Source organism: Triticum urartu, chromosome 3A, assembly GCF_056163025.1.
Source record: "Triticum urartu cultivar PI428250 chromosome 3A, HENAU_Tu73, whole genome shotgun sequence".
Lineage (NCBI taxonomy): Eukaryota > Viridiplantae > Streptophyta > Magnoliopsida > Poales > Poaceae > Triticum > Triticum urartu.
In genome coordinates, this window is record NC_141875.1 from 517,215,490 (window position 1) to 517,503,847 (window position 288,358).

Below are 288,358 nucleotides of genomic sequence, written 5' to 3' on the forward strand. Positions count from 1 at the left end.
AGTCCGGCTGTGGCCAGCCGAAGTTATCCCTAGTAGCTACTTCGGTCTCATGAAGCAGCTAGTCGACGCCTGCCCTCGGCTTGACGCCATCAAGCGGTCGGTTTGTATCGAAGGTGCGCGGATGGCCTACGCCCGTGTCAAGATGCAGTGGGCGAAGATGAATGCTGCCACGGTCGCAACCGAAGGACCCCCCGTGGGCAAGGAGTACCACACGCCCATGCGATATTTTAGCGAAGTCCTTGAGGAATCCCGCATTGTGGCGGAGCAGTGTACGAAGGATGTAATCTTCGGGTGAATATTGTTTCGCCCTGTAACAAGCTCGGCTATGTAATATAATGTTTGCTTAATATTTTACCTCATGTGCGGCTGTGTTTATGAAATTTTGAGAGTTGGCCAGTCGTCGGCTTCAGCCCCCACGTAGGTAGTACGGGGGTGTTCGGGATGGAATCTAAACACTCTTGATCCAATTTGTTTGGTCCTTGAAGGAGGTGTTTAGCGCAACGAACCAGGCAATCGGACTATATGGCTTTATCACCCTCACTTAGCCATAGGATTCTATAATGAAAATTTAGGCGCAGCCCCTAGTATCCAAACTAGGGTACTATAAACACCTGATCGGGTAAAAAGTCGATTCATCGCATAATGCAAAAAAAATCACCAAAGATTTGAAACCTCCGAAGAGCTGACTGGCTCTCGACGCATCGTGACAGTCAGTTTTTGGCTTTCTCTACTGAGGTGCTCATCCGGATAAGCCAGGATACAATCGCAGTAGTTCTCCCTTTACTACCCTAGCTGATATAGCGGAATGTAAGGTAGTAAGCACAGGAGCCGGGCAACCCAGCTATTGACCAAAGACATGATTCGGAGCCAATGCATATAATGCTAAATTCGGGGTGTCGAACTATGTTGTAGAAAGTGTTCGGACTTTGTTGCCGTATTGTGGGTCGTGATGAAGCCCCTGGCAGATTAAAGCGTACCAAAGTGTACAGTCGCAACTTTGAGAAAAACCATCAAAGAAAAATAAGGAAAAAAGGGGAGTAAGCTAGTGCCACAGAAGTTGGGCCGCAAACTGTTTCCATTATAGTTTGATTAATACGGCAAAGCGTATTTGTACAAGTGGTGCGATAAGCAGCCGGGCTATTTAACATGCCATAACCAAGGGAGAGCTGCGTGTGGGTCCTGAAAGCAGGTAGAGTGATTGTTAAAGAGACCATCTAAGAATTCCCTTGTACGCCAATGCTTCTTGCCATCTTGGTGTATCCATCCTGCCGAGAGGACCGATGATCGAGTCGTCAAAGGAAACCTGCGGAAAAAAGACCTAAAAAGATAAAAAGGAAGAATTGAAAGTATGTGTGTCCACGAGCGGTCGAGCCGTAGTACGGATCAGAGGATAGATATGCCTTCGTCTATGCCCATGGTATTTTGAGTGCGTAGTTATGTACGCGCGGTACGAATGTCGCTTCTTGGTTGGGACTGGGACGGAGGCCGGATTACTAGTTGAGCTCTTAACGAGCTGGGCTGTCCTGCTGCAGAGCAGTCCGGATTCATTTGACAGTGTTCGGGATTTCGGCCAATGAATTAAGGTTCTACTTGAGGAGGCCGCTCTATACATCTGCTGCTAACACAGTGGTGTGCTCCTCGGTACGGAGGGAGCGTTCTGTGTTTCCATTGATTGTTATGGCGCCGCTTGGACCGGGCATCTTGAACTTAAGATAAGCATAGTGTGGCACCGCGTTGAAGCGTGCAAATGCGGTTCGTCCGAGCAGTGCGTGATAGCCGCTGCAAAAGGTGACGATATTGAAGATCAGCTCTTCGCTCCGGAAGTTATCCGGAGATCCAAAGACAACCTCTAGTGTGATTGAGCCCGTACAGCGGGCCTCTACACCTGGTATGACTCCTTTGAAGGTAGTCTTTGTGGGCTTAATTCTTGATGGATTAATGCCCATTTTGCACTTTGTATCCTGATAGAGCAGGTTTAGGCTGCTACCACTATCCATGAGGACTCTCGTGAGGTGAAATCCATCAATGATTGGGTCGAGGACCAGTGCGGCTGACCCGCCATGATGGGTACTGGTCGGATGGTCCCTGTGATCAAAAGTGATCGGGGCAGGAAGACCATGGGTTGAACTTTGGGGCGACTGGCTCCATCACGTAGACATCCCGGAGCGTGCGCTTGCGTTCCCTCTTGGGGATGTGGGTAGCGTATGTCATGTTTACTGTTTTAACTTGGGTGGGGGGACTTCTTCTGTTCCCCTGTGTTCGGTGGCCGGGGCTCCTCGTCATCGTCCTTGCTTTGTGACCCCTTCTCCTTATTTTTGGCATTTAACTTGCCGGTCTGTTTAAAAACCCAATAGTCTCTATTGGTGTGATTGGCTGGTTTGTCAGGAGTGCCGTGTATCTGGCATGGGCGATCGAGTATGCGGTCCAGGATGGATGGGCCCAAATTGTTCCTTTTGAACGGCTTCTTCCGCTGGCCGGACTTGGAGACGCTGAACCGGACGTTGACCGTCATATCGTAGGTATTATCACCGTTGTTTCGACGCTTGTGTTTGTTGCGTCGGGGCTTGCCATTGCTATTTTTGGCTTCCGCAGTGCCAGGTTCACTTGCACTGTTATTGCTACGGGCTAGCCCGCTATCTTCGCCCGTGCAAAAGCAGGTCATAAATGCCGTAAGGGCTGCCATGGTCTTCGGCTTCTCTTGGCCAAGGTGTCAGGAGAGCCATTCGTCTCGGACGCTATGTTTAAAGGCCGCCAAGGCCCGAAAGAAGCCGTTCCCCCGCTAAGGAGAGTGTTTAGTGTGCATATTTAGTGGGCGGGGGGTGGGAAGCGAAATTCGTCATCAGCCTCCAGTTCGAACCGGATATAATTCGGTCGTGAGTCCCCCACTAAGGAGAGTGTTTGAATGAGTTTAGCACATCGCCCAAAGGCGAGTGCCGGAAGATGTCCGCGGAGCTGAATTCGATGATCGATGCCCGGTCAAGCTCGTTGTGCGTGGACGCACATGCTTCGGAACCTGTAGCCGGAACCGTGTCCGAGGTTCTGGCAACACAGATCTCACTTGAGGTTGGGTCTGTGTGCGGCTCCAACGCCGCTGAATCTACGGCCTCTGTGGCGGGGTTGAGCCTTCCGTCCTCGGATGGTGTGACCTGCTCCATATTTAGAGTTGGAGCAGTTGCAGGTTCTACCTCCTGGGTGTAGTTCGATGACAGATTTAAGCCATGTTCATCGTGGTCATAGGGAGCGGCTACTGCCGTGGTCTCGAATCCGTCGAAGATCATGTCTCCGCGGATGTCCGCAACGTAGTTCAAGCTTCTGAATCTGGCCCGATGGCCAGGGGCGTAGCTATCGATCTGCTCTAGATGGCCAGGCGAGTTGGCCCATAGTGCGAAGCCGCCAAACACGAAGATCTGTCCGAGGAGAAAGGTTTCTCCCTGGAAACTAGTGTTGTGGATGATTCACAGGGCCATCGATCCTCTTGGCGACGGCACAGCGAAACTCTGAATGAAAGCACCAATGTCGGTGTCGAAACTGGCGGATCTCGGGTAGGGGGTCCCGAACTGTGCGTCTGAGGTTGATGGTAACAGGAGACAAGGAACACAATGTTTACCCAGGTTTGGGCCCTCTCGATGGAGGTAAAACCCTACGTCCTGCTAGATTAATATTGATGAGTATGGGGGTTACAAGAGTTGATCTACCACGAGATCGTAATGGCTAAAACCCTAGAAGTCTAGCCTATCTGATTATGATTGTCCTCCTCTAAGGACCTAGCCCTCCGGTTTATATAGACATGGAGGGGGACTAGGGTTATACAAAGTCGGTTACAGAGAAAGGAATCTTCATATTGGGACGCCAAGGAGAGTCCCATCCGGACATGGGTGAGAGTCTTCGGTCTTGCGTCTTCACAATCCATCAGTCCGGCCCACGTACCATAGTCTGGACGCCTGAGGACCCCCTAATCCAGGACTCCCTCAGTAGCCCCCGAACCAGGCTGCAATGACGAGGTTCCTTCCCCGAGTACTCCAACACAGTCTTCGTACAACGAACGTGCCCGGCTCTGCAAGACAAATTCCACACACAACCGTAGAGAGTATAATATATCTTGAGTCCAATCCGCTGATAACTATTGGTAATGTGACACCACATCACCACCCGGTCATTATTTCGAACCGTTTTTCGGCCTACCGCTTCGAGATGTGGTCTCATTGGCACGTCTTGTCAAAGGAGAGATCGTGTCCCCTTATTATAGAACTCTCATCAATACGGGCGTGGGAAATCCAACCGCTCCATTAACACGGCTCTTGGGAATATGCGAGTTTCAAGGCGAGTGGGGAGGCGCTTGATATTCACTGCCTTTATAAGGAGATAAGGATTCCCTTCTTTCACCCACGCCTTCTCCTTCTCTCTGCCCTCCCATTCTCAAGCTCCAGCGCCCGAGTCCTCATCCTCTCCACCTCAAGGAAGCACTCGCCCATGTCCGGATCTGGAGCGCAGGGCAACTGGATGGCCTCCTCCGTCAAAGAGAAGGACATCACCAAGCTTCGGGAGGCCGGGTATCTGGCGAAGGAAATCGCCCATCGGCTTCCGGCCAAGGGGCAAATCGTCCCCACCCGAAGCCTAATGAGAGGGTGGTGTTTATCCCCCATTTCGTTCACGGGTTAGGGTTTCCTCTCCACCCATTCGTCCGCGGACTCATGTTTTATTACAGGCTAGATTTCCATGATCTAGCTCCAAACTCCTTCCTCAACATCTCGGCATTCATTGTCGTGTGTGTGGCCTTCCTCCGCATTCCACCCCACTTCGGACTATGACTCAAGATCTTCAACGTGAAGCCAAAGGTGGTGGATGGCCAACACGCAGAGTGCAGAGGCCCCATGGCGAGCAAGCTGCCCAATGTCACATGGCCCAAGGGTACTTTTGTGGAGACTGTCAAAGAGTGGCAGAAATTGTGCTTCTATATCGCAGAGCTCCGCGACACCACCTAGGCCGCGGCTCCCGAATTCAAGTCCGGAGCTCCAAGGCAACTCGCCTCATGGATAGAGAAGGGCCCGAATTGGTCCTTGTCGGACGAGTTGACCGTGCTACAAACGCGCATCCAGAGCATGGTAGACAAAAACATCAAGCTCGTCAACGTGATCCAGGTGATGTTAGTTCGCCGGATCCTCCTTTGCCAGAACCGGAGTTGCCCTTTGTGGGAATTCGATCCAGAGAAGCACCAGACCTTGGAGAGGCTCTTCGGAACCACACATGAAGATATCTGGAAGTTGCTCTTTAAGGGCAACGAGACACGCCAGAGACAGACGAGGACCGCGGGCACGATCTGGCCCATCCTGCTAGTGCGGTAAGTGTTTCACATTTCCACGTGCATCCTCGGCTTGCTTATTCAAGGAAGATTCCTAAACCCTACCAGTTATATTTTTAGGTCTGGATAGAGAAAGCGGAGCGGATTAAGTGTCCGGCTCTGCTGCCCGAGGAACCGACCATCCCTCTTCTGACGAAGATGCTGGTTCCTGTGCCTTACCAGGCGCCAGAGTAGAAGGCCCAAAAGACGGCCAAGGGGGCCCGGAGTGGCCTCCGTCGCACAGGAGCTTTGGGCAGGACATCCGAAGACAACGAGACCCCCTCCTCCGCCGCCGAAGACGATGATGAGGACGAGGAGGAAAGCAGTTCTCCCCCTGAAGGGGGAAGAAGAAAAGGGTGGCCTCCACGAATCTGGAGGCAGAGGCGTCAAAGAGGGGGAAAGTTCCCTCGCGGATAACTCCGCATGGGACGTCGACAACAACCCCGAGCCACGCCGCCGAAACAAGCCCCCGGCCGCATCGTGAGTACTCAAAAAACTCTGACATATTATATTCGGCCTCTTCGGTTTGTATTTTTAACGCATTAAATCATGTACTTGTAGTCCGGCCCACGACAGCTCCCTGCGATCCTCATCAGGAGGTTCACTGGATTCAAAAGCGATGGCCTGTGAGTCACCGCCAACCGCTCAATCTCCCACAGCCAAGGGTGACGACGGGGCGCTGTCCCAAAGGACCTTCCCGGTCCAAGGAGAGGTTCGGGAGGCTGTCCGGGTGGCGCCAGAGGATGACCCTTCAGCCGCCGGTCACCTGGGAGAGAAAACCCCCACGGAGACTGGCGATGGGGGCCGTGTCCAGTTCGGACCCCGGCCAAATGTGGTTCCGGAGACCTATACGGTTCCGGAATCCAGCAAGTAGCCTCCTTCGAGGGAAGGAGGTGTGCCTATTCCACCGGTGACCTCTGTCCAGCCAGAGGCACCGGATAATCTGTTGGAAGCACTGCAAGGCGCTTCCATCGTGGAGGAACACCATATCCTTATGGGTACGGTGGCTGAGAGGGTTCAGTACATCAAGAGCGGACTGACCGAAGCCTGCACCAGCCTGCTGACCGGATTTGAGGTAAGCGATGCGAAAGAAAAGATCATAGTATAGACAGTGTAGCCCCTGAGACACTGTCCGGTGTCCGAAAAGAAAAGCCGGACAGAGGATCAAGTAATTTTTGCATGAAACTAACTAAATATGTCTTATGAATACAGGCGTCGTTGCTAGCCACCACCTCTCATGCCGCTGAGGTCTCCAGACTAAAGCAGAGTCTGGAGTGGGCCGAAGAAGAGCTCTGCCTTGTGAAAAGGCAGCTGGAGAACAAGCAAGGTATGTTGGAGACTTTCTGTATATTCGGAAGGAATAAACGATGTATATTGATTGTAGTGTCGTGATATTTGTAGGAGCGGCGACTGAGGTTGATGCCCTCAAGAAAGCGCTGGCCGAAGCCGAGGAGAAGGCGGCGAAGGAACGAGCCGTCCGGAAAAAAGCACGAGGCCAGGCTTAGGGAGGTCCAGCAGGAGCTCCAGGACGCTTCGAAGAAATACGAGTCCTTGGAGCGTCAGCATGCGAACCAAGAATCTGAACTTGAGAAGGCCCACCAGAGCACATAGGAGGCCCGGACCGAAGCCCAAGGCGCCCTCCAAGAAATCCAGGAGGCCAGAAAGATCGCGGCGGGTAAGGCTTTTATTATGCAAAGCAAGTATGTGAAGAAGAGGTATCTCTTACTGACCCAGATGTGGAGTTCTCCAGGGGCATTGGCGGATCTGCCGCGCAGTGTTTCTGACACTGCTGAATTCTTCCGAGTCGGAGAGGGGAGCTCGACAGAGAAGTTGTTCTGGTCATAATACCTTGCGCCAGAACATCCGGTGCCCTTGAGCGACCAGCTAAAACAGCTGGTCGAACTGCATAGGGTGGCCGAACTGGCCATGAAGGACTTGATAGTCTGGCTGTGGCCAGCCGAAGTTATCCCTAGTAGCTACTTCGGTCTCGTGAAGCGGCTAGTCGACGCCTGCCCTCGGCTTGACGCCATCAAGTGGTCGGTTTGTATCGAAGGTGCGCGGATGGCCTACGCCCGTGTCAAGATGCAGTGGGCGAAGATGAATGCTGCCACGGTCGCAACCGAAGGACCCCCCGTGGGCAAGGAGTACCACACGCCCATGCGATATTTTAGCGAAGTCCTTGAGGGATCCCGCATTGTGGCGGAGCAGTGTACGAAGGATGTAATCTTCGGGTGAATATTGTTTCGCCCTGTAACAAGCTCGGCTATGTAATATAATGTTTGCTTAATATTTTACCTCATGCACGACCGTGTTTATGAAATTTTGAGAGTTGGCCAGTCGTCGGCTTCAGCCCCCACGTAGGTAGTACGGGGGTGTTCGGGATGGAATCTAAACACTCTTGATCCAATTTGTTTGGTCCTTGAAGGAGGTGTTTAGCGCAACAAACCAGGCAATCGGACTATATGGCTTTATCACCCTCACTTAGCCATAGGATTCTATAATGAAAATTTAGGCGCAGCCCCTAGTATCCAAACTAGGGTACTATAAACACCTGATCGGGTAAAAAGTTGATTCATCGCATAATGCAAAAAAAAAATCACCAAAGATTTGAAACCTCCGAAGAGCTGACTGGCTCTCGACGCATCGTGACAGTCAGTTTTTGGCTTTCTCTACTGAGGTGCTCATCCGGATAAGCCAGGATACAATCGCAGTAGTTCTCCCTTTACTACCCTAGCTGATATAGCGGAATGTAAGGTAGTAAGCACAGGAGCCGGGCAACCCAGCTATTGACCAAAGACATGATTCGGAGCCAATGCATATAATGCTAAATTCGGGGTGTCGAACTATGTTGTAGAAAGTGTTCGGACTTTGTTGCCGTATTGTGGGTCGTGATGAAGCCCTTGGCAGATTAAAGCATACCAAAGTGTACAATCGCAACTTTGAGAAAAACCATCAAAGAAAAATAAGGAAAAAAGGGGAGTAAGCTAGTGCCACAGAAGTTGGGCCGCAAACTGTTTCCATTATAGTTTGATTAATACGGCAAAGCGTATTTGTACAAGTGGTGCAATAAGCAGCCGGGCTATTTAACATGCCACAACCAAGGGAGAGCTGCGTGTGGGTCCTGAAAGCAGGTAGAGTGATTGTTAAAGAGACCATCTAAGAATTCCCTTATATGCCAATGCTTCTTGCCATCTTGGTGTATCCATCCTGCCGAGAGGACCGATGATCGAGTCATCAAAGGAAACCTGCGGAAAAAAGACCTAAAAAGATAAAAAGGAAGAATTGAAAGTATGTGTGTCCACGAGCGGTCGAGCCGTAGTACGGATCATAGGATAGATATGCCTTCGTCTATGCCCATGGTATTTTGAGTGCGTAGTTATGTACGCGCGGTACGAATGTCGCTTCTTGGTTGGGACTGGGACGGAGGCCGGATTACTAGTCGAGCTCTTAACGAGCTGGGCTGTCCTGCTGCAGAGCAGTCCGGATTCATTTGACAGTGTTCGGGATTTCGGCCGATGAATTAAGGTTCTACTTGAGGAGGCCGCTCTATACATCTGCTGCTAACGCAGTGGTGTGCTCCTCGGTACGGAGGGAGCGTTCTGTGTTTCCATTGACTGTTATGGCGCCGCTTGGACCGGGCATCTTGAACTTAAGATAAGCATAGTGTGGCACCGCGTTGAAGCGTGCAAATGCGGTTCGTCCGAGCAGTGCGTGATAGCCGCTGCAAAAGGTGACGATATTGAAGATCAGCTCTTCGCTCCGGAAGTTATCCGGAGATCCAAAGACAACCTCTAGTGTGATTGAGCCCGTACAGCGGGCCTCTACACCTGGTATGACTCCTTTGAAGGTAGTCTTTGTGGGCTTAATTCTTGATGGATTAATGCCCATTTTGCACTTTGTATCCTGATAGAGCAGGTTCAGGCTGCTACCACTATCCATGAGGACTCTCGTGAGGTGAAATCCATCAATGATTGGGTCGAGGACCAGTGCGGCTGACCCGCCATGATGGGTACTGGTCGGATGGTCCCTGCGATCAAAAGTGATCGGGGCAGGAAGACCATGGGTTGAACTTTGGGGCGACTGGCTCCATCGCGTAGACGTCCCGGAGCGCGCGCTTGCGTTCCCTCTTGGGGATGTGGGTAGCGTATGTCATGTTTACTGTTTTAACTTGGGTGGGGGGACTTCTTCTGTTCCCCTGTGTTCGGTGGCCGGGGCTCCTCGTCATCGTCCTTGCTTTGTGACCCCTTCTCCTTATTTTTGGCATTTAACTTGCCGGTCTGTTTAAAAACCCAATAGTCTCTATTGGTGTGATTGGCTGGTTTGTCAGGAGTGCCGTGTATCTGGCATGGGCGATCGAGTATGCGGTCCAGGATGGATGGGCCCAAATTGTTCCTTTTGAACGGCTTCTTCCGCTGGCCGGACTTGGAGACGCTGAACCGGATGTTGACCGTCATATCGTAGGTATTATCACCGTTGTTTCGACGCTTGTGTTTGTTGCGTCGGGGCTTGCCATTGCTATTTTTGGCTTCCGCAGTGCCAGGTTCACTTGCACTGTTATTGCTACGGGCTAGCCCGCTATCTTTGCCCGTGCAAAAGCAGGTCATAAATGCCGTAAGGGCTGCCATGGTCTTCGGCTTCTCTTGGCCAAGGTGTCAGGAGAGCCATTCGTCTCGGACGCTATGTTTAAAGGCTGCCAAGGCCCGAAAGAAGCCGTTCCCCGCTAAGGAGAGTGTTTAGTGTGCATATTTAGTGGGCGGGGGGTGGGAAGCGAAATTCGTCATCAGCCTCCAGTTCGAACCGGATATAATTCGGTCGTGAGTCCCCCACTAAGGAGAGTGTTTGAATGAGTTTAGCACATCGCCCAAAGGCGAGTGCCGGAAGATGTCCGCGGAGCTGAATTCGACGATCGATGCCCGGTCAAGCTTGTTGTGCGTGGACGCACATGCTTCGGAACCTGTAGCCGGAACCGTGTCCGAGGTTCTGGCAACACAGATCTCACTTGAGGTTGGGTCTGTGTGCGGCTCCAACGCCGCTGAATCTACGGCCTCTGTGGCGGGGTTGAGCCTTCCGTCCTCGGATGGTGTGACCTGCTCCATATTTAGAGTTGGAGCAGTTGCAGGTTCTACCTCCTGGGTGCAGTTCGATGACAGATTTAAGCCATGTTCATCGTGGTGATAGGGAGCGGCTACTGCCGTGGTCTCGAATCCGTCGAAGATCATGTCTCCGTGGATGTCCGCAACGTAGTTCAAGCTTCTGAATCTGGCCTGATGGCCAGGGGCGTAGCTATCGATCTGCTCTAGATGGCCAAGCGAGTTGGCCCATAGTGCGAAGCCGCCAAACACGAAGATCTGTCCGGGGAGAAAGGTTTCTCCCTGGAAACTAGTGTTGTGGATGATTCACGGGGCCATCGATCCTCTTGGCGACGGCACAGCGAAACTCTCAATGAAAGCACCAATGTCGGTGTCAAAACTGGCGGATCTCGGGTAGGGGGTCCCGAACTGTGCGTCTGAGGTTGATGGTAACAGGAGACAAGGAACACAATGTTTACCCAGGTTCGGGCCCTCTCGATGGAGGTAAAACCCTACGTCCTGCTAGATTAATATTGATGAGTATGGGGGTTACAAGAGTTGATCTACCACGAGATCGTAATGGCTAAAACCCTAGAAGTCTAGCCTATCTGATTATGATTGTCCTCCTCTACGGACCTAGCCGTCCGGTTTATATAGACACGGAGGGGGACTAGGGTTATACAAAGTCGGTTACAGAGAAAGGAATCTTCATATTGGGACGCCAAGGAGAGTCCCATCCGGACATGGGTGAGAGTCTTCGGTCTTGCGTCTTCACAATCCATCAGTCCGGCCCACGTACCATAGTCTGGACGCCTGAGGACCCCCTAATCCAGGACTCCCTCAGTAGCCCCCGAACCAGGCTGCAATGACGAGGTTCCTTCCCCGAGTACTCCAACACAGTCTTCGTACAACGAACGTGCCCGGCTCTGCAAGACAAATTCCACACACAACCGTAGAGAGTATAATATATCTTGAGTCCAATCCGCTGATAACTATTGGTAATGTGACACCACATCACCACCCGGTCATTATTTCGAACCGTTTTTCGGCCTACCGCTTCGAGATGCGGTCTCATTGGCACGTCTTGTCAAAGCAGAGATCGTGTCCCCTTATTATAGAACTCTCATCAATACGGGCGTGGGAAATCCAACCGCTCCATTAACACGGCTCTTGGGAATATGCGAGTTTCAAGGCGAGTGGGGAGGCGCTTGATATTCACTGCCTTTATAAGGAGATAAGGATTCCCTTCTTTCACCCACGCCTTCTCCTTCTCTCTGCCCTCCCATTCTCAAGCTCCAGCGCCCGAGTCCTCATCCTCTCCGCCTCAAGGAAGCACTTGCCCATGTCCGGATCTGGAGCGCAGGGCAAATGGATGGCCTCCTCCATCAAAGAGAAGGACATCACCAAGCTTCAGGAGGCCGGGTATCTGGCGAAGGAAATCGCCCATTGGCTTCCAGCCAAGGGGCAAATCGTCCCCACCCGAAGCCTAATGAGAGGGTGGTGTTGATCCCCCATCTCTTTCACGGGTTAGGGTTTCCTCTCCACACATTCATCCGCGGACTCATGTTTTATTACAGGCTAGATTTCCATGATCTAGCTCCAAACTCCTTCCTCAACATCTCGGCATTCATTGTCGTGTGTGTGGCCTTCCTCCGCATTCCACCCCACTTTGGACTATGACTCAAGATCTTCAACGTGAAGCCAAAGGTGGTGGATGGCCAACACACGGAGTGCGCAGGCCCCATGGCGAGCAAGCTGCCCAATGTCACATGGCCCATGGGTACTTTTGTGGAGACTGTCAAAGAGTGGTAGAAATTGTGCTTCTATATCGCAGAGCTCCGCGACACCACCTGGGCCGCGGCTCCCGAATTCAAGTCCGGAGCTCCAAGGCAACTTGCCTCATGGATAGAGAAGGGCCCGAATTGGTCCTTGTCGGACGAGTTGACCGTGCTACAAACGCGCATCCAGAGCATGGTAGACAAAAACATCAAGCTCGTCAACGTGATCCAGGTGATGTTAGTTCGCCGGATCCTCCTTTGCCAGAACCGGAGTTGCCCTTTGTGGGAATTCGATCCAGAGAAGCACCAGACCTTGGAGAGGGTCTTCGGAACCACGCACGAAGATATCTGGAAGTTGCTCTTTAAGGGCAACGAGACACGCCAGAGACAGACGAGGACCGCGGGCACGATCTGGCCCATCCTGCTAGTGCGGTAAGTGTTTCACATTTCCACGTGCATCCTCTGCTTGCCTATTCAAGGAAGATTCCTAAACCCCACCAGTTATATTTTTAGGTATGGATAGAGAAAGCGGAGCGGATTAAGTGTCCGGCTCCGCTGCCCGAGGAACCGGCCATCCCTCTTCTGACGAAGATGCTGGTTCCTGTGCCTTACCAGGCGCTAGAGTAGAAGGCCCAAAAGACAGCCAAGGGGGCCCGGAGTGGCCTCCGTCGCACAGGAGCTTTGGGCAGGACATCCGAAGACAACGAGACTCCCTCCTCCGCCGCCGAAGACGATGATGAGGACGAGGAGGAAAGCAGTTCTCCCCCTGAAGGGGGAAGAAGAAAAGGGCGGCCTCCACGAATCTGGAGGCAGAGGCGTCAAAGAGGGGGAAAGTTCCCTCGCGGATAACTCCGCATGGGACGTCGACAAAAACCCCGAGCCACGCCGCCGAAACAAGCCCCCGGCCGCATCGTGAGTACTCAAAAAACTCTGACATATTATATTCGGCCTCTTCGGTTTGTAGTTTTAACGCATTAAATCATGTACTTGTAGTCCGGCCCACGACAGCTCCCTGCGATCCTCATCAGGAGGTTCACTGGATTCAAAAGCGATGGCCAGTGAGTCACCGCCAACCGCTCAATCTCCCACAGCCAAGGGTGACGACGGGGCGCTGTCCCAAAGGACCTTCCCGGGCCAAGGAGAGGTTCGGGAGGCTGTCCGGGTGGCGCCAGAGGATGACCCTTCGGCCGCCGGTCACCTGGGAGAGAAAACCCCCACGGAGACTGGCGATGGGGGCCATGTCCAGTTCGGACCCGGCCAAATGTGGTTCCAGAGACCTATACGGTTCCGGAATCCAGCAAGTAGCCTCCTTCGAGGGAAGGAGGTGTGCCTATTCCGCCGGTGACCTCTGTCCAGCCAGAGGCACCGGATAATCTGTTGGAAGCACTGCAAGGCGCTTCCATCGTGGAGGAACACTGTATCCTTATGGGTACGGTGGCTGAGAGGGTTCAGTCCATCAAGAGCGGACTGACCGAAGCCTGCACCAGCCTGCTGACCGGCTTTGAGGTAAGCGATGCAAAAGAAAAGATCATAGTATAGACAGTGTAGCCCCTGAGACACTGTCCGGTGTTTGAAAAGAAAAGCCGGACAGAGGATCAAGTAATTTTCGCATGAAACTAACTAAATATGTCTTATGAATACAGGCGTCGTTGCTGGCCGCCACCTCTCATGCCGCTGAGGTCTCCAGACTAAAGCAGAGTCTGGAGTGGGCCGAAGAAGAGCTCTGCCTTGTGAAAAGGCAGCTGGAGAACAAGCAAGGTATGTTGGAGACTTTCTGTATATTCGGAAGGAATAAACGATGTATATTGATTGTAGTGCCATGATATTTGTAGGAGCGGCGACTGAGGTTGATGCCCTCAGGAAAGCGCTGGCCGAAGCCGAGGAGAAGGCGGCGAAGGAACGAGAAGTCCAGAAAAAAGCATGAGGCCAGGCTTAGGGAGGTCCAGCAGGAGCTCCAGGACGCTTCAAAGAAATACGAGTCCTTGGAGCATCAGCATGCGGACCAAGAATCTGAACTTGAGAAGGCCCACCAGAGCACATAGGAGGCCCGGACTGAAGCCCAAGGCGCCCTCCAAGAAATCCAGGAGGCCAGAAAGATCGCGGCGGGTAAGTCTTTTATTATGCAAAGCAAGTATGTGAAGAAGAGGTATCTCTTACTGACCCAGATGTGGAGTTCTCCAGGGGCATTGGCGGATCTGCCGCACAGCGTTTCTGACACTACTGAATTTTTCCGAGTCGGAGAGGGGAGCTCGACAGAGAAGTTGTTCTGGTCGTAATACCTTGCGCCAGAACATCCGGTGCCCTTGAGCGACCAGCTAAAACAGCTGGTCGAACTGCATAGGGTGGCCGAACTGGCCATGAAGGACTTGATAGTCCGGCTGTGGCCAGCCGAAGTTATCCCTAGTAGCTACTTCGGTCTCGTGAAGCGGCTAGTTGACGCCTGCCCTCGGCTTGACGCCATCAAGCGGTCGGTTTGTATCGAAGGTGCGCGGATGGCCTACGCCCGTGTCAAGATGCAGTGGGCGAAGATGAATGCTGCCACAGTCGCAACCGAAGGACCCCCCGTGGGCAAGGAGTACCACACGCCCATGCGATATTTTAGCGAAGTCCTTGAGGGATCCCGCATTGTGGCGGAGCAGTGTACGAAGGATGTAATCTTCGGGTGAATATTGTTTCGCCCTGTAACAAGCTCGGCTATGTAATATAATGTTTGCTTAATATTTTACCTCATGCACGACCGTGTTTATGAAATTTTGAGAGTTGGCCAGTCGTCGGCTTCAGCCCCCACGTAGGTAGTACGGGGGTGTTCGGGATGGAATCTAAACACTCTTGATCCAATTTGTTTGGTCCTTGAAGGAGGTGTTTAGCGCAACAAACCAGGCAATCGGACTATATGGCTTTATCACCCTCACTTAGCCATAGGATTCTATAATGAAAATTTAGGCGCAGCCCCTAGTATCCAAACTAGGGTACTATAAACACCTGATCGGGTAAAAAGTTGATTCATCGCATAATGCAAAAAAAAAATCACCAAAGATTTGAAACCTCCGAAGAGCTGACTGGCTCTCGACGCATCGTGACAGTCAGTTTTTGGCTTTCTCTACTGAGGTGCTCATCCGGATAAGCCAGGATACAATCGCAGTAGTTCTCCCTTTACTACCCTAGCTGATATAGCGGAATGTAAGGTAGTAAGCACAGGAGCCGGGCAACCCAGCTATTGACCAAAGACATGATTCGGAGCCAATGCATATAATGCTAAATTCGGGGTGTCGAACTATGTTGTAGAAAGTGTTCGGACTTTGTTGCCGTATTGTGGGTCGTGATGAAGCCCCTGGCAGATTAAAGCGTACCAAAGTGTACAATCGCAACTTTGAGAAAAACCATCAAAGAAAAATAAGGAAAAAAGGGGAGTAAGCTAGTGCCACAGAAGTTGGGCCGCAAACTGTTTCCATTATAGTTTGATTAATACGGCAAAGCGTATTTGTACAAGTGGTGCGATAAGCAGCCGGGCTATTTAACATGCCACAACCAAGGGAGAGCTGCGTGTGGGTCCTGAAAGCAGGTAGAGTGATTGTTAAAGAGACCATCTAAGAATTCCCTTGTATGCCAATGCTTCTTGCCATCTTGGTGTATCCATCCTGCCGAGAGGACCGATGATCGAGTCATCAAAGGAAACCTGCGGAAAAAAGACCTAAAAAGATAAAAAGGAAGAATTGAAAGTATGTGTGTCCACGAGCGGTCGAGCCGTAGTATGGATCACAGGATAGATATGCCTTCGTCTATGCCCATGGTATTTTGAGTGCGTAGTTATGTACGCGCGGTATGAATGTCGCTTCTTGGTTGGGACTGGGATGGAGGCCGGATTACTAGTCGAGCTCTTAACGAGCTGGGCTATCCTGCTGCAGAGCAGTCCTGATTCGTTTGACAGTGTTCGGGATTTCGGCCGACGAATTAAGGTTCTACTTGAGGAGGCCGCTCTATACATCTGCTGCTAACGCAGTGGTGTGCTCCTCGGTACGGAGGGAGCGTTCTGTGTTTCCATTGACTGTTATGGCGCCGCTTGGACCGGGCATCTTGAACTTAAGATAAGCATAGTGTGGCACCGCGTTGAAGCGTGCAAATGCGGTTCGTCCGAGCAGTGCGTGATAGCCGCTGCAAAAGGTGACGATATTGAAGATCAGCTCTTCGCTCCGGAAGTTATCCGGAGATCCAAAGACAACCTCTAGTGTGATTGAGCCCGTACAGCGGGCCTCTACACCTGGTATGACTCCTTTGAAGGTAGTCTTTGTGGGCTTAATTCTTGATGGATTAATGCCCATTTTGCACGTTGTATCTTGATAGAGCAGGTTCAGGCTGCTACCACTGTCCATGAGGACTCTCGTGAGGTGAAATCCATCAATGATTGGGTCGAGGACCAGTGCGGCTGACCCGCCATGATGGGTACTGGTCGGATGGTCCCTGCGATCAAAAGTGATCGGGGCAGGAAGACCATGGGTTGAACTTTGGGGCGACTGGCTCCATCGCGTAGACGTCCCGGAGCGCGCGCTTGCGTTCCCTCTTGGGGATGTGGGTAGCGTATATCATGTTTACTGTTTTAAGTTGGGTGGGGGGACTTCTTCTGTTCCCCTGTGTTCGGTGGCTGGGGCTCCTCGTCATCGTCCTTGCTTTGTGACCCCTTCTCCTTATTTCTGGCATTTAACTTGCCGGTCTGTTTAAAAACCCAATAGTCTCTATTGGTGTGATTGGCTGGTTTGTCAGGAGTGCCGTGTATCTGGCATGGGCGATCGAGTATGCGGTCCAGGATGGATGGGCCCAAATTGTTCCTTTTGAACGGCTTCTTCCGCTGGCCGGACTTGGAGACGCTGAACCCGACGTTGACCGTCATATCGTAGGTATTATCACCGTTGTTTCGACGCTTGTGTTTGTTGCGTCGGGGCTTGCCATTGCTATTTTTGGCTTCCGCAGTTCCAGGTTCACTTGCACTGTTATTGCTACGGGCTAGCCCGCTATCTTCGCCCGTGCAAAAGCAGGTCATAAATGCCGTAAGGGCTGCCATGGTCTTTGGCTTCTCTTGGCCAAGGTGTCTGGAGAGCCATTCGTCTCGGACGCTGTGTTTAAAAGCCGCCAAGGCCCGAAAGAAGCCGTTCCCCCGCTAAGGAGAGTGTTTAGTGTGCATATTTAGTGGGCGGGGGGTGGGAAGCAAAATTCGTCATCAGCCTCTAGTTCGAACCGGATATAATTCGGTCGTGAGTCCCCCACTAAGGAGAGTGTTTGAATGAGTTTAGCACATCGCCCAAAGGCGAGTGCCGGAAGATGTCCGCGGAGCTGAATTCGACGATCGATGCCCGGTCAAGCTCGTTGTGCGCGGACGCACATGCTTCGGAACCTGTAGCCGGAACCGTGTCCGAGGTTCTGGCAACATAGATCTCACTTGAGGTTGGGTCTGTGTGCGGCTCCAACGCCGCTGAATCTACGGCCTCTGTGGCGGGGTTGAGCCTTCCGTCCTCGGATGGTGTGACCTGCTCCATATTTAGAGTTGGAGCAGTTGCAGGTTCTACCTCCTGGGTGTAGTTCGATGACAGATTTAAGCCATGTTCATCGTGGTGATATGGAGCGGCTACTGCCGTGGTCTCGAATCCGTCGAAGATCATGTCTCCGCGGATGTCCGCAACGTAGTTCAAGCTCCTGAATCTGGCCCGATGGCCAGGGGCGTAGCTATCGATCTGCTCTAGATGGCCAAGCGAGTTGGCCCATAGTGCGAAGCCGCCAAACACGAAGATCTGTCCAAGGAGAAAGGTTTCTCCCTGGAAACTAGTGTTGTGGATGATTCACGGGGCCATCGATCCTCTTGGCGACGGCACAGCGAAACTCTCAATGAAAGCACCAATGTCGGTGTCGAAACTTGCGGATCTCGGGTAGGGGGTCCCGAACTGTGCGTCTGAGGTTGATGGTAACAGGAGACAAGGAAGACAATGTTTACCCAGGTTCGGGCCCTCTCGATGGAGGTAAAACCCTACGTCCTGCTAGATTAATATTGATGAGTATGGGGGTTACAAGAGTTGATCTACCACGAGATCGTAATGGCTAAAACCCTAGAAGTCTAGCCTATCTGATTATGATTGTCCTCCTCTACGGACCTAGCCGTCCGATTTATATAGACACGGAGGGGGACTAGGGTTATAAAAAGTCGGTTACAGAGAAAGGAATCTTCATATTGGGATGCCAAGGAGAGTCCCATCCGGACATGGGTGAGAGTCTTCGGTCTTGCGTCTTCACAATCCATCAGTCCGGCCCACGTTCCATAGTCCGGACGCCAGAGGACCCCCTAATCCAGGACTCCCTCAGGGGGGGAGTTACAATTCTACCCCTGCCTTTAGGCTTCTCGGCTTGGATCTGTGTACTGAGGGTCGGGGATAGTAGAGTAACTTTGCTTCTCCCAAATAGTGGGTGTGAGAGATTTCGGGTGAGGAGGGCGTGTTTTGAAATATAGTGGGCGCGAGCGATTTCGGACGAGGATGGCGTGTTTTGAAATATAGTGGGCGCGAGCGATATCGGGCAAGGAGGGCATGTTTTGAAATATAGTGGACGTGAGCGATTTCGGGCGAGGAGAGCATGATTTGAAATAGTGGGCGCGAGCTATTTTGGGTGAGGAGAGGGTGTTTTGCTGAACATGGTTTATGAATTATTCGGCACATGTCTTTTCTGCCAAGGAGAAGGCGCGCTTGGATGAAGTTACGAATCTACCCTCGATGTACAACGGGCCAATTGATGCGTGTCCCATATAGGCGGGTAATTTCACGTCTCCCATTTATTTGCTCGGGCGAATTCCACCGAGCATAGGGTGTTTAACGGTACATTCAAATTTTCGGAGAACGAGCATCCACATCTACCTTACCAAGTCGATCCGAATCAAATTTTGAAAAATTAGCTTGCCACTTCTTTTTTAGATAGAGAGATGATGCTAGGGAGTAATGTGTTTTTACATGCTAGTTGCTAACAATTTACTATATGACAAATAGTTGACCCACTCAAAAATAGGAATCAAACCCAAAATGAAATATCTCGATTCAATGAAATAGCTCGTTCACTAGGTCAAAACAGTGAACTAAATCCAAAATTGAATACCTCAATTGAGTAGCATGTTGTACAGTATTATAGTACTCCAAGAACATGTTGAAAGTCAAATTAATGAACTTGTTTGATATACGCATATCTCCGTTCATGTGTGGATTGCAGACAACATGTTCTCCAATTTAAATATTTGAATGCAAGTTTATATCGAAACATAGTTTATATCAGTCTTTGATGCATAAAGCGCGACCTCCACCTCTCCCGGACTCCTGCTCTCTCTCTCTCTCACCGACAATCTTCAATTATGTCGCACGCATCCAACACATAAACCTTGTTGATCCCTCTCCTTCTCTATCCATCTCTCTCTCTTTGTGTGTGTGTGGGGGGGGGTCTCTTTCTAGTTCGCATGCATATATACATCTATAGGTCTCTCTCACACACTATGTATGATTCTCTAGTCCAATCTAAATATCTTGGGTGCACTCATCGTACGCACACAAATTCCTTGGCTTGTTGCCCGTAACTCTCTCACCTCCACTATGTCATCTTGGAGCTCTTCCCTATCTCTCTCTCAAACTCTCCAGCTCCCAGGGTCACACATACACATGCATATCTCACTCGCACTCGATAGACCCATCTAAAACTCTATCTCTCTCCCTCGTTCTCTCTCCATCTCACACGCACACACACACAATCTTATGCCTAGCCAAGTATGATGGTCTCTCACTCAATTGTAGGCACACGCAGTCCCCCCCTATATGTAAATGACTAGCAAATATGCCCGTCCGTTTCCACGGAAGAAAGAATATCCCGGCACAACAACACCCTTCTAGTAAAAGAATACATCATGCAAGGCTCGAGGATAGGCTATAGAAATATGGTAGGCAGAAAGGAAAACTTTGAACATATGTGAGAATGAGATAAGTACTTTTAAAAGTCCATTCGGAAAATAATAAATTTGAAGGTCTAATTTACTAAGAACATTCACGTTGTTGTCATTTTTAGTCTAAAGTTGCTTCTAAGCTACATGTTTTAACTCCTAAACAAATTGACACGAAAAATTGATGTTGGAATGATATACCAATGACTGCGGCAAGGTGATGTCGAAATTGCCAACACTCGTTTCACATCCACGGGTGGCACAGATCATGTGACACAACCAGCAACAACAATAGGAAATGAAACAATGTCTTGGCGACATCTAGGTGAAAATATGGGTCCTAAAAAACATCACCGAGCGTGACGTAGTATTGTAGTAGTGGATGTAGATTAAATCGCAAAATTTGTCCTTCAAGATGCACTCTTCGAGTTTTTCTTCATTTGAATAGATTTTCCTTATGGATGCCATCTTGGTGGCATGTGGATTGGACCAAGGAAGTTCTGATGTGTTTCTGATGATAATGGCGGTTAGATGCTCCGAGATGACGACGGTGGCATCAGGTTGTTGTGGTGGCTGAGGGCAATGGCTATATGCATGAGAAAAAAGTATAGGAGGAGCAAAGGGAAAGGCGTGTGAAAGTGCTAGTGATCGACTAGAGGGGGAGTGAATAGGCGATTTTTATGAAAGTCTTCAAAACATGTAAGTTTCGAAGACAAACGATATAAACAAACCTATTACCATGCAGCGGAAGGTAGACTACACTAGGCAAACCATAGTCAAGTATTCAATGAAGTGAAAGCACAATGACTAATAGCAGCTAGTCAGTAAGGATCAGGTAGGAAGATATTGTGAAGCCAATCAGAACAAGTAAACGCTCAGTGAAGCCAAATGGTGATGCAATCGTACAATGACTTCACAAGCATCAACAGTAAGTAAAGGGAAGGGAAGGATGAAACCAGTGACTCGTTGAAGACAATGATTTGTTGGACCAGTTCCAGTTGCTGTGACAACTGTACGTCTAGTTAGGGAGGCTGAGATTCAACTCAAAAGACCTCGTCTTCACCTTATTCCCCTTGAGCTAAGGACACCCAGTCCTCGCCCAATCACTCTGGTAAGTCTTCAAGGTAGACTTCCAAACCTTCACAGACTTCGTTCACCGGCGATCCACAATGACTCTTGGATGCTCAGAATGCGACGCCTAACCGGCTGGAGGATTCACAGTCCTCAAGTGTAATAAGTCTTCAGATCACACAGACAGGAACACTTAAGTGATGCCTAACACTTTTTGGCTCTGGGTGGTTAGGGCTTTATCCTCGCAAGGAATTCTCTCTCAAAGGCTTCGAGGTGGGTTGCTCTCAAACGACAAAAGCCGTACTCTAACTCTGAGCAGCCGACCGTTTATGGTTGTAGGGGGTGGGATATTTATAGCCACTAGGCAACCCGACCTGATTTGTCCGAAATGACCCTGGGTCACTAAGGAACTGACACGTGTTCCAACGGTCAGATTTCAAACACACACGGCAACTTTACTTGGGCTACAAGCAAAGCTGACTTGTCCAACTCTGGACAAGATTCGCTCTCATAGTCTTCACTCGAAGACATAGGATTTTGGTTAAGCATCACTTCAGTCATTCTGACTGGTTCACTTGGACCCCACTTAACAGTATGGTGGTTCCTATGACTCAACAAAGAAAAACACAGAACGACGAAACTGCTAAGTCTTCGCGCTCCATAGTCTTCACGCAATGTCTTCTCTTGTCATAGTCTTCAATGTGAATGTCTTCACATACCACCTTTGACTTCAATGTCTTCATACATTTTTAGGGGTCATCTCTGGTAGGAAAACCGAATCAATGAGGGACTTCTACCTGTGTAATCCTGCAATTCTCACAAACACAATAGTCCCTCAACTAGGTTTGTCGTCAATACTCCAAAACCAACGAGGGGTGGCACTAGATGCACTTACAGCGTGGTTACTGTTGTATTGTATTTCAGGAGAATGTTAGGGTGGCCTATTCGTGTTCATGTATTACATGACAAAAGATTGTAGCCCCATACTATATATTGTAATGGGACTTTGCAATGCAACGTACCAGAGAGCGTCCAAGCAAAGGATCAATTGATCACACATGGAGGCCCTAGTGCAACTGCACAAATGATCGATTGATCACACATGGAGGCCCTAGTGCAATAGTGAAAGCGATCAATTGATCACACGTGGAGGCCCTAGTGCAACAATGCACTCGGACGCCCGTTGAGCCATTTGGCCGAGTCTTCGCCAATAGTCACATCCGTTCCTATTCGACGCAAAGGTCACTGTCTAGCAAACCTAGCTAGCGCCTGTCCAAAGTATAAGCCGACCCAGTCTGGTTTTTCCCACCCCGTTTTGTAAGGTTCTAGAATGCTTCCATGAACATGTTTTCTTCTTATTTTTCTTTGTTATTTCTCCTGATTTATCATTCTTTTTATATTTCTTGTTTTTTTCCTTTCCCCACTTTTTTTATTTTCACATTTTACTCCATTTTCGTATTTTTCATTTTCTTTTTCCAAGTTTATTTTGTTATTTCTCCTGATTTATCATTCTTTTCATATTTCTTGTTTTTTCCTTTCCCCTTTTTTATTTTCACATTTTACTCCATTTTCGTATTTTTCATTTTCACATTTTACTCCATTTTCGTATTTTTCATTTTCTTTTTTCAAGTTTAATTCTTATTTTAATTTTTTGCAAACATCATTTTCCAATTCAAGAACTTTTTTCAGATCATGAACATTTTTTAAAATCATGAATATTTTTATGAAACCATGAACATTTTAAAATTCACGAACAGTTTTTCAATTATTGCGAATTGTTTTTGAAACTTCTGAAAATTGTTATGAACCTTCGAACATTTTTTGAGTCAATGAAGTTTTTTCGAATGGATGCAACTTTTATAAAACTTGTGAAAATTTTATTTAAATCGGCGAATATTCTTCGAATTGGTTAACCATTTTTGAAATGATTAATATTTTTAAAAAAAATTCATTAATTCTTTATGTTTGATGATTTTTTGAAATGCATGAACCTTTTTTAATTCACAATAATTCTATTTTTGTGAACTTTTTAAAAAATTCATGAACATGCTTCGAATTCGCAAAAATATATGCTCAATTCATGTACATTTTTTCAATATTAGGAAAATTATTTTTAATGCATGAACATTTTTTATACAACAATTTCCAAAATTCACATTTTGTTTGGAAAATTTGATATTTTTTCTAAATTCTTTTAAAGATGAAAAACAAAAAACAGAAATAAGGTCGAGAAAGAAAAAAATAGGGGGGCGTCCCTCCCTGCTTGCTGGCCCAATAGGGCGCGCGGGTTGGACAGACTCAATAACATGGGTTCATTCCTTTGGACAACATTTACTTTGTAGGTCAGTCGGTTGTTCCGTTCAGGCTCTAACCAGTAGGCCAGGGTTCGATTCCTGGCTGCTACTTAATATTTTTTTTGTCAGACGAACGTGTTATAACTGATAAAGGACGTATGAAAAAGACTAATTGAACCAAGAAAGGTGGAGAAACAATCCGTCTTTTAATATTAGGTAGAGACTGCTAATCTTAGTCTGCATCACAAACATGTGCATGGTCTATCTCGATTTCTCTCGGGGCATCTTTCTATCGCGCACGCACCTCCCTCGATCTCCCACCCATATAGTCCCCTCACAATTTCAAGGGGATCTCTCTATCACAAACACGCTCTCTCTCCCTCTCCATGCATCCATGTTCATGCATCCCTCTCGACCTTTGTTCCTTGTTGGCCAGACCTCTATTGGACATGTGCTATAGGGGTGTCTCTCTCCGTTGCAAACAATCACGCACTAGCTATCTTCGTGTATCTCCTCACCTCGCTTTTCTATCTCAAAGATGCATGTGTGATATGTTTGCATAAGAAACAAAAACACACACTCTCTCTAATTTATCATTTGTTGTCCCTTTCTCTTTCACACACATACTCTTTTTGCACACTCACTCATTCTCCTCCACACGCACTTGATCTCTCTCGACTTAGGCACTCTCTTCAGTCCATAGCATATAGATTTATTGAATAGTCAAACATCATAAAGTTTGACCATGTACGTAGAGAAAAACATTTACATCTAGAACGGTGAACATATACCATTAGATTCATCATGATATGTAGTTTCGTATGATGTATCTTTGGTATTGTAGATATAAATAACATTTGCGTAAACCTGGTCAAAGTTTCCAAAGTTCGACTTCTAAAAAATTTACATGCACTGCATTATCGAACGGATGGAATATCTCTTTCCCCCTCTCAGCTATCTGATGCACCACTCAGCCTTATCGGGACTCCTCTATCTCTCTCAAACTTTATATCTCCCTGGTTCACACATACACATGTCTCGCTCGCGCTACATAGACACATCTAACAGTCTCCGCCCTTGTTCTCTCTCTATGTGACACGCACCCCCCTAAGTACCATAATCCCTTACTCCATCATAGGCGCACGGACTCCCTCCTAAGTATGATTATCTATCACTAGCCATCAGGAACACACGTATTGTCTCCTTCCATCCATATGTCTATCTCGATATATCTCGAGGTATCTTCTATCGCGCACACACCTTGCATGTCACTCGATCTCCCACCCATGTAGTCCCATCACGATGTCCAGGGGATCTCTCTATGAAAAACATACACTCTCTCCTCCCCATGTCTGCATTTTCTCCGTACGTCTCTCTCGACTTCTCTCCCTTGTTTGTCAGACCCCTCTTCGCGTGTTCCAACGGTCAGATTTCAAACACACACGGCAACTTTACTTGGGCTACAAGCAAAGCTGACTTGTCCAACTCTGGACAAGATTCGCTCTCATAGTCTTCACTCGAAGACATAGGATTTTGGTTAAGCATCACTTCAGTCATTCTAACTGGTTCACTTGGACCCCACTTAACAGTACGGTGGTTCCTATGACTCAACAAAGAAAAACACAGAACGACGAAACTGCTAAGTCTTCGTGCTCCATAGTCTTCACGCAATGTCTTCTCTTGTCATAGTCTTCAATGTGAATGTCTTCACATACCACCTTTGACTTCAATGTCTTCATACATTTTTAGGGGTCATCTCTGGTAGGAAAACCGAATCAATGAGGGACTTCTACCTGTGTTATCCTGCAATTCTCACGAACACATTAGTCCCTCAACTAGGTTTGTCGTCAATACTCCAAAACCAACTAGGGGTGGCACTAGATGCACTTACAATCTCCCCCTTTTTGGTGATTGATGACAAACTAGTTGAAGTTTTCAACGGGGAATATAATATGTGAAATTGTAAAGGATAGGGAATTGTCTTCATAAGTTGCAAGGGCTCCCCCTAAAGATGTGCATATAAGTAATTTGCTTTTGGAATGCAAATACACATGGCAGGTTGTGCTTGTGGAGATCCTCTTCAACTTATGATGACAATTCATCATGCATGAAAAGTATGTGAAGATAATGACATGCATAATGAAAAATGGACGTCTGCAAAATGATCTAAGTGCGGAATTTATCGTCGCACATGCGGAATTTATCATCGCATCACAGAATAGCAAATAAGTAGCAGATGACCATTGAGTTTAAGTGTTACAACTCAAAGAACCAAATGTATCAAAACGAGAGTTGTAAACACTAGGCAAAACATAAAGCAACCGCCCATATGGACCCGCTTGAAGACTATCAAACTCATATGCTTCTCCCCCTTTTGTCAGTAAGGACCAAAAAGGTTTGAAGACATAGAGCATCTACTCGTCCCCATGAGGAGTAGGTGAAGCAGCAAGGTCGTCGGTGTTGTTCGGCGGTGCAGACGAACTTGGGGCAGTGTCGATGCGTGCAGAAGTAGGGGGCGGTGAAGTAGCATCATCTTCATCATCGATCACTCTGGCATTCACAGTTGTTGCGGAGGAAGAGAACTCAGAGTCTTCAAGAGACGGAGTTCATCGCAGCAAAGTCCTTCTTGGAGGTGTGGAGTCAAAATTGAAACGTTTGGAGAAGCCATCCTTTTGAAGATCATCTTTAGAACACATAAGCGTCAGCCCTTTCCATGTACGCTGACAGGTTTCATGAGCAACAAAGGCATTCTTGGTGGCAAGATTGCGAATGCGGTTGACATCCACCAAGAGGCTTTGCATTTGGCGCTTCAGCCAGTCATGATGCCTATCCTGTTTCTGATGAAGGGCAACCAGAAGCTCTCGGTCATTGAGAACACGAGATCGCTTCTTGGGCCGTTGGGAAATAGTGCTTTCAGTGGCTTCAGTGAGGGCACGATGAGGTGCACGTGTAGTACCAGCCAGAGGATAAACACGAGTGACTGCTTCAACTCCTTCAATGTTTTGAGAGAAACTTTGATGCTTAGCATTTTGAAGACTAAGAGGCTCCTTGGCAGGCTCTGGATAGATGGCTTCAACGGACATATCAACGTCAGGCAGAAAGATCCGATGATTGCGAGCAGAGGGCTGATATGAGACAGCTGAGTGTAGTTCGATCGGCCGCATTATCCATGGAGCGTAAAACTTCAAGCCAAAAAGATCATATCCTGATGCAACAAGTTGGCGGATGAAGAAGTCTTGTGCATTGAAGCATTTGCCATGAAGAATATAAAAGACCAAAGTCTTCATTGCACCTTCCAGCTTTGCATGTGGAGAATGTCCTTTGATGGGCCAGAGAGTTCGCCTTATAATGTGATAGATAGTGCATGGTAGATACTCAAGGTCTTCAACAAAGAACTCCTTAGGATATGCAGCATCTGAAGGCAAAGGCTTCATCATGCTAAGCATCTGACTCATGTTTGGTTCAGGTTTCTGAAAGATGCTCTCCATAGCTGCACTGTGAAGCTGACAACCAGGTTCATATAGATCTCCAGGAGTGGGCAGACCAGTGAGCTCAATGATGTCAAAGGCTTTGGCTTCGTGATGAACATTGCCAGTCATCCACTCAAGGACCCAAGTCTTCGGATCTCTGTTGTAGCCACGAATGTGAAGAGTGACATAGAATTGGAGCAACAATTCTTCGTTCCAGTGCTCTTTGTCGGTGACGAAAGGCAACAATCCAGACTGTTTGAAGCAATCCAGAGCTTCTTCCAAGGAGGGCAAACCAGTTATAGCTTCAGTGTCAAGACGCTTATGAGGGGAAATGCGACCTTGATTGTACAGAATGCATGAGTAATAACTTTGCTGTGGATAGCTCCAGAACCGATCAGAAGATATTCTTTCCCGTGAGTAGGGGTTCTTGGCGCTGTTGAAGAAGATGTTGTCTGCTTTGAAGCCGTTGATATTAAAGGATCCGGATGCTGATGCAGGACCTGGAAACCTGGGCAACCTTGGCATTGGCTTCTGTACCTGAGGCCTGTGCTCAACATGATAATCAAACCGAGGACCAGCAGCAGGTGCAGGAACAGGAGCAGTGGCAGAGGCTTTGGGCTGCACAGCAGAGGCTTCAGGAGTAGTTGCATCATTGGCTGTATTGACTTCTGGCATTGGTGCAGGCTCCACATTTGCTTCAGCCATGACTACGTCATTGGCTTCATTTGTGTTGGGGGTGGCAGCCTTAAGATTCTCAACCTCCACTTGATGAGCAGGAGGGTCGGGCACTGACACGTTCTCCTCGAGAACAGCTTCTTCAGTAATGGGGGGAGTAGGGACACGTTCTTCTTCTTGTGTATCATCGGCTGATGCAGCCGAAATGTCTTCAGTAGCTTTAGCCTCAGACTCGGAGACATTCACAGTAGGAGTGGCATCTGGAAACACTTGACGTGCAACAGATTGGTGAGGCACTTCTCCTTCTGGAATGCTGGAAGGAGGGACTTGAGACCTTGGTCCTTTGCGAAGCCTGCGTAACGCTAGCGACGCCTTTGGAGATGGAGTTGGCTGGGCCTCAAAGTCATCTTCTTCTTTTTGCCGGGGTGGTGTGACTTGTTGTTGTGGGTGATCAACCCATGATGCATCCTGAGCAATTTGCGTCAGAGGACGACCAATGCTGATGAGCTCGTTGTGCGTAAGCACAGGCAATGATACCTGTTGGTGCTCGATTAGAGGAAGAACTACATCATCTTCAACATTGTCATGGTGACCAATGTCTTCAGCAGCGGTGGGATCAGCTGCTGGAATGTCTTCAGCTTCATGAGCCTCTGTGGAAGCAGGCTCATGGAAAGTCAGTTGGCGCTCTTGATGTTCAGCGGCAGGGTGAACCATGGAGATAGGTTCAACAACTAAGGGCTCTATGGGAGCAGCCCGATCCGTCTTGGTCTTGCGCTTCTTCTTGGAGGGAGCAGCAGCAAAGGCTTCAGGACGTTTCCTCTTTCTCGCTTCAGCCTCAGCAGTCCTCGTCTTTTTCAGTTCTGAAGCGGTTGACCTGACCTTTGGCTTCGAGCCAGTCATACTGGCTGGGAAGACAATAGGATGTGCTTCCTGCCATGGTGCGTCGGGTTCAGCCACAGCTGGCTTCTTCTTCTTCTTTGTAGCCATCCTGGGATCGATGCCAGGACGACCAAGAGCCTTGCGCTTCTCAGCCTCATTGTAGGCTTGCACACTCTTGTCAGCCAGGCTCTTCATGCGCTCACGAGAACCTTGAGCTTCTTCACGCTTCTTGAGAAAGGCTTCTTTGAGCTCGTGCAGCATGATCTTGAAATTTTTGACCTCTTGCACGCTGAGCTTGGCCATGTGCTTCTTGAACCGAGCTTTCTCAAAGTCGATCTTTTGCTTCAGTTCAACGATGCGCTGAGCTAGAGCTAGCTCTGAAGCAATGGCGCCATGGAAGGCGACACTGAGGCCAATTGGAAGTTGCAGATCTTCAAAGCTAAGGTTGGGCGTGTCAAACCATTCATCAATGAAGTTGTGGATGATTGCCACGTCAAAGAGAGGCAAATCATTAAAGATTTCTGCTTCTTATTTACTCTTGATCAGTTGCTCAAGAGCGTCATCTGCAAGATCTTCATCGATGGACAGATCAATGGCGTCGTTGCGCAGAATAGCAGCAACAGTTAGTTCTTGGCTGGTGCATTGCAAAGGCATCTTGACTTTCGAGGGCTTGGAGATGCGTGACAAGTCTTCAGACTGCACACTGTCTTCAGGAGGTGCAGTAGCCAGTGGCTTCGCTCGTGAGATTTTTGGTGCTGAGGCTGGCTTTGAAGCTTTAGGCTGTTTCAGTTTCTTTGGCTTCGGCGGTGCAGGCGCTTCATCAGATTCAGTGTCATCTGCAGGCTCATCCATGGCTGTCCCTTGAACCATGATATGAGTGATGAGACCGTCCAGGTTGTAGAAGGGCCCAACAAGATTGGGTTCAGCTTCGCGGGTGCCATCGGCACGGGGAGCAGAGGGACCAGGGTTGAAGTCTAGTCCCAATGACTTCTTGTTCTGCTTCGCTGAGTTCTGGGCAAACTGGAAGTTGCGCTTGAACAGATTGTCGTCACGACACCATAGCAATGACGATGGGTCAGCATCCACAGGCTGTGGTCCATGGACCATGCAGGGATAGAAGCCTTGTTCAATGGCTTCATCTCTGGACCTGGGTTGAAGATTTCTGTATAGGATGTCTCCCCATGGTCGCTTGATGGCATTCTTCTCAGCATATTCCTTGGTCACAAACCTGTACTTGAACCACTGTTCTGCCCAATATCATCGAATCCATTGGATTCGTGTCTTGCGCTGATTGTAATCCTCTTCTGGATCTGTCTTGTACAGCTCTGAGAGGTCATTGGGCAGATCTCTTGATGTTTCACCTCGACGCTTTCTGCCACCCTTCCTTACTGATTTCTCTGCAGCCATGAACTTTAAACTGAATGGCTTCAACACGTTCAAAGGCTTCAAAGGCTTTCGCTTGCTGGACAAACAGGAACTGGCTTTGGGAGAATTTATATGATGCCATAAGAATTCTGCAAATGAATGCAGACTATGAGAACCAAGGGATTCTCCCACGGACATGTACCTGTGACAGCATTAAGGTGCGAGGGAAGGGGAAGAGGTCATATGCATTCTCAGAAGATTTTGAAGATAAATCAGTTTAGAAGACATTGACCTCATCGTGCGAAGACATTCACTCATAGATAAGGAGTTGGTTCCAGATTTGAACGAATCCACGGATCAGTACAAGTGAGGAATCTAACTACTTTGTGAAGCATAAGTGAACATACTAGGCATATTATGAGATGCAGTATGAAATAGATCCAACTTGTGTGAACAGAAACTACTTGTGGTAGAAAGTGATGAATCTATAGGATCAAAGGGGCCATAAAAAGAAGGTTTTATTTACCACACGAAGAACTGCTAGACGGAGTGGAAGAGGAGGCCGAGAAGTTCGATCATCCGTGCCCTAACTTGGCGACGGAGGACACCTACGGCGACGGCGGAGAAGACGATGTCCGCGGCCGGCGTGAAGACGACGTCGGAGAGGTCATGGCAGCTAAGCGCTTCGTTGCCGGCGTCGTCGAGGGCTAGTGGTGGCGCTAGGGTTCGTGTGAGAGTGAAGAAAGGATAATGACTGTGGTGAGGCGTGTATTTATAGGGACAGGGACGGCACAGTGTTATTACACAGGTGCCCCTGGCGATTCACATCTGAAGGACACGTGGCCGTCATGCAACATATCGGAGGTTGTTCCACGTTCCCACGCACGCCTGGATTGTCGGGTGGTCGTTCCCACTTCTCCGGGTTTCAGGTGAAGGAATTAGCATTGAAAGCGAACTTAATGTTTGTCTCTGTATCTTCTGCTGACAAGGACGCAGAGAACACATTTGACAGTTTCAAGAGAATGCATATGATTTGGAGAGATAGAGTTTGAGATAGAAAGCATAGAAAGGTTAGGGTCCGATCACATTCACTTAGTTCAAAAGATTCAACAAGACATAGCTATAAGTGAATGATGTAGAGGACAGAACACTAGTATATATATATATAATCAACATAGTGAAGATAATCATGAAGACAAACCAAATGTGAAGACATAGCAAATGTAATGCATGGGTGAAACACTTCAAACAGAAGAATTTGGTGGTGGCGTTACCCACCGTATAGGAAGTATTAGACCCAGACACGACGCACAATTATCGTGGCGCTCCAAAGTCAAATTCCACATTAATGCATTCACACTTAGAATGTAAGTCTTCATTGATTGAAGACATACTTTACTTCGTGTGTTGCACATCTAAGTCATCAATATGCATAAGTGTTAGGATGTGTGCCTGATCACAGGACATTTGAGGATTCCAAGTTATTTAGCTCACACCGTAACTTGCAAAATCTCTTCTCATCCAAGGGCTTGGTGAAGATATCTGCCAATTGCTCTTCAGTGTTGACGTGTATGATATCAATATCTTCCTTCGCAACATGATCTCTGAGGAAGTGATGACGAATTTCAATGTGCTTTGTCTTCGAGTGCTGAACTGGGTTGTTGGCAATCTTGATGGCGCTTTCATTGTCGCAGTAGAGTGGCACTTGCTTCAGATGAATGCCATAGTCTTTGAGTGTTTGCTTCATCCACAGAAGCTGAGCACGGCAAGATCCATCAGCAATGTATTCAGATTCAGCAGTGGAGAGAGATACACAGTTCTGCTTCTTTGAAGACCAACATACAAGTGATCGTCCCAGAAAATGACATGTGTCTGATGTAGAATTGCGATCCACCTTGTCACCGGCATAATCAGCATCCGAGAATCCAACTAGATCAAACTCTGAGCCCTTGGGATACCAGAATCCTAATGTTGGGGTGTGAGCCAAATATCGAAGAATTTGCTTCACAGCTAAGTGATGCGATTCCTTTGGTGCCGCTTGGAATCGAGCACACATGCAAACATTAAGCATAATATCTGGCCTAGATGCACATAGATAAAGTAAAGACCCAATCATGGAGTGGTATACCTTTTGATCGAACTCTTTACCATTGTCGTCGGGACCCAGATGATGTTTGGCTGGCATTGGAGTCATGAAGCCTTTGCAGTCTTGCATCCCAAATTTCTTCAGGCAATCTTTGAGATACTTCTCTTGAGATATGAAGATGCCCTTGCGTTGCTGACATATTTGAAGACCAAGGAAGAACTTCAGTTCACCCATCATGGACATCTGATATTGCTCTTGCATCATATATCCAAACTCGTTAGTGTATTTCTGATTGGTGCAGCCGAAGATAATGTCATCCACATATATTTGGCACACAAACAGTTCACCATCATATGTCTTCGTGAAGAGAGTGGGGTCGAGGGAACCAGGTTTGAAGCCTTTGCTCTTTAGGAAGTATTTGAGTGTGTCATACCAAGCCCGAGGGGCTTGTTTGAGGCCATACAGTGCCTTGTTGAGCTTGTACACCATGTCAGGATGTTTTGGATCTTCAAAGCCAGGCGGTTGTGCAACATACACTTCTTCTTCAATCTTGCCATTGAGAAAAGCGCTCTTCACATCCATTTGATATAGAAGTATGTTATGATGATTTGCATAGGTCAGCAGTATACGTATGGCTTCAAGTCTAGCCATAGGAGCAAATGTTTCATCGACGTCAATCCCTTCAACTTGAGTGTATCCTTGAGCAACGAGACAAGCTTTGTTTCTGACAACTTGACCATGCTCATCTTGCTTGTTGCAATATATCCATTTGGTGCCTATTATATTGTGCTTGCGAGGATCAGGTCGCTTAACCAGTTCCCATACATTATTCAGCTCAAACTATTGAAGCTCTTCTTGCATAGCTTGAATCCATTCAGGTTCCATGAAGGCTTCTTCAACTTTCTTGGGTTCAGAAATTTAGACGAATGCGAAGTGCCCACAGAAATTTGCTAGCTGTGTTGCCCTTGAATGAGTGAGTGGACCTGGTGCATTGATGCTATCAATTATTCTCTCAATATGTACTTCATTTGCAACACGAGGATGTACAGGACGAAGATTTTGCTCTTGCTGATCATTGTCATCGTTAGAGGGATTGTCTTCAGGCTGAGAATTGTCTTCAGGCTGATCAGGTGCGGAGATGATAAGTTCCTCTTCAGGCTAAGCTTCAGACGATATGATTTCTCCAGTTCCCATAAGTTTGATTGATTCACTGGATGGAACTTCATCTAGCACATTTGGCAGGTGCTCTCTTTGTGAGCCGTTCGTCTCATCAAACCGCACATCCACTGTTTCAACCACTTTATAGTGAAAAAGGTTGAAGACTCTATAGGAGTGCGAATCCTTTCCATATCCAAGCATAAAACCCTCATGTGCTTTTGGTGCAAATTTTGAAGTGTGATGTGGATCCTTGATCTAGCACCTGGCGCCAAATACTCTGAAGTAACTGACATTTGGCTTCTTGCCAGTAAGGAGCTCATAGGATGTCTTGTTCAGAAGCTTGTGAAGATAAACACGGTTGATGATATGACTTGCAGTATCAATGGCTTCCGGCCAGAATTTTCTTGGAGTCTTGTATTCATCAAGCATCGTCCGGGCCATCTCAATAAGTGTTCTGTTCTTGCGTTTGACGACGCCATTCTGCTGTGGCATGTACGGAGCTGAGAATTCATGTGTGATGCCTAAGGTATCAGGATATGTATCTAGGCCAGTGTTCTTGAATTCAGTGCCATTGTCACTTCTGATGTGCTTTATCTTGGCGCCATAGTTGTTCATTGCTCGATTGGCAAAGCGTCTGAAGACATACTGCACTTCAGTCTTGTAGAGGATTATATGCACCCAGGTATATCTTGAATAATCATCAACAATGACAAAGCCATAGAGACAAGCAGTAGTAGTAAGAGTTGAGTAATGAGTGGGACCGAAAAGATCCATGTGGAGCAGTTCAAAGGGTTGAGTCGTTGTCATGATTGTCTTCAAGGGATGCTTGGCCCTCGTCATATTTCCTGCTTCACAGGCACCGCATAAGTGATCCTTCTTGAACTTGACGCCCTCGATGCCTATGACATGCTTCTTCCTTGCAAGGGTGTGGAGGTTCCTCATGCCAGCATGCCCTAGCCTTCGATGCCAGAGCCAGCATTCAGAAGCTTTTTCTAGAAGACATACTGCAAGTTGTGGTCCTGCTGAGAAATCTACCATGTACAAATCATCTTTCCGATACCCTTCAAACACTAGAGACTTGTCATATTCCATTAGTACAAGGCAACAATATTTTCCAAACATCACAATCATGTTTAAATCGCAAAGCATTGAGACAGACATTAAGTTGAAACCAAGGGATTCAACAAGCATGACTTTATCCATGTGTTGATCCTTTGAGATTGCAACTCTACCTAGACCCAATACCTTGCTTTTACCAGTGTCAGCAAATGTGATGTGACTTTTGTCAGAAGGACGTAAGGTTGAGTCCATGAGAAGGATTCGCTTGCCAGTCATGTGATTGGTACACCCACTATCAATAATCCATTCTGAAGCAGCTGGTTTCGTACCCTACAGTGCAGTTAGGGGGATAGGCTTCACGAAGAGAATTGTGAAGCAAAAACATTTGACGAACCAGTGGATTATTAAAGCTTAGATCGAGTTTAGGACTGATAGGGCAAGTAGCAAGTGATTCAGGAACAAAGTACATAATAAGACCATTTGGGCATTTGATCTTGCGCCCTACAAGATGTTTAAGGTCCCCAGCAATAGCGTCAGACGATTTTGGTTTTCTGCTGGAGACCTTTCCCTGTAAAAGAGAGTTAAGCTTTCTTAGCCACCCACATCTTCAAGGGTGGCTTTGAAGCAATGAGTCTAAGTGCAGCATCTAAGAACTTTGGCTTTGGAGCCCTAGCAAAAAGTCTTGCAGGTGGAAAATAGTACTCATAAGAATAGGAAGAATAGTTCTTGGTCTTATGAACATGGCGGTTTAATGAACCGCACTCATATTCATAGGCCTGAGTATGGCTTCCCTGCAAAACATTTGCGTTAGTGCGACTCAGGTGAGTCCTCTGTCTGTATGAAGCCTTTGGACCGTATGAAGCCTGTGGTCTAGGGTTTGTCTTCTTCACCTGTGGTGTCATGATGACATTCACAGGAAGATTCTCCAAACACCTTTTCGGCACCCAGATCTTCTTCATAGGCGGTCCATTCCTACAGTTAGTACCAATATACCTGGCAAACACTTCACCATTCCGATTCTTAAACAGTCTATAGTTTGCATCAACGGATTCATCAATAACAATGGGATTAGCACAAGTGAAGCCAGATAGGGTGGATGGATCCGCTGAAGGTTCCTTTGCAGCAACCCATGTGGTTTTGGGGTACTGCTCAGGTTTCCAGTAAGAGCCATCAGCATTCATTTTCCTTTCGAACCCAACACCCTCTTTCCTAGGGTTTCGGTTCAGGATCTGCCTTTTGAGGACATCACATAGTGTCTGATGCCCTTTGAGACTTTTGTACATCCCTGTTTCAAGCAGTGTCTTCAACCTAGCATTCTCATCAGCAATAGCAGTGGTATCCTCAGCAGAGGGGTTAGTTACCACATCAACAGTTGAAGATATTGCAACAGTAGCAGAAGTAGAACATTCAGCAACAGAAGTAGCGTTATCACGCTCAATGCATTTAAGACATGCTGGTTCAAATCCTTCCTGAGCTGAACTGATCTGTTTGGCGCGAAGTGACTTGTTTTCCTTTTGAAGATCTTCATGAGCCGCTCTCAATCTCTCAAGATCTTGCTTCCTTTGAACATAATCATAGGAAAGCCTTTCATGAGTTGTTGAGAGTGTTTCATGACGACTTTCAAGTTCCTCATACTTAACGTGAAGATTTTTTATGTCGTCAATTAAGGACTGAGATCGAGTCATTTCAGCGACTAACATATCATCGCTTTTGTCTAACATTTTTATAGCTTTCTGTTGTTCAGTCGCAATTTTAGCAAGTGTTTTGTAGCTGGGTTTGGAACCATAATCAGAGTCATCGTCACTAGATGTTTGATAGTGAGTAGTGCGTGTGTTTACCTTGGCACCGCGTGCAATGAAGCAGTAGGAAGGAGTGGAGTAGTCCTTGTCATTTGCATCGGTGTCGGTGATGAAGTCATTGTCTTCAGTGTTGAAGATGGACTTGGCAACGTATGCTGTAGCGAGACTCGCAACGCCAGAATCGGACTCCTCCTCAGACTCCATCTCTGCCTCCTTAGAAGCAGACTCCTCCTCAGAATCCATTTCCTTGCCAACAAACACACGTGCCTTTCCAGATGAGCTCTTCTTGTGTGATGAATACTTGGAGGAAGACTTTGAGTATTTCTTCTTCTTCTTGTCGTCAGAGTCATACTCCTTGCTCTTCTTCTTCTTGTTGTTCTCATTGTCCCACTGTGGACACTCAGAGATGTAGTGGCCAGGTTTCTTGCACTTGTGACATGTTCTCTTCTTGTAGTCATGAGCAGAAGCTTCATCATTCCTTGAGCTTGATCGTGAAGACTTTCTGAAGCCTTTCTTCTTGGTGAATTTTTGGAACTTCTTCACAAGCATAGCAAGCTCCTTTCCAATGTCTTCAGGATCATCAAAACTGCTGTCAGATTCTTCTTCAGATGAGGAGACAGCCTTTGCCTTCAAGGCACGAGTTCGCCCATGGTTGGGACCGTAGATGTCTCTTTTCTCAGAAAGCTGAAACTCGTGTGTGTTGAGCCTCTCAAGTATGTCAGACGAATTGAGTGTCTTGAAATCAGGACGTTCTTGAATCATCAGGACGAGGGTGTCAAATGAACTGTCAAGTGATCTCAGGAGTGTCTTGACGACTTCATGCTTGGTGATCTCAGTAGCGCCAAGGGCTTGAAGCTCATTTGTGATGTCAGTGAGTCGATCAAATGTGAGCTGGACATTCTCATTGTCATTTCTCTTGAAGCGGTTGAAGAGGTTGCGAAGGACACTGATTCTCTGATCTCTCTGGGTTGAGACGCCTTCGTTGACCTTGGAGAGCCAGTCCCAGACTAGCTTAGATGTCTCCAAAGCACTCACGCGGCCATACTGTCCTTTGGTCAGATGACCATAGATGATATTCTTGGCAATAGAGTCCAGTTGAACGAACTTCTTGACATCAGCAGCAGTGACACCTTCTCCAGCCTTGGGAACGCTGTTCTTGACGACATACCATAGGTCGACATCAATGGCTTCAAGATGCATGCGCATCTTATTCTTCCAGTAGGGATATTCAGTTCCATCAAAGACGGGGCACGCAGCGGAGACATTAATTATCCCTGCAGTCGACATAGCAAAAACTCCATGTGGTTAAACCGAATCACACAGAACAAGGGAGTACCTTGCTCTGATACCAATTGAAAGTGCTAGTGATCGACGCGATTTTTATGGAAGTCTTCAAAACATGTAAGTTTTGAAGACAAACGATAGAAATAAACCTATTACCATGCAGCGGAAGGTAGACTACACTAGGCAAACCATAGTCAAGTATTCAATGAAGTGAAAGCACAATGACTAATAGCAGCTAGTCAGTAAGGATCAGGTAGGAAGATATTGTGAAGCCAATCAGAACAAGTAAACGCTCAGTGAAGCCAAATGGTGATGCAATCGTACAATGACTTCACAAGCATCAACAGTAAGTAAAGGGAAGGGAAGGATGAAACCAATGACTCGTTGAAGACAATGATTTGTTGGACCAGTTCCAGTTGCTGTGACAACTGTATGTCTGGTTAGGGAGGCTGAGATTCAACTCAAAAGACCTCATCTTCACCTTATTCCCCTTGAGCTAAGGACACCCAGTCCTCGCCCAATCACTCTGGTAAGTCTTCAAGGTAGACTTCCAAACCTTCACAGACTTCGTTCACCGGCGATCCACAGTGACTCTTGGATGCTCAGAACGCGACACCTAACCGGCTGAAGGATTCACAGTCCTCAAGTGTAATAAGTCTTCAGATCACACAGACAGGAAGACTTAAGTGGTGCCTAACACTCTTTGGCTCTAGGTGGTTAGGGCTTTATCCTCGCAAGGAATTCTCTCTCAAAGGCTTCGAGGTGGGTTGCTCTCAAACGACAAAATCCGTACTCTAACTCTGAGCAGCCGACCGTTTATGGTTGTAGGGGGTGGGCTATTTATAGCCACTAGGCAACCCGACCTGATTTGTCTGAAATGACCCTGGGTCACTAAGGAACTGATACGTGTTTCAATGGTCAGATTTCAAACACACACGACAACTTTACTTGGGCTACAAGCAAAGCTGACTTGTCCAACTCTGAACAAGATTCGCTCTCATAGTCTTCACTCGAAGACATAGGATTTTGGTTAAGCATCACTTTAGTCATTCTAACTGGTTCACTTGGACCCCACTTAACAGTACGGTGGTTCCTATGACTCAACAAAGAAAAACACAGAACGACGAAACTGCTAAGTCTTCGCGCTCCATAGTCTTCACGCAATGTCTTCTCTTGTCATAGTCTTCAATGTGAATGTCTTCACATACCACCTTTGACTTCAATGTCTTCATACATTTTTAGGGGTCATCTCTGGTAGGAAAACCGAATCAATGAGGGACTTCTAACTATGTTATCCTGCAATTCTCACAAACACATTAGTCCATCAACTAGGTTTGTCGTCAATACTCCAAAACCAACTAGGGGTGGCACTAGATGCACTTACAGCGTGGTTACTGTTGTATTGTATTTCAGGAGAATGTTAGGGTGGCCTATTCGTGTTCATGTATTACATGACAAAAGATTGTAGCCCCATACTGTATATTGTAATGGGACTTTGCAATGCAACGTACCAGAGAGCGTCCAAGCAAAGGATCAATTGATCACACATGGAGGCCCTAGTGCAACTGTACAAATGATCGATTGATCACACATGGAGGCCCTAGTGCAATAGTGCAAGCGATCGATTGATCACACGTGGAGGCCCTAGTGCAACAGTGCACTCGGACGACCGTTGAGCCATTTGGCCGAGTCTTCGCCAATAGTCACATCCGTTCCTATTCGACGCAAATGTCACTGTCTAGCAAACCTAGCTAGCGCCTGTCCAAAGTATAAGCCAACCCAGTCTGGTTTTTCCCACCCCGTTTTGTAAGGTTCTAGAATGCTTCCATGAACATGTTTTCTTCTTATTTTTCTTTATTATTTCTCCTGATTTATCATTCTTTTTATATTTCTTGTTTTTTTTCCTTTCCCCACTTTTTTTATTTTCACATTTTTACTCCATTTTCGTATTTTTCATTTTCTTTTTCCAAGTTTATTTTGTTATTTCTCCTGATTTATCATTCTTTTCATATTTCTTGTTTTTTCCTTTCCCCTTTTTTATTTTCACATTTTACTCCATATTCGTATTTTTCATTTTCACATTTTACTCCATTTTCGTATTTTTCATTTTCTTTTTTCAAGTTTAATTCTTATTTTAAATTTTTGCGAACATCATTTTCCAATTCAAGAACTTTTTTCAGATCATGAACATTTTTTAAAATCATGAATATTTTTATGAAACCATGAACATTTTAAAATTCACGAACAGTTTTTCAATTATTGCGAATTGTTTCTGAAACTTCTGAAAATTGTTATGAACCTTCGAACATTTTTTGAGTCAATGAAGTTTTTTCGAATGGATGCAACTTTTATAAAACTTGTGAAAATTTTATTTAAATCGGCAAATATTCTTCGAATTGGTTAACCATTTTTGAAACGATTAATATTTTTTTTTAAAAATCATTAATTCTTTATGTTTTATGATTTTTTGAAGTGCATGAACCTTTTTTAATCCACAATAATTCTATTTTTGTGAACTTTTTAAAAAATTCATGAACATGCTTCGAATTCGCAAAAATATATGCTCAATTCATGTACATTCTTTCAATATTAGGAAAATTATTTTTAATGCACGAACATTTTTTATACAACAATTTCCAAAATTCACATTTTGTTTGGAAAATTTGATATTTTTTCTAAATTCTTTTAAAGATGAAAAACAAAAACAGAAATAAGGTCGAGAAAGAAAAAAAATAGGGGGGGCGTCCCTCCCTGCTTGCTGTCCCAATAGGGCGCGCGTGTTGGACAGACTAACATGGGTTCATTCCTTTGTACAACATTTACTTTGTAGGTCAGCTGGTTGTTCGGTTGAGGCTCAAATTAGTAGGCCAGGGTTCGATTCCTGGCTGCTACTTAATATTTTTTTTGTCAGACGAACGTGTTATAACTGATAAAGGACGTACGAAAAAGACTAATTGAACCAAGAAAGGTGGAGAAACAATCCGTCTTTTAATATTAAGAAAGGTGGAGAAACAATCTGTCTTTTAATATTAGGTAGAGACTGCTAATCTTAGTCTGCATCACAAACATGTGCATGGTCTATCTCGACTTCTCTCGGGGCATCTTTCTATCACGCACGCACCTCCCTCGATCTCCCACCCATATAGTCCCCTCACAATCTCGAGGGGATCTCTCTATCACAAACATGCTCTCTCTCCCTCTCCATGCATCCATGTTCATGCGTCCCTCTCGACCTTTGTTCCTTGTTGGCCAGACCTCTATTGGACATGTGCTATAGGGGTGTCTCTCTCCGTTGCAAACAATCACGCACTAGTTATCTTCGTGTATCTCCTCACCTCGCTTTTCTATCTCGGAGATGCATGTGTGATATGTTTGCATAAGAAACAAAAACACACACTCTCTCTCTAATTTATCGTTTGTTGTCCCTTTCTCTTTCACACACATACTCTTTTTGCACACTCACTCATTCTCCTCCACACGCACTTGATCTCTCTCGACTTAGGCACTCTCTTCGGTCCATAGCTTATAGATTTATTGAAAAGTCAAACATCATAAAGTTTGACCATGTACGTGGAGAAAAACATTTACATCTAGAACGGCGAACATATACCATTAGATTCATCATGATATGTAGTTTCGTATGAATCTTTGGTATTGTAGATATAAATAACATTTGCGTAAACCTGGTCAAAGTTTCCAAAGTTCGACTTCTAAAAAATTTACATGCACTGCATTATCGAACGGATGGAATATCTCTTTCCCCCTCTCAGCTATCTGATGCACCACTCAGCCTTATCGGGGCTCCTCTATCTCTCTCAAACTTTATAACTCCCTGGTTCACACATACACATGTCTCGCTCGCGCTACATAGACACATCTAACAGTCTCAGCCCTTGTTCTCTCTCTATGTGACACGCACCCCCCTAAGTACCATAATCCCTCACTCCATCATAGGCGCACGGACTCCCCCCTAAGTATGATTATCTATCACTAGCCATCAGGAACACACGTATTGTCTCCTTCCATCCATATGTCTATCTTGAGGTATCTTCTATCGCGCACACACCTTGCATGTCACTCGATCTCCCACCCATGTAGTCCCATCACGATGTCCAGGGGATCTCTCTATGAAAAACATACACTCTCTCCTCCCCATGTCTGCATTTTCTCCGTACGTCTCTCTCGACTTCTCTCCCTTGTTTGTCAGACCCCTCTTCGCCACGTGCTAGGGGTCTTTCTCTCTCGGTTAAAAAAAACCACACACTATCTCCTCACCTTGCTTCCGCTGTCGAAGATGCATGTGTGATATGTTTGCATAAGACACACATGCTTTTTCTCTACTTTTATCGTGTGTTGTCCATGTCTCTTTCACACAAGCACACACACATTTTTCAGTCACTCTTTCTATTTCACACACACTCTCTCCAGTTAGGTACTCTCTCACGTCCATAAGCATATGGATGTTTTGAAAAGTCAAACCTCAGAAAAGTTAGACCAGGTATATGTCGAGAAAAACATTTACATCTACAACGATCATTAGATTCATCACAACATGTACTTACTTCATACTATCATTTATCTTTCGTATTGTAGATATAAGTAATTTCTTTATAAACTTGGTCAAAGTTTCAAAAGTTTGACTTTAAAAAAAATGTTGGCACTACATTATCGAATGGAGGGAGTAGCTCTTTCTCTGCTATCTCTCACGGGCCTCCCCTCTCACTCGAACTCTCTATACCAACGGATTATACGCTCACTGTGTCAGAGTATAGCTTCGTATATTATTTAGTTGACCGGTCAACCAGGCCACATGCTGCCTTGTTAGCTCATGTTCTCTATCTTCGTGTGCTGGCCCATGTGGCAGTGGGTGAAAATAAGTAAAGTAGAGGCCCATCTGACACATGGTGAAGTAAACAACGTTGAAACCACTCGGGGTAGCACCCCGCACGCTAGTAAATTGATGGAACACTTCTTCCGTGTGAAGGACGCACTCGTGCACAATTTACCACTGCGTGGTGACATGCACAGAAGGATGCACTCGCGCACACCCAGCAGGCTAGCACACAACACACACCAGCACACGTGTACACTGGCGTCGCCACCGGTTGAGATGGACGGCAAGGCAACCAACAAGCGTAGGTGGCTCAAGCCAAAACCGCATCCGGCGAGCCTGGACTTCATCAGCAGCCTGCCCAACAACGTGTTGCTCGTCATCATCGGCCTCATCCCCACCAAATCTGCCGTGCGGACCGCCCTGCTCTCCCGGCGGTTGCGCCCCCTCTGGCGCCGCATCCTCCTCAACCTCACCGTCGACAGCTGCCTCTGCGACGGGGATTGCAAACACATGGCCACAGTCTCCAAGATCCTTTCATCGCACCCTGGGCCAGCCATACGTCTTGACATCCGCATGTTCAGTACCAACTGCAAGGTCCAAACCAAGTTCTACGAGTGGTTCTTTTCCCCCACCCTAGATCAGCTCGAGGAGCTCAGCTTTGAAGCTGGACGATGTCGCTATCTGCTGTCGTCCGTGCTCCGCCTCACGCCAATGCTGCGCCGCGCCAGCTTCAGCTCCTACTATCTTCCCCAGATTAATGACGTGCCTGCCCTTCTTCTCCCTCAACTCAAGCAGCTCGACCTCTTCTACATTGTCATCTCGAAGAAGGCTATGGAGCACCTGCTACACAGCTGTACTACGCTTGAGTACCTTCGTCTTGAGCAGATCCACAGGTTCATTAGCCTCCACATCGCCTCGACGAATCTCCAATGAATTTATGTGTCTTGCTGGCCCCGCAACAAGATTTATGTGTCTTGATGACACGGCAATCTTATACAGCCAGCTGCTCCAATATGTTCTCTTATTTTGCAGATAAAAAAGACCCGAAAGTGAAAAATGTGCCGCACTATAACAATCTCATCGAATGCCTTGATATCCATCTCACAGAAATTGATTTGATCGACTACCAAGGCAGCACACCTGAGATTAAATTGGCCAGGTTCTTTGTTCTGGAGGCAAGTGTGCTCAAGGTAATGAGGTTTGGCGTTCTCTGGCGCGACAATGAATGGCGTGTTGATCACCGCAAGCGTATAAGCCTAAATGACAAAGTCTCCGCAAAAGCTGAATTTGTTTTTGAAACATCAAGTGGCCAGAGACTCTAAAATTTATTTGCCCATTAGTGACTTGTCAGGGCGGTGAATTTTAGTTTGTACGACAATGCTGCATCCACCTAAACTAACGAAAGTTCTTACGTAAACTTCCTAGTAATTCCCTCTTCGTAGGTGCAGCATTACTCCTAACATTTGTAATATCGGTTTGAAACTTGTAATATTGTCATGTTGTATTCCTGCGTTTTCAAATCCTGTGAATCAAAGAGGTCCTGAGTTGGTAATGATGTTGTGCCTGCCATCTTTCACCAATAGCCGTCGGATCTAGATTTGACACATACAAACCAAACTTCTCCAGTTTTGCAAAAAGATGCCTGCACTTGTTCCCTATTTACAAACAACTCCTTGCCTCTCACAATCAGCCTTATCTCCTCCCCACCACATCTAGAAGGCCATGGAAAAATCTGGCGCGATGGCCGCTACCGGCGCCATCCACCCCCAATCTTGGTGTTCCGTGCAATGCACGGGCATCTACGCACGGGAAATTATGTCGAACACGGCTAGATGTAAGCAGGCTAGCTCTACAGCCATGATGATAGTGACTGCAGACGGTGAGGCTGACTATGGTATGCCGAACACGGCGCCTATACTCAGGTGTCATCTCCGGCGTAGGGTATTGTCACTTCACTGTGAGGAACATCACATAATAATTTGACCAACAGGTAGTAAAGTACTACTACATTGGTAGTAGTACTAGTAGTACTAGCACCACCATTTGGATTTAGTAGTACTACGACGTCCATCTGGATTTAGTATTTGACTAGCAATATCTAGTAATGCATGTCACAAAAAATGTACTACTCCCTATGTAAATACATACATGGTGTATTGTTTTATTCCTTTCGATAGATGGCTCAAATCTGAAGTCTCATCAATCTGACTACTATTGTACTCACCGAGCGCTCAGCTTTGTAAGCTATCAACAAAAAATTGCAATCAAAGACAATTGTTGTACTCCCTCCGTACTAGTGCATTACTCACGTTACGAAAACCAAATAGTAATCCCGAAACTTTTAGGCGTGGTACATTAACTACCCACCTCGTTCCCTATTTTTTTCCATGAAAAAAGAAATCACCCAATACGAGATCTGGGGTGCGTATGCATCCAATGACTTGAGACTACTCCCTCCGTCTAGCTGTATAAGTCATCTTAGAGCAAGTGAAAAAGAGGAGTGGGCTCTCATGCAAGAGCCTAGCTATATGCGGATTCCTAGGACGATATACAATAAATATGAAGAAAGAGAGAGAAAAGATGAGAAAAAGTAGTACTCTTATAGCTAGCCTTATAGCTAACCTTATTGTATGAGCGGCTACAAGTGATGGCTCTATATGACATGGCAACGTCTTATAGCCAGTAGCTGGCTATACTATTAACCATGCTCTTAGATTGTGCACCATGAACAAGATGAAGGGGAAAGCGAGAGAACTTAATGTCTTTTCGCTAGTAAATAGGATTACATGCAATGAACTAACCACTGCATATCATGTTTGGTAGTCTCAAGTCATTGAAAGCATGCACGGCCCACATCTCATTGGTTGATATGCCACGAAATAAGAAACGAGGAGGGAGTTAATGTACCATGCCTAACTGTTTTGGGATTATTTGGTTTTCGTAAGGTGACTTACACAACATTTTTGGTTATCCATTAACATTTTATTAGTTAAATCAAAGGTCAAAACTTGGCGCAAAATGCAAAGGGGACCAATAAACTAGTAAACATCAAAGTTCTCTCGTTTGGCCCCAACTAGAGGCCCGGTGAGATGACTATACAGCACCGACACAGAGGGGGATGCAGCTTCATTGACTTACTGCACTTGCGTTTGGGTGAATGACACGTGGGCCCAACAGGTGGCTGGACCACCTGTCATACAGCCAAAGGCAGGTTCGGTAGAGGGCCGAGGAGTAGATGGCCAACACACACGTGAATGCAACGCAGTCTACACTTCCCATATAATGGCTCCCCGCTAGTCCAATCTATGAAATCCTACGCACCTACGCACCCTAACCAAGGGCAAGAGTGATCACTCCAATCGCAAGATTAGTTGACTAGAAGCTAGACCCATGGAGGCGATGAGCGCGAGCATCAGCCGGCTGTGCCAGATGGTCCATGACGCCGGCCTGCGGCCCAGCACCGAGGAATGTCTCTAGGTCGTGCTTGAGGCCGCCAGGGCAATAGGCCGCTCGGACCTCATCTTCGTCTCCTTGTTTGAGGAGGTCCTCGTCGGCTTCCTCGACAAGTTCACTGTCGTTAGGAAGCTTGCGGACGACCTTGACGTACGCCTCCATCTCACGTGCCTAGGCTCTGTGATGCCCGCCACCCTTGACAACCTCTTCTACGCAATGGTGGCCCTGCGACCGCCGCCGTCATGCCAGAGAATGTCCACCTCGAAGTCGCGCTCGCCGTGCAGCGCTTGGTGCAGTAAGACACCGTCAACATAATCACCCACGTCTACGCGCAAATCATCCACAAGGACTACTATGTGCCAGAGGAGGACAATAGGTCACTGGCCTCCTTGAACCGTAGGGCAACCTTGGACGACATTGTTCAGAAGCACGCTGAGCTGGCCTCCAACGGCGCTGCTCCTCACACGTCGGTTGGTGACCCGGTGCACTAGGGCGTGAGGATGTCATTGATGGATCCTTATGTATCTTTATCTTTCCGTCAAATCCATGTAGTAGTATATGGTACTACTAGTAATTATCTTACCTTTCGCATCAACTTCATAATTTTAGTACGTACTCCATGCATGAACCACGCCAGAACCAAACTTCTCACTACTCTAGGGAAAATCGTTATTTCTATCTATCGCGCCATGGAGCAGAACCAAATTTTACAAGTTACAAGTTCAAAAGGAAAAGCCTGCCGTGTTGGCGTTGCACCCCCACACGGTTGGTCCGGCACGCCGCTCAAGGGGGAATGCGTGGTGTGTTGCATTTTCACCTACAAGTGGGACCGCAGTTGAGCAAACCAACTATCGGCAAACCCCCACCCTGCCCACCGCGTGATGGCTAACAAAATAGGAGGGAGAAGAGATGGTTGTATCATGGACTCCAAGAAAATTGGTGTCGGATGGGACTCGTGTGGGTGGCGTGTGCCGTAATGCTAGACGTGCATGCTAGTTATGGCCAATGTCACCCCACTATATTGAGCCTATATTGAGGTGCTGGTTACGTAGAACAAATTTCCTGGAGTCCATGCTCAGCCCTCCTCTATCTCTCTTCTCAGCCAGCCAGCAGACGCGCGGAGCCCATCGTCTGTTTGCTCACATGCGGTCCCACATGTCAGTGAAAACGCAAGAGGACCCACTGAACCTGCACATCTTTCACCTCGACGTGCTGGTGATGAAAAACAAATCCAATAAAGATCTTCGGTGGCCGCTTTTGGAGTTACTCAAGAGTAGTAAGATTCTATTCACAGTTTAACCCAAGATGCACATCACATGGCTTCAACTACCACTCCATTTTATTGCATGACACGACCTGGATGCTGGATGTCCCACGTGTCGGCAAAAGGAGGAAGTACTCGACCAAATCTTCTCAACATTTAGACTGGAGGAGTAGGAAACACGGCAAGCCATGTGCCTACATCATACTACGTACAAGCCCACCTCACGCAGTCACGCTATCACCATATTTCCCGGCCTCTGTGCGACACCTAGCTCTAGTTGATATAACTAGAACTAACTATTGGTTGGCTCTATGTGATGTGGCAACTTCATACTACTACGGATGCTGACTATACTACTACGGCACTAGCACTCCAAGAGGTGAGTCCAAAACAATTTATAAATTGAGTTTATGACGTGCATATGAAAATGTACCATTCATTACATACAACAAGCCATCAACACACAACGACAACGAGGATACATGTTGGATTATAGATTAGTTCCAACAAAACATTCTAGTAAACACTAAAGTTTTCATCACACAACAAATAATAAGCAATGAAATGAACTTCATCTCAACCAATCCTCGGCGTTGGAAACGCTTGCTTTGAACCAGAAGAGTTTCTCTCGGAAGGGCCAGCTACTGTCAATCTCGAGACCAACGCGGGACTGATCATCTAGGCTGAAGCGGCCTATTTCATGACCCATATTGTGATAGCCATGGTAGGGAAGCATAGCAATGTCTGAGGTATAGATTCAATTGCTTCCCATAAATGGTAGTAGCGTTGCGTCAACAGCAGCTGGATCGCCTTTCACCATCATTGGATAGTTTTGTCCAAGGAAGAGCGAGTTTCCTCCAAGAGTATCAATACTAAACCAGGGAGAAGATGTTGGCGCTAGCACACTAGTATCCATCTTGAATACCCTGCAACGGATGTTGGAATAGGTCCGGAGAGTGCGACTATGGGAGACAACACCTGCTTCCTTAGTCACATCAGCGGTGTCGTGTATAGAGACAAGAAGAGGTGATCCATCGGAATAAGTTGCCAGACGCCACTGAGTATATGGGTCCTCATGCTCGTGGTCATCATCATCGTCATCTCCCCCTTGGTTATAAAAATTTTCAAGTATAGGTGGTGGAATGTTCACAGGACCTTGGAAACACAATAAGGTTAATTAGTAAAGGGAAATTAACTAGATAACCCGCATGCATGTGGATGAAACAATTATAATTACGGTGGAAGACAAACGTACTGAAAGCATAAGGATTCCATGCAAAAACAATGCCACGAGTGGTGGCAACAAACACAAGACCCTCGTATTGAATTGTATCACAGTACTCATCCGTGTATAGAAACTGATTTTTGAGAAATATCCATCCAATCGAACTATGAAGGAAGGCAACAAGCTTGTCGAAGATAGCAACAACTCCATAGTCCATTAAATGCCAAGGGCAATCAGGAACTTGACAAATTGCTATCTTCTATAGACGACAGTCACCATGACCGTAGTTGAACGTATGTAGATAACCGGTGTGCTCAACCTCTGGGTAGTCTGAGATTTTTGGATGTGGAACCCGGTGACGAGTGTACACATTCACAAGTTCCCACTCGCCGCTGTACCCAATATAAGCAACCCAATCTCCATTTGCGCCTGCCCAAGCCTTACCCTCAAGCGATGGCATCTTAACATCACATGTATCATTATCAAGCAGCACCAACTTGCACAAGGCGAGGCCACCGTTGTCCGCGTGCCAGTGAGCAGGGTCATGGTGAAGAAGATAGGGGAGATCAAACCGCTCCTGGACCCTTGGGTTCGTTGTAATGATGTTATTAGTTGAGTCGAGAATGGTATTGAACGAACCTGCCATGCTAGCTAATGTGATGATGTCGCACTGATCAATGAGTTCCTCTACCACGTCATCATTCAGATTAGGGCAAGAATAATGGGGTCGTTTCCGGCCTGTTCCCTCCATGGAGAAGACGATCGAACAACGGCACAAGGAAGGGTGAAGGCAAATGGAGGACGGAGGAAGAGCGTGCGACAGCAGTTCCAAATCGAGAGGGAAAGGCGAAGAGTCGGTGGACGGTTGCCACGGTACACGAAGAGGCGCCCCGGCCTACATAGACGTCCGTACGAAAATTGTACAAAAGGACTCGCTGTCGTCTCACTGACATGTTGGAATGGGACCACATGTCAACGAAGAGGCTAGTGGGGAGCTGATGGTTGCCACAGAGGTCACACACTGACGACAAGGCCGTCCTGTCAGACCTAGCGCCTATGTGGGATGGCTTCTGTCCCCCACACGAGCGAAGCCAATTCGCACCCCCACACGGTTGGTCCGCCACTCCGCTAGGCCAACTCCAGTGCGTGCAACTCGGACGCGTGCTCGCTCAGACCCTTTCTCTCGACGCCCCGAAGCTACCCAACCACGGCTATGTGTTTTGCGCACCCGATGGCCGGATTTGGAGCAGATCAGTCGGGCTTGAGCTCGCCCGGCTGTGGGAGGCCGTGTCGCGCCATGGACAAGGCCACATGCAGGTACAAGGCCACATGCAGGTACTGACTCCTCGTCTAGCCGCTCAGATCTACACCGTCGGTGGTCCACCGGCAGATACATGAATGGCGGTTGGCCAGGCTCGGTGCTGGTCCAAAAGCTCGTCGGTGCACCATTGCCACTCATTACGTGCGACGACTGCCCAAAGAAGGTCTTGCGCCGCATGTCTACAATGTCGGAACATCCCGGATGGGTGTTCATCAAGTGCTCAATCGATGGGGTATGTGCTACTTTAGCTTCGGTTGTGCTCTCGGATTAGACTAGTTGTGCTAACTTAAAATTTTATTGTGTAGAATGGATGCAAATTTTGGTATTGGGAAGAAGAGTACATTGATATATTGATAGAGCGCAATTTAGTAGATGTTCTAGCACTTTTAGCTAGCATAGAGGCTAGAGATGAGACTAGTGCACTTGTTGATAGAATAGAGGCTAGACATGAGACTAGATGCGAGGAAGCAACCTCTACTTCTTTAGACTCGAAGAAGAAAGAAGCACGCAAGATCGAGTCTCCGCAGATCAACAATGAATGCATCAAGAAGGCACTAATCCAACTTACAGGAGCAGTTATGATAGTTGGATATCTTCTAAAATGTATTCTTGTGGTTCTTGTTTTCTTTGGTCTTGCTTTTCTAGTCAAAATTTGGTGATGTATTTACATGTACCAAAAATCAATGATGGAAAAAAGATATGTGTTTGCAAAGAAAAATGTACGCGGCCGAGATGCGTCCGCGCGTTGGGCGCACAGCCACCGCATCCGAGAAATGGCCCGGACACGACCCCATTGCCCTACCCAAACTGACAGAATCCGGGCAAAACAAAGGTTCGTTTGGGGTCGTGCATTGGAGTTGGCCTTACAAGTGGGACCACAGTTGAGGAAACCGACTATCGGCAAACCCCCACCTTGCCCTCCACGCGATGGTTGAGTTAGAGAAACGAGGAGGTTGAAGAGATAGTTGTAGTACGGACTCCAAGAAATATGGCATCAAATGGAATTCGTGCTCAACAAGAAGCATTGAGGATCTTCAGTCTGGGTTACAAGGTAATTGGGTTACTCAAATAAATGAACATTTTAGCATGGCACCTTCTCTTCTTGGTTTGAAACGTATTCAGATGGCTGCTGCTGCTTCTAATGCCCATTCTGTCTCTGAAGAAGGCATGCTACTGTGGAAACATCACTTTAAGGACCAATCATTGTAAAACAGGAGCTCTTTCTCAGCCAACATTCCTGTAAGTTGGTTCAACTTTATTGTTCACTTGCTTCTGTCCCCTGATAAGTTTGCCTGGACTGTTACTATGCTAAAATCTGGAATGTGGGAACTGTTCACTGCTGTGGAAAATATGGATCAAGCCTTTCTGTTTCATATACCTGACAAGTGTCCTACATCACATGCACCAATTTGTCAGGCCATGGAGGATGGGGTCAAGGGCAAAGAAAATATTGGTGGGGCTGCCAATATGCAGGATGAGGAGTCCCAGGCTCTGTTGCAGCCTTTTGGTCAAGATAATCTGAGGAAGAGAAGGAGTGGAAAGACTCCACTAGTGGAAACAGAGGTAAGGAGAAGTGACAGAATTAAGAATGATAATGCTGGTTACAAGAGAAACTCCTGCTCTAATAATAATTGTCTACCTTGCAATGCTGTCCCTCCCACCATACATAAATCAGTTGTTAAAAACCTTACTGCCTCTTTCTGTAAGGTTGCTGAGGGGGAGCTGGAGGACAAGCTGGCCAAGAAGCCCAAGAGAAGGCAATAGGTTGTTTTGGACAAGGTGCCCTTGGCCAAAGGAGAAGGACATACCTCCAACCACCCATAATGTTTAGGTCCCTTACTTGGAGTACTGTATGGAGGGTGTGTGTTTGTACCCTCACTCCTAGTTTGATGCTACTTTTGGTTGATGTAAGATTTGGATATTGGAACTTTATGAACTCTATAGATCTGGTGAAGTGCTACCCTATTAATACCTCTTTGCTGTATGAGTGGATGCCCTACTGGATATGTGTTTTGCTGTGGACCTGGTTTTTGCCCAACTCTCTTTTATGTGTGAAGGATCAAGTACTGGTACTTGACCTCTGGTACAAAAAACTTATGTGTTTCCATGAATAACACAAACAGAAACTGGAATATTCTCAACTAGAACATTAGAGGTATAAATTCTGAGGACAAATGGTTGGCCTTGAGGCAGAAAAATTGATGAGAGTGACTGCAACATCTTGTGTCTTCAGGAAACCAAGAGGGAGATTTTTTATGCAGCTTACTTAAAAAAATTGCCCTTCCAGACTTAATAAATTTGCCTTCCTACCCTCTGTTGGAGCATCTGGGGGTCTCCTTGTGGCTTGGAATGGCTCCCAGTTTTCTGGAGAAGTCATTGCACAAAATAGGTTTTCACTTTCGGTGCAGTTTACCAGTCTGCTCTCCAATCAGTCTTGGATCATCTCTAATATTTATGGGCCTTGTGATCCACAAGACAAAATTGAGTTTATTAACTGGTTCCTGAATATTCACATGCCTGATAATGTTGACTGGATTTTAATGGGTGATTTCAACCTTATTAGAGCACCATCAGATAGGAACAGACCTGGGGGAGATGTCAATGATATGCTTATGTTTAATGAGGCTATAAGTAATCAAGGCTTAATGGAATTACCTTTGCATGGCAGAAAGTTTAGTTGGAGCAATATGCAGCATGATCATCTGCTGGTAAAACTGGATTGTTTTTTCACTTCTGCCTCTTGGATGACTACCTTCCCAAACACAATGGTGCTACCCCTTGCAAAACCCATTTCAGATCATCTGCCCTGTGTTATTAAAGTTGGTACTTCTATCCCAAAGGCAAAAGTTTTCAGATTTGAAAACTACTAGCTCCAACATTCTGACTTTAAACAGATAGTTGCAAATGCTTGGAATATCCCAGTTGGCAATCTTGATGATGTTAAAACCTTGAATGCTAAGTTTAAAAACTTAAGAAGAGCTTTGAAGTTGTGGGCAAAAACCTTGTCCTGTCTGAAAACTCAAATTGCAAAGCTGAATGAGTTCCTGTGGGACCTCTTTGAAGAATTTAGAGAGTTGGACATTCATGAATGGAATTGCAGGGCTATTCTTAAAGAGCATCTGCTTATTCTTTTGAGGAACCAAAAGATTTATTGGAAACAAAGAGGAAAAATCAAGGGGGTGAAGTTTGGAGATGAGAACACAAAGTTTTTCCACACTAAAGCTTCAATTAATTACAGGCATAATCATATTGATGTGCTCCAAAATGATGACCAAGTTGAAATATCTGATCATGCTGGGAAAGCTGCAATTCTTTTAGACACTTACAAAAAAAGAATGGGCACATCCCAAAATACCTCAATGCAATTTGATTTGGCTTCCTTGTTTGGGCAGAGACAACACTCAGATATCTTTGATAATCTTGAACTGCCTTTTACTGAAGAGGAAATTGATGATGTGGTCAAAAACCTTCCAACAGACAAATCACCAGGCCCAGATGGTTTTAACAATGAATTTCTCAGGTCTTGCTGGGACATTATTAAGGGAGATATGCTCAAATTCATATATGATTTCCATGCAGGCCAAATTTCTCTTGAGAGCTTAAATACTTCATACATTACTCTCATTCCTAAGGGAAGTACTCCCTTGACAGCAAATGATTTTAGACCAATCTCTCTATTAAACTACTGTCTGAAGATTATCACTAAACTGCTGGCTAACAGGTTGCAGAAAGTGATTCTTAAGTTGGTACATATCAACCAATATGGTTTTCTAAAGGAAAGATCAATACATGATTGTTTGGGCTGGGTATATGAATACCTACACCAATGTCATAAGTCTAAAGATGAGATAATTGTGCTTAAACTGGACTTTGAAAAGGCTTTTGACACAATTGAGCACCAGGCAATGCTGGATATTTTAAAGGCCAAAGGTTTTGGGGACAGATGGATTTCATGGATCAAAATGCTCTTCACCTCTGCCTCATCTGCTATCTTGCTAAATGGTGTCCCTGGAAAAAAGTTTTATTGCCTTAGAGGTGTGAGGCAGGGGGACCCTCTATCCCCTCTTCTGTTTGTGCTTGCTACTGATCTCCTTCAGTCAGTTCTCAACAAGGCAATGCACATGGGATTGTTATCTGCTCCCCTACAAGTGGAGTCATGCCCTGATTTTCCAATTGTCCAGTATGCAGATGACACCCTGGTTATTTTACAAGCAGATGCAAAGCAACTACATTGTCTTAAAGCCCTCCTCAATACTTTTGCAGATGCCACTGGACTTAAGGTAAACTACAAAAAATCCAGTATGATTCCAATAAATGTGCCAGAAGAAAAGATGGAGATTTTGGTAAATACTTTTCATTGCAAGAAGGAATCTTTTCCAATCCAGTATTTGGGAACACCTTTAGGCCTTCATAAGCCTACTGTTGAGCAATCTTTTCCTCTTGTCACAAGACTGCAAAAGAAACTTTTGGGTTTGTCCTCATTTATGACAATGGCTGGAAGATTGTTGTTGGTGAAATCTGTCCTTAATTCTTTGTTGATCTATCTCATGGGCTGCCTTGATGTGCCAGTCACAATCAAAACCCAGGCCATAAAGTACTTGAGACACTGCCTGTGGAGAGGCCCTGATCTGGAGGACCATAGACCTGCCATGGTGGCATGGAGCACTGTATGTAGACCCAAAAATCAAGGAGGATTGGGTGTCATGGATATCTTTATCTAGAATAAGGCTCTGCTGCTTAAGAATCTGCACAAATTCTATAACAGACACAATACCCCCTGGGTAAACTTGATCTGGGAATCATATTACAACAATGATACACTACCTGGTAATAAATGGATTGGATCATTTTGGTGGAAGGCAAATCTTAAGCTCATTGATAACTATAAGTTCTTGGCCAGATGCAACATAGGTGATGGCAAGAGTTCCTTCTTTTGGACTGGTCTGTGGCACTCTAATTGTCTGCAAGACATGTTCCCTCATTTATTCTCTTTTGTGAAGAACAAGAATGATACTGTGCACAGCATTCTCCAAGTAGAATACTTAGAGGATCTATTCCACCTACCCCCGACTATGCAAGCTTTCCAGGAATTTGAGGCTATGGAAGACATTTGTATTGATCTAAGGGCTTCTGATACACTAGATTGCACTGACACTTGGAGCTACATTTGGGGAAATGAGCACTTCTCAGTGGCTAAGGCCTACAAAGTCATGATGGGAGTCAAAATTGTGCCACAACAGTTTAACTGGATCTGGAATTCCTCTTGTCAACCAAAACACAAGGTGTTTTTTTGGAGATTGCTGCATGATAGGCTCAATACCAGAAACCTTTTGAGAAGGAAAACTTTCCATTTGGCCAACTACAACTGTGCTGTCAACAATTGTCCACAGGAAGAAACTCTTCACCATCTTTTCTGGACCTGTCCTTTTGCATCTCAATGTTGGGACTTGATTTGCCCTTCAAGACAGGCAAATGTTTCAATCCTGGAAGCTTTTCTTGATCTCAAATAGAAGCTACATGTACCTTTTTTCATGGAAATAATCATCCTTGCTTCCTGGGCCATCTGGATCTCAAGGAACAATTTGATCTTCCAAGAAGTACAACCTAGCATTCAGAGGTGGAAAGCTATTTTCCTGGAGGAGCTCAATCTCCTAAGATTTAGAATTAAGAAGAGTTATGCTGTAGTTTATTGTTCCTGGCTTGACAATCTTGTGCTGTAATCCTAGTCCATGGTTTTTTCTTTTCTTTCTGTTGCTTTGCTCTTTGGCTTATCTCAAGCCTTTTGTATAGTGGAACCTTTGTTGTTTCTGTTTTTTAATTAAATAAAAATTGCAGTGGGGTTTTGCCCTACTGTGTACTGTCAAAAAAATGGAATTCGTGCTGGTGGCGTGTGCCGTACTCCTGGACGTGAATTATTGTTCTGGCCCATGCCGCCCTCCTAGTACTATATATTGAGGATTCGAGGTGCTGGTTACCTACAGCGAACACATTAACATATGGCCCACCTCACACTATGGACAAATTTCCTGGAGTCTGTGCTAGGTTAAAAAGTGTTCTTTGTGAGGGTGGGTGGCTGGTCTCAAGTTTAAAACATGTTGTATTACATATACGTAGACGTAGAGATAGTGCAGCAGTTTTGAAAGTTTGAAACCAAACATCAGAATGAAATTTCTACTGGACTCATCCAAGGACCTAGGATGGTGGAATTCGCAACTGCAGTAAAAACACCCGTCCGGCGTGCCAAGCATGTGAAGCTAATACAAATAGTAGTACTATTGTTGATTGGACTCGTCCAATAACCTGTTGCAATGCATGTACAATTATGTATTCGGAAAATATTTTTTTGCCTCGTCGCAGCACCCACTCAGAGAAGCGACTTGAAAGCCATTCATAAATTTAGTAAGTTTATCACAGGCATACCATTTTATTACATACAACAGGTCATCAACCCACAACGACAACGAGGATATATTAGAAATACTAAAGTTTTCATCACACAACAAATAACAAGCAATGAAATGAACTTCATCTCAACCAATCCTCAGTGTTGGAAATGCTTGCTTTGAACCAGAAGTGATTCTCTGGGAAGGGGCAGCTACTGTCAATCTCGAGACCAACGCAGGACTGATCATCTAGGCTGAAGCGACCTATGTTAGGATGCATATTGTGATAGCCACGGTAGGGAACCATAGCAATGTCCGAGGTATAGATACAGTTGCTTCTCATAAATGGTAGTAACATTGTGTCAACAACAGTTGGATCGGCTTTCACCATCATTGGATAGTTTTGTCCAAGGAAGAGTGAGTTTCCTCCAAGAGTATCAATACTAAACCAAGGAGAAGGTGTTGGCGCTAGCACAGTAGTATCCATCCCGAATACCCTCCAACGGAAGTTGGAATAGGTCCGGAGAGTGCGACCATGGGAGACAACACCTGCTTCCTTAGTAACATCAGCAATGCCCTGTATATAGACAAGAAGAGGTGATCCATCGGAATAAGTTGCCAGGCGCCACTGAGTATATGGGTCCTCATGCTCATGATCATCATCATTATCATCTCCCCCTTGGTTATAATTTTTTTCAAATATAGGTGGTGGAATGTTCACAGGACCTTGGAAACACAAGAAGGTTAATTAGTAAAGGGAAACTAGCTAACCCGCATGCATGTGGATGAAACAATTATAATTACGGTGGAAGACAAATGTACTGAAACCATAAGGATTCCATGCAAAAACAGTGCCATGAGTGGTGGCAGGAAACACAAGACCCTCGTATTGAATTGCATCACTGTACTCATCCGTGTATAGAAACTGATTTTTGAGCAATATCCATCAAGTCGATGTATGAAGGATGACAACAAGCTTGTTGAAGATAGCGACAACACAAGCATTCCTATAACTCCAAGAGCGGTCGGGAACTCGACAAATTGCTATCTTCTATAGACGACAGTCACCATGGTCGTAGTTAAACGTACATAGAATACCGGTGTGCTCAACCTCTTGGCAGTCTGAGATTTTTGGAAGTGGAATCCGGCGACGAGTGTACACATTCACAAGTTCCCACTCGCAGTTGTACCCAATATAAACAACCCAATATCCATTTGTGTTTGCCCAAGCCTTACCCTCAAGCGATGGCATCTTAACATCACACGTATCATTATCAAGCGACATCAACTTGCACAAGGCAAGGCCTCCATCGTCCGTGCGCCAGTCAGTAGGGTTACGGCAAAGAAGATAGGGGAGATCAAACCGCCCCTGGACCCTTGGGTTCCTTGTAATTATGTTATTAGTCGAGTCGAGAATGGTCTTGAACGAACCTGCCATGCTAGACGAGGTGATGACGTCGCATCGGTCAATGAGTTCCTCCACCGCGTCATCATTCAGATCGGGGCAAGAATAATGGTGTCGTTTCCGGCCTGTTCCCTCCATGGAGAAAACGATCAAACAATGGCAGAAGGAAGGGTGAAGGCAAATGGAGGAGGGAGGAAGAGCGTGCGACAGCAGTTCCAAATCGAGAGGGAAAGACGAAGAGTCGGTGTACGGTTGCCGCGGTACATGAAGAGGTGCCCCGTCCTACATAGACATCCGTTCGGAAATTGTACAAAAGGACTCGCCGTCATCTCACTCACATGTTGGAACGGGACCACATGTCGACGAAACATGGTGTGTAATTTCTCGTGCAAAATCCGATCTGGCCGCGTTGGCCCGAGGTGCCTCATTAGTTATCGACCTTTATTTTTTTAATGGCGTGCCATTCAGTTTTGAAGCACGACTAAGCGGTATTGTATGCAGAGAAAATATAAACTACTCTACAACTACTCCACCTCTAGTACTAGTAGTATAAAAAAGATATATAGGCTGGAGCTTGATCACTTTCTTGCTAAGGGCTGCCCACTTGCTTCTCACACTATCACCCTCTCCACAGATCTAAAAAAGACGGCCTCTCTCTCCCTCCTCGCCGGTGGTCACAGATCCGCCTGGAAGAAAAGGACGTGTAGCATTGACGCACTCGTCGTCAGTGAGCAAGGTCACGCACTGACGACAAGGCCGTCCTCTCAGACCTAGCGCCCACGCGGGATGACCTCCTTCCCCAAGCTCGATGTCGTAGTGTGTGTGGAGGACGATGACCACAAGCGAAGCCACTTCCCGCCGACCCTCAGGTATGCTACCTCTTTTCGAACCATACCCTTGTTCTATTGCCCCCATCTTCCACGTCGCTGCATGTGGATCTTTTTCCACTCCCCCATTTGCTCCATCTCCCAATTTGCTATCCTCTGCTCTGCTGGTCATGCAGACAAAAACCTTAACTTGCACTATTAAAGGAAACCCTACTTCATGCAGACTAATCCATGTCTGGGTTGAATAAGGAAAGGAAGGGAGATTGTACTGTCCAAGAGACTAGGCATCGAACACGCATCTAGGTTGAAAAGGGGAAAATCAGTAGCTAAGGAATGAGTCTCGTGTCTCTTGGTTGAAGAAGGGTAGAAAGGCATGACAACGCAATAGAGAATGACCAGGTCGATCGGTTTGTTGTCCTCACATAGGAAAAAGGTGGCTAAAGAGAACAAAAATGGGACATAATCCACATATGCTGCCTGGATATTTGTTGCTTTGGGCAACCATACCTCCCTCACCACTTTATGCGTCCATGGAGGTACATCATACTGGTGTGCCCACTGTCCGAATGGGCCTCCCATGCTCTTATTGCCACTTTTTTGCCGTTAGTATAACGCCAGCGGTCAGGTCAAGCAATGCTACTACTAAAGTGATGCCACATTTAACTAATGCCACACTCAGTCTAATGCCACTGATAAATTTAAGAAATGCCATTTACTGTCACTAGATTATTTCAGGGTTAGCTATTGATTGTGGATGTATTAAATATTTTTCAGCTAAGGCATTCTAATGCTGTTGCACAGCCAGTATAACAACGATGAATCTTGTTACTACCTTCAGATTTTTGCACTGTTAATGCTTATAGATTACATACCTCACTTTCATGAGATAAGTCAATTTTTTTTGTACAGTGTCAAGAGGAAAGGTCCAGAGTGGACACCTCCTCCTCCGGGTGTTCTCTTGATTCGTTCGATCAAGTTTTTATGTTTGATTGATTATCAAGATTGGGATAGCAATTTTTAGGTCCCCTCAATTTCGAAATGATATTAACCTTGAAGGTACATGGTTTGCAATTTTTTTAATACTGTCATTAGTTGATAATGCTAGTTACCTTTAGACTTTTTTATTTGGTTTAATGCTCTTGCACACCTAGTATACCAATGCTGAAACTTGTTACCTTTACATTTTGTATTGTTAATTCTTACAGAAATCTTCCAGTGCTAGAGCTTATGGAAATATGTTTAGTAAAACAATTGTACTGTACCATGTAATAAAATAACTACTCTACGGTTGCACTAGCCACTGGATTAGTGTATATTTGTACTATTCGAATGGTGTTGCATTAGCGTATGGACATATATAAAGTGTGGCAAGCTTTCCCAGATATGTGCTCAAGAAAACTACTACCTGTTTTTCTAAATACTAGACGTTTGGGTACTTTATATTGAACTGCGAAAATGTCTTATATTGAGGAACAGAGGGTGTAGAGTTCACTAAAATTAGAGCATCTCCAATAGCTTGTCTATATGGATGTCTATACTCGTTTTCCACGATGTGAGCCCAAAACAGGCGTCCAACAGCTTGTCTATATGGTCGTCCAAATATACACATCCTCTAAATCGACCTCGATAATGTCCATGCCTGGACATTATGAAGGCGTCATCTAAACTCAGCTGCAGTCATGATTTCTTCCTCTCCCCAGCGACGGCTGTAACATCCCAAATTTTCAATTTGGAATGTTTTACAATTATTATCTAAGCATCTATGCATTTTGTTTGAATTGAGTGGCATTTGGAAATTTTAGAGGCATTTGAGTTTTATTTGATTTGAATTTGATTTTGGCAATTGAAATTTAGTTCAAAAATACCTGACAAATACTTGAGCAGAAGTATGAGAGGAGTAAACATGACACTCCAAAGAAAAATGTCAGAAGAAAATATTGCCAAAAAAGTTTGAATTCAAATTTGATTTTATTTGGAATCTACAAAAAATGTTTTATTTTTTCTGTTTTGCCTCTGGAAAAATGTTCACGTTGTAGGATTTATATTTCTGATTTTATTGATATATATATGTCCTATATAAAATATTATAGTTTTCTCTCATATTAGTTTTTTCTCTCTGTCGTAATTCAAAAAAAATAGGAAAAGACCCAGGCGCGATCCAGGCCAACCGGCCCAGCCGACGCCAGGCCAACCGGCCCAGCAGCGCCGAGCCGCAGCCCACCAGAGACCGAGCCAGCCTGCCCCAGCGCTCGATGCCCGAACCCTTCCCTTCGGTCGACCGCTCGCCGCCTCCTCTCTCCCTCTCACTGACCCGGGACCCCACCCTATCCCCAACCCCTCGCCTACGACACGCCGAACCGGAGCATGCACAGAGCACGCCCGACACCGCGATCCTCTCGGGATCGTGATCTCGAGTCGACCCCTCGCCCACGCTTATGTCTTATAAATACCTACGCATCTCCTCTTCCGAACCCCCCAAAAACCCTACCTCAACTCCCACCGTAGCTCTCGCCCTCACCAAATGCATCTCGTCGCTGCCGCCTCGGTTCGCCGCCGCTACCGACCACGGTGAGGATTCCCCTTACCTCTAAGCACCTTCACCCGAACCCCCTTTTCGTTACGCACCTCTTTGACATCCTCTCATCGCCCAGGAACCGCCGAAGCCGTCGCCCCCGAGCTCGACCGCCGCTCGCCGGAGCTGCAGCTCACCAGGGAGCAGTCGCCGTCGCCCCGACCGCCTCCGTCGTTCCTGAGCTCCACTAACTCCATCCCCGACCTCCCCTCGAGTTGCCGCTCCCACCCGACGACTCCGCCGCCGCCCCGGACCACCGGAGCACCCCCGCCACCGTCGCCCGAGCCGCCATCGTCCATCGTCGCCGCTGTAAGCCACCGGACCTCCCTCCACCGTTCGATCTGCAATGCACGGCTTAGATTAGACTAGCGAAGGGTTAGGTTATTTTCAATAGATCGGTTTAGTTTACGGTTTATTTCTGGTTTAGTTTAGTTTAGTGTAGACCGGCCCGATCAGTTGTTTTATTATTAACCTGTACTCGTGTTAGCCTATTCAATTCATGAGCGTTGTTTAGTTTTAGAACGCCCACCGTTTCGGCCCATTAGCGCGTTAGTTTTTGTTTAGTTTTATTTTAGTTTCTGTTTTTGAAACAGAATAGTTCCAGTCTTGAAAAATCTATATCTTTTAAGTTATTTAATATTTTTAGTTGATTCTTTTTGCTCTAGTTTGGAAATTTCCTATAGCTGTAGAAAATTAGATTCGGTCATGTTTAGGTTTTTAAAAATTGTTTTATATTAGTTTTAGTCAGATTAGTTTTTCTGCTATAAATTGAGTTAGTATTATTTTATTTTAGTTATTCTTTTTGTCACTGCCTTGTTTTGACCTTGCCTAGCAGTAGGAATTTATTTGGGCATTTATAGTATTTATTAAAAATAGTTTTTACGAAAACAAGCTTTTCTAGTTTATTTAGCTTGCTGTTGTTTTCTGCTGTTCTAGTTATTTTCAAATTTTATTTTTCCTATGCTATAATTTATTTTAGATTAGTTTCTGTAGTTACAGAGGGTGAACATTTATTTACAGCAAAATAAAAAGTTTTATTTTATTTTCTTATTAGTTTTGTTTTAGGTATAACAGGAGTTCTATAATAGATATTGGTTTGATTCTTTTTGCACCTAGTTTGTATGATGTTTTCCTTTATGTTAGTTAGTAAAACCATTGTTTTGGATCTGTAAAGAAAAGTGTTAGTAGGTTAAAACTATTTCTTTGTTGTTGCTAGATGTGATGGAAACCTTGATTTTGTTTTCCTCGAGTTTTCTGTGATTTTGGTTTGAGTGCTTGTGTGTTTTCCTTCAGTTTGCTGATATGTCATTAGTGAAATACTTATTTGTGCTATTGTTTGACTCGATAGAATTTCCGGAGTGCGAAGCTTGCTATCTCGAGTCACTAGCGTTTGAAGACCGTCAGCCGGGCAAGTCATTTGATCATGTTTTACAATACCTATGATTTTGTTGCATTAGAATTATTCCTCCCCACCATGCATGCAGTAGGAGAATTTTAAGTTATGTTCTTGAGTAGTATCATGAGGTAGGATGACCCCAATTTCCCCTTTCCATTGCCCGGGACGATGCAGTTTATTTTGCTATGCTTGTAGACGGGGTTGGTTGAGTGATTCATAAGGGAGATGTGAGAGTCAAGATGATGACAACCCCATGACTTCAAGCTCAAGATGGACTTCAAATTCACTACTGGGTGGAGGATGGTTGACGGGCACCCTGGAGAAACCAGCGGATGGCCGGGATGCATGGATAAGCGCCATGACATCTTGCGGAAAGCTTCACCCAGCCACGAAGAGACGGATGGATACCCCTTGACCGGAATCTTACCTGTGCAGCCGCAAGCCATTATGGGCTCTGGCTGGGTTGACCTTAGGCGTGACTCTGGACGGACGGTGCCAGCAGATGTAGAAGAATGATAGGACATGGATGGGTACCGGCAGTGCTCAGAGAAACTCTACGGAAGACCCTGTTTCGTTCATCCCGTCTTCAAACACCAGGCAATGCGAGGACATAAAGGAGGGAACGATTCTTGCGGGTAAAGTGCACAAGACTCTGTAGAGTAACAACCTAATTGATTAGCCGTGTCACCGGTTACGGACAGATGAGCCTCTGGAAATTGGAGTATTTCGGAAATCTCAACACCGAACTTAATAAATTAATTGAGGGGTTATTTAATAATTGGGAATGAGACATTGGTTGGCGGAACCATCTCAATAAAACAACCAACATTTTGTAGTAATTGCAAGAAAGTCTTTTTGTCATAGGGAAAAATTGGCTTTTTCGCAAAAACATAAAACTTAGAGCCCCACAGCCAAATTGCATATAGTGTTAGCATTGTTATTGTTGTTCTCTCTATGACTTGCCAGCATATTCAAAATGCTGACCTACACGGCTGCAACATCTTATGTTGCAGAGGAGTTTTCCGACCAGGAGTGAGGCTATGATCCACGCTTGGCGATTGCCCTATGGAGTCAGATGGACTCGCTATTCGTCTACGCTTCCGCAGCTTATTTAGTTTATTTCTCATGAGTTGGCCTTCGGCTGAATTTATTCTATTGTAATAAAGACTCGATAGAGAATCGTGTAATAAATTCAAGTGTGATTGAACTTTGAATCTTTTCATCAATGTACTGTGTATGCCAGCATGATCTTGGGATGGTACAGCTACACAGAGACTTGACCGATTTTGGGTCGGGTCGTTACAACGGCCCACCTGTCATAGTCCCTCTATATAGACGTTCTGATGCAAAACTGGACATGTATATAAGGGAATCTTTTTAGACCATTGTCTATATGAATAAATAGACATCCAAATATACACATGCTATTGGAGATGCTCTTATCCCGGTAAAGCTAGTCACACCTTTGTTAAAATTAATGTTCATTATGTTATCGGAGGAGGTATGTATGTTTGTCTCTAATGTCTGTCGACTACATACCTGACATCATGATGTAATGTTAAGTCATTTCCTTGTGTACAGTGTCACTAAATTGTCAAGGCGGTGATGGCATTTTATTTTAGTTGAACCGCACAAAATATTCTTAAAAGAAGAGGAAAGGTCAGGAATGGTTCAATTTTTCAGAAAAAATTATGTATGCCTTCCTGAGATCAGCCGATGTTACCTTATTTATTCCTTCAAACGGGTGGTTAGAAACAGTCTTACTACTTTTTCCCATTAAGAAATTGGAATGCTTATATTTGTGAGTGTATGCTTCAACTAGTGCCACTTTTATAGTAATCACACTTCCAATATCTATGCAAACAGGAATGCTCGATTTTAGCGGAACTGCACAAAAAGTCCAAATGGTTCAACATTAGGAGCATGTTTTCTTCCAAACCTTTATATCCAATTGGTGGCACTATGAGCTATTCTTTACGAAGGTACATGGTTTTCTACTATCTTTCTACTCTTTTTGTACTGTCATTAGATAGTAATATTGGTGGTTTGCATGTGAATTTATTGGCAGGGTGGACCTACATTGGAGGTGCGGGACAGGATTCAATGATTGGATGCTCAATTTAGGTTGTATCGATTTCACCTCTTCCATCACTGCGAACATGGATATCCTTGGTCTGATGAAGAATAGGAGCTATATTTCTGCGCTGAACCAGCAAATCAATTCAGTATGAAATTGTCCAGGGCAAAACATGATTGTATCAAATTGTCTAGTGCAAAACATGGCATATGCTAAGCGGAAGAGACGTGTTTAAATCGAAAATACAAGGTGGGGTATATGTTTACTAGTTGCTTGATATTTGTGCAGACAGATGTCTGCCCGTTGCTATTTGGCAAACAAACAACGTGACCGTAATTTTGGTCAAACTGCACAAGAGAATAGTATTTGAAAATAGACACAGGAAGATTGGATAGTCACTTCATGGACTGCAGAAAAGTAGTATTGTACTATTTATTGGCCAACACTAGGTGCTTCATTGCTTTGGTCTGGTTATACAGTGGGCATCATTTTGCCTAAGTTAAAGTTTGTATTCTGAAAATAGTCTCGCCGTGTCATCGAGAGAAGACGAAATCATATTGCAGTGGATGTTCCTCCATCATGTGTGGTTCATTATCATGGTTCCAGCTGTTGGTGAAACCACTTATGTTTGCAAGAGGAATTTTAGACTTCACAAACAAATTTGTCTTTCACTCTGTACTGAATGTTGGCCAAGAGAAGCATCCATGTTAGTAGGAAGAACGAATGTTTTTCTAGATCTTTGCTTTTGGAGCTACATATTTGTATATGATCTGTGAATCATTGAGATGCATTAACATGTTGATCTTATGTATGGAATCGTACTAGTTGGTTTTGAATTTGGGCTACTAATGTGAACATATTATAATGCCAGGCCTGTGAGTCTCTGATACGTCCATTTTGCATCATGCTTTTATATCAATATTTATTGCGTTATGGGCTGTTATTTCACATTATGTCACAATACTTATGGCTATTCTCTCTTATTTTACAAGGTTTGCATAAGGAGGGAGAATGCCGGCAGCTAGAATTCTGGGATGGAAAAGGAGCAAATATTAGAGACCTATTCTGCACAACTCCAAAAGTCCTGAAACTCCACGGAACACCTTATAATAAATAATGAAAAATCCTCACCAAAGATGAAGACCAGGGGGCCCGGCGCCCCCCCCCTAGGGCGCGCCCCCCTACCTCGTGGGCCCCCTGGTGGCTCTCCGATGACCATCTTCTCCTATATGAAGTCTTTCATCGAGAAAAAATAAGAAGCAACCTTTCGGGGTGAAACTCCACCGCCACGAGGTGGAACCTTGGCGGATCCAATCTAGAGCTCCGACAGAGCTGTTCTGTCGGGGAAACTTCCCTCCCGGAGGGGGAAATCATCGCCATTGTCATCACCAACGCTCCTCTCATCGGGAGAGGGCAATCTCCATCAACATCTTCATCAGCACCATCTCATCTCAAAACCCTAGTTCATCTCTTGTATCCAATTCTTGTCTCCAAGTCCGGGATTGGTGCTAGTAGGTTGCTAGTAGTGTTAATTACTCCTTGTAGTTGATGCTAGTTGGTTTAATTGGTGGAAGATCATATGTTATATGCATATTAATACCCCTCTGATTATGAACATGTTTATGCTTTGTGAGTAATTACGTTTGTTCCTGAGGACAAGGGAGAAGTCTTGCTATTAGTAGTCATGTGAATTTGGCATTCGTTCGATATTTTGATGAGATGTATGTTGTCTAGCCTCTAGTTGTGTTATGTGAACGTACACTACATAACACTTCACCATTATTTGGGCCTAGAGGAAGGCATTGGGAAGTAATAAGTAGATGATGGGTTGCTAGAGTGACAGAAGCTTAAACCCTAGTTTATGCGTTGCTTCGTAAGGGGCTGATTTGGATCCATATGTTTCATGCTATGGTTAGGTTTACCTTAATACTTTTGTTGTAGTTGCGGATGCTTGCAATAGAGGTTAATAATAAGTGGGATGTTTGTTCAAGTAAGAACAGCACCCAAGCACCGGTCCACCCACATGTCAAATTATCAAAGTACCGAACACGAATCATATGAACGTGATGAAAACTAGCTTGACGATATTCCCATGTGTCCTCGGGAGCGCTTTTCCTTATATAAGAGTTTGTCCAGGCTTGTCCTTTGCTACAAAAAGGATTGGGCCACCTTGCTGCACTTCATTTACTTTTGTTATTTGTTGCTTGTTACAAATTATCTCATCACAAAACTATATGTTACCTCTTATTTCAGTACTTGCAGAGAATACCTTGCTGAAAACCGTTTATCATTTCCTTCTGCTCCTCGTTGGGTTTGACACTCTTACTTATCGAAAGGACTACGATAGATCCCCTATACTTGTGGGTCATCAAGACTCTTTTCTGGCGCCGTTGCCGGGGAGTGAAGCACCTTTGGTAGGTGGAATTTGGTAAGGAAAAAATTATATAGTGTGCTGAAACTTACTATCACTTGTTACTATGGGAAGTAATCCTCTGAGGGGCTTGTTCGGGGTATCTTCACCCCGACCAGTAGAGCAAAGAGTTTCTCCTCAACCTACTGAACCTATTGAAAATTAAATTCCTTATGAGTATCCTTCGAGTATAATAGAAAAACTGCTAGCTAATCCTTTTACAGGAGATGGAACTAAGCATCCTGATGAACACCTAATATATGTGGATGAAGTTTGTGGATTATTTAAGCTTGTAGGTATTCCCGATGATGTTGCTAAGAATAAGGTCTTCCCTTTATCTTTGAAGGGAGACGCATTGACATGGTATAGGCTATGTGATGATATGGGATCATGGAACTATAGAAGATTGAAACTGGAATTTCATCAAAAGTATTACCCTATGCATCTTGTTCATCGCGATCGCAATTATATATATAATTTTTGGCCTCGCGAAGGAGAAAGCATCGCTCAAGCTTGGGGGAGGCTTAAATCAATGTTATATTCATGCCCCAATCATGAACTTCCAATAGAAACAATTCTTCAAAAAATTTATGCTCGGCTTTCTGAAAATAATCGCACCATGCTCGATACTTCTTGTGCTGGCTCTTTTATGATGAAGACTATTGGATTTAGATGGGATTTATTGGATAGAATTAAACGCAACTCTAAAGATTGGGACCTCGACAATGGTAAGGAGTCAGGTATGACACCTAAGTTTGATTGTGTTAAATCTTTTATGGATACTGATATTTTCCGTAAGTTTAGCACTAAATATGGACTTGATTCTGAGATAGTAGCTTCTTTTTGTGAATCTTTTGCTACTTATGTTGATCTCCCTAAGGAGAAGTGGTTTAAATATCATCCTCCCATAGAAGTAAAAGTAGCTGCACTTATTAAAGCTGAAGAAAAGACTGTCACTCGTAATGATCCTATTGTTCCTACTTGTTATGTTGAGAAGCCACCTTTCCCTGTTAGGATAAAGGATCATGCTAAAGCTTCAACTGTGGTTCGTAAAAGCAATATTAAAACATATACACCTCCTGAGCAATTTAAAGTTGAACCTAATATCGCTATTGTTAAAGATCTCTTGTCTGATAATATTGATGGGAATGTTTTTCAGTTCTGCGGTGAAACTGCTAGAATTGCTAAACCTTGTGCTAAAGATAAACATAGACCTGTGGTAGGCATGCCTGTTATTTCTGTTAAAATAGGAGATCATTGTTATCATGGCTTATGTGATATGGGTGCTAGTGCTAGTGTTATACCTTATGACTTGTATAAAGAAATCAAGCATGAAATTGCACCTGCTGTGTTAGAAGATATTGATGTCACAATTAAACTTGCCAATAGAGATACTATTTTAGCAATGGGAATTGTTAGAGATGTTGAAGTCTTGTGCGGGAAAACTAAATATCCTGCTGATTTTCTTGTTCTTAGTTCTCCACAAGATAGCTTTTGTCCCATTATATTTTGTAGACCCTTCTCGAATACAGTTAATGCTAGGATAGACTGCGAAAAGAATGTTGTTACTATTGGCCTGGATGATATGACTCATGAGTTTAATTTCTCTAAATTTAGTAAACAACACCGTGAAGAAAAATTGCCTAGTAAGGATGAAATTATTGATCCTGCTTCTATTGTCGTACCTCCTAATGATCCTTTAGAACAATATTTGCTAGACCATGAGAATGATATGTTTATGAATGAAAGAAGGGAAATAGATGAAGTATTCTTTAAACAGGAACCTATGCTAAAACACAATTTGCCTATTGAAATCCTAGGGGATCCTCCCCCACCTAAGGGTGATCCCGTGTTTGAGCTTAAACCGTTGCCTAATAATCTTAAATATGCTTATCTTGATGAAAAGAAGATATATCCTGTTATTATTAGTGCTAACCTTTCAGAGCACGAAGAAGAAAGATTATTGAAAACTCTGAAGAAGCACCGTGCTGCTATTGGATATACTCTTGATGATCTTAAGGGCATTAGTCCCACTCTATGTCAACATAAAATAAATTTGGAAGCAGATGCCAAACCAGTTCGTGATCCTCAACGGCGTCTGAATCCTAAAATGAAAGAAGTGGTAAGAAAAGAAATACTAAAGCTTTTGGAGGCAGGTATAATTTATCCTGTTGCTGATAGTCAGTGGGTAAGTCATGTTCACTGTGTCCCTAAGAAGGGAGGTATTACTGTTGTTCCTAATGATAAAGATGAATTGATTCCACAAAGAATTATTACCGGTTATAGGATGGTAATTGATTTCCGCAAATTAAATAAGGCTACTAAGAAAGATCATTACCCCTTACCTTTTATCGATCAAATGCTAGAAAGATTATGCAAACATACACATTACTGCTTTCTAGATGGTTATTCTGGTTTCTCTCAAATACCTGTGTCGGCTAAAGATCAATCAAAGACTACTTTTACATGCCCTTTTGGTACTTTTGCTTATAGACGTATGCCTTTTGGTTTATGTAATGCACCTGCTACCTTTCAAAGATGCATGATGGCTATATTCTCTGACTTTTGTGAAAAGATTTGTGAGGTTTTCTTGGACGACTTTTCCGTCTATGGATCTTCTTTTGATGATTGCTTGAGCAATCTTGATCGAGTTTTGTAGAGAAGTGAAGAAACTAATCTTGTCCTGAATCGGCAAAAATGCCACTTTATGGTTAATGAGGGTATTGTCTTGGGGCATAAAGTTTCTGAAAGAGGTATTGAAGTTGACAAAGCCAAGGTTGATGCTATTGAAAAGATGCCATGTCCCAAGGACATCAAAGGTTAAGAAGTTTCCTTGGTCACGCCGGATTTTATAGGAGGTTCATTAAGGACTTCTCAAAAATTTCTCGGCCTCTGACTAATTTATTACAAAAAGATATACCGTTTGTCTTTGATGATGATTGTGTAGAAGCATTTGAAATACTTAAGAAAGCATTAGTCTCTAGACCTATTGTTCAGCCACCTGATTGGAATTTACCCTTTGAAATTATGTGTGATGCTAGCGATTATGCTATAGGTGCTGTTCTAGGGCAAAGAGTTGATAAGAAATTAAATGTTATCCATTATGCTAGTAAGACTCTAGACAATGCTCAAAGAAATTATGCTACTACTGAAAAAAGAACTTTTAGCAGTTGTATTTGCTTGTGATAAGTTCAGACCTTATATTGTTGATTCTAAAGTAACTATCCACACTGATCATGCTGCTATTAAATATCTTATGGAAAATAAAGATGCTAAACCTAGACTTATTAGATGGGTTCTCTTGCTACAAGAATTTGATTTGCATATTGTTGATAGAAAAGGAGCTGAGAACCCCGTTGCAGACAACTTATCTAGGTTAGAGAATGTTCTTGATGACCCACTACCTATTGATGATAGTTTTCCAGATGAACAATTAAATGTCATAAGTACTTCTCGTAGTACCCCTTAGTATGCTGATTATGCTAATTACATAGTTGCTAAATTTATACCACCTAGCTTCACATACCAACAAAAGAAAAAGTTCTTCTATGATTTGAGACATTACTTTTGGGATGACCCACATCTCTATAAGGAAGGAGTAGATGGTGTTATTAGACGTTGTGTACCTGAGCATGAACAGGAACAGATCCTACGCAAGTGCCACTACGAAACTTATGGAGGACACCACGCGGGAGATAGAACTGCACATAAGGTATTGCAATCCGATTTTTATTGGCCTACTCTCTTCAAGGATGCCCGTAAGTTTGTCCTATATTGTGATGAATGTCAAAGAATTGGTAATATTAGTAGACGTCAAGAAATGCCTATGAACTATTCACTTGTTATTGAACTGTTTGATGTTTGGGGCTTTGATTATATGGGACCTTTTCCTGCCTCTAATGGATATACACATATTTTAGTTGCTGTTGATTATGTTACTAAGTGGGTAGAAGCTATTCCAACTAGTAGTGCTGATCATAACACTTCTATTAAAATGCTTAAAGAAGTTATTTTTCCGAGGTTTGGAGTACCTAGATATTTAATGACTGATGGTGGTTCACATTTTATTCATGGTGCTTTCCGTAAAATGCTTGCTAGATATGACGTCAATCATAGAATTGCATCTCCGTATCACCCACAGTCTAGTGGTCAAGTAGAATTGAGTAATAGAGAACTCAAATTAATTTTGCAAAAGACTGTCAATAGGCCTAGAAAGAATTGGTCCAAGAAACTTGATGATGCATTATGGGCCTATAGAACTGCATATAAAAATCCTATGGGTATGTCTCCGTATAAAATGGTATATGGAAAAGCATGTCACTTACCTCTCGAACTAGAACATAAGGCATATTGGGCTATTAAAGAGCTCAACTATGATTTCAAACTTGCCGGTGAAAAGAGGTTATTTGATATTAGCTCACTTGATGAATGGAGAACCCAAGCTTATGAAAATGCCAAGTTGTTTAAAGAAAAGGTTAAAAGATGGCATGACAAAAGGATACAAAAGCGTGAGTTTAATGTAGGTGATTATCTATTGCTATACAACTCTCGTTTAAGATTTTTTGCAGGGAAACTTCTCTCTAAATGGGAAGGCCCCTATGTTATCGAGGAGGTCTATCGTTCCGGTGCCATAAAAATCAATAACTCCGAAGGCACAAACCCGAAGGTGGTAAACGGTCAAAGAATCAAACACTATATCTCAGGTAATCCCATAAATGTTGAAACCAATATCATTGAAACCGTAACCCCGTAGGAATACATAAGGGACACTTTCCAGAACGTTTCAGACTCCGAAAAGGAATAGGTATGTGGTATGGTAAGTAAACCAACTCCAAAACAATTTTTAAGGCAATATTTTTCCGTTTTGGAATATTTAGAAAAATAGAAAATTAAGTAGCAGTCCGGGAAGGACACGAGGGCCTCAGGAGGGTGGAGGGCGCGCCCCCCTACCTCGTGAGCACCTCGTGTGCCTTCTGGACTCCGTTTTCTTACACGATACGTATTTTGGTCGATAAAAATTCATTATATAATCTCCCGGGGGCTTGGACTCCTATATCACGCAAAAATCCCTTGTCTTTGTTTTGAGCTGTCCTGCTGCAGACAGAGCAACATGTCGTCCCAGGATTCAGAAGGAGAAAGCTATGTGGCTGATTACCTTGCAGATCCTAAGGTTTATGGGGATGTGGAGCATTGTGGTTGGACTACGGAAGAAGAAGAAGACTATGAACCCAAGAGAAAGGAGGAGACGGGCTCAGATGAAGATGAAGTCCCACTACCTCAACCCAGGGACATGCATGTGGAGTTCAAAAAGTCAAGCCTCCCGGATAGGGTAAAGAAACCTAAGATCGAGTTTATCCCTTTTTGCCTCTTGTAGGAGAACAAGCAGGAACTATGCAAAAAGATACTGAGCTTGGAGCAGGAGATTGAGGACCTAAGGGACCAAAATTCTGTCCTCAAATACAAATTAAGGAAGAAGCCTATGCCATCAACAAAATCACCACCGTCTCCTCCAACAAAGAAGAATTGAGTATCTGGGTATGGGCACTCCACTTGGCAACTGCCAAGCTTGGGGGAGTGCCCCGGTATCGTATCACCATCACTTTTATCTTTACAATTTTCCTTAGTTCGATCTTATTAGTAGTATTTTGATCTAGTAGAATAAAGTTTATGGCATGATCTAGTTGTGAGTTTTGCTTTATTATCCTTCTATGTAATCGAGTCCATGAGCTATATAATAAAGATTAGTGTTGAGTCAAGGGCTTGATTATTCTGCCATGATCCTAAGTGAATAAAAGAATAGAGAAAGTAATAAAAAGGAAACAAAGAGATCATATGGATCTCATGGAGAGTAATGAGCTCACATAGAAAAAGTATGATGAATAAAAGTTGTTGAGAGTTGACAAGCATAGTTTTGGTCATCGTTGCAATTAATAAGAAGTAGTAAAGAAAGAGAGGTTTTCACATATAGATATACTATCTTGGGCATCTTTTATGATTGTGAGCACTCACTAAAATATGACATGCTAAAGAGTTGACATTGGACAAGGAAGACAACGTAATGGGTTATGTTTTCTTACATCTGAGATAAATTATATTGTCTTGGATCCTCCAACATGTTGAGCTTGCCTTTCCCCCTCATGCTAGCCAAATTCTCAGCACCAAGTAGAGATACTACTTGTGCTTCCAAATACCCTTAAACCAGTTTTGCCATGAGAGTCCACCATACCTACCTATGGGTTGAGTAAGATCCTTCAAGTAAGTTGTCATCGGTGCAAAGCAATAAAAATTGCCCTCTAAATATGTCTGATTGATTGGTGTGGGAGAAATAAGCTTTATACGATCTTGTGATGTGGAAGTAATAAAAGCGACGGACTGCATAATAAAGTTTCATATCACAAGGGGCAATATAAAGTGACGTTCTTTCGCATTAAGATTTTGTGCATCCAACCATAAAAGCGCATGACAACCTCTGCTTCCCTCTGCGAAGGGCCTATCTTTTATCATTATCTTCTACCTTATGCAAGAGTCATGGTGATCTTCACCCTTCCTTTTTACATTTTACCCTTTGGCAAGCACAATATGTTGGGAAGATCCCGGTATATATGGCTAATTCGATGTGGGTTTTCATGAACTATTACTGTTGACATTACCCTTGAGGTAAAATGTTGGGAGGCAAGACTATAAGCCCCTATCTTTCTCTGTGTCCGATTAAAACTCCACACCCATAAGTATTGCGTGAGTGTCAGCAATTGTGAAAGATTATATGATAGTTGAGTATGTGGACTTGCTGAAAAGCTCTTATACATTGACTCTTTCCTATGTTATGATAAATTGCAATTGCTTCAATGACCGAGATTGTACTTTGTTAGTTTTCAATGAAGTTTACAATTCATACTTGATATTGTGATTGAATTATTACTCTAGCATTAGAGATCATATGACAAAAATTATATAAGTTTCTGTTATAAGAATGATCATGATACCCTCATATCCGTATTTTATTTTTATCGGCACCTTCATCTCTAAACATGTGGACATATTTTTCGATTTCGGCTTTCCGCTTGAGGACAAGCGAGGTCTAAGCTTGGGGGAGTTGATACGTCCATTTTGCATCATGCTTTTATATCAATATTTATTGCATTATGGGCTGTTATTTCACATTATGTCACAATACTTATGGCTATTCTCTCTTAATTTACAAGGTTTACATAAGGAGGGAGAATGCCGGCAGCTGGAATTCTGGGCTGGAAAAGGAGCAAATATTAGAGACCTATTCTGCACAACTCCAAAAGTCCTGAAACTCCACGGAACACCTTATAATAAATAATGAAAAATCCTAGCCAAAGATGAAGACCAGGGGGCCCACACCCTGCTCACAAGGGTGGGGGCACCCCCCCCTAGGGCGCGCCCCCTACCTCGTGGGCCCCCTGGTGGCTCTCTGATGACCATCTTCTCCTATATGAAGTCTTTCCTCGAGAAAAAAATAAGAAGCAAACTTTCGGGATGAAACTCCGCCGCCACGAGGCGGACCTTGGCGGATCCAATCTAGAGCTCCGGCAGAGCTGTTCTGCCGGGGAAACTTCCCTCCCGGAGGGGGAAATCATCGCCATCGTCATCACCAACGCTCCTCTCATCGGGAGAGGGCAATCTCCATCAACATCTTCATCAGCACCATCTCATCTCAAAACCCTAGTTCATCTCTTGTATCCAATTCTTGTCGCCAAGTCCGGGATTGGTGCTAGTAGGTTGCTAGTAGTGTTAATTACTCCTTGTAGTTGATGCTAGTTGGTTTAATTGGTGGAAGATCATATGTTCAGATCCTATATGCATATTAATACCCCTCTGATTATGAACATGTTTATGCTTTGTGAGTAGTTACGTTTGTTCCTGAGGACAAGGGAGAAGTCTTGCTATTAGTAGTCATGTGAATTTGGCATTCGTTCGATATTTTGATGAGATGTATGTTGTCTAGCCTCTAGTGGTATTATGTGAACGTCGACTACATAACACTTCACCATTACTTGGTCCTAGAGGAAGGCAGTGGGAAGTAATAAGTAGATGATGGGTTGCTAGAGTGACAGAAGCTTAAAGCCTAGTTTATGCGTTGCTTTGTAAGGGGCTGATTTGGATCCATATGTTTCATGCTATGGTTAGGTTTACCTTAATACTTTTGTTGTAGTTCCGGATGCTTGCAATAGAGGTTAATCATAAGTGGGATGCTTATTCAAGTAAGATCAACACCCAAGCAACGGTCCACCCACATGTCAAATTATCAAAGTACCGAACGCAAATCATATGAACGTGATAAAAACTAGCTTGACGATATTCCCATGTGTCCTCGGGAGCGCTTTTCCTTATATAAGAGTTTGTCCATGCTTGTGCTTTGCTACAAAAAGGATTGGGCCACCTTGCTGCACTTTATTTAATTTTGTTATTTGTTGATCGTTACAAATTATCTCATCACAAAACTATCTGTTACCACTTTTTTCAGTACTTGCAGAGAATACCTTGCTGAAAACTGTTTATCATTTCCTTCTACTCCTCGTTGGGTTCGACACTCTTACTTATCGAAAGGACTACGATAGATCCCCTATACTTGTGGGTCATCAGTCTCATGTGAACATTTCAAATGGATCGGCTCTTACTGTTGTGCACAACATGATCCTTATTTCTGTGTTCTCAGTGTGTACAAGTTACTAATAGTTCCTTATTTCTGTTTGCTCAGTGTTTACAAGTTACTGATCGATCACTAGCTAGCCTACTAATGCGCTCCTGGCAGTTTTAGTTGCGACGCAAGATCTGAAGTGGCAGTTTTTTTGAACAAAAATGCCTACCTCTGAAGAAACTGACAAGCTGCTTTGAAGAAAATGCCATGTGAATCTGAAGATACTGCCAGCAAAAACGTTCGCAGATGCCTTATCTCCCATCAAACGTTCATCAGCTAATGCGATCCTACACGTACAGCATCCGGCCTACTCGATCCTACACGTACACTATCCAACCAATTCGATCCTACACGGATAAATAGCGGATCACGCGCGTACTACCTCCTTTCCGGTTTGCAGGGCTCAATTCAAAAAATGACCTACTCGATACTACACGGATAAATAGCGGATGCACGTGCGACCTCCTTTCCGGTTTGCAGGGCTTAATTCAAAAATCTCACCAACCAAGGTAGATGATGAGTGGTGTAATGACTTTTGATGAGGGAGTACCTCAACTGGATGGTTCGAGTGCACTCGTTTGACAGTCATGCCGGCGTGCGACCCAGCACGGACGGGGCACACCATTGATGGGACGGGACAGCACAGTCATAATTTCAGTTTTTCTAGTTTTCCATGGCAAGATGGCGCGCTAAGCCGTGCCTACTTATGCATTGAATTCGGATGACCGCGATGACCGTCGCGTTTCCCGTGACACGCTGGTTCGCCTACCTTCCGCCTATAATTACTGTTTCTCGGCCTTCTCCGGTGGCACCATCACCCAACTTGCCCTATCCTCATAAGCCCCCACTGGCCTGACGTTGCTCCCCACTTATCCTCGCTCTCGCCACGTCCGCCATGCCCCCGCCTGTCCGTGATAGGCAACGCCAGAGGCAGTCACCGCCAGAATCTTGTTCGGTTTTTCACCGGAAGGCAGACGGAGGGAGGAGGCATTCTATCGGTCTTTAGATGGCAATATGGAGTATGAGGAGTTGTTGGAGCGCGACCGCCTGGCGGAGGAGCAGCATATCGCCGATTTGTGCCGCCAGCGGGACATGGAGCAGCAGCACACCGATGCTCTGAGTCGTGAGAAGAGCACCCGCAACTGGGCCGACTACGTGGAGGCCGGCGCCCAGCAAATAGCCCTGGAGGCTGTCGGGCATGCACGCGTTCGCGACGCCGAATTTTACTACCAGCTCATCATGTGGGTTTCCCGCTTAGAAGCCGAAGCTTCGGTGGACCACGTCGGCATGGAAAGGTCCAACGCGCGTGAGCAATGTGCCCTATCGCACCTCTGGCAAGTCTGAGGCGAGGCGGAGGACACCGGTGCTGGCGTTTAACGTGTACCGCAGATGGCGGCCGGCATCGTCTAGTTAGCTAAGAGTAAGTTAGTACTTGTACACTACTAGAGTATTAGTGGGAGTAGATAGTTGACTTGGCTATGATGGTTGTCAACATGGAAGTTCAGTACTCTATATCTGGATCAGACCAGTTACATTGCTCTGAATGTTGAACTTTCCATTTGAACGTATGGAATGGGCTGTTATTTTTTTAAATGGGTTGTATTTGTCCACCACGGGTTTGGAGGCTGACTTGTTGTCCTACCAGGTTGACGCGTACACAATCAGGAGCTGATTTTACGTGGAAAGGATGACAGCAGGGACCCACCAAGGTCATGGCAGTAAGCAAGCAAGTGCCTCCTTATTTCAAGCCAATAAAAAATGGCTCCTCCTAATGAATTTCTGACATCTGGGTCCCATGCCATTGTCAACGTAGTCAATAAACGAGAGAATTGCACAACGGGCGGCTGACACCAGGGACCCAGCAGCTTGCCCAGTTATTTTTGTTTTGGGTTAATTTGATAAATGCCACTCCAAATCTGGTGATTCCGAGAAATGCCACTGCAATTTCCAAACTTTGAAAATGCCATTTCATGCCATTTCCAGTGGCATTTTTTGAAGTCTGGAGTGGTATTTTTCAAAGTTTGCAAAAATTGCAGTGGCGTTTGCAAAGTTTACAAAAATTGCAGTGGCATTTTTCAAAGTTTGGAAATTGCAGTGGCACTTTTATGAATCGCCATAATTGGAGTGGCATTTATCTAATTTGTTTTTGAGGGGGAAGCAGGGTGTCAACTCGGCTGTGCAGGCACTCTAGCCTGTCTCGACAGCCTTTTCTTTTATGTTTACCACAGACCAGCCCAATAGTTTTTTTTCTTTCTGAAAATGGCTAACCCTATTTTTTTTGTGATTTGTCAAGTAATTCGCTTTGTCAGGCCTGTTGGGCTGCAAATCTTTCAAGATGAGGAGAGCTTCATTTGGCAGGCCGAGAAAATGGCCTATCAGTAATGAGAAATGGGATGTACATTTTTAAAACACATCAAATAGGCAATTAGTTTCAAAAAAATCATTTCAAGATTTTAAATTGCATTTATTTTTATGCGTAGACAATTTGTTGGATTTTATATTGATATACATTTATTTTTAAAATCAGTTTGAATGTGACTCAAAATTTCGGTATTAAAAACGGTTCGGACCGCACCGAAATATGCAAAATTTCGTATAATTTTTTAACCGTGGCCACAATATGGGTTGTAATGCTAACAAAAAGAATATGGGCCTATCGGTGTCAAAACCGGCGGATCTCGGGTAGGGGGTCCCGAACTGTGCGTCTAAGGCGGATGGTAACAGGAGGCAGAGGACACGATGTTTACCCAGGTTCGGGCCCTCTCGATGGAGGTAATACCCTACGTCCTGCTTGATTGATCTTGATGATATGAGTATTACAAGAGTTGATCTACCACGAGATCATAGAGGCTAAACCCTAGAAGCTAGCCTATGGTGTCATTGTTGTTGTCCTACGGACTAAACCCTCCGATTTATATAGACACCGGAGGGGGCTAGGGTTACACAGAGGCGGTTACAAGGGAGGAGATCTACATATCCGTATTGCCAAGCGTGCCTTCCACGCCAAGGAGAGTCCCATCCAGACACAGGATGAAGTCTTCAATCTTGTATCTTCATAGTCCAACAGTCCGCCCAAAGGATATAGTCCGGCTGTCCGGAGACCCCCTAATCCAGGACTCCCTCAGTAGCCCCTGAACCAGGCTCCAATGACGATGAGTTCGGCGCGCAGATTGTCTTCGGCATTGCAAGGTGGGTTCTTCTCCAAATTCTGAATATCTGCTGAGTAGTGTCCAGCTCCCCATAAATGTTGCACTTCTTGGCTTCTGCGCCCAATAAGGACTATCTTCCACGTGTCGAGCGAATGCGAGGAGCCAGGGCATTTTTACATTTGCCACCCTAGCCATGTAAGTAAGCTGTCTATTAAAGGGACTGGGTTTCTTAGATCCAAACCACACCACCCTCCCACGGCGAGTATCCATTGGAGCGTGCTCGGAAAAATCCATTCCAAAATGGCCGGCCATCGCAGCTCCTCCTCCCGCTCCCATAGCCCTAAGCCCGGTGATTGGAGAAGTGTTCCATCCCGCATAGCCAATTAGTAGAGTTACAGACCCAGGGATTTCTCCCTCCAGCATATATGGTCCCCGTTCGAGCTGGGCTCGCCACCTATAATGGCGGGGAGCAAGCGGAGAGCTCCCCTAATCCCTCCAAGGGGGAGCGGGTATGCCTTGTCCCTTATTTACTAAGGGGACTTGGATTTCGAATCCATCCGTTCCTCCGCGGGCTCCTGGAGTTTTACGGCCTCCAGTTGCATAATCTCACCCCTGCTTCCATATTACACATCGCTATTATGTTGCCCTTTGTGAGCTGTTTCTGGGCTGCGAAGCTCATTTCGAGTTGTGGAAGAAGCTATTCTGCCTTGTGCCCCGTACACAGGAGGGGTTAATATATCAAGTGGGCGGAGCCGAAATATGGCGCATCACCAGGACCGGATACCTGTCCGGTACCCCGAAGAAGACGTCCGACGTCCCCCTTTCAAATCCTATTTGAAGGGGTCTTCCCGAGTTCGACAGTGCCCCTTTGAAGAAACACCGAAGCTGGCGCCCACGAAACCCTCAGGAGGAAGATAACGGAGAAGTCCTTTACCTGATGGGCCGGATAAAAGTGCTGGCTCAATCAGGATTGACAATAATCAAGGTTATGTCAATATGTATAATGCGGGGGGGTGCAACCACTTCAATATCGAGGGCACCCCATGTGGCGCTTTAACGGGGAAGATGATGCCACCCACTGCGGGCGTAAGGGACCGGACTCCGCTGCTGCTCTAGCAAAAATTATGTCTGAGTTATTCAAGGGAGAGGAAGAGGAGTTCATCCTTATTAAGCCACGGGATGGATTCTCCATGTACAACCCTCCAAGCTGGGTGAGCTGTCACTCTTCACTCCCAACCTTCCCACATTCTTCATCGTAAATACTCACCTTGCCGTTTCATGGCAGGAACTGCGAAAAGCTGTAAGGGAGGTCAACATCCCATCTCCACAACTGGAGGAGCCTGACCGGGCCCTCGATCCCGAACTTGAAGAGGATCCGGACATATTTGTGGAGCTGATAGACAGGACATTCTACCAATTGAGCTGCGATGACGCTATGGTGGCCATCATGGCCGACAATCCTGGGCTACTCCCTGCATCACACGTAAGAAAAACCAGAGTTCCAACTTCCAAGAAGGATCCCCTCTTATGCACTTCACCTACCGTACACATATGGTGTTTTATAGGGAAGGCCTTCAGGACGCCATGCCGAACCCGCAGTGACTCGCCAACAAGGGACACCGAAGCCGGGTAGGCCAAAAAGGAAGGCGGTTAGGACTGAGACGCCGGCGCAGAGATATGATACAGAACCTCGCTCCGTGGTTGTCGTCTTTCTTAAAATATAATGACGTCCATGTTTCCTAGTAGGAAAAACGCTCGCCGGACTATATCCAGAGAGGTTGCCATCATGCCTCCATCAGTCGGGCTCCAGGGCCGGACATAGAGGCGGAAGCTAACACGGGGCGGACGCCGGATGCTCCTCCTACAGAGGATGTGGACAGACTATCTGCTCCAAATTCCAAAGTGGAGAGCGCCATGAATCACAGGCGTCGCCGGGCCGTACTCCGTGACACTTGTTTCTCCCAAGAGGCATTCGATGCCTTCAACTCAGGAGACGCATACATCAATGCTGCTCAAAACGGTCTAGCCAGAGCCACGGACCAATATGTAAGGGATATACGGGTAAGAAAATCTGACGATTATATATATCAGTAGCCCCTGAGACTTGAAACAGTTGACACAACTGATTTAAGGATCATTATTTGTGCAGGTTCTTACAGAGAAGAATACCCAATTGTCTCAAGAGCTGGAAGAGTGCAAAACCCAGCTACGGGCCGCAGTTGCCGCGTTGAAGGAGTCCGAGAAGGCCCCCTCTGGTAACACTTGTTTCCATTGTAAAGAATGACAGGTACCAGATAGTATGCGGCATGCATGCAAATCTAACAATAGATGTTGCAGATGACTCCGGAGTGAATCCGGAGGCCGTGCCGGAGAATGCGGAACGTGCTGATCGACAGCTAAATGCTGGCGAGCGCATGCTTACGTGGGTCAGGCAGGAGAAAAATAATCTCCAAGACACAAATATCCAGCTGGGCGTGGAACTAAAAGATGTTCGAGCCCAGCTTGCGGACTCCGTGAAGGAGAATAAGTGGCTTCGACGCGGCATGTTCAGTAAGTGCTTGAACGAACTTTTGAAAGAGTTTGGCGAAGAAGCCGGCTAATAGAGTTATGTCTGTAGGTATGCTGACGAGTCGTCCCGGGGAGGAGATGCCCGGGTCTGCGGGTGATCTTCTACCAGAGCTCTCACAACTGCACGAACAAGTTTGGCAGGTCATGCAGGGTATTACCCAAGCCTTGTGGTTGTCCGCGTCCCCGCCAGGAGGCATGGGGGAGCTTATAGAGAAGCTCAAGGGAGCGCGGCGACGCTTCTGATTATGGAAGATATCAGCCCGCCGACAAGGTGCAAGGGAAGCCTAGGCCATGGTGAAGATGCGATATACCAAAGCTGACCCAAACCACATGGCCAAGGCCGGACCTGTGGGGCCCGATGGGAAAGAGATCCCTGTCAGTTTGGTGTATGACCAAGTAGAATTAGCCACAAAGTATTCCCAACAGGATTGTAGGCTAGACAGCCTGTTGGATGGTATAGAAGAAGAATTTAATCAGTCTTAGTGACTGTGTACTTCAAGTGACATGTATAGTGTCCCTAGCCGGATTGTAAATCATTTGTCATGGCGGACCTTTTCGCTTCGACCTCTGGACCCGATAGTCCGGAGTGTATCCGAATACTCACGCGGTTATGTAAAAACCGGGGTATGCATCGAAACCAGGCGTAGGGGTCATAAGTGCTTGAACAGACAAGTACCCAACTAGCTATGTTATATTACATGGATAGTAAGAAACATCTTCCAGGGAGAATAGTTCCGTTAAGGGTTCCTTTCCCTGGGTACGCATGCCCTAATGTGCATGTCCGAAGTGCGAAAAGAGACGCAGGCTATAAACATCTGGGGGCATGTATCAAAATAAAATAAAATTCATCTTTTGTTCATCAACCGAATATTCCCTTAAGAACGCTAGCTTTTGGCTTCACCCAGTCTGAGGTACACATCCGGCTGACCCGGCAGTAACAATCGAAGAGGTGATCCCCTTATGCCCTAGACGAATTAACGGGAACGTAGGGCATAAATACAAGAGCCAGGCAACCCAGCTTGGCCAAAACTTAAGTCATATCGATGCATATAATGGCGAAAAAAGGTACATGTGGAAGAATAACACATGTGTGGGGTATAAAGCCTAGAAAAATAGTTATATTAAGCTTCTGTATAAGAAGCCCCCAGGTATAATGAGCATGGTTAGCGCGTCAAGATTGTGTAACCAAGACACAAGTTTAGCCTTTTAAGGCCTTGAGGAGAAGAAAAAAGAAGAGAGAAAGAGAGAAAAGACAGATAATTGATATGTAAAAAATTGACGGAGGTAAGGAGACAAACATAGAGTCCGGCACTAGGCGTAGAATCTTTGGAGTCTGGCTGCGTTCCATGGGTTTGGCTCGAGTCGATTGTCCGATGCATCCCGCAGACGGTATGCTCCACTGGTCAGAACCTGGTCAATAATGAAGGGACCTTCCCATTTGGGCTTGAGCTTGTTCTTTTTCTTCTCCGGCAGGCGTAGAACTAGTTCGCCAACGTTATAGGTTTTGGCCCGTACTTCTCTGCTTTGATACCTTCAAGCATGTTGCTGATAGAATACGGAATGGGCTTTTGCCACGCCGTGCTCCTCCTCCAGGGCGTCCAAACTGTCCTGCCGATCGAGCTCGGCCTCTTTTTCTTCGTACATGCGCACTCGAGGTGAGTCATGAATTATGTCGCAAGGCAGAACCACCTCTGCGCCGTACACCATAAAAACGGTGTGTATCCGGTAGTGCGATTCAGTGTGGTCCCGAAAGGAGGCCGATGGGTTCACTGCAAAAAAAACCTCAGGGCCCCAAAAAAACCTTAAGAATTAGCAAATGGGTTGTAAATTATTAGAAATAATGGCAGATGGGTTGTATGTTGTTTTCCACAGATTTTAGGCTTTCCTAAAAAAGGTTGACACACAAGCAGTGACTGTTGGATGTCCATCCAACAGCCGTCGTGCTTCTTCAATCTCTGCTCTTCCTGCTCTAGCCGCTCAAACAAGCGCCGGCGGGACTGCCTGATCCCTCCTCCCGCGGCCCGTTGTGGTGCCGCGCAGGCCTCACTGCCCCACCGAACTCCCATCGCTGGCCTAGCCATCCCTCTACTCACCCACACCTGCTGTTATTCTCCGGCGACAGCAGACGAACCAGTAAACCCTTGTACTCCCCTCCGTGTGGGAAACAACTGCCGAGTCTTCCCTGGCTCCATGTCGCTCCCTTCCTAGGCCTCGTCATCGTCCACCGCCCTGGTGCTCTCGGCGCGGGTGGTCAACGTGGTCAACGAATGACATGCATCTAAAGTGCACTGTACATGGAGAGGCTGACAGCTGCGTCCAAGGCCGCATGGAAGGAAATGCCTCCTTATTACGCGCAAAATAATGAATCCTCCACCTAACAACTGGAACCCACCGGAAGGGCCTCTGTATTTCGCGAAACAAACGTTCCCCCGCCGACAGGTCGGACCCACCAGTTATATCTTCGCATGCAAGGAAGTGCCTTGCTATTACGCACAAAAAACGAATACTCCCCCTGCTAGCTGGGACACACCATAGTGGAAGGCTGACTTGTGGGCCTACTAAGATGACGGGGACGGAGGGCTTTGTCAACTTAGTCAATGAATGATTCTAGCTCCAGTGACCGTACGATGTCCATCCAACAGCCGTGGTGCTTCTTCAACCTCTGGTCTTCTTGCTTCAACCGCCCAAACAAGCGTTGGCCGTGCCACCTGCTCCTGCCTCCTGTGTCCGGCTGTGCTGCCACCGCTGGCCATGCCATCCCTCTATACTCACCCACACCTCCTGTTATTCTCCGGCGACGGCAGCCTCACACCGCAGCCGAAGCAGTCAACCCACGTACTCCCCTACGCGTAGGCATCCACTGTCACGTCTTCCCCGGCTCCACGTCATCCCCTTCCTAGGCCTCGCCGTCGTCCACTGCCCTGTTGCTCTCGGCGCGGCATGGTCAACGTGGTCAAGGAACGACTTCCATCGGAAGAGTATTGTACGTGGAGAGGCTGACAGCTGGGTCCACGGCAGCAACAAGGAAGTGCCTCCTTATTACACACAAAATAATTATTCCTCCACCTGACAATAGGAACCCACCGGACGAGCCACCGTATTTTGCAAAAAGATGTTTCCCCCTAGACTGATGGGACCCACCTTCTACATCTTTGCATGGAAGGAAGTGCCTGACAGTCAGGACCCACCTGGTCGAAGCGTACGTAGCATTGTCATTCTGGTCGCAAACGTGTATGTACATAAGATCGGTCTGTCTACAGGCTGCAGCAATGAACCGTGGCCATATAAGGAAGGGAACGTGTCATAGTAGAGGCGCGCATGTAGCATGTACATGTACGTACAGCGTCTAGTGTGTAAGAAAGTAAATACGGCCACGTACGTACATACGGATGGGGTCTCGAGCGCCTACTCGCGCGTAGGTACGGCCAGGGCTCGTGTACATGGCTGGGTCGGAATGGAGAAATGGCGTCGTCGTCGTGTTCATGGGGAGGCAACGGAATGCGTCATGTTCATCGGGAGGCAACAGAACGCGTGTTGTTCATTGGGAGCCAACCGGCTTGGACGGAACAGCCGATGCAAACGTGGCCTGGCGTACCGCAGAACAGAGGAAACGGCCTTGTGTTCGACCGGACATGGTCGAAACAGGATCCTTTTCATCGGGAGGGGTCTGGCATACTGCAAAACGGAGGAAACGTACTTCTCTTGGTCGAAACGGGGTCCTGTTCATCGGGAGGGGTGTGGCGTATTGCAAAACGGAGGAAACATCCTTGTGTTGGAGCACTACGGTCGAAACGGGGGTCTAGTTCACTAGGAGGGGTGTGGCGTACCACAAAACGGGACTCCACGGGATACTGTTCATCTCCACCGTCGACCTCCTCCAGCCTCCACCTGCGTCTGTTCATCCACGGGCTCCTGTTCATCCAGCCTCCACCGCGCGCTCCTCCACCGGCTACTGTTCAACCACCGCTCTCCATGGGGGCCTGTTCAACCACCCCTCCACGGGCTACTGTTCATCCAGCCCTCCACGGGGTCGTCCTGTTAATCCAGCCCTCCATGGGGTCCTGTTCATCCACCCCTCCACGGGGTCCTGTTCATCCACTGGCTCGACTGATCAGGGTACTGTTCATCCAGAGGCAACGGCATCTACTACCACGGGGTCCTGTTCATCTGCCCCCCCCCACCGGGAACTGTTCATCCAACCCCCTCCCAACAATGCTCACTGTTCATCGGGAGGCAGCAGGTTCGATCAGCTTTAGTTAGTAGCAGTAGCGAAGGAATCGCTTGATTGGGTTCAGTTAACAGCCATCAATCGATCGCTCGGGTTCAGTAACGTGTAGCCTGCAGTGCAATCGCTCGGGTTCAGTTAGAGCCCAACGCCTCGCTCGGGTTCAGTTAGAGCGCAACGCCTCGCACACACGCGCGTACGTACGAGAGAAATGCGCATCGCTCGGCCCCCAACCACCCACCATAACTGGGAACTCCCCCGATAGTTTCCTCACCCTCGCTTCTACCATGGTTTTTTTCCATCATGGACGGCCCAAAGAATGTCATGCAGCTGCGTCTCCGGCCCGCCCAGGACGAAAAGCCCATTTTTGTCATGATTTTTTGTCATAGAAGTAGGAGCCCACCACATCTATGATGATACCAGGTTTTGTCAGAATTATTGTCATAGAAGTGTCATAAGCATGACAGGAAAAAAATTTGTTCGGCCCAAAATGTCACGGATGTGTCTTTTTTTGTAGTGGGACTAAGGAAATATTTCTCGGTTATGGAGGTAATAAAGAGTTCGTCGTAAAGAGTTGCAGCGATACAAGATTTTAGACCGATCTGAATGACTCTGAGTCTCAATATGGATACATATTGTAAGTGGGAGCAATTAGCTAGAGTAGCTCCATGCAGACCATTGTAGACATAGAAAATTTGCAAAATACATACGGCTCTGAATGTGACAGACCTGTTGACTAAACTTCTCTCACAAGCAAAACATGATCACACCTTAGTACTCTTTGGGTGTTAATCACATAGCAATGTGAACTAGATTGTTGACTCTACTAAACCCTTTGGGTGTTCGTCATATGGCGTTATGAACTAATCACATAAAGATGTGAACTATTGGTGTTAAATCACATGACGGTGTGAACTAGATTATTGACTCTAGTGCAAGTGGGAGACTAAAGGAAATATGCCCTAGAGGCAATAATAAAGTTGTTATTTTTATTTCCTTATATCATGAAAATGTTTATTATTCATGCTAGAATTGTATTAACTGGAAACTTGATACATGTGTGGATACATAGACAAAACAGAGTGTCCCTAGTAAGGCTCTACTAGACTAGCTCGTTAATCGAAGATGGTTAAGTTTCCTAACCATAGACATGTGTTGTCACTTGATCAACGGGATCACATCATTACAGAATGATGTGATGGACAAGACCCATCTGTTAGCTTAGCATAATGATCGTTTAGTTTTATTGCTTTCTTCATGACTTATACATATTCCTTTGACTATGAGATTATGCAACTCCTGAATATCGGAGGAACACTTTGTGTGCTATCAAACATCACAACGTAACTGGGTAATTATAAAGATGCTCTACAGGTGTCTCCGATGGTGTTTGTTGAGTTGGCATAGATCGAGATTAGGATTTGTCACTCCGTGTATCGAAGAGGTATCTTTGGGCCCTCTTGGTAATGCATGTCACTTTAAGCTTGGCAAGCAATGTGACTAATGAGTTAGTTACAGGATGATGCATTACAGAACGAGTAAAGAGACTTTCTAGTAACGAGATTGAACTAGGTATGAGGATACCGACGATCAAATCTCGGGCAAGTAACACACCTACGACAAAGGGAATAACGTATGTTGTTATGTGGTTTGACCGATAAAGATCTTCATAGAATATGTAGGAACCAATATGAGCATCCAGGTTCCGCTATTGGTTATTGACCGGAGAGGTGTCTCAGTCATGTCTACATAGTTCTCAAACCCGTAGGGTCCGCATGCTTAACGTTCTATGATGATTTTGTATTATATAAGTTATGTGTTTTGATGACCAAATGTTGTTTGAAGTCCTGGATGAGATCACAGACATGACGAGGAGTCTCAAAATGGTCAACACATAAAGAATGATATATTGGACGATGTTATTTGGACACCGGAATAGTTCCGAGAGGTACCGGGTAAAAACGGAGTGCCAGAGGGGTTACCGGAACCAAGCCGGGGAAGTAATGGGCCAACATGGGCCTTAGGGGAGAGAGAGGGTAGGCCACGAGGAGGCGGCCCCCCATGGGGAGTCCTAATAGGACTAGGGGAGGGGGGACGGCCCCACTTTCCCTCTCCCTTCTTTCTTCCCCCTTCCACCAAGTGGAATCCTACTAGGACTTGGAGTCCTAGTAGGACTCCTCTCTCCTGGCGCGCCCTACAGGGGCCGGCTGGCGCCCCCTCACCTCCTTTATATATGGAGGCAGGGGAACCCTAGAACACACAAGATCAATTGTCTTAGACGTGTGCGGTGCCCCCCTCCATAGATTACACCTTAGAACATATTGTCGTAGTGCTTAGGCGAAGCCCTGTGCGGATCACATCATAAACACTGTCATCACGCCGTCATGCTGACGGAACTCATCTACATCCCCAAACGTCTGCTGGATAAAGGTCCCGAGGGACGTCATCGCTCTGAACGTGTGCAGAAGACGGAGGTGTCGTGCGTTCGGTACTTGATCGGTTGGATCGTGATTGGATCGCGAATAGTACGACTACATCAACCGCGTTAACATAACGCTTCCACTTTCGGTCTATGAGGGTACATGGACACACTCTCCCGTCTCGTTGCTATGCATCTCCTAGATAGATCTTGCGTGATCGTAGGTAAATTTTTTGAAATATTGTGTTCCCCAACAAGGGCGTTTAGGATTCCCTCGTCCCAGCTATTGAACTAAAAGGTCTCAATTATTTCTTCGTCATGGCAGTCCGTCATCTTGTTTTTGACCAAGAGGAATCTATCCTAGTAATGATGGACTGTTTCTTCGGGCTGCTGCTTGATGTACATTAGGTCCCATACCTCCGGACTTCCCGCGTTTGGGGAGTATTCGGTATGGGAGGTGGGTGGGATTTTTTTATCATTCCCATTTGCCATGAGTCGGGAGCGTCGGCGGCGGCAAACCATGCCTGGGTTATGTCTGGATCTGGTTGCATAGTCTTGTGCCCGTATGCAGTTGGGCCGACTCAAGGTCGGATCCCGCATCATGGGTCGAGTCCGAGATCTTCTCTTGATGGGTGTCCACCTCTGGGCTAGAGACCAAGGTACACACCGTTCAACTTCGAAGATCGTGATCCTTCCGTCATTTCTTCGACGGTGGCAATGAGATGTGTGATCGGCGGGGTGCGGATCCTTCCGTCGTTTCTTATGTTAAGATTGCTATTATTTCTTTCCGCTTCCTTGCATATGCTAGTTTTTGCTTGCCTTGATAATTTTTTTGCCTATAAGATGCTTATGCATAGGAAGTATGTTAGACTTAGATGTGTTTGTCACATGTTTTATGATTCTCCCTTTGTGCTTCAATTCTTGTCTTTTATGTGAGCATCATTGAAATCTCTTTGCCTAGCTAGGGGCGTTAAACGATAGCGCTTGTTGGGAGGCAACCCAATTTTATTTTTTGTTCTTTACTTTTTGTTCCTGTTTAGTAATAAATAATTTATCCAGCCTCTATTATGATTGTGTTTTTTATGCTTTAATTAGTGTTTGTCCCAAGTAAAGCATTTAGGATCTTCTTGGGTGATTGTTGTTTGATCTTGCTGATCAAAACAGAAAGTATGCGCTCACGGAAATAATTTTCATGTTTTACCAGAGAGCGATAAAATACCAATTCCAACTGAAGTAGATCAATATACAAATTATTTAGGTTTTCCTAATTTTTTATAATTTTTGGAGTTACAGAAGTATTCGAAACCTACAGATTGCTACAGATTGTTCTGTTTTTGACAGATTCTGCTTTTCGTGTGTTGTTTGCTTATTTTGATGAATCTATGGGTAGTATCAGGGGGTATGAACCATAGAGAAGTTGGAATACAGTAGGTTTAACACCAATATAAATAAAAAAATGATTTAATTACAGTACATTAAAGTGGTGGTTTGATTTCTTATACTAATGGAGCTCATGAGATTTTCTGTTGAGTTTCTGTTGTGAAGTTTTCAAGTTTTTAGGTAAAGATTTGATGGATTTTGGAACAAGGAGTGGCAAGAGCCTAAGCATTGGGATGCCCAAGGCACCCCAAGGTAAAATTCAAGGACATCAAAAGCCTAAGCTTGGGGATGCCCCGGAAGGCATCCCCTCTTTCGTCTTCATCAATCGGTAACTTTACTTGAGGCTATATTTTTATTCACCACATGATATGTGTTTCGCTTGGAGCGTCTTGTATGATTTGAGTCTTTGTTTTTTAGTTTACCATAATCATCCTTGTTGTATACACCTTTTGGGAGAGACACACATGAATCAGAATTTATTAGAATGCTCTATGTGCTTCACTTATATCTTCTGAGCTAGATAATTTTGCTCTAGTGCTTCACTTATATATTTTTAGAGCACGGTGGTGGTTTTATTTTATAGAAATTATTGATCTCTCATGCTTAAATTATATTATTTTGAGAGTCTTTTTAGAACAGCATGGTAATTTGCTTTGGTTATGAAATTAGTCTAATATGATGGGCATCCAAGATGGGTATAATAAAAACTTTCATATAGAGTGCATTGAATAGTTTAATACTTGATAATTGTTTTGAGATATAAAGATGGTAATATTAGAGTCGTGCTAGTTGAGTAATTGTGAAATTGAGAAATACTTGTGTTGAGGTTGGCAAGTCCCGTAGCATGCACATATGGTAACTGTTGTGCGACAAATTTGAAGCATGAGGTGTTCTTTGATTGCCTTCCTTATGAGTGGCGGTCGGGGACGAGCGATGGTCTTTTCCTACCAATCTATCCACCTAGGAGCATGCGCGTAGTGCTTGGTTTTGATGACTTGTAGATTTTTGCAATAAGTATGTGAGTTCTTTATGACTAATGTTGAGTTCGTGGATTATACACACTCTCACCCTTCCACCATTGCTAGCCTCTCTTGTGCCACGCAACTTTCGCCGGTACCATAAACCCACCATTTACCTTCCTCAAAACATCCACCATACCTACCTATTATGGCATTTCCATAGCCATTCCGAGATATATTGCCATGCAACTTTCCACCGTTCCATTTATTATGACATGCTTCATCATAGTCATGTTGCTTTGCATGATCATGTAGTTGACATCGTATTTGTGGCATGGACACCATTCATAATTTTTTATACATGTCACTCTTGATTCATTGCACATCCTGGTACACCGCTGGAGGCATTCACGTAGAGTCGTATTTTTGTTCTAAGTATCGAGTTGTAATTCTTGAGTTGTAAGTAAATAAAAGTGTGATGATCTTCATTATTAGAGCATTGTCCCATGTGAGGAAAGGATGATGGAGACTATGATTCCCCCACAAGTCGGGATGAGACTCCGGACGAAGAAAAGGAGGCCAAAAAAAGAGAGAAGGCCCAAACAAAAAATGAGAGAAAAAGAGAGAAGGGACATAATTGCTTGGTTAGTATGCTTGAAGTATTATTATTTTTATGTCAATATTAAACTTTTGTCTTGAATCTTTGGATCTGAACATCCATGCCACAATAAATAAAATTACATTGAAATTATGTTAGGTAGAATTCCACATCAAAAATTCTGTTTTTATCATTTACCTACTCGAGGACGAGCAGGAATTAAGCTTGGGGATGCTTGATACGTCTCCAACGTATCTATAATTTTTGATTGTTCCATGCTATTATATTATCTGTTTTGGATGTTTAATGGGCTTTAATATGCTCTTTTATATTTTTTTGGGACTAAACTATTAACCGGAGGCCCAGTGCCAGTTTTTTTGCCTATTTTAGTGTTTCGCAGAAAAGGAATATCAAACGGAATCCAAACGGAATGAAACCTTCGCGAGGATCTTTCTTGGAACAAACACAAACTAGGAGACTTAGAGTGGAAGTCTAGAACTCTGCGAAGCTTCCACGAGGCAGGAGGGCGCGCCTAGTGGGGTAGGCGCGCCCCCACTCTTGTGGGCCCCACAAAGCTCCACCGACGTACTTCTTTCGCCTATATATACTCTTATACCCTAAAAACATCAAGGGGAGCCATGAAACCACTTTTCCATCGCCACAACCTTCTGTACCCGTGAGATCCCATCCGGGGCCTTTTCCGGCGATCTGCCGGAGGGGGATTCGATCACGGAGGGCTTCTACATAAACACCATAGCCTCTCTGATGATGTGTGAGTAGTTTACCACAGACCTTCATGTCCATAGTTATTAGCTAGATGGCTTCTTCTCTCTCTTTGGTTCTCAATACAAATTTCTCCTCGATGTTCTTGGAGATCTATTCGATGTAATACTTTTTGCGGTGTGTTTGCCGAGGTCCAATGAATTGTGGATTTATGATCAAGTTTATCTATGAACAATATTTGGTTCTTCTGTGAATTCTTATATGCATGATTTGATATCTTTGCAAGTCTCTTCAAATTATCGGTTTAGTTTGGCCTACTAGATTGATCTTTCTTGCAATGGGAGAAGTGCTTAGCTTTGGGCTCAATCTTGCGGTGTCCTTTCCCAGTGACAGTAGGGGCAGCAAGGCACGTATTGTATTGTTTCCATCAAGGATAAAAAGATGGGGTTTATATCAAATTGCTTGAGTTTATCCCTCTACATCATGTCATCTTGACTAAAGCGTCACTCTGTTCTTATGAACTTAATATTCTAGATGCATGCTGGATAGCGGTCGATGTGTGGAGTAATAGTAGTAGATGCAGAATCGTTTTGGCCTACTTAACACGGACATGATGCCTATATTTCATAATCATTGCCTAGATATTCTCATAACTATGCGCTCTTCTATCAATTGCTCGGCAGTAATTTGTTCACCCACCGTAATACATGCTATCATGAGAGAAGCCACTAGTGAAACCTATGGCCCCCGGGTCTCTTTCTTATTATGTTGCATCTCTTTTATCATTGCATCTCGTTTACTATTTTGCAATCTTTACTTTCCAATTTATATAACAAAAATACCAAAAATATTTATATTACTATCTCTATCAGATCTCACTTTTGTAAGTGACCGTGAAGGGATTGACAACCCCTTTATCGTGTTGCTTGCGAGGTTCTTGATTGTTGGTGTAGGTAATAGGTGACTTGCATGTTATCTCCTACTGGATTGATACCTTCATTCTAAAAAACTGAGGGAAATACTTACGCTACTTTGCTGCATCACCCTTTCCTCTTCAAGGGAAAACCAACACATGCTCAAGAGATAGCACTCATCCATGCCAAGAGTTGGCTCCTTGTGCTTGGTAGCTGTGGACTTGGTTCTGCGTTGTGGGGCACTGGAGCCCTCTGGAGCCTCTTGGTTGCGAAGGCGCTTTGAGCTCGTGTCACGGCTGGGATTCGAGCGCCATACATTGGAACCAGAGCCACCACCTATGACACACAACACAAACACGAGAAAAGCGAGAAGGATTATTGCAAAGACCAAATGAAACAAGTAGAAATGGGATTGGGAGGATAAAACATCATAATTTTCAACTCCACGGTAGTACCGGACCAGTGTGCGGAAGTAAAAGTTTACTGCCGCTCTAGCCGCGGTAGTACTGTGTCGGGGTGGCACGGTAGTACCGCGCCTGGAGCGGAAGTAAAAATTTACTTCCGCACCCTAGGTGGTAGTACCGCTCTAGTGGAGCAATAATACCACACAAGGACGGTTCTTAGGCGAACGAGCGGTAGTACCACTCCAGGTGGAGCGGTAGTACCGCACGGATTCAAATCCCTCAAGAACAACATCTCCGGATCTAAAAATATCCGCAAAAGTAGATCGATACTACCGTTGATCAAAACTACACTACTGTATCACAGCAAATAGCATATCTACTGCACTAGCACTCTCCTACAATCTCCTCTTGCAAAGATTTAGCCGAAAATCACACAAACTACACATGCATCTCCCCAAGACCTAGAAGCATAAGAACGGAACAAAAAGAGAGGGACTAGGGGAGATACCGGGTTCCATGGCAAGAGGGCAAGGTGGGGAACGATCCCATCGGTTGGAATGCGAGGAGAGCGGCCGGAGATGGAGATTCGGCGAGGTCCTCCGACGCCGTTCTTGGGCAGGGGAGAGAGAGAGATAGAGAGAGAGAGAGAGTGGGGAAAAGAGATGAATGGGTATGGGGGAGTTGCAACTCCCCCTACCCCGCTCTTAACCCCCACCCGCTCGTGACGGCGCGGCAGTACCGCCCGGGCGGAAGTACCACACACAGGGCGGTAGTACCGCTCTTCCAGCGGCAGTAAAAAATTACTGTCGCGATGGAAGTGGTAGTATCGTGCCTGGGATGCGGCTATGCACGCACAGGGCAACCCATTTCCTGTGGTAGTATCGTGGCTTTCCACGGTAGTACCGTACCCCAAGAAAGTGCATGTTTCGACAATAAAAGAAGAACACGGCCTTTGCAATGCAACCTTCAAGCAACAAGACACGCAAAAGAGCACACATACACAAGGCAACTCAAACACAAACACGGCTCAAAGGAAGGCAAAAGACAACAAGGACCAAACACGAAACACAACCTCTCCAAAGAGAGGGCGGTGGCCGGAGCCACCTATGTTTGAGTCAATTGGTATGGCACCGCGAAGAATTATCCTTGGGCCCATGACCAAAACTCGTCTTTGAAGCACAAGTACCATAAAAAATGGCTAATGTGAATGAGTTGATCAATTTATGCATAATGGGGGTAGGGAGAGTTCATTGAGAGAACAACACTCTCCCTATGTCCATGCCTACACCTAAACAAGACGTCAAGATGAGTATGGTGGGTGTGCAAGGGTTCAAGACACATTGCTTGAATCAATGATATTTAACTCATGCCTTAACTCACGAAATATTGCCTCATCCAAGGGCTTCGTGAAGATATCTGCAAGGTTATCATGAGTGTTGACATAGTTGAGCTCGATCTCCCTTCGCCTAATGTGATCCCGGATGAAGTGATACCAAATCTCAATATGCTTCATCTTGAAGTGTTGCATCGGGTTGAGAGAGATCTTGATGGCACTCTCATTATCACACCAAAGAGGCACTTTCTCAAAAATGACACCGTAATCCTTTAAAGTTTGCCTCATCCAAAGAAGTTGAGCACAACAACTACCGGCGGCCACATACTCCGCTTTGGTGGACGAGAGAGACACACAACTTTGCTTCTTAGAAGACCAACTCACCAAAGAACAACCAAGAAATCGGCATCCTCCAGAAGTTGACTTCCTATCCACTTTGTCTCCCGCCCAATCTGAGTCCGAAAAGCCCACGAGGTTGAAGTTAGCTCCTCTTGGGTACCATAAGCAAAAGTTTGGGGCATGAGCCAAATATCAAAAGATTCACTTGACTGCCACATAGTGGTTTTCCTTAGGTGCGGCTCGAAACCGTGCACAAATTCCCATACTCAACATGATATCCGGTCTAGATGCACAAAGGTAAAGCAAGGAGCCAATCATGGAGCGATATACCTTTTGATCCACCGCTTTACCATTGGGATCTATGTCAAGTTGGCATTTGACGGGCATTGGGGTGGAAGCCGGCTTGACATCACTTAGCTTGAACCTGTTGAGCATGTCTTGAGTGTATTTGGCTTGGTTGATGAAGGTCCCTTCTCTTCTTTGCTTGATTGCGAACCCGAGAAAGAACTTCAACTCTCCCATCATGGACATCTTGAACTTCGAGGTCATGAGAGCGGCAAATTCCTCATTGAAAGCTTCGTTAGGGGAACCAAAGATAATATCATCAACATATAGTTGGCATGCAAACAACTCCCCTTTGACCTTCTTAGTAAAAAGTGTGGGGTCGATTTTCCCAATTTCAAACCCATGATCTTGCAACAACTCGGTAAGGTGCTCATACCACACACGTGGGGCTTGTTTAAGGCCATAGAGTGCCTTATTGACTTGGTACACATGATTGGGGAACTCGGGATCCTCAAACCCCCGGGGTTGTTTGACATATACCAACTCATTAATAGTACCATGAAGAAAAACACTCTTGGCATCCATTTGTTGCAACTTGAAGTTATGATGATAAGCATAAGCAATCAACAAACGAATAGATTCAAGGCAAGCAACGGGGTCAAAGGTTTCACCGTAGTTGATACCCTCGACTTGGGAGTAGCCTTGTGCTACCAAACGAGCCTTGTTGCGAACGATAATTCCATGAGCATCTTGCTTGTTCTTGAATATCCACTTGGTTCCAATGACATTATGGTTCCCCGTTGGCCTAGGCACCAATCTCCACACCTTGTTGTGCTCGAAGTTGTTGAGTTCTTCATGCATGGCATTGAGCCAATCCGGATCATCGAGCGCCTCATAAACCTTTTGGGGTTCAACACAAGAGACAAACGCATGATGTTCACAATAGTTTGCTAATTGTCTATGAGTGCTTACCCCCTTTCTTAAGCTTCCAAGCACATTTGTCATGAGATGATCTTTGGTAGTGAGCTTGGATGAAATCTTGGTGGCACAACGCTCCAATTCCTCCTTGGGAGAGAGTTGAGGAGCGGTAACTTGATCATCTTGAGTGTCGTCTTGAGCTTGTTCTTGAGCTTGCTCTTGATCTTGAACTTGCTCGGTGGTGATAACTTGACCTTGGGCATCCTCGGTGGTCCATCACCATCTTGAGGTTGATCTTGCCATTGATCTTGTTCATTAGGTTGACGGCCTTCACTTTGTTCTTTGGAAGAGTGTGGGTCTTGGGTTGGTGATGGTTCCACTTGAGTGGAACATTGTCCTTCTCCTTCGGCCCCAAGGGGTTCCTCAATGGGTAGGATATGACCAACTCCCATCCTTCTTATGGCTTGGGGAGGAATTTCATCACCTACATCACAAGTACCACTTTCCTCCACTTGGGAGCCGTTATTCTCATCAAACTCCACGTTACATGTCTCCTCAATAAGTCCCATGGACTTAGGACATGGTAAGCATGAGAGTTTGTTGCATAACCAACAAATATTCCCTCATGAGCTCTAGCCTCAAATTTAGACAAACGAACACCTTTCTTGAGAATGAAACACTTACACCCGAACACCCAGAAGTACTTGAGGTTGGGCTTGTTACCGGTGAGTATCTCATATGGAGTCTTGTTCAAGCCTTTGCGGAGGTAGAGCTGATTGGATGCATGCCAAGTGGTGTTGATGGCTTCAGCCCAAAAGTTGTATGGAGACTTGAACTCCGTCATCATGGTCCTTGTTGCATCCATCAATGTACGGTTCTTCCTCTCTGCTACACCATTTTGTTGAGGGGTGTAAGGTGTGTAATATTGATGCTTGATCCCCTCATCACTAAGAAACTCATCCAAAGTGTAGTTCTTGAACTCGGTGCCATTGTCACTTCTTATCGTCAAGATCTTTCCATTGTGTTGACGTTGAGCTTCATTTGCAAAGTCAATGACGGTTTGTTGGGTATCACTCTTCCTATTGAAGAAATATACCCAAGTGTATCTTGAATAATCATCAACAATCACCAAGCAATACTTTCTACCCCCAAGACTGTCAAAGGATGGAGGTCCAAAGAGATCCAAGTGAAGGAGCTCCAAGGTCCTCTTCGAGTAGATGATAGTCGTGGGAGGGTGAGCCTTCTCATGTAGCTTTCCTTCGATACAAGCACTGCAAGCACGATCTTTGGCAAAACTGAGATTTTTTAGTCCACGGACATGGTCCCCCTTGAGAAGACTTTGCAAAGATCTCATATTTACATGGGCTAAACGGCGATGCCTAAGCCATCCCACGTCAACTTTAGCCATTAGGCATGTCTCGGTCTTAGTGGGTCGCTCCAAAAAGTTAATCACATAGATATCATTCTCGACATGCCCAACAAAGGCTACTTTAAGAGTCTTGTTCCACAAAGGCTACTCAGCAATCTCACACCCTCGCGATCAAGACTATTTAAGCTTATAGGAAGGGTAAAGGTATGATGTGGAGCTGCAGCAAGCGACTAGCGTATTTGGTGGCTAACATATGCGCAAAAGAGAGCGAGAAGAGAAGGCAAAGGCACAAGCGACAAACTATGATCAAGAAGTGATCCTAGAACAACCTACGTCAAGCATTACTCCAACATCGTGTTCGCTTCCCGGACTCCGCCGAGAAGAGACCATCACGGTAACACACGCGGTTGGTGCATTTTAATTAAGTTAAGCTTCGGGTTATCTACAACCGGACATTAACAAATTCCCATCTGCCCATAACCACGGGCACAGCTTTCGAAAGTTCAAATCCCTGCAGGGGAGTCCCAACTTAGCCCATCACAAGCTCTCACGGTCAATGAAGGATATTCCTTCTCCCAAGACAATCCGATCAGACTCGACATCCCGGTTACAAGACATCCTTGATAATGGTAAAACTAAACCAGCAAAGCCGCCCGCATGTGCCGACAAATCCCGATATGAGCTGCACATATCTCGCTCTCAGGGCACACTCAGATGAGCCAGACGTCGGGTAGGCCAGCCCAGAGTTGCCCCTGGTAGCCCCGGACATCGCTCAGTTGGACCAACACTTAGAGAAGCACTGGCCCGGGGGGGTTAAAATAAAGATGACCCTTGAGTCCGCGAAACCCAAGGGAAAAGGCTAGGTGGCGAATGGTAAAACCAATTTTGGGCCATGCTGGAAGAGTTTTATTCAAGGCGAACTGTCAAGGGGTTCCCATTATAACCCAACCGTGTAAGGAACGCAAAATCCGGGAACATAACACCGATATGACGGAAACTAGGGCGGCAAGAGTGGAACAAAACACCAGGCATAAGGCCGAGCCTTCCACCCTTTACCAAGTATATAGGTGCATTAAGATAAACAAGATAATATGGTGATATCCCAACAATAAACATGTTCCAACAAGGAACGATCTCCAATCTTCACCTGCAACTAGCAACGCTATCAGAGGGGTTGAGCAAAGCGGTAACATAGCCAAACAACGGTTTGCTAGGACATGGTAGGTTGGAGTTTTGACATGGCAATTTGGGAGTCATGATAAGAAAGTGGTAGGTATCGTAGCATAGGCATAGCAAAAGAGCGAGCATCTAGCAAGCAAAGATAGAAGTGATTTCGAGGGTATGGTCATCTTGCCTGCAAAGTTCTCTGAGTTGACTTGATCCTAGTAAGCGTACTCAACGGGCTCCTCGATCACGTACTCGTCTCCCGGCTCTACCCAAAGCAAGACAACAAGCAAAAGGAACACAATCAACCACGTGCAATGCTCAAACAACATGATGCAAACATGGTATGATATGCGGGATGCGGGATGTGATGTATATGCACGATTTGCAAAGGAATGATTAAACCTGGCCTCAACTTGGAAATCCAAGAGTGCCACTGGAAAGGTGAGTTGATTTTGGTCGAAATCGATATAAAGATCACCGGAATCGGATGCACGGTTTGGAAATGGCAAGCAAAACAAATATGGCACCGGTCTGCGATTAACAGCAAGTAGCCTTCTAAATTCATCAAGAACAATATGCTACAGCACTCCAACATGACAACAAAATACATGGCAGGGATCCAATCAAGAATCTTAACAAAAGATGAACACTGAGCTACGACTAATTCACTCAATAGCAAGCTCAAACAAGCATGGAAAAAATGCAAAAGATAACAGGTTTCAGACTTAGTGAAATTAACAGCATGTCAGGAATTTATCATCAGGAAGCAATGTTTAAAGCACGATAACTACATGCTACATGAACATATCATGGCAAAGCAAGGCATGGCATGAAGCTACTCGAAGCATATAACAAAAGTCCCTTAGTGACCATGAGCCAAAAGGGATCAGAAAATACAATTGCAAGCATGTGAACATAGCAAAAACATAAACAGATTCAAATTTAGTGAAAAACTGGAGCATGGCAAAACAGATAACGAGTAGGCATGTTTACGAGCTCGATGCACTCACTACGAGGCATTGCATGATAAACTAAGCATACACCCAGCAAATAGACATGGTATAGAATCTATACATGGCAAGAACAACAACATAGCATGCACGGATCAACAACAATAAGCTCGGCAAAATTGCTAAACATGTTAACAATCTGCCAGGAACATTTTATAGCAAGAGTAGAGCTCGATTGACTCAAGCTAGGGTGCTCCATAATTGCAAACAAAGACATGGATGGATAGAGCACAACATTATCTACAAAACATCCTTACTGATCATGCTCAAAAGAGGCACGGATCACTAGGAAACAACATGAATATATGGCATAAAAATAATGACAGGGCAAGAACTTAGTGAAATTCTAAGTCCCAGAAATCAGCATCATTGAGTAAGCTACTTTGCATGCTTGTGCTAGTCACCACAAAGATCACAAAAATACATGGCATACACCCCTGTAAAGATGGCATGGCATTCTTCAAAACACATGTAGAGCTCAGGACCATAGCATGCACACATTAATCATGGAAAAAATGACAAAAATGCATTTGCTGAAACAGATCTGAAACTATCATCACATAGCCCTCTTCCAACAGCATTTCGGGCATCAATATGAGCTCAAATGAAAATGATGCAATGAGATGAAATGATGTACTCTTCGAGACGAACATATGATACACGCACGAATCGGAGCTACGATGAGGAAGTTATGACATGTGGAAGAATGCAAAATGTTAGGGTTTAGGGACGAAAAAGTTAACCCAAAATGTCCAGATCCAGATCCATCGGGGGTACTATAGCACGCACGCTTCTCGAGGTCGCCGGAGATGCTGCTCGCCGGAGCTATCGCGGAGCATCGCCGGAGGGAGGTGAAGCCGGGGCGTGAGGACGGGGTGGAGGAGCTCGCCGGCCGGGGCTCGCCGGCGTCGGCGGCCAGAGTAGGCGCCTGGCGCGGTGGCGCGGCGGAGCCGGGCTACGGCGGGCGTCGCCGGCGACGAGGCGGAGCAGGGCGGTGGTGGTGCGTTGCGGCGGCGCGGAGCAGAGGTAGGCGGCGGGGCGACGTGGGCCGCGGGGGCCGACTCCGGGCTCCCCGGGCCGCGCGGTAGGAGGAGGCGGCAGAGCCAACGGGATGACGACACGTGGCGGCGGCGGAGCAAGTCGGACACGTCCGGCCCGAATCGGACGTGTCCGGCGGCGAGAGGTAGGAGGAGACTAGGGTTAGGGGGTAGGGATCCGGAAATGAAATGGAGGGGTCTATTTATAGAGGTGGAGGGAGATAGGAAGCTCCAAATGTGGTGCGGTTTGCGGCCACACGATCGTAATCGAATGCTCTAGATGATGGAGGAGGTTTAGGTGGGTTTTGGGCCACTTTGGAGGGGTGTTGGGCTGCAACACACATGAGGCCTTTTCGGTCCCTCGGTTAACCGTTGGAGTATCAAACGAAGTCCAAATGGTATGAAACTTGACAGGCGGTCTACCGGTAGTAAACCAAGGCCGCATGGAAAGTCTCGGTAAAGTCCAAAAACATTTAACACCCACACATGAAAAGAGGTAGAAAGGGACACCGGAGGACATAGGAGCGCCGGAATGCAAAACGGACAACGGGGAAAATGCACGAATGCATGAGACGAACACGTATGCAAATGCAATGCACATGATGACATGATATGAGATGCATGACAAAGACAAAACACACAGAGACAAAACCCAACAACGAGGAAATAGAATAACTTAGTGCCGGAAACGGCAAGAGTTGGAATACAAATAAGGTAAATTACATCCGGGGTGTTACAACACTCCACCACTAGGAAAGGATCTCGTCCCGAGATCTAGGACTGGAAAAACTCCGGGTACTCAGAACGGAGGTGGTCCTCGCGTTCCCAAGTGGCTTCACGGTCGGAATGATGTGACCACTTGACTTTCAGGAATTTGATAGACTTGTTGCGAGTCTTGCGCTCAGTTTCTTCAAGAATAGCAACGGGGTGCTCACGATAAGACAGGTCTTCTTGGAGATCAATGTCTTCGAAGTTGACGGTGTGGTCAGGAGTCTTGAAACACTTGCGGAGTTGAGAGACATGAAACACGTCGTGCACGTTTGCAAAGTTGGAGGGGAGCTCAAGTTGATAGGCGAGATCGCCTCTCTTGCTGACGATCTTGAAAGGACCCATGTATCTAGGGGAAAGCTTCCCTTTGATATCGAAGCGACGAGTACCTTTCATTGGAGAGACGCGGAGGTAGACATGGTCTCCGATCTTTAAAGCCAAGTCATGATGCTTGCTATCATAGTAACTCTTCTAGCGCGATTGCGCGGCTTTGAGATTCTCGCGAATGATTTTGCACATCTCTTCTGCCTCTGTGATCAAGTCATTGCCAAGAAGTTGACGTTCACCAGTCTCTGACCAGTTAAGAGGAGTACGACACTTCCTGCCATAGAGAATTTCGAATGGGGCCTTGCCCGAACTCGCTTGGAGGCTGTTGTTGTAGGAGAACTTGGCATATGGAAGACAATCTTCCCACTTCATACCGAAGGAGATGACGCAATCCTGAGCATATCTTCAAGAATTTGATTAACTCGCTCGACTTGGCCACTAGTTTGAGGATGAAAAGCTGTGCTGAAACAGATGTTGGTGCCCATGGCCTTCTGAAAAGAATCCCAGAACTTGGAGGTGAAGATGCTTCCACGATCTGAAGAAATCAACTACGGAATGCCGTGCAAAGAGACAATCCGGGAGGTATATAGCTCTGCCAATTGAGCTGATGTGATAGATTCTTTGGTAGGAAGGAATTTGTCGATGACAACGAAGATAGCATCATTGCCACGCTTGGACTTTGGAAATCCAGTCACGAAGTCCATCTCAATATGGTCAAACTTCCATTCTGGAATGGCAAGAGGTTGGAGGAGACCAGTTGGTCGTTGGTGTTCTGCTTTCACTCTTCTGCAGACATCACATTCATTCACGAACTGAGCAATCTCACGCTTCATTCGAGTCCACCAATACGACTGCTTGAGGTCATGGTACATCTTTGTACTTCCAGGGTGAATAGAGAGGAGTGAATTGTGAGCCTCGTTCATAATGACTTTACGAAGGTCACCTTTAGGCACAACAATGCGATCCTCGAAGAATAGAGTATCCTTGTCATCAAGGCGATAACACTTGTACTTAGGTTGACTCTTGGCAATCCCAATCTTGACCTTCTTCACCATAGCATCAAGAAGTTGAGCCTCACAAATCTGATCTTCCAAAGTAGGAGAGACTTGGAGGTTGGCGAGGAAACCTTGAGGAACAACTTGCAGATTGAGTTTGCGGAAAGCTTCACAAAGTTCGGGTTGGTAAGGCTTGAGAATCAAACTGTTGCAGTAAGCCTTCCTGCTCAATGCGTCAGCAATTACATTGGCCTTTCCTGGAGTATATTCGATACTCGAATTATACTCTTGAATAATTTTGACCCAATGAGTCTTCCTGAGGTTGAGGTTTGGCTGAGTGAAGATGTACTTGAGACTCTTGTGATCAGTGAAGATGTCCACTTTTCTTCCCAATAAGAGATGTCTCCAAGTTAAAAGAGCATGCACAACTGCCGCCAACTCGAGGTCGTGAGTGGGGTAGTTCTTTTCATTTGGCTTCAACTGGCGAGAGGTATAGGCCACAACTTTCTTCTCTCACATCAACACTGCACCAAGACCTTGAAGGGAAGCATCACAGAAGACCTCAAATGGTTTGGATTCATCGGGAGGAGTCAGAACCGGAGTAGTGACTAACTTCTCTTTCAGGGTGTTGAAAGCGATGTCACATTCAGGAGACCAGACGTACTTCACGTGCTTCTGGAGAAGGTTGGAAAGAGGCTTCGCGATCTTAGAGAAGTTCTCGACGAACCTTCGACAATAGCTTGCGAGCCCAAGGAAACTACGGAGTTGCTTCACATTCTGAGGTGGTTCCCAATTCACAATTGCAGACACCTTCTCAGGATTCACCGCTATGCCCTTGGCAGAGATGATATTCCCAAGGTAGAGAACCTCATCGAGCCAAAACTCGCACTTTGAAAACTTCACATAGAACTGATGTTCTCTGAGTTTATCCAGCACCAAACGCAAGTGCTTGGCATGATCCTCCTTGTTCTTGGAAAATACCAAAATGTCATCAAGGTAGACCAAGACGAAGTCATTTGTATAGGCGTTGAAGATGAAATTCATCATGCGAGAGAATGTTGGAGGAGCGTTGACGAGGCCGAAAGACATGACAGTGTATTCATATGAACCATAGCTTGTTCTGAATGCTGTCTTAGGGATATCTTGTTCACGAATGCGAATGTGATGATAGCCCATACGGAGATCAAGCTTGGAGAATACTTGAGCACCTTTGAGTTGTTCAAACAGCTCGTTGATGTTGGGAAGTGGGTACTTGTTCTTTATGGTCTTCTTGTTCAATGGACGGTAGTCGACACAAAGTCAGTCCGTTCCATCCTTCTTCTTCACAAAAAGAACACCACAACCCCACGGAGAAGAACTTGGTCGGATGAGACCCATACGCTCTTGAATATCGAGTTGCTTCTTCAGCTCCTTCAACTCTTCAGGTCCAAGCTTGTAAGGACGTTTGCAAATAGGTTCCGTGCCAGGCTCAAGATCGATGACGAATTCAACTGGCCGGTGCGGAGGCATTCCTGGAAGCTCTTCTGGAAAGACGTCTTGATATTCGCAAACGACTGGAATTTGAGAGATGACATCCAACTCGCCCTTCTCATTGAGAGAAAACAGTCGGATGGAATCATCCCTTGCGGCAAAGACAATTACATCCTCGGACGAATGAGTCAATTGAATCTGCCTGGCAGCACAATCAAGGTGAGCCTTGTGCTTAGAAAGCCAATCCATTCCAAGAATAAGATCGATATCTGAGTTACCAAGGACCACTGGAGAGGATAGAAACTTATAGTCGCCCAACGTGATAGTAACATCCGGGGCCATAGCGCTGGCATTCATGAATTTGCCTGGAGAAACAACTAATAACTGCCTAGGAAAATCTTGTAAAGGCAACTCATGCTTAGATACAAATGGTCTCGAGATGAAACAATGCGATGCACCAGTGTCAAAAGGAACTTTTGCAGGAATATCGTTAACAGGAAGGTTACCCATGATGACATCTGACGAGTCCTCTGCCTGAGCTGCATTCATCAAGTTGACCTTAGCAGAGTTGGGGTTATGCTTGACCACTGCGGTACTGACAGATCTCATAGGAGGATGAGGAGGAAGACGCCTCTGATTGAAGCATTTGTTGGCATAGTGACCCTTCTGCTGACACTTGTTGCACGTGACCTCCGAGAGCGGACGGTGATACGGAGCACTTGATCTTGGAGCTTGAGACGAAGTCTTGTTCTGAAAGCCTGGGTTGGGTGGGTGGGAAGATCCATTGCCACCTTTGCTCTTTTGCTGATAAGGCTGACGGAACGGAGGAGGAGGCAGCCAATACTTTTGCTGCTTAGTAGCCACTTGAGTTGAGGAAGAAGAAGTCGCATCTCTAACTCGCTTCTTGGAAGCATCGCACTTGAGTTGAGCAGTCTCTTGTTTTAGTGCCATGTTGTAAAACTCATTGTACTTCTGAGGCTCAAAAAGCACGAGAGCAAGTTGAAGATCTTCTCTGAGGCCACCCCTGAACTGATAAATCATGCTCTTCTCGTCGGGGACGTCTTGCTTGGCGAAACGAGCGAGCCTCTGGAACAGAATGTTATACTGGTAAACAAACAAGCTGCCTTGCTTCAGGTTGCGGAATTCCTCACGCTTGCTTTCAACAACACTCTGAGGAATGTGATGAGCTTTGAAGTCTTGACGGAATTCATCCCAGGTAATCACACGGCCTCCTCTGGAATCTTTGTATTGCTGAAACCATTCTGCAGCTTGGTCTTTGAGTTGGAAGGAGGCAAACTTGACAAAGTCCTCAGGCCTGACGTTGCTGCACTCGAAATGCTTGCAGATATCCATGAGCCAATCATCAGCGTCTGAGGCCTTGACATAGTTGCTGAAGGTCTTTGGTTGGTTAGCAAGGAACTGGTTGAGTGTAGCAAACTGATTCTGATTGTTGCCATGGCCATGATTCCCTTGGTTCCGCTCTTGCAAAATTTGCATGATCAACTGCGTGTTTGCATTGGTAGCGGCCATCACAGCTTGCCATGCCTCCGGAGGTGGAGGTGGTGGTGGCGGATCCTGATTCTGATTCTGACCCTTAGCAGCAGCCATCCTGAAGAGGGTGACATCCGTTAGCATCTTGACAGGCATATATTGAAGTTGAATCCAACGGATAGAAATTGCAACATATAGTCTTCACATCCGAACAAAATGAACGAATGCATTCCAATTGAAATGGTCACATTTCCCTAAATTGAGAAGCCACTTAGATAGAGGTAGAAGAATAAAACAACAAGGTACGGACAAGAACAAATACTTGGTGAGGATTACCCAATCACAAACCAAATATCCGCGGAAGAAATACTAGAGCTACAAGAATTCCCACCTATGAAACTCCCGAACCTTTCCAGTTATGCAATCAGGTGTTGGGGATACAGGGGAAGCATAATATCTCACCCAAAGCTAGCAAATCCTACATCCAGCTGTATCCATCCTTCAACACATAACCAAGAAACCTTCGGAAATCATTTACCTCAACCTTCGAAAAGCATCCGTTATACGAGTTATGGCAATACTCCCGAACTCCCGCCCCAGTACTGGCTGGCGTCGAGGTTATCTCACCAACAACTACATAAAAGAGATTTTTGATGTCCGCGAAACTCAGGTATTCCAGAATCTCAACGATAAAATTGTGAAGACAACACGTCGGAGCTCAACTCCCCGGGACACTGCCACAACCCCCAAATGTCAGGAGGCACCAAGAACAATGTTCTCGTCACAAAACCATCGGAACGATTCCAAGATACCCGTGTGATCCTAAATTTTTTTTGTGAAATTTGAGAAGAGAAGAGTCAAAACTCTACGTCAGGATGCCTCACCAGAGCGACGAAGGGACTGAGGAGTCAAAAGAAGTCCTACTCTCCGATATATATAATCCTAAATGACTCAAAACATTTTTCTAGACTCAACAACGCCAGCGATTCGATCAAGCAGGGGGCTCCTAAGGTCGGGGAAGGCTCTGATTACCAACTTGTAATGCCCTCGATGCGGCTATGTCTCCCACGTGTCGAAGCACGACTTAGAGGCATAACCGCATTGAAAGAAATGTCACAAGTGAGGTAATCTTCACAACAACCCATGTAAATAAATAAAGGGGAAAGGTACATAGTTGGCTTACACTCGCCACGTCACACAAATACATAAATAAGTCATTACATTCATCCAATACACTCAAGGTCCGACTACGGAACCAAAATAAAGATCAACCCCCAAATGCGGCAAAGTCCCCGATCGCCCCAACTGGGCACCACTACTGATCATCTGGGGAAGACACGTAGTAACGACGAGAGTCTTCATCGAACTCCCACTTGAGCTCAGTTGAATCACCTAGAGCGGTATCATCGGTCCCTGCATCTGGTTTTGGAAGTAAACTGTGAGTCACGGGGACTCAGCAATCTCACACCCTCGCAATCAAGACTATTTAAGCTTATAGGAAGGGTAAAGGTATGATGTGGAGCTGCAGCAAGCGACTAGCATATTTAGTGGCTAACATATGCGCAAAAGAGAGCGAGAAGAGAAGGCAAAGGCACGAGCGACAAACTATGATCAAGAAGTGATCCTAGAACAACCTACGTCAAGCATTACTCCAACACCGTGTTCGCTTCCCGGACTCCACCGAGAAGAGACCATCACGGTAACACACGCGGTTGGTGCATTTTAATTAAGTTACACTTCAGGATATCTACAACCGGACATTAACAAATTCCCATCTGCCCATAACCGCGGGCACGGCTTTCGAAAGTTCAAATCCCTGCAGGGGAGTCCCAGCTTAGCCCATCACAAGCTCTCACGGTCAACGAAGGATATTCCTTCTCCCAAGACAATCCGATCAGACTCGACATCCCGGTTACAAGACATCCTCGACAATGGTAAAACTAAACCAGCAAAGCCGCCCGCATGTGCCGACAAATCCTGATAGGAGCTGCACATATCTCATTCTCAGGGCACACTCAGATGAGCCAGACGTCGGGTAGGCCAGCCCAGAGTTGCCCCTGGTAGCCCCGAAAATCGCTCAGTTGGACCAAAACTTAGAGAAGCACTGGCCCGGGGGGTTAAAATAAAGATGACCCTTGACTCCGCGAAACCCAAGGGAAAAGGCTAGGTGGCGAATGGTAAAACCAATGTTGGGCCATGCTGGAAGAGTTTTATTCAAGGTGAACTGTCAAGGGGTTTCCAATATAACCCAACCGTGTAAGGAACTGTCACAGCCCTAGATTTTGCTTGCCATTAGTTGCCTTAAAGCATCCATGCATCATGTTTATTTTTCAATTAAATTTGAAATGGGGATTGGTAAACCCTAGCACCAAATGAAATTCAAATAGGTTCAAATAAAATATTTTTCAATGACCCAGAATGCGCTTTGGAAATGTTCGTGATTTATGATAAAGGTGAAAACCTCTGCCAAAAATGATGAACATAATTATAGGTCATTCCTGGATTTTTGAATTAAATCATAAAGTATTTGAATTTGAGCATTTAAATGCTATAAATATTTTAAATGCTCAAATATTTCTGAAACTAAATGAGGGCTGTTGGAAATAATTTCACAAGTGCCCACAATTATTTTTAGAAATTTACCAAGTGGTTTAGTATTTTTACTAAATCAAAAACAACAGCAGAAAATAGAAAACGGAAATAAAAGAGACAGACAGAGATTACCTGTGTTACCTGTGGCCCAACAACCGTGCAGCCACCTGGCCTGCACTGCTGGCCCAGCCCACCAGGGGCTCGCGTGTCTTCTTCCTCCTCTGCCAGGAGGACAAACAGGTGCGTTGCGAGCGCCGACGCTGCCCTGGCCACCTCCTGCTTCGCGCTGGAGGCTCGTCCTCCTCCCTGACCCCGTGCCTGGAGACGCCCGAGCCCCCCTCTCACTTCTATCTCGCTCTAGCCCCTCCCCCTCTTGTTTCTGTGCTCACCGAGAGGAGCCCGTCGCTGCCGTGCTTCGCTCACGTGGCCGCCGTCGTCCCCAAGAGCCACCACCTTCCCAGAGCTCCACCATCCCGCGCTACCCTATCTCGTCGATGCACGCAAGGCAGGGAGCAGTAGAACGTCGCCCCCATCGTTCCCATCGCCGCCTCTGCTTCGTCCCCGCCGTCGTCGATTTGTCGGCCATAGCACTTCCCCGGCCTCTTCTTTGACTCCACCCGAACCGTGGTGAGCTCGCGAACGAAACCCCTCTCTCACCCCGGCCTCGCACGTCCTCTAGTCGCCGTTTCCGCAAGCTCCTGATCTCGCCACCGCTGGCCATGGCGCCGCCGCGGCTAGAGCTACTACAACACATGTCCGGGCCCGCCAACGAGCTCCGCACCCTCCCAGGAGACGAACACCACCACAGTTCCTCCTCCCATGCTCTGTGGCGTCGTTCTCATCAACGCATGTGGCTCTGCCGCCGCCAAACCTCAACGCCGGCGAGAATCTGGCCACCCCGCGCCCTCTAGCTTGGTCCGTTAGATGGGGGCGAGAAAGGGGCATCTCCTGGTGCCCTCGGTGCATCGAAATATTTGCCGGAGCAGTGTTTCCGGCGAGCCTCCGCCGTGGTCAATGGTCGCCGGCGGTCAACCCCGGCCGTGCCGATGTGGCGTGCTTAATTAGCCCTAACCGCACCACTGAGCCACTGACAGTGGGTCCCGGTCCCACTAATGTTTTGGTTAGGAAATAATTAAGCCCAATTTGCCACTGTTACGCTGACATGTAGGACCCGCACATCAGATTTGACTCGGTTGACCTGCTGACGCCATCCTAATGCAGTGATGACGTCATAATGCAGTTAACTGGATTTTTTATTTAGAGATAAATCCAGGAAATTCCAGAAATGTTGAAAACTTCTAAAATTCATAGAAATTCAACTGTAATTCCAAATGAAAAGTTTTATATATGAAAAATTATCAGAAAAATCCAAAGAATCTGAATATGGTATTTTCATACATGTTTGAACAAGTTAACCTCACTGGATAGGACAATTCATGATTATGGAATAAATGGTAATTGGTTTTGGAGTTGGAGTTTGCTATAGGTTTGAATTCCACTTCAATGAATATGACTAACTGTTGCACTAGGTCAATTCAGTACCTTAATATGACATATCATTCACATGTATATGCATTGCATTGATTGCGGTTCCTTTTGTGTTTGCCGGTGGTTGTTCCCTCTCGATAGACGTTCGTTTCAACGATGAGTTCGATGACACCGATGAAGAGTTATATCATCTTCAGAAGTGCCAGGCAAGCAAAACCCCCTTGTTCATTCCGATACAATCCCACTCTCTCGCTCCTGCTCTCTTTTACTGCATTAGGACAACACCGATTCAACTGTTACATGCTGCGGTAGTTGAACCCCTTTCCTCTACATGACCTGTCATTGCCACAGTAAATAGATGAAACCCACTAGCATGAGTAGGAGTTGTTTGAGCCCTGGTGTGCCTACTCATTCATGCTTGTTTGTCATGCCTGCTATTGCTTAGAGTTGAGTCAGGTCTGATTCATCGGGATTGAATTGGAATGGTGATGAACATGTCCTACTGTGTGTGAGCTAAGTGTGTGAACACGATTTGGTAAAGGTAGCGGTGAGAGGCCATGTAGGAGTACATGGTGGGTTGTCTCATTACAGCCGTCCTCAGGAACTGAGTTCTGTGTTTGTGATCCATGAACAGTTACTACCACACATTGCGTTCCGGTAACTCGACCCCTCTCGACTTATTAATCAACTCGATCTCTGTCCAGGAGTTGCAACTAGTTTCTGGTGTTTGTAGATAGTGTTAGTAGTCTACCAAGTGGCACCCGGTACAAGTGGGCTTGGGACAGACTAGGCACAGTGGCACGGTGCACCAAGTGGCACCCAGATGGTGGGCTTGGGAACCCTGCTCACATCGTTTGGGGCCGTGAGTGACACCCCGGCCGGATCTCCTTGCGGATGGAACCCGAATAGGCGATAAACCTGGACTAGAGACTTGTTGGTTAGTCAGGTCGTGGACGACTCCCTCGCCAGGCTTCCGCTTGAAGGTTGCCGAGATACACGACGTGTACATGGTGGTAAGTGGCGAGAGCGTGTGTGAAGAAGTACACCCCTGCAGGGTTATCATTATCTATTCGAATAGCCGGATTCCTCGGATATGGAAACTTGGACCCCTTGCATAGTTCATAGACAAGTGAAAGTGGATACTCTAAAATGCGCAAGATAAGTGTGAGTGCTATGGATGGCGTTCTCGCAGGGAGACGGGAGCGGATCCATAGTGGTGTATTGGTATGGTGAATTTGTGGACTCGTGTGCGCCACCTCAAAAGAGTTACTTGCAGTCGTAGTTCAGGTTAGCCACCGAGTCAAAGCTGGCTTGCTGCAGTTAACTCCACCACCCCTTTGTTGATATCGATGCATATGTAGATAGTAGTGATGTAAGTCTTGCTGGGTACATTTGTACTCACATTTGCTTATTTTATGTTTTGCAGAGAGACTTCAGTCTTGCTAGTAGTTCCGCTTGGACTTCGACGTTTAGCTTGTTACCTCAGCTACGATCTTATACCCTTGGGAGGGTCTTGTAGATAGTCAGGCTTCTGAGCCTTCTTCATTTGTAGTTGTCTGTACTCAGACAAGTTAAGCTTTCGCATGTGCTTGTTGCTTGTATGCTCTGAATGTTGGGTCATGAGACCCATGTTTGTAATATCTTGCTCCTCGGAGCCTAATGAATAAATACTTTGAGTCGTAGAGTCTTGTTGTGATGCCATGTTGTATTGCACATATTGAGCATATTGTGTGTATGATTGAAATGCTTGGTATGTGTGGGATCCGACAACCTAGTTGTTTATCCTTGGTAGCCTCTCTTATGGGGAAATGTAGTCTTGTGCTTCCATGAGCCATAGTAGTCCGCTACAGCCCGGTTCACCGGAGTCCTGCTAGCCCAGCACTACTGCTCCGGAACACTTGACTGGCCGGCATGTGATTCACTTTGTTCCTGTGTCTGTCCCTTCGGGGAAATGTCATGCGGTGACATCCGGAGTCCTGCCTAGCCTGCTACAGCCCGGGTTCCCGGAATCCTGTTAGCCTAGTGCTACAGCCCGGATTCGCACGCTGCTGACCGACATGCTCGATGTTGATTCATGTATGCATGTTCCCGTAAGTTAGTGCCACTTTGGGTTCACGACTAGTCATGTCGGCCCGGGTTCTCTGTCATATGGATGCTAGCGACACTATCATATACATGAGCCAAAAGGCACAAATGGTCCCGGGCCATGGTAAGGCGACACCCGTGGGAATACCGTGTGTGAGGCCGCAAAGTGATATGAGGTGTTACCGGCTAGATCGATGTGACTTGGAATCGGGGTCCTGACAGCTTTGGTATCAGAGCCTGACTGCCTGTAGGATTACCAAGCCAAGATGGTCGAAGTCGTGTCTAGAAATGCTTTAGTTATATAAGGGAATTGATTGTGGATGGGAACGTAAGGCTCTTTTTACTCCTTATCCTCATGACCTTCTGATCTGAGTCATCTTATCTTTTCTACGGGGTTAAGAACTAGGCTTCTCTTCTATCTCTCAGGATGACGTGTTACTAAACCGTAGTTGCCTAGGATTGTTGAGTTCAAGCCTCAGTTCAGTTCCTACTACTTCCATATGTCCATAACTGGCCTCAGAACCTTGATATTGTGATGTTGAGTGGTTATGCCACCATTTTTGCAGGATGTCTCAAATCTTTTCGAGCATTTACAGCCGTTATGCTGTCCGAGTCATCCCAGGTCTCTACATAGTTTGATGCATTTGCAAACCCTTTCTTTCCGTTCCTGATGTCCTTTTGGGCCAGATTAAGCACACTACACGGTCTGTGAGGTACTCCGTTGCCTCAGCGTATATGTTGGAGCTATTATTGTGACCCTAGATGTTTTAGGGAGTCACCTAGTAATCTAGCCATGTTTTGTGTCCCGGTGTGATGATTCTGGCCACCATTCTCGAAAGCATCCCGTGATGCCATTTAGTAGTAGGCATTCTACTCCTGGGTTTTGAACCCGAGATTCACCCTACTTACCTCATGTCGATAGTGTTGCTAGTTCCTTTAGGATATTAGTAACCTTTGCATTAGTCCTCGAGGTCTGTGGTAGTTCCTTCTTCCAAACACTACGAACCGCTTATGGCAGAAGTTCTTTGAACCAAAAGATCACAACCAGAGTGCTCTTGATGAGTTCTCCATTCTGCATTGTGAATCTGCCAGTCCTACCTTTCTGCATGGGTTGTCCGGAAGAAATGTTGAGCTTTGCTCGACATACTAATCTATGCATCCACAACTCAGAAAATTATATGTTCCTCGAGTTGTTCCTCTTCAGTTGTATCCCGACCATCTTCTATCAGTTGATAGCCAAGAGTATGTGCGCATTTGTGTTCATCGATGCCTATTATTCTTGTGGTCCGTCAAGCCATTCTATTCCAGAATGACTAGGAGAAACAAACTCCAGTACCTTATCCATCTCTAGGATTGGGTCAAAGCAGTTGTATTCCGCCGATCAAAATGCCAATCCAGCTTCTGATTCTGTTCTACCCTGAAGTATTGCAGTAACGCCCCGAGACCGATGTGCCAGGTGTCCTCCAGTTATTCGTTGTTGTTGCCTTGCCATTGCTTGCGTGTCATGCATTGCATATCATGTCATCATGTGCATTTCATTTGCATACATGTTCGTCTCATGCGTCCGAGCTTTTTCCCCGTTGTCCGTTTTGCATTCTGATGCTCCGTTCTCCTCCGGTGGTCATTTCTACCTTTCTTTCGTGTGTGGGGACTAAACATTTCCGGATTGGACAGAGACTTGCTATGCGGCCTTGGTTTACTACCGGTAGACCGCCTGTCAAGTTTCGTACCATTTGGACTTCGTTTGATGCTCCAACGGTTAACCGAGGGACCGAGAAGGCCTCGTGTGTGTTGCAGCCCAACACCCCTCCAATTTGGCCCAAAACTCACCTAAACCTCCTCCATCATCTCGGTCGTTCGATCACGATCGCATGGCCGAAAACCGAACCTCATTTGGACTCTCCTAGCTCCCTCTACCTATAAATATGTGCTCCCCTCCCGAAATTCACGGATAAACCCTAGCCTTCCCCTTCCTCGCGCCGCCGGACATGTCCGTCCGCGCCGGACGCGTCCGCCGGCCACCTCACTCCGCCCAATGGTGTTGCGCCACATCACCTCCTCCACCGTCTGAACCAACCAGCGCCCGCCACCTCAGCGCGCCGCTCCACTCTCTCTCCTCCCGCGCCGCAGCGGCCCGCGGGGCCCGAGGCAGGCCCGCCCGGGCCCGGAGCCGCCACCGCCGCACTCGCGCGCCGCCCAGAGCCTGGCCCCGCCCGAGCCGCTGTGCCACGCCTCGCTGTCACCGGGTGGCCGCGCCAGCGAGCCAACGCCACCGCACCTCGACGCCGGCGACCTCGTCGCCCGACCCCGCCGGCACCACCCCGCTCACTCATCGCCTCTCTAGCGCCGCCACGAGCTCCCTCGCCGAGCTCCGCCGCCGGGCCAAACCTCTCCGCCCCGCTCGGCCCCGCCTCCTCCTCGTCGCGCCGCCGGCCATCGCCGAAATCGCCGCAGCTCGCCGGAGATCCAACTCCGGCCGGATCGGGTGAGGATGGATGAGATCCACCCATTCCCGCATCCAAACGTCGTCCTCCGTCTCGAATCTCCTCATCCCGCACCGTCCTGTCCCGGGTTGACTTCTTGGAGGTCTAAATTTCTACTAAGTCCCCGAGATTTCCATGTTTCAAATGCCCTTGTTCATCATGTCATAACTCATCATCCGTAAATCCGTTTTGGGCATATAGCATATCGAAATGTTCGTCTCAGAGAGTACATCATTTCATCTCATTGCATCATTTTCATTTGAGCTCATCTTGATACCTGAAAGGCTGTTGGAAGAGAGCTATTTGAGATAATTGTCAGATCTGCTGCTCCAATTAGATATTTGTCATTTTTCCATGATTATTGTGTGCATGATATGCCCCTGAGCTCTACATGAGTTTTGTTATATGCTTTGTCATCTTTCTAGAGGTGCCATCCATGTATTTTTGTGATGTGTGTGGTGACTAGCACAAGCTTGCAAAGTGGTGCATTCGTTAATGCTGATTTCAGGGACTTAGCAATTCCACTAAGTCCTTGATCTGTTTATTTCATTATGCCATATGTTCATGTTGTTTCCTAGTGATCCGTGCCTCTTTTGAGGTTGATCAGTAAGGATGTTTTGTTAATCTTGTAGTGCTCTATCCATCCGTGTCTTTGTTTGCAATTATGGAGCACCCTAGCTTGAGTCAATCGAGCTCTACTTTTGCTATTTCGTGAATCTGGGCAGATTGTCTACTTGTTAGCGATTTTGCCGAGGATGTCGTAGTTGATCCGTGCATGCTATGTTATTGTTCTTGTCATGTCTAGCTTGTATAATGGGTATTCTTGATGGGTGTATGCTTAGATTGTCATGACATGCTCTGTAGTGAGTGCATCGAGCTCGTAAACATGCCTACTTGATATCTCTTTTGCATGCTCCAGTTTTTCACTAAGTCTGTAACCTGATTATGTTTTTGCCATGGTCACATGCTTGCAAATGTATTTTCCGATCCCTTTTGGCTCAAGGTCACTAAGGGACTTTTGTTAAGCTCTTTGAGTAGCTCCATGCCATGCTTTACCTTGCCATGTTCAGGTCCTGTAGCATGTAGTTTTCATGCTCCGAAGTGTGCTACCTGATCTGAGATTCCAGACAAGTGTTAATTTCACTAAGTCTGAAATCTGTTTACCAAATGCATTTTTGCCATGCTTGTTTGAACCTGTTAATGCATGAATTGGCCGTAGCTCAGTGTTCCTCTTTTGCTAAGCATCATGAATGGATCCCTACCATGTATTTTGTTGCCATGTTTGGGTGTTGTAGCATGTTCATCTTGTTGCATTTAGATGGCTACTTGTTGTAAATCGCAGACCGGTGCCATATTTGAATTGCTTGCCATTTCCAAACCGTGACTCCGATTTCGGCGTTCTTTATATCGTTTTCAAGCGATTTCATCTCACGTTTCCAGTGGCACACTTGGATTTCCATGTTGAGGCCAGGTTCATTCATTCCTTGTCAAATCTTGCATATGCATCGCATTCCGCATCCCGCATATCATACCATGTTCATGTGTGGTTTGTTTACTATGTTGTGTGCTTCTTTCCGGTGTTTGCTTCTTCGGGTTGGTTCCGGTAACGTCGCGTTTGTGAGGACCCGTTCGTCTACGTCTGTTTGTCTTCTTCATGGACCCGTTCTTCTTCCTTGCGGGATTTCAGGCAAGATGATCATACCCTCGAAATCACTTCTATCTTTGCTTGCTAGTTGCTCGCTTTTTTGCTATGCCTATGCTGCGATACCTACCACTTGCTTATCATGCCTCCCATATTGTTGAACCAAGCCTCTAACCCACCTTGTCCTAGCAAACCGTTGTTTGGCTATGTTACCGCTTTGCTCAGCCCCTCTTATAGCGTTGTTAGTTGCAGGTGAAGATTGAAGTTTGTTCCTTGTTGGAACATGGAGTTGTTGTTCCTTGTTGGAACATGTTTACTTGTTGGGATATCACTATATATCTTATTAAACTAATGCATCTATATACTTGGTAAAGGGTGGAAGGCTCGTCCTTATGCCTGGTGTTTTGTTCCACTCTTGCCTCCCTAGTTTCCGTCATATCGGTGTTATGTTCCCGGATTTTGCGTTCCTTACGCGGTTTGGTAATAATGGGAACCCCTTGACAGTTCTCCTTGAGTAAAACTCTTCCAGCAATGCCCAACATTGGTTTTACCATTCGCCACCCAGCCTTTTCTTTTCCCTTGGGGGTCGCGCGCCCAAGGGTCATCATTATTTTAAACCCCCGGGCCAGTGCTCCTCTGAGTGTTGGTCCAACTTGTCAGCCGCCGGTGGCCACCAGGGGCAACTCTGGGCTGGCCTACCGGAAGTTAAGACAATCCGGTATGCCCTGAGAAAGAGATATGTGCAGCTCCTATTGGGATTTGTCGACACATTCGGGCGGTGTTGCTTGTTTAGTTTTACCTTGTCGAAATGTCTTGTAACCGGGATTCCGAGTCTGACCGGGTCTTCCCGCTAGAAGGAATATCCTTCGTTGACCGTGAGAGCTTGTCGTGGGCTAAGTTGGGACACCCCTGCAGGGATTTGAACTTTCGAAAGCCGTGCCCGCGGTTATGGGCAGATGGGAATTTGTTAATGTCTGGTTGTAGAAAACCTGAAGTTGACCTTAATTAAAATGCATCAACCGCGTGTGTAACCGTGATGGTCTCTTTTCGGCGGAGTCCGGGAAGTGAACACGGTGTTGGAGTTATGCTTGACGTAGGTTGTTTTAGGATCACTTCTTGATCATACTTTCTCGAACGTGCTTTGCCTTCTCTTCTCGCTCTCATTTGCGTATGTTAGCCACCATATAGGCTAGTCGCTTGCTGCAGCTCCACCTCATACCTTTTACCTTACCCATAAGCTTAAATAGTCTTGATCGCGAGGGTGTGAGATTGCTGAGTCCCCGTGGCTCACAGATACTTCCAAAACCAGCTTGCAGGTGCCGTTGAACCGTGCAGATGATGCAACCAAGCTCAAGGAGGAGCTCGATGAAGATCTTGTCCTTTGTGTTGTTTTCGTTCTAGTTGATCAGTAGTGGAGCCCAGTTGGGGTCGATTGGGGACCATGTCGCATTTGGGGTTCTTCTTTTATTTTGGTTCTGTAGACGGACCTTGATTGTATTTGGTTGTTGTAATGCTTTATTCATGTAATTGTCTGAAGTGGCGATTGTAAGCCAACTATGTATCTTTTTCCCCTATTGTATTACTTGGGTTGTGTGAAGATTACCTCACTTGCGACATTGCTTTCAATGCGGTTATGCCTCTAAGTCGTGCTTCGACACGTGGGAGATATAGCCGCATCGAGGGCGTTACAAGTTGGTATCAGAGCCTTCCCCAACCTTAGGATCCCCATTGCTTGATCGAATTAGTGGACGAGTTGAGTCTAAAAAAATGTTTTGAGTCATTTAGGAATTATATATCGGAGAGTTTAGGAATTCTTTTTACTCCCCAGTCTCTTCATCGCTCTGGTAAGGCATCCTGACGTAGAGTTTTGACTCTTCTCTTCTCAAATTTCACTAAAAAAAATTTAGGATCACGCGGGTATCTTGGAATCGTTCCGATGGTTTTGTGACGAGAACATTGTTCTTGGTGCCTCCTGTCATTTAGGGGTTGTGGCAGTGTCCCGGGGAGTTGAGCTCTGAGGTGTTGTCGTCACAATTTTATCATTGCAGTTCTGGAATACCTGAGTTTAGGTTCGCCGACATCGAAAATCTCTTTTATGCAGTTGTTGGTGAGATAACCTCGACGCCACCCAGTACTGGGGCGGGAGTTCGGGAGTATTGCCATAACTTGTATAATGGATGCTTTTCGAAGGTTGAGGTAGATGATTTCCGAAGGTTTCTTGGTTATGTGTTGAAGGATGGATACAGCTGGATGTAGGATTTGCTAGTTTTGGGTGAGATATTATGCTTCCCTTGTATCCCCAACACCCGATTGCATAACCGGAAAGTTTCGGGAGTTTATAAGTGGGAATTCAAGTAGCTCTTAGGATATCTTTCCGACAAATGTATGATTTGAAATTGGGATTCAATGTCTAGTGGTCCGCCTATTCACGGTCGGTTTTACAGTGGTCTCGTTGTGTCTTAAAGAGTCCTTGTCTATGCCGACTCGGGGACGCTTCGTATGTCATGTGCACTGCCTTGTACATGATGGTGCTGTACGATCGAGCCCGTGTAGGCCCCACCACGAAAACTTCGGACGAAATCTCTATCATATGTTTGTTCCGGCTTATTCCGCAAGCCAATCCTTTGTTTTGTTTTGAGATGTGGTATTCGAGTTGCTTCGAAGTCAAATGTTGATTCCATACCTTGCATAAGCGGTTTTCTCATATTTCTATGTGGATACCAATCCTTCTTGATCATTGAGTTTGTCATGTCAATCCTTCTCACCGGTGTGCTTCTCTTCAAGTGGATCCGTTCGTTTTCAACATCCGCTTGATCAAGTATCAGTTCTTCTCAACATTGTTTGTTTCATCTGTCTCCAAGTTGCCTTTGTTTTTCCCGCCCTCCCACCCTTTTTCTTCAAGGAATCCGATGTGTTTATCAAGCCAATCCTTTGTTTTGTTTTGAGATGTGGTATTCGAGTTGCTTCGAAGTCAAATGTTGATTCCATACCTTGCATAAGCGGTGTTCTCATATTTCTATGGGGATACCAATCCTTATTGATCATTGAGTTTGTCATGTCAATCCTTTTCACCGGTGTGCTTCTCTTCAAGTGGATCCGTTCGTTTTCAACATCCGCTTGATCAATTATCAGTTCTTCTCAACGTTGTTTGTTTCATCTGTCTCCAAGTTGCCTTTGTTTTTCCCGCCCTCCCACCCTTTTTCTTCAAGGAATCCGATATGTTTATCAAGTATCCTTTTATTCATATGAAGTCTCTCCATTCTTTTCCGTCAATGGTTCTTATCCGGTGATTCTCAGGAAGATGCTAACGGAGCTTCTAGTTCATCATTCTTCGTTCTCTTTTATCCGATGAATTCAATTCAAGCTTTGCCAATTATATCCTTTCCTCGTTGCAAATACCTTCTCATGCCGGTGCACCTCATAATCTTTCACTGCTCGCTATTCTATTGTTCCGGAGTCCTCAAGATATCTCGAAGATTCATGTTTTCCACTCTGCATTTGTTCAAGATCTTTCGAGGTTGTTATCTCATTCAAGCCTTTTAATTCAATCGGTGCAACCTCTCTTTTAAATCATTTCAACGGTGTTTTCTTTTCAGTGGGCCCTAACCCACAGGTCTATTCCCAGGATCTTACCTGACTCTTCTTATTTCCCGGAGATATCCTCAAATTTCTTTTCAAAGTTTGACGTAAGAATGAATTATCATCAGTCAAATGTACTTCTCCAAGATCTTTCAAATTTTTTTCATCATTGGCTCAACCTCTTCGTTTTGATTCTTCCGGAGTGTCTAAATAATTCTTGGTGGTGTTTCTCGTCGTCATTCTCAACATTTGAAGACCGAAGAAGAGTTTTTCCTCCATATCTTATTCGTTCTCTCAGAGACTCGTGGTGCTAGCTTGTTGCCATCCTCTCATAATTGTTTTGATCGTGAGTATTCTGTTCACCTATCCGGAGCAATTCAAGAGTCTTCTCAGTTTGTTATCCGGAGTCCATCAATTCAGGTTTATTCATTCTCAGCTGTCAGTTATCATTCTCCTATTTTACCGGTGCTTCGTTCTAGTGATCTTTAATCGGCTCGTGATCTCTTCGTTCTCATGTTTCTAAATCCTCTCAATCTCTGTTCATTTTATAATTCTTCCTGGTGTTTTCTTTATCTTTACTTCAATCGTTTTCAATTCTTACGGTGGTTCGTGCAAGAGTTCTCGTCATTCGTTATCATATCAATTCATTTGCTGTTTTCAATCCTACTGGTGGATTCGTTGAAGACCTTCCCAAGTTTGCGCCATATCTCTTCTTGATCCTTTCTATGAGAATACGTAGTATGTCAAATCCGCTGCTTGTCATCAATTTAAATTGGTGAAGGATACGCACAATGTAATTCTTATTCTAGTTCCATCCAAGTGATTAATTCCGTATTCCGGAGGCTCATCAAATTCTCGGGTTCATTTGCTCTTTCTTTTCCGGAGTTCCTAACTTTTCTGCATTATCTCGTCGCGAAGCTCCTTCTAAATCATTACAAGGTTTCACCTTGTGTTTTCAACTTCTTTTTCCTTCCATTTGATCATCCTTTTGTTTAACGGAATTATTCATGGAGGCTTTACATGATGGTTCACCAAGGATTTAATTCCTTCTCGAAGTGTTCATCGAGATTCTTTTCTGAGGAGCTCAAGTATTCTTTATCTTGCATTTTAAAGTGCAATTCTTTCAACCGTATCATTCGAGGTGGTATTATGTCATTCTTGATAATTTGAGTTCATGTCTCATGATTCACATGTTGTTAAGAATGAGGTATTTTAAATCCATCAATCTCTTCATTGGTATTATCTTGGGCTATATTCCACCTAAAACCGTCTCTAAGGATTGTTGCTATTTATGGTGCTCATATAAGACCCAAGTTCTTCTTTCATCCTTCCGGGGGAAATAAGTTTCTCGTCTCCTTATTCTTATCAATCCAATTCTTTTTCCCGTGAGTGGCAGGTTGTCACCTCATAATCGGAGATGTATTCCATAAGACCATATCAAGCTTATTCTTTTCGTTGTTGGTTTTCCAACAACTCCATTCTAGCATTTGTTGTAAGCGTGCTCCCTCAAGATGATGTTTCCCTTCGCTCATTCCATTCCATTCTATTCTTTTGTTCCGGAGTCATGCTGATGTTGCTATTTTCTCTCATCATCTTGGATAGTGTTCTTTTCGTGCCTATCCATTTAACCGGAGTGTCGTGTCCTCTGCTCAAGCTCTTTTCTTCCTATCTAGTCTTTCATCCCTTTTCAACCGGAGTGCTGCCCGAATTTGTTCTTGCTTGTTCCTCTTTCTTAACGGAGTGCTTTCAACTTCGTTCATATCCGTTGTATTATTCTCCCGGAGTGGCTTAACCTCTTGAAGGTTCGTGGTTTCACTCGTTTGTCATTGAAGCAACTTAGTTTTACCTCTCCTCTTTTCTCTTCCATTGTTCCTCCGGTGCCATTCTTGATCTCGGGACGAGATCCTCTCGTAGTGGTGGAGTGTTGTAACGCCCCGAGACCGATGTGCCAGGTGTCCTCCAGTTATTCGCTGTTGTTGCCTTGTCATTGCTTGCGTGTGCATTGCATATCATGTCATCATGTGCATTTCATTTGCATACATGTTCGTCTCATGCATCCGAGCTTTTTCCCCGTTGTCCGTTTTGCATTCTGGCGCTCTGTTCTCCTCCGGTGGTCATTTCTACCTTTCTTTCGTGTGTGGGGACTAAACATTTCCGGATTGGACCGAGACTTGCTATGCGGCCTTGGTTTACTATCGGTAGACCGCCTGTCAAGTTTCGTACCATTTGGACTTCGTTTGATGCTCCAATGGTTAGCCGAGGGACCGAGAAGGCCTCGTGTGTGTTGCAGCCCAACACCCCTCCAATTTGGCCCAAAACCCACCTAAACCTCTTCCATCATCTCGGTCGTTCGATCACGATTGCGTGGCCGAAAACCACACCTCATTTGGACTCTCCTAGCTCCGTCTACCTATAAATATGTGCTCCCCTCCCGAAATTCGCGGATAAACCCTAGCCTTCCCCTTCCTCGCGCCGCCGGACATGTCCGTCCGTGCTGGACGCATCCGTCGGCCACCTCACTCCGCCCAATGGCGTTGCGCCATGTCACCTCCTCCACCGTCCGAACCAACCAGCGCCCGCCACCTCAGCGCGCCGCTCCACTCTCTCTCCTCCCGCGCCGCCGCGGCCCGCGGGGCCCGAGGCAGGCACGCTCGGGCCTGCAGCCGCCACCGCCGCACTCGCGCACCGCCCAGCGCTTGGCCCCGCCCGAGCCGCTGTGCCACGCCTCGCTGTCGCCGGGTGGCCGCGCCGGCGAGCCACCACCACCGCACCTCGACGCCGGCGACCTCGTCGCCCGATCCCGCCGGCACCACCCCGCTCGCTCGTCGCCTCTCCAGCGCCGCCACGAGCTCCCTCGCCGAGCTCTGCCGCCGGGCCAAACCTCTCTGCCCCGCTCGGTCCCGCCTCCTCCTCGTCGCGCCGCCGTCTTCCACGTCACCGACCATCGCCGGAATCGCCGCAGCTCGCCGGAGATCCAACTCCGGCCGGATCGGGTGAGGATGGATGAGATCCACCCATTCCCGCATCCAAACGTCGTCCTCCGTCTCGGATCTCCTCATCCCGCACCGTCCTGTCCCGGGTTGACTTCTTGGAGGTCTAAATTTCTACTAAGTCCCCGAGATTTCCATGTTTCAAATGCCCTTGTTCATCATGTCATAACTCATCATCCGTAAATCCGTTTTGGGCATATAGCATATCGAAATGTTCGTCTCAGAGAGTACATCATTTCATCTCATTGCATCATTTTCATTTGAGCTCATCTTGATGCCTGAAAGGCTGTTGGAAGAGAGCTATTTGAGATAATTGTCAGATCTGCTGCTCCAATTAGATATTTGTCATTTTTCCATGATTATTGTGTGCATGATATGCCCCTGAGCTCTACATGAGTTTTGTTATATGCTTTGTCATCTTTCCAGAGGTGCCATCCATGTATTTTTGTGATGTGTGTGGTGACTAGCACAAGCTTGCAAAGTGGTGCATTCGTTAATGCTGATTTCAGGGACTTAGCAATTCCACTAAGTCCTTGATCTGTTTATTTCATTATGCCATATGTTCATGTTGTTTCCTAGTGATCCGTGCCTCTTTTGAGGTTGATCAGTAAGGATGTTTTGTTAATCTTGTAGTGCTCTATCCATCCGTGTCTTTGTTTGCAATTATGGAGCACCCTAGCTTGAGTCAATCGAGCTCTACTTTTGCTATTTCGTGAATCTGGGCAGATTGTCTACTTGTTAGCGATTTTGCCGAGGATGTCGTAGTTGATCCGTGCATGCTATGTTATTGTTCTTGTCATGTCTAGCTTGTATAATGGGTATTCTTGATGGGTGTATGCTTAGATTGTCATGACATGCTCTGTAGTGAGTGCATCGAGCTCGTAAACATGCCTACTTGATATCTCTTTTGCATGCTCCAGTTTTTCACTAAGTCTGTAACCTGATTATGTTTTTGCCATGGTCACATGCTTGCAAATGTATTTTCTGATCCCTTTTGGCTCAAGGTCACTAAGGGACTTTTGTTAAGCTCTTTGAGTAGCTCCATGCCATGCTTTACCTTGCCATGTTCAGGTCCTGTAGCATGTAGTTTTCATGCTCCGAAGTGTGCTACCTGATCTGAGATTCCAGACAAGTGTTAATTTCACTAAGTCTGAAATCTGTTTACCAAATGCATTTTTGCCATGCTTGTTTGAACCTGTTAATGCATGAATTGGCCGTAGCTCAGTGTTCCTCTTTTGCTAAGCATCATGAATGGATCCCTACCATGTATTTTGTTGCCATGTTTGGGTGTTGTAGCATGTTCATCTTGTTGCATTTAGATGGCTACTTGTTGTAAATCGCAGACCGGTGCCATATTTGAATTGCTTGCCATTTCCAAACCGTGACTCCGATTTCGGCGTTCTTTATATCGTTTTCAAGCGATTTCATCTCACGTTTCCAGTGGCACACTTGGATTTCCATGTTGAGGCCAGGTTCATTCATTCCTTGTCAAATCTTGCATATGCATCGCATTCCGCATCCTGCATATCATACCATGTTCATGTGTGGTTTGTTTACTATGTTGTGTGCTTCTTTCCGGTGTTTGCTTCTTCGGGTTGGTTCCGGTAACGTCGCGTTTGTGAGGACCCGTTCGTCTACGTCCGTTTGTCTTCTTCATGGACCCGTTCTTCTTCCTTGCGGGATTTCAGGCAAGATGATCATACCCTCGAAATCACTTCTATCTTTGCTTGCTAGTTGCTCGCTTTTTTGCTATGCCTATGCTGCGATACCTACCACTTGCTTATCATGCCTCCCATATTGTTGAACCAAGCCTCTAACCCACCTTGTCCTAGCAAACCGTTGTTTGGCTATGTTACCGCTTTGCTCAGCCCCTCTTATAGCGTTGTTAGTTGCAGGTGAAGATTGAAGTTTGTTCCTTGTTGGAACATGGAGTTGTTGTTCCTTGTTGGAACATGTTTACTTGTTGGGATATCACTATATATCTTATTAAACTAATGCATCTATATACTTGGTAAAGGGTGGAAGGCTCGGCCTTATGCCTGGTGTTTTGTTCCACTCTTGCCTCCCTAGTTTCCGTCATATCGGTGTTATGTTCCCGGATTTTGCGTTCCTTACGCGGTTTGGTAATAATGGGAACCCCTTGACAGTTCTCCTTGAGTAAAACTCTTCCAGCAATGCCCAACATTGGTTTTACCATTCGCCACCCAGCCTTTTCTTTTCCCTTGGGGGTCGCGCGCCCAAGGGTCATCATTATTTTAAGCCCCCGGGCCAGTGCTCCTCTGAGTGTTGGTCCAACTTGTCAGCCGCCGGTGGCCACCAGGGGCAACTCTGGGCTGGCCTACCAGAAGTTAAGACAATCCGGTATGCCCTGAGAAAGAGATATGTGCAGCTCCTATTGGGATTTGTCGACACATTCGGGCGGTGTTGCTGGTTTAGTTTTACCTTGTCGAAATGTCTTGTAACCGGGATTCCGAGTCTGATCGGGTCTTCCCGCTAGAAGGAATATCCTTCGTTGACCGTGAGAGCTTGTCGTGGGCTAAGTTGGGACACCCCTGCAGGGATTTGAACTTTCGAAAGCCGTGCCCGCGGTTATGGGCAGATGGGAATTTGTTAATGTCTGGTTGTAGAAAACCTGAAGTTGACCTTAATTAAAATGCATCAACCGCGTGTGTAACCGTGATGGTCTCTTTTCGGCGGAGTCTGGGAAGTGAACACAGTGTTGGAGTTATGCTTGACGTAGGTTGTTTTAGGATCACTTCTTGATCATACTTTCTCGAACGTGCTTTGCCTTCTCTTCTCGCTCTCATTTGCGTATGTTAGCCACCATATAGGCTAATCGCTTGCTGAAGCTCCACCTCATACCTTTTACCTTACCCATAAGCTTAAATAGTCTTGATCGCGAGGGTGTGAGATTGCTGAGTCCCCGTGGCTCACAGGTACTTCCAAAACCAGCTTGCAGGTGCCGTTGAACCGTGCAAATGATGCAACCAAGCTCAAGGAGGAGCTCGATGAAGATCTTGTCCTTTGTGTTGTTTTCGTTCTAGTTGATCAGTAGTGGAGCCCAGTTGGGGTCGATCGGGGACCATGTCGCATTTGGGGTTCTTCTTTTATTTTGGTTCCGTAGACGGACCTTGATTGTATTTGGTTGTTGTAATGCTTTATTCATGTAATTGTGTGAAGTGGCGATTGTAAGCCAACTATGTATCTTTTTCCCCTATTGTATTACTTGGGTTGTGTGAAGATTACCTCACTTACAACATTGCTTTCAATGCGGTTATGCCTCTAAGTCGTGCTTCGACACGTGGGAGATATAGCCGCATCGAGGGCGTTACAATTGCCCTCTTTATGTCAGGAATATCATAGGAATTGCACAACCTCCTATGAACTCTTGATACAATGATACTTCTCGCCATCATTATTCATTTATCGGTCTTGTGTTGTTGTAACCGGAATGCCGACAAGTGAATCATCATGTGTGAAATCAATACTCCTAGCAACCGTGTTGCTTGGTAGTTAACAGACAATAATATCATTCTTGGCATGTTGGATTTTGGACCACTATTCTAAGATTGATTGTGCTATCTAGTCCATTTTCTTGGTGCACCCTTCGATCAATGAGTTAGGATTGTGTCAATCCCTCGCTCTTTTGATCATGTGATCTTGCCTTGAAAAGCAAGATTGTTCTCGAGCTTAGTAACATATCGGTGGTTCGTGATTTTTTGGATATCTTCTCGGAAGTGTTACCAGGTTGTCACCTGACCGCTATGTTGAGTCGTGATCAAGTTGGTTTTCCTCCAAACCACCCATTCTCCAAGAATCTGTGTTTGATATCCCTGAGCTAGTTGGTTAAGCCAACCAACAACTTGGATAGTTGGAAGATAAAAGCTTGTCTGACTTAGTTCATGTTAAGGGATATCTTTTGTGTGTGTGTGTGTGTTGAAGAAAGATGATATCTCCATCGATTGGTCCTCGTGATCAGTTATTGGATCTATTATCTTGTCCAAACTTTGATTTGAGTGTGGGCTATTCTCAAATAAAATCAGAACCAACGATGTTCGTAATGTTGTCTTACTCGTGGTTGATTCCTCGGGCATACACCATTTACATCTTTTGGTCTGACCAATACTATCATCCTGTTCACATAATTATGGAATTCCACTTATATGGAAACCTGGATAAATTGTTGTTGAGCCCATCGACAACATCCTTATCTTCTCCATGATTTTTCTAGACATTAAGCTAGTGTTGGAAATTGTAAACAATGCCTTCGAGTCCCGTCCCTGAGGTATATGTTTGGATGAGAGAAGTGACTTCCTCTAATTCACGTGTATCTGATGTAAGTTGCCGCCGTGAATTCGAGAAAGTTTGTTTTTGCTTCCTTTGGAATCATCCCAAGTCAGTCACGCATGTTCGAAGTATTCTATGGTTTGATAGACTGATCATCTCCATTCCATATGTATTCCTAGCACACAAAGCCACTGATTGATTTGTTCAAGGAGAAGAAGTTCCTTCTTAAGAATCATGACTTATGTTAGGACTTCGTTATCCTCGATGATGGTTCCCAACATGAACTCGGTAGTGTTTCATTGTAAGACTACTATGTGGTCATGCTTGTCTGGGACAGCGTGTTCACATGTGTTTAGCAGAACCAGCTCATGTTTTGGAGCATGCTACCATAGTTCATTTCCCGAGAATCTCGCAACGTCATCTCGTCGATTTGTGTTGCAAACTTTCATTTTCTTTCTAGACTTGATGAGTCTGGAATATCCTGTTACCAACCAGATCTGAATCTCAGGAAGATATGATGGTTGGAACTTTTCCAAGATCTATGATGTAGGTCCCGACAAGGCTAATGTTCTGGCCGACACACCTAGCCGGAAGGTCTATCATTGTAGTAACCTGATTGAGCTATTTGACCATCTTCTCCATGAGGATTTAGTGCAACTTATTCTAGGAGTTGTTCCTTAGGGATCCTTGTGCTCTCAGTTTCTTCGATGACTCTATAACCATTGGAACGTTGGAAACACTCTTGACTGTTGAGTTCTTCCCCAGTTACCAGAATCATTCCCAACATTTGCATTTTGTTCCCAGCTTGCACCGCTATTGTGCCATCCTACCACGGATCCCATCCATTTTGGATGATAAGCTAAAAATCATCCATTGCGTTGTCTTCAACAAGCTAGTCCACATCATCCATCCTAGTCGGAGTATGCCATTCTTTTGAACCCCTTCCAACGATCGATTATGATTACCTCAGGCTGGTATAAAGAGTTTTAATGATCTTTGTATCAAAACTAATTCTTTTTGCCACTTAAGGTAATAATTTTACGAGTCACCTCCCCTAAGGTGCCCCGTTGTGGAATCATGGCAATCAATCTCCTCGCTACCTTGAAACCATACACCATCCTACTCCAGCGTGGGATTGTTGCCTACCAAATTGAACCCTTGTCATCTGCTTCTTTTCGTTGATTCTGATATGTGCTTTGTGTCTCAACTCAAGAGGTGTTCTTACGTCTCATTCCGTGAGTTGATCTTGTATCCACTCTTGTGAGGTTGTCTTGCTCTCTTGTTGCCATGTTGGATGAAGTTCTCGAAGCAAATATGTCAAGATCAATATGATGCAATGAATCAACATCTTCGAGAAGAACAATTGGATCGAGAAGATGGTGTTAGCTTTGTGTCCCCTCTGTCTTCTTACCTCATGTCTTGAATCTCGGGACGAGATTCTTGTTTTAGTGGGGGTGAGTTGTCACAGCCCTAGATTTTGCTTGCCATTAGTTGCCTTAAAGAATCCATGCATCATGTTTATTTTTCAATTAAATTTGAAATGGGGATTGGTAAACCCTAGCACCAAATGAAATTCAATGACCCAGAATGCCCTTTGGAAATGTTCGTGATTTATGATAAAGGTGAAAACCTCTGCCAAAAATGATGAACATAATTATAGGTCATTCCTGGATTTTTGAATTAAATCATAAAGTATTTGAATTTGAGCATTTAAATGCTATAAATATTTTAAATGCTCAAATATTTCTGAAACTAAATGAGGGCTATTGGAAATAATTTCACAAGTGCCCACAATTATTTTCAGAAATTTACCAAGTGGTTTAGTATTTTTACTAAATCAAAAACAACAGCAGAAAATAGAAAACAGAAATAAAAGAGAGAGAGAGAGACTACCTGTGTTACTTGCGGCCCAGCAACCGTGCAGCCACCTGGCCTGGCACTGCTGGCCCAGCCCACCAGGGGCTCGCGTGTCTTCTTCCTCCTCTGCCAGGAGGACAAACAGGTGCGTGGCGAGCGTCGACACTGCCCTGGCCACCTCCTGCTTTGCGCTGGAGGCTCGTCCTCCTCCCTGACCACGTGCCTGGAGACGCCTGAGCCCCCCTCTCACTTCTCCCTCGCTCTAGCCCCTCCCCCTCTCGTTTCTGTGCTCACTGAGAGGAGCCCGTCGCCGCCGTGCTTCGCTCACGTGGCCGCCGTCGTCCCCAAGAGCCACCGCCTTCCCAGAGCTCCACCGTCCTGCGCTACCCTCTCTCGTCGACGCACGCAAGGCAGGGAGCAGCAGAAAGTCGCCCCCATCGTTCCCATCGCCGCCTCTGCTTCGTCCCCGCCGTCGTCGATTTGCCGGCCACAGCGCTTCCCCGACCTCTTCTTCGACTCCACCAAAACCGTGGTGAGCTCGCGAACGAACCCCCTCTCTCACCCCGGCCTCACACGTCCTCTAGTCGTCGTTTCCGCAAGCTCCCAAGCTCACCACCGCTGGCCATGGTGCCGCCGCGGCTAGAGCTGCTGAAACCCGCGTCCGGGCCCGCCAACGAGCTCCGCACCCTCCCAGGAGACGAACACCACCACAGTTCCTCCTCCCATGCTCTGTGGCGTCGTTATCATCAACGCCCGTGGCTCTGCCGCCGCCAAACCTCAACGCCGGCGAGATTCCGGCCACCCCGCGCCCTCTAAGTTGGTCTGTTGGATGGGGGCGAGAAAGGGGCATTTCCTGGTGCCCTCGGTGCATCGAAATATTGCCGGAGCAGTGTTTCTGGCGAGCCTCCGCTGTGGTCAATGGTCGCCGGCGGTCAACCCCGGCCGTGCCGACGTGGCGTGCTTAATTAGCCCTAACCGCACCACTGAGCCACTGACAGTGGGTCCCAGTCCCACTAATGTTTTGGTTAGGAAATAATTATGCCCAATTTGCCACTGTTACGCTGACATGTAGGACCCGCACGTCAGATTTGACTCGGTTGACCTGCTGATGCCATGCTGATGCAGTGATGACGTCATAATGCAGTTAACTAGATTTTTTATTTAGAGATAAATCCAGGAAATTCTAGAAATGTTGAAAACTTCTAAAATTCATAGAAATTCAACCGTAACTCCAAATGAAAAGTTTTATATATGAAAAATTATCAGAAAAATCCAAAGAATCTGAATATGGTATTTTCATACATGTTTGAACAAGTTAACCTCACTGAATAGGACAATTCATGATTATGGAATAAATGGTAATTGGTTTTGGAGTTGGAGTTTGCTATAGGTTTGAATTCCACTTCAGTGAATATGACTTACTGTTGCACTAGGTCAATTCAGTACCTTAATATGACATATCATTCACATGTATGTGCATTGCATTGATTGCGGTTCCTTTTGTGTTTGCCGGTGGTTGTTCCCTCTTGATAGACATTCGTTTCGACGATGAGTTCGATGACACCGATGAAGAGTTATATCATCTTCAGAAGTGCCAGGCAAGCAAAACCCCCTTGTTCATTCCGATACAATCCCACTCTCTCGCTCCTGCTCTCTTTTACTGCATTAGGACAACACCGATTCAACTGTTACATGCTGCAGTAGTTGAACCCCTTTCCTCTGCATGACATGTCATTGCCACAGTAAATAGATGAAACCCACTAGCATGAGTAGGAGTTGTTTGAGCCCTGGTGTGCCTACTCATTCATGCTTGTTTGTCATGCCTGCTATTGCTTAGAGTTGAGTCAGGTCTGATTCATCGGGATTGAATTGGAATGGTGATGAACATGTCCTACTATGTGTGAGCTAAGTGTGTGAACACGATTTGGTAAAGGTAGCGGTGAGAGGCCATGTAGGAGTACATGGTGGGTTGTCTCATTACAGCCGTCCTCAGGAACTGAGTTCTGTGTTTGTGATCCATGAACAGTTACTACCACACATTGGGTTCCGGTAACTCAACCCCTCTCGACTTATTAATCAACTCAATCTTTGTCCGGGAGTTGCAACAAGTTTCTGGTGTTTGTAGATAGTGTTAGTAGTCTACCAAGTGGCACCCGGTACAAGTGGGCTTGGGACAGACTAGGCACAGTGGCACGGTGCACCAAGTGGCACCCAGATGGTGGGCTTGGGAACCCTGCTCACATCGTTTGGGGCCGTGAGTGACACCCCGGCCGGATCTCCTTGCGGATGGAACCCGAATAGGCGATAAACCTGGACTAGAGACTTGTTGGTTAGTCAGGTCGTGGACGACTCCCTCGCCAGGCTTCCGCTTGAAGGTTGCCGAGATACACGACGTGTACATGGTGGTAAGTGGCGAGAGCGTGTGTGAAGAAGTACACCCCTGCAGGGTTATCATTATCTATTCGAATAGCCGGATTCCTCGGATATGGAAACTTGGACCCCTTGCATAGTTCATAGACAAGTGAAAGTGGATACTCTAAAATGCGCAAGATAAGTGTGAGTGCTATGGATGGCGTTCTCGCAGGGAGACGGGAGCGGATCCATAGTGGTGTATTGGTATGGTGAATTTGTGGACTCGTGTGCGCCACCTCAAAAGAGTTACTTGCAGTCGTAGTTCAGGTTAGCCACCGAGTCAAAGCTGGCTTGCTGCAGTTAACTCCACCACCCCTTTGTTGATATCGATGCATATGTAGATAGTAGTGATGTAAGTCTTGCTGGGTACATTTGTACTCACGTTTGCTTATTTTATGTTTTGCAGAGAGACTTCAGTCTCGCTAGTAGTTCCGCTTGGACTTCGACGTTTAGCTTGTTACCTCAGCTACGATCTTATACCCTTGGGAGGGTCTTGTAGATAGTCAGGCTTCTGAGCCTTCTTCATTTGTAGTTGTCTGTACTCAGACAAGTTAAGCTTCCGCATGTGCTTGTTGCTTGTATGCTCTGAATGTTGGGTCATGAGACCCATGTTTGTAATATCTTGCTCCTCGGAGCCTAATGAATAAATACTTTGAGTCGTAGAGTCTTGTTGTGATGCCATGTTGTATTGCGCATATTGAGCATATTGTGTGTATGATTGAAATGCTTGGTATGTGTGGGATCCGACAACCTAGTTGTTTATCCTTGGTAGCCTCTCTTATGGGGAAATGTAGTCTTGTGCTTCCATGAGCCATAGTAGTCCGCTACAGCCCGGTTCACCGGAGTCCTGCTAGCCCAGCACTACTGCTCCGGAACACTTGACTGGCCGGCATGTGATTCACTTCGTTCCTGTGTCTGTCCCTTCGGGGAAATGTCATGCGGTGACATCCGGAGTCCTGCCTAGCCTGCTACAGCCCGGGTTCCCGGAATCCTGTTAGCCTAGTGCTACAGCCCGGATTCGCACGCTGCTGACCGACATGCTCGATGTTGATTCATGTATGCATGTTCCCGTAAGTTAGTGCCACTTTGGGTTCACGACTAGTCATGTCGGCCCGGGTTCTCTGTCATATGGATGCTAGCGACACTATCATATACATGAGCCAAAAGGCGCAAACGGTCCCGGGCCATGGTAAGGCGACACCCGTGGGAATACCGTGCGTGAGGCCGCAAAGTGATATGAGGTGTTACCGGCTAGATCGATGTGACTTGGAATCGGGGTCCTGACAGGAACGCAAAATCCGGGAACATAACACTGATATGACGGAAACTAGGGCGGCAAGAGTGGAACAAAACACCAGGCATAAGGCCGAGCCTTCCACCCTTTACCAAGTATATAGGTGCATTAATATAAACAAGATAATATGGTGATATCCCAACAATAAACATGTTCCAACAAGGAACGATCTCCAATCTTCACCTGCAACTAGCAACGCTATAAGAGGGGCTGAGCAAAACGGTAACGTAGCTAAACAACGGTTTGCTAGGACATGGTAGGTTAGAGGTTTGACATGGCAATTTGGGAGGCATGATAAGCAAGTGCTAGGTATCGTAGCATAGGCATAGCAAAAGAGCGAGCATCTAGCAAGCAAAGATAGAAGTGATTTCGAGGTATGGTCATCTTGCCTGCAAAGTTCTCTGAGTTGACTTGATCCTAGTAAGCGTACTCAACGGGCTCCTCGATCACGTACTCGTCTCCCGGCTCTACCCAAAGCAAGACAACAAGCAAAAGAACACAATCAACCACATGCAATGCTCAAACAACATGATGCAAACATGATATGATATGCGGGATGCGGTATGTCATGCATATGCACGATTTGCAAAGGAATGATTGAACCTGGCCTCAACTTGGAAATCCAAGAGTGCCACTAGAAAGGTGAGTTGATTTCGGTCGAAATGGATATAAATATCACCGGAATCGGATGCACGGTTTGGAAATGGCAAGCAAAACAAATATGGCACCGGTCTGCGATTAACAGCAAGTAGCCTTCTAAATGCATCAAGAACAGCATGCTACAGCACTCCAACATAACAACAAAATACATGGCAGGGATCCACTCAAGAAGCTTAACAAAAGATGAACACTGAGCTACGACTAATTCACTCAATAGCAAGCTCAAACAAGCATGGCAAAAATGCAAAAGGTAACAGGTTTCAGACTTAGTGAAATTAACAGCATGTCAGGAATTTATCATCAGGAAGCAATGTTTAGAGCATGATAACTACATGCTACAGGAACATATCATGGCAAAGCAAGGCATGGCATGAAGCTACTCGAAGCATATAACAAAAGTCCCTTAGTGACCATGAGCCAAAAGGGATCAGAAAATACAATTGCAAGCATGTGAACATAGCAAAAACATAAACAGATTCAGACTTGGTGAAAAACTGGAGCATGGCAAAACAGATAACGAGTAGGCAGGTTTACGAGCTCGATTCACTCACTACGAGGCATTGCATGATAAACTAAGCATACATCCAGCAAATAGACATGGCATAGAAGCTAGACATGGAAAGAACAACAACATAGCATGCACGGATCAACAACAACAAGCTCGGCAAAATTGCTAAACATGTTAACAATCTGCCAGGAACATTTTATAGCAAAAGTAGAGCTCGATTGACTCAAGCTAGGGTGCTCCATAATTGCAAACAAAGACATGGATGGATAGAGCACAACATTATCTACAAAACATCCTTACTGATCATGCTCAAAAGAGGCACGGATCACTAGGAAACAACATGAACATATGGCATAAAAATAATGACAGGGCAAGGACTTAGTGAAATTCTAAGTCCCTGAAATCAGCATCATTGAGTAAGCTACTTTGCATGCTTGTGCTAGTCACCACAAAGATCACAAAAATACATGGCATACACCCCTGTAAATATGGCATGGCATTCTTCAAAACACATGTAGAGCTCAGGATCATAGCATGCACACATTAATCATGGCAAAAATGACAAAAGTGCATTTGCTGAAACAGATCTGAAACTATCATCACATAGCCCTCTTCCAACAGCATTTAGAGCATCAAGATGAGCTCAAATGAAAATGATGCAATGAGATGAAATGATGTACTCTTCGAGACGAACATTCTGATATGCTACACACACGAATCGGAGCTACGATGAGGAAGTTATGACATGTGGAAGAATGCAAAATGTTAGGGTTTAGGGACGAAAAAGTCAACCCAAAACGTCCAGATCCAGATCCACCGGGGGTACTGTAGCACGCGCGCTTCTCGAGGTCGCCGGAGATGCTGCTCGCCGGAGCTATCGCGGAGCGTCGCCGGAGGGAGGTGAAGCCGGGGCGTGAGGACGGGGTGGAGGAGCTCGCCGGCCGGGGCTCGCTGGCGTCGACGGCCGGAGTAGGCGCCTGGCGCGGTGGCGCGGCAGAGCTGGGCTGCGGCGGGCGTCGCCGGCGACGAGGCGGAGCAGGGCGGCGGTGGTGCGTTGCGGCGGCGCGGAGCAGAGGTAGGCGGCGGGGCGCGCGGTAGGAGGCGGCGGGGCAACGTGGGCCGCGGGGGCCGACTCCGGGCTCCCCGGGCCGCGTGGTAGGAGGAGGCGGCGGAGCCAATGGGACGACGACACGTGGCGGCGGCGGAGCAAGTCGGACACGTCCGGCCCGAATCGGACGTGTCCGGCGGCGAGCGGTAGGAGGAGACTAGGGTTAGGGGGTAGGGATCCGGAAATGAAATGGAGGGGTCTATTTATAGAGGTAGAGGGAGCTAGGAAGCTCCAAATGAGGTGCGGTTTGCGGCCATGTGATCGTGATCGAACGCTCTAGATGATGGAGGAGGTTTAGGTGGGTTTTGGTCCACTTTGGAGGGGTGTTGGGCTGCAACACACACGAGGCCTTTTCGGTCCCTCGGTTAACCGTTGGAGTATCAAACGAAGTCCAAATGGTACGAAACTTGACAGGCGGTCTATCGGTAGTAAACCAAGGCCGCATGGCAAGTCTCGGTCCAATCCGAAAACTTTTAACACCCACACACGAAAAGAGGTAGAAAGGGACACCGGAGGACATAGGAGCGCCGGAATGCAAAACAGACAACGGGGAAAATGCTCGAATGCATGAGACGAACACGTATGCAAATGCAATGCACATGATGACATGATATGCGATGCATGACAAAGACAAAACACACGAAGACAAAACCCGACAACGAGGAAATAGAATAACTTAGTGCCATTAACGGCAAGAGTTGGAATACAAATAAGGTAAATTACATCCGGGGTGTTATAGTGGCAAAGCCCATGAGTGCAAGTTGAGGAACAGAAAGTAAATTGTATGCAAGGGACTCAACAAGCATGACCTTCTCGATCATGAGATCATGAGAAATGACAACCTTGCCAAGACCCAATACCTTAGAAGACGAGGCATCACCCCACTCGACATTGGTGGGCATAGATGAAATCTTGTGCACGTCCACCACAAAGTCCTTGCTTCCGGTCATATGATTTGTGGCTCCACTATCAAGCAACCATGATCCCCCACCGGAAGAAAACACCTACAAGAGATCAATGCTTGCTTTTAGGTACCCATTTTGTAATGGATCCTTTGATGTTAGTAACAAGGGCCTTAGGAACCCAAATAGGCCATTCAATGTACTCATAAGGAGAACCAACAAATTTAGCATAAACATGCCCATCACTAGCATGGCATAACACATAAGAAGGGTTAAAGTCACCGGCTTTGTTGGAAGGGGTGCCATTGCCCTTCTTGACACCACCACCCTTCGCATTGTTCTTCTTCTCCTTAGAAGCACCCTATCCCTCCTTCACAAAAGTTTGCTTGAGAGGAGGAGGTCGTTTGGCCTTGTCATTCTTCTTCTTGTTCTTGGACTTGGGTGCAAACCCAATTCCCTCCTTGCCCACAAATTCCTTTTGATTTCTCAAAAGGTCATTGAGGTTCTTCTCACCTTGTATGCAAGACATAAGGCCTTTCTCAAGTTTCTCCTTCAACTTTGCATTCTCCTCCACAAGATGCACATGCTCACAACACGGGTTAGTAGCATTTGCATTATCAATTAGAACCATATGAGGAAATGTGGCTTTCTCCTTGGTTAGCTTCACTTGGAGTTGATCATGAGACTCTTTAAGGCTAGCATGAGTACCCTTCAAGGCCTTGTGAGCCTTGTCAAGTATATCAAAATCCTCCTTGAGTCTAGCAAGATCAACCCCAAGTATGGCCTTCTCGGAATTGAGCACACGAGATACAACAAGAGCGTGATCAAGATCTTTCTTTAATTTAGCATGATCATTATTGTGTGACTCCTCAAGAGCCAAATGATGACCACGCTCTTCCTCAAGCGCATTAGAGAGGTCTGATATCTCATTGGCATAGTCACGACTATGCCCCTCCATCTTAGAGATGGTTTCTTCGTGAGCCTCGATCATGTCATTGGCTTCACCAAGTTGTTCCAAGAGAGCAGGATTTACCCTTGAGCTTACTCATAAAAGACTCAAATTCATTTTCTTCCTCATTAGAGCCCTCACTTTCATCAATGCAATCCATCAAAGAGGGATTAGTAGTGATGGTGGTTTTGATGTTGGAGGTTACCTTGTTGGTGGCTTTGGCCATGAGGCACTTGGCGGTGATGTTCTTGTTGGGTGAATCGAAGAGGGACACCCGTGGAGTTGTGGCAATGGCCACGGAGGCCATGGCAACTGTTTCACCATCTTCATCATCATCCTCATCCTCATTGTACTCTTCTTGTGCCACCAACCCCTTGGGAGGAGTCTTCTTGGTGAAGTTGATCTTGTTAGGGAAGGACTTGGCCTTGTCTTTTCGGATTAGCTTGTCGCCATTGTCTTCCCTCTTCTCATAAGGGCACTCCGCAATAAAGTGGCACACGTTGCCACAATTATAGCATGTCCTCATACATTGCTTGCCCTTGGCGCCACTTGAGTTTTTCTTGTTGAAGTTGGGCCTTGAGTTCTTCTTGCTCCAAAATTTCCTTGAAGCAAGAGCCATGTACTCACGATAAGCATATTTTGTGTCTTCGAGGTTACTCTCCTCTTCTTCCTATTCATCCTCTTCTTCCACACTAGCCTTGGCCTTCAAAGCAAGGCTGGGTTTATTTACCCATTGAGAACGCAATACTTCATTGTCAGTGGTCTTGTCCAAGATTCTCATAGCGGCAAACTCATCCAACACTTCACTTGAGGACAAGGTATGGAAGTCCGGCCTTTAATGGATGACGGATGACATGGCCTTATGGTAGGGCACCATGGCCTTGAGAAACTTGCGCTTGATCCAATTCTCATCTTATCCTTGCTCCCATGATCTCGAAGTGACACCGCGAGATTGGTTAATCTCCGGTAGAGCTCACGAGGTTCTTCATCTTCATTCATCGCAAACTCATCGGCTTCATCTTGCACCACTTCATAGTTGGAGCGTTGAATGCTTGCGCTTCCCTTGTAAATGGAAACAACATGTTGCCATGCTTCCTTGGCCACGGCGAAGGGTCGGAGATGTGCAATATCTTCAGGTGGAATTGCATCTTGGATGATGAAGAGAGCGGACTCGTTGAATTGATTATCCGCGGCTTCTCTAGGAGTGAAGTTACTTGGGTCATGCGGTTAGAAACCTTGCTCAATGATTCTCCAAAGATTAGTATTACTATGATTTAAATGAAGTTTAAAGCGATAGACCCAAGAGGCAAAATCCTCATTTTTCACAAACTTAGGAGGAGGACCAACATGATTCAAATGAGTGGAGGGAACCGGTACTCCATAAGTAATTGGAGGCTCAACATGGGCAAAGATACCATTTCCACTTCTACCACTAGATAAAGGAACTCCTCCTCACCGTCTACGGTGTCAACCATACTCTTCGGATGGTAAAGTCCTTAATAAAGAGACGAGGATCCAATTGAAAGGATCGATATAGTTGACTAGAGGGGGTGAATAGGCAACTAACAATTTTTAGCTTTTCTTTACCAATTTAAACTTTGCATCAAAGTAGGTGAAGGGTTTCGTAGTAATTTCAAAAAAAATTCCTACGCACACGCAAGATCATGTGATGCATAGCAACGAGAGGGGGGAGTGTGATCTACATACCTAGTAGATCGACAACGGAAGCATTTGGTTGATCTAGTCGTACGTCTTCACGATCTGACCGATCAAGCATCGAAACTACGGCACCTCCGAGTTCTAGCACACGTTCAGCTCGATGACGATCCCCGGACTCCGATCCAGCAAAGTGTCGGGGAAGAGTTCCGTCAGCACGACGGCGTGGTAACGATCTTGATGCACTACAGCAGCAGGGCTTCGCCTAAACTCCGCTACAGTATTATCGAGGACTATGGTGGCTGGGGGCGCCGCACACGGCTAAGGAAAAGATCACGTGGATCAACTTGTGTGTTCTAGGGTGCCTCTGCCTCAGTATATAAAGGACCAAAAGGGGGGAGGCTGGCCGGCCACATAGGGCGCGCCAGGAGAGTCCTACTCCCTCTGGGAGTAGGATTCCCCCCCCCCCAATCCTAGTTGGAATAGGATTCGCGGAGGGGGGAAAAGAGAGAGAGGGGCCGGCCCCCTCTCCTTGTCCAATTCGGACCAAGGAAGGGGAGGGGCGCTCGTCCCATGTAGGGCTGCCTCTTCTCTTTTCCACTAAGGCCCATCATGGCCCATTTAGCTCCCGGGGGGGTTCCGGTAACCTCCCGGTACTCCGGTAAAATCCCGATTTCACCCGGAACACTTCCGATATCCAAACATAGGCTTCCAATATATCAATCTTTATGTCTCGACCATTTCGAGACTCCTCGTCATGTCCGTGATCACATCCGGGAGTCCGAACAACCTTCGGTACATCAAAATGTATAAACTCATAATATAACTGTCATCGTAACCTTAAGCGTGCGGACCCTACGGGTTCGAGAACAATGTAGACATGACCGAGACATGTCTCCAGTCAATAACCAATAGCGGGACCTGGATGCCCATATTGGCTCCTACATATTCTATGAAGATCTTTATCGGTCAGACCGCACAACAACATACGTTGTTCCCTTTGGCATCGGTATGTTACTTGCCCGAGATTCGATCGTCGGTATTCCAATACCTAGTTCAATCTCGTTACCGGCAAGTCTCTTTACTCGTTCTGTAATACATCATCCCGCAACTAACTCATTTAGTTGCAATGCTTGCAAGGCTTAAGTGATGTGCATTACCGAGAGGGCCCAGAGATACCTCTCCGACAATCGGAGTGACAAAACCTAATCTCGAAATACGCCAACCCAACATGTACCTTTGGAGACACCTGTAGTACTCATTTATAATCACCCAGTTACGTTGTGACGTTTGGTAGTACCCAAAGTGTTCCTCCGGTAAACGGGAGTTGCATAATCTCATAGTTATAGGAACATGTATAAGTCATGAAGAAAGCAATAGCAACATACTAAACGATCGGGTGCTAAGCTAATGGAATGGGTCATGTCAATCAGATCATTCTCTTAATGATGTGATCCCGTTAATCAAATAACAACTCATTGTTCATGGTTAGGAAACATAACCATCTTTGATTAACGAGCTAGTCAAGTAGAGGCATACTAGTGACACTTTGTTTGTCTATGTATTCACACATGTATTATGTTTCCGGTTAATACAATTCTAGCATGAATAATAAACATTTATCATGATTATAAGGAAATAAATAATAACTTTATTATTGCCTCTAGGGCATATTTCCTTTAGTCTCCCACTTGCACTAGAGTCAATAATCTAGATTACACAGTAATGATTCTAACACCCATGGAACCTTGGTGCTGATCATGTTTTGCTCGTGGAAGAGGCTTAGTCAACGGGTCTGCAACATTCAGATCCGTATGTATCTTGCAAATCTCTATGTCTCCCACTTGGACTAGATCCCGGATGGAATTGAAGCGTCACATTGGTTCTCTTGTGAAATCTGGATTCCTTTGCCAAGGCAATTGCACCAGTATTGTCACAAAAGATTTTCATTGGACCTGATGCACTAGGTATGACACCTAGATCGGATATGAACTCCTTCATCCAGACTCCTTCATTTGCTGCTTCCGAAGCAGCTATGTACTCCGCTTCACATGTAGATACCGCTATAACGCTTTGTTTAGAACTGCACCAACTGACAGCTCCACCGTTTAATGTAAACACGTATCCGGTTTGCGATTTAGAATCGTCCGGATCAGTGTTAAAGCTTGCATCAACGTAACCTTTTACGATGAGTTCTTTGTCACCTCCATATATGAGAAACATATCCTTAGTCCTTTTCAGGTATTTCAGGATGTTCTTGACCGCTGTCCAGTGATCCACTCCTGGATTACTTTGGTACCTCCCTGCTAGACTTATAGCAAGGCACACATCAGGTCTGGTACACAGCATTGCATACATGATAGATCCTATGGCTGATGCATAGGGAACATCTTTCATATTCTCTCTATCTTCTGCAGTGGTCGGGCATTGAGTCTTACTCAACTTCACACCTTGTAACACAGGCAAGAACCCTTTCTTTGCTTGATCCATTTTGAACTTCTTCAAAATTTTGTCAAGGTATGTGGTTTGTGAAAGTCCAATTAAGCGTCTTGATCTATCTCTATAGATCTTAATGCCTAATATGTAAGCAGCTTCACCGAGGTCTTTCATTGAAAAACTCTTATTCAAGTATCCCTTTATGCTATCTAGAAATTCTATATCATTTCCGATTAGTAATATGTCATCTACATATAATATCAGAAATGCTACAGAGCTCCCACTCACTTTCTTGTAAATACAGGCTTCTCCAAAAGTCTGTATAAAACCAAATGCTTTGATCACACTATCAAAGCGTTTATTCCAACTCCGAGAGGCTTGCACCAGTCCATAAATGGATCGCTGGAGCTTGCACACTTTGTTAGCTCCCTTTGGATCGACAAAACCTTCTGGTTGCATCATATACAACTCTTCTTCCAGAAATCCATTCAGGAATGCAGTTTTGACATCCATCTGCCAAATTTCATAATCATAAAATGCGGTAATTGCTAACATGATTCGGACAGACTTAAGCATCGCTACGGGTGAGAAGGTCTCATCGTAGTCAATCCCTTGAACTTGCCGAAAACCTTTTGCGACAAGTCGAGCTTTGTAGACAGTAATATTACCGTCAGCGTCAGTCTTCTTCTTGAAGATCCATTTATTCTCAATTGCTTGCCGATCATCGGGCAAGTCAACCAAAGTCCACACTTTGTTCTCATACATGGATCCCATCTCAGATTTCATGGCTTCAAGCCACTTTGCGGAATCTGGGCTCACCATCGCTTCTTCATAGTTCGTAGGTTCATCATGATCTAGTAGCATGACTTCTAGAACAGGATTACCGTACCACTCTGGCGCGGATCTTACTCTGGTTGATCTACGAGGTTCAGTAGTATCTTGTTCTGAAGTTTCATGATCATCATCATTAGCTTCCTCGCTAACTGGTGTAGGTGTCGCAGAAACAGTTTTCTGTGATGTACTACTTTCCAATAAGGGAGTAGGTACAGTTACCTCGTCAAGTTCTACTTTCCTCCCACTCACTTCTTTCGAGAGAAACTCCTTCTCCAGAAAGTTTCCGAATTTAGCAACAAAAGTCTTGCCTTCGGATCTGTGATAGAAGGTGTATCCAATAGTTTCCTTTGGATATCCTATGAAGACACATTTCTCCGATTTGGGTTCGAGCTTATCAGGTTGAAGCTTTTTCACATAAGCACCGCAGCCCCAAACTTTTAGAAACGACAACTTTGGTTTCTTGCCAAACCACAGTTCATAAGGCGTCGTCTCAACGGATTTTGATGGTGCCCTATTTAACGTGAATGCAGCTGTCTCTAGAGCGTATCCCCAAAACGATAGCGGTAAATCAGTAAGAGACATCATAGATCGCACCATATCTAGTAAAGTACGATTACGACGTTCGGACACACCATTACGCTGTGGTGTTCCGGGTGGCGTGAGCTGCGAAACTATTCCGCATTGTTTCAAATGTACACCAAACTCGTAACTCAAATATTCTCCTCCACGATCAGATCGTAGAAACTTTATTTTCTTGTTACGATGATTTTCCACTTCACTCTGAAATTCTTTGAACTTTTCAAATGTTTCAGACTTATGTTTCATTAAGTAGATATACCCGTATCTGCTTAAATCATCTGTGAAGGTGAGAAAATAACGATATCCGCCACGAGCTTCAATATTCATCGGACCACATACATCTGTATGTATGATTTCCAACAAATCTGTTGCTCTCTCCATAGTACCGGAGAACGGTGTTTTAGTCATCTTGCCCATGAGGCACGGTTTGCAAGTACCAAGCGATTCATAATCAAGTGGTTCCAAAAGCCCATCAGTATGGAGTTTCTTCATGCGCTTTACACCGATATGACCTAAACGGCAGTGCCACAAATAAGTTGCACTATCATTATCAACTCTGCATCTTTTGGCTTCAACATTATGAATATGTGTATCACTACTCTCGAGATTCAATAAGAATAGACCACTCTTCAAGGGTGCATGACCATAAAATATATTACTCATATAAATAGAACAACCATTATTCTCTGATTTAAATGAATAATCGTCTCGCATTAAACAAGATCCAGATATAATGTTCATGCTTAACGCTGGCACCAAATAACAATTATTTAGGTCTAATACTAATCCCGAAGGTAGATGTAGAGGTAGCGTGCCGACCGCGATCACATCGACTTTGGAACCGTTTCCCACGCGCATCGTCACCTCGTCCTTAGCCAATCTTCGCTTAATCCGTAGTCCCTGTTTCGAGTTGCAAATATTAGCAACAGAACCAGTATCAAATACCCAGGTGCTACTGCGAGCATTGGTAAGGTACACATCAATAACATGTATATCACATATACCTTTGTTCACTTTGCCATCCTTCTTATCCGCCAAATACTTGGGGCAGTTCCGCTTCCAGTGACCAGTCTGCTTGCAATAGAAGCACTCAGTTTCAGGCTTAGTTCCAGGTTTGGGTTTCTTCTCTTGAGTAGCAACTTGTTTGTCGTTCTTTTTGAAGTTCCCCTTCTTCTTCCCTTTGCCCTTTTTCTTGAACTAGTGGTCTTGTTGACCATCAACACTTGATGCTCCTTCTTGATTTCTACCTCCGCAGCTTTTAGCATCGCGAGGAGCTCGGGAATAGTATTGTTCATCCCTTGCATATTATAGTTCATCACGAAGCTCTTGTAGCTTGGTGGCAGTGATTGGAGAATTATGTCAATGACGCAATCATCTGGAAGATTAACTCCCAATTGAATCAAGTGATTATTATACCCAGACATTTTGAGTATATGCTCACTAACAGAACTGTTCTCTTCCATCTTGCAGCTATAGAACTTATTGGAGACTTCATATCTCTCAATCCGGGCATTTGCTTGAAATATTAACTTCAACTCCTGGAACATCTCATATGCTCCATGACGTTCAAACGTCGTTGAAGTCCCGATTCTAAGCCGTAAAGCATGGCACACTGAACTATCGAGTAGTCATCAGCTTTGCTCTGCCAGACGTTCGTAACATCCGGCGTTGCTCCTGCAGCAGGCCTGGTACCCAGCGGTGCTTCCAGGACGTAATTCTTCTGTGCAGCAATGAGGATAATCCTCAAGTTACGGACCCAGTCCGTGTAATTGCTACCATCATCTTTCAACTTTGCTTTCTCAAGGAACGCATTAAAATTCGAACAACAGCACGAGCCATCTATCTACAATCAACATAAACAAGCAAGATACTCTCAGGGACTAAGTTCATGATAAATTTAAGTTCAATTAATCATATTACTTAAGAACTCCCACTTAGATAGACATCCCTCTAATCCTCTAAGTGATCACGTGATCCAAATCAACTAAACCATGTCCGATCATCACGTGAGATGGAGTAGTTTCATTGGTGAACATCATTATGTTGATCATATCTACTATATGATTCACGCTCGACCTTTCGGTCTCCGTGTCCTGAGGCCATATCTGTATATGCTTGGCTCGTCAAGTATAACCTGAGTATTCCGCGTGTGCAACTATTTTGCACCCGTTGTATTTGAACGTAGAACCTATCACACCCGATCATCACGTGGTGTCTCAGCACGAAGAACTTTCGCAACGGTGCATACTCAGGGAGAACACTTCTTGATAATTTAGTGAGAGATCATCTTATAATGCTACCGTCAATCAAAGCAAGATAAGATGCATAAAAGATAAACATCACATGCAATCAATATAAGTGATATGATATGGCCATCATCATCTTGTGCTTGTGATCTCCATCTCCGAAGCACCGTCGTGATCACCATCGTCACTGGCGTGACACCTTGATCTCCATCGTAGCATCGTTGTCGTCTCACCAAGCTTGTGCTTCTAAGACTATCGCTACCGTTTAGTGATAAAGTAAAGCATTACATCGCGATTGCATTGCATACAATAAAGCGACAACCATATGGCTCCTGCCGGTTGCCGATAACTCGGTTACAAAACATGATCATCTCATACAATAAAATTCAGCATCATGTCTTGACCATATCACATCACAACATGCCCTGCAAAAACAAGTTAGACGTCCTCTACTTTGTTGTTGCAAGTTTTACGTGGCTGCTACGGGCTTAAGTAAGAACCAATCTCACCTACGCATCAAAACCACAACGATAGTTTGTCAATTTGACTCCGTTTTAACCTTCGCATGGACCGGGCGTAGCCACACTTGGTTCAACTAAAGTTGGAGAAACTGTCACCCACAAGCCACCTCTGTGCAAAGCACGTCGGGAGAACCAGTCTCGCGTAAGCGTACGCGTAATGTCGGTCTGGGCCGCTTCATCCAACAATACCGCCGAACCAAAGTATGACATGCTGGTAGGCAGTATGACTTATATCGCCCACAACTCACTTGTGTTCTACTCGTGCATATAACATCAACATATAAAACCTAGGCTCGGATGCCACTGAAGGGTTTTGTAGTAATTTCAAAAAAATTCCTACGCACACGCAAGATCATGTGATGCATAGAAACGAGAGGGGGGAGTGTGATCTACATACCTAGTAGATCGACAACGGAAGCGTTTGGTTGATGTAGTCGTACGTCTTCACGATCCGACCGATCAAGCACCGAAACTACGGCACCTCCGATTCTAGCACACGTTCAGCTCGATGACGATCCCCGGACTCCGATCCAGCAAAGTGTCGGGGAAGAGTTCCGTCAGCACGACGGCGTGGTAACGATCTTGATTCACTACAGCAGCAGGGCTTCGCCTAAACTCTGATACAGTATTATCGAGGACTATGGTGGCTGGGGGCGCCGCACACGGCTAAGGAAAAGATCACGTGGATCAACTTGTGTGTTCTAGGGTGCCTCTGCCTCAGTATATAAAGGACCAAAAGGGGGGAGGCTGGCCGGCCACATAGGGCGCGCCAGGAGAGTCCTACTCCCTCTGGGAGTAGGATTTCCCCCCCCCCAATCCTAGTTGGAATAGGATTCGCGGAGGGGGGAAAAGAGAGAGAGGGGCCGGCCCCCTCTCCTTGTCCAATTCGGACCAAGGGAGGGGAGGGGCGCTCGGCCCATGTAGGGCTGCCTCTTCTCTTTTCCACTAAGGCCCATCATGGCCCATTTAGCTCCCGGGGGGGTTCCGGTAACCTCCCGGTACTCCGGTAAAATCCCGATTTCACCCGGAACACTTCCGATATCCAAACATAGGCTTCCAATATATCAATCTTTATGTCTCAACCATTTAGAGACTCCTCGTCATGTCCGTGATCACATCCGGGACTCCGAACAACCTTCGGTACATCAAAATATATAAACTCATAATATAACTGTCATCGTAACCTTAAGCGTGCGGACCCTACGGGTTCGAGAACAATGTAGACATGACCGAGACATGTCTCCAGTCAATAACCAATAGCGGGACCTGGATGCCCATATTGGCTCCTACATATTCTATGAAGATCTTTAACGGTCAGACCGCATAACAACATACGTTGTTCCCTTTGTCATCGGTATGTTACTTGCCCGAGATTCGATCGTCGGTATTCCAATACCTAGTTCAATCTCGTTACCGGCAAGTCTCTTTACTTGTTCTGTAATACATCATCCCGAAACTAACTCATTTAGTTGCAATGCTTGCAAGGCTTAAGTGATGTGTATTACCGAGAGGGCCCAGAGATACCTCTCCGACAATCGGAGTGACAAAACCTAATCTCGAAATACGCCAACCCAACATGTACCTTTGGAGACACCTGTAGTACTCCTTTATAATCACCCAGTTACGTTGTGACGTTTGGTAGTACCCAAAGTGTTCCTCCGGTAAACGGGAGTTGCATAATCTCATAGTTATAGGAACATGTATAAGTCATGAAGAAAGCAATAGCAACATACTAAACGATCGGGTGCTAAGCTAATGGAATGGGTCATGTCAATCAGATCATTCTCTTAATGATGTGATCCCGTTAATCAAATAACAACTCATTGTTCATGGTTAGGAAACATAACCATCTTTGATTAACGAGCTAGTCAAGTAGAGGCATACTAGTGACACTTTGTTTGTCTATGTATTCACACATGTATTATGTTTCCGGTTAATACAATTCTAGCATGAATAATAAACATTTATCATGATTATAAGGAAATAAATAATAACTTTATTATTGCCTCTAGGGCATATTTCCTTCAGTAGGTTGTCTAGATATGCAACTAGGTGAGCAACCTATATGATGCAACAATAACAAGCACACAAGCAAGCAAGGGATACAACACAAAATAAGCTTGCACAAGTAAAGGTAAGAGATAACCAATAGTGGAGCAGGTGGAGACGAGGATGTGTAACCGAAGTTCCTTCCCTTTGAGAGGAAGTACATCTCCGTTGGAGCGGTGTGGAGGCACAATGCTCCCCAAGAAGCCACTAGGGCCACTGTATTCTCCTCACGCCCTCACACAATGCGAGATGCCATGATTCCACTATTGGTGCCCTTGGAGGCGGCGACCGAACCTTTACAAACAAGGTTGGGGAAATCTCCACAACTTAATTGGAGGCTCCCAACGACACCACGAAGCTTCACCACAATGGAATATGGCTCGCAGTGACCTCAACCGTCTAGGGTGCTCAAACACCCAAGAGTAACAAGATCCGCAAGGGATTAGTGGGGGGAATCAAATTTCTCTTGGTGGAAGTGTAGATTTGGGCCTTCTCAACCAATCCCAAGAAAATCAACAAGTTTGATTGGCTAGGAGAGAGATCGGTCGAAAATGGAGCTTTGAGAAACAATGGAGCTTGGGGAGGGAAGAGGTGGTCAACTTGGGGAAGAAGACCCCCCTTATATAGTGAGAGGAAAGATCCAACCGTTACCCACTTAACCAGCCCGCGACATGCGGTACTACCGCACACACTCACGGTACTACCACATAGGCATGCGGTACTACCACTTGGAAGTGCGGTGACGAGGCCCTGTTTGTGATGCCCCAAGACCGGAGCTTCAGATGCCTTCCATGGTTTCCGAGTTCGTGGTGTGATTTGTTTTTGCTTGTTGCATTCATCATTGCATCATGTGCATTGCATCATGTCATCATGCCATCATTTTTCTCAAAGCTAACTAAAACTCACTTAAATAAATTGCATGGATCTTCAGTCCATTTAAACCGAGGGAAGGGTGACTTCTCTTTATAACATATCCTCCCGATATTAGGGAGCTATTATAAAGTATTCCATGGATGTGGAATTACCGTGACACACTTGCAAATAATCACATGTCTTTTTCTGCTTCAAGTTTGGTCCCGAAACTTTTCCTATAAATTATTTCGTCACTTTCCCGAGCTCCACCTAAATTCTCAACATTTCTGGGCACTTCAAAACCCTAGTCCTAGTTCAAACCATTTGATTAAATTCAAATGAGTTTGAATTCATATCTTCCGATCTTGCCACTTCTAATTTTCTCGGAACAAGCATAATTTTATGTGTCTGGGAAAAATTACCCCCATGCGTAAATATTTTCTTAACCTCTCCTTATTTTCCTCTCTCTCTTTCTTTTCTACTAAAGGAAACATGAGGGGAGAGAGAGAGCATGCGCCGCTGGCCACTTGGGCCTCCCACCAAGCCGGCCCACCTAGGCCATCTTTTCCCGCCCAGCAGCCAGGCCTCTAGCCACTCCCTTCTCTACTGGGCCGGCCTCTAAGGCCCAGCCGCGCCCCTATGTAACCCTAGCCTCACATCGCTCGATCCCCTCGTCTCTCCCTCACCTTATCCCTCGCGCCGCCACCCCCAGAGACCACGCATCGCACCCGATCCCCCTCATCCCTCTCCCAATAGCGCCCGCGCCAGATGCCGTTCAGGCGAGCCCCCTCTGCGCCACCGTCTCGCCATGGTGCCCGGACAGGCCTCCCGTGCACACATAGAGGGACGGCGGCCTTGCCTTCATCCCCGGCCGGCCTCTCCTTCCTCCGTCCCGTGCGCCTCCCCGTCGTCCTGCAGGCCGCTGCCCCGCGCCGTCTTCTTCACCCCGTGCACCGCGTGGCTGCAATGCTGCTAGCTGCTCGCCTGCTTCCCTGGCACCCGCGTCCGACCTCTCCAGAGTGCATGCCTCCCCGATGTTGGCCATCCTCCTGCCGCTCCTTCTACTCATCTCTGCTCCACACCGCACGGTCCTCTGCGTCCATGGCTTCGGCTCCTCTGCTCTTCGCCCGCACGCCCGATGCTGCGCCGACTCCTGGCACCGGCCCCGCCGCCAAGTCCCGTCGTCGGAGCTCGCCTTCGTCCCGACTCCGGCCGGTTCAGGCCCTTTGTCGTGCCCTGCAACCCGCAGCTGACCGTGACCAGCCGTAGGCCTCCGTGGCTTCATCCTGCCACTGTCGGCCACTCTGGCCCTTGTACATCAGGTTTGACCCGAGGAGGCTGACACTGCCGGCAAGTCCGAAGACCCCAATGCACCCGTGGACGTCAAGTACCTCTGCCGAAGACTCCCGCCGAAGACACGTGTACGACTACTACATGAACGAGCACCACGACGACCCTCGAAGAGTTCGGATTCGTCAAGTTCATCTACGTGCGTGTACGACTACACATCCGGGATGCGTCGAGTACCTCTACGGAAGACCCGAACGTCTACGAACCGTGTGCGACGACCGTTGCCGAAGACTGTCGAGTGAACGTCTACCCATGCCGTGTTTTTTTGACCAAGTTCAATGACGACCTGCGAAGAACTCGGATTCACCAAGTACCACTACCATCGCCGAGGATCGATAGTACCACTACCGTCGAGGACCGATAGTACCACTACTTTTACTACCATCGCGGGAACGACTACTTCCTTTACTTCCCTCGACGAACTCGAACTGTCCCGTTTGCATGCTTTAAAGGTATACCACCGAGAACGACCGCCCGTGGACGAATGCATGTGTGGTGTATGAGATGCCCGTGTTTGCTCCGTGTCGGAGTTGTTCGTTGCACGAAGCCCCTCTTTTGCCTTGCCATCGTCATGTGGGACACCCGGTATCCAGGAGCACCCCACCATCCTTGCATGACACGCTTCTGTCACTTTTCCTTTTGCACCGGTATCCCTGTGAGCTACCGGATCAGCCGATATGTTGCCGTGGCATCATTTTCGGATTCGTTGCCGTGGCACCCCTTTCGTTTCCGCCACGATGACAAATGCTTCATAATGCTCTTATCAACTTTTTCATAATCTTAGCATAAAACTTGCAAATGTCATCTGCATCATGATAACAACATCAAGAATGTTTAAATTGTTGTTTGCTTCAATTGCTAAATGCATATGGGGATTTACTGGAATTGTTGCTTGCTATTTCCAGCCTCATTTAAACTTGCCTAAAGGTTTAGTTTACTTATGCTTCACCTCTTGCCATGTTAACCAACATTTAATATTGTTGAGTACCTAACCGGGAGTGAACTAAATAATTGATGTGGTGTTCCATCAATATGCAACTCATTGCATATTGGGCTCCACTTAACTTGTAGTTTTGTTTGATGCTCCTTTCCATGCCATGCATATTTAAACCGGACATGCATCATACTTGATTGTGCATCATGCCATGTTTATGTGATGGTGGTTTACTTTGTTGCCTGCTTCTTTCCGGGTTGCTTCTCTCGTTAGCTTCGGTTTCGTTCCGGAGTTGTGAGGATCCGTTCGATTTCGTCCATTTGTCTTCTTCATGGACTCGTTCTTCTTCCTTGCGGGATCTCAGGCAAGATGACCATACCCTCGAAATCACTTCTATATTTGCTTGCTAGTTGTTCGCTCTATCGCTATGCCGCGATACCTACCACTTGCTATATCATGCCTCCCATATTGCCATGTCAAGCCTCTAACCCACCTTTCATAGCAAATCGTTGTTTGGCTATATTACCGCTTTGCTCAGCCCCTCTTATAGCGTTGCTAGTTGCAGGTGGAGATAAAGTTTGTTCCATGTTGGAACATGGATTTTGTTGGGATATCATTATTATATCTTGTTTACTTAATGCATCTATATACTTGGTAAAGGGTGGAAGGCTCGGCCTTATGCCTGGTGTTTCGTTCCACTCTTGCCGCCCTAGTTTCCGTCATACCGGTGTTATGTTCCTTGATTTGCGTTCCTTACATGGTTGGGTGTTATGGGGACCCCTTGACAGTTCGCTTTGAATAAAACTCCTCCAGCAAGGCCCAACCTTGGTTTTACATTTGCCTAACAACCTATCACCTTCCCTTGGGTTCTGCAGACTCAAGGGTCATCTTTATTTTAACCCCCCCCCCCCCCGGGCCAGTGCTTCTCTAAGTGTTGGTCCGAACCTGTCAGCCACCGGTGGCCACCAGGGGCAACTCTGGGCTGGCCTACCGAAAGTTTGGAAAATCCGTTGTTGCCCTGAGAACGAGATATGTGCAGCTCCTATCAGGATGTCGACACATCGGGTGGCTTTGCCGGTCTGGTTTTACCATTTTTGAAATGTCTTGTAACCGGGATTCCAAGTCTGATCGGGTCTTCCTGGGAGAAGGAATATCCTTCGTTGACCGTGAGAGCTTGTGATGGGCTAAGTTCGGACACCCCTGCAGGGTTTTGAACTTTCGAAAGTCGTGCCCGCGGTTATGGGCAGATGGGAATTTGTTAGTGTCCGGTTGTAGAGAACTTGAACCTTAACTTAATTAAAACGCATCAACCGCGTGTGTAGCCGTGATGGTCTCTTTTCGGTGGAGTCCGGGAAGTGAACACGGTTCTTGTGTTATGCTTGAACGTAAGTAGTTTCAGGATCACTTCTAGTTCACGACCGTGTGTTGCCTCTCTTCTCGCTCTCTTTTGCGTAAGTTAGCCACCATATATGCTAGTGCTTGCTGCAGCTCCACCTTAATACCCTTTCCTACCCATAAGCTTAAATAGTCTTGATCTCGTGGGTGTGAGATTGCCGAGTCCTCGTGACTCACAGATACTTCCAAACAGTTGCAGGTGCTGATGATACCAGTGCAGGTGACGCAACCGAGCTCAAGTGGGAGCTCGATGAAGATCTTGATCGTTGTTTTGTTTTGTTTCCTGTTGATCAGTAGTGGAGCCCAGTTGGGACGATCGGGGATCTAGCATTTGGGGTTGTCTTTCTTTATTTTGGTTCCGTAGTCGGACCTTGATTGTATTCTGGATGATGTATGATATATTTATGTATTGTGTGAAGTGGCGATTGTAAGCCAACTCTTTATCCCTTTCTTGTTCAGTACATGGGATGTGTAAAGATTACCCCTCTTGCGACATGCCTACCATGCAGCTATGCCTCTAAGTCGTGCTCCGACACGTGGGAGATATAGCCGCATCGTGGGTGTTACACTGTTGCACATGGCAACGGGCGGTAGAACCGCCGAAGCGGTACTACCGTGTGCCGTTGCGGTACTACCACAAGGCAAGGCTCATTCTGGGCTGGGAAGACACGGACTAATAAAATTATATCCGTGGCTACTTCCACTGAGTTTCAGTCAGTGCAAAAATCCGGCACGGTACTACAACTCACAGGCAGCGGTACCACCGCGTAGGGTGCGGAAGTAAAAAAATTCTTCCGCCCCTACTTCTGCGCACGCCACCGTTCTGGGTCAGAGGCCACAGTACTACCGCATGCTAGGAGCGGTACTACCGCACTCGCAGTACTACCGCTGCCATGGATGGTACTACCATGGGCAGCTGCGGTACCACTACTGCCTTGAGCAGTACTACCGCACGCCACAGATCAGTAGCACTAGGAAGCCTTCATCTTCGCAATGACAAGGGAAACAACCAGTGCTCCAATGAAGTGAAAGAAAGATGGTGCAAAGGAACAAATGTGTACATGTTGATTCCACCCTAACCTTTCCGAAGCGGACCCCCTCTTAATAGTACGGCTTTCCTATGACTCAATTCCACCAAAAAGAAATATAGAGAAACGCCGTCTTCGATAGGCTCCGAGGGGCACCGAATCGTCTTGTGCCTAGACATGAGATATCTAAAATGCTCAATGCACACGATTAGTCCGCAAATGCATTGTCATCAATCACCAAAACCACTTAGGGAGAAATATGCCCTTACAAACGGTGACACGGGGAGGAAAATGGCAATGCCCTATCTACTCGCCACCCGAGTCGCCCTCTGGGAGCAATGCAGGAACATGGGGAGCGTTTCCCGATCCTTGATTCCTGTGTAATGCATTCCTTGATATGAGATTTCAATCATTCAAAGAGCATCTAATCCCCTGGGTGGTTTTGGTAATTCATGTCAATATATATATATATCATTAAACTAATGCCTATTCAAAGAATATTTCAGGAAATTTTATTTTAGGTGCAACTTGGGAAGTGAAATTGGACCCCTCAAAATGCTAAGGACAAGTGTTGGTTTATGACTCAGGACTCTTCATTTTATAGCTAAGTGATCAAAGATCACATTGAGTCCATAGGTATGTCGATACTATTGAAAGGGGACGAGGTTGAAAAGATGATAGTTCATTACTCAAGTGATGAGAGATCAAACTCCAAAAGCCTCAAACAAAATCAGAAGCTTCCACTGTATCAAACCAAAAATGCTAATCTGACTCACCAAACCATTTCTATCAGAGTCACCGAGCCAAAAAGATATAGTCGATGTCCTAAACCCTAGTTGTATCGGTCTCACCAAGATGTCCATTCGGACTCACCGAAGAAATTGTGCCAACCTTTTATAATTCATTCAGAATTTTGGAATGGTCTCAGTCGGTGACACTCACTGAAGCGTTAAAAATTTCTTAGGCCATCGCTGAAGGAAATACGCCCTAGAGGCAATAATAAAGTTATTATTTATTTCCTTATAATCATGATAAATTTTTATTATTCATGCTAGAATTGTATTAACCGGAAACATAATACATGTGTGAATACATAGACAAACAAAGTGTCACTAGTATGCCTCTACTTGACTAGCTCGTTAATCAAAGATGGTTATGTTTCCTAACCATGAACAATGAGTTGTTATTTGATTAACGGGATCACATCATTAAGAGAATGATCTGATTGACATGACCCATTCCATTAGCTTAGCACCCGATCGTTTAGTATGTTGCTATTGCTTTCTTCATGACTTATACATGTTCCTATAACTATGAGATTATGCAACTCCCGTTTACCGGAGGAACACTTTGGGTACTACCAAACGTCACAACGTAACTAGGTGATTATAAAGGAGTACTACAGGTGTCTCCAAAGGTACATGTTGGGTTGGCGTATTTCGAGATTAGGTTTTGTCACTCCGATTGTCGGAGAGGTATCTCTGGGCCCTCTCGGTAATGCACATCACTTAAGCCTTGCAAGCATTCACTACTGGAATCAGCTAATTTGCCATCTGCCAGCTCTTTGTCGTCTGCTAGCTGACGGCAAAGAAGCTCTTTGCCATCAGCTACCAAAAAGCAGACGGCAAAGATCTGGCGGACGGCAAAGAAGCTCTTTGCCGTCCGCCAGATCTTTGCCGTCCGCCAGCGGACGGCAAAGAATCTTTGCCGTCAGCTGGCGGACGGCAAAGAGAGAGGTGGCCCCCACCCCCCGCCCGTTTGGGAAAAACTTAACGGCCCACCTCTTTGTCGTCTGCCAGCAGATGGCAAAGAGGCAAAAGGGCGGACGACAAAGAGGCAGTATCTAACGGCCCGTGCCCCCCGCCCCTCTCTGTTCTCTCCTCGCCCCACCACCCCACCGCCGCCGCCTCTCGCCCCCGCCGCCGCCGCCCCGTCGCCCCCGCCGCCCCGGCTCCCCGCCACCCCGTCGCCCCCCCCCCCCCCCCGCCCCGGCCCCACGCCGCCCCGGCCCCCCGCCGCCCCGCGCACCATCGCCCCGGGCCCGGCCCCCCGCCGCCCCAGGCCGCCCCGGCGCCCCGGCCAGCTCCTCCACCACCCCGGGCCCGGCCCCCCCGCCACCCCAGGCCGCCCCGGCGCCCCGGCCAGCTCCTCCACCGCCCCGCCCCCCTCCTCCACCGGCCCTGCCACAGGTGAGCCCCCCTCCTTTTTTCTGTTTTTTTTCTTTTTTAGTTTTAGTTTAGATTTAGTTTTAGGTTTAGTTTTAGGTTTAGATTTAGTTTTTTCCTTTTTTTCTGTTTTATTAGTTTTAGGTTTATGTTTAGTTTAGATTTAGTTTTAGTTTTAGTTTTAGGTTTAGTTTAGTTTGAGGAAAGAAGAAGAAGAAGAGAAAAAGAGGAGAGGAGGAGAAGAAGAAGAGGAAAAAGGAAAGGAAGAAGAAGAAGAGGAGGAGGAGAAGAAAAAAGAAGAAGAGGAAGAAGAAGAAGAAGAAGAAAAAAGAGGAGAGGAGGAGAAGAAGAAAAGGAAAAAAGGAAAGAAGAAGAAGAAGAAGAAGAAGAAGAAGAAGGAGGAAGAAAAGGAAGAAAAGGAAGAATAGGAAGAAGAAGAAAAGGAAAAAAGAGGGAAAAAACCCGACCCGACACGGCACCCCGACACGACACCCCGACCCCTAGACCCCGACCCCGACACCCCGACCCCGACCCCGACCCCGACACCCCGAGCCTGACCCGACACCCCGACCCCGACACCGACACGGCACCCCGACCCCGACCCGGCACCCCGACCTGACACCCCGACCCCGAGACCCCGACCCCGACACCGACACGACACCCCGACACCGACACCCTGACACCACACCCACCCTTACCCCGACACCGACACGGCACCCCGACCCCGACCCGGCACCCCGACCAGACACCCCGACCCTGAGACCCCGACCCCGAGCCTGACCCGACACCCCGACCCCGAGACCCCGACCCCGACCCGGCACCCAACCCGACACCCCGACCCCGAGACCCCGACCCCGGGCCTGACCCGACACCCCGACCCCGACCCCGAGACCCCGACCCCGACCCCGACACCCCGACCCCGAGCTGGACCCGACACCCCAACCCCGACACCGACACGGCACCCCGACCCCGACCCGGCACCCCGACCCGACACCCCGACCCCGAGACCCCGACACGGCACCCCGACACCGATAGGACACCCCGACCACCGACACCTCCCGAAAAGGTGTTCTTTGGCCTTCCAGAGGCCGACGGGGTCATATATTTGTGAATTATTAGTTAGGTCATATATTTTTCGATTTTGTTATGAAAAACATCATATATAATTGTGTTGATCGTGTAGTTTTAAATGTGCAGTTGTTTCATCGCTGCGAGGTTTGGTGTTCGACGACCTCGCCGTGCGTTTGACGAGCTCTGCCCCTTCGTTCGTGGGTGAGCACAAATGACAAGTCCTCCTCCCCCATTAATTATTTGATCTATTCCGATGAAACTTGATAGCTAGCTATGTATGTGTCTTGAATCATCAGTATGCGTAACCAATATGTGTCTCCCGTTCGAAAGCGTCATAGTTATAAATATGCATGCATTTGCATATTTATAACCTTTATTCTTTCGAATTGTCCAACGCTATCCATGGACAGCCCGAGTATGTGTAGATTGGGTTCGTTTTTCCATATGCTTTGCTCCGGATCCGACGCATATATTTCGTCAATGCCTCCCCTGTTGTTCTCTGGGTACACATCCTCTCTGTTTATTGCAGAGACGTGTATCAGGAGAACAGCGGGGAGGTGCTGCCGAAATTTTGCGTCGGATCCGAAGCATAGCATGGGAAAATAAACCCAATCTACACATACACGGGTGGGATTAGGACCTATCATTACCTATTAGAGTGTAGGTTGCATGGACGTAATAAAATTGACAAAGTAGATCAACTGATGAATATATACATGGTGAATTACATATATAATTGTTGTGTGTCCAGTAGCTCTGAAAGTCAAGATGAGTGACCGTGCTTGGATGTATACCGGTCACACTGGTCAGAACAAATGGAGCGCTGAATGGTTCACAAAAACTAAGGGGTTTGTGCAAGCCGCATTTGCAAATGGCCAAAAGAAAACCTGGTGCCCCTGTTTCCGGTGCGGCAATTGGGAAAAGAAGACAGAGGCTGAAATGGGCAAACACCTGCAGAAGAGTGGTTTTACGCCCGATTATACGGTGTGGACATTTCATGGTGAGTCTGCCCAACGTGACCGAGCTGAGGTGGATCGTCGTCGCACCGACGATCATGGTACCGGGATGGAAAACATGGTGCAAGGCTATGATGATGCTCGGGATTCGGACGAGGAGATGGAGGAATCTGCAAAGGCCTTCAATGAAATGTTGGAGTCTTCGAAACGTCCGCTCCACGAGCACACTGAGCTTTGTCAGTTGGATGCCATCTCACAAGTAATGGCTCTGAAGGCTCAGTTCAACTTGGGCAGAGAATGCTATGACGCAATTATGACAGTATTTGGACGCTTTCTACCCAAAGGCCATGTAATGCCTGCAAACCTGTACCAGTCGGACAAAATCCTCCGTGCACTGAAGATGCCCTATGAGAAGATACATGCCTGTGAGAAAGGATGTGCCTTATTTAGGCTTGACTATGCGGACTTGAACTATTGTCCCATTTGCAAGTCTTCCAGGTATATTGTGGTAGACAACGGTATGGGTGAGAAGACACAGACCAAAATCCCCGTTAGTGTTCTTCGGTATATGCCAATCGTACCAAGACTTCAACGTCTTTTCATGGTCGAAGAGACGGCCAGACAGATGACATGGCACAAAACAGGCAAAAGAACCGAACTAGATGCAGATGGGAATCTGATGATGGTACACACATCGGATGGTGTTGCGTGGAAAAAGTTTGATGAATTACATGCTGACAAAGCGGCAGATCCGAGGCATCCTCGAGTCGGCATCAGCACGGATGGGTTCAGTGTGTTTGGTATGACGGCAGCCCAATACAGTTGCTGGCCCGTATTTGTCTTTCCACTCAATCTCCCCCCCCCCCCCCGGACAGATTATGCAAAGAAAGAACATTTTCCTGACGTTGATAATTCCAGGACCCAACTATCCGGGCAAAAATATGAATGTGTACATGCAGCCGCTTAAGGACGAATTGCAAGAAGCCTGGGATAATGGGTTCAAGACATACGACGCCTTTAGCAAACGGAACTTCATAATGCGTGTCTGGTACATGTACTCGACGCATGACTTGCCGGCGTATGCGCTATTCGTTGGCTGGTGTGTGCATGGAAGGTTCCCGTGCCCCACATGCAAGGGAGCTCTTGAGTTTCATTGGCTTCAGGCCGGTCGCAAGTTTTCTTGCTTCGACATGCATAGACAGTTCCTGGATCCTCGCCATAAGTTCAGGAAAGACAAGAAGAACTTCATCAGGGGTATAGTTGTCAAAAACTCTGCACCACCTGCATTGACAGGCCAACAGACCCTGGATCAGTTAAACGCTCTCGAGCCAGATCCACAACGTCCAGGGTACTTCAAGGGGTATAATACTAAGCATGCGTGGACTCACAAAACATGCTTATGGGATATGCCTTACTTCAAAGACCTCCTTTGCCCACACAACATCGACGTGATGCACACTGAGAAGAATATCGCCGAGGCACTTTTTGGTACATTGTTCGGCATAGATGGGAAGTCAAAGGATAATACTAAGGCTAGAGTCGATCTGGAGGCGCTATGTGATAGGCCGTTACAAAACATGAAAGAACCGAAAGAAAAGCAGAACTGGACGAAGCCAAAGGCATGGTTCAATCTTGGAAGGCCAGCTATGAGGGAAATTCTCTTGTGGGTGCAACAGCAGTTGATGTTCCCCGATGGGTATGCAGCGAATCTAAAGAGGGGAGCGAATCTTGATAAACTGAAGATATTTGGTCTCAAGAGTCATGATTGGCACATATGGATTGAGCGGGTAATGCCGGTGATGTTGCGTGGCTTCATCCCTGAGGATGAATGGCTAGTACTGGCAGAACTCAGCTATTTCTTCCGTGTTCTTTGTGCGAAAGAACTATCGCCTGGCGTGCTAGAAGAAATGGAAGAGTTGGCGCCGGAGTTGATCTGCAAGTTAGAGAAGATCTTTCCACCGGGCTTCTTTAATCCAATGCAGCATTTGATTTTGCATCTCCCGACCGAGGCAAGATTGGGGGGGCCCGTGCAAAATCGTTGGTGCTACCCAACTGAGAGGATGCAGAAGACGCTTCGAGAAAAATGTAAAAATAAACGTAGAATTGAAGCATCGATGGCTGAGGCATTCATCACAGAGGAGGCGGCAAACTTCATAACAGCGCACTACGAAGCCAAAAATCGTCATTTGCATAATCCGAAGCCTCGGTACAATGCTGACGAGCCTACAAAGGGTGGATCCAACCTCAGCCTATTCAAAGGGAATCTCGCACCAGCTAGTGTTTCACATCCAGTATCTTTGGATAACGAAGAATGGCGGACCATTTCGTTGTATATCTTCAACAACCTGATAGAAGTGCGGCCGTACATCGAGTAAGTTCTCGGTACATTGTTTCGCAACTTCTATTTCCTTTGAACTACTCTTATTCCTGGATATATCATACAGTCGATACGTCACCATATTCTCGTATGGAGCGGATATCCAAAAGGATTTCGTCGAAGAGTATGAGCTTCTTGCAAAGCAAGGAGGTGGCTATCCCGGTTTCATCTCTTGGTTCAAACAAACGGTAATTTCTATTAGACAATTTCATATCATTCGCTAATTTGTGCATAATGCAACAATCCTTTCATATTAAACTTGTAGGCTAATTCAGAGTCTATGGACGCCGAATTGAGACAAGTCGCTAATGGTTTTGACTATAAGGTCCGTTCATTTGACAAGTACGACATCAACGGGTATCGCTTTCGTACCTATGGCAAAGAGCTATCTATGGCCGACCGAAAGTCAACAAATTGTTGTGTATCTGCTATCGGCGAAGGAGGTACCGAGTATTATGGGAGAGTTGAAGCAATTTATGAACTTCTGTTCTATGGTGAAAATCCACCGAATGTCGTAGTCTTCAAATGTTATTGGTTTCAGCCGAAGGAGACTAGAAGGACTCATGAACATGTAGGGCTAGTTGAAATCAACCAAAGCACTCATTTAGATGTTCCTGATGTCTATATTATGGCTCAATAGGTGACCCAAGTATTCTATCTACCGTGGGCCTGCCAAACTAATCCAAATCTGAAAGGTTGGGATGTCGTTTATGAAGTGCCGCCACGTGCTAGACTTTCTCCCCCAAAGGAAGAGGATTATGAACCTCACATTAACCCAGACACATATGAAGGAGAATTCTTCCAAGAGACACGTCTTTCCAAAAAGCGTTTCAAGAACCGCTATACTTCACCCCAAAACATTGAAGTAGACAGCGACAATGAATCCGACATCACCCCAGAGGAGGAACAAGAAGAGCCGGAACAAGAAGAGGTTACTGCTGCGGATGACCTGTCAATGCTTGACCGATTACGTCAAGGTGGCCTTGCACATGTTGATGCCAATGAACCCTATGAGCCCGTCATTGATTATAGTGATGATGATGATTATGCATTTATTGATGATACTGATCAAGATTATTAGTAGTGTCAGGTATTACATTTTTTTATGTTGTACTTGATGATGATACACTTAAGTGATACACATATTATTATTCATGTCGGTCTTTTTTATGTTGTACTAATTTCATTTACTGTTTGTCATGGCAGGTGTTGAAAGATGGTGGGCGCTGGTCGGGAGCGTGGTCTGAGGTCTTCCATTCCAGACGCACCTCTCCGCCGAGCGTTGCTGGACAGTATGGCCACACCGCCGGGCCCTTCTTCGTCGACCGCGGTGCCCAGCAGGGGATGAGGTAGGAAGAGAGGAGGTGGGGCACGTGGTCGTGGGAGAGGAGGTAGGGTGACTGCTACGGCGCCTTCCTCGCTGCCACCCCCAGCCGTTTCACCCGAGCACGTGACTGCTAGGGTGGACTCGTCCGAGGAGGAGGCTACACGGACTCCGGTCCACGGGTCTTGGGCCCACGAGCCTCGGGTCGACTGGCCTTCGGCCCACGAGAGTTCGGCCCACGTGACCCCGGAGGAGCACACGTCCGGATGGGGTACCTGGCCGGATCAGCCCGAGGAGCCGAGTGGCCGTGCTGATGATGGCGGGGAGCCGACTGATCTTGAGGAGGAGGGGGGCACCGTCTACCAGCGTGGTGCTACACGGCTCCCGTCCGTGCCGGTGACCCGCGAGCAGAGGTGGTTGATTTTCCCTGATGGGGAGAGGTACGTAAGTGCATTTAATATTTTTGTACCTTGTGCATTCACGTTTTTTCAAATAACTAATGCGTTGGCCTTGTCATGCTGCAGGGGTTGGGACCACCATCATAGTGTCCGCCGGCCCAACTCCGTCCTTGGAGTTCTTTGCCGGCAAAACTTCCCGGGGTTTGTCACGTTGCCTGGTGAGGGTCGGCTTCCAGAGCTTGGATTGAGCTGGGAGCACTACGTGGCTGCCCCAGCCCCGCCGGATGAGATTATCGACGGTGTCGTGTGCAACACGAGGGCAGACATGGTGATCAGAAAGTTCTGGGTAATTTCTCCTTTACACATTTAAAAATCTTCAACTAGCTAGTTATTAATTGTACTAATCAATATTGTCTCATTTGATTGCAGACATTCTACAGGTGTGAGGAGGGATACGAGGAGGACGCGGCACATGTTATCGAGAACATCTACTCCAGAACTTACGGCACGAGGCTCGGGTGCAGGCTGTTCGAGACTACTACGCCTTGCGTGGTATCAAGAAGACCAAGCCGGCGTGCCGCGATAAGTTCCTGAGTAAGGAGCAGTACATGAAGGTAATTCTTAAGGCCTTCTCTACTTAAGTTCCTTCATTTAGTAATTCTTAGCCGTAGCGCTCAAGTTTCTATTTGCTAACTTAGGCGCCTCCGAGATGGTGTGCGGATCGGATGGATTGTTGGGAGGTGTTGGTCGATGAGTGGTGCTCACAACGATGGCTAGCCCTCCACAACGAGGCCAAGGACAAACGTGCCCAAATGGAAGGTGTGCGACACCATCAAGGCAGCTCCAACTTATATCAGTTCGGGCGCAACTGGGTATGTGGTTTGCTTCATGATTCATGCAATTCATTCATCATGCTAGCTTGAGCCCTTTAATTACTAATTTTCATTGTTTCTCTCTTTCAGGCACGCTACAATAAGGCGGATAAGGTGCCAGAGGTGTATGACCTGTATGCCATGGCCCACACTGCCTCTTTCAAGAAAGTCAAGGCTTTCTCTCAGTCTGACCTCGATGATGCAAACAACTTCACCAACATCTCCTCCCACAACAAGCTCGTGAGATATAGAGATGAGGGGAAGGCGAGGAAAGGGGAGGACTTTAACCCGAGCCAGGGTCCCATTGATCCAGAGCTGTTGATGATATCTGGTGGCGGGAGGTCCCATGGCTCCATAGCCATTGGAGATGGACTTATCCGTTGTCCTAGCACTCTCCCGGAGATCAAGGCGCGCCAGTCGAGCTCCGCTCCTGAGATAAGGCCTCGTGAACGGCCAGTGCAACTCGCCATCAAGGTTAGTGATACGTACTCAGTTATCTTTCTCCATTACATTGTGTGCGCTTCCATCAATGATTACAAATGGTCATGTGAGTGGTGTTGCAGGCTGCTATACAGAGTGAGAGAGATAGAACGGAGAAACTTCTGGCGGAGGCGGCGGAGAGGCAGCGGGAGTTGGAGGAGAGGACGACAAAGATGATGGAGGAGGAGAGGGCACGGAATGACATGCAGGCAAGGGCCATGTACGAGCTCCTTGTGGTAAGTTTCTTTTGCAGATTAGCCAAAACATTCATGTAGTGTTTGTCTCATTACTAACTAGTATGACTGAGTTGTCAAACCCAAATGTGCAGTCTGTGTGTGAGAAGACAGGTCAGACCGCTCCGCCGATGCCAGTGATTGCTCCTGGGACCACGGTGAGTTTTATTGAATGGACATTACTTGCTAGTCTTAACATTTGAGTGTCATCATGCTAACAAGACATTGGAAATGATCTTTGGTGCAGCGTAACTCCAGACAAGCATCGCACGATCCTTCTCCAGCTACCGACACGAGCCACCCCGCTCCTACACCTCCTACATCTTGGTAAGTTTATCTAGTGTTTTGCTTAACACATGCATAAAGACCTAGACTTAGCTTTATTTCCTCCAATGCTTACCATAATGACCTAGACTTAGCTTCTTCACCTCCAAAATGACTTAATAAGCTTACTGACCTCCAAAACCATCCATTTTACCTAAGTTAGCTCTAAAACGATCTGTACTTAGCTTACTTATGTCAAAAATTGCATAATTAGCTTAGTTAGTTTATAGACGATCCATTTTACCTAAGTTAGCTCTAAAATGACCCATTTTACCTAGGTTAGATTATAAATGATCCAGTTCATCCAAGTTAGCTCAAAAATGACCCATTTTACCTAGATTAGCTCCTAAATGATCCATTTTACCTACGTTAGCTTTAAAATGACCCATTTCACCTAGGTTAACTCCAAAATGACCAATCTTACCTAGGTTATCTCATAAACGATCCATTTCAACTAATTTAGCTCATAAACGATCCATTTCACCTAGGTTACCTAAAAAACGATCCATTTCACCTAAATTAGCTTATAAATGATCCATTTCACCTAAGTTAGCTCAAAAAGATCCATTTCAACTAGATTAGCTCATAAATGATCCATTTCACCTAAGTTAGCTCAAAAACGATCCATTTCAACTAAGTTAGCTCATAAATGATCCATTTCATCTAAGTTAGCTAAAAAAGATCCATTTCACCTTAGTTACCTGAAAAACGATCCATTTGACCTTAGTTAGCTCATAAACGACCCATTTCAACTAAGTTAGCTCATAAATGATCCATTTCACCTTAGCTAGCTCATAAATGACCCATTTCAACTTAGTTAGCTCATATATGATCCATTTCAACTAAGTTAGCTCATAAATGATCCATTTCACCTTAGCTAGCTCATAAACGACCCATTTCAACTTAGTTAGCTCATATATGATCCATTTCACATAAGTTAGCTCATAAATGACATACTCTTCTTGTTCTAGTCTTCTTCTTGTTCTACTCTTCTTGTTCTACTCTTCTGCTTGTTCTACTCTTCTTCTTGTTCTACTCTTCTTCTTGTTCTACTCTTCTTGTTCTAACTTTCTTATTTTTCATTTTGCAGAGTTCATTCACTTGATGAAAGCTTGCATAGATGGAGTGCTCCTTATCCCTTTCTCTGTTTCTTTTGTATCGTTGAACTATGCATGTATCGTTGGATGAAACTATTGTAATATATATGGTTGGATGCCTCTATGTTGAACGATGAAGTTATGTGTTGGATATCTTATATGTTTGCTCTGTAATGGCCTTTTGAAATATATCTATATATGTCATATATATTTTGTGATGAAAATTGTTGGATTTAATAAAAAACAGATAGAAGAGCCAATATGCAAGCTCTTTGCCGTCTGCCACCGACGGCAACGGGCTCTTTGCCGTCTGCCGCGGACGGCAAAGAAGGCACTTGGCATCCAGCTGTGCTTCCTGGGAGCTGACCCGTTTGGTCAGTTTGCCTACAGTGGCAGACGGCAAAGACTTTGCCATCAGTGGCAGACGGCAAAGAACCTGCCATGTAGTGACGTGTAGATGACATCATACGGCGGACGGCAAAGACATTAGAAAGTTTGCCGTCAGCGGCGGACGGCAAAGGCCTGCCGTTAGCCACTTAACGGACTGACAGCGCAATTATTACCGTCCGCCATCTTTGCCGTCTGCCGCGCTCTCTTTGCCGTCTGCGGCCAACGGCAAAGACTTTGCCATCAGTAGCAGACGGCAAAGTACCTGTTTACCGAAGCCTACTTTGCCGGAGCCTTTTGCCGTCCGCCGTTCATGCCTTTGCCGTCCGCCGTGGCGGACGGCAAAGTAGCTGATTCCTGTAGTGATTGAAACTAAATGAGTTAGTTGCGGGATGATGTATTACAGAACGAGTAAAGAGACTTGCTGGTAACGAGATTGAACTAGGTATTGGAATACCGACGATTGAATCTCGGGCAAGTAACATACCGATGACAAAGGGAACAACGTATGTTGTTATGCGGTCTGACCGATAAAGATCTTCGTAGAATATGTAGGAGCCAATATGGGCATCCAGGTCCCGCTATTGGTTATTGACCGGAGACATGTCTCGGTCATGTCTACATTATTCTTGAACCCGTAGGGTCCGCACACTTAAGGTTATGATGACAGTTATATTATGAGTTTATACATTTTGATGTACCGAAGGTTGTTCGGAGTCCCGGATGTGATCACGGACATGACGAGGAGTCTCGAAATGGTCGAGACATAAAGATTGATATATTGGAAGCCTATGTTTGGATATCGGAAGTGTTCCGGGTGAAATCGGGATTTTACCGGAGTACCGGGAGGTTACCGGAACCCCCCGGGAGCTAAATGGGCCATGATGGGCCTTAGTGGAAAAGAGAAGAGGCAGCCCTACATGGGCCGAGCGCCCCTCCCCTCCCTTGGTCCGAATTGGACAAGGAGAGGGGGGCGGCCCCTCTCTCTCTTTTCCCCCCTCCGCGAATCCTATTCCAACTAGGATTGGGGGGGATCCTACTCCCAGAGGGAGTAGGACTCTCCTGGCGCGCCCTATGTGGCCGGCCAGCCTCCCCCCTTTTGGTCCTTTATATACTGAGGCAGAGGCACCCTAGAACACACAAGTTGATCCACGTGATCTTTTCCTTAGCCGTGTGCGGCGCCCCCAGCCACCATAGTCCTCGATAATACTGTATCGGAGTTTAGGCGAAGCCCTGCTGCTGTAGTGCATCAAGATCGTTACCACGCCGTCGTGCTGACGAAACTCTTCCCCGACACTTTGCTGGATCAGAGTCCGGGGATCGTCATCGAGCTGAACGTGTGCTAGAACTCAGAGGTGCCGTAGTTTCGGTGCTTGATTGGTCGGATCGTGAAGACGTACGACTACATCAACCAAACGCTTCCGTTGTCGATCTACTAGGTATGTAGATCACACTCCCCCCCCCCTCTCGTTGCTATGCATCACATGATCTTGCGTGTGCGTAGGAATTTTTTTTGAAATTACTACGAAACCCTTCAGTGGCATCAGAGCCTAGGTTTTATATGTTGATGTTATATGCACGAGTAGAACACAAGTGAGTTGTGGGCGATATAAGTCATACTGCCTACCAGCATGTCATACTTTGGTTCGGCGGTATTGTTGGATGAAGCGGCCCAGACCGACATTACGCGTACGCTTACGCGAGACCGGTTCTCCCGACGTGCTTTGCACAGAGGTGGCTTGTGGGTGACAGTTTCTCCAACTTTAGTTGAACCAAGTGTTGCTACGCCCGGTCCTTGCGAAGGTTAAAACAGCACCAACTTGACAAACTATCGTTGTGGTTTTGATGTGTAGGTGAGATTGGTTCTCACTTAAGCCCGTAGCAGCCACGTAAAACTTGCAACAACAAAGTAGAGGACGTCTAACTTGTTTTTGCAGGGCATGTTGTGATGTGATATGGTCAAGACATGATGCTGAATTTTATTGTATGAGATGATCATGTTTTGTAACCGAGTTATCGGCAACCGGCAGGAGCCATATGGTTGTCGCTTTATTGTATGCAATGCAATCGCGATGTAATGCTTTACTTTATCACTAAACGGTAGCGATAGTTGTAGAAGCACAAGCTTGGCGAGATGACAACGATGCTACGATGGAGATCAAGGTGTCACGCCGGTGATGATGGTGATCACGACGGTGCTTCGAAGATGGAGATCACAAGCACAAGATGATGATGGCCATATCATATCACTTATATTGATTGCATGTGATGTTTATCTTTTATGCATCTTATCTTGCTTTGATTGACGGTAGCATTATAAGATGATCTCTCACTAAATTATCAAGAAGTGTTTTCCCTGAGTATGCACCGTTGTGAAAGTTCTTCGTGCTGAGACACCACGTGATGATCGGGTGTGATAGGTTCTACGTTCAAATACAACGGGTGCAAAACATTTGCACACGCGGAATACTCAGGTTATACTTGACGAGCCAAGCATATACAGATATGACCTCGGAACACGGAGACCGAAAGGTCGAGCGTGAATCATATAGTAGATATGATCAACATAATGATGTTCACCAATGAAACTACTCCATCTCACGTGATGATCAGACATGGTTTAGTTGATTTGGATCACGTGATCACTTAGAGGATTAGAGGGATGTCTATCTAAGTGGGAGTTCTTAAGTAATATGATTAATTGAACTTAAATTTATCATGAACTTAGTCCCTGATAGTATCTTGCTTGTTTATGTTGATTGTAGATAGATGGCTCATGCTGTTGTTCCATTGAATTTTAATGCGTTCCTTGAGAAAGCAAAGTTAAAGGATGATGGTAGCAATTACACGGACTGGGTCCGTAACTTGAGGATTATCCTCATTGCTGCACAGAAGAATTACGTCCTGGAAGCACCGCTGGGTGCCAGGCCTGCTGCAGGAGCAACGCCGGATGTTATGAACATCTGGCAGAGCAAAGCTGATGACTACTCGATAGTTCAGTGTGCCATGCTTTACGGCTTAGAATCGGGACTTCAACGACGTTTTGAACGTCATGGAGCATATGAGATGTTCCAGGAGTTGAAGTTAATATTTCAAGCAAATGCCCGGATTGAGAGATATGAAGTCTCCAATAAGTTCTATAGCTGCAAGATGGAAGAGAACAGTTCTGTTAGTGAGCATATACTCAAAATGTCTGGGTATAATAATCACTTGATTCAATTGGGAGTTAATCTTCCAGATGATTGCGTCATTGACAGAATTCTCCAATCACTGCCACCAAGCTACAAGAGCTTCGTGATGAACTATAATATGCAAGGGATGAACAAGACTATTCCCGAGCTCTTCGCGATGCTAAAAGCTGCGGAGGTAGAAATCAAGAAGGAGCATCAAGTGTTGATGGTCAACAAGACCACTAGTTTCAAGAAAAAGGGTAAAGGGAAGAAGAAGGGGAACTTCAAAAAGAACGGAAAACAAGTTGCTACTCAAGAGAAGAAACCCAAACCTGGACCTAAGCCTGAAACTGAGTGCTTCTATTGCAAGCAGACTGGTCACTGGAAGCGGAACTGCCCCAAGTATTTGGCGGATAAGAAGGATGGCAAAGTGAACAAAGGTATATGTGATATACATGTTATTGATGTGTACCTTACCAATGCTCGCAGTAGCACCTGGGTATTTGATACTGGTTCTGTTGCTAATATTTGCAACTCGAAACAGGGACTACGGATTAAGCGAAGATTGGTTAAGGACGAGGTGACGATGCGCGTGGGAAACGGTTCCAAAGTCGATGTGATCGCGGTCGGCACGCTACCTCTACATCTACCTTCGGGATTAGTATTAGACCTAAATAATTGTTATTTGGTGCCAGCGTTAAGCATGAACATTATATCTGGATCTTGTTTAATGCGAGACGATTATTCATTTAAATCAGAGAATAATGGTTGTTCTATTTATATGAGTAATATCTTTTATGGTCATGCACCCTTGAAGAGTGGTCTATTCTTATTGAATCTCGAGAGTAGTGATACACATATTCATAATGTTGAAGCCAAAAGATGCAGAGTTGATAATGATAGTGCAACTTATTTGTGGCACTGCCGTTTAGGTCATATCGGTGTAAAGCGCATGAAGAAACTCCATACTGATGGGCTTTTGGAACCACTTGATTATGAATCGCTTGGTACTTGCAAACCGTGCCTCATGGGCAAGATGACTAAAACACCGTTCTCCGGTACTATGGAGAGAGCAACAGATTTGTTGGAAATCATACATACAGATGTATGTGGTCCGATGAATATTGAAGCTCGTGGCGGATATCGTTATTTTCTCACCTTCACAGATGATTTAAGCAGATACGGGTATATCTACTTAATGAAACATAAGTCTGAAACATTTGAAAAGTTCAAAGAATTTCAGAGTGAAGTGGAAAATCATTGTAACAAGAAAATAAAGTTTCTACGATCTGATCGTGGAGGAGAATATTTGAGTTACGAGTTTGGTGTACATTTGAAACAATGCGGAATAGTTTCGCAGCTCACGCCACCCGGAACACCACAGCGTAATGGTGTGTCCGAACGTCGTAATCGTACTTTACTAGATATGGTGCGATCTATGATGTCTCTTACTGATTTACCGCTATCGTTTTGGGGATACGCTCTAGAGACAGCTGCATTCACGTTAAATAGGGCACCATCAAAATCCGTTGAGACGACGCCTTATGAACTGTGGTTTGGCAAGAAACCAAAGTTGTCGTTTCTAAAAGTTTGGGGCTGCGATGCTTATGTGAAAAAGCTTCAACCTGATAAGCTCGAACCCAAATCGGAGAAATGTGTCTTCATAGGATATCCAAAGGAAACTATTGGATACACCTTCTATCACAGATTCGAAGGCAAGACTTTTGTTGCTAAATTTGGAAACTTTCTAGAGAAGGAGTTTCTCTCGAAAGAAGTGAGTGGGAGGAAAGTAGAACTTGACGAGGTAACTGTACCTACTCCCTTATTGGAAAGTAGTACATCACAGAAAACTGTTTCTGCGACACCTACACCAGTTAGCGAGGAAGCTAATGATGATGATCATGAAACTTCAGAACAAGATACTACTGAACCTCGTAGATCAACCAGAGTAAGATCCGCGCCAGAGTGGTACGGTAATCCTGTTCTAGAAGTCATGCTACTAGATCATGATGAACCTACGAACTATGAAGAAGCGATGGTGAGCCCAGATTCCGCAAAGTGGCTTGAAGCCATGAAATCTGAGATGGGATCCATGTATGAGAACAAAGTGTGGACTTTGGTTGACTTGCCCGATGATCGGCAAGCAATTGAGAATAAATGGATCTTCAAGAAGAAGACTGACGCTGACGGTAATATTACTGTCTACAAAGCTCGACTTGTCGCAAAAGGTTTTCGGCAAGTTCAAGGGATTGACTACGATGAGACCTTCTCACCCGTAGCGATGCTTAAGTCTGTCCGAATCATGTTAGCAATTACCGCATTTTATGATTATGAAATTTGGCAGATGGATGTCAAAACTGCATTCCTGAATGGATTTCTGGAAGAAGAGTTGTATATGATGCAACCAGAAGGTTTTGTCGATCCAAAGGGAGCTAACAAAGTGTGCAAGCTCCAGCGATCCATTTATGGACTGGTGCAAGCCTCTCGGAGTTGGAATAAACGCTTTGATAGTGTGATCAAATCATTTGGTTTTATACAGACTTTTGGAGAAGCCTGTATTTACAAGAAAGTGAGTGGGAGCTCTGTAGCATTTCTGATATTATATGTAGATGACATATTACTAATCGGAAATGATATAGAATTTCTAGATAGCATAAAGGGATACTTGAATAAGAGTTTTTCAATGAAAGACCTCGGTGAAGCTGCTTACATATTAGGCATTAAGATCTATAGAGATAGATCAAGACGCTTAATTGGACTTTCACAAACCACATACCTTGACAAAATTTTGAAGAAGTTCAAAATGGATCAAGCAAAGAAAGGGTTCTTGCCTGTGTTACAAGGTGTGAAGTTGAGTAAGACTCAATGCCCGACCACTGCAGAAGATAGAGAGAATATGAAAGATGTTCCCTATGCATCAGCCATAGGATCTATCATGTATGCAATGCTGTGTACCAGACCTGATGTGTGCCTTGCTATAAGTCTAGCAGGGAGGTACCAAAGTAATCCAGGAGTGGATCACTGGACAGCGGTCAAGAACATCCTGAAATACCTGAAAAGGACTAAGGATATGTTTCTCATATATGGAGGTGACAAAGAACTCATCGTAAAAGGTTACGTTGATGCAAGCTTTAACACTGATCCGGACGATTCTAAATCGCAAACCGGATACGTGTTTACATTAAACGGTGGAGCTGTCAGTTGGTGCAGTTCTAAACAAAGCGTTATAGCGGTATCTACATGTGAAGCGGAGTACATAGCTGCTTCGGAAGCAGCAAATGAAGGAGTCTGGATGAAGGAGTTCATATCCGATCTAGGTGTCATACCTAGTGCATCGGGTCCAATGAAAATCTTTTGTGACAATACTGGTGCAATTGCCTTGGCAAAGGAATCCAGATTTCACAAGAGAACCAAGCACATCAAGAGACGCTTCAATTCCCTCCGGGATCTAGTCCAGGTGGGAGACATAGAGATTTGCAAGATACATACGGATCTGAATGTTGCAGACCCGTTGACTAAGCCTCTTCCACGAGCAAAACATGATCAGCACCAAGGCTCCATGGGTGTTAGAATCATTACTGTGTAATCTAGATTATTGACTCTAGTGCAAGTGGGAGACTGAAGGAAATATGCCCTGGAGGCAATAATAAAGTTATTATTTATTTCCTTATAATCATGATAAATGTTTATTATTCATGCTAGAATTGTATTAACCGGAAACATAATACATGTGTGAATACATAGACAAACAAAGTGTCACTAGTATGCCTCTATTTGACTAGCTCGTTAATCAAAGATGGTTATGTTTCCTAACCATGAACAATGAGTTGTTATTTGATTAACGGGATCACATCATTAAGAGAATGATCTGATTGACATGACCCATTCCATTAGCTTAGCACCCGATCGTTTAGTATGTTGCTATTGCTTTCTTCATGACTTATACATGTTCCTATAACTATGAGATTATGCAACTCCCGTTTGCCGGAGGAACACTTTGGGTACTACCAAACGTCACAACGTAACTGGGTGATTATAAAGGAGTACTACAGGTGTCTCCAAAGGTACATGTTGGGTTGGCGTATTTCGAGATTAGGTTTTGTCACTCCGATTGTCGGAGAGGTATCTCTGGGCCCTCTCGGTAATGCACATCACTTAAGCCTTGCAAGCATTGCAACTAAATGAGTTAGTTGCGGGATGATGTATTACAGAACGAGTAAAGAGACTTGCCGGTAACGAGATTGAACTAGGTATTGGAATACCGACGATCGAATCTCGGGCAAGTAACATACCGATGACAAAGGGAACAACGTATGTTGTTATGCGGTCTGACCGATAAAGATCTTCGTAGAATATGTAGGAGCCAATATGGGCATCCAGGTCCCGCTATTGGTTATTGACCGGAGACATGTCTCGGTCATGTCTACATTATTCTCGAACCCGTAGGGTCCGCACGCTTAAGGTTACGATGACAGTTACATTATGAGTTTATACATTTTGATGTACCGAAGGTTGTTCGGAGTCCCAGATGTGATCACGGACATGACGAGGAGTCTCGAAATGGTCGAGACATAAAGATTGATATATTGGAAGCCTATGTTTGGATATCGGAAGTGTTCCGAGTGAAATCGGGATTTTACCGGAGTACTGGGAGGTTACCGGAACCCCCCGGGAGCTAAATGGGCCATGATGGGCCTTAGTGGAAAAGAGAAGAGGCAGCCCTACATGGGCCAAGCGCCCCTCCCCTCCCTTGGTCCTAATTAGACAAGGAGAGGGGGCCGGCCCCTCTCTCTCTTTTCCCCCCTCCGCGAATCCTATTCCAACTAGGATTGGGGGGGGGGAATCCTACTCGCAGAGGGAGTAGGACTCTCCTGGCGCGCCCTATGTGGCCGACCAGCCTCCCCCCTTTTGGTCCTTTATATACTGAGGCAGAGGCACCCTAGAACACACAAGTTGATCCACGTGATCTTTTCCTTAGCCGTGTGCGGCGCCCCCAGCCACCATAGTCCTCGATAATACTGTATCGGAGTTTAGGCGAAGCCCTGCTGCTGTAGTGCATCAAGATCGTTACCACGCCGTCGTGCTGACGAAACTCTTCCCCGACACTTTGCTAGATCGGAGTCCGGGGATCGTCATCGAGCTGAACGTGTGCTAGAACTCGGAGGTGCCGTAGTTTCGGTGCTTGATCGGTCGGATCATGAAGACGTACGACTACATCAACCAAACGCTTCCATTGTCGATCTACTAGGTATGTAGATCACACTCCCCCCTCTCGTTGCTATGCATCACATGATCTTGCATGTGCGTAGGAAATTTTTTGAAATTACTACGAAACCCTTCAATCGCATGACGGAACCACCGATTAGTCTCACCCGGTGTGACCGAATGATCCAAAGTTCTCACCTTTTGTATATATCAGGTCTGACCGAGTAAACCAGTCGATCTCAGCAATATGTGCAAAAATGTGTGTAACCGTCAATTTTTTGTCGTGTCTATATATACCCCACCCACTCCACCATTTCCTCTCGAAGCAAACACCATTCATATCCATATTTTTGAGAGAGAGATCCACTTCCTTGTGCTGATTTCAAAGGGGATTCCACTCTAACCATTAAACCTTTGACTTCTAATCACCTTATTGCTTTAAACTCAAATCATCTCCTACCAAAGCCAAAATCTATGAGAGTTTGAGTGTTGAGGAGATTATCTTTTGAAGCACAAGAGCAAGGAGTTCATCATCAACACAATATATTACCTTTTGGAGGGTGGTGCCTTTTAGATCGGCTAGGTGTTTTTGGAAGTTTCCAATTGTTTTGGAGAAGCCCAAAAAGTTTGTGAGGGCTTGGAGATCGCCTACTTCATGAAAATCTAACTGAGTGAGGCTAGTCCTTCATGGGTGTAAACCATTATGGGATAGGCAAGATTGCTTCTTCCTGGGCATGAGCCCTTCGTGGATTCAATTCCTCCGTGGAATCTCGCAACCGAGATATTCGTGATCTTAGATCCTCTGTGGATCGAAGCCTCCAACAACATGGACATATATAACACCACCTATCTAAATCACGGGTCAAAAATCTTCACAGTGTGAACATTGTGTGTGCATATCTCTAAACTCAACCTTTTAATTACTAGCACTTGCATGTCTTTACTTCCCGCTACCTATACTCTAGATGAGGAGGAAGTTGTCGTGAATGCTATTGTCGATAATGAACGCACTTTGGTAAGTGAAAACCATGGTGCCTAAGTGTGGGACCATCCATAGGGATAACGCCTTCGCAAACAGCTTCGCGGTGAGGTGGATGAGACTGATTGAGCAATGGTCGAAGAAGGACGATGTGTCTTGCTTCTTGAGTGGCAAGGTGATGAGCGCCTCGTTCAACCATTGAAATCGTCGTCCATTGTGAGAGTGAAGTTTAGCAAACGTCGCAAAAATCGTGTTGGATGACATCCCAAGCACTTCAAAGGAACTCGACGTTGGAACCATCACGGCCCAGCACTTTGCCCAGAGGAAAGCTCTTGATGGCTGTCCGGATTTCCTCCTCTGAGAACGGCTCATCGAAGTCCGACGGTGCAAATGGTCCAACATGCACGATATAGAGGTCGAGGGAGAAACGCCGCACCTCGGCGGTGCCAAGGATGTTGGTGAAGTGCCAAAAATCCGCATCTGCTATACCAACGTTATTAGGAAGCGTCTCGTCCTCCGCCTTGAGCTCCATGATTTGATTTTCCACTGACGATGTACGACGTGCACACGGAAGAACTGAGGGCCCGCGATGCCATATTGCAGCCTAGAGAATCAAGCCCATTGACAGGAGATGGACCGCTTTGGAGGGAGAGGGCCATACAAAAAATTAGACATTAACTCTGTAAATCCACATACTCGTTCTATAGAGGTAATTTAAGGAATTTTGTCATCATGGGAGCCATGGCCCTCCGTCTCTGACCTGAGTCCGACCGTGGATGCTCTTACCAAGCTTGTGGACGGGCAGCATCACTTTTGCGAGTTTGAGAATGAATAGTCTGACAAGTTTGTGACCTACAGATAATATTACCTCAATTTTGAGCATGACAACACATCTCCGAGCCAGCTCTCACGCATGGACCTGAAGGAGCGAGATCAACGTATCATACGTGACTGCTTTTAGTTTCACCCACCAGCTCTTAAGATTTACCGGCCACGCGGGCCATGGCCGCCCTGCCTCTGCGGCGCCAGCAGCTATCCCGGGGGCCGCTCCGCTCAAGTCTCAAATCACACCAGTACACCACCACAGAGGCACAAACGTCCTCTTCGGGTGCTCCCTCCCCCCTCCCTCTCCCTCTATGTCTGTGGCCCGTTGCTCGTCTTTTGAAGCGTAGGGGCGGGGCCTCTCTACTTTTGCAGCGAGTGAAGTGAGCTCGCGCTCGCTGCCTCTGCCTGGGCCTTTCTCTTTCTTTCTATGGTTTTTTAATGGCATGCACGGTGCGGCACCGCACGTCGATGTGACAAGACGTAGAGCCGTTCTGCTTTTTGCGGGGGGCCGGCGGGCCGTCGACTTTTCTTGCTTCCTGGCGGAGGATTCATTCATCGGCTTGCAACGTCGCCTTGGCTCTCCCCCTTTTTCTTCGGATCCCTTGTGTTCAATCAAACCCTTCTTGTAGGCCTCGAGCGGAGCTGGTCGTCATGGCCCGTGTAGGAATCGAAGTTCACGTGCGATGAAAAGACACCAAAGTGAACAGTGGAGCGGTGGTGTAGCTTTGAGAGCGGCAGGATGGCCGGATGGGCTTGGACGTTTTTTCTTCTGAGAGCAGCCATGTATGATCTTTCTCCATTGCTTAGTATGCATAACATGCCAACCGAACATATCAATTTTTGATAGTGCGATGGCATGTATTGTTGTAGTACAACATGTCGATTTTTGATAGTCCAATGACATGCATGATAAAGTAGCCGGACCGAGATGTATTTTCGTAGAGATAGTTTTCGATGCATGTGACTGTATAGATTTAAGGATTTGTAAATGAGATACCTGATTATGAAAGCGGCATTTAAAGGGTGACTGATTACTATGGACGGATGCATCCGGATATGTCCGCGGGTGTTTAGAGGGCCGGACTTGCCAAGACCAGTTGTATATGCTCTGGAAAAGAGGGGAATGGAGACGGGAGAATGAGAGGATGAGTTGTCCCACGGGTGGCAACCCCTCATGAAATCAATTAAATAAATTGTGAAATACATTTTTTAAAAGTGTTCCTCATTAAATACAATACGCTTCGCTACTAACTTCTACTTAACCCTAGAAGAAAAATCTCCTTCTTTTTTCACACCTGGAGTTCAAAGGAATTGAGAGCGTGAGAGCTATCGGACAGTCCCGAAGTGTTCTTCCAAACGCTAAATGAAAAAATTTGGGAAGTGATATCTGACGGATGTCAAACAGGGAACGTCTTCATGGATCTTGCGCAAGGCCCATGTCACGTAAATCAGCTGGAGTGTACAGGGCAAGGGGCGCTTACCACTCGGTGGGAGCGGAATTTTATGAGTACTTGTGACCAAACTGTTACATGAATTTTTAAAGCAAATTTGATTTTACTTTGTTTTTTCTTTCGATTTTTTTTTCAAAACTCCTGAAATTTTTCCATTTTCCGAAAGAACAAAAATCCCCATTTCTTTAGTGTGATTTTTTCCCTAAACTTCCCATGTACACTTTTTATTATAAGTAGTATGGTAATTTCGTTCTATTTTGATCCTTGACATTTTTTCGTGTTTCAAAACTTGGTAACTTTTAGGTCTTTTATGTAAAGCCCCATGGCAAGTTTTTGGGAAATTTTATCACTTATTCATGGCGATTTTGGAATTGTTTTTTTTACTTTCTCACATGGAAGTTTTATTATTAAGAGCATGGATTTTTTAATAATATTTTTATTATTAAGAGTATGACGGTTTTACTATTAAGAGCATGACATTTTTATTATTAATAACACGACATTTCAATTGTTAAGATGATGATAGCTTTATTATTAAGAGCATGGAAATTTAATATTAATAGGATGATAATTTTATTATTGAGAGGATAGCATTTTTATTATTGTTTGCATGGCATTTCTATTATCAAGAGGATGACAGCTTTATTACTAAGAGGATGGCACTTTTATTTTTATTGTCTTGGCAATTTTATTTTATTTTCATTGACATGGCATTTTTTTATGATTTGTTTTTGAAAAATGGACCCAATAAGGCAAAAGTTTACACATGGGCATTTCTTACCCATGGCAAAAATAACGAAAAACTATTCTCCAAAAATATGGCTTATTTTGCAGAGTGAAACATCTCCATGGCATTCACAAATTTATTCTTTTGTAGATCAGATGGCACATTTTTTTAGTTATAGCACTGTAAACATATAAATTAGAGAAATGGCACTTAATAAATTAGCATGGCATTTTTCATATATTTTTTCAAAACATGTCATTTATTTATTTATTTCTCTATTTTATAAGAAAATGTGTATTTTTTCGTCCATGGCTTTGGAAAAAAGATAACTGGGACATTTAGGGTTCTCCTGGACACCCCCCCCCCACCCCCCCTCCCGCACCGCAACGAGGCGAACGAAATTGTTCGATGGGAGCTGCTTCCTGGCGGTTGTTCACCACATATTAGGGTGACTGGCCATGGCTAGTTATTGAAGATTTCAACGAAACTTTGTCTAGCACATTAGGGGGAGTGCGTCAACAATACCGGTAGTAGGTATAACGGAGATGTCCAACACATTGCAGTTAATAGCTGATAATGCCGCCTTGAGCGGCAGGGAGACCTCTTGTTCGCCTAATCCTATTTTTTTTGAGACATCGCCTAACCCTATTTGACACCTTATACGTCGGTGACAGTTCATTTGGCAGAACGGCCCGCACACACCCGTTCATCCTTGGGCTCGTCCCATTTAGCTTTCCCCCCTTTTTGTATTGTGCAGGCCACGTCATGTAAGCTTGTTCGATCAATCAATGCATGTTGTTATTTTTCCACCGATTTTGGGAACCTTCTAGAAAGTCCCCTTGGTTTTTTCGCAGGTTAGTATTTTTTTTTCATTTTGTTTCTATTTCTATTTCACTTGTTATTTTCTTAATTAAAAATTGATAAACCTTTACACTTTCGTTTTTTAAATCGAGAACATTTTCAAATTCATGATTTTTTCAAACTCGTGAACCTTTTCTAAATTTGCATGAACTTATTCTCAATTTGAATGCACTTTTCCTAAAAATCATTAACATTTTCAAATTCATGATTTTTTCAAACTCGTGAACTTTTTCTAAATTTGCATGAACTTATTCTCAATTTGAATGAACTTTTCCTAAAAATCATTAACATTTTTAAAATTAGTGAACTTTTTCCAAATTCATGAACTTGTCCAATTTCATGAACTTTTTCCAAATTTCATTTTTTCTAAAAATCGTGAACAATTTTAAAATTGTGAACTTATTTTAAAGTTCATGAAAATTTTCCAAATTCGCCAATATGTTCAAACTCATGAATTTTTTCCAAACTCGAGAATGTTTTCCTAATTTCATGAACTTTTTCTGAAAATCATGAACAATTTTCAAATTCGTGATTTTTTTTCAAATCTGTGTAACTATTTTTTAATGATTTCTCAAATCTGTTTTTTTATTGATGAATATCGTCCAAATCAATGATTTGTTTTACAAACTTTACAAATTTTTTCTTCAATTTTACGATCTTTTCAGAATGATACTTGTTTAGAAAGTCAGCTGGGCAACAGTCAACCAGGCCGACCCATGAGAGCATGTGTGTGAGCGCCAATTCCGTTAGTTGGCGCTGATTAAGAGCGCTCTCCTGTTCGTCGCTCATTGCCATCAAACAGTGCAGTTAACGCCTGAAAGTGACCGCCAATGGGCCCGGCACAATTCTAGTGAGCTCCACTTCTGTGATTCCTTTTGAAAACTGGATGTTGGATGTTTTTCTCTTTGAGTTTTTTCCTGTTGGTTTTTTCAAAAGATATTCCGTCTGTTTTTTTAATTGTGCGTTTTTTAAAACATGTGTGTATTAAAACATTTCAGAATATGTTAAAAAAAGATGACCATACATCAAAAACATCAATCTACATTAAGAAAATGTTCACTGTATTTTTAAAAACCTACATCATATATTAAAAAATTTATTACTGTATGTAAGTGTTTACTGTATATTAAATAAATGTTCAATGTGTAGTTGAAAAATGTTCACCGTATATTACGAAAAATATTATAGTACAAAAGCTATAGAAAGATATAAAGTGCAAAACCCAAAAAAAACAAATCCAAAAAGGAAAAAAATCCAGCAATGAAAGAAAACCAAATACGAAAAAATTGAAACAATGAAACCACAAATGTTTTTGATAAAAACGGATGATAAAAGCAGAAGCTCGTAGCGAAGCCGCCAACTCGACAGGCCCACTGCGACTCGCTGCAGGCGAATATACGCAGAGTTGTCAGGAAATCCCTATTTGCCGCTCTTTGCGGCAAGTTGTCAGGCTGCCGCTTAGGAGATCGACGACCGTGCGGGGGTGAGCCGGCCCATGAAACGTTTCTACGATTACGGTTTTGGGAAACTTCGTGGTGGTTTCCAGCCGTTTTTTTTCTGGTTTTGGAACCTTCTAGAAGGTTCTAGAAACCTTTCTATGTTTCTTCTTTGTTTTTTCTTTCCTTTTTCCTATTTATTTCTTCTTCTCTCTCCTTTTCTTTTTCCCTTTTCTCTTTTCTGTAGTTTTATTTTCATCATTTTTTCGTTTATTTTGAATATTTTTCTTCGTTTTTTCATTTCAGAATTTTACAAAAGTTTTCAAAATGTTCAAAATATTTCAATTTTTTCATTTAAAAAAGGTTCGGTATTTGAAAATTTTGTTTGCATTTCGCAAAAAATGTTCAAACTATCAAAAAAGGTTAGGATTTTCAACAATAATTGTTCATGTATTAAAAAATTGTTCACGTTTTCAAAGTCGTTTGGGAGTTTCAAAATTGTTCTCAGTTTCAAAATTTGTTTTTAAATTCAAAAAATAATTCGTGCTTTTAGAAATTTGTTCTAGTTCTGATTTTTTTTCACAAATTCAATAAATTTTCAAAATATTTTCATATTTTGTTTGTGTCTCCAAACAGTGTTCGGATTTTGAAGTTCAAAAAACTGTTCACGTTTTGTAAAAATTGTTCAAATTTTTCAAAAAAATATCCGGTTTTCAAAAGTTTGTTCACGTATTAAAAAATGTTCGCGGTTTCGATTTCTCTCCGTAATTTTGAAGTTCAAAAAATTGTTCCAGTTTTATAAAAAATGTGCAAAGATTTCAAAAATGTTACGGTTTTCAAAAATAATTGTTCATGTATTCAAAAATTGTTCACGTTTCCAAGTTATCTGGGATTTTCAAAATTGTTCTCAGTTTCAAAAATTGTTCTTAAATTCAAGAAAAATTGTTCTTTAAGAAGTTCGTTCTGGTTCTCAAATTTTGTTCACTAATTCAAAAAAATTCATAATTTGGTTGTGTCTCCAAACAATGTTCAGATTTTTAAGTTCCAAAAATTGTTCGCATTTTGTAAAAAATGTTCAAAGTTTTCTAAAAATGTCCGGTTTTCAGAAGTTTGTTCACGTATTAAAAAATGTTCGCAATTTCCAATTTTCTCGGGAATTTCAAAATTGTTATCAATATCAAAATTTGTTCTTAAATTCTTTAAAGTGTTGGTGCTCTCAAAAAATATTTTTCTCAAAAAATTGTTCCCGTTTTCAGATTTGTTCAAAATTGAAAAATGTTCATGTTTCTGGAAAAAGTGCGGGAATTTCAAGAGGAGTTCACGATTTCAGAAAATTAAAAAAAAATTGTGATTTTTTTTCAACGAGATTTAAGTTTGTTCTTCTACCTTCGCTATGCTTATTTGGCGCAAGAGTAGTCTGGTCGTAGTGGCTTTGATCGAGCACACTGCAGCGCGTCGTCGCTTGTTCGAACCCCCACATACCGCGAACCATTTTTCCGATTTTTACCCCGCACCACAATGGGCTGGCCCCAGTAGACTGGCCCCTGCGCGATTGGGCAACTACCGCAAAAGCGGCATAGGGCCAAACCCTATTCGGCGCCTTAAGCTCCTGTTCTAGGCGTTTTGGCAAACGGGCGCATACCCTCCCTGCGCGATGGGCCGGCCTATTTATACCTATTTTTTCTGTTTCAAACTGCAAAAACCTGCGCCGCGGAAATTCGAACTCGCGACCTATCAACATCCCTCCAACTACCTAAGCTGCGGTAGCCAACTACGCACGCACGTTGATTTGATTTGCAAGATCCTTTTCATTCTTTTATTGCATTTTCCTTTCTTTTTCTTTCCCCTTTTTCCTTTTCTTGTTCCTTTCTTTTTCTTAAATGCATGATTTAAAAAAACTCTAGTGAACATTTTCCCAATTCTTGAACTTTTTCCTCAAAATTAAATGAAGTTTTAGAATTTATGAACTTTTTTTGAAATTCCGTGAACCTTTTTCAAAGAAGTGAACTTTTTTATCGAAATTTGCTGAACTTTTTTCAAACCCATGAACTTTTTTCAAAATTCCGTGAACTCTTTTCAAATTTGTGAACTTTTTTTGAAAATCCGTGAACCTTTTTCAAAGAAGTGAACTTTTTTATCGAAATTTGCTGAACTTTTTTCAAACCCATGAACTTTTTTAAAAATTCCGTGAACTCTTTTCAAATTTGTGAACTTTTCTTATCAAAATTGATGAACTATTTTAAATCTGTGAACTTTTTGATCGAAATTGATGAACTTTTTTAAAAATTTGGTGAACTCTTTTCAAATTTGTGAACTTTATGAACTTTTTCCAAAAGTGATGAACTTATTTTTAAAATTGATGAACTTTTTTCAAATTCGTGAATTCTTTTTCATATTTCAATTTTTTCCAAATAAATTATACTGGGACTGAACCACGGGTCTCGTAGTGTGTGTTTTCGCATTGATATCATCAAAGGCAGTCAGGCGCGGTGGTTGTTGGGCCGGCCCATTACCGCTTGCCTTCGGGCGCCAGGTAGCCTAAGCGGCGCTGAGGGCGCCGAAGAGGAGCTCTCCGGCATAGGAGCTCCCGAGTTGTCGCACCCGTTGTTCAGCAACTTAGCGCCCAAACGGTTTGTTGGCGCTCAAGCACGATGCTAGCAGGCCATGGCCCATTAAGTTAGTGATCCCTGCTAGTTCGGTCGACCATCATCCCCGCGCTCGGTCAACCGGTTGGTCGTTGGCTTTTGAAATAAACATGAACTTGAAAAAAGTTCAAAAAAATTGAAAATGTCCGCACATTGGGAAGAAAATAAAGTTTCTATAAAAGGCTAACAAATTTTGAAAAAGATCGTAAATTTCAAAAAAAAATAGCAGAACAGAAAAGGTTTGTGGATTTGAAAAAAAGTACAAAAAATTACGCATTTGAAAGAAAGGAAAAAATAAAACTGAACAAAATTGATTTAAAAAAACCAGAAACCAAAAGAATCAATAAAAGGACCGGAAGCTTTCAGAAGGGTCCTAACACCGGGGTAGGAAGCTTCCAGAATTTTCTGAAAAACCAGGATAAACTTCCTGCTACATGCCTTAGATGGGCTAGCCCGTTCGAATTGAAGGGTGTGTGCGCGGTAGGGGTGGAAGCGGATCGGATGCGGATTGGATAGTGCTCTTACCACTTCCATTTTCATATTTTCAAAACGAATATGAATCCGAATACGGATGTTATCGGATACGGATGCGGCTCGGATATTATTCGAATACGGATACGTATCGGATATTTTCTTGATTCGGAACGGATACGAATAATATGAACATATTGCTTAAGTAAATTAGTCGATAGCTATGTGACCTAAAATAATCAACTTGTGACATACAATAAGTCAATGATAAATAGGTTTATGGATAAATACTATTGTAATGCATAATAATTTATAAGTTTAATCATATAAAGAGTAAAATTTGACCACTTATTTGGCTCTTATGTTGGATAATTGGAATATTGGGCCTAGAATTTTAAAAATTACCTCCCATAATCTTATTCGGATACGGATATATCCACTTCCATATTCATATTTGTGTCAAAATCTACTACCATATTTTATTTTTTATTTGTTTAATAAATTCGGATACGGATAATTTTCATTTCCATTTTGGTCCGAATACGGATGTTTCGGATACGAATAGGCATTTTCTCAAATATGAATATCGGATATTTTGGATTATCCGCTATCACTTTCCACCCCACGGTTAACCCTATAACCGGCGCTTAAGCGCCCAATAGGAATTGGGAGTTGACGCCCACAGTTTGCCAACTGGACGAGAGGGAGGCCCACCTTAATGGGTAAATAGAGTGCGGCCGACTAGCCCCTTTTTACCAAACTTTATTCTTCTCGACAAATATAAACTAATTTGTAAAATCAAGTTAATTGTTGTTGTTGATTTTTTTTAGAAATCACTTTTGAAAGGTATTATGGTATATGGAAATTGTTTATGATTATCAAATGTATGTCCATTTGTTCTAAATAAATGCTTATGTGTGTAAGATTAACTGCTGATGCAACTTTTAAAAACCCTTTGATAAATAATTTTTGTTCAAAAAATCTATATTTCTGCCAAAAAAATGTCCATGTATCAAAATTTTGCCATGAATATTTTTGCCTATTCAACAAAATTATGTAAGGATAATAACTAAATCCATTACACGAAATTAATTTTTAAAAATTATGCAAGAAAACATAGATCTCTAGACAAAACATATGTATGAACAATTTAATGTATTACATCAAATTTTATATAAAATGAATTCAATGAAATATCTATGATATTTAGAAAAAGTATTATAAAAGTTAAAAAATAGTAACATAAATGGAAAAGGAAAAATGGCCGGCATGCGTAGATCCGCCTTTTATTGTGTAGGAAATCCACGTAAATAAAGATACATGATGAAACTTTATCGTACACCCTAAAGCAAGATGGAACCAACCTGCTGATACATTGTGCCTCTCACGGGCGGAGCCAGGATTTAGGGGGTGGGGGGGGGGGGAGGGAGGGGGGAGTCAGATTGATAAAAAAATCCGCTGCGGAAAAATAAGTATCATAACATTGTATATAATGCTCCGCTTGGGCGCTATACACACATCATTATGTTTGCGATGGTTAAAGTTGGTTTCTATAAATTTCAACAAGATCAAAAACAACTAGCATAATCGTATCATAACGTTTCACTTTGGCGCTATAAAAACAAGATAATAGTACGTCACTTGGGAATTGACGAGAAAGAGTTGAGAGAGATTAGTAGAAGTTGTAAACAAGAAAGTAATACTCAGTGCTAACCTTGGTTAGTTCGTCACTTGGGAATTGACAAGTATAGCCACGATACATCTTCAATATGTCTATAATTTGTTATTGTTCCATGTTATTATAATATCAATCTTGGATGTTTTATATTCAATTATATATAATTTTTTAGGACTAACCTATTAATCTAGTGCCCAGTGCCAGTTGCTGTTTTTTGCTTGTTTTTGGCTTTTAAGGAAATCAGTACCAAACAGAGTCCAAACGCTATGAAACTTTTTAACGGTTTTTTCGGGACTAAGAGAGACCATAGAAGGTTCAGGAGAAAGCCAGAGGAGCCACGAGCGAGCGAGAAGCTCACCAGGTGCGCCCCTAGGTTTGTGGGCCCCTCGTGGTACATTTTGACCTAATTTTGAAGGAAATATGCCCTAGAGGCAATAATAAAGTTATTATTTATTTCCTTATTTCATGATAAATGTTTATTATTCATGCTAGAATTGCATTAACCGGAAACATAATACATGTGTGAATACATAGACAAACATAGTGTCACTAGTATGCCTCTACTTGACTAGCTCGTTAATCAAAGATTATTAAGTTTCCTAACCATAGACATGAGTTGTCATTTGATTAACGGGATCACATCATTAGGAGAATGATGTGATTGACTTGACCCATTCCCTTAGCTTAGCACTTGATCGTTTAGTTTGTTGCTATTGCTTTCTTCATGACTTATACATGTTCCTATGACTATGAGATTATGCAATTCCCGTTTACCAGAGGAACACTTTGTGTGCTACCAAACGTCACAATGTAACTGGGTGATTATAAAGGTGCTCTACAGGTGTCTCCGAAGGTACTTGTTGAGTTGGCGTATTTCGAGATTAGGATTTGTCACTCCGATTGTCGGAGAGGTATCTCTGGGCCCACTCGGTAATGCACATCACTATAAGCCTTGCAAGCATTGTAACTAATGAGTTAGTTGCGGGATGATGTATTATGGAACGAGTAAAGAGACTTGCCGATAATGAGATTGAACTAGGTATTGAGATACCGACGATCGAATCTCGGGCAAGTAACATACCGATGACAAAGGGAACAACGTATGTTGTTATGCGGTTTGACCGATAAAGATCTTCGTAGAATATGTGGGAGCCAATATGAGCATCCAGGTTCCGCTATTGGTTATTGACCGGAGACGTGTCTCGATCATGTCTACATAGTTCTCAAACCCGCAGGGTCCGCACACTTAAAGTTCGGTGACGATCGGTATTATGAGTTTATGTGATTTGATGTACCGAAGGTAGTTCGGAGTTCCGGATGAGATCGAGGACATGATGAGGAGTCTCAAAATGGTCGAGACGTAAAGATCGATATATTGGATGACTATATTCGGACTTCGGAAATGTTCCGAGTGATTCAGGTATTTTCGTGGGTACCAGGGAGTTACGGGAATACGAGGAAGAAGCAATGGGCCTCATGGGCCAAGTGGTGGAAGAGAGGAGGCAGGGCGCACGCCCCCCTAGCCCAAACCGAATTGGACTAGGGGGCCGGCCCCTTTTTCCTCCTTTTCCTCCCTCTCCTTCCTTCTCCTTCTCCTCCTTCATTTCCTCCTCCCTACTCCTACTAGGAGGAGGACTCCTCTTCCTGGCGCGCCCTACAGGGGCCGGCCAACCTCCCCCCTTGCTCCTTTATATACGGGGGCAGGGGCACCCTAGGACACAACAATTGATCATTGATCTTTTAGCCGTGTGCGGTGTCCCCCTCCACCATAATCCACCTCGGTCATATCGTAGCGGTGCTTAGGCGAAGCCCTGCGTCGGTAGCATCATCATAACCGTCATCACGCCGTCGTGCTAATGGAACTCTCCCGTGAAGCTCTGCTAGATCAGAGTTCACGGGACGTCATCGAGCTGAACGTGTGCTGAACTCGGAGGTGTCGTACGTTCGGTACTTGGATCGGTCGGATCGTGAAGACGTACGACTACATCAACCGCGTTGTGCTAACGCTTCCGCTTTCAGTCTACGAGGGTACGTGGACACACTCTCCGCTCTTGTTGCTATGCATCACCATGATCCTGCGTGTGCGTAGGAATTTTTTTGAAATTACTATGTTCCCCAACAATGGCATTTGAGCTAGGTTTATGTGTAGATGTTATATGCATGGGTAGAACACAAGTGAGTTGTGGGCGATACAAGTCATACTGCTTACCAGCATGTCATACTTTGGTTTGGCGGTATTGTTGGATGAAGCGGCCCGGACCGACATTACGCGTACGCTTACGCGAGGCTGGTTCTACTGATGTACTTTGCACACAGGTGGCTGGCAGTTGTCAATTTCTTCAACTTTAGTTGAACCGAGTGTGGCTATGCCCGGTCCTTGAGAAGGTTAAAACAGCACTAACTTGATGAACTATCGTTGTGGTTTTGATGCGTAGGTAAGAACGGTTCTTGCTCAGCCTGTAGCAGCCACGTAAAACTTGCAACAACAAAGTAGATGACGTCTAACTTGTTTTTGCGAGGCATGTTGTGATGTGATATGGTTAAGACGTGATGAGATATAAATTTTTGTATGAGATGATCATGTTTTGTTGAAGTTATTAGCAACTGGCAGAAGCCTTATGGTTGTCTCTTTCTTGCATAAGATGCAAGCGCCAAACAATTGCTTTACTTTATCGCTATGCGATAGAAATAGTTGCAAGAGCAATAGTTGGCGAGACGACCATGTGAAGACACATTGATAGAGATCAAGATGATGGAGATCATGGTGTCATGCCGGTGACGATAGAGATCATGACGGTACTTTGGAGATGGAGATTAAAGGCGCAAGATGATCATGGCCATATCATGTCACATATTTTTGATTGCATGTGATGTTTATCCTTTATGCATATTATTTTTCTTAGTTCGGCGGTAGCATTATAAGATGATCTCTCACTAAATTTCAAGGTATAAGTGTTCTCCCTGAGTATGCACCGTTTCGACAGTTCTTCGTGCTAAGACACCACGTGATGATCGGGTGTGATAAGCTCTACGTTCACATACAACGGGTGCAAGCCAGTTTTGCACACGCGGAATACTCGGGTTAAACTTGACGAGCCTAGCATATGCAGATATGGCCTCGGAACACTGGAGACCGAAAGGTCGAGCGTGAATCATATAGTACATATGATCAACATAGTGATGTTCACCATTGAAAACTACTCCATCTCACGTGATGATCGGACATGGTTTAGTTGATTTGGATCATGTGATCATTTAGATGACTAGAGGGATGTCTATCTAAGTGGGAATTCTGAAGTAATATGATTAATTAAACTTTAATTTATCATAAACTTAATCCTGATAGTATTTGCATATCTATGTTGTAGATCAATTGCTCGCGTATAGCTTCCTCGTTTATTTTTTGATATGTTCCTAGAGAAAAACTAAGTTGAAAGATGTTAGTAGCAATGATGTGGATTGGATCCATGATCTGAGGATTATCCTCATTGCTGCACAGAAGAATTATGTCCTTGATACACCGCTAGGTGACGGACCTATTGCAGGAGCATATGCAGACGTTATGAACATTTGGCAAAGCTCGGTATGATGACTACTTGATAGTTTAGTGCACCATGCTTTACGGCTTACAACTGGGACTTCAAAAATGTTTTGAACGCCACGGAGCATATAAGATGTTTCAAGAGTTGAAATTGGTATTTCATACTCATGCTCGTATCAAGAGGTATGAGACCTCTGACAGTACTTTGCCGATAAGATGGAGGAGAATAGCTCAACTAGTGAGCATGTGCTCAGATTGTCTGGGTACTACAATTGCTTGAATCAAGTGGGAGTTAATCTTCCAGATAAGATATTAATTGACAAAAGTTCTCTAGTCACTATCACCAAGTTACTAGAACTCCGTGATGAACTATAATATGCAAGGGATGACGAAAACAATTCCCAAGCTCTTCGCGATGCTAAAATCGGGGAAGGTAGAAATCAAGAAAAGCATCAAGTGTTGATGGTTGACAAGACCACTAGTTTCAAGTAAAAGGGCAAGGGAAAGAAAGGGAACTTCAAGAAGAATGGAAAGCAAGTTGTCACTCCCATGAAGAAGCCCAAAGCTAGATCCAAGACTGAAACTGAGTGCTTATACTGCAAAGGATTGGTCACTAGAAGTGGAACTGCCCTAGATATTTGGCAGATAAGAAGGATGGCAAAGTGAACAAAGGTATATTTGATATACATGTTATTGATGTGTACTTTACTAGTGTTCATACACCGATGAAGAGTTATATCATCTTCAGAAGTGCCAGGCAAGCAAAACCCCCTTGTTCATTCCGATACAATCCCACTCTCTCGCTCCTGCTCTCTTTTACTGCATTAGGACAACACCGATTCAACTGTTACATGCTGCAGTAGTTGAACCCCTTTCCTCTGCATGACATGTCATTGCCACAGTAAATAGATGAAACCCACTAGCATGAGTAGGAGTTGTTTGAGCCCTGGTGTGCCTACTCATTCATGCTTGTTTGTCATGCCTGCTATTGCTTAGAGTTGAGTCAGGTCTGATTCATCGGGATTGAATTGGAATGGTGATGAACATGTCCTACTATGTGTGAGCTAAGTGTGTGAACACGATTTGGTAAAGGTAGCGGTGAGAGGCCATGTAGGAGTACATGGTGGGTTGTCTCATTACAGCCGTCCTCAGGAACTGAGTTCTGTGTTTGTGATCCATGAACATTTACTACCACACATTGGGTTCCGGTAACTCAACCCCTCTCGACTTATTAATCAACTCAATCTTTGTCCGGGAGTTGCAACAAGTTTCTGGTGTTTGTAGATAGTGTTAGTAGTCTACCAAGTGGCACCCGGTACAAGTGGGCTTGGGACAGACTAGGCACAGTGGCACGGTGCACCAAGTGGCACCCAGATGGTGGGCTTGGGAACCCTGCTCACATCGTTTGGGGCCGTGAGTGACACCCCGGCCGGATCTCCTTGCGGATGGAACCCGAATAGGCGATAAACCTGGACTAGAGACTTGTTGGTTAGTCAGGTCGTGGACGACTCCCTCGCCAGGCTTCCGCTTGAAGGTTGCCGAGATACACGACGTGTACATGGTGGTAAGTGGCGAGAGCGTGTGTGAAGAAGTACACCCCTGCAGGGTTATCATTATCTATTCGAATAGCTGGATTCCTCGGATATGGAAACTTGGACCCCTTGCATAGTTCATAGACAAGTGAAAGTGGATACTCTAAAATGCGCAAGATAAGTGTGAGTGCTATGGATGGCGTTCTCGCAGGGAGACGGGAGCGGATCCATAGTGGTGTATTGGTATGGTGAATTTGTGGACTCGTGTGCGCCACCTCAAAAGAGTTACTTGCAGTCGTAGTTCAGGTTAGCCACCGAGTCAAAGCTGGCTTGCTGCAGTTAACTCCACCACCCCTTTGTTGATATCGATGCATATGTAGATAGTAGTGATGTAAGTCTTGCTGGGTACATTTGTACTCACGTTTGCTTATTTTATGTTTTGCAGAGAGACTTCAGTCTCGCTAGTAGTTCCGCTTGGACTTCGACGTTTAGCTTGTTACCTCAGCTACGATCTTATACCCTTGGGAGGGTCTTGTAGATAGTCAGGCTTCTGAGCCTTCTTCATTTGTAGTTGTCTGTACTCAGACAAGTTAAGCTTCCGCATGTGCTTGTTGCTTGTATGCTCTGAATGTTGGGTCATGAGACCCATGTTTGTAATATCTTGCTCCTCGGAGCCTAATGAATAAATACTTTGAGTCGTAGAGTCTTGTTGTGATGCCATGTTGTATTGCGCATATTGAGCATATTGTGTGTATGATTGAAATGCTTGGTATGTGTGGGATCCGACAACCTAGTTGTTTATCCTTGGTAGCCTCTCTTATGGGGAAATGTAGTCTTGTGCTTCCATGAGCCATAGTAGTCCGCTACAGCCCGGTTCACCGGAGTCCTGCTAGCCCAGCACTACTGCTCCGGAACACTTGACTGGCCGGCATGTGATTCACTTCGTTCCTGTGTCTGTCCCTTCGGGGAAATGTCATGCGGTGACATCCGGAGTCCTGCCTAGCCTGCTACAGCCCGGGTTCCCGGAATCCTGTTAGCCTAGTGCTACAGCCCGGATTCGCACGCTGCTGACCGACATGCTCGATGTTGATTCATGTATGCATGTTCCCGTAAGTTAGTGCCACTTTGGGTTCACGACTAGTCATGTCGGCCCGGGTTCTCTGTCATATGGATGCTAGCGACACTATCATATACATGAGCCAAAAGGCGCAAACGGTCCCGGGCCATGGTAAGGCGACACCCGTGGGAATACCGTGCGTGAGGCCGCAAAGTGATATGAGGTGTTACCGGCTAGATCGATGTGACTTGGAATCGGGGTCCTGACAGGAACGCAAAATCCGGGAACATAACACTGATATGACGGAAACTAGGGCGGCAAGAGTGGAACAAAACACCAGGCATAAGGCCGAGCCTTCCACCCTTTACCAAGTATATAGGTGCATTAATATAAACAAGATAATATGGTGATATCCCAACAATAAACATGTTCCAACAAGGAACGATCTCCAATCTTCACCTGCAACTAGCAACGCTATAAGAGGGGCTGAGCAAAACGGTAACGTAGCTAAACAACGGTTTGCTAGGACATGGTAGGTTAGAGGTTTGACATGGCAATTTGGGAGGCATGATAAGCAAGTGCTAGGTATCGTAGCATAGGCATAGCAAAAGAGCGAGCATCTAGCAAGCAAAGATAGAAGTGATTTCGAGGTATGGTCATCTTGCCTGCAAAGTTCTCTGAGTTGACTTGATCCTAGTAAGCGTACTCAACGGGCTCCTCGATCACGTACTCGTCTCCCGGCTCTACCCAAAGCAAGACAACAAGCAAAAGAACACAATCAACCACATGCAATGCTCAAACAACATGATGCAAACATGATATGATATGCGGGATGCGGTATGTCATGCATATGCACGATTTGCAAAGGAATGATTGAACCTGGCCTCAACTTGGAAATCCAAGAGTGCCACTAGAAAGGTGAGTTGATTTCGGTCGAAATGGATATAAATATCACCGGAATCGGATGCACGGTTTGGAAATGGCAAGCAAAACAAATATGGCACCGGTCTGCGATTAACAGCAAGTAGCCTTCTAAATGCATCAAGAACAGCATGCTACAGCACTCCAACATAACAACAAAATACATGGCAGGGATCCACTCAAGAAGCTTAACAAAAGATGAACACTGAGCTACGACTAATTCACTCAATAGCAAGCTCAAACAAGCATGGCAAAAATGCAAAAGGTAACAGGTTTCAGACTTAGTGAAATTAACAGCATGTCAGGAATTTATCATCAGGAAGCAATGTTTAGAGCATGATAACTACATGCTACAGGAACATATCATGGCAAAGCAAGGCATGGCATGAAGCTACTCGAAGCATATAACAAAAGTCCCTTAGTGACCATGAGCCAAAAGGGATCAGAAAATACAATTGCAAGCATGTGAACATAGCAAAAACATAAACAGATTCAGACTTGGTGAAAAACTGGAGCATGGCAAAACAGATAACGAGTAGGCAGGTTTACGAGCTCGATTCACTCACTACGAGGCATTGCATGATAAACTAAGCATACATCCAGCAAATAGACATGGCATAGAAGCTAGACATGGAAAGAACAACAACATAGCATGCACGGATCAACAACAACAAGCTCGGCAAAATTGCTAAACATGTTAACAATCTGCCAGGAACATTTTATAGCAAAAGTAGAGCTCGATTGACTCAAGCTAGGGTGCTCCATAATTGCAAACAAAGACATGGATGGATAGAGCACAACATTATCTACAAAACATCCTTACTGATCATGCTCAAAAGAGGCACGGATCACTAGGAAACAACATGAACATATGGCATAAAAATAATGACAGGGCAAGGACTTAGTGAAATTCTAAGTCCCTGAAATCAGCATCATTGAGTAAGCTACTTTGCATGCTTGTGCTAGTCACCACAAAGATCACAAAAATACATGGCATACACCCCTGTAAATATGGCATGGCATTCTTCAAAACACATGTAGAGCTCAGGATCATAGCATGCACACATTAATCATGGCAAAAATGACAAAAGTGCATTTGCTGAAACAGATCTGAAACTATCATCACATAGCCCTCTTCCAACAGCATTTAGAGCATCAAGATGAGCTCAAATGAAAATGATGCAATGAGATGAAATGATGTACTCTTCGAGACGAACATTCTGATATGCTACACACACGAATCGGAGCTACGATGAGGAAGTTATGACATGTGGAAGAATGCAAAATGTTAGGGTTTAGGGACGAAAAAGTCAACCCAAAACGTCCAGATCCAGATCCACCGGGGGTACTGTAGCACGCGCGCTTCTCGAGGTCGCCGGAGATGCTGCTTGCCGGAGCTATCGCGGAGCGTCGCCGGAGGGAGGTGAAGCCGGGGCGTGAGGACGGGGTGGAGGAGCTCGCCGGCTGGGGCTCGCTGGCGTCGACGGCCGGAGTAGGCGCCTGGCGCGGTGGCGCGGCAGAGCTGGGCTGCGGCGGGCGTCGCCGGCGACGAGGCGGAGCAGGGCGGCGGTGGTGCGTTGCGGCGGCGCGGAGCAGAGGTAGGCGGCGGGGCAACGTGGGCCGCGGGGGCCGACTCCGGGCTCCCCGGGCCGCGTGGTAGGAGGAGGCGGCGGAGCCAATGGGACGACGACACGTGGCGGCGGCGGAGCAAGTCGGACACGTCCGGCCCGAATCGGACGTGTCCGGCGGCGAGCGGTAGGAGGAGACTAGGGTTAGGGGGTAGGGATCCGGAAATGAAATGGAGGGGTCTATTTATAGAGGTAGAGGGATCTAGGAAGCTCCAAATGAGGTGCGGTTTGCGGCCATGTGATCGTGATCGAACGCTCTAGATGATGGAGGAGGTTTAGGTGGGTTTTGGGCCACTTTGGAGGGGTGTTGGGCTGCAACACACACGAGGCCTTTTCGGTCCCTCGGTTAACCGTTGGAGTATCAAACGAAGTCCAAATGGTACGAAACTTGACAGGCGGTCTATCGGTAGTAAACCAAGGCCGCATGGCAAGTCTCGGTCCAATCCGAAAACTTTTAACACCCACACACGAAAAGAGGTAGAAAGGGACACCGGAGGACATAGGAGCGCCGGAATGCAAAACAGACAACGGGGAAAATGCTCGAATGCATGAGACGAACACGTATGCAAATGCAATGCACATGATGACATGATATGCGATGCATGACAAAGACAAAACACACGAAGACAAAACCCGACAACGAGGAAATAGAATAACTTAGTGCCATTAACGGCAAGAGTTGGAATACAAATAAGGTAAATTACATCCGGGGTGTTATAGTGGCAAAGCCCATGAGTGCAAGTTGAGGAACAGAAAGTAAATTGTATGCAAGGGACTCAACAAGCATGACCTTCTCGATCATGAGATCATGAGAAATGACAACCTTGCCAAGACCCAATACCTTAGAAGACGAGGCATCACCCCACTCGACATTGGTGGGCATAGATGAAATCTTGTGCACGTCCACCACAAAGTCCTTGCTTCCGGTCATATGATTTGTGGCTCCACTATCAAGCAACCATGATCCCCCACCGGAAGAAAACACCTACAAGAGATCAATGCTTGCTTTTAGGTACCCATTTTGTAATGGATCCTTTGATGTTAGTAACAAGGGCCTTAGGAACCCAAATAGGCCATTCAATGTACTCATAAGGAGAACCAACAAATTTAGCATAAACATGCCCATCACTAGCATGGCATAACACATAAGAAGGGTTAAAGTCACCGGCTTTGTTGGAAGGGGTGCCATTGCCCTTCTTGACACCACCACCCTTCGCATTGTTCTTCTTCTCCTTAGAAGCACCCTATCCCTCCTTCACAAAAGTTTGCTTGAGAGGAGGAGGTCGTTTGGCCTTGTCATTCTTCTTCTTGTTCTTGGACTTGGGTGCAAACCCAATTCCCTCCTTGCCCACAAATTCCTTTTGATTTCTCAAAAGGTCATTGAGGTTCTTCTCACCTTGTATGCAAGACATAAGGCCTTTCTCAAGTTTCTCCTTCAACTTTGCATTCTCCTCCACAAGATGCACATGCTCACAACACGGGTTAGTAGCATTTGCATTATCAATTAGAACCATATGAGGAAATGTGGCTTTCTCCTTGGTTAGCTTCACTTGGAGTTGATCATGAGACTCTTTAAGGCTAGCATGAGTACCCTTCAAGGCCTTGTGAGCCTTGTCAAGTATATCAAAATCCTCCTTGAGTCTAGCAAGATCAACCCCAAGTATGGCCTTCTCGGAATTGAGCACACGAGATACAACAAGAGCGTGATCAAGATCTTTCTTTAATTTAGCATGATCATTATTGTGTGACTCCTCAAGAGCCAAATGATGACCACGCTCTTCCTCAAGCGCATTAGAGAGGTCTGATATCTCATTGGCATAGTCACGACTATGCCCCTCCATCTTAGAGATGGTTTCTTCGTGAGCCTCGATCATGTCATTGGCTTCACCAAGTTGTTCCAAGAGAGCAGGATTTACCCTTGAGCTTACTCATAAAAGACTCAAATTCATTTTCTTCCTCATTAGAGCCCTCACTTTCATCAATGCAATCCATCAAAGAGGGATTAGTAGTGATGGTGGTTTTGATGTTGGAGGTTACCTTGTTGGTGGCTTTGGCCATGAGGCACTTGGCGGTGATGTTCTTGTTGGGTGAATCGAAGAGGGACACCCGTGGAGTTGTGGCAATGGCCACGGAGGCCATGGCAACTGTTTCACCATCTTCATCATCATCCTCATCCTCATTGTACTCTTCTTGTGCCACCAACCCCTTGGGAGGAGTCTTCTTGGTGAAGTTGATCTTGTTGGGGAAGGACTTGGCCTTGTCTTTTCGGATTAGCTTGTCGCCATTGTCTTCCCTCTTCTCATAAGGGCACTCCGCAATAAAGTGGCACACGTTGCCACAATTATAGCATGTCCTCATACATTGCTTGCCCTTGGCGCCACTTGAGTTTTTCTTGTTGAAGTTGGGCCTTGAGTTCTTCTTGCTCCAAAATTTCCTTGAAGCAAGAGCCATGTACTCACGATAAGCATATTTTGTGTCTTCGAGGTTACTCTCCTCTTCTTCCTATTCATCCTCTTCTTCCACACTAGCCTTGGCCTTCAAAGCAAGGCTGGGTTTATTTACCCATTGAGAACGCAATACTTCATTGTCAGTGGTCTTGTCCAAGATTCTCATAGCGGCAAACTCATCCAACACTTCACTTGAGGACAAGGTATGGAAGTCCGGCCTTTAATGGATGACGGATGACATGGCCTTATGGTAGGGCACCATGGCCTTGAGAAACTTGCGCTTGATCCAATTCTCATCTTATCCTTGCTCCCATGATCTCGAAGTGACACCGCGAGATTGGTTAATCTCCGGTAGAGCTCACGAGGTTCTTCATCTTCATTCATCGCAAACTCATCGGCTTCATCTTGCACCACTTCATAGTTGGAGCGTTGAATGCTTGCGCTTCCCTTGTAAATGGAAACAACATGTTGCCATGCTTCCTTGGCCACGGCGAAGGGTCGGAGATGTGCAATATCTTCAGGTGGAATTGCATCTTGGATGATGAAGAGAGCGGACTCGTTGAATTGATTATCCGCGGCTTCTCTAGGAGTGAAGTTACTTGGGTCATGCGGTTAGAAACCTTGCTCAATGATTCTCCAAAGATTAGTATTACTATGATTTAAATGACGTTTAAAGCGATAGACCCAAGAGGCAAAATCCTCATTTTTCACAAACTTAGGAGGAGGACCAACATGATTCAAATGAGTGGAGGGAACCGGTACTCCATAAGTAATTGGAGGCTCAACATGGGCAAAGATACCATTTCCACTTCTACCACTAGATAAAGGAACTCCTCCTCACCGTCTACGGTGTCAACCATACTCTTCGGATGGTAAAGTCCTTAATAAAGAGACGAGGATCCAATTGAAAGGATCGATATAGTTGACTAGAGGGGGTGAATAGGCAACTAACAATTTTTAGCTTTTCTTTACCAATTTAAACTTTGCATCAAAGTAGGTGAAGGGTTTCGTAGTAATTTCAAAAAAAATTCCTACGCACACGCAAGATCATGTGATGCATAGCAACGAGAGGGGGGAGTGTGATCTACATACCTAATAGATCGACAACGGAAGCATTTGGTTGATCTAGTCGTACGTCTTCACGATCTGACCGATCAAGCATCGAAACTACGGCACCTCCGAGTTCTAGCACACGTTCAGCTCGATGACGATCCCCGGACTCCGATCCAGCAAAGTGTCGGGGAAGAGTTCCGTCAGCACGACGGCGTGGTAACGATCTTGATGCACTACAGCAGCAGGGCTTCGCCTAAACTCCGCTACAGTATTATCGAGGACTATGGTGGCTGGGGGCGCCGCACACGGCTAAGGAAAAGATCACGTGGATCAACTTGTGTGTTCTAGGGTGCCTCTGCCTCAGTATATAAAGGACCAAAAGGGGGGAGGCTGGCCGGCCACATAGGGGGCGCCAGGAGAGTCCTACTCCCTCTGGGAGTAGGATTCCCCCCCCCCAATCCTAGTTGGAATAGGATTCGCGGAGGGGGGAAAAGAGAGAGAGGGGCCGGCCCCCTCTCCTTGTCCAATTCGGACCAAGGAAGGGGAGGGGCACTCATCCCATGTAGGGCTGCCTCTTCTCTTTTCCACTAAGGCCCATCATGGCCCATTTAGCTCCCGGGGGGGTTCCGGTAACCTCCCGGTACTCCGGTAAAATCCCGATTTCACCCGGAACACTTCCGATATCCAAACATAGGCTTCCAATATATCAATCTTTATGTCTCGACCATTTCGAGACTCCTTGTCATGTCCGTGATCACATCCGGGAGTCCGAACAACCTTCGGTACATCAAAATGTATAAACTCATAATATAACTGTCATCGTAACCTTAAGCGTGCGGACCCTACGGGTTCGAGAACAATGTAGACATGACCGAGACATGTCTCCAGTCAATAACCAATAGCGGGACCTGGATGCCCATATTGGCTCCTACATATTCTATGAAGATCTTTAACGGTCAGACCGCACAACAACATACGTTGTTCCCTTTGGCATCGGTATGTTACTTGCCCGAGATTCGATCGTCGGTATTCCAATACCTAGTTCAATCTCGTTACCGGCAAGTCTCTTTACTCGTTCTGTAATACATCATCCCGCAACTAACTCATTTAGTTGCAATGCTTGCAAGGCTTAAGTGATGTGCATTACCGAGAGGGCCCAGAGATACCTCTCCGACAATCGGAGTGACAAAACCTAATCTCGAAATACGCCAACCCAACATGTACCTTTGGAGACACCTGTAGTACTCATTTATAATCACCCAGTTACGTTGTGACGTTTGGTAGTACCCAAAGTGTTCCTCCGGTAAACGGGAGTTGCATAATCTCATAGTTATAGGAACATGTATAAGTCATGAAGAAAGCAATAGCAACATACTAAACGATCGGGTGCTAAGCTAATGGAATGGGTCATGTCAATCAGATCATTCTCTTAATGATGTGATCCCGTTAATCAAATAACAACTCATTGTTCATGGTTAGGAAACATAACCATCTTTGATTAACGAGCTAGTCAAGTAGAGGCATACTAGTGACACTTTGTTTGTCTATGTATTCACACATGTATTATGTTTCCGGTTAATACAATTCTAGCATGAATAATAAACATTTATCATGATTATAAGGAAATAAATAATAACTTTATTATTGCCTCTAGGGCATATTTCCTTTAGTCTCCCACTTGCACTAGAGTCAATAATCTAGATTACACAGTAATGATTCTAACACCCATGGAACCTTGGTGCTGATCATGTTTTGCTCGTGGAAGAGGCTTAGTCAACGGGTCTGCAACATTCAGATCCGTATGTATCTTGCAAATCTCTATGTCTCCCACTTGGACTAGATCCCGGATGGAATTGAAGCGTCACATTGGTTCTCTTGTGAAATCTGGATTCCTTTGCCAACGCAATTGCACCAGTATTGTCACAAAAGATTTTCATTGGACCCGATGCACTAGGTATGACACCTAGATCGGATATGAACTCCTTCATCCAGACTCCTTCATTTGCTGCTTCCGAAGCAGCTATGTACTCTGCTTCACATGTAGATACCGCTATAACGCTTTGTTTAGAACTGCACCAACTGACAGCTCCACCGTTTAATGTAAACACGTATCCGGTTTGCGATTTAGAATCGTCCGGATCAGTGTTAAAGCTTGCATCAACGTAACCTTTTACGATGAGTTCTTTGTCACCTCCATATATGAGAAACATATCCTTAGTCCTTTTCAGGTATTTCAGGATGTTCTTGACCGCTGTCCAGTGATCCACTCCTGGATTACTTTGGTACCTCCCTGCTAGACTTATAGCAAGGCACACATCAGGTCTGGTACACAGCATTGCATACATGATAGATCCTATGGCTGATGCATAGGGAACATCTTTCATATTCTCTCTATCTTCTGCAGTGGTCGGGCATTGAGTCTTACTCAACTTCACACCTTGTAACACAGGCAAGAACCCTTTCTTTGCTTGATCCATTTTGAACTTCTTCAAAATTTTGTCAAGGTATGTGGTTTGTGAAAGTCCAATTAAGCGTCTTGATCTATCTCTATAGATCTTAATGCCTAATATGTAAGCAGCTTCACCGAGGTCTTTCATTGAAAAACTCTTATTCAAGTATCCCTTTATGCTATCTAGAAATTCTATATCATTTCCGATTAGTAATATGTCATCTACATATAATATCAGAAATGCTACAGAGCTCCCACTCACTTTCTTGTAAATACAGGCTTCTCCAAAAGTCTGTATAAAACCAAATGCTTTGATCACACTATCAAAGCGTTTATTCCAACTCCGAGAGGCTTGCACCAGTCCATAAATGGATCGCTGGAGCTTGCACACTTTGTTAGCTCCCTTTGGATCGACAAAACCTTCTGGTTGCATCATATACAACTCTTCTTCCAGAAATCCATTCAGGAATGCAGTTTTGACATCCATCTGCCAAATTTCATAATCATAAAATGCGGTAATTGCTAACATGATTCGGACAGACTTAAGCATCGCTACGGGTGAGAAGGTCTCATCGTAGTCAATCCCTTGAACTTGCCGAAAACCTTTTGCGACAAGTCGAGCTTTGTAGACAGTAATATTACCGTCAGCGTCAGTCTTCTTCTTGAAGATCCATTTATTCTCAATTGCTTGCCGATCATCGGGCAAGTCAACCAAAGTCCACACTTTGTTCTCATACATGGATCCCATCTCAGATTTCATGGCTTCAAGCCACTTTGCGGAATCTGGGCTCACCATCGCTTCTTCATAGTTCGTAGGTTCATCATGATCTAGTAGCATGACTTCTAGAACAGGATTACCGTACCACTCTGGCGCGGATCTTACTCTGGTTGATCTACGAGGTTCAGTAGTATCTTGTTCTGAAGTTTCATGATCATCATCATTAGCTTCCTCGCTAACTGGTGTAGGTGTCGCAGAAACAGTTTTCTGTGATGTACTACTTTCCAATAAGGGAGTAGGTACAGTTACCTTGTCAAGTTCTACTTTCCTCCCACTCACTTCTTTCGAGAGAAACTCCTTCTCCAGAAAGTTTCCGAATTTAGCAACAAAAGTCTTGCCTTCGGATCTGTGATAGAAGGTGTATCCAATAGTTTCCTTTGGATATCCTATGAAGACACATTTCTCCGATTTGGGTTCGAGCTTATCAGGTTGAAGCTTTTTCACATAAGCACCGCAGCCCCAAACTTTTAGAAACGACAACTTTGGTTTCTTGCCAAACCACAGTTCATAAGGCGTCGTCTCAATGGATTTTGATGGTGCCCTATTTAACGTGAATGCAGCTGTCTCTAGAGCGTATCCCCAAAACGATAGCGGTAAATCAGTAAGAGACATCATAGATCGCACCATATCTAGTAAAGTACGATTACGACGTTCGGACACACCATTACGCTGTGGTGTTCCGGGTGGCGTGAGCTGCGAAACTATTCCGCATTGTTTCAAATGTACACCAAACTCGTAACTCAAATATTCTCCTCCACGATCAGATCGTAGAAACTTTATTTTCTTGTTACGATGATTTTCCACTTCACTCTGAAATTCTTTGAACTTTTCAAATGTTTCAGACTTATGTTTCATTAAGTAGATATACCCGTATCTGCTTAAATCATCTGTGAAGGTGAGAAAATAACGATATCCGCCATGAGCTTCAATATTCATCGGACCACATACATCTGTATGTATGATTTCCAACAAATCTGTTGCTCTCTCCATAGTACCGGAGAACGGTGTTTTAGTCATCTTGCCCATGAGGCACGGTTTGCAAGTACCAAGCGATTCATAATCAAGTGGTTCCAAAAGCCCATCAGTATGGAGTTTCTTCATGCGCTTTACACCGATATGACCTAAACGGCAGTGCCACAAATAAGTTGCACTATCATTATCAACTCTGCATCTTTTGGCTTCAACATTATGAATATGTGTATCACTACTCTCGAGATTCAATAAGAATAGACCACTCTTCAAGGGTGCATGACCATAAAAGATATTACTCATATAAATAGAACAACCATTATTCTCTGATTTAAATGAATAATCGTCTCGCATTAAACAAGATCCAGATATAATGTTCATGCTTAACGCTGGCACCAAATAACAATTATTTAGGTCTAATACTAATCCCGAAGGTAGATGTAGAGGTAGCGTGCCGACCGCGATCACATCGACTTTGGAACCGTTTCCCACGCGCATCGTCACCTCGTCCTTAGCCAATCTTCGCTTAATCCGTAGTCCCTGTTTCGAGTTGCAAATATTAGCAACAGAACCAGTATCAAATACCCAGGTGCTACTGCGAGCATTGGTAAGGTACACATCAATAACATGTATATCACATATACCTTTGTTCACTTTGCCATCCTTCTTATCCGCCAAATACTTGGGGCAGTTCCGCTTCCAGTGACCAGTCTGCTTGCAATAGAAGCACTCAGTTTCAGGCTTAGTTCCAGGTTTGGGTTTCTTCTCTTGAGTAGCAACTTGTTTGCCGTTCTTTTTGAAGTTCCCCTTCTTCTTCCCTTTGCCCTTTTTCTTGAACTAGTGGTCTTGTTGACCATCAACACTTGATGCTCCTTCTTGATTTCTACCTCCGCAGCTTTTAGCATCGCGAGGAGCTCGGGAATAGTATTGTTCATCCCTTGCATATTATAGTTCATCACGAAGCTCTTGTAGCTTGGTGGCAGTGATTGGAGAATTATGTCAATGACGCAATCATCTGGAAGATTAACTCCCAATTGAATCAAGTGATTATTATACCCAGACATTTTGAGTATATGCTCACTAACAGAACTGTTCTCTTCCATCTTGCAGCTATAGAACTTATTGGAGACTTCATATCTCTCAATCCGGGCATTTGCTTGAAATATTAACTTCAACTCCTGGAACATCTCATATGCTCCATGACGTTCAAACGTCGTTGAAGTCCCGATTCTAAGCCGTAAAGCATGGCACACTGAACTATCGAGTAGTCATCAGCTTTGCTCTGCCAGACGTTCGTAACATCCGGCGTTGCTCCTGCAGCAGGCCTGGTACCCAGCGGTGCTTCCAGGACGTAATTCTTCTGTGCAGCAATGAGGATAATCCTCAAGTTACGGACCCAGTCCGTGTAATTGCTACCATCATCTTTCAACTTTGCTTTATCAAGGAACGCATTAAAATTCGAACAACAGCACGAGCCATCTATCTACAATCAACATAAACAAGCAAGATACTCTCAGGGACTAAGTTCATGATAAATTTAAGTTCAATTAATCATATTACTTAAGAACTCCCACTTAGATAGACATCCCTCTAATCCTCTAAGTGATCACGTGATCCAAATCAACTAAACCATGTCCGATCATCACGTGAGATGGAGTAGTTTCATTGGTGAACATCATTATGTTGATCATATCTACTATATGATTCACGCTCGACCTTTCGGTCTCCGTGTTCTGAGGCCATATCTGTATATGCTTGGCTCGTCAAGTATAACCTGAGTATTCCGCGTGTGCAACTATTTTGCACCCGTTGTATTTGAACGTAGAACCTATCACACCCGATCATCACGTGGTGTCTCAGCACGAAGAACTTTCGCAACGGTGCATACTCAGGGAGAACACTTCTTGATAATTTAGTGAGAGATCATCTTATAATGCTACCGTCAATCAAAGCAAGATAAGATGCATAAAAGATAAACATCACATGCAATCAATATAAGTGATATGATATGGCCATCATCATCTTGTGCTTGTGATCTCCATCTCCGAAGCACCGTCGTGATCACCATCGTCACCGGCGTGACACCTTGATCTCCATCATAGCATCGTTGTCGTCTCACCAAGCTTGTGCTTCTAAGACTATCGCTACCGTTTAGTGATAAAGTAAAGCATTACATCGCGATTGCATTGCATACAATAAAGCGACAACCATATGGCTCCTGCCGGTTGCCGATAACTCGGTTACAAAACATGATCATCTCATACAATAAAATTCAGCATCATGTCTTGACCATATCACATCACAACATGCCCTGCAAAAACAAGTTAGACGTCCTCTACTTTGTTGTTGCAAGTTTTACGTGGCTGCTACGGGCTTAAGTAAGAACCAATCTCACCTACGCATCAAAACCACAACGATAGTTTGTCAATTTGACTCCGTTTTAACCTTCACATGGACCGGGCGTAGCCACACTTGGTTCAACTAAAGTTGGAGAAACTGTCACCCACAAGCCACCTTTGTGCAAAGCACGTCGGGAGAACCAGTCTCGCGTAAGCGTACGCGTAATGTCGGTCTGGGCCGCTTCATCCAACAATACCGCCGAACCAAAGTATGACATGCTGGTAGGCAGTATGACTTATATCGCCCACAACTCACTTGTGTTCTACTCGTGCATATAACATCAACATATAAAACCTAGGCTCGGATGCCACTGAAGGGTTTCGTAGTAATTTCAAAAAAATTCCTACGCACACGCAAGATCATGTGATGCATAGAAACGAGAGGGGGGAGTGTGATCTACATACCTAGTAGATCGACAACGGAAGCGTTTGGTTGATGTAGTCGTACGTCTTCACGATCCGACCGATCAAGCACCGAAACTACGGCACCTCCGAGTTCTAGCACACGTTCAGCTCGATGACGATCCCCGGACTCCGATCCAGCAAAGTGTCGGGGAAGAGTTCCGTCAGCACGACGGCGTGGTAACGATCTTGATTCACTACAGCAGCAGGGCTTCGCCTAAACTCTGATACAGTATTATCGAGGACTATGGTGGCTGGGGGCGCCGCACACGGCTAAGGAAAAGATCACGTGGATCAACTTGTGTGTTCTAGGGTGCCTCTGCCTCAGTATATAAAGGACCAAAAGGGGGGAGGCTGGCCGGCCACATAGGGCGCGCCAGGAGAGTCCTACTCCCTCTGGGAGTAGGATTCCCCCCCCCCCCAATCCTAGTTGGAATAGGATTCGCGGAGGGGGGAAAAGAGAGAGAGGGGACGGCCCCCTCTCCTTGTCCAATTCGGACCAAGGGAGGGGAGGGGCGCTCGGCCCATGTAGGGCTGCCTCTTCTCTTTTCCACTAAGGCCCATCATGGCCCATTTAGCTCCCGGGGGGGTTCCGGTAACCTCCCGGTACTCCGGTAAAATCCCGATTTCACCCGGAACACTTCCGATATCCAAACATAGGCTTCCAATATATCAATCTTTATGTCTCAACCATTTAGAGACTCCTCGTCATGTCCGTGATCACATCCGGGACTCCGAACAACCTTCGGTACATCAAAATATATAAACTCATAATATAACTGTCATCGTAACCTTAAGCGTGCGGACCCTACGGGTTCGAGAACAATGTAGACATGACCGAGACATGTCTCCAGTCAATAACCAATAGCGGGACCTGGATGCCCATATTGGCTCCTACATATTCTATGAAGATCTTTAACGGTCAGACCGCATAACAACATACGTTGTTCCCTTTGTCATCGGTATGTTACTTGCCCGAGATTCGATCGTCGGTATTCCAATACCTAGTTCAATCTCGTTACCGGCAAGTCTCTTTACTTGTTCTGTAATACATCATCCCGAAACTAACTCATTTAGTTGCAATACTTGCAAGGCTTAAGTGATGTGTATTACCGAGAGGGCCCAGAGATACCTCTCCGACAATCGGAGTGACAAAACCTAATCTCGAAATACGCCAACCCAACATGTACCTTTGGAGACACCTGTAGTACTCCTTTATAATCACCCAGTTACGTTGTGACGTTTGGTAGTACCCAAAGTGTTCCTCCGGTAAACGGGAGTTGCATAATCTCATAGTTATAGGAACATGTATAAGTCATGAAGAAAGCAATAGCAACATACTAAACGATCGGGTGCTAAGCTAATGGAATGGGTCATGTCAATCAGATCATTCTCTTAATGATGTGATCCCGTTAATCAAATAACAACTCATTGTTCATGGTTAGGAAACATAACCATCTTTGATTAACGAGCTAGTCAAGTAGAGGCATACTAGTGACACTTTGTTTGTCTATGTATTCACACATGTATTATGTTTCCGGTTAATACAATTCTAGCATGAATAATAAACATTTATCATGATTATAAGGAAATAAATAATAACTTTATTATTGCCTCTAGGGCATATTTCCTTCAGTAGGTTGTCTAGATATGCAACTAGGTGAGCAACCTATATGATGCAACAATAACAAGCACACAAGCAAGCAAGGGATACAACACAAAATAAGCTTGCACAAGTAAAGGTAAGAGATAACCAATAGTGGAGCAGGTGGAGACGAGGATGTGTAACCGAAGTTCCTTCCCTTTGAGAGGAAGTACATCTCCGTTGGAGCGGTGTGGAGGCACAATGCTCCCCAAGAAGCCACTAGGGCCACTGTATTCTCCTCACGCCCTCACACAATGCGAGATGCCATGATTCCACTATTGGTGCCCTTGGAGGCGGCGACCGAACCTTTACAAACAAGGTTGGGGAAATCTCCACAACTTAATTGGAGGCTCCCAACGACACCACGAAGCTTCACCATAATGGAATATGGCTCGCAGTGACCTCAACCGTCTAGGGTGCTCAAACACCCAAGAGTAACAAGATCCGCAAGGGATTAGTGGGGGGAATCAAATTTCTCTTGGTGGAAGTGTAGATTTGGGCCTTCTCAACCAATCCCAAGAAAATCAACAAGTTTGATTGGCTAGGAGAGAGATCGGTCGAAAATGGAGCTTTGAGAAACAATGGAGCTTGGGGAGGGAAGAGGTGGTCAACTTGGGGAAGAAGACCCCCCTTATATAGTGAGAGGAAAGATCCAACCGTTACCCACTTAACCAGCCCGCGACATGCGGTACTACCACACACACTCACAGTACTACCGCATAGGCATGCGGTACTACCACTTGGAAGTGCGGTGACGAGGCCCTGTTTGTGACGCCCCAAGACCGGAGCTTCAGATGCCTTCCATGGTTTCCGAGTTCGTGGTGTGATTTGTTTTTGCTTGTTGCATTCATCATTGCATCATGTGCATTGCATCATGTCATCATGCCATCATTTTTCTCAAAGCTAACTAAAACTCACTTAAATAAATTGCATGGATCTTCAGTCCATTTAAACCGAGGGAAGGGTGACTTCTCTTTATAACATATCCTCCCGATATTAGGGAGCTATTATAAAGTATTCCATGGATGTGGAATTACCGTGACACACTTGCAAATAATCACATGTCTTTTTCTGCTTCAAGTTTGGTCCCGAAACTTTTCCTATAAATTATTTCGTCACTTTCCCGAGCTCCACCTAAATTCTCAACATTTCTGGGCACTTCAAAACCCTAGTCCTAGTTCAAACCATTTGATTAAATTCAAATGAGTTTGAATTCATATCTTCCGATCTTGCCACTTCTAATTTTCTCAGAACAAGCATAATTTTATGTGTCTGGGAAAAATTACCCCCATGCGTAAATATTTTCTTAACCTCTCCTTATTTTCCTCTCTCTCTTTCTTTTCTACTAAAGGAAACATGAGGAGAGAGAGAGAGCATGCGCCGCTGGCCACTTGGGCCTCCCACCAAGCCGGCCCACCTAGGCCATCTTTTCCCGCCCAGCAGCCAGGCCTCTAGCCACTCCCTTCTCTACTGGGCCGGCCTCTAAGGCCCAGCCGCGCCCCTATGTAACCCTAGCCTCACATCGCTCGATCCCCTCGTCTCTCCCTCACCTTATCCCTCGCGCCGCCACCCCCAGAGACCACGCATCGCACCCGATCCCCCTCATCCCTCTCCCAATAGCGCCCGCGCCAGATGCCCTTCAGGCGAGCCCCCTCTGCGCCACCGTCTCGCCATGGTGCCCGGACAGGCCTCCCGTGCACACATAGAGGGACGGCGGCCTTGCCTTCATCCCCGGCCGGCCTCTCCTTCCTCCGTCCCGTGCGCCTCCCCGTCGTCCTGCAGGCCGCTGCCCCGCGCCGTCTTCTTCACCCCGTGCACCGCGTGGCTGCAATGCTGCTAGCTGCTCGCCTGCTTCCCTGGCACCCGCGTCCGACCTCTCCAGAGTGCATGCCTCCCCGATGTTGGCCATCCTCCTGCCGCTCCTTCTACTCATCTCTGCTCCACACCGCACGGTCCTCTGCGTCCATGGCTTCAGCTCCTCTGCTCTTCGCCCGCACGCCCGATGCTGCGCCAACTCCTGGCACCGGCCCCGCCGCCAAGTCCCGTCGTCGGAGCTCGCCTTCGTCCCGACTCCGGCCGGTTCAGGCCCTTTGTCGTGCCCTGCAACCCGCAGCTGACCGTGACCAGCCGTAGGCCTCCGTGGCTTCATCCTGCCACTGTCGGCCACTCTGGCCCTTGTACATCAGGTTTGACCCGAGGAGGCTGACACTGCCGGCAAGTCCGAAGACCCCAATGCACCCGTGGACGTCAAGTACCTCTGCCGAAGACTCCCGCCGAAGACACGTGTACGACTACTACATGAACGAGCACCACGACGACCCTCGAAGAGTTCGGATTCGTCAAGTTCATCTACGTGCGTGTACGACTACACATCCGGGATGCGTCGAGTACCTCTACGGAAGACCCGAACGTCTACGAACCGTGTGCGACGACCGTTGCCGAAGACTGTCGAGTGAACGTCTACCCATGCCGTGTTTTTTTGACCAAGTTCAATGACGACCTGCGAAGAACTCGGATTCACCAAGTACCACTACCATCGCCGAGGATCGATAGTACCACTACCGTCGAGGACCGATAGTACCACTACTTTTACTACCATCGCGGGAACGACTACTTCCTTTACTTCCCTCGACGAACTCGAACTGTCCCGTTTGCATGCTTTAAAGGTATACCACCGAGAACGACCGCCCGTGGACGAATGCATGTGTGGTGTATGAGATGCCCGTGTTTGCTCCGTGTCGGAGTTGTTCGTTGCACGAAGCCCCTCTTTTGCCTTGCCATCGTCATGTGGGACACCCGGTATCCAGGAGCACCCCACCATCCTTGCATGACACGCTTCTGTCACTTTTCCTTTTGCACCGGTATCCCTGTGAGCTACCGGATCAGCCGATATGTTGCCGTGGCATCATTTTCGGATTCGTTGCCGTGGCACCCCTTTCGTTTCCGCCACGATGACAAATGCTTCATAATGCTCTTATCAACTTTTTCATAATCTTAGCATAAAACTTGCAAATGTCATCTGCATCATGATAACAACATCAAGAATGTTTAAATTGTTGTTTGCTTCAATTGCTAAATGCATATGGGGATTTACTGGAATTGTTGCTTGCTATTTCCAGCCTCATTTAAACTTGCCTAAAGGTTTAGTTTACTTATGCTTCACCTCTTGCCATGTTAACCAACATTTAATATTGTTGAGTACCTAACCGGGAGTGAACTAAATAATTGATGTGGTGTTCCATCAATATGCAACTCATTGCATATTGGGCTCCACTTAACTTGTAGTTTTGTTTGATGCTCCTTTCCATGCCATGCATATTTAAACCGGACATGCATCATACTTGATTGTGCATCATGCCATGTTTATGTGATGGTGGTTTGCTTTGTTGCCTGCTTCTTTCCGGGTTGCTTCTCTCGTTAGCTTCGGTTTCGTTCCGGAGTTGTGAGGATCCGTTCGATTTCGTCCATTTGTCTTCTTCATGGACTCGTTCTTCTTCCTTGCGGGATCTCAGGCAAGATGACCATACCCTCGAAATCACTTCTATATTTGCTTGCTAGTTGTTCGCTCTATCGCTATGCCGCGATACCTACCACTTGCTATATCATGCCTCCCATATTGCCATGTCAAGCCTCTAACCCACCTTTCATAGCAAATCGTTGTTTGGCTATATTACCGCTTTGCTCAGCCCCTCTTATAGCGTTGCTAGTTGCAGGTGGAGATAAAGTTTGTTCCATGTTGGAACATGGATTTTGTTGGGATATCATTATTATATCTTGTTTACTTAATGCATCTATATACTTGGTAAAGGGTGGAAGGCTCGGCCTTATGCCTGGTGTTTCGTTCCACTCTTGCCGCCCTAGTTTCCGTCATACCGGTGTTATGTTCCTTGATTTGCGTTCCTTACATGGTTGGGTGTTATGGGGACCCCTTGACAGTTCGCTTTGAATAAAACTCCTCCAGCAAGGCCCAACCTTGGTTTTACATTTGCCTAACAACCTATCACCTTCCCTTGGGTTCTGCAGACTCAAGGGTCATCTTTATTTTAACCCCCCCCCCCGGGCCAGTGCTTCTCTAAGTGTTGGTCCGAACCTATCAGCCACCGGTGGCCACCAGGGGCAACTCTGGGCTGGCCTACCGAAAGTTTGGAAAATCCGGTGTTGCCCTGAGAACGAGATATGTGCAGCTCCTATCAGGATGTCGACACATCGGGTGGCTTTGCCGGTCTGGTTTTACCATTGTTGAAATGTCTTGTAACCGGGATTCCAAGTCTGATCGGGTCTTCCTGGGAGAAGGAATATCCTTCGTTGACCGTGAGAGCTTGTGATGGGCTAAGTTCGGACACCCCTGCAGGGTTTTGAACTTTCGAAAGTCGTGCCCGCGGTTATGGGCAGATGGGAATTTGTTAGTGTCCGGTTGTAGAGAACTTGAACCTTAACTTAATTAAAACGCATCAACCGCGTGTGTAGCCGTGATGGTCTCTTTTCGGTGGAGTCCGGGAAGTGAACACGGTTCTTGTGTTATGCTTGAACGTAAGTAGTTTCAGGATCACTTCTAGTTCACGACCGTGTGTTGCCTCTCTTCTCGCTCTCTTTTGCGTAAGTTAGCCACCATATATGCTAGTGCTTGTTGCAGCTCCACCTTAATACCCTTTCCTACCCATAAGCTTAAATAGTCTTGATCTCGCGGGTGTGAGATTGCCGAGTCCTCGTGACTCACAGATACTTCCAAACAGTTGCAGGTGCTGATGATACCAGTGCAGGTGACGCAACCGAGCTCAAGTGGGAGCTCGATGAAGATCTTGATCGTTGTTTTGTTTCGTTTCCTGTTGATCAGTAGTGGAGCCCAGTTGGGACGATCGGGGATCTAGCATTTGGGGTTGTCTTTCTTTATTTTGGTTCCGTAGTCGGACCTTGATTGTATTCTGGATGATGTATGATATATTTATGTATTGTGTGAAGTGGCGATTGTAAGCCAACTCTTTATCCCTTTCTTGTTCAGTACATGGGATGTGTAAAGATTACCCCTCTTGCGACATGCCTACCATGCAGCTATGCCTCTAAGTCGTGCTCCGACACGTGGGAGATATAGCCGCATCGTGGGTGTTACACTGTTGCACATGGCAACGGGCGGTAGAACCGCCGAAGCGGTACTACCGTGTGCCGTTGCGGTACTACCACAAGGCAAGGCTCATTCTGGGCTGGGAAGACACGGACTAATAAAATTATATCCGTGGCTACTTCCACTGAGTTTCAGTCAGTGCAAAAATCCGGCACGGTACTACAACTCACAGGCAGCGGTACCACCGCGTAGGGTGCGGAAGTAAAAAAATTCTTCCGCCCCTACTTCTGCGCACACCACCGTTCTGGGTCAGAGGCCACAGTACTACCGCATGCTAGGAGCGGTACTACCGCACTCGCAGTACTACCGCTGCCATGGATGGTACTACCATGGGCAGCTGCGGTACCACTACTGCCTTGAGCAGTACTACCGCACGCCACAGATCAGTAGCACTAGGAAGCCTTCATCTTCGCAATGACAAGGGAAACAACCAGTGCTCCAATGAAGTGAAAGAAAGATGGTGCAAAGGAACAAATGTGTACATGTTGATTCCACCCTAACCTTTCCGAAGCGGACCCCCTCTTAATAGTACGGCTTTCCTATGACTCAATTCCACCAAAAAGAAATATAGAGAAACGCCGTCTTCGATAGGCTCCGAGGGGCACCGAATCGTCTTGTGCCTAGACATGAGATATCTAAAATGCTCAATGCACACGATTAGTCCGCAAATGCATTCTCATCAATCACCAAAACCACTTAGGGAGAAATATGCCCTTACAAACGGTGACACGGGGAGGAAAATGGCAATGCCCGATCTACTCGCCACCCGAGTCGCCCTCTGGGAGCAATGCAGGAACATGGGGAGCGTTTCCCGATCCTTGATTCCTGTGTAATGCATTCCTTGATATGAGATTTCAATCATTCAAAGAGCATCTAATCCCCTGGGTGGTTTTGGTAATTCATGTCAATATATATATATCATTAAACTAATGCCTATTCAAAGAATATTTCAGGAAATTTTATTTTAGGTGCAACTTGGGAAGTGAAATTGGACCCCTCAAAATGCTAAGGACAAGTGTTGGTTTATGACTCAGGACTCTTCATTTTATAGCTAAGTGATCAAAGATCACATTGAGTCCATAGGTATGTCGATACTATTGAAAGGGGACGAGGTTGAAAAGATGATAGTTCATTACTCAAGTGATGAGAGATCAAACTCCAAAAGCCTCAAACAAAATCAGAAGCTTCCACTGTATCAAACCAAAAATGCTAATCTGACTCACCAAACCATTTCTATCAGAGTCACCGAGCCAAAAAGATATAGTCGATGTCCTAAACCCTAGTTGTATCGGTCTCACCAAGATGTCCATTCGGACTCACCGAAGAAATTGTGCCAACCTTTTATAATTCATTCAGAATTTTGGAATGGTCTCAGTCGGTGACACTCACTGAAGCGTTAAAAATTTCTTAGGCCATCGCTGAAGGAAATACGCCCTAGAGGCAATAATAAAGTTATTATTTATTTCCTTATAATCATGATAAATTTTTATTATTCATGCTAGAATTGTATTAACCGGAAACATAATACATGTGTGAATACATAGACAAACAAAGTGTCACTAGTATGCCTCTACTTGACTAGCTCGTTAATCAAAGATGGTTATGTTTCCTAACCATGAACAATGAGTTGTTATTTGATTAACGGGATCACATCATTAAGAGAATGATCTGATTGACATGACCCATTCCATTAGCTTAGCACCCGATCGTTTAGTATGTTGCTATTGCTTTCTTCATGACTTATACATGTTCCTATAACTATGAGATTATGCAACTCCCGTTTACCGGAGGAACACTTTGGGTACTACCAAACGTCACAACGTAACTGGGTGATTATAAAGGAGTACTACAGGTGTCTCCAAAGGTACATGTTGGGTTGGCGTATTTCGAGATTAGGTTTTGTCACTCCGATTGTCGGAGAGGTATCTCTGGGCCCTCTCGGTAATGCACATCACTTAAGCCTTGCAAGCATTCACTACTGGAATCAGCTAATTTTCCATCTGCCAGCTCTTTGCCGTCCGCTAGCTGACGGCAAAGAAGCTCTTTGCCATCAGCTACCAAAAAGCAGACGGCAAAGAAGCTCTTTGCCGTCCGCCAGCGGACGGCAAAGAATCTTTGCCGTCAGCTGGCGGACGGCAAAGAGAGAGGTGGCCCCCACCCCCCGCCCGTTTGGGAAAAACTTAACGGCCCACCTCTTTGCCGTCTGCCAGCAGATGGCAAAGAGGCAAAAGGGCGGACGACAAAGAGGCAGTATCTAACGGCCCGTGCCCCCCGCCCCTCTCTGTTCTCTCCTCGCCCCACCACCCCACCGCCGCCGCCTCTCGCCCCCGCCGCCGCCGCCCCGTCGCCGCCGCCGCCCCGGCTCCCCGCCACCCCGTCGCCCCCCCCCGCCCCGGCCCCACGCCGCCCCGGCCCCCCGCCGCCCCGCGCACCATCGCCCCGGGCCCGGCCCCCCGCCGCCCCAGGCCGCCCCGGCGCCCCGGCCAGCTCCTCCACCACCCCGGGCCCGGCCCCCCCGCCACCCCAGGCCGCCCCGGCGCCCCGGCCAGCTCCTCCACCGCCCCGCCCCCCTCCTCCACCGGCCCTGCCACAGGTGAGCCCCCCTCCTTTTTTCTGTTTTTTTTCTTTTTTAGTTTTAGTTTAGATTTAGTTTTAGGTTTAGTTTTAGGTTTAGATTTAGTTTTTTCCTTTTTTTCTGTTTTATTAGTTTTAGGTTTATGTTTAGTTTAGATTTAGTTTTAGTTTTAGTTTAGTTTGAGGAAAGAAGAAGAAGAAGAGAAAAAGAGGAGAGGAGGAGAAGAAGAAGAGGAAAAAGGAAAGGAAGAAGAAGAAGAGGAGGAGGAGAAGAAAAAAGAAGAAGAGGAAGAAGAAGAAGAAGAAAAAAGAGGAGAGGAGGAGAAGAAGAAAAGGAAAAAAGGAAAGAAGAAGAAGAAGAAGAAGAAGAAGAAGAAGAAGGAGGAAGAAAAGGAAGAAAAGGAAGAATAGGAAGAAGAAGAAAAGGAAAAAAGAGGAAAAAAACCCGACCCGACACGGCACCCCGACCCCGACACGGCACCCCGACACGACACCCCGACCCCTAGACCCCGACCCCGACACCCCGACCCCGACCCCGACCCCGACACCCCGACCTCGAGCCTGACCCGACACCCCGACCCCGACACCGACACGGCACCCCGACCCCGACCCGGCACCCCGACCTGACACCCCGACCCCGAGACCCCGACCCCGACACCGACACGACACCCCGACACCGACACCCTGACACCACACCCACCCTTACCCCGACACCGACACGGCACCCCGACCCCGACCCGGCACCCCGACCAGACACCCCGACCCTGAGACCCCGACCCCGAGCCTGACCCGACACCCCGACCCCGAGACCCCGACCCCGACCCGGCACCCAACCCGACACCCCGACCCCGAGACCCCGACCCCGGGCCTGACCCGACACCCCGACCCCGACCCCGAGACCCCGACCCCGACCCCGACACCCCGACCCCGAGCTGGACCCGACACCCCGACCCCGACACCGACACGGCACCCCGACCCCGACCCGGCACCCCGACGCGACACCCCGACCCCGAGACCCCGACACGGCACCCCGACACCGATAGGACACCCCGACCACCGACACCTCCCGAAAAGGTGTTCTTTGGCCTTCCAGAGGCCGACGGGGTCATATATTTGTGAATTATTAGTTAGGTCATATATTTTTCGATTTTGTTATGAAAAACATCATATATAATTGTGTTGATCGTGTAGTTTTAAATGTGCAGTTGTTTCATCGCTGCGAGGTTTGGTGTTCGACGACCTCGCCGTGCGTTTGACGAGCTCTGCCCCTTCGTTCGTGGGTGAGCACAAATGACAAGTCCTCCTCCCCCATTAATTATTTGATCTATTCCGATGAAACTTGATAGCTAGCTATGTATGTGTCTTGAATCATCAGTATGCGTAACCAATATGTGTCTCCCGTTCGAAAGCGTCATAGTTATAAATATGCATGCATTTGCATATTTATAACCTTTATTCTTTCGAATTGTCCAACGCTATCCATGGACAGCCCGAGTATGTGTAGATTGGGTTCGTTTTTCCATATGCTTTGCTCCGGATCCGACGCATATATTTCGTCAATGCCTCCCCTGTTGTTCTCTGGGTACACATCCTCTCTGTTTATTGCAGAGACGTGTATCAGGAGAACAGCGGGGAGGTGCTGCCGAAATTTTGCGTCGGATCCGAAGCATAGCATGGGAAAATAAACCCAATCTACACATACACGGGTGGGATTAGGACCTATCATTACCTATTAGAGTGTAGGTTGCATGGACGTAATAAAATTGACAAAGTAGATCAACTGATGAATATATACATGGTGAATTACATATATAATTGTTGTGTGTCCAGTAGCTCTGAAAGTCAAGATGAGTGACCGTGCTTGGATGTATACCGGTCACACTGGTCAGAACAAATGGAGCGCTGAATGGTTCACAAAAACTAAGGGGTTTGTGCAAGCCGCATTTGCAAATGGCCAAAAGAAAACCTGGTGCCCCTGTTTCCGGTGCGGCAATTGGGAAAAGAAGACAGAGGCTGAAATGGGCAAACACCTGCAGAAGAGTGGTTTTACGCCCGATTATACGGTGTGGACATTTCATGGTGAGTCTGCCCAACGTGACCGAGCTGAGGTGGATCGTCGTCGCACCGACGATCATGGTACCGGGATGGAAAACATGGTGCAAGGCTATGATGATGCTCGGGATTCGGACGAGGAGATGGAGGAATCTGCAAAGGCCTTCAATGAAATGTTGGAGTCTTCGAAACGTCCGCTCCACGAGCACACTGAGCTTTGTCAGTTGGATGCCATCTCACAAGTAATGGCTCTGAAGGCTCAGTTCAACTTGGGCAGAGAATGCTATGACGCAATTATGACAGTATTTGGACGCTTTCTACCCAAAGGCCATGTAATGCCTGCAAACCTGTACCAGTCGGACAAAATCCTCCGTGCACTGAAGATGCCCTATGAGAAGATACATGCCTGTGAGAAAGGATGTGCCTTATTTAGGCTTGACTATGCGGACTTGAACTATTGTCCCATTTGCAAGTCTTCCAGGTATATTGTGGTAGACAACGGTATGGGTGAGAAGACACAGACCAAAGTCCCCGTTAGTGTTCTTCGGTATATGCCAATCGTACCAAGACTTCAACGTCTTTTCATGGTCGAAGAGACGGCCAGACAGATGACATGGCAAAAAACAGGCAAAAGAACCGAACTAGATGCAGATGGGAATCTGATGATGGTACACACATCGGATGGTGTTGCGTGGAAAAAGTTTGATGAATTACATGCTGACAAAGCGGCAGATCCGAGGCATCCTCGAGTCGGCATCAGCACGGATGGGTTCAGTGTGTTTGGTATGACGGCAGCCCAATACAGTTGCTGGCCCGTATTTGTCTTTCCACTCAATCTCCCCCCCGGACAGATTATGCAAAGAAAGAACATTTTCCTGACGTTGATAATTCCAGGACCCAACTATCCGGGCAAAAATATGAATGTGTACATGCAGCCGCTTAAGGACGAATTGCAAGAAGCCTGGGATAATGGGTTCAAGACATACGACGCCTTTAGCAAACGGAACTTCATAATGCGTGTCTGGTACATGTACTCGACGCATGACTTGCCGGCGTATGCGCTATTCGTTGGCTGGTGTGTGCATGGAAGGTTCCCGTGCCCCACATGCAAGGGAGCTCTTGAGTTTCATTGGCTTCAGGCCAATCGCAAGTTTTCTTGCTTCGACATGCATAGACAGTTCCTGGATCCTCGCCATAAGTTCAGGAAAGACAAGAAGAACTTCATCAGGGGTATAGTTGTCAAAAACTCTGCACCACCTGCATTGACAGGCCAACAGACCCTGGATCAGTTAAACGCTCTCGAGCCAGATCCACAACGTCCAGGGTACTTCAAGGGGTATAATACTAAGCATGCGTGGACTCACAAAACATGCTTATGGGATATGCCTTACTTCAAAGACCTCCTTTGCCCACACAACATCGACGTGATGCACACTGAGAAGAATATCGCCGAGGCACTTTTTGGTACATTGTTCGGCATAGATGGGAAGTCAAAGGATAATACTAAGGCTAGAGTCGATCTGGAGGCGCTATGTGATAGGCCGTTACAAAACATGAAAGAACCGAAAGAAAAGCAGAACTGGACGAAGCCAAAGGCATGGTTCAATCTTGGAAGGCCAGCTATGAGGGAAATTCTCTTGTGGGTGCAACAGCAGTTGATGTTCCCCGATGGGTATGCAGCGAATCTAAAGAGGGGAGCGAATCTTGATAAACTGAAGATATTTGGTCTCAAGAGTCATGATTGGCACATATGGATTGAGCGGGTAATGCCGGTGATGTTGCGTGGCTTCATCCCTGAGGATGAATGGCTAGTACTGGCAGAACTCAGCTATTTCTTCCGTGTTCTTTGTGCGAAAGAACTATCGCCTGGCGTGCTAGAAGAAATGGAAGAGTTGGCGCCGGAGTTGATCTGCAAGTTAGAGAAGATCTTTCCACCGGGCTTCTTTAATCCAATGCAGCATTTGATTTTGCATCTCCCGACCGAGGCAAGATTGGGGGGGCCCGTGCAAAATCGTTGGTGCTACCCAACTGAGAGGATGCAGAAGACGCTTCGAGAAAAATGTAAAAATAAACGTAGAATTGAAGCATCGATGGCTGAGGCATTCATCACAGAGGAGGCGGCAAACTTCGTAACAGCGCACTACGAAGCCAAAAATCGTCATTTGCATAATCCGAAGCCTCGGTACAATGCTGACGAGCCTACAAAGGGTGGATCCAACCTCAGCCTATTCAAAGGGAATCTCGCACCAGCTAGTGTTTCACATCCAGTATCTTTGGATAACGAAGAATGGCGGACCATTTCGTTGTATATCTTCAACAACCTGATAGAAGTGCGGCCGTACATCGAGTAAGTTCTCGGTACATTGTTTCGCAACTTCTATTTCCTTTGAACTACTCTTATTCCTGGATATATCATACAGTCGATACGTCACCATATTCTCGTATGGAGCGGATATCCAAAAGGATTCCGTCGAAGAGTATGAGCTTCTTGCAAAGCAAGGAGGTGGCTATCCCGGTTTCATCTCTTGGTTCAAACAAACGGTAATTTCTATTAGACAATTTCATATCATTCGCTAATTTGTGCATAATGCAACAATCCTTTCATATTAAACTTGTAGGCTAATTCAGAGTCTATGGACGCCGAATTGAGACAAGTCGCTAATGGTTTTGACTATAAGGTCCGTTCATTTGACAAGTACGACATCAACGGGTATCGCTTTCGTACCTATGGCAAAGAGCTATCTATGGCCGACCGAAAGTCAACAAATTGTTGTGTATCTGCTATCGGCGAAGGAGGTACCGAGTATTATGGGAGAGTTGAAGCAATTTATGAACTTCTGTTCTATGGTGAAAATCCACCGAATGTCGTAGTCTTCAAATGTTATTGGTTTCAGCCGAAGGAGACTAGAAGGACTCATGAACATGTAGGGCTAGTTGAAATCAACCAAAGCACTCATTTAGATGTTCCTGATGTCTATATTATGGCTCAATAGGTGACCCAAGTATTCTATCTACCGTGGGCCTGCCAAACTAATCCAAATCTGAAAGGTTGGGATGTCGTTTATGAAGTGCCGCCACGTGCTAGACTTTCTCCCCCAAAGGAAGAGGATTATGAACCTCACATTAACCCAGACACATATGAAGGAGAATTCTTCCAAGAGACACGTCTTTCCAAAAAGCGTTTCAAGAACCGCTATACTTCACCCCAAAACATTGAAGTAGACAGCGACAATGAATCCGACATCACCCCAGAGGAGGAACAAGAAGAGCCGGAACAAGAAGAGGTTACTGCTGCGGATGACCTGTCAATGCTTGACCGATTACGTCAAGGTGGCCTTGCACATGTTGATGCCAATGAACCCTATGAGCCCGTCATTGATTATAGTGATGATGATGATTATGCATTTATTGATGATACTGATCAAGATTATTAGTAGTGTCAGGTATTACATTTTTTTATGTTGTACTTGATGATGATACACTTAAGTGATACACATATTATTATTCATGTCGGTCTTTTTTTATGTTGTACTAATTTCGTTTACTGTTTGTCATGGCAGGTGTTGAAAGATGGTGGGCGCTGGTCGGGAGCGTGGTCTGAGGTCTTCCATTCCAGACGCACCTCTCCGCCGAGCGTTGCTGGACAGTATGGCCACACCGCCGGGCCCTTCTTCGTCGACCGCGGTGCCCAGCAGGGGACGAGGTAGGAAGAGAGGAGGTGGGGCACGTGGTCGTGGGAGAGGAGGTAGGGTGACTGCTACGGCGCCTTCCTCGCTGCCACCCCCAGCCGTTTCACCCGAGCACGTGACTGCTAGGGTGGACTCGTCCGAGGAGGAGGCTACACGGACTCCGGTCCACGGGTCTTGGGCCCACGAGCCTCGGGTCGACTGGCCTTCGGCCCACGAGAGTTCGGCCCACGTGACCCCGGAGGAGCACACGTCCGGATGGGGTACCTGGCCGGATCAGCCCGAGGAGCCGAGTGGCCGTGCTGATGATGGCGGGGAGCCGACTGATCTTGAGGAGGAGGGGGGGCACCGTCTACCAGCGTGGTGCTACACGGCTCCCGTCCGTGCCGGTGACCCGCGAGCAGAGGTGGTTGATTTTCCCTGATGGGGAGAGGTACGTAAGTGCATTTAATATTTTTGTACCTTGTGCATTCACGTTTTTTCAAATAACTAATGCGTTGGCCTTGTCATGCTGCAGGGGTTGGGACCACCATCATAGTGTCCGCCGGCCCAACTCCGTCCTTGGAGTTCTTTGCCGGCAAAACTTCCCGGGGTTTGTCACGTTGCCTGGTGAGGGTCGGCTTCCAGAGCTTGGATTGAGCTGGGAGCACTACGTGGCTGCCCCAGCCCCGCCGGATGAGATTATCGACGGTGTCGTGTGCAACACGAGGGCAGACATGGTGATCAGAAAGTTCTGGGTAATTTCTCCTTTACACATTTAAAAATCTTCAACTAGCTAGTTATTAATTGTACTAATCAATATTGTCTCATTTGATTGCAGACATTCTACAGGTGTGAGGAGGGATACGAGGAGGACGCGGCACATGTTATCGAGAACGTCTACTCCAGAACTTACGGCACGAGGCTCGGGTGCAGGCTGTTCGAGACTACTACGCCTTGCGTGGTATCAAGAAGACCAAGCCGGCGTGCCGCGATAAGTTCCTGAGTAAGGAGCAGTACATGAAGGTAATTCTTAAGGCCTTCTCTACTTAAGTTCCTTCATTTAGTAATTCTTAGCCGTAGCGCTCAAGTTTCTATTTGCTAACTTAGGCGCCTCCGAGATGGTGTGCGGATCGGATGGATTGTTGGGAGGTGTTGGTCGATGAGTGGTGCTCACAACGATGGCTAGCCCTCCACAACGAGGCCAAGGACAAACGTGCCCAAATGGAAGGTGTGCGACACCATCAAGGCAGCTCCAACTTATATCAGTTCGGGCGCAACTGGGTATGTGGTTTGCTTCATGATTCATGCAATTCATTCATCATGCTAGCTTGAGCCCTTTAATTACTAATTTTCATTGTTTCTCTCTTTCAGGCACGCTACAATAAGGCGGATAAGGTGCCAGAGGTGTATGACCTGTATGCCATGGCCCACACTGCCTCTTTCAAGAAAGTCAAGGCTTTCTCTCAGTCTGACCTCGATGATGCAAACAACTTCACCAACATCTCCTCCCACAACAAGCTCGTGAGATATAGAGATGAGGGGAAGGCGAGGAAAGGGGAGGACTTTAACCCGAGCCAGGGTCCCATTGATCCAGAGCTGTTGATGATATCTGGTGGCGGGAGGTCCCATGGCTCCATAGCCATTGGAGATGGACTTATCCGTTGTCCTAGCACTCTCCCGGAGATCAAGGCGCGCCAGTCGAGCTCCGCTCCTGAGATAAGGCCTCGTGAACGGCCAGTGCAACTCGCCATCAAGGTTAGTGATACGTACTCAGTTATCTTTCTCCATTACATTGTGTGCGCTTCCATCAATGATTACAAATGGTCATGTGAGTGGTGTTGCAGGCTGCTATACAGAGTGAGAGAGATAGAACGGAGAAACTTCTGGCGGAGGCGGCGGAGAGGCAGCGGGAGTTGGAGGAGAGGACGACAAAGATGATGGAGGAGGAGAGGGCACGGAATGACATGCAGGCAAGGGCCATGTACGAGCTCCTTGTGGTAAGTTTCTTTTGCAGATTAGCCAAAACATTCATGTAGTGTTTGTCTCATTACTAACTAGTATGACTGAGTTGTCAAACCCAAATGTGCAGTCTGTGTGTGAGAAGACAGGTCAGACCGCTCCGCCGATGCCAGTGATTGCTCCTGGGACCACGGTGAGTTTTATTGAATGGACATTACTTGCTAGTCTTAACATTTGAGTGTCATCATGCTAACAAGACATTGGAAATGATCTTTGGTGCAGCGTAACTCCAGACAAGCATCGCACGATCCTTCTCCAGCTACCGACACGAGCCACCCCGCTCCTACACCTCCTACATCTTGGTAAGTTTATCTAGTGTTTTGCTTAACACATGCATAAAGACCTAGACTTAGCTTTATTTCCTCCAATGCTTACCATAATGACCTAGACTTAGCTTCTTCACCTCCAAAATGACTTAATAAGCTTACTGACCTCCAAAACCATCCATTTTACCTAAGTTAGCTCTAAAACGATCTGTACTTAGCTTACTTATGTCAAAAATTGCATAATTAGCTTAGTTAGTTTATAGACGATCCATTTTACCTAAGTTAGCTCTAAAATGACCCATTTTACCTAGGTTAGATTATAAATGATCCAGTTCATCCAAGTTAGCTCAAAAATGACCCATTTTACCTAGATTAGCTCCTAAATGATCCATTTTACCTACGTTAGCTTTAAAATGACCCATTTCACCTAGGTTAACTCCAAAATGACCAATCTTACCTAGGTTATCTCATAAACGATCCATTTCAACTAATTTAGCTCATAAACGATCCATTTCACCTAGGTTACCTAAAAAACGATCCATTTCACCTAAATTAGCTTATAAATGATCCATTTCACCTAAGTTAGCTCAAAAAGATCCATTTCAACTAGATTAGCTCATAAATGATCCATTTCACCTAAGTTAGCTCAAAAACGATCCATTTCAACTAAGTTAGCTCATAAATGATCCATTTCATCTAAGTTAGCTAAAAAAGATCCATTTCACCTTAGTTACCTGAAAAACGATCCATTTGACCTTAGTTAGCTCATAAACGACCCATTTCAACTAAGTTAGCTCATAAATGATCCATTTCACCTTAGCTAGCTCATAAATGACCCATTTCAACTTAGTTAGCTCATATATGATCCATTTCAACTAAGTTAGCTCATAAATGATCCATTTCACCTTAGCTAGCTCATAAACGACCCATTTCAACTTAGTTAGCTCATATATGATCCATTTCACGTAAGTTAGCTCATAAATGACATACTCTTCTTGTTCTAGTCTTCTTCTTGTTCTACTCTTCTTGTTCTACTCTTCTGCTTGTTCTACTCTTCTTCTTGTTCTACTCTTCTTCTTGTTCTACTCTTCTTGTTCTAACTTTCTTATTTTTCATTTTGCAGAGTTCATTCACTTGATGAAAGCTTGCATAGATGGAGTGCTCCTTATCCCTTTCTCTGTTTCTTTTGTATCGTTGAACTATGCATGTATCGTTGGATGAAACTATTGTAATATATATGGTTGGATGCCTCTATGTTGAACGATGAAGTTATGTGTTGGATATCTTATATGTTTGCTCTGTAATGGCCTTTTGAAATATATCTATATATGTCATATATATTTTGTGATGAAAATTGTTGGATTTAATAAAAAACAGATAGAAGAGCCAATATGCAAGCTCTTTGCCGTCTGCCACCGACGGCAACGGGCTCTTTGCCGTCTGCCGCGGACGGCAAAGAAGGCACTTGGCATCCAGCTGTGCTTCCTGGGAGCTGACCCGTTTGGTCAGTTTGCCTACAGTGGCAGACGGCAAAGACTTTGCCATCAGTGGCAGACGGCAAAGAACCTGCCATGTAGTGACGTGTAGATGACATCATACGGCGGACGGCAAAGACATTAGAAAGTTTGCCGTCAGCGGCGGACGACAAAGGCCTGCCGTTAGCCACTTAACGGACTGACAGCGCAATTATTACCGTCCGCCATCTTTGCCGTCTGCCGCGCTCTCTTTGTCGTCTGCGGCCAACGGCAAAGACTTTGCCATCAGTAGCAGACGGCAAAGTAGCTGTTTACCGAAGCCTACTTTGCCGGAGCCTTTTGCCGTCCGCCGTTCATGCCTTTGCCGTCCGCCGTGGCGGACGGCAAAGTAGCTGATTCCTGTAGTGATTGAAACTAAATGAGTTAGTTGCGGGATGATGTATTACAGAACGAGTAAAGAGACTTGCTGGTAACGAGATTGAACTAGGTATTGGAATACCGACGATCGAATCTCGGGCAAGTAACATACCGATGACAAAGGGAACAACGTATGTTGTTATGCGGTCTGACCGATAAAGATCTTCGTAGAATATGTAGGAGCCAATATGGGCATCCAGGTCCCGCTATTGGTTATTGACCGGAGACATGTCTCGGTCATGTCTACATTATTCTTGAACCCGTAGGGTCCGCACGCTTAAGGTTATGATGACAGTTATATTATGAGTTTATACATTTTGATGTACCGAAGGTTGTTCGGAGTCCCGGATGTGATCACGGACATGACGAGGAGTCTCGAAATGGTCGAGACATAAAGATTGATATATTGGAAGCCTATGTTTGGATATCGGAAGTGTTCCGGGTGAAATCGGGATTTTACCGGAGTACCGGAAGGTTACCGGAACCCCCCGGGAGCTAAATGGGCCATGATGGGCCTTAGTGGAAAAGAGAAGAGGCAGCCCTACATGGGCCGAGCGCCCCTCCCCTCCCTTGGTCCGAATTGGACAAGGAGAGGGGGCCGGCCCCTCTCTCTCTTTTCCCCCCTCCGCGAATCCTATTCCAACTAGGATTGGGGGGGATCCTACTCCCAGAGGGAGTAGGACTCTCCTGGCGCGCCCTATGTGGCCGGCCAGCCTCCCCCCTTTTGGTCCTTTATATACTGAGGCAGAGGCACCCTAGAACACACAAGTTGATCCACGTGATCTTTTCCTTAGCCGTGTGCGGCGCCCCCAGCCACCATAGTCCTCGATAATACTGTATCGGAGTTTAGGCGAAGCCCTGCTGCTGTAGTGCATCAAGATCGTTACCACGCCGTCGTGCTGACGAAACTCTTCCCCGACACTTTGCTGGATCAGAGTCCGGGGATCGTCATCGAGCTAAACGTGTGCTAGAACTCAGAGGTGCCGTAGTTTCGGTGCTTGATTGGTCGGATCGTGAAGACGTACGACTACATCAACCAAACGCTTCCATTGTCGATCTACTAGGTATGTAGATCACACTCCCCCCCCCTCTCGTTGCTATGCATCACATGATCTTGCGTGTGCGTAGGAATTTTTTTGAAATTACTACGAAACCCTTCAGTGGCATCAGAGCCTAGGTTTTATATGTTGATGTTATATGCACGAGTAGAACACAAGTGAGTTGTGGGCGATATAAGTCATACTGCCTACCAGCATGTCATACTTTGGTTCGGCGGTATTGTTGGATGAAGCGGCCCAGACCGACATTACGCGTACGCTTACGCGAGACCGGTTCTCCCGACGTGCTTTGCACAGAGGTGGCTTGTGGGTGACAGTTTCTCCAACTTTAGTTGAACCAAGTGTTGCTACGCCCGGTCCTTGCGAAGGTTAAAACAGCACCAACTTGACAAACTATCGTTGTGGTTTTGATGTGTAGGTGAGATTGGTTCTCACTTAAGCCCGTAGCAGCCACGTAAAACTTGCAACAACAAAGTAGAGGACGTCTAACTTGTTTTTGCAGGGCATGTTGTGATGTGATATGGTCAAGACATGATGCTGAATTTTATTGTATGAGATGATCATGTTTTGTAACCGAGTTATCGGCAACCGGCAGGAGCCATATGGTTGTCGCTTTATTGTATGCAATGCAATCGCGATGTAATGCTATACTTTATCACTAAACGGTAGCGATAGTTGTAGAAGCACAAGCTTGGCGAGATGACAACGATGCTACGATGGAGATCAAGGTGTCACGCCGGTGATGATGGTGATCACGACGGTGCTTCGAAGATGGAGATCACAAGCACAAGATGATGATGGCCATATCATATCACTTATATTGATTGCATGTGATGTTTATCTTTTATGCATCTTATCTTGCTTTGATTGACGGTAGCATTATAAGATGATCTCTCACTAAATTATCAAGAAGTGTTTTCCCTGAGTATGCACCGTTGCGAAAGTTCTTCGTGCTGAGACACCACGTGATGATCGGGTGTGATAGGTTCTACGTTCAAATACAACGGGTGCAAAACATTTGCACACGCGGAATACTCAGGTTATACTTGACGAGCCAAGCATATACAGATATGACCTCGGAACACGGAGACCGAAAGGTCGAGCGTGAATCATATAGTAGATATGATCAACATAATGATGTTCACCAATGAAACTACTCCATCTCACGTGATGATCGGACATGGTTTAGTTGATTTGGATCACGTGATCACTTAGAGGATTAGAGGGATGTCTATCTAAGTGGGAGTTCTTAAGTAATATGATTAATTGAACTTAAATTTATCATGAACTTAGTCCCTGATAGTATCTTGCTTGTTTATGTTGATTGTAGATAGATGGCTCATGCTGTTGTTCCATTGAATTTTAATGCGTTCCTTGAGAAAGCAAAGTTAAAGGATGATGGTAGCAATTACACGGACTGGGTCCGTAACTTGAGGATTATCCTCATTGCTGCACAGAAGAATTACGTCCTGGAAGCACCGCTGGGTGCCAGGCCTGCTGCAGGAGCAACGCCGGATGTTATGAACATCTGGCAGAGCAAAGCTGATGACTACTCGATAGTTCAGTGTGCCATGCTTTACGGCTTAGAATCGGGACTTCAACGACGTTTTGAACGTCATGGAGCATATGAGATGTTCCAGGAGTTGAAGTTAATATTTCAAGCAAATGCCCGGATTGAGAGATATGAAGTCTCCAATAAGTTCTATAGCTGCAAGATGGAAGAGAACAGTTCTGTTAGTGAGCATATACTCAAAATGTCTGGGTATAATAATCACTTGATTCAATTGGGAGTTAATCTTCCAGATGATTGCGTCATTGACAGAATTCTCCAATCACTGCCACCAAGCTACAAGAGCTTCGTGATGAACTATAATATGCAAGGGATGAACAAGACTATTCCCGAGCTCTTCGCGATGCTAAAAGCTGCGGAGGTAGAAATCAAGAAGGAGCATCAAGTGTTGATGGTCAACAAGACCACTAGTTTCAAGAAAAAGGGTAAAGGGAAGAAGAAGGGGAACTTCAAAAAGAACGGAAAACAAGTTGCTACTCAAGAGAAGAAACCCAAACCTGGACCTAAGCCTGAAACTGAGTGCTTCTATTGCAAGCAGACTGGTCACTGGAAGCGGAACTGCCCCAAGTATTTGGCGGATAAGAAGGATGGCAAAGTGAACAAAGGTATATGTGATATACATGTTATTGATGTGTACCTTACCAATGCTCGCAGTAGCACCTGGGTATTTGATACTGGTTCTGTTGCTAATATTTGCAACTCGAAACAGGGACTACGGATTAAGCGAAGATTGGTTAAGGACGAGGTGACGATGCGCGTGGGAAACGGTTCCAAAGTCGATGTGATCGCGGTCGGCACGCTACCTCTACATCTACCTTCGGGATTAGTATTAGACCTAAATAATTGTTATTTGGTGCCAGCGTTAAGCATGAACATTATATCTGGATCTTGTTTAATGCGAGACGATTATTCATTTAAATCAGAGAATAATGGTTGTTCTATTTATATGAGTAATATCTTTTATGGTCATGCACCCTTGAAGAGTGGTCTATTCTTATTGAATCTCGAGAGTAGTGATACACATATTCATAATGTTGAAGCCAAAAGATGCAGAGTTGATAATGATAGTGCAACTTATTTGTGGCACTGCCGTTTAGGTCATATCGGTGTAAAGCGCATGAAGAAACTCCATACTGATGGGCTTTTGGAACCACTTGATTATGAATCGCTTGGTACTTGCAAACCGTGCCTCATGGGCAAGATGACTAAAACACCGTTCTCCGGTACTATGGAGAGAGCAACAGATTTTTTGGAAATCATACATACAGATGTATGTGGTCCGATGAATATTGAAGCTCGTGGCGGATATCGTTATTTTCTCACCTTCACAGATGATTTAAGCAGATACGGGTATATCTACTTAATGAAACATAAGTCTGAAACATTTGAAAAGTTCAAAGAATTTCAGAGTGAAGTGGAAAATCATTGTAACAAGAAAATAAAGTTTCTACGATCTGATCGTGGAGGAGAATATTTGAGTTACGAGTTTGGTGTACATTTGAAACAATGCAGAATAGTTTCGCAGCTCACGCCACCCGGAACACCACAGCGTAATGGTGTGTCCGAACGTCGTAATCGTACTTTACTAGATATGGTGCGATCTATGATGTCTCTTACTGATTTACCGCTATCGTTTTGGGGATACGCTCTAGAGACAGCTGCATTCACGTTAAATAGGGCACCATCAAAATCCGTTGAGACGACGCCTTATGAACTGTGGTTTGGCAAGAAACCAAAGTTGTCGTTTCTAAAAGTTTGGGGCTGCGATGCTTATGTGAAAAAGCTTCAACCTGATAAGCTCGAACCCAAATCGGAGAAATGTGTCTTCATAGGATATCCAAAGGAAACTATTGGATACACCTTCTATCACAGATTCGAAGGCAAGACTTTTGTTGCTAAATTTGGAAACTTTCTGGAGAAGGAGTTTCTCTCGAAAGAAGTGAGTGGGAGGAAAGTAGAACTTGACGAGGTAACTGTACCTACTCCCTTATTGGAAAGTAGTACATCACAGAAAACTGTTTCTGCGACACCTACACCAGTTAGCGAGGAAGCTAATGATGATGATCATGAGACTTCAGAACAAGATACTACTGAACCTCGTAGATCAACCAGAGTAAGATCCGCGCCAGAGTGGTACGGTAATCCTGTTCTGGAAGTCATGCTACTAGATCATGATGAACCTACGAACTATGAAGAAGCGATGGTGAGCCCAGATTCCGCGAAGTGGCTTGAAGCCATGAAATCTGAGATGGGATCCATGTATGAGAACGAAGTGTGGACTTTGGTTGACTTGCCCGATGATCGGCAAGCAATTGAGAATAAATGGATCTTCAAGAAGAAGACTGACGCTGACGGTAATATTACTGTCTACAAAGCTCGACTTGTCGCAAAAGGTTTTCGGCAAGTTCAAGGGATTGACTACGATGAGACCTTCTCACCCGTAGCGATGCTTAAGTCTGTCCGAATCATGTTAGCAATTACCGCATTTTATGATTATGAAATTTGGCAGATGGATGTCAAAACTGCATTCCTGAATGGATTTCTGGAAGAAGAGTTGTATATGATGCAACCAGAAGGTTTTGTCGATCCAAAGGGAGCTAACAAAGTGTGCAAGCTCCAGCGATCCATTTATGGACTGGTGCAAGCCTCTCGGAGTTGGAATAAACGCTTTGATAGTGTGATCAAAGCATTTGGTTTTATACAGACTTTTGGAGAAGCCTGTATTTACAAGAAAGTGAGTGGGAGCTCTGTAGCATTTCTGATATTATATGTAGATGACATATTACTAATCGGAAATGATATAGAATTTCTAGATAGCATAAAGGGATACTTGAATAAGAGTTTTTCAATGAAAGACCTCGGTGAAGCTGCTTACATATTAGGCATTAAGATCTATAGAGATAGATCAAGACGCTTAATTGGACTTTCACAAACCACATACCTTGACAAAATTTTGAAGAAGTTCAAAATGGATCAAGCAAAGAAAGGGTTCTTGCCTGTGTTACAAGGTGTGAAGTTGAGTAAGACTCAATGCCCGACCACTGCAGAAGATAGAGAGAATATGAAAGATGTTCCCTATGCATCAGCCATAGGATCTATCATGTATGCAATGCTGTGTACCAGACCTGATGTGTGCCTTGCTATAAGTCTAGCAGGGAGGTACCAAAGTAATCCAGGAGTGGATCACTGGACAGCGGTCAAGAACATCCTGAAATACCTGAAAAGGACTAAGGATATGTTTCTCATATATGGAGGTGACAAAGAACTCATCGTAAAAGGTTACGTTGATGCAAGCTTTAACACTGATCCGGACGATTCTAAATCGCAAACCGGATACGTGTTTACATTAAACGGTGGAGCTGTCAGTTGGTGCAGTTCTAAACAAAGCGTTATAGCGGTATCTACATGTGAAGCGGAGTACATAGCTGCTTCGGAAGCAGCAAATGAAGGAGTCTGGATGAAGGAGTTCATATCCGATCTAGGTGTCATACCTAGTGCATCGGGTCCAATGAAAATCTTTTGTGACAATACTGGTGCAATTGCCTTGGCAAAGGAATCCAGATTTCACAAGAGAACCAAGCACATCAAGAGACGCTTCAATTCCCTCCGGGATCTAGTCCAGGTGGGAGACATAGAGATTTGCAAGATACATACGGATCTGAATGTTGCAGACCCGTTGACTAAGCCTCTTCCACGAGCAAAACATGATCAGCACCAAGGCTCCATGGGTGTTAGAATCATTACTGTGTAATCTAGATTATTGACTCTAGTGCAAGTGGGAGACTGAAGGAAATATGCCCTGGAAGCAATAATAAAGTTATTATTTATTTCCTTATAATCATGATAAATGTTTATTATTCATGCTAGAATTGTATTAACCGGAAACATAATACATGTGTGAATACATAGACAAACAAAGTGTCACTAGTATGCCTCTACTTGACTAGCTCGTTAATCAAAGATGGTTATGTTTCCTAACCATGAACAATGAGTTGTTATTTGATTAACGGGATCACATCATTAAGAGAATGATCTGATTGACATGACCCATTCCATTAGCTTAGCACCCGATCGTTTAGTATGTTGCTATTGCTTTCTTCATGACTTATACATGTTCCTATAACTATGAGATTATGCAACTCCCGTTTGCCGGAGGAACACTTTGGGTACTACCAAACGTCACAACGTAACTGGGTGATTATAAAGGAGTACTACAGGTGTCTCCAAAGGTACATGTTGGGTTGGCGTATTTCGAGATTAGGTTTTGTCACTCCGATTGTCGGAGAGGTATCTCTGGGCCCTCTCGGTAATGCACATCACTTAAGCCTTGCAAGCATTGCAACTAAATGAGTTAGTTGCGGGATGATGTATTACAGAACGAGTAAAGAGACTTGCCGGTAACGAGATTGAACTAGGTATTGGAATACCGACGATCGAATCTCGGGCAAGTAACATACCGATGACAAAGGGAACAACGTATGTTGTTATGCGGTCTGACCGATAAAGATCTTCGTAGAATATGTAGGAGCCAATATGGGCATCCAGGTCCCGCTATTGTTTATTGACCGGAGACATGTCTCGGTCATGTCTACATTATTCTCGAACCCGTAGGGTCCGCACGCTTAAGGTTACGATGACAGTTACATTATGAGTTTATACATTTTGATGTACCGAAGGTTGTTCGGAGTCCCAGATGTGATCACGGACATGACGAGGAGTCTCGAAATGGTCGAGACATAAAGATTGATATATTGGAAGCCTATGTTTGGATATCGGAAGTGTTCCGAGTGAAATCGGGATTTTACCGGAGTACTGGGAGGTTACCGGAACCCCCCGGGAGCTAAATGGGCCATGATGGGCCTTAGTGGAAAAGAGAAGAGGCAGCCCTACATGGGCCAAGCGCCCCTCCCCTCCCTTGGTCCTAATTAGACAAGGAGAGGGGGCCGGCCCCTCTCTCTCTTTTCCCCCCTCCGCGAATCCTATTCCAACTAGGATTGGGGGGGGGGAATCCTACTCGCAGAGGGAGTAGGACTCTCCTGGCGCGCCCTATGTGGCCGACCAGCCTCCCCCCTTTTGGTCCTTTATATACTGAGGCAGAGGCACCCTAGAACACACAAGTTGATCCACGTGATCTTTTCCTTAGCTGTGTGCGGCGCCCCCAGCCACCATAGTCCTCGATAATACTGTATCGGAGTTTAGGCGAAGCCCTGCTGCTGTAGTGCATCAAGATCGTTACCACGCCGTCGTGCTGACGAAACTCTTCCCCGACACTTTGCTGGATCGGAGTCCGGGGATCGTCATCGAGCTGAACGTGTGCTAGAACTCGGAGGTGCCGTAGTTTCGGTGCTTGATCGGTCGGATCATGAAGACGTACGACTACATCAACCAAACGCTTCCATTGTCGATCTACTAGGTATGTAGATCACACTCCCCCCTCTCGTTGCTATGCATCACATGATCTTGCATGTGCGTAGGAAATTTTTTGAAATTACTACGAAACCCTTCAATCGCATGACGGAACCACCGATTAGTCTCACCCGGTGTGACCGAATGATCCAAAGTTCTCACCTTTTGTATATATCAGGTCTGACCGAGTAAACCAGTCGATCTCAGCAATATGTGCAAAAATGTGTGTAACCGTCAATTTTTTGTCGTGTCTATATATACCCCACCCACTCCACCATTTCCTCTCGAAGCAAACACCATTCATATCCATATTTTTGAGAGAGAGATCCACTTCCTTGTGCTGATTTCAAAGGGGATTCCACTCTAACCATTAAACCTTTGACTTCTAATCACCTTATTGCTTTAAACTCAAATCATCTCCTACCAAAGCCAAAATCTATGAGAGTTTGAGTGTTGAGGAGATTATCTTTTGAAGCACAAGAGCAAGGAGTTCATCATCAACACAATATATTACCTTTTGGAGGGTGGTGCCTTTTAGATCGGCTAGGTGTTTTTGGAAGTTTCCAATTGTTTTGGAGAAGCCCAAAAAGTTTGTGAGGGCTTGGAGATCGCCTACTTCATGAAAATCTAACTGAGTGAGGCTAGTCCTTCATGGGTGTAAACCATTATGGGATAGGCAAGATTGCTTCTTCCTGGGCATGAGCCCTTCGTGGATTCAATTCCTCCGTGGAATCTCGCAACCGAGATATTCGTGATCTTAGATCCTCTGTGGATCGAAGCCTCCAACAACATGGACATATATAACACCACCTATCTAAATCACGGGTCAAAAATCTTCACAGTGTGAACATTGTGTGTGCATATCTCTAAACTCAACCTTTTAATTACTAGCACTTGCATGTCTTTACTTCCCGCTACCTATACTCTAGATGAGGAGGAAGTTGTCGTGAATGCTATTGTCGATAATGAACGCACTTTGGTAAGTGAAAACCATGGTGCCTAAGTGTGGGACCATCCATAGGGATAACGCCTTCGCAAACAGCTTCGCGGTGAGGTGGATGAGACTGATTGAGCAATGGTCGAAGAAGGACGATGTGTCTTGCTTCTTGAGTGGCAAGGTGATGAGCGCCTCGTTCAACCATTGAAATCGTCGTCCATTGTGAGAGTGAAGTTTAGCAAACGTCGCAAAAATCGTGTTGGATGACATCCCAAGCACTTCAAAGGAACTCGACGTTGGAACCATCACGGCCCAGCACTTTGCCCAGAGGCAAGCTCTTGATGGCTGTCCGGATTTCCTCCTCTGAGAACGGCTCATCGAAGTCCGACGGTGCAAATGGTCCAACATGCACGATATAGAGGTCGAGGGAGAAACGCCGCACCTCGGCGGTGCCAAGGATGTTGGTGAAGTGCCAAAAATCCGCATCTGCTATACCAACGTTATTAGGAAGCGTCTCGTCCTCCGCCTTGAGCTCCATGATTTGATTTTCCACTGATGATGTACGACGTGCACACGGAAGAACTGAGGGCCCGCGATGCCATATTGCAGCCTAGAGAATCAAGCCCATTGACAGGAGATGGACCGCTTTGGAGGGAGAGGGCCATACAAAAAATTAGACATTAACTCTGTAAATCCACATACTCGTTCTATAGAGGTAATTTAAGGAATTTTGTCATCATGGGAGCCATGGCCCTCCGTCTCTGACCTGAGTCCGACCGTGGATGCTCTTACCAAGCTTGTGGACGGGCAGCATCACTTTTGCGAGTTTGAGAATGAATAGTCTGACAAGTTTGTGACCTACAGATAATATTACCTCAATTTTGAGCATGACAACACAGCTCCGAGCCAGCTCTCACGCATGGACCTGAAGGAGCGAGATCAACGTATCATACGTGACTGCTTTTAGTTTCACCCACCAGCTCTTAAGATTTACCGGCCACGCGGGCCATGGCCGCCCTGCCTCTGCGGCGCCAGCAGCTATCCCGGGGGACGCTCCGCTCAAGTCTCAAATCACACCAGTACACCACCACAGAGGCACAAACGTCCTCTTCGGGTGCTCCCTCCCCCCTCCCTCTCCCTCTATGTCTGTGGCCCGTTGCTCGTCTTTTGAAGCGTAGGGGCGGGGCCTCTCTACTTTTGCAGCGAGTGAAGTGAGCTCGCGCTCGCTGCCTCTGCCTGGGCCTTTCTCTTTCTTTCTATGGTTTTTTAATGGCATGCACGGTGCGGCACCGCACGTCGATGTGACAAGACGTAGAGCCGTTCTGCTTTTTGCGGGGGGCCGGCGGGCCGTCGACTTTTCTTGCTTCCTGGCGGAGGATTCATTCATCGGCTTGCAACGTCGCCTTGGCTCTCCCCCTTTTTCTTCGGATCCCTTGTGTTCAATCAAACCCTTCTTGTAGGCCTCGAGCGGAGCTGGTCGTCATGGCCCGTGTAGGAATCGAAGTTCACGTGCGATGAAAAGACACCAAAGTGAACAGTGGAGCGGTGGTGTAGCTTTGAGAGCGGCAGGATGGCCGGATGGGCTTGGACGTTTTTTCTTCTGAGAGCAGCCATGTATGATCTTTCTCCATTGCTTAGTATGCATAACATGCCAACCGAACATATCAATTTTTGATAGTGCGATGGCATGTATTGTTGTAGTACAACATGTCGATTTTTGATAGTCCAATGACATGCATGATAAAGTAGCCGGACCGAGATGTATTTTCGTAGAGATAGTTTTCGATGCATGTGACTGTATAGATTTAAGGATTTGTAAATGAGATACCTGATTATGAAAGCGGCATTTAAAGGGTGACTGATTACTATGGACGGATGCATCCGGATATGTCCGCGGGTGTTTAGAGGGCCGGACTTGCCAAGACCAGTTGTATATGCTCTGGAAAAGAGGGGAATGGAGACGGGAGAATGAGAGGATGAGTTGTCCCACGGGTGGCAACCCCTCATGAAATCAATTAAATAAATTGTGAAATACATTTTTTAAAAGTGTTCCTCATTAAATACAATACGCTTCGCTACTAACTTCTACTTAACCCTAGAAGAAAAATCTCCTTCTTTTTTCACACCTGGAGTTCAAAGGAATTGAGAGCGTGAGAGCTATCGGACAGTCCCGAAGTGTTCTTCCAAACGCTAAATGAAAAAATTTGGGAAGTGATATCTGACGGATGTCAAACAGGGAACGTCTTCATGGATCTTGCGCAAGGCCCATGTCACGTAAATCAGCTGGAGTGTACAGGGCAAGGGGCGCTTACCACTCGGTGGGAGCGGAATTTTATGAGTACTTGTGACCAAACTGTTACATGAATTTTTAAAGCAAATTTGATTTTACTTTGTTTTTTCTTTCGATTTTTTTTTCAAAACTCCTGAAATTTTTCCATTTTCCGAAAGAACAAAAATCCCCATTTCTTTAGTGTGATTTTTTCCCTAAACTTCCCATGTACACTTTTTATTATAAGTAGTATGGTAATTTCGTTCTATTTTGATCCTTGACATTTTTTCGTGTTTCAAAACTTGGTAACTTTTAGGTCTTTTATGTAAAGCCCCATGGCAAGTTTTTGGGAAATTTTATCACTTATTCATGGCGATTTTGGAATTGTTTTTTTTACTTTCTCACATGGAAGTTTTATTATTAAGAGCATGGATTTTTTAATAATATTTTTATTATTAAGAGTATGACGGTTTTACTATTAAGAGCATGACATTTTTATTATTAATAACACGACATTTCAATTGTTAAGATGATGATAGCTTTATTATTAAGAGCATGGAAATTTAATATTAATAGGATGATAATTTTATTATTGAGAGGATAGCATTTTTATTATTGTTTGCATGGCATTTCTATTATCAAGAGGATGACAGCTTTATTACTAAGAGGATGGCACTTTTATTTTTATTGTCTTGGCAATTTTATTTTATTTTCATTGACATGGCATTTTTTTATGATTTGTTTTTGAAAAATGGACCCAATAAGGCAAAAGTTTACACATGGGCATTTCTTACCCATGGCAAAAATAACGAAAAACTATTCTCCAAAAATATGGCTTATTTTGCAGAGTGAAACATCTCCATGGCATTCACAAATTTATTCTTTTGTAGATCAGATGGCACATTTTTTTAGTTATAGCACTGTAAACATATAAATTAGAGAAATGGCACTTAATAAATTAGCATGGCATTTTTCATATATTTTTTCAAAACATGTCATTTATTTATTTATTTCTCTATTTTATAAGAAAATGTGTATTTTTTCGTCCATGGCTTTGGAAAAAAGATAACTGGGACATTTAGGGTTCTCCTGGACACCCCCCCCCCCACCCCCCTCCCGCACCGCAACGAGGCGAACGAAATTGTTCGATGGGAGCTGCTTCCTGGCGGTTGTTCACCACATATTAGGGTGACTGGCCATGGCTAGTTATTGAAGATTTCAACGAAACTTTGTCTAGCACATTAGGGGGAGTGCGTCAACAATACCGGTAGTAGGTATAACGGAGATGTCCAACACATTGCAGTTAATAGCTGATAATGCCGCCTTGAGCGGCAGGGAGACCTCTTGTTCGCCTAATCCTATTTTTTTTTGAGACATCGCCTAACCCTATTTGACACCTTATACGTCGGTGACAGTTCATTTGGCAGAACGGCCCGCACACACCCGTTCATCCTTGGGCTCGTCCCATTTAGCTTTCCCCCCTTTTTGTATTGTGCAGGCCACGTCATGTAAGCTTGTTCGATCAATCAATGCATGTTGTTATTTTTCCACCGATTTTGGGAACCTTCTAGAAAGTCCCCTTGGTTTTTTCGCAGGTTAGTATTTTTTTTTCATTTTGTTTCTATTTCTATTTCACTTGTTATTTTCTTAATTAAAAATTGATAAACCTTTACACTTTCGTTTTTTAAATCGAGAACATTTTCAAATTCATGATTTTTTCAAACTCGTGAACCTTTTCTAAATTTGCATGAACTTATTCTCAATTTGAATGCACTTTTCCTAAAAATCATTAACATTTTCAAATTCATGATTTTTTCAAACTCGTGAACTTTTTCTAAATTTGCATGAACTTATTCTCAATTTGAATGAACTTTTCCTAAAAATCATTAACATTTTTAAAATTAGTGAACTTTTTCCAAATTCATGAACTTGTCCAATTTCATGAACTTTTTCCAAATTTCATTTTTTCTAAAAATCGTGAACAATTTTAAAATTGTGAACTTATTTTAAAGTTCATGAAAATTTTCCAAATTCGCCAATATGTTCAAACTCATGAAATTTTTCCAAACTCGAGAATGTTTTCCTAATTTCATGAACTTTTTCTGAAAATCATGAACAATTTTCAAATTCGTGATTTTTTTTCAAATCTGTGTAACTATTTTTTAATGATTTCTCAAATCTGTTTTTTTATTGATGAATATCTTCCAAATCAATGATTTGTTTTACAAACTTTACAAATTTTTTCTTCAATTTTACGATCTTTTCAGAATGATACTTTTTTAGAAAGTCAGCTGGGCAACAGTCAACCAGGCCGACCCATGAGAGCATGTGTGTGAGCGCCAATTCCGTTAGTTGGCGCTGATTAAGAGCGCTCTCCTGTTCGTCGCTCATTGCCATCAAACAGTGCAGTTAACGCCTGAAAGTGACCGCCAATGGGCCCGGCACAATTCTAGTGAGCTCCACTTCTGTGATTCCTTTTGAAAACTGGATGTTGGATGTTTTTCTCTTTGAGTTTTTTCCTGTTGGTTTTTTCAAAAGATATTCCGTCTGTTTTTTTAATTGTGCGTTTTTTAAAACATGTGTGTATTAAAACATTTCAGAATATGTTAAAAAAAGATGACCATACATCAAAAACATCAATCTACATTAAGAAAATGTTCACTGTATTTTTAAAAACCTACATCATATATTAAAAAATTTATTACTGTATGTAAGTGTTTACTGTATATTAAATAAATGTTCAATGTGTAGTTGAAAAATGTTCACCGTATATTACGAAAAATATTATAGTACAAAAGCTATAGAAAGATATAAAGTGCAAAACCCAAAAAAAACAAATCCAAAAAGGAAAAAAATCCAGCAATGAAAGAAAACCAACTACGAAAAAATTGAAACAATGAAACCACAAATGTTTTTGATAAAAACGGATGATAAAAGCAGAAGCTCGTAGCGAAGCCGCCAACTCGACAGGCCCACTGCGACTCGCTGCAGGCGAATATACGCAGAGTTGTCAGGAAATCCCTATTTGCCGCTCTTTGCGGCAAGTTGTCGGGCTGCCGCTTAGGAGATCGACGACCGTGCGGGGGTGAGCCGGCCCATGAAACGTTTCTACGATTACGGTTTTGGGAAACTTCGTGGTGGTTTCCAGCCGTTTTTTTTCTGGTTTTGGAACCTTCTAGAAGGTTCTAGAAACCTTTCTATGTTTCTTCTTTGTTTTTTCTTTCCTTTTTCCTATTTATTTCTTCTTCTCTCTCCTTTTCTTTTTCCCTTTTCTCTTTTCTGTAGTTTTATTTTCATCATTTTTTCGTTTATTTTGAATATTTTTCTTCGTTTTTTCATTTCAGAATTTTACAAAAGTTTTCAAAATGTTCAAAATATTTCAATTTTTTCATTTAAAAAAGGTTCGGTATTTGAAAATTTTGTTTGCATTTCGCAAAAAATGTTCAAACTATCAAAAAAGGTTAGGATTTTCAACAATAATTGTTCATGTATTAAAAAATTGTTCACGTTTTCAAAGTCGTTTGGGAGTTTCAAAATTGTTCTCAGTTTCAAAATTTGTTTTTAAATTCAAAAAATAATTCGTGCTTTTAGAAATTTGTTCTAGTTCTGATTTTTTTTCACAAATTCAATAAATTTTCAAAATATTTTCATATTTTGTTTGTGTCTCCAAACAGTGTTCGGATTTTGAAGTTCAAAAAACTGTTCACGTTTTGTAAAAATTGTTCAAATTTTTCAAAAAAATATCCGGTTTTCAAAAGTTTGTTCACGTATTAAAAAATGTTCGCGGTTTCGATTTCTGTCCGTAATTTTGAAGTTCAAAAAATTGTTCCAGTTTTATAAAAAATGTGCAAAGATTTCAAAAATGTTACGGTTTTCAAAAATAATTGTTCATGTATTCAAAAATTGTTCACGTTTCCAAGTTATCTGGGATTTTCAAAATTGTTCTCAGTTTCAAAAATTGTTCTTAAATTCAAGAAAAATTGTTCTTTAAGAAGTTCGTTCTGGTTCTCAAATTTTGTTCACTAATTCAAAAAAATTCATAATTTGGTTGTGTCTCCAAACAATGTTCAGATTTTTAAGTTCCAAAAATTGTTCGCATTTTGTAAAAAATGTTCAAAGTTTTCTAAAAATGTCCGGTTTTCAGAAGTTTGTTCACGTATTAAAAAATGTTCGCAATTTCCAATTTTCTCGGGAATTTCAAAATTGTTATCAATATCAAAATTTGTTCTTAAATTCTTTAAAGTGTTGGTGCTCTCAAAAAATATTTTTCTCAAAAAATTGTTCCCGTTTTCAGATTTGTTCAAAATTGAAAAATGTTCATGTTTCTGGAAAAAGTGCGGGAATTTCAAGAGGAGTTCACGATTTCAGAAAATTAAAAAAAAATTGTGATTTTTTTTCAACGAGATTTAAGTTTGTTCTTCTACCTTCGCTATGCTTATTTGGCGCAAGAGTAGTCTGGTCGTAGTGGCTTTGATCGAGCACACTGCAGCGCGTCGTCGCTTGTTCGAACCCCCACATACCGCGAACCATTTTTCCGATTTTTACCCCGCACCACAATGGGCTGGCCCCAGTAGACTGGCCCCTGCGCGATTGGGCAACTACCGCAAAGAGCGGCATAGGGCCAAACCCTATTCGGCGCCTTAAGCTCCTGTTCTAGGCGTTTTGGCAAACGGGCGCATACCCTCCCTGCGCGATGGGCCGGCCTATTTATACCTATTTTTTCTGTTTCAAACTGCAAAAACCTGCGCCGCGGAAATTCGAACTCGCGACCTATCAACATCCCTCCAACTACCTAAGCTGCGGTAGCCAACTACGCACGCACGTTGATTTGATTTGCAAGATCCTTTTCATTCTTTTATTGCATTTTCCTTTCTTTTTCTTTCCCCTTTTTCCTTTTCTTGTTCCTTTCTTTTTCTTAAATGCATGATTTAAAAAAAACTCTAGTGAACATTTTCCCAATTCTTGAACTTTTTCCTCAAAATTAAATGAAGTTTTAGAATTTATGAACTTTTTTTGAAATTCCGTGAACCTTTTTCAAAGAAGTGAACTTTTTTATCGAAATTTGCTGAACTTTTTTCAAACCCATGAACTTTTTTCAAAATTCCGTGAACTCTTTTCAAATTTGTGAACTTTTTTTGAAAATCCGTGAACCTTTTTCAAAGAAGTGAACTTTTTTATCGAAATTTGCTGAACTTTTTTCAAACCCATGAACTTTTTTAAAAATTCCGTGAACTCTTTTCAAATTTGTGAACTTTTCTTATCAAAATTGATGAACTATTTTAAATCTGTGAACTTTTTGATCGAAATTGATGAACTTTTTTAAAAATTTGGTGAACTCTTTTCAAATTTGTGAACTTTATGAACTTTTTCCAAAAGTGATGAACTTATTTTTAAAATTGATGAACTTTTTTCAAATTCGTGAATTCTTTTTCATATTTCAATTTTTTCCAAATAAATTATACTGGGACTGAACCACGGGTCTCGTAGTGTGTGTTTTCGCATTGATATCATCAAAGGCAGTCAGGCGCGGTGGTTGTTGGGCCGGCCCATTACCGCTTGCCTTCGGGCGCCAGGTAGCCTAAGCGGCGCTGAGGGCGCCGAAGAGGAGCTCTCCGGCATAGGAGCTCCCGAGTTGTCGCACCCGTTGTTCAGCAACTTAGCGCCCAAACGGTTTGTTGGCGCTCAAGCACGATGCTAGCAGGCCATGGCCCATTAAGTTAGTGATCCCTGCTAGTTCGGTCGACCATCATCCCCGCGCTCGGTCAACCGGTTGGTCGTTGGCTTTTGAAATAAACATGAACTTGAAAAAAGTTCACAAAAATTGAAAATGTCCGCACATTGGGAAGAAAATAAAGTTTCTATAAAAGGCTAACAAATTTTGAAAAAGATCGTAAATTTCAAAAAAAAATAGCAGAACAGAAAAGGTTTGTGGATTTGAAAAAAAGTACAAAAAATTACGCATTTGAAAGAAAGGAAAAAATAAAACTGAACAAAATTGATTTAAAAAAACCAGAAACCAAAAGAATCAATAAAAGGACCGGAAGCTTTCAGAAGGGTCCTAACACCGGGGTAGGAAGCTTCCAGAATTTTCTGAAAAACCAGGATAAACTTCCTGCTACATGCCTTAGATGGGCTAGCCCGTTCGAATTGAAGGGTGTGTGCGCGGTAGGGGTGGAAGCGGATCGGATGCGGATTGGATAGTGCTCTTACCACTTCCATTTTCATATTTTCAAAACGAATATGAATCCGAATACGGATGTTATCGGATACGGATGCGGCTCGGATATTATTCGAATACGGATACGTATCGGATATTTTCTTGATTCGGAACGGATACGAATAATATGAACATATTGCTTAAGTAAATTAGTCGATAGCTATGTGACCTAAAATAATCAACTTGTGACATACAATAAGTCAATGATAAATAGGTTTATGGATAAATACTATTGTAATGCATAATAATTTATAAGTTTAATCATATAAAGAGTAAAATTTGACCACTTATTTGGCTCTTATGTTGGATAATTGGAATATTGGGCCTAGAATTTTAAAAATTACCTCCCATAATCTTATTCGGATACGGATATATCCACTTCCATATTCATATTTGTGTCAAAATCTACTACCATATTTTATTTTTTATTTGTTTAATAAATTCGGATACGGATAATTTTCATTTCCATTTTGGTCCGAATACGGATGTTTCGGATACGAATAGGCATTTTCTCAAATATGAATATCGGATATTTTGGATTATCCGCTATCACTTTCCACCCCACGGTTAACCCTATAACCGGCGCTTAAGCGCCCAATAGGAATTGGGAGTTGACGCCCACAGTTTGCCAACTGGACGAGAGGGAGGCCCACCTTAATGGGTAAATAGAGTGCGGCCGACTAGCCCCTTTTTACCAAACTTTATTCTTCTCGACAAATATAAACTAATTTGTAAAATCAAGTTAATTGTTGTTGTTGATTTTTTTTAGAAATCACTTTTGAAAGGTATTATGGTATATGGAAATTGTTTATGATTATCAAATGTATGTCCATTTGTTCTAAATAAATGCTTATGTGTGTAAGATTAACTGCTGATGCAACTTTTAAAAACCCTTTGATAAATAATTTTTGTTCAAAAAATCTATATTTCTGCCAAAAAAATGTCCATGTATCAAAATTTTGCCATGAATATTTTTGCCTATTCAACAAAATTATGTAAGGATAATAACTAAATCCATTACACGAAATTAATTTTTAAAAATTATGCAAGAAAACATAGATCTCTAGACAAAACATATGTATGAACAATTTAATGTATTACATCAAATTTTATATAAAATGAATTCAATGAAATATCTATGATATTTAGAAAAAGTATTATAAAAGTTAAAAAATAGTAACATAAATGGAAAAGGAAAAATGGCCGGCATGCGTAGATCCGCCTTTTATTGTGTAGGAAATCCACGTAAATAAAGATACATGATGAAACTTTATCGTACACCCTAAAGCAAGATGGAACCAACCTGCTGATACATTGTGCCTCTCACGGGCGGAGCCAGGATTTAGGGGGTGGGGGGGGGGAGGGAGGGGGGAGTCAGATTGATAAAAAAATCCGCTGCGGAAAAATAAGTATCATAACATTGTATATAATGCTCCGCTTGGGCGCTATACACACATCATTATGTTTGCGATGGTTAAAGTTGGTTTCTATAAATTTCAACAAGATCAAAAACAACTAGCATAATCGTATCATAACGTTTCACTTTGGCGCTATAAAAACAAGATAATAGTACGTCACTTGGGAATTGACGAGAAAGAGTTGAGAGAGATTAGTAGAAGTTGTAAACAAGAAAGTAATACTCAGTGCTAACCTTGGTTAGTTCGTCACTTGGGAATTGACAAGTATAGCCACGATACATCTTCAATATGTCTATAATTTGTTATTGTTCCATGTTATTATAATATCAATCTTGGATGTTTTATATTCAATTATATATAATTTTTAGGACTAACCTATTAATCTAGTGCCCAGTGCCAGTTGCTGTTTTTTGCTTGTTTTTGGCTTTTAAGGAAATCAGTACCAAACAGAGTCCAAACGCTATGAAACTTTTTAACGGTTTTTTCGGGACTAAGAGAGACCATAGAAGGTTCAGGAGAAAGCCAGAGGAGCCACGAGCGAGCGAGAAGCTCACCAGGTGCGCCCCTAGGTTTGTGGGCCCCTCGTGGTACATTTTGACCTAATTTTGAAGGAAATATGCCCTAGAGGCAATAATAAAGTTATTATTTATTTCCTTATTTCATGATAAATGTTTATTATTCATGCTAGAATTGCATTAACCGGAAACATAATACATGTGTGAATACATAGACAAACATAGTGTCACTAGTATGCCTCTACTTGACTAGCTCGTTAATCAAAGATTATTAAGTTTCCTAACCATAGACATGAGTTGTCATTTGATTAACGGGATCACATCATTAGGAGAATGATGTGATTGACTTGACCCATTCCCTTAGCTTAGCACTTGATCGTTTAGTTTGTTGCTATTGCTTTCTTCATGACTTATACATGTTCCTATGACTATGAGATTATGCAATTCCCGTTTACCAGAGGAACACTTTGTGTGCTACCAAACGTCACAATGTAACTGGGTGATTATAAAGGTGCTCTACAGGTGTCTCCGAAGGTACTTGTTGAGTTGGCGTATTTCGAGATTAGGATTTGTCACTCCGATTGTCGGAGAGGTATCTCTGGGCCCACTCGGTAATGCACATCACTATAAGCCTTGCAAGCATTGTAACTAATGAGTTAGTTGCGGGATGATGTATTATGGAACGAGTAAAGAGACTTGCCGATAATGAGATTGAACTAGGTATTGAGATACCGACGATCGAATCTCGGGCAAGTAACATACCGATGACAAAGGGAACAACGTATGTTGTTATGCGGTTTGACCGATAAAGATCTTCGTAGAATATGTGGGAGCCAATATGAGCATCCAGGTTCCGCTATTGGTTATTGACCGGAGACGTGTCTCGATCATGTCTACATAGTTCTCAAACCCGCAGGGTCCGCACACTTAAAGTTCGGTGACGATCGGTATTATGAGTTTATGTGATTTGATGTACCGAAGGTAGTTCGGAGTTCCGGATGAGATCGAGGACATGATGAGGAGTCTCAAAATGGTCGAGACGTAAAGATCGATATATTGGATGACTATATTCGGACTTCGGAAATGTTCCGAGTGATTCAGGTATTTTCGTGGGTACCAGGGAGTTACGGGAATACGAGGAAGAAGCAATGGGCCTCATGGGCCAAGTGGTGGAAGAGAGGAGGCAGGGCGCGCGCCCCCTAGCCCAAACCGAATTGGACTAGGGGGCCGGCCCCTTTTTCCTCCTTTTCCTCCCTCTCCTTCCTTCTCCTTCTCCTCCTTCATTTCCTCCTCCCTACTCCTACTAGGAGGAGGACTCCTCTTCCTGGCGCGCCCTACAGGGGCCGGCCAACCTCCCCCCTTGCTCCTTTATATACGGGGGCAGGGGCACCCTAGGACACAACAATTGATCATTGATCTTTTAGCCGTGTGCGGTGTCCCCCTCCACCATAATCCACCTCGGTCATATCGTAGCGGTGCTTAGGCGAAGCCCTGCGTCGGTAGCATCATCATAACCGTCATCACGCCGTCGTGCTAATGGAACTCTCCCGTGAAGCTCTGCTAGATCAGAGTTCACGGGACGTCATCGAGCTGAACGTGTGCTGAACTCGGAGGTGTCGTACGTTCGGTACTTGGATCGGTCGGATCGTGAAGACGTACGACTACATCAACCGCGTTGTGCTAACGCTTCCGCTTTCAGTCTACGAGGGTACGTGGACACACTCTCCGCTCTTGTTGCTATGCATCACCATGATCCTGCGTGTGCGTAGGAATTTTTTTGAAATTACTATGTTCCCCAACAATGGCATTTGAGCTAGGTTTATGTGTAGATGTTATATGCATGGGTAGAACACAAGTGAGTTGTGGGCGATACAAGTCATACTGCTTACCAGCATGTCATACTTTGGTTTGGCGGTATTGTTGGATGAAGCGGCCCGGACCGACATTACGCGTACGCTTACGCGAGGCTGGTTCTACTGATGTACTTTGCACACAGGTGGCTGGCAGTTGTCAATTTCTTCAACTTTAGTTGAACCGAGTGTGGCTATGCCCGGTCCTTGAGAAGGTTAAAACAGCACTAACTTGATGAACTATCGTTGTGGTTTTGATGCGTAGGTAAGAACGGTTCTTGCTCAGCCTGTAGCAGCCACGTAAAACTTGCAACAACAAAGTAGATGACGTCTAACTTGTTTTTGCGAGGCATGTTGTGATGTGATATGGTTAAGACGTGATGAGATATAAATTTTTGTATGAGATGATCATGTTTTGTTGAAGTTATTAGCAACTGGCAGAAGCCTTATGGTTGTCTCTTTCTTGCATAAGATGCAAGCGCCAAACAATTGCTTTACTTTATCGCTATGCGATAGAAATAGTTGCAAGAGCAATAGTTGGCGAGACGACCATGTGAAGACACATTGATAGAGATCAAGATGATGGAGATCATGGTGTCATGCCGGTGACGATAGAGATCATGACGGTACTTTGGAGATGGAGATTAAAGGCGCAAGATGATCATGGCCATATCATGTCACATATTTTTGATTGCATGTGATGTTTATCCTTTATGCATATTATTTTTCTTAGTTCGGCGGTAGCATTATAAGATGATCTCTCACTAAATTTCAAGGTATAAGTGTTCTCCCTGAGTATGCACCGTTTCGACAGTTCTTCGTGCTAAGACACCACGTGATGATCGGGTGTGATAAGCTCTACGTTCACATACAACGGGTGCAAGCCAGTTTTGCACACGCGGAATACTCGGGTTAAACTTGACGAGCCTAGCATATGCAGATATGGCCTCGGAACACTGGAGACCGAAAGGTCGAGCGTGAATCATATAGTACATATGATCAACATAGTGATGTTCACCATTGAAAACTACTCCATCTCACGTGATGATCGGACATGGTTTAGTTGATTTGGATCATGTGATCATTTAGATGACTAGAGGGATGTCTATCTAAGTGGGAATTCTGAAGTAATATGATTAATTAAACTTTAATTTATCATAAACTTAATCCTGATAGTATTTGCATATCTATGTTGTAGATCAATTGCTCGCGTATAGCTTCCTCGTTTATTTTTTGATATGTTCCTAGAGAAAAACTAAGTTGAAAGATGTTAGTAGCAATGATGTGGATTGGATCCATGATCTGAGGATTATCCTCATTGCTGCACAGAAGAATTATGTCCTTGATACACCGCTAGGTGACGGACCTATTGCAGGAGCATATGCAGACGTTATGAACATTTGGCAAAGCTCGGTATGATGACTACTTGATAGTTTAGTGCACCATGCTTTACGGCTTACAACTGGGACTTCAAAAATGTTTTGAACGCCACGGAGCATATAAGATGTTTCAAGAGTTGAAATTGGTATTTCATACTCATGCTCGTATCAAGAGGTATGAGACCTCTGACAGTACTTTGCCGATAAGATGGAGGAGAATAGCTCAACTAGTGAGCATGTGCTCAGATTGTCTGGGTACTACAATTGCTTGAATCAAGTGGGAGTTAATCTTCCAGATAAGATATTAATTGACAAAAGTTCTCTAGTCACTATCACCAAGTTACTAGAACTCCGTGATGAACTATAATATGCAAGGGATGACGAAAACAATTCCCAAGCTCTTCGCGATGCTAAAATCGGGGAAGGTAGAAATCAAGAAAAGCATCAAGTGTTGATGGTTGACAAGACCACTAGTTTCAAGTAAAAGGGCAAGGGAAAGAAAGGGAACTTCAAGAAGAATGGAAAGCAAGTTGTCACTCCCATGAAGAAGCCCAAAGCTAGATCCAAGACTGAAACTGAGTGCTTATACTGCAAAGGATTGGTCACTAGAAGTGGAACTGCCCTAGATATTTGGCGGATAAGAAGGATGGCAAAGTGAACAAAGGTATATTTGATATACATGTTATTGATGTGTACTTTACTAGTGTTCATAGCAACCCCTCTGTATTTGATATACATGTTATTGATGTGTACTTTACTTGAAACGGGAGTTGCAGAATGAACAGAGACTAGTTAAGGTTGAAGTGACGATGTGTGTTGGAAGTGGTTCCAAGATTGATATGATCAACACCGCACACTCCCTATACTTTCAGGATTAGTGTTGAACCTAAATAAATGTTATTTGGTGTTTGCGTTAAGCATGAATATGATTTGATCATGTTTATTGCAATACGGTTATTCATTTGAAGTCAGAGAATAATTGTTGTTCTGTTTAAATGAATAAAACCTTCAATGGTCATACACCCAATATAAATGGTTTATTGAATCTCGATCGTAGTGATACACATATTCATAATATTGAAGCCAAAAGATGGAAAGTTAATAATGATAGTGCAACTTATTTGTGGCACTACCGTTTAGGTCATATTGGTGTAAAGCGCATGAAGAAAATCCATGCTGATGGGCTTTTGGAATCACTTGATTATGAATCAGTTGATGCTCGCGAACCATGCCTCATAGGCAAGATGACTTAGAAGCATTGATATGGTTTCATCAAATTCATATACTCCATCCTTATGGTTTACGGTGTCGGTTTTCTCACATCTTCGGGAAAATTCCTTCTCTGGCTCTTCCGGTAGCGGCATAAACTTTTCCTCAATTCTTCTGTCCTTTCATCTTGGTAAGGTTATTCCGAGACTGAGTCTTCTTAGATGACGGGTCTGGCACCAATACTAAACAATTTGACTGGGTCCCTACAGAAAACGGGTCTGGGTTGAACTTCACCATATGACCTATGGTTGGCAATGAAGGAAATATGCCCTAGAGGCAATAATAAAGTTATTATTTATTTCCTTATATCATGATAAATGTTTATTATTCATGCTAGAATTGTATTAACCGGAAACATAATACATGTGTGAATACATAGACAAACAGAGTGTCACTAGTATGCCTCTACTTGACTAGCTCGTTAATCAAAGATGGTTATGTTTCCTAACCATGGACAAAGAGTTGTTATTTGATTAACGGGATCACATCATTAGGTGAATGATCTGATTGACATGACCCATTCCATTAGCTTAGCACCCGATCGTTTAGTATGTTGCTATTGCTTTCTTCATGACTTATACATGTTCCTATGACTATGAGATTATGCAACTCCTGTTTGCCGGAGGAACACTTTGTGTGCTACCAAACATCACAACATAACTGGGTGATTATAAAGGTGCTCTACAGGTGTCTCCAAAGGTACATGTTGGGTTGGCGTATTTCGAGATTAGGATTTGTCACTCCGATTGTCGGAGAGGTATCTCTGGGCCCTCTCGGTAATGCACATCACATAAAGCCTTGCAAGCATTGCAACTAATGAGTTAGTTGTGAGATGATGTATTACAGAACGAGTAAAGAGACTTGCCGGTAACGAGATTGAACTAGGTATTTGGAATACCGACGATCGAATCTCGGGCAAGTAACATACCGATGACAAAGGGAACAACGTATGTTGTTATGCGGTCTGACCGATAAAGATCTTCGTAGAATATGTAGGAGCCAATATGGGCATCCAGGTCCCGCTATTGGTTATTGACGGGAGACATGTCTCGGTCATGTCTACATTGTTCTCGAACCCGTAGGGTCCGCACGCTTAAGGTTACGATGACAGTTATATTATGAGTTTATGCATTTTGATGTACCGAAGGTTGTTCGGAGTCCCGGATGTGATCACGGACATGACGAGGAGTCTTGAAATGGTCGAGACATAAAGATTGATATATTGGAAGCCTATGTTTGGATATCGGAAGTGTTCCGAGTGAAATCGGGATTTTACCGGAGTACCGGGAGGTTACCGGAACCCCCCGGGAGATATATGGGCCATAGTGGGCCTTAGTGGAAAAGAGAAGAGGCAGCCCAACATGGGCCGCGCGCCCCTCCCTTCCCTTGGTCCGAATAGGACAAGGAGAGGGGGCCGGCCCCTCTCTCTCCTTTCCCCCCTCCGCGAATCCTATTCCAACTAGGATTGGGGGGGGGGGAATCCTACTCCCAGAGGGAGTAGGACTCTCCTGGCGCGCCTCTCTATGGCCGGCCGCACCCCCTCCCTTAGTCCTTTATATACGGAGGCAGGGGCACCCCAGAAACATATAAGTTGATCCACGTGATCATATTCTTAGCCGTGTGCGGTGCCCCCTTCCACCATAGTCCTCGATAATATTGTAGCGGAGTTTAAGCGAAGCCCTGCTGCAGTAGTACATCAAGATCGTCACCACGCCGTCGTGCTGACGGAACTCTTCCCTGACACTTTGCTAGATCGGAGTCCGGGGATCGTCATCGAGCTGAACGTGTGCTAGAACTCGGAGGTGCCGTAGTTTCGGTGCTTGATCGGTCGGACCGTGGAGACGTACGACTACATCAACCAAACGCTTCCGTTGTAGATCTACAAGGTATGTAGATCATACTCTTCCCTCTCGTTGCTATACATCACCATGATCTTGCGTGTGCGTAGGAATTTTTTTGAAATTACTACGTTCCCCAACAGTGGCATCCGAGCCTAGGTTTTATATGTTGATGTTATATGCACGAGTAGAACATAAGTGAGTTGTGGGCGATATAAGTCATACTGCTTACCAGCATGTCATACTTTGGTTCGGCGGTATTGTTGGATGAAGCGGCCCAGACCGACATTACGCTTACGCTTACGCGAGACCGGTTCTCCCGACGTGCTTTGCACAGAGGTGGCTTGTGGGTGACAGTTTCTCCAACTTTAGTTGAACCAAGTGTGGCTACGTCCGGTCCTTGCGAAGGTTAAAACAACACCAACTTGACAAACTATCGTTGTGGTTTTGATGCGTAGGTAAGATTAGTTCTTGCTTAAGCCCGTAGCAGCCACGTAAAACTTGAAACAACAAAGTAGAGGACGTCTAACTTGTTTTTGCAGGGCATGTTGTGATGTGATATGGTCAAGACATGATGCTGAATTTTATTGTATGAGATGATCATGTTTTGTAACCGAGTTATCGGCAACTGGCAGGAGCCATATGGTTGTCGCTTTATTGTATGCAATGCAATCGCGATGTAATGCTTTACTTTATCACTAAACGGTAGCGATAGTCGTGGAAGCACAAGCTTGGCGAGACGACAACGATGCTACGATGGAGATCAAGGTGTCGCGCCGGTGACGATGGTGATCACGACGGTGCTTCAAAGATGGAGATCACAAGCACAAGATGATGATGGCCATATCATATCACTTATATTGATTGCATGTGATGTTTATCTTTTATGCATCTTATCTTGCTTAGATTGACGGTAGCATTATAAGATGATCTCTCACTAATTATCAAGAAGTGTTCTCCCTGAGTATGCACCGTTGCGAAAGTTCTTCGTGCTGAGACACCACGTGATGATCGGGTGTGATAGGCTCTACGTTCAAATACAACGGGTGCAAAACAGTTGCACACGCGGAATACTCAGGTTATACTTGACGAGCCAAGCATATACAGATATGGCCTCGGAACACGGAGATCGAAAGGTCGAGCGTGAATCATATAGTAGATATGATCAACATTGTGATGTTCACCAATGAAACTACTCCATCTCACGTGATGATCGGACATGGTTTAGTTGATTTGGATCACGTAATCACTTAGAGGATTAGAGGGATGTCTATCTAAGTGGGAGTTCTTAAGTAATATGATTAATTGAACTTAAATTTATCATGAACTTAGTCCTGGTAGTATTTTGCAAATTATGTTGTAGATCAATAGCTCGCGTTGTTGCTTCCCTGTGTTTATTTTGATATGTTCCTAGAGAAAATTGTGTTGAAAGATGTTAGTAGCAATGATGCGGATTGGATCCGTGATCTGAGGTTTATCCTCATTGCTGCACAGAAGAATTATGTCCTTGATGCACCGCTAGGTGACGGACCTATTGCAGGAGCAGATGCAGATGTTATGAACGTTTGGCTAGCTCAATATGATGACTACTTGATAGTTTAGTGCACCATGCTTAATGGCTTAGAATCGGGACTTCAAAGACGTTTTGAACGTCATGGAGCATATGAGATGTTCCAGGAGTTGAAGTTAATATTTCAAGCAAATACCCGAGCTGAGAGATATGAAGTCTCCAACAAGTTCTATAGCTAAAAGATGGAGGAGAATCGCTCAACTAGTGAGCATGTGCCAAGATTGTCTGAGTACTACAATCGCTTAAATCAAGTGGGAGTTAATCTTCCAGATAAGATAGTGATTGACAGAATTCTCTAGTCACCATCACCAAGTTAGTAGAACTTCATGTTGAACTATGATATGCAAGGGATAACGGAAACGATTCCCAAGCTCTTCGTAATGCGGAAATTGATGAAGGTAGAAATCGATAAAAACATCAAGTGTTGATGGTAGACAAGACCACTAGTTTCAAGAAAAGGGCAGAGGGAAGAAGGGGAACTTCAAGAAGAACAGCAAGCAAGTTGCTGCTCAAGTGAAGAAGCCCAAGTCTGGTCCTAAGCCTGAGACTAAGTGTTTCTACTGCAAAGGGACTGGTCACTGGAAGCGGAACTACCCCAAGTGATTGGCAGATAAGAAGGATGGCAAAGTGAACATAAGTATATTTGATATACATATTATTGATGTGTACTTTACTAGTGTTTATAGCAACCCCTCAGTATTTGATACTAGTTCAGTTGCTAAGATTAGTAACTCGAAACGGGAGTTGCAGAATAAACAGAGACTAGTTAAGGGTGAAGTGACGATGTGTGTTGGAAGTGGTTCCAAGATTGATATGATCATCATCGCACACTCCCTATACTTTCGGGATTAGTGTTGAACCTGAATAAGTGTTATTTGGTGTTTGCGTTAAGCATGAATATGATTTGATCATGTTTATTGTAATACGGTTATTCATTTAAGTAAGAGAATAAATTGTTGTTCTGTTTACATGAATAAAACCTTATATGGTTACACACCCAATGAAAATAGTTCGTTGGATCTCGATCGTAGTGATACACATAATCATAATATTGAAACCAAAAGATGCAAAGTTAATAATGATAGTGCAACTTATTTGTAGCACTGCCGTTTAGGTCATATTGGTGTAAAGCGCATGAAGAAACTCCATGCTGATGGGATTTTGGAATCACTTGATGCTTGCGAACCATGCCTCATGGGCAAGATGACTAAGACTCCGTTCTCCGGAGCGAGCAACTGACTTATTGGAAATAATACATACTGATGTATGCGGTTCGATGAGTGTTAAGGCTCACGGCAAGTATCATTATTTTATGAACTTCACAGATGATTTGAGCAGATATGGGTATATCTACTTGATGAAACATAAGTCTGAAACATTTGAAAAGTTCAAAAACTTCAGAGTGAAGTGGAAAATCATCGTGAAGAAAATAAAGTTTCTACGATCTGATCGCAGAGACAAATATTTGAGTTACGAGTTTGGTCTTCAACTAAAACAATGTGGAATAGTTTCACAAAATCATGCCACATGGAACACCACAGCATAATGGTGTGTCCGAACATCATAACCGTACTTTATTGGATATAGTGCAATCTATGATGTCTCTTACCGATCTACCACTATCGTTTTGGGGTTATGCATTAGAGACAGCTGCATTCACGTTAAAAGGGCACCATCTAAATCTGTTGAGACGACACCGTATGAACTGTGGTTTGGCAAGAAACCAAAGTTGTCGTTTCTTAAAGTTTGGGGTTGCAATTCTTATGTGAAAAAGTTTCATCCTGATAAGCTCAAACCCAAATCGGAAAAATGTGTCTTCATAGGATACCCAAAAAGTTACTGTTGGGTACACCTTCTATCACAGATCCAAAGGCAAGACATTCGTTGCTAAGAATGGATCCTTTCTAGAGAAGGAGGTTCTCTCGAAAGAAGTGAGTGGGAGGAAAGTAGAACTTGATAAGGTAATTGTACCTTCTCCCTTATTGGAAAGTAGTTCATCACAGAAATCTGTTCCAATGACTACTACACCAATTAGTGAGGAAGCTAATGATGATGATCATGTAACTTCAGATCAAGTTACTACCGAATCTCGTAGGTAAACCAGAGTGAGAGAGTGGTACGGTAATCCTGTTCTGGAGGTCATGCTACTTGACCATGACGAACCTACGAACTATGAAGAAGCGATGGTGAGCCCAGATTCCGCAAAATGGCTTGAGGCCATGAAATCTGAGATGGGATCCATGTATGAGAACAAAGTATGGACTTTGGTTGACTTGCCCGATGATCGGCAAGCAATTGAGAATAAATGGATCTTCAAGAGGAAGACGGACGCTGATAGTAGTGTTACTATCTACAAAGCTAGAATTGTCGCAAAAGGTTTTCGACAAGTTCAAGGTGTTGACTACGATGAGAGTTTCTCACTCGTATCTATGCTTAAGTCTGTCCGAATCATGTTAGCAATTGCCGCATTTTATGAAATCTGGCAAATGGATAAACAAAACTGCATTCCTTAATAGATTTATTAAAGAAGAGTTGTATATGATACAACCAAAAGGTTTTGTCAATCCTAAAGGTGCTAACAAAATATGCAAGCTCCAGCGATCCATCTATGGACTGGTGCAAGCATCTCGGAGTTGGAATATACACTTTGATAAGTTGATCAAAGCATATAGTTTTATACAGACTTGCGATGAAGCCTGTATTTACAAGAAAGTGAGTGGGAGCACTACAACATTTCTAATAAGTATATGTGAATGACATATTGTTGATCGGAAATAATGTAGAATTATTCTGCAAAGCATAAAGGAGTGTTTGAAAGGAATTTTCCAAAGAAAGACCTCGGTGAAGCTGCTGACATATTGAACATCAAGATCTATAGAGATAGATCAAGACGCTTGATAAGTTTTTTTCAATGAGTACATACCTTGACAAGATTTTGAAGTAGTTCAAAATAGAACAGTCAAAGAAAGAGTTATTGTCTGTGTTACAAGGTGTGAAATTGAGTAAGACTCAAAACCCGACCACGACAGAAGATAGAAAGAGAATGAAAGTCATTCCCTATGCCTCAGCCATAGGTTCTATAAAGTATGCCATGCTATGTACCAGATCTATTGTATACCCTACACTGATTTTGGCAAGGTAGTACAATAGTGATCTAGGAGTAGATCACTGGACAGCGGTCAAAATTATCCTTAGTGGAATAAGGATATGTTTCTCGATTATGGAGGTGACAAAAAGGTTCGTCGTAAAGGGTTACGTCGATACAAGTTTTGACACTAATCCAGATGACTCTAAGTCTCAATCTGGATACATATTGAAAGTGGGAGAAATTAGCTAGAGTAGCTCTGTGCAGAGCATTGTTGACATAGAAATTTGCAAAATACATACGGATCTGAATGTGGCAGACCCATTGACTAAACTTCTCTCACAAGCAAAACATGATCACACCTTAGTACTCTTTGGGTGTTAATCGCATAGCGATGTGAACTAGATTACTGAATCTAGTAAACCCTTTGGGTGTTGGTCACATGAAGATGTGAACTAATCACATAAAGATGTGAACTATTAGTGTTAAATCACATGGTGATGTGAACTAGATTATTGACTCTAGTGCAAGTGGGAGACTGAAGGAAATATGCCCTAGAGGCAATAATAAAGTTATTATTTATTTCCTTATATCATGATAAATGTTTATTATTCATGCTAGAATTGTATTAACCGGAAACATAATACATGTGTGAATACATAGACAAACAGAGTGCCACTAGTATGCCTCTACTTGACTAGCTCGTTAATCAAAGATGGTTATGTTTCCTAACCATGGACAAAGAGTTGTTATTTGATTAACGGGATCACATCATTAGGTGTCTGATTTGATTGACATGACCCATTCCATCAGCTTAGCACCCGATCGTTTAGTATGTTGCTATTGCTTTCTTCATGACTTATACATGTTCCTATGACTATGAGATTATGCAACTCCCATTTGCCGGAGGAACACTTTGTGTGCTACCAAACGTCACAACGTAACTGGGTGATTATAAAGGTGCTCTACAGGTGTCTCCAAAGGTACATGTTGGGTTGGCGTATTTCGAGATAAGGATTTGTCACTCCGATTGTCGGAGAGGTATCTGGGCCCTCTCGGTAATGCACATCACATAAAGCCTTGCAACCATTGCAACTAATGAGTTAGTTGTGAGATGATGTATTACAGAACGAGTAAAGAGACTTGCCGGTAACGAGATTGAACTAGGTATTTGGAATACCGACGATCGAATCTCGGGCAAGTAACATACCGATGACAAAGGGAACAACGTATGTTGTTATGCGGTCTGACCGATAAAGATCTTCATAGAATATGTAGGAGCCAATATGGGCATCCAGGTCCCGCTATTGGTTATTGACCGGAGACATGTCTCGGTCATGTCTACATTGTTCTCGAACCCGTAGGGTCCGCACGCTTAAGGTTACGATGACAGTTATATTATGAGTTTATGCATTTTGATGTACCGAAGGTTGTTCGGAGTCCCGGATGTGATCACGGACATGACGAGGAGTCTCGAAATGGTCGATACATAAAGATTGATATATTGGAAGCCTATGTTTGGATATCGGAAGTGTTCCGAGTGAAATCGGGATTTTACCGGAGTACCGGGAGGTTACCGGAACCCCCCGGGAGATATATGGGCCATAGTGGGCCTTAGTGGAAAAGAGAAGAGGCAGCCCAACATGGGCTGCGCGCCCCTCCCCACCCTTGGTCCGAATAGGACAAGGAGAGGGGGCCGGCCCCTCTCTCTCCTTTCCCCCCTCCGCGAATCCTATTCGAACTAAGATTGGGGGGGGGGGGGAATCCTACTCCCAGAGGGAGTAGGACTCTCCTGGCGCGCCTCTCTATGGCCGGCCGCACCCCCTCCCTTAGTCCTTTATATACGGAGGCAGGGGCACCCCAGAAACATATAAGTTGATCCACGTGATCATATTCTTAGCCGTGTGCGGTGCCCCCTTCCACCATAGTCCTCGATAATATTGTAGCGGAGTTTAAGCGAAGCCCTGCTACAGTAGTACATCAAGATCGTCACCACACCGTCGTGTTGACGGAACTCTTCCTCGACACTTTGCTGGATCGGAGTCCGGGGATCGTCATCGAGCTGAACGTGTGCTAGAACTCGGAGGTGCCGTAGTTTCGGTGCTTGATCGGTCAGACCATGGAGACGTACGACTACATCAACCAAACGCTTCCGTTGTTGATCTACAAGGTACGTAGATCATACTCTCCCCTCTCGTTGCTATACATCACCATGATCTTGCGTGTGCGTAGGAAATTTTTGAAATTACTACGTTCCCCAACAGGCAACAGCTGCCTTGTACAAGGGAAAATTATCATACCATTCTATGGTTCAAACAAGGTTTTGATCATCATCTCTCTACTATGGGCAAGTCACTCAGATTTACCATCCCATACAGCAAGGCGAATAAAAATAGTAAGTCGGTATGGTGATCAATCCATCATGCACCCAAATCATCACCTTGTATATGGTTTAGCGAATCTCGTATTCTAACACTCGGTCATCCTCACAAGCATTGCAGAATTTCTCTTGTCCACGAACTGGGTTCAGAAAAAAATCCATTGATTCTGCAAGCCAAAGAAACATCTATCGTTCCTTCACAACTCTCAGGTTTTGCGTTACTCCTATAAGATCGTCTTTTGATAAAGTCGTATCTTCTTCTAGGGTTTTCCCTTTAGCAAGAGTGTGCTTGCTTCTTGGCAGGTCATGGGACATGTGGGTTATGGCCCATCTCATCACTTGCAAACCTTGAAATCATCATCGGGCAACTGATCATTATTCTAACATCCAGCTTCCTAGCATTTCTTAAATCCATCCAATTTTAGTGTCTTCCTTCCTTCTATTGGTACCAAACTAAGACGTGATTACTCAAACTCATCACGACGTTACAATTGCTCCATATTACCAGCATTATACCTCCTTTATATTCCAATAGTACTTCATCCCTTCATACTCTTGGGATATCCCACATATCAAGATAAAACTCGTACTTATTTTGTCCAAAGTCCACTCCTGGAATATCATAATCCTTTCCAGAGGTCAAGTGTCCTCATAGGGTACGTACTACCACCCTTAAAATGCACAAATCTTCCATAGACCATATTTCTCATATCCTCGAAAATGGTCAAAATCTTTCTTCATAGAGTAACTACTCATAAAATCCAAATCAGTACCAACGATGCTAACTTTATTGATTCTCAAATTCTTACAATCTCCTGCATTTCCATTACATGCCTCAACTAAACACCTCAATATAAAAGAATTGTTCCCACTACTACTACTACTATATTTCTCAAAGACTCAAATATTTAGCACAAGCCTCCTTCTTTGTGGGAAAATCTCTAGCAAAGCGCCCTACTTCATTAGAGCGGAAACATATTACTTCTGAAAAGTATCGAGGTTTCCTTGTGATTTCGAAGCCTCCTTGGGTCCTCGGCTTCCTTTTTTGGGCAACCACTGAAGTAGTGCCCTGACTCCTTGCACCTGAAACAGGTGATATGACTCAGGTCCTTCGTGGAATCCAATCTATTTCTCTTCCTGGTTTTTTCCGTTCCAATCAGGGCTTCTATTTCCTATGGGTCATACTCTACTTCCTCTATCGGGAATTCTACTAGATCTCCATTTAGTCAATTCTGGGAGATGTGTCCTTCTTCTCCACATGAATAGCACGACTTGGTGCAGGGTTTAATTGGTTCTGCTTTAGGTGTGTCCTCCACCTCTTCCTTCATCACTGGTTCTTGTAAAATTTCCATGAGGGCTCCTTTCATTGCTTCTTTCTTCTGTTGGATGGTTCTTTGAACCACGGGGTAAATGTGACACTGAGCAGGGTAGTGGGTTGTCCCTTCACACAAGAAACAAGTAATCTTCCTAGTTGGGCATTCTTCATCTGGGTGACTTTCTTCACAATGAGGGCATTCATCCTTGTGGTTGTTATGGTTGTGTCCTATTTCTCCACAAAGCTTGCATGCGCAAGGTTTCTTCACATCATTTCCATAAGGCTTCAACTTCTGGGACACAAGATGAGACTTTAGCAGAGTCAACTTAAATTCCTCCCAAGTGGTTACTCCTTGCCATCCATTGATGGTTTGGTACATCCTCCACCAAGTAGCAGCACCTCTTTCAAAGCACTGAAGAGCATGCTAGGTCATATCCTTTCCGGCTATCAGGTTATTCTTCATGTGATCTTCCCTGTTCCGAATCCATTGGCCCGTCTCCAATTGACTTATCGGTCCCGCAAATATGAGTTCATCTCCATTCATCCTCTATTGGGTCCAGGGTTTCGGGGTGAGATAAGAGAGATAGAGGGATACACACAATACAAACAATAGTTTTGAAAAGACAGATTTTTATTTTGTGGCTGTCGGAAAAACATCAAACAAAATGACAGCTCACAATCGTCGCATCTAACGTAGGTATATAACAAGGGTTTGGTCTTCTAAAGGTCAATAAATCTTGAAGTTCGCCAAACTCTTCAAGTCGTGTTCATGTCTCTGATGGCTTCTTCCGATCGTGCTTGTCCTTCTCAAGTTCTTTTGTCAGATCATCTCTGTCGACACGAAGTCTCTCGTGACGTCCTTTAATATTTCTAGAGTTGCGTTCCAAACTTCTGGGTGTCAACTTCCTTGTCATGAACCATGGTCATACTGTTCTTTAGTTCCTGACGAATCTCCTGTATCTCGAGGTTTTACTCCTCCAGCTTGGCTACTTTCTGCTTCTGGGTCCCGAGTTCTTCATGAAATGCTTCCATTTCAAATATGGCTTCCTGCCGGTCCGTCTTAAAATTCTTGATGTAATACTCCAGATCCTGGTGATACACCAGCTAAGGTTAAATCTGCATACTTTGTTGACAGATGCTCCATCAGCCTTCTACCATCCAATCATTCTGAAGAAATGTATGTTTAACTCAGCACGGTGACCATAGTATCAGTGGTGATGACATCATGGATAACCATGTTTCTTCCCTTGTCGTTGCCATGAGCTATCTTCCATAATTGATATCTCCTAACTTAGGGTTTTCTTAAAAAAAACTTCGAGTTTTTAACTCTCCATGTTCTGGCCTTTCTCCGACACACCTTGATCTCGGGTATTGACGGCTTCAATAGTCTGCCAAGTTCCATAAGGGTAATCTTCCTAGGTCATAGAAATCTGGGAATTCTTCAGAGCCTTAAAATTCTCCTAGTCTTCGGAGTCTCCAACCGTTGTAGTTTCCATAATTATAATGCACGGTAAAAAAATCATGTTCATTCCGAAGTGGTCTTAGTTGTCCGATATCTTGTACTTCTTGGAGTGGTCTCGCTAGTCGAATCCTCGTGTGGTCAAATGGGAAAAGGGGTATAGTCTAACTAAAAGGAAATTTCATAAAGCTCAGAAAAGAAGAGAGGAAAAGATCTTTTTGAAAGTGAAGTTGTAGAGAAAATCTTTCATATGGGCTTGCCAATTTCTAGGGGTCACGTCCTACAGACAACATGTGCTCTGATACCATCTTGTAGCGACTCGACCTCAGACAGTCAAGTCTCTGTGCTTAAGTGTCATCCCTGGATCGGTATGCTGACACACGCAGTACCCAAGGATTTATAACAGAGGTAAATCACATGTACAAAGTAACGTAAATACTATTACCTCAATCCAAATAGCAGAAGTAACAACAAGGTTGTGGATTCCCATCAACACCAACAACAAAGTTGAGTGTAGAAATCGTAACCCTAACGTATCACTTACTCGTCGTAAGATTCCTGCAACATGAGATGTTGCAGCCATGTAGGTCAGAGGATAAACACGAGTGACTGCTTGGACTCCTTCAATGTTTTGTGAGAAGCTTTGATTATCAGCATTTTTAAGACTAAGGGGCTCCTCGGCAGGCTCTGGATAGATGACTTCAACTGACATATCGACGTCAGGCAGAAAAATCAGATGATTGCGAGCAGAGGGCTGATAGGTGACAGCTAAGTGTAGTTTGATCAGACGCATAATCCATGGAGCGTAAAACTTCAAGCCAAAGAGATCAGATCCTGATGCAGCAAGTTGGCGGATGAAGAAGTCTTGTGCATTGAAGCTTTTGCCGTGAAGAATACGGAAGACCAAAGTCTTCATTGCACCTTCAAGCTTTGCATGTGGAGAATGTCCTTTGATGGGCCAGAGAGTTCGCCTTATAATGTGATAGATAGTACGTGGCAGATACTCAAGGTCTTCAACAAAGAACTCCTTAGGATATTCAGCATCGGGAGGCAAAGGCTTCATCATGCTAAGCATCTGACTCATGTTGGGTTCAGGCTTGTGAAAAATGCTTTCCATAGCAGCACCGTGAAGCTGACAACCAGGTTCATAAAGATCACCTGGAGTGGGCAGGCCAGTGAGCTCAATGACATCAAAGGCTTTGGCTTCATGATGAACATTGCCTGTCATCCACTCAAGGACCCAAGTCTTCGGATCCCTGTTGTAGCCACGAATATGAAGAGTGGCATAGAATTGGAGCAGCAATTCTTCGTTCCAGTGCTCCTTGTCAGTGACGAACTGCAACAAGCCAGACTCTCTGAAGCAATCCAGCGCTTCTTCCAAACAGGACAGACCAGTTATGGCTTCAGTGTCAAGACGCATATGTGGAAAAATGCGACCTTGATTGTATAAGATGCATGAGTAATAACTGCGCTGCTGATAGCTCCAGAACCGATCAGAAGATATTCTTGCCTTAGAGTAGAGGTTCTTGGCGCTATCAAAGAAGGTGTTGTGTGCTTTGAAGCCATTGATATTGAATGATCCAGGTGAAGATGCAGTGCCTGGAAACCTAGGCAGCCTTGGCATTGGCTTCTGAACCTGAGGCCTGCGCTTGACGTGATAGTCAAATTGGGGACCAGCAGCAGGTGGAGGAACAAGAAGAGGCCATTTGACAGTGATAAGCTGGCCATAGTTCTATGCTTGCTCGATAGTATGTGGCCTTGGTGGCGGAACAGGAGCAGTGGTATCAACAGAGGCGTCAGGCTGCACATCTGTTGCAGGTGTATCATTGGCTTCATTGGCTTCTGGCACAGTGTTTGGTGCAGGCTCCACATTGTCTTCAGCCATGACGACGTCATTGGCTTCAGTGGTGTTAGTGGTGACAGCCTCAAGATTCTCAACCTCCACTTGAGGAGCTGGAGGGTCGGGCACCGACACGTTCACTTCAGGAACAACTTCTTCAGTGATGGGGGGAGTAGGGACACGTTCTTCTGCTTGTTTTTCTTTGGCTGATGCAGCCGGATTGTCTTCAGCAACTTTAGCTTCAGACTCGGAGACATTCACAGTAGGAGTGGCTTCTGGGAACACCTGACGTGCAACAGATTGGTGCTGCACTTCTCCTTCTGGAACGCTCGAAAGAGGGACTTGGGGCCTTGGTCCTTTGCGAAGCCTGCGTAACGCTGGCGATGCCTGTGGAGATGGAGTTGGCTGGGCCTCAAAGTCATCTTCTTCTTCTTGCACTGGTGGGGTGACTTGTTGTTGGGGAGTACTCGGGGTGTCTTGTTGTTGTGGGTGATCAGCCCATGATGCATCCTGAGCAATTGGCGTCAGAGGACGACCAATGCTGATGAGTTCGCTGTTCGTGAGAACAGGCGATGACACCAAGTTGTGCTCGATCTGAGAAAGAACTACATCATCTTCAACATTTTCATGGTGACCAATGTCTTCAGCAGCGGTGGGATCAACTGCTAGAATGTCTTCAGCTTCAGGAGCCTCTGTGGAAGCAGGCTCATGAACTACCATCTGTCGTTCTTGATGCGAAGAGTCAGGACGAGCAACCGAGATGGGCTCGACAACAAGGGGCTCTGTGGGAGCAGCCCGATCTTTCTTGGTTTTGCGCTTCTTCTTGGAGGGAGCGACATCAGAAGCTTCAGAATTTTTCCTATTTCTGGCTTCAGCCTCGGCAACCCTTGTCTTCTTCAGTTCTGAAGCGGTTGACTTGACCTTTGGCTTCGAGCCGGACATGCTGCTTGGGAAGACAATGCGAGGTTCTTCCCGCCTTGAAGGTGCATATTTGTCAGTCGATGGCTTCTTCTTCTTTGCAGCCATTCTGGGGTCGATGCCAGGACGCCCAAGAGCCTTGCGCTTCTCAGCTTCATTGTAGGCTTGCACGCACTTGTCAGCCAGACTCTTCATGCGCTCACGAGAACCTTTAGCTTCTTCTCATTTCTTGAGAAAAGCTTCCTTGAGCTCGTGCGGCATAACCTTGAAGTTTTTGACATCTTGAACGATGAGCTTTGCCATGTGCTTCTTGAACTGAGCTTTCTCATAGTCGATCTTGTGCTTCAGTTCAACGATGCGCTGAGCCAGAGCTAGCTCAGAAGCAATGGCGCCAGTGAAAGAGACGCTGAGGCCAATTGGAAGTTGCAGATTGTCAAAGCTGAGGTTGGGGGTTTCAAACCACTCATCAATGAAGTTGTGGATGATTGCCACGTCAAAGAGAGGCAAATCATTGAAGATTTCTGCTTCTTCCTTGCTCTTAATCAGTTGCTCAAGAGCGTCATCTGCAAGATCTTCATCACTGGACAGATCAATGTGTTCGTCTCGCAGAATGGAAGCAGGGGTCAATGCCTGATCAGTATTCTTTTTCATCTCCGTCTTCTTGGAGATACGTGATAGATCTTCAGACTGCACACTGTCTTCAGGAGGTGCAGTAGCCAGTGACTTCGCACATGAAGCTTTTGGAGGAGCAGCTGACTTTGAAGCTTTAGCCTTCTTTTGCTTCTGCGGCTTTGGAGTAGGAGCCGGGGCTTCATCAGTGTCGGCATCATCGTCAAAATGATCCACTTTGGCACCTTGAACAGAAATGTGAGTGATAAGGCCATCAAGGTTGTAGAAAGGTCCGATGATATTGGGTTCAGCATCGCGTGTGCCGTCAGCCCGGGGAGCAGAAGGACCAGGGTTGAAGTCTAGTCCCAATGACTTCTTGTTTTCCTTGGCCGATGCCTTTGTGTGCTGGAAGTTGCACTTGAAGAGATTATCATCACGACACCAGAGCAGTGATGATGGGTCGACATTTTCAGGCTGTGGTCCATGGACCATACAGGGATAGAAACCCTGAGCAATAGCTTCAGCTCTGGTCTTGGGTGGAAGGCTTCGGAAGAGAATGTCACCCCAAGGACTCTTGATGGCATTCTTCTCAGCATACTCCTGGGTCACAAACTTGTATTTAAACCATTGTTCGACCAAGTATCTTCGAATCCATTGGATTCGTGTCTTGCGCTGATTGTAATCCTCTTCTGGATCTGTCTTGTACAGCTCTGAGAGATCATCAGGCAGATCTCTTGATGTTCCCCCTCGACGTTGTCTGCCACCCTTCCTTGCTGATTTCTCTGTAGCCATGAACTTCAAACTGAATGGCTTCAACACGTTCAAAGGCTTCCGCTTGCTGGTCAAACATGAACTGGCTTCGGAAGAGTTAATGTGATGCTGTAAGAATTCTGCAAATGAATGCAGACTATGAGAACCAAGGGATTCTCCCACGGACATGTACCTGTGACATCATTAGAGATGCGAGGGAAGGGGATAGGTCATATGCATTCTCAGAAGATTTTGAAGATAAATCAGTTTGAAGACATTAACCTCATGGTGCGAAGACATTCACTTATGTGTTTGAAGTTGGTTCCAGATTTGTACGAATCCAGGAATAGGTACAAGTGAGGAATCTAACTCGTTATGAAGCTTAAGTGAATATACTAGGCATTATATGAGATGCAGACAGGATAGATCTAACATTGAGTAGGCAGAAACCACTTTCGGTAAATAGGATGAATCTTTTAGGATCAAAAAGATGGTAAAAAGAGAGTTTTATTTACCACACGATGAACTACTAGATGGGAAGAGTAGGAGACCGAGAAGTTCAATCCACCGTGCCCTAACTTGGCGCGGAGGACACCTACGGCGGCGGTGGAGAGGACGATGACCGCGGCCGGCGTGAGGACGGCGTCGGTGAAGTCGCGGCAGCTAAGCGCTTCGTCGCCGGCGTCGTTGAGAGCTAGTGGTGGCGCTAGGGTTTTGAAGAGGTGGAGAGGTGGAAGAAGGTTTTCTTGACCGCAGGGGACATGTATTTATAAGGAAGTATGCGGCACAACGTAATTACGCAGGTGCCCCTGGCGGTTCACATCCGAGGGACATGTGGCAAGCATGCAACATACTCGGAGTTGTCCCATGTTCCCACGCTTGCCCGAACTGTTGGATGGTCGTTCCGGCTTCTCCGGATTTCAGGCAATAAGGATAGAGCATTTAAAACAGACTTAATGTTTGTCTCTGTATCTTCTGCTGACAAGGACGCAGAGAAGACATTCGACAGTTTCAATAGAATGCATATGATTTGGACAGATAGAGTTTGAGATAGAAAGCATAGAGAGATTAGGGTCCGATCACATTCACTTAGTTCAAAAGATTCAACAAGGAAGACGTAGCTATAAGTGAATGTTGTAGAGGACATAACACTAATATGTATATATGAGAAGACAATCAAATCAACATAGTGAAGATAATCATGAAGACAAGTTGAAATTGAAGACAAACCAAATGTGAAGACATAGCAAATGTAACGCCATGAGTAAAACACTTCAAACAGAAGAATTTGGTGGTGGCGTTACCCACCGTATAGGAAGTATTAGACCCAGACACGGCGCACAATTATCGTGGCGCTCCAAAGTCAAATTCCACGTTAATGTATTCACACTCAGAATGTAAGTCTTCATTGATTGAAGATATACTTTGCTTCGTGTGTTGCACATCTATGTCATCAACATGCTTAAGTGTTAGGATGTGTGCCTGATCATAGGACATTTGAGGATTCCAAGATATTTAGCTCACACCGTAACTTGCAAAACCTCTTCTCATCCAAGGGCTTGGTGAAGATATCTGCCAATTGCTCTTCAGTGTTGACGTGTATGATATCAATATCTTCCTTCATAACATGATCTCTGAGAAAGTGATGACAAATTTCAATGTGCTTTGTCTTTGAGTGCTGAACTGGGTTGTTGGCAATCTTGATGGCGCTTTCGTTGTCGCAGTAGAGTGGCACTTGCTTCAGATGAATGCCATAGTCTTTGAGTGTTTGCTTCATCCATAGAAGCTGAGCGCAGCAAGATCCAGCAGCAATGTATTTAGATTCAGCAGTGGAGAGAGATACACAGTTCTGCTTCTTTGAAGACCAACATACAGTGATCGTCCCAGAAAATGACATGTGCCTGATGTAGACTTGCGATCCACCTTGTCACCAGCATAATCAGCATCCGAGAATCCAACTAGATCAAACTCTGAGCCCTTTGGATACCATAATCCTAGTGTTGGGGTCTGAGCCAAATATCTGAGAATTCGCTTCACAGCTAAGTGATGCGATTCCTTTGGTGCCGCTTGGAACCGGGCACACATGCAAACACTAAGCATGATATCTGGCCTAGATGCACATAAATAAAGCAAGGAACCAATCATGGAGCGGTATACCTTTTGATCGAACTCTTTACCATTGTCGTCGGGACCCAGATGATGTTTGGCTGGCATTGGCGTCGTGAAGCCTTTGCAATCTTGCATCCCAAATTTCTTCAGGCAATTTTTGAGGTATTTCTCTTGAGATATAAAGATGCCGTTGCGTTGCTGACGTATTTGAAGACCAAGGAAGAATTTCAGCTCACCCATCATGGACATCTGATATTGCTCTTGCATCATATATCCAAACTCTTCACTGTATTTCTGATTGGTGCAGCCGAAGATAATGTCATCCACATATATTTGGCACACAAACAGTTCACCATCATATGTCTTCGTGAAGAGAGTGGGGTCGAGGGAACCAGGTTTGAAGCCTTTGCTCTTCAGGAAGTCTTTGAGTGTGTCAAACAAGCCCGAGGGGCTTGTTTGAGGCCATACAGTGCCTTGTTGAGCTTGTACACCATGTCAGGATGTTTTGGATCTTCAAAGTCAGGCGGTTGTGCAACATACACTTCTTCTTCAATCCTGCCATTGAGAAAAGCGCTCTTCACATCCATTTGGTACATAAGAATGTTATGATGATTTGCATAGGCCAGCAGTATGCGTATGGCTTCAAGCCTAGCCACAAGAGCAAATGTTTCATCGAAGTCAATCCCTTCAACTTGAGTGTATCCTTGAGCAACGAGACGAGCTTTGTTTCTGACAACTTGACCATGCTCATCTTGCTTGTTGCGATATATCCATTTAGTGCCTATTATATTGTGCTTACGAGGATCAGGATGCTTAACCAGTTCACATACATTATTCAGCTCAAACTGTTGAAGCTCTTCTTGCATAGCTTGAATCCATTCAGGTTCCATGAAGGCTTCATCAACTTTCTTGGGTTCAGATATTGAGACGAATGTGAAGTGCCCACAGAAATTTGCTAGCTGTGTTGCCCTTGAACGAGTGAGTGGACCTGGTGCATTGATGCTATCAATTATTCTCTCAATCTGTACTTCATTTGCAACATGAGGATGTACAGGACGAAGATTTTGCTCTTGCTGATCATTGTCATCGTTAGAAGGATTGTCTTCAGGCTGAGCATTGTCTTCAGGTTGATCAGGTGCGGAGATGATAAGTTCCTCTTTAGACTGAGCTTCAGATGGTATGATTTCTCCAGTTCCCATAAGTTTGATTGATTCACTGGATGGAACTTCATCTAGCACATTTGGCAGGTGCTCTCTTTGCGAGCCGTTAGTCTCATCGAACCGCACATCCATAGTTTCAACCACTTTATAGTGAAAGAGGTTGAAGACTATGTAGGAGTGCGAATCCTTTCCATATCCAAGCATAAAACCTTCATGTGCTTTCGGTGCAAATTTTGAAGTGTGATGTGGATCCTTGATCCAGCACCTAGCACCAAATACTCTGAAGTAACTAACATTTGGCTTCTTGCTAGTAAGGAGCTCATAGGATGTCTTGTTGAGAAGATTGTGAAGATAAACACGGTTGATGATATGGCATGCAGTATCAATGGCTTCAGGCCAGAATTTTCTTGGAGTCTTGTATTCATCAAGCATTGTCTAGGCCATCTCAATAAGTGTTCTATTCTTGCGTTCCACGATGCCATTCTGCCGCGGCGTGTACGGAGCTGAGAATTCATGTGTGATGCCCAAAGTATCAAGATACATATCTAGGCCATTGTTCTTGAATTTAGTGCCATTGTCACTTCTGATGTGCTTTATCTTGACGCCATAGTTGTTCATGGCTCGATTGGCGAAGCGTCTGAAGACATCCTGCACTTCAGTCTTGTAGAGGATTATATGCACCCAAGTATATCTTGAATAATCATCAACAATGACAAAGCCATAGAGACAAGCAGTAGTAGTAAGAGTTGAGTAATGAGTGGGACCGAAAAGGTCCATGTGGAGCAGTTCGAAGGGTTGAGTCATTGTCATGATTGTCTTCGAGGGATGCTTGGCCCTCGTCATCTTTCCTGCTTCACAGGCACCGCATAAGTGATCCTTCTTGAACTTGACGCCCTCGATGCCTATGACATGCTTATTTCTTGCAAGAGTGTGCAAGTTCCTCATGCCAGCATGCCCTAGCCTCCGATGCCAGAGCCAGCATTCTGAAGCTTTTGCTAGAAGACATACGACAAGTTGTGGTCCTGCTGAGAAATCTACCATGTACAAATCATCTTTCCGATACCCTTCAAAAACTAGAGACTTGTTAGATTCCATCAGAATAAGGCAACGCTATTTTCCAAACATCACAATCATGTTTAAATCGCAAAGCATTGAGACAGACATTAAGTTGAAACCAAGGGATTCAACAAGCATGACTTTATCCATGTGTTGATCCCTTGAGATTGCAACTCTACCTAGACCCAATACCTTGCTTTTACCAATATCAGCAAATGTGATGTGACTTTTGTCAGATGGACGTAAGGTTGAGTCCATAAGAAGACTTCGCTTGCCAGTCATGTGATTAGTACACCCAATATCAATAATCCATTCTGAAGCAGCTGGTGTCGTACCCTACAGTGCAGTTAGGGGGATAGGCTTCATGAAGAGAATTATGAAGCATAAACATTCGAAGAGCAAGTGGATTATGAAAGCTAAGATCAAGGTTAGGACTGATAGGGCAGGTAGCAAGCGACTCAGGAACAAAATACATAATAAGACCATTTGGGCATTTGATCTTGTGCCCTACAAGATGTCTAAGGTCCCCAGCAATAGCTTCAGACGATTTTGGTTTTTGGCTGGAGACCTTTCCCTGCAAAAGAGAGTTAAGCTTTCTTAGCCACCCACATCTTCAAGGGTGACTTCGAAGCAATGAGTCTAAGTACAGCATCTGAGAACTTTGGCTTTGGAGCCCTAGCAAAAAGTCTTGCAGGTGGACAATAGTACTCATAAGAATAAGCAGAGTAGTTCTTGGTCTTATGAACATGGCGGTTTGATGAAACACGCTCATATTCATAGGCCTGAGTGTAACGCCCTCGATGCGGCTATAGCTCCCACGTGTCGAGGCACGACTTAGAGACATAACCGCATTGAAAGCAATGTCGCAAGTCAGGCAATCATTACAACATCCCATGTAATACATAATAAAAGGGGAAGATAACATGGTTGGCTTACACTCGCCACGTCACATCAGAGTACATAAATAACATCCATCAAGCAAACACTCATGGCCCGACTACGGCGCCAAAATGGAAAAGAACCCAACATGCGACAAGGCCCTGAATCGATAACCCCAACTAGGCACCACTACTGATCGTCGGGAAAGGAAACATAATAACGCTGAGAGTCTTCGTCGAACTCCCACTTGAGCTCGTACTCGTCACCTGGAGCGGAATCACCTGGACCTGCATCTGGAATTATAGTATCTGTGAGCCACAGGGACTCAGCAATCTCGCACCCTCGCGATCAAAACTATTTAAGCTTATAGGAAGGATAAGGCAAGTATGTGGAGCTGCAGCAAGCGACTAGCATATATGGTGGCTAACTTATCCGCAAAAGAGAGCGAGAAGAGGAGGCAAGGCGCGAGCGTGAAGCTAGAGGAACAACCTGCGCAAGCATAACTCCAACACCGTGTCCACTTCCCGGACTCCGCCGAGAAGAGGCCATCACGGCAACACACGCAGTTGATTCGTTTTAATTAATTAAGGTTTAAGTTATCTACAACCGGACATTAACAAATTCCCATCTGCCCATAACCGCGGGCACGGCTTTCGAAAGTTCAATCCCTGCAGGGGAGTCCCAACTTAGCCCATGACAAGCTCTCACGGTCAACGAAGGAAAAGACCTCCTCCCAAGACGTTCCGATCAGACTCGGTATCTTGGTAACTCAAGACACATCGACAGGTTAAAACAAGACCAGCAACACCGCCCGAATGTGCCGACAAATCCTGATAGGAGCTGCACATATCTCTTTCTCAGGGCACACTCAGATTGTCCTAGGTACGGGTAGGCCAGCCCAGAGTTGCCCCTGGTGGCCACCGGTAGCTGACAGGTGGACCAACACTCAGAGGAGCACTGGCCCGGGGGGGTTAAAATAAGATGACCCTTGAGTCTGCAGAACCCAAGGGAAAGAAAAGGCTAGGCGGCAAATGGTAAAACCAAGGTTGGGCATTGCTGGAAAAGCTTTAATCAAGGCGAAATATCAAGGGGTTCCCATAATAACCCAACCGTGTAAGGAACGCATAATCCGGGAACATAACACCGATATGACGGAAACTAGGGCGGCAAGAGTGGAACAAAACACTAGGCGAGAGGCCGAGCCTTCCACCCTTTACCAAGTATATAGATGCATTAAGATAACATAGCAATATAGTGATATCCCAACAAGCAAATAAAAGATGTTCCAATAGGAACGGCTCCAATCTTCACCTGCAACTAGCAACGCTATAAGAGGGGGCTGAGCAAAGCGGTAACATAGCCAATCAACGGTTTGCTAGGACAAGGGTAGGTTAGAGGTTCAATCATGCAATTGGGAGGCTGACAAGCAAGTGGTAGGCATCGTAGCAGTGGCAAAGCAAAAGAGCGAGCAAACTAGCATAGCAAAGATAGTAGTGATTTCAAGGGTATGATCATCTTGCCTGCACAGTTGTCAAAGTTGACTGGATCCTCACAAGCAAACTCAACGGGCTCCTCGGAAGCGAACTCGTCTCCCGGATCTACCCAAACAAGACAAACAAGCAACAAGGATTCAGTCAACCACGTGCAAGACCAAGCAATATGATGAAATGATGACATGCTATGCGGGATGCGAGGCGGGATGCAAAATGCAAGATATGCCAGGAAATGCATGAACCTGGCCTCAAAATGGAAAACCAAGTGTGCCACTGGATAGAGGGGATGAAATCGCTTGAAAACGATATAAAGATCATAGGAATCGGAGCTACGGTTTGGAAATGGCGAGCGTTTTAAGATGACACCGGTCTGCGATTTACAGCAAGTAGGCATCTAAATGCAACGAAATGAACATGCTACAGCCACCAAACATGAAAACAAAATACATGGAAGTGATGTACACAAGATGGTTAACAAAACACTAGCACTGAGCCATAGGCAAATTCATCCATTAAGAGGTTCAAACAAGCATGGCAAAAATGAATAAGCAAAACAGATTCCAGACTTAGTGAAATTAACTCTAGCCTGAAATTTCAGATCACGAAGCCCTCTTCGGAGCAGCAAAACAAGATGATAGATAACCTGAACATGACAAGTAAGAACATGGCATGGGGCTACTCAACAAGCTTAACAAAACACCCAAAGTGACCTGGGGCCAAAAGGGTTCACAAAATACCCTACCGAGCTCACGAACATAGCTCGAACACAATCAGTTTTCAGACTTGGTGAAAACTGAGACATGCTGAAATTATAACTCACGAAGGCATGTAAACGAGCTCGATGCACTCACCACGGTGCAAGTAATGGCAAGGCAAGCATATATCCAGAAAGAAGACACAATATGCTAGCTACACATGGCAAGAACAAAGGCATAGCATGCATGGAACACTAACGGTAGCATCGGCAAAATCACAAACAAGTTGACGATCTGCCCAGATTAACAACGAAGCAAAAGTTGAGCTCGATTGAGTCAACCTAGAGCACTCCACATATGCAAACAAAGACATGGATGGAAATAGCATAACATAAATATCAAAACTTCCTTACTGATCATCCTCAAAAGAGGCACGGATCACTAGGAAACAAGCTGGACATATAGCATCACGAACTAAAATATCCCAGACTTAGTGAAAATCACTAAGTCCCTGAAATCAGCAATCTCAGGTACCTCTCTTCGCAAGCTTGCACAAGACAACACACACATCCTAAAAATGCATGGGTGGCATCTCTGGAAAAGAAGACAAAATGCTTAACAATTCATCCCAAAGGGGCACAGGCATATCATGCACGGATTAAACATGGCAAAAATAACAAAAGTGCATGATGAACTAACGGATCTGCAATTTAACTCACGAAGCCTCCTTCTAACAGAATTTTGGGCATCAAGATGACCTCAAATGCAAATGATGCAATGGAATGAAATGATGTACATGTCGAGACGAAGATTTTGATATATCATACGCCCAAATCGGAGTTACGGTTACAGAGTTACGAGGCCTCGAACAGGGCATCATGGATCTGAGATCTGGGACTTAGACGAATTTTACCTCCACGAAAAAGTCAACGCGGGACGAGCTGGAGCGGGATGGAGTGGTTCAGGCGCGGCGAGGCGTGTTTGGATCGCTGACCCAGTGGATCTGGTCCAACCGGATCGGATCGGGCCGGCGAAGCTCCGGCGAGCCCGAGCACTCCGGCGAGGGGCGGCAGCGGGCCGGCGATGCTCCGGCCAAGGGGGGGGGGGGCGGCGCACGGCGGCGGAGGTCGCGGGCGGGCGGCGGCTCAGCGGTGGCGGGCGGTGGCGGTCGCGGCGGCTACCGACGGCGGCGGGGCGAAGCTCCGGCAATGGCGCGGCGGTGGTCGGCGCCGGGGCCTGCAGTGGCGGGCGGCGCCGGCGTCGGGGAAGGTGGCAGCGGTGAGGCGATGCGGCGGCGGGCGCCGACGAGCCAGGGAGGGCCCCTCGCGGGCTCGGCGGGCCACGGTGGACGGCGGCGGCGAAGTGGGCGCGCTTGCCCACGTGGCAGCGCGGGATTGGCCCGGACGGATCGGGCGGACAATGTCCGTCGGTGGGCGAAGTGTCCGGCGGCGCGGGGAGATCTGTTTTTTTTAGGAGGAGGACGGGGAGAAATCTGAGATCCGAATGGAGGGGTGTATATATAGGCATAAGTGGAGCTAGGAGAGTCCAAATGAGGTGCGGTTTTCGCCCACGCGATCGTGATCGAACGCTCTAGGACATGGAGCAGAGTTTGGTGGGTTTTGGGACAAATTTGGGGGGTGTTGGGCTGCAACACACACGGTGCCTTTTCGGTCCCTCGGTTAACCGTTGGAGCATCAAACGAAGTCCAAATGACACGAGACTTGACAAGCGGTCTACCGGTAGTAAACCAAGGCCGCATGGCAAGTCTCGGTCCAATACGGAAATGTTTAATCCCCACACACGAAAGAAAGCTAGAAATGACCACCGGAGGAGAACGAAGCGCCGGAATGCAAAATGGACAACGGGGAAAAAGCTCGAATACATGAGATGAATATGTATGCAAATGCAATGCACGAGATGACATGATAAGAGATGCATGAAAAAGAAAGACAACACACGGAGACAGAGACCCGAACCCGAGAAATAAATATAACTTAACATCGGAAACGGCAAGAGTTGGATACAAATATGGAAAGTAAATCTGGGGCGTTACACTGAGTAAGGTTTCCCTGCAAAACATTTGCGTTAGTGCGACTTAGGTGAGTCTTTTGTCTGTATGAAGCCTTTGGACCGTATGAAGCCTATGGTCTGGGGTTTTTCTTCTTCATGTGTGGTGTCATGACGACATTCATAGGAAGATTCTCCAAACATCTTTTCGGCACCCAGACTTTCTTCATAGGCGGCCCATTCCTGCAGTTAGTACCAATATACTTGGCAAACACTTCACCATTCTGATTCTTAAACAGTTTATAGTTTGCATCAAAGGATTCATCAATAACAATGGGATTAGCACAAGTGAAGCCAGATAGGGTGGATGGATCCGCTGAAGGTTCCTTTGCAGCAACCCATGTGGTTTTGGGGTACTGCTCAGGTTTCCAGTAAGAGCCATCATCATTCATTTTCCTTTCAAACCCAACACCCTCTTTCCTAGGGTTTCGGTTCAGGATCTGCCTTTTGAGGACATCACATAGTGTCTGATGCCCTTTGAGACTTTTGAACATCCCTGTTTCAAGCAATGTCTTCAACCTAGCATTCTCATCAGCAATAGCAGTGGCATCCTCAGCAGAGGGGTTAGTTACCACATCAGCAGTTGAAGATATTGCAACAGTAGCAGCAGTAGAACATTCAGCAACAGAAGTAGCGTTATCACGCTCAATGCATTTAAGACATGGTGGTTCAAATCCTTCCTGAGCGGAACTGATCTGTTTGGCGCGAAGTGACTCGTTTTCCTTTTGAAGATCTTCATGAGCTGCTCTCAATTTCTTAAGATCTTGCTTCCTTTGAAGATAATCATAGGAAAGCTTTTCATGAGTTGTTGAGAGCGTTTCATGATGACTTTCAAGTTCCTCATACTTAACATGAAGATTTTTTATGTCTTCAATTAAGGACTAAGATCGAGTCATTTCAGCGTCTAATAGGTCATCGCTTTTGTCTAATAGTTTTTGAATATGTTCCATAGCTTTCTGTTGTTCAGTTGCAATTTTAGCAAGTGTTTTGTAGCTGGGTTTGGAACCACAATCAGAGTCATCTTCACTTGATATTTGATAGTGAGTGGCGCGTGATTTTACCTTGGCACCGCGTGCCATGAAGCAGTAGGTGGGAGTGGAGTTGTCCTTGTCATTAGCATCAGCGTTGGTGACGGAGTCATTGTCTTCAGTGTTGAAGATGGACTTGGCAACGCAGGCTGTAGCCAGACTTGCAACGCCAGAATCGGACTCCTCCTCAGACTCCACCTCTGCCTCCTCAAAAGTAGACTCCTCTGAATCCATTTCCTTGCTGAAAAACGCGCGAGCCTTGCTAGATGAGCTCTTCTTGTGTGATGAAGACTTTGAGGAAGACTTGGAAGAAGACTTTGAGTATTTCTTCTTCTTCTTGTCGTCAGAATCATACTCCTTGCTCTTCTTCTTCTTCTTCTTCTTCTTCTTCTTCTTCTTCTTCTTGTTCTCATTGTCCTACTACGGACACTCAGAGATGTAGTGACCAGGTTTCTTGCACTTGTGGCACGTTCTCTTCTTGTAGTCATGAGCAGAAGCTTCATCATTTCTTGAGCTGGATGGTGAAGACTTTCTGAAGTCTTTCTTCTTGGTGAATCTCTGGAACTTCTTCACAAGCATAGCAAGCTCCCTTCCAATGCCTTCAGGATCATCAGAACTATAGTCAGATTCTTCATCAGATGAGGAAACAGCTTTTGCCTTCAAGGTGCGAGTTCGCCCATAGTTGGGACCGTAGATGTCTCTTTTCTCAAAAAGCTGAAACTCATGTGTGTTGAGCCTTTCAAGTATGTCAGACGGATCGAGTGTCTTGAAGTCAGGACATTCTTGAATCATCAGGGCTAGGGTGTTAAACGAGGTGTCAAGTGATCTCAGGAGTGTCTTGACGATTTCATGCTTGGTGATCTCAGTAGCATCGAGAGCTCGAAGCTCATTTGTGATGTCAGTGAGGTGGTCAAACGTGAGCTGGACATTCTCATTGTCGTCTCTCTTGAAGCGGTTGAGAGGTTGCGAAGGACACTGATTCTTTGATCTCTCTGGGTTGAGATGCCTTCGTTGACCTTGGAGAGCCAGTCCTAGACTTGCTTGGATGTTTCTAGAGCACTCACACGGCCATACTGTCCTTTGGTCAGATGACCACAGATGATGTTCTTGGCAGTGGAATCCAGTTGAGCGAACTTCTTGACATCAGCAGCGGTGACACCTTCACCAGCCTTGGGAACGCCATTCTTGACGACATACCAGAGGTCGACATCAATGGCTTCAAGATGCATGCGCATCTTATTCTTCCAGTAGGGATATTCAGTTCCATTGAAGACGGGGCACGCATCGGAGACTTTAATTACCCCTGCAGTCGACATAGCTAAAACTCCAGGTGGTTAAACCGAATCACACAGAACAAGGGAGTACCTTACTCTGATACCAATTGAAAGTGCTAGTGATTGACTAGAGGGGGGTGAATAGGCGATTTTTATGAAAGTCTTCAAAACATGGAAGTTTCGAAGACAAACGATAGAAATAAACCTATTACCATGCAGCGGAAGGTAGACTACACTAAGCAAGCCATAGTCAAGTATTCAATGAAGTGAAAGCACGATGACTAATAGCAGCTAGGCAGTATAGATCAGGTAGGAAGATAGTGTGAAGCCAATCAGAACAATTAGTTACTCAGTGAAGACAAAAGATAATGCAATCATACAATGGATAGTGGATACTAGGGATCAAACCCTAACAAAACTAACTCGATTACATGGTGAATCTCATCCAACCCATCATCGTCCAGCAAGCCTACGATGGAATTACTCACGCACGGTAGTGAGCATCATGAATTGGTGATGGAGGATGGTTGATGATGACGACGGTGACGAATCCCCCTCTCCGGAGCCCCGAACGGACTCCAGATCAGCCCTCCTGAGAGGTTTTAGGGCTTGGCGGCGGCTCTGTATCGTAAAACGCGATGATTTCTTCTCTCCTATTTTTTTTCTCCCCGAAAGCAGTTATATAGAGTTGGAGTTGGAGTCGGGAGGTCTCCAGGGGGCCCACGACGTAGGGGGGCGCCCCCACCCTCGTGGCAAGGGTGTGGGCCCCCTAGTGTTCATCTTTGGCGAGGATTTTTTTATTATTTATTGTAAGATATTCCGTGGAGTTTCAAGTCATTCCAAGAACTTTTGTTTTCTGCACATAAAACAACATCATGGCAATTCTGCTGAAAACAGCATTAGTCCGGGTTAGTTCCATTCAAATCATACAAGTTAGAGTCCAAAACAAGGGCAAAAGTGTTTGGAAAAGTAGATACGACGGAGACGTATCAACTCCCCCAAGCTTAAACCCTTGCTTGTCCTCAAGCAATTCAGTTGACAAACTGAAAGAAATAAAGAGAAACTTTTACAAACTCTGTTTGCTCTTGTTGTTATAAATATGTTAAGCTAGCATTCAAGTTTTCAGCAAAGATTATAACTAACTATATTTGCAATAATTCTCAGGTCTCATGTTTACTCATATCAATAGCATAATCAACTAGCAAGCCATAATAATAAATCTCGGATGACAACACTTTCTCAAAACAATCATAATATGATATAACAAGATGGTATCTCGCTAGCCCTTTCTGAGACCGCAAAACATAAATGCAGAGCACCTTTAAAGATCAAGGACTGACTAGACATTGTAATTCATGGTAAAAGAGATCCAATCATAGTCACACCCAATATAAATTAACAGTAATGAATGCAAATGACAGCTGTGCTCTCCAGCCAGTGCTTTTTAATAAGAGGGTGATGACTCAGCATAAAAGTAAATAGATAGGCCCTTCGCAGAGGGAAGCAGGGATTTGTAGAGGTGCCAGAGCTCGGATTTTAAATAGAGGTGAATAACATTTTGAGCGGTATACTTTCATTGTCAACATAAGAACCAAGAGATGGCGATATCTTCCATGCTACACACATTATAGGCGGTTCCCAAACAGAATGGTAAAGTTTATACTCCCCCTCCACCAACAAACATAAATCCATGGCTTGCTCGAAACAACAAGTGCCTCCAACATACATCAGGTCCCAGGGGGAGTTTTGTTTGCAATTATTTTGATTTAGTTTGCATAAAGCATGGGACTCGGCATCCCGGTGACCAGCCCTTTATCTCGTAAGTGAGGAGCGGAGTCCACTCCTCTTGAGAATAACCCGCCTAACATGGAAGATACAGACAACCCTAGTTGATACATGAGCTATTCGAGCATACAAAACAGGATGATTATTTGAAGGTTTAGAGTTTGGCACATACAAGTTTACTTGGAACGGCAGGTAGATACCGCATATAGGAAGGTATAGTGGACTCATGTGGAATAACTTTGGGGTTTAAGGAGTTTGGATGCACAAGCAGTATTCCCGCTTAGTACAGGTGAAGGCTAGCAAAAGACTGGGAAGCGACCAACTAGAGAGCGACAACAGCCATGTACATGCATTAAAATTAATAAACATTGGATGCAAGCATGAGTAGGATATAATCCACCATGAACATAAATATCGTGAAGGCTATGTTGATTTGTTTCAACTACATGCGTGAACATGTGCCAAGTCAAGTCACTTAAATCATTCAGAGGAGGATACCACCCTATCATACCACATCATAACTATTTTAATAGCATGTTGGCATGCAAGGTAAACCATTATAACTCATAGCTAATCAAGCATGGCACAAGCAACTATGATCTCTAATTGTCATTGCAAACATGTTTATTCATAACAAGCTGAATCAAGAACGATGAACTCATCATATTTACAAAAACAAAAGAGGTCGAGTTCGTACCAGCTTTTCTCATCTCAGTCAGTCCAGCATATATCATCATAATTGCCTTTCACTTGCACGACCGAACGATGTGAATAATAATAAGAGTGCACATGCATTGGACTAAGCTGGAATCTGCGAGCATTCAATAAACAGGAGAAGACAAAGCAATATGGGCTCTTTTATCAGATAAACAATAATGCATATAAGAGCCACTTCAACAATTTAATCATGGTCTTCTCCTACTGACCCCCAAAGAAAAGAAATAAAACTATTTACACGGGAAAGCTCCCAACAAGCAAAAGAAGAACGAGAAATATTTTTGGGTTTTCTTTTTAATTACTACTACAAGCATGGAAAGTAAATTAATTAAAAGCTACAACTAATTTTTTTGGTTTTTTCTTAAGGTTTATTAAACACACAAGAAGAAAGCATAAAAGGAAATAACTAGCATGGATGATACAATGAAAAAGTATGAGCACCGACATCTAGCAATGAGTGTGTGTGAACATAAATGTAATGTCGGTGAGAAATACATACTCCCCCAAGCTTAGGCTTTTGGCCTAAGTTGGTCTATGGCCATGGCTGGCCTGGCAGATATCCATAATAATAGTTGGGGTCGTACTACGATGAGGAAGAAGAAGGCTCCGATTGCCACTGGCTGGCAATCATCTCCGGATCCCACTGATAGTTAGACTGTCGTGAAGGATCAAATTGGGGTTCCGGTTCTGGCTCCTCGGCTGGTGCAGGGTTCCGGTAGGCGTGGATAGCCGTCAATGGAACAAGGTACTTGCCTATAGTCAAATCAAACAAAGAAGGAGAAGGCAAGGTGATAGTCTCAGGATGATGTTTATTAAAGAACAATTGATATTTAAGCTCTCCTGCCCTATTCTTAACAATAAAATCATGTGCCACCATACTTTTATAATCTAAATAAACACGAGGCAACACTTTTTCTTCCTTCTCAGCATGCCTAATAGGTATGTTAAAATGTGCAGCTAGGCGTGTAGCATAGATGCCTCCAAAGATGGGGCCCTTTGTACGGTTCAGACTTAACCGTTTAGCAATAATACTGCCCATACTAAAAGTTTTATCACTGTATAAACCGTGGAGCAGAATAATTATATCAGGGATACTAAGGTTTCCACAGTTTCCGCGTCCAATTAAGCAACGACTAGCAAATAATGCAAAGTAACATAAAACAGGAAAATGTATGCTAGTGATTCGTGCATCTGAAACCTTTCTAGTTTCTCCTACATTGATAGTATCAATAAACCCCTCCACATCATCATGTGTGGTTCTTCTGTATTGCCCCCAAAAGGGACTAAACAAATCCGACAGAAATCATAAAGTGACATCTCCTTATGCTCATCATATAAATGAAACTCCACCGTAGGTGGTGAGTTCCTAGAATGAAAATGAAAGTTTTGCACAAAGGTATTTGTGAGTAAGAGATACTGATCGCATTGGTCGTGGAGGAAAGCGGTGAACATTATGAGCCAATTCATGAAAATCTTCATAAATCCCGGCTGCCCTCAAGAAATCCTCGGAAGGCCATTCACACGCCCGAACCTCCGCGGTGCGCGGCAAATTATACTTAGGCTTTGGTGCCTTTTCCTTCGAGCTTTGGCTCGATGAGCCCCTCAATAATCTCCTCATCATTTTCTGAAAAATTCTGAAATTTTTAGTAACTTCAAAATAAAAGTAAACCAAACTCAATAATATTGATAGCAACCACTCCTACAAGTGCCTAGGGCCTATATCATGCATCGAAACTACTTTTGACCATATAAATTTGACATGCAAGCTCAAGAACAGGGTCACCTAAGCAGAAAAAATTTGCAATGAATAAAGTACTAGAACAAAAACTAATTGGACCAATGGAGGAGTCACATACCAAGGAACAATCTCCCCAAGCAGTTTTGTGAGAAGTGCTTTGAGCAAGGAGATCGAAAATGGCAGGAAAACGAGCTTGGACTCGGGTTTGAGCTGGTTTTTCGTGTTTGGGGGAGGAAGATGACGTGTGTGGCTGAAAGAATAAGTGGAGGAGGGCCGCCGTGGGCCCACGAGGCAGGGGGCGCGCCCTAGGGGGGTGGGCGCGCCTTCCACCCTCGTGGCAAGGTGGTTGGCCCCCCTGGTGTGTTCTTTGTTCCATCAATCCTCAAATATTCTATAAAAAATCATATTTAATTTTCAGAGCATTTGGAGAACTTTTATTTTCAAGGTATTTTTATATTGCACGGATAATCAGATAACAGATAGAAAATTATTTATTTTTACTTTATTTCAACTAAACAACAAAAAGTATAGAGAGGGTACAGAAGGTTGTGCTTCTAGTTTCATCCATCTCATGCTCGTCAAAAGGAATCCACTAACAAGGTTGATCAAGTCTTGTTAACAAACTCATTCCGATTAACATGAAACCGGAGAAATTTTTGAATAACACTAGGTTACCTCAACGGGGATATGCACATCCCCAATAATAAGTATATCATATTTCTTCTTGACAGTAGGAAGAGGAAATTCAAAACCTCAAAATATAATCGATGGAACTTTTCTGATAGAATTGATACTATGAACTTGAGGTTGTTTCCTCGGAAAGTGTACCGTATGCACATTACCATTAACATGAAAAGTGACATTGCCTTTGTTGCAATCAATAACAGTGCCTGCAGTATTAAGAAAAGGTCTTCCAAGAATAATAGACATACTATCATCCTCGGCAATATCAAGAATAACAAAGTCCGTTAAAATAGTAACGTTTGCAACCACAACAGGCACATCCTCACAAATACCGACAGGTATAGCAATTGATTTATCAGCCATTTGCAAAGATATTTCAGTAGGTGTCAACTTATTCAAATCAAGTCTACGATATAAAGAGAGAGGCATAACACTAACACCGGCTCCAAGATCACATAAAGCAGTTTTAACATAGTTTCCTTTAATGGAGCATGGTATAGTAGGTACTCCTGGATCTCCAAGTTTCTTTGGTATTCCACCCTTAAAAGTATAATTAGCAAGCATGTTGGAAATTTCAGCTTCCGGTATCTTTCTTTTATTTGTAATAATATCTTTCATGTACTTAGCATAAGGATTTGTTTTGAGTATATCAGTTAATCGCATACGTAAAAAGATAGGTCTAATCATTTCAGCAAAGCGCTCAAAATCCTCATCATCCTTTTTCTTGGATGGTTTGGGAGGAAAAGGCATGGGTTTCTGAACCCAAGGTTCTCTTTCTTTACCATGTTTCCTAGCAACAAAATCTTTCTTATCATAACGTTGATTCTTTGATTGTGGGTTATCAAGATCAACAACAGGTTCAATTTCTACATCATTATCATTACTAGGTTGAGCATTATTATGAACATCATCATTAACATTTTCATTAGGTTCATGTTCATTGCCAGATTGTGTTTCAGCATCAGACATAGAGATATCATTTGGATTATCAGGTGGTTCAGCAATAGGTTCTCTAGAAGTTTGCACAGTTCTATCATTTTTCTTTTTCTTCTTTTCAGAAGAACTAGGTGCATCAATATTATTTCTCTGATAATCTTGCTCAATTCTCTTAGGGTGGCCTTCAGGATACAAAGGTTCCTGAGTCATTCTACCAGTTCTAGTAGCCACTTTAACAGCATAATTATTTTTCTTACTATTCATCTCATTGAGCAATTGCTTTTGAGCTTTAAGTACTTGTTCTACTTGAGTGGTAACCATAGAAGCATGTTTGCTAACAAGTTTAAGTTCACATCTAATATTAGCCATATAATCACCCAAGTATTTAATCATATCAACATCTTGTTTTAATTGTCTACCAAAATAAGCATTGAAGTACTCTTGTTTAAACATAAAATTATCAAACTCATCCAAGCATTGACTAGCAATTTTAGCAGGAGGGATTTCAGCTTTATCATATCTATAGAGAGAATTTACCTTTACTACCTGTGTCGGGTTATCGAGGTCTGGAGGTTCTTCAATAAGTAAAGGATCAAGATCATATGTTTCTTCGACAGGCGGTAAATGAAGACCATGTATTTCTTCAATAGGAGGTAAATTCTTAACATCTTCAGCTTTAATACCTTTTTCTTTCATAGATTTCTTTGCCTATTGCATATCTTTGGGACTGAGAAATAGAATACCCCTCTCCTTCGGAGTTGGTTTAGGAATAGGATCATTAATTGGAGCGGGAGCTGGCTCAGGAGGTGCCCAATTATTTTCATTTGTCAACATATTATTCAATAAGATTTCAGCTTCATCCGGTGTTCTTTCCCTGAAAAGAGAACCAACACAACTATCCAGGTAATCTCTGGAAGCATTGGTTAGTCCATTGTAAAAGATATCAAGTATTTCATTTTTCTTAAGAGGATGATCAGGCAAAGCATTAAGTAACTTGAGAAGCCTCCCCCAAGCTTGTGGGAGACTCTCTTCTTTAATTTGCACAAAGTTGTATATTTCCTTTAAAGCAGCTTGTTTCTTATGAGAAGAGAAATATTTAGCAGAGAAGTAGTAATCATATCCTGGGGACTACGCACACAACCAGGATCAAGAGAATTAAACCATATCTTAGCATCACCCTTTAATGAAAATGGAAATATTTTAAGGATATAAAAGTAGCAAGATCTCTCATCATTAGTGAACAAGGTGGCTATATCATTTAATTTAGTAAGATGTGCTACAACAGTTTCAGATTCAATGAAAGTAATAATATCAGGATCAACAGAGAATTCATAATCCTTATCAGCAACACAGATAGGTGAAATAGCAAAAGCAGGGTCTGGTCTCATCCTAGCATTTAGAGATTGCTTATTCCATTTAGCTAATAATCTTTGAGTTCATATCTATCTTTGCAAGCTAAAATAGCTAAAGAAGCATCTTGATCAAATAAATAACTCTTAGGAATAACAAGTGATTCTTCATCATCACTTTGATCTTCATAATCAGATTCAATATTTTCAATCTCTCTAGCCCTAGCAAGTCGTTCCTTGAGAAAATCACTAAGTGGAATAGTAGTATTAGGCATAGAAGTAGTTTCATCATAAGTATCATGTATAGCAGAAGTAGCATCATCAATAACATGCGACATATTAGAACGAATAGCAGAAGCAGGTTTAGGTGTCGCAAGCTTACTCATAACAGAAGATGAATCAAGTGCAGAGCTAGATGGAAGTTCCTTACCTCCCCTCGTAGTTGAGGGATAAATTGTTGTCTTAGCGTCTTTCAAATTCTTCATAGTGTTCAGCAGATAGAAATCCCAAGTGACTCAAAGAATAGAGCTATGCTCCCCGGCAACGGCGCCAGAAATTAGTCTTGATAACCCACAAGTATAGGGGATCGCAACAGCTTTCGAGGGTAGAGTATTCAATCCAAATTTATTGATTCGACACAAGGGGAGCCAAAGAATATTCTCAAGTATTAGCAGCTGAGTTGTCAATTCAACCACACCTGGAAAATTAGTATCTGCAGCAAAGTGTTTAGTAGCAAAGTAATATGATAGTGGTGGTAACGGTAACAAAAGAGTAACGAAAGCAAAGTAATGTTTTTGGTATTTTGTAGTGATTGTAACAATAGCAACGTGAAAGTAAATAAGCGTAAACCAGTATATGGAAAGCTCGTAGGCATTGGATCAATGATGGATAATTATGTCGGATGTGGTTCATCATGTAACAGTCATAACATAGGGTGACACAGAACTAGCTCCAATTAGTCAATGTAATGTATGCATGTATTCCGAATATAGTCATACGTGCTTATGGAAAAGAACTTGCATGACATCTTTTGTCCTACCCTCCCGTGGCAGCGGGGTCCTAATGGAAACTAAGGGATATTAAGGCCTCCTTCTAATAGAGAACCGGAACAAAGCATTAGCACATAGTGAATACATGAACTCCTTAAACTACGGTCATCACCGGTAAGCATCCCGATTATTGTCACTTCGGGGTTAACGGATCATAACACATAATAGGTGACTATAGACTTGCAAGATAGGATCAAGAACTCTCATATATTGATGAAAACATAATAGGTTCAGATCTGAAATCATGGCACTCGGGCTCTAGTGACAAGCATTAAGCATAGCAAAGTCATAGCAACATCAATCTCAGAACATAGTGGATACTAGGGATCAAACCCTAACAAAACTAACTCGATTACATGGTGAATCTCATCCAACCCATCACCGTCCAGCAAGCCTACGATGGAATTACTCACGCACGATGGTGAGCATCATGAAATTGGTGATGGAGGATGGTTGATGATGACGACGGTGACGAATCCCCCTCTCCGGAGCCCCGAACGGACTCCAGATCAGCCCTCCCGAGAGGTTTTAGTGCTTGGCGGCGGCTTCGTATCGTAAAACGTGATGATTTCTTATCTCCTATTTTTTTGTCCCCAAAAGCAGTTATATAGAGTTGGAGTTGGAGTCGGGAGGTCTCTAGGGGGCCCACGAGGTAGTAGGGGGGGGCACCCTCATGGCAAGGGTGTGGGCCCCCTGGTCTTCATCTTTGGCGAGGATTTTTTATTATTTATTGTAAGATATTCCGTGGAGTTTCAGGTCATTCCGAGAAATTTTGTTTTCTGCACATAAAACAACATCATGGCAATTCTGCTGAAAAGAGCGTCGTCCGGGTTAGTTCCATTCAAATCATACATGTTAGACTCCAAAACAAGGGCAAAAGTGTTTGGAAAAGTAGATACGACGGAGACGTATCAACCCGTGGTAGGCATGCCTGTTATTTCTGTTAAAATAGGAGATCATTGTTATCATGGCTTATGTGATATGGGTGCTAGTGCTAGTGCAATACCTTATTCCTTATACAAAGAAGTTATGCATGATATTGCACCTGCTGAGATGGAAGATATTAATGTCACAATTAAACTTGCCAATAGAGATACTATTTCACCAATGGGAATTGTTAGAGATGTTGAAGTCTTGTGTAGGAAAACTAAATATCCTGCTGATTTTCTTGTTCTTGGTTCCCCACAAGATAGCTTTTGCCCCATTATATTTGGTAGACCCTTCTTAAACACTGTTAATGCTACCATAGATTGCAAAAGAGATGTTGTTACTGTCGGTTTAGATGATATGACTCACGAATTTAATTTTTCTAAATTCAGTAGACAACACTGTGAAGAAGAATTACCTAGTAAGGATGAAATTATTGGTCTTGCTTCTATTGTCGTACCTCCTAGTGATCCTTTAGAACAATATTTGCTAGACCATGAAAACGATATGTTTATGAATGAAAGAAGGGAATTAGATGAAGTATTCTTTAAACAGGAACCTATTCTGAAAAATAATTTACCTGTTGAAATCCTAGGGGATCCTCCTCCACCCAAGGGTGATCCCGTGTTTGAGCTTAAACCGTTACCTGATACTCTTAAATATGCTTATCTTGATGAGAAAAAGATATATCCTGTTATTATTAGTGCTAACCTTTCAGAGCATGAAGAAGAGAGATTATTGAAAACTCTGAAGAAGCACCGTGCTGCTATTGGTTATACTCTTGATGATCTTAAGGGCATTAGTCCCACTCTATGTCAACATAAAATTAATTTGGAAGAAGATGCTAAACCAGTTTGTGATCATCAACGCCGGCTGAATCCTAAAATGAAAGAAGTGGTAAGAAAGGAGATACTAAAGCTCCTTGAGGCAGGTATAATTTATCTCATTGCTGATAGTCAGTGGGTAAGCCCTGTCCATTGTGTCCCTAAGAAGGGAGGTATTACTGTTGTTCCTAATGATAAAGATGAACTGATTCCTCAAAGAATTATTACAGGTTATAAGATGGTAATTGATTTCCGCAAATTAAATAAGTCTACTAAAAAGGATCATTACCCCATATGTTTTATCGATCAAATGCTAGAAAGATTATCTAAACATACACATTATTGCTTTCTAGATGGTTATTCTGGTTTCTCTCAAATACCTGTGTCAGCCAAAGATCAATCAAAGACTACTTTTACATGCCCTTTTGTTACTTTTGCTTATAGACGTATGCCTTTTGGTTTATGTAATGCACCTGCTACCTTTCAAAGATGCATGATGGCTATATTCTCTGACTTTTGTGAAAAGATTTGTGAGGTTTGCTTGAGCAACCTTGATCGAGTTTTGCAGAGATGTGAAGAAACTAATCTTGTCTTGAATTGGGAAAGGTGCCACTTTATGGTGAATGAAGGTATTGTCTTGGGGCATAAAGTTTCTGAAAGAGGTATTGAAGTTGATAAAGCCAAGGTTGATGCTATTGAAAAGATGCCATGTCCCAAGGACATCAAAGGTATAAGAAGTTTCCTTGGTCATGCCGATTTTTATAGGAGGTTCATTAAGGACCTCTCAAAAATCTCTAGGCCTCTGACTAATTTATTTCAAAAAGATATACCATTTGTCTTTGATGATGATTGTATAGAAGCATTTGAAATACTTAAGAAAGCATTGGTTTCTGCACCTATTGTTCAGCCACCTGATTGGAATTTACCCTTTGAAATTATGTGTGATGCTAGTGATTATGCTGTAGGTGCTATTCTAGGACAAAGAGTTGATAAGAAACTAAATGTTATTCAATATGATAGTAAAACTCTAGACAATGCTCAAAGAAATTATGCTACTACTGAAAATGAATTATTAGCAGTTGTATTTGCTTGTGATAAGTTCAGACCTTATATTGTTGATTCTAAAGTAACTATTCACACTGATCATGCTGCTATTAAATATCTTATGGAAAAGAAAGATGCTAAACCTAGACTTATTAGATGGGTTCTCTTGTTACAAGAATTTGATTTGCATATTGTTGATAGAAAAGGAGTTGAGAACCCCGTTGCAAACAACTTTTCTAGGTTAGAAAATGTGCTTGATGACCCACTACCTATTGATGATAGTTTTCCTGATGAGCAATTAAATGTCATAAATGCTTCTCATACTGCTCCATGGTATGCTGATTATGCTAATTACATTGTTGCTAAGTTTATACCACCTAGTTTCACATACCAGCAAAAGAAAAAGTTCTTGTATGATTTGAGGCATTACTTTTGGGATGACTCACATCTTTATAAAGAAGGAGTAGATGGTGTTATTAGACGTTGTGTACCTGAGCATGAACAGGAATAGATCCTACACAAGTGTCACTCCGAAGCTTATGGAGGACACCATGCTGGAGATAGAACTGCACATAAGGTACTACAATCTGGTTTTTATTGGCCTACTCTCTTCAAAGATGCCCGTAAGTTTGTCTTATCTTGTGATGAATGTCAAAGAATTGGTAATATTAGTAGACGTCAAGAAATGCCTATGAATTATTCACTTGTTATTGAACCATTTGATGTTTGGGGCTTTGACTATATGGGACCTTTTCCTTCCTCTAATGGTTATACACATATTTTAGTTGCTGTTGATTACGTTACTAAGTGGGTAGAAGCTATTCCAACTAGTAGTGCTGATCATAACACTTCTATTAAAATGCTTAAAGAAGTTATTTTTCCAAGATTTGGAGTCCCTAGATATTTAATGACTGATGGTGGTTCACATTGTATTCATGGTGCCTTCCATAAAATGCTTGCTAAATATGATGTTAATCATAGAATTGCATCTCCTTATCATCCTCAGTCTAGTGGTCAAGTTGAATTGAGTAATAGATAACTCAAATTAATTTTGCAAAAGACTGTTAATAGGTATAGAAAGAATTGGTCCAAGAAACTAGATGATGCATTATGGGCCTATAGAACTGCATATAAAAATCCTATGGGTATGTCTCCTTATAAAATGGTCTATGGAAAAGCATGTCACTTGCCTCTCGAACTAGAACACAAGGCTTATTGGGCTATTAAAGAACTTAACTATGATTTTAAACTTGCCGGTGAGAAGAGGTTATTTGATATTAGCTCACTTGATGAATGGAGAACCCAAGCCTACGAAAATGCCAAGTTGTTTAAAGAAAAAGTTAAAAGATGGCATGATAAAAGGATACAAAAGCGTGAGTTTAATGTAGGTGATTATGTATTGCTATACAACTCTCGTTTAAGATTTTTTGCAGGAAAACTTCTCTCTAAATGGGAAGGTCCTTACGTTATCGAGGAGGTCTAGCGTTCCGGTGCCATAAAAATCAACAACTTCGAAGGCACAAATCCGAAGGTGGTGAACGGTCAAAGAATCAAACGCTATATCTCAGGTAATCCCATAAATGTTGAAACCAATGTTATTGAAATTGTAACCCTGGAGGAATACATAAGGGACACTTTTCGGAACATTTCAGACTCCGAAAAGGAATAGGTATGTGGTACGGGAAGTAAACCAACTCCACAACAATTTTAAGGCAATATTTCTCTGTTTTGGAATATTTAGAAAAATAGAAAAATAAGCAGCAGTCTGGGAAGGACACAAGGGCTCCACGAGGGTGGAGGGCGCGCCCTACCCTACTGGGCGCGCCCCCTACCTCATGGGCACCTCGTGTGCTCTCCAGACTCCGTTTTCATACACGACACGTATTTTGGTCGGTAAAAATTCATTATATAACCTCCGGGGGTTTTGACTCCCGTATCACGCAAAAATCTCCTGTCTTTGTTTCGAGTTGTTTTTCTGACAGATCTAGATTATCATGGCATCTCCAAGTGCTCCCAAGGACAAGTTCTTTGAGAAGGTCATCAACCCTTACCTTGCAGCGACACCCTCAAACCATTGAGATGTGTGATGGGTTGCTGCACATCCGTGATGCTGAGGGACCAAAGGGGACCGGAAGCGTGGAGACGAGGCTCAAAGCAATGGAGCAACAAGTTTTCAAGTGTCAGGGGATGGTGGAGCATGGACTCAACTCCAACCACATGATGATCGCAGAATTCACTAACAAACACAATCTGGATGCCGACAACATCGGGGAGACCATCTTCAAGCTTCACGAGAAAATTGAGCACCTTCAAGCTCAAATCTATGACCTGCAAAACCAAAACTGTGAGTATGAATATATATTCAAAAGGATAAGTTTGGCTGCAGATTTGAGGATCCCGGAGACCCGGTCATCTTTCTATGATGGTGAGCCTATGCCTTGGAAGAAGGACGACAAGCCTACGCCATCACAAAATCACCACCGTCTCCACCAACAAAGAAGAATTGAGTATTTGGTATGGGCACTCCACTTGGCAATTGCCAAGCTTGAGGGAGTGCGCCGGTATCGTATCACCATCACTTTTATCTTTACCGTTTTTCTTAGTTTGATCCTTTTGGTAATATCTTGATCTAGTAGAATAAAAGTTCTTAGTATGATTTAGTCGTTAGTTTTGCTTTATTATCCTTCTATGTAATCGAGTCCATGAGCTATATAATAAAGATTATTGTTGAGTTAAGGGCTTGATTATTTTGCCATGATCCTAAGGGAATTAAAGAAAAGAGAAAGAAATAAAAAGAAACAAAGAGATCATGTGAGTCTTATGGAGAGTAATGAGCTCACCTAGAAAGAGTATGATGAATAAAAGTTGTTGAGGGTTGACAAACACGGTTTTGGTCATCGTTGCAATTAATAGGAAGTAATAAAGAAAGAGAGGTCTTCACATATAAATATACTATCTTGGACATCTTTTATGATTGTGAGCACTCATTAAAATATGACATGCTAAAGAGTTGACATTGGACAAGGAAGACAATGTAATGGGTTATGTTTTCTTACATCTGAGATAAATTATATTGTCTTGGATCTTCCAACATGATGAGCTTGCCTTTCCCCCTCATGCTAGCCAAATTCATTGCACCAAGTAGAGATACTGCTTGTGCTTCCAAATACCCTTAAACCAGTATTGCCATAAGAGTACACCATACCTACCTATGGATTGAGTAAGATCCATCAAGTAAGTTGTCATCGGTGCAAGCAATAAAAAATGCTCTATAAATATGTATGATTGATTGGTGTGGAGGAAATAAGCTTTATACGATCGTGTGATATGGAAGTAATAAAAGCGACAGACTGCATAATAAAGGTCCATATCACAAGTGGAAATATAAAGTGATGTTCTTTCGCATTAAGATTTTGTGCGTCCAACCATAAAAGCGCATGGCAACCTCTGCTTCCCTCTGCGAAGGGCCTATATTTTACTTTTATCTCCTACATTACATAAGAGTCATGGTGATCTTCACCCTTCCTTTTTGCATTTTATCCTTTGGCAAGCACAATATGTTGGAAAGATCCTGGTATATATGGAAAAATGGATGTGAGTTTTCATGAACTATTACTGTTGGCATTACCCTTGAGGTAAAACGTTGGGAGGCAAAACTATAAGCCCCTATCTTTCTCTGTGTCCGGTTAAAACTCCATAACCATAAGTATTGCGTGAGTGTCAGCAATTGTGAAAGATTATATGATAGTTGAGTATGTGGACTTGCTGAAAAGCTCTTATACATTGACTCTTTCCTATGTTATGATAAATTGCAATTGCTTCAATGACTGAGATTGTAGTTTGTTAGTTTTCAATGAAGTTTACGATTCATACTTGATATTGTGATTGAATTATTACTCTAGCATAAGAGATTATATGACAAGAATTATAAGTTGTTGTTCTAAGAATGATCATGATCCCTCACGTCCGTATTTTATTTTTATCAACACCTCTATCTCTAAACATGTGGACATATTTTTCGATTTTGGCTTTTCGCTTGAGGACAAGCGAGGTCTAAGCTTGGGGGAGTTGATACGTCCATTTTGCATCATGCTTTTATATCAATATTTATTGCATTATGGGCTGTTATTACACATTATGTCACAATACTTATGCCTATTCTCTCTTATTTTACAAGGTTTATATAAAGAGGGAGAATGCCGGCAGCTGGGATTCTGGGCTGGAAAAGGAGCAAATATTAGAGACCTATTCTGCACAGCTCCAAAAGCCCTGAAACTTCACAGATGATGTTTTCCAAATATATAAAAAATACTGAGCGCAAGATCCTCACCAGGGGGCACACCCTTCCCACGAGGGTGGGGGCGCGCCCTACCCCCCTGGGCGCGCCCCTACCTCGTGGGCCCCCTGGTGGCCCTCCGGTGGCCATCTTCTGCTATATGGAGTCTTTCGATGGGAAAAAATTAATAAGCCATCTTCTCGGACGAAACTCCGCCGCCACGAGGCGGAATCTTGGCGGAACCAATCTAGGGCTCTGGCGGAGCTGTTCTGCCAGGGAAACTTCCCTCCCGGAGGGGGAAATCATCGCCATCATCATCACAAATGCTCCTCTCATCGGGAGAGGGAAATCTCCATCAACATCTTCATCAGGACCATCTCATCTCAAAACCCTAGTTCATC